Here is a 282,755-nt window from a genome sequence, read left to right on the forward strand (position 1 = left end):
AAGTGAAGTACCAGCCCTCCTCCCTTCTCTTTGAAGTGGCTGGGAAACTGTAGCTGGCCTGGCAACCTGCAGCTTGGCCCCCAGGCTGGGGCACCTATGGTAGCTCCTCCTCAAGCATTTCCAGTCTGGGCGGTCTGCTAGAATCCCGTGGCTATGGAGTGGGCTCCAGTGGGCAGGGATGGGCCGGTGAGTACAGTGTGCCGTACCAGTCACGTACCATCACACACTGCACAGCAAAGTGCTTCAGCAGTGTAAAGAACTCCGGAGCCAGGCTGTGTCTGGGTTTTTCTGATTCCAGGGGATTAAAGGCAGGTTTTGCTGTTATGAATGAACCTTTGCTTGAGCTTCATGGTAGTGAGGCTTGTATCCTCATCTGGTGTGTCTCTCATACCAGTGCAAGATGTTTGCTGCTTTTAGAGCTAAGTGACTTATATGTCCCATGTTTCCAATACTTTATTGGGAAAAACAGAGAATGGGGCTGTCAGGGAACGTTGCAATAGTGATCCTCTCCTGGGTGCTTGTAGGATGGGAAGGGACTGGGGGGTCTTATCCGCTGAGTTTTTAATCTGTCTCTGTCCCTTCATACCAATAGTTTTAGAGCTGACACTGCAGTGCCTGCATGCTGGGGGCCAGTGGCTCCAGCAGGGGAGAGGATTTCTGCATTCAGGCTCCCTCAGCACCTCTGTGGAATGTTTGCCTTGATGTTAGAGCCTTGAGAGGTACAGTGGGTATGTTTAACCAGGAGCTGGGAGCACGTCTGGGTATTTATAGGTTGGGACCATGAAAGTTGCACCATATTATCTTAAAAAGATAGAGTGGCACGAGCCTGGGCTTAGGGGTTTTTACACTTTTTTCCTTGTTTGGGGAGCAAACAGGGAGTGCCATGGCTGAGGCATCTAGAGAACGTGTGGAGGGGAGGGATCTATCTCTTCTCACTCCTATTTCTGTCACCGTTGGATGAACCCCTTTCCTTGCTGCTCTGTGTCCCTAGCCCCCTGCATCCCCTGTGGCTCCAAGGGGTGAACCAGCGCATTGTCCCCTGCAGCCACAGCTGTGGGTGTGGGGTGACACGCCCCTGGGGCCTGCTTTCGCAACCTTAGGGCCTGCTTGAGAGGATTCCCAAGGTGGGGTCAAATGACTCAGCTCCAAAAGCTCCAGTTGGGAAGAGCACCCCAGCTCTGGGAGATTGGGGTCTCCTCTGCAAGTGACACCTGGCTGTCCCATCTGCCCTTTGCCACACAGGTAGAGACATGATGCAGCTTATTTTATAAATAAAGAATCCTTTAGGTTGGAAAAGACCTGCAAGATCATCAACCATTAACCCAGCACTGCCAAGTCCACCACTAAACCATGTCACTAAGTGCCAAATCTGCATGGCTTTTAAATGCCTTCAGCAATGGTGATTCCACCATTTTCCTGGACGGTCTGTTCCAATGCCTGATCACCTTTTCAGGGAATAAATTTTTCCAATATCCAGTCTAAAGCTCCCCTGGCACAACTTGAGGCCATTTTCTCTCATCCTGTCATCTGTTACCTGGGAAAACAAGTCCCCACCTCACTGCAGTCCCCTTTCAGGCAGTTGTAGAGAGCAATGAGGTCTCTCCTCAGCCGCCTTTTCTCCAGGCTAAACACCCCCAGCTCCCTCAGCCTCTCCTCTTAGGACTTGTGCTCCAGACCCTTCCCCAGCTCCGTTGCCCTTCTCTGGACATGCTCCCACACCTCAATGACTTTCTTGCAGTGAGGGGCCCAGAGGTGGACACAGGACTCGAGGTGCAGCCTCACCAACACCCAGTACAGAGGGACAATCACTGCCCTAGTGGTTGTGGTCACATTATTTTTGCTGCTGCTGGTCACATTATTTTTGATACAGGCCAGGATGCCCCTGATTTCCTTGGCCACCTGGGGCACACTGGCCCATGTTCAGTTTCAAATGCCTTATTTTTGGGGGGGCTGTAGCAGGTCTCCCATTTGGCAGACCTCTGCCAGGGTTGCTACAGTGGCGTCTTTGTCCGTACACATGGCTGTGTGTTTGCCTTCACCCTTTCCTCAGTGTTTTTTTCCTAAATTTATTTATCATAGTGGTACTAATGTTGTGAACTGCAATGACCTACAGGGCAAGGAAAGCTTCAACTCAGAGATGCAGATTTTTTTTTGCTCACCTGTGGGTGGGATTTTTAGAGGGCATCTTCAAATTCAAGCAAATGCACTTCTGATTCTGAAGCTCATTGCTAAAAGAGAAAACTATTCTCCCATCTGAACTGAGCAGAGCCTAAGGGTGCACAAGCCTGGGCAAGTCTGGTTTCAAACCAGCCTCCACTAGTGCTGGTGCTGGTGTGAAGGTGCTGGATGCAGCTCATTAGTGGAGCCTGATTCACCATCCCTGAGATCCCGAGTGAAGCAGTGGTAACTTTTTCCCGGCACGGAGCCAGGACTTCGCCCACTCCCTACACCGTTTCCTAAATTGATGTACAATTCACAAGGTGAGGGTGCGTTTTGCAGTGGCACCGGCACATCCCGAACTACACCCTTTTTCAGGGTAACACCCACAAAACCAAGACTAAAAGGTGGTTTAGTAGCAGCTCCGGGTGGTGGGAAACCTGGGAACAGAGGAGGGATTGCACTAAGCACAACAAAGTGACTCATGCAGGCCCTGGTCACTGTGTCCCAGTGCTATGGGCGCTGGGGAAGATGTCCTTGGCATCACAGGTGGTGGCAATCCCCAGTCCATTCATGCCGGCTGGCTGGCGCTGGTTTGAAGGCACAGCTGGCCAGCAGCCTGCTTAAACATGTTCTGGCTGTCATCATGGGCTGCAGTGACCTTGGGGAAATGCTAAGTGGAGCTGCAAAAGGCCAAGGCTGGGTGGTATTTTTTCCCTTGGTGTCCCTCACGCTGCAAACCGTGATCCTGCCGGCAGGTGAGGGTTGCTCAGTGGTGGCCGTGTGACACAACTGGATGTCATAACAGGCAGGAGTCCTGAGCATGGCTCCATCCTCATCATTTGCAGCAGCCTTCAAACATGGAGTTTTTTCATCACATCTTCCTCTTCCATCTTTTACCTAGCTATTTAAAAACAAACCCAGAAAGGATTTAATGAGTGAAATATAATTATGGTCTTTAAGATTCTGAGCTGCTCTGGTGCCTTCACTAGGGTTTACTTATGCACTGCCTCGCCTCGGTGGGCTGCTGCCAAGCTTGACGTCGCCTGTCCCTGTGTCCCACACACTTCATGGCCCTGCCCAAATCCTTGCCACCCCCACACCACCTGCCCGTTCCTGACCCTGCTTGGCGTTGGATGTTCTTCGTCATCCCCTGGCCCATCCTTCCCCATAGCTAGTGACACACCTGGCACCCGCCTTGAGGAGGAGGGACCTGTCTCTCCCCGACTGCTGGCCCTGTCTGCTCCTCAGGGCAGGGATCTCATGTTGTTTGTCTCACCCGAGTTATTTTGCAGCGGGCTGAAATTGCCAGGGATGGACAACAACAATCCTGGCAGACGCTGGCAGTAAGACAGCGTGACCCGTGGCTGACGGGATGGGGTGGTAAGTGACAATGATGGTATTGATTCATCCCCACCCACGCCAGGATGTGATGGGGAACACGGGGACCCAACTCACCTTGTCATCACCTTGAGCAATTCCTGCTTCTGTCCCCCATGTAAGCCTGGCTTGGGATAGGGGTATTGGCATGCTGGTGGGGTTTTCATCATGATGCAGAGAAGTGCCTCCAGCCACATCCAAGCACACATTTAATTTCCTTTGCCAGCACTAGATGTCATTTAATTATTTCCTTTATTTTCCAGCAGATGCTGCCCTAAGACGGCCATCATTTGTACAATCATGTCTCTTGCATGTAACAAAACACTGAAGCATTTGACACTTCTGATCCTGAAACGAGCGTGGGCTCAGAAAGATGAGGGTCAACACCCCGTTGCAACCCATGGATCAGCTTAAAAGTTGCAATGTGTTTTCTTGGAGTGGGAGGAACCAGCTCTCACTGGTGATTTGGTGAGTTAGTCTGAATCTCCTGGGGCAGTTTCTGCTGTGTCAATATTTCCACAAAGGCTCTGAATTCTAATTTATTGTCACCTTTCTGCTAAGCTCCATCTTTACTTGCTACCACAACCACAATTTTCAGTGCAACTGCCTGGGGTTAAGATCTTGAAACCAGTTTTAAGCACATCGGCAAACACAGTCTTTGGCTTTGCACACCCTCTGTCTGTCCTTATACATGCAGTACAGCCTGTTAATAATTTTTTTGCAGCGTGGGATGGGGCATCTCAGCCTCTCTGGCGGAGAACTCCTGAGTGTTTCTCAAGGTACATTGCCACCAGGGTGACTTAGGGTTAGGGTTATGGTCAACAAGGTAAAGAGGCTTTGCTCAGTGCTCATGACCAAAGGTGCTTGTAGGTTAGGGAGGTGTGGGAGCATCCTTGGCAGACACTGCGGCTGCACCCAGGTCCTGCAGCCTCCAGCATCCTCTCCCTCTGCAGCCGGGAGTCAATGAAGCTGAACAGCTCAAACACTGCCACTGCAGATCTCTATTAGCTGGTAAATACCCACCAATCTTCTCTCCCTGCAGTACCACCATTTCATAAAACCTTTTCTCTTGCTTAGCACTGAGTTGTTTTGTTTTTAGCATTGCAACCCTAAATTGACTGATACAGTGAGTGAGGGATTAAGGGCATGGTCCTGGACAAAGGTCTCTCCCACAGCTCCTCGGGGCCAACCAGCTGCAGCCTCTGATCTCTGGGGTCACGCGCCCCACCCTGAAACAATGGCCACTTGTTTGGCATTGCTGGCAGAACTCGGCCCTGCAGAGGAGGCAGCTGGCCTGCCTGTGGCTGAGAAGAGTAGGGGCCCACTTCCTTTTCTGGGCCAGGAGGTGTGTCAGAGGGGAACTCAGACACCAGGCAGCTTTGGCTGGAGTTGTGGGGGGTGTTGTTGGAAAGCAATGGTCAGAATCAAGTGCAGGTTCTCAGAGCCTCCTTTGCACTTCTTTTCCCGGAATGGAAAGGTATGAAACCCAGCAGAGTTCAAAGGGAGCCTATCTGTGGTGGTGACACGGCAGTGTGGTCTGCTCCTGCCTTGCCCTGGCCAGCAAAACCTGAACTGGGTATCAGAGAAGCATGCCATGATCGGCCCCAGCAGCTAAACCCTCTTCAGGCTGCAGCAGCTGCACGAGACCCTGGGGCATCAGCAATCCCTTGAAGGAGGGAGATTAAGATGCCTCAGAAAGCCAAAACCTGAGGAGCATCCCAAGCATAAATGAACTTATTACAGATGCCTCTAAGACAGAAACATCAAGTTTGTCCTTGCAGCAGGACATGAAGCTGCAGCAGTCCTTGAAAGAGGGTGTTTTTGATGGCGTATCTTTGGAGCAGGGCAATAAGGAAAGCTTTGATGCTACAAGATTGAACTATGGCCTGAAGCAGCTGTACTTGGCCCTATATGATGCAACCCCACAAGCCTGGAGCTTCCTTCCTTTTTTTCCTATTTTGGGCACGTTTTGCCCTGTCATCCCCCCACTGTGCTGACAGTGCTGGAGTGCATGTGGCACTTTCCCCCTGCCTCAGCATCCCACGCGCTGCAGCGGCTCACGTGGGCCTGTCCCCACCAACCTTGACTCAGGTAATTTCCTCTCGCCCAAAGCGGTGACCAAGCTCCTCTTGGCCCCATCCAGGCATTGGCAAATGCCATGGGTCAGGGTGGTGGAAGATGCCCAGGACCACCATCATCTCCAGCACCGAGTCCGTGTTCCCAACACCAGTTGCCATGGAAGCAGCCGTCTGTGTGTGGCGGGCAGGGCTGGAGGTGGGGGCTTGGCTCACTCTACTGAGCCTGGTGGTATCTGACCTGCACAAAAGTGGGATGAATATCTGCACCTGCTTACTGAGCATGTTTGGAGCATCCCGTAATTAATGTTTGCTCAGCTGACGGCTGCTTAGCATTATTAGCAAATGATGAGTGGCTGATGTTGTTGATGTTGCTACCTCGAAACATCTAATTTCAGCATCTGCACTGAGCAAAAGGGCCAGGGGCCAGACAGCTGGTGCCAAGACCCTGCCAGGCTTTGCTTCTTTGGAAGTGGCTTCCAATCAAATCTGTGCACATGGGCATCCCTGTCCTGCCCTAGCAGCCCCAAGTTTGGACCAACATGGTGGCCCCGATGATGGGAAAGGGACCTCTGCCAGTGGCATGTCAGGGCCAGCAGCTGCCCTTGCTAAGACAAGAAGTGCTGAGTCCCCATGCTCAAGGCAGTGGGAGTGAGCTTGGAGACAGATACAAGGTGACATTCAGGGGCCTAATCCAAAGCCCAAAGAAGGTTTCTTGTGTATTTAAGCCATTTTGATGAATATGCCAGACACCTGATAAATAAATGAATGTGTGTAAAGGAGGACTGAGTTATCCCACCCTTCCTCCCACACTGCTAGACACAGGCATGAGGAACAAGCACTCACACTGGGATGCTTGTTTGTATATTTATTTACTGGGGGGAAAAAGGCTTTGGTCAGAGCAACACTTGTGAAGCCTTTAAAAATAATTATAACAACCCAAAAACTAAGACAGCATCATCTTTATTTCCTCATCCATAATCCTGCTGCCACCTGAGCAGCCAGTTTGTGTTCTTACGAGGCGTTTCTGGACAGCTGGCAGGGATTTGAGGTGCCATGTCCCCAGGCAGCACAGTGGCCTCTAGTGGCAACTCACATCCAGCCCTGGGGAAAGAAACCTGCAGGTGAACCTTGCAGGTTCCTTGTTCCCCAGCAAAATTAAGAACTGAGTCCAAACTGCCAGAGGAGAGGCATCCCTGTTCGGGCTGTGGCACGATGTCAGGCAGTGAACCGAGCACACCCACGTACCCCATAAGCAAAGAGCAGTTGCTCCTGAGACCCCCACCCAGGGCCCTCGAGATCCATTTCAGGTTGGCTGCAGTAGCCAGTCCTGCCCCAGCCCCCGCAGGGCTGGTCCGCAGCCCTGGCCCCGCCACGGCTTGCGCTGCAGGCAGCCCATCTCCAGTGCCCTCTCCTGGTGGGACGCTGGAGCTGTTCCGTCTTCTGCATGGACCTCAGTGCTGGGCTGTAGCCTTGCCCCTGTCTTGCAGCTCCAGGAGCTGTGTGTCCTACAGGTCTGTCTCCTAAAAGCCCTCTGTGAGCAGCGTGCATGCCTAAGGAAAGCTGTCTTGTGCTATAATGTCTTTTATGAGGAGGAATGGCTTGGGCTTTCTTTGTTCAACCCATTCACCCATTTCTAAAATATTTGTAGGTTTTTCACAGATTTGAAGTCTTTCTCACTCTTCTGAGTTCAGCTGGAGCTGCCTGAAGCACTCAATAGCACAACAGTCTCCTTGGGAAACCAAGATGAGTGTGTCTGGTGAGCCAGGGTCTTGAGGGCTCCCTCCCAGGCAAAGATCCTGGGAATAAATAGTAGAATCATAGAATTGTTTGGGTTGGAAGAGAACCTCAAGATCAACCAGTTCCAGCCACCCTGGTGTGAGCAGGGATACCTTCCACTAGACCAGGTTACTCAGAGCTCCATCCAACCTGACCTTTAACACTCCCAGGGATGAGGCATTAACAACTTCCCTGGGCAACCTATTCCAGTGCCTCATCACCCTCATAGTAAAGAATTTCTTTCTAATATCTAATCTAAACCTACCTTTGTTCAGTTTCAAGCCATTCCTCTTTGTCCTGTCACTACATGCTCTTGTAAACAGTCCCTCTCCATCTTTCCTGTAGGCTTCATTTAGATCCTGGAAGGCTGCAGTTAGGTCACCCTGAAGCCTTCTCTTTTCCAGGCTGAACTATCCCATTTCTCTCAGCCCTTCCTCACAGGAGAGGTGCTCTATCCCTTTAATCATCTTGTTTGGCCTCCTCTGGACTCGGCTCAGCAGGCTGATGTCCTTGCTGTGTTGCTCCATCTTGGAGACTGCCTGAGCACAGTCAAAACTAGCATTTTTTTCTTGCTTCCTTCACCTTGTGTGTGTGTGGCATTAGCTTTGCTTATTTCTTTGAGAAAAGTCCCCCGGTCCTACATGGCAAGTATGTGTAGTTCTCAGTGTCACAGCAAGTGTCCTGTCGTCCTGGAGCAGTTTTGTCTTTTGGCTTTATCCAAAGACGTAGAGGACCTCTTATCAGGAGCAGATATACGCATCAAGCTTTGCATGGGAGTCCACGCTCTCGTCCCCCTTGCTGTGCGCTACGAGATCTTTCCTTCTTCACCAGAAGTTTTGCCTCCAGCTGACCCAGTCCCCTGTGTTGCTGGGAGGGAGGACTGCTGGCCTGCAGCCCGTCAGCAGCAGGAGGGGACCCAGGCAGAGGGCACCCCCACATTTTGAGCCCCTTGGATGTTATGAAGCCCATCATCAAAGAAAATGTGAGGCTGGATCTGGGCGAGGATGGGGCCCTTGGGAGCCCCATCCATGAAGAAAGCCTCGTCAATGGGCAGACCCCATTCCCGAAGCGTCTTGATGGCTCGGATGCCCATGTCCCGGCCGCTGCGGGCTGTCACCAGATAGGTGCGGATGGGGGAGTTTTCCTGGCCGAACTTCTTACGCATCTTCCCAAGGTGCATGGCAAAAGCCTTCAGGGGACCCTGGAAGCACAGCAAGACAGTTTGGAGTGTGTGGGAAATAAGGAAACCCCTACTCTGCCAGTAGAAGCCTCTTGTTCCTCTTCCAGGCTTTCTCAGGGCTCTGCAGAGCACACAATATGGGCAATGCTGGGACTTGGGGCTGTGCACTGTGGTCCCTGAGAGGAAGGTGAGCCTTATAGTGCTCATCCTAATCCCAAAGTGCCCAGCAAGGTACATCCCAGCAAGCAGTGCCTCTGGGTCTGAGTCCGGCAGGAATTTGGACAGCAAGAGGTCACAGCCTACAAAAGGTGGTGTTGGGATTAGCCACAATCCTAGATATTTAGGGCTTACTTATAGGAGGTAACAGATCCATTTCCAGTGAGGCTCCAGATCAGGCCCACACCAAGGACTGAGTAGTGGATGCACAGGGAATATGTAAGTATTTCTGCTTTTCTGACTGCTCATGGCAAAGTCCTAGCAGGAGAGATGTCAGAGCCTGTGGGTGCCCATGGAAGTGAGGTGGCATGCTCACCTCTCCTATGGGGATGGCCTCCATTGCCCGCTCATACTGCACTGCCCCTTCCAGGCCCTGCTCCTGGAAGATCTGGTCTGTCTCATCAGAGAAGAGCACGGCATCCCCATCAAACACCACACGGAGTGGAGTGCTGGGGGCCTGCACCTCTTGCTGGAAGACAAGCGCTGCTGAGACCCCTGTGAGACAGAGCAAGGTGAAGTCAGGAGGGACACCCCTCCCTAGGGCAGCTCATGCATAGCCAGTTGCTCCTCAGGCATCTGCTGCAGCCCTGTCCCACATCACCATGCCAGGGCCTCCAAGTCAGGGAGCTTTCTCGGGGAGTCAGCCCAGCCTTTCCATGGCTGTGTTATCCCCTGAGAAAGTACTGCTGATCAGAAACCAAGGTCTGGGGAGATACTGAAGTGTGGTAAGAGATGGTGGGCGGTTGTCAAGGCATGAGCAGCCCTCCTCCTGGTGCTTGCTCACCCTGCCAAGCCTCAATCTTTAATACCCAGATTTAGCACTCTGTGGTGTGAATAATATGGGCTGACATCTCCATTGATTGCGGTAATTGGCTTAATTACAGTCACTTCCTACAAGCTGCTCCCTGCCCACCCTCGTACGTGGACCCAGGCTCCCTTATGGGAGACACTTGTCAGGGCAATGATTCTCTCCAGGAGGTTCCAGGAATGTGCTGTGTAGTGAAGGAAAGTCCAGGCTGCAGATGGCTTGCTCCTGACCTTGAAGGACAGTGGCCAGCTGATGTGCTCATACCCAAGTGAATTAATTAAGAAGATGATTAACCCCATTAGAGAAGTTGGGGAGACTGCTCTCCCTCTGATTGAGGTCAGGCACGTGCTTACGTCTATCAATAAGTGCACACAGAAACTCTGCATGTACCAAGACAGCAAATTTCTGTGGTATTCTCACAAAGTCCTGGGAATCACTGATAAACTCTCCTAGATGAATGGAATTGCATCTTTCTTTAGAAAGGATTAAATGTCAGGCAGGGAATGACCAGCCCATGGCAGAACTGTGTCCAGAATGATGCATAATGCACATAATGTGATTTGTGAGGGCATCTGAGCAAGCCTGGTGTATTTGCAGGCTACTGGTAAGGACAGAAGAGGAGCTTGAACTGTTCAGAACTGTACTGGTAATCAATGTGGCATCCACTCCTTGTCCCTGTGAAAGCAAAGGCTCTGGTGTTGTCTGTTGGTACTGAGCTGCTTGTAAAGAGTGTGGTGGGTTTGGGGATGTGGGATGGAGGGGAGAACACACCTCTCCGGAGGGCATTGCAGACATCTGTCCTGTCAGCTGAGAGAAACAGCTTGACACCGTGGGACTTCAGGTACTGTGTGGAGTCCTCGTCACTGACGAAGCAGAACTTGGAGATCTCCAGGCCTTGAGGACAAGGTAGTTGAGTGAAATCTTACAGAGCAACATCCTCCTCACTGCCCCTCACTCCCTCCCTGGTTCTTGGTGTGCTTTGCTGCAAGAGCTCAGGGCAATGAATTTCCCACTGGTGTGTGGATAACCTGCCTGTGTTCTTTCTGCATCTTCTTGACCTGTTGTTGCTCCTATAGAACTGCAGAGTGCAGTTAAATATTGCCTCCATCCCTCCCTTAAATGAGCATTTTTCCTGACACCACTCTGGGATTTAGGGTGGGTTTTTTAAACAACTTTTTTTTTTTTTTTTTTCAGTACCTGCCTGGACATGCCTGGGCCGTGCAAAATGCTGCCAGACTTCCTAGTGTGAAAGATATGGCTGAAGGGAGCTGGGCTCCAGGAGAACCCCCTCCCCTTTTCCTCTCATATCCCCTGTCTCTCTGTTTGTCCCTGATGATCCATTGTGGAGCCTGATTTGCTCTGCAGCCTCCCAGGGGAATCAGGCATCGCCAGGGATGGGTCCCCCTTACCGTAGTGCTTGGCGCTGTTGATGATGCGCACGCCGCTCTCTGGGCTGTTGTTGGAGAGCACCAGGATGTCAAAGAGGTCCCTCTCATCTGGGTTGCTCTCCAGGATCTTCTTGTTAACATACTGCGCTGCCTGTGAGGAGATGGGACTCTCTTAAAGAGGCATGACTGCAGTACCTTTGCAGGGGCTCTTTTGCAGATAAGGTTAGTGGTCTGTGCTGCATCTGTCAGCTGTGGCAAGGCTGGCATGTTATGGAGAGCCAGACAGAGCAACCACCCTGGAAAAGCTGCAGGGGAGATGGACTGGACAGGAGCATAGGTCTCAATGTCCTGCAATGAGGCCAAGAGATCAGGACAGGCATAACTACACCCTGTGATGGGAGTTGAGACTTAAAGCTGGGAAAGCTGAGCATTCACCCCATCCTGTGAGTGTCTGCACATGCCCCTAGCCAGGTGTGGGGCTCACCTGGATGAAGGCAAAGGCTGTGCCTGGTGGCAGGGGCTTGTCTTGGTTGGCCTGCTGGTGCCTTGTGTACTCCTCCTTGCCCTTCTCCAGGTAGAGATTGTGCTCCTCCTCCAGGCTGAAGATGGCTCTGGTGGTCACAGCAATGACCAGTGCCGTGCTGGGGTCTTTCTGCAGGACAGGGAGGAAAGAGGAGTCAGGGAACAGCAGAGAAGGAGCTTGTGGAGGTGGGGTGAGCAGGGGGCACCAACCAGAGTGGTAGGGTTGGGCGCTACAGGTGTCACCCCTGTGTCACAGTTCCTCATGCCAGAGGTACCACACCCAGTCTTCATTTTCAGGCCACCAAGAATGGGGCTGGCAGTTGTGAAACCCTAACCTATCTGATAAGTGTCACATGCTCCACGGACAGCTCACACAGAGGGGATTGCTTCATAATTTTATTGTTTGTGGGCACAGGATAGCCACAGTTATGTTTCTGCTGTGTTTCTCTGCACATACTGGTGGTATTACCCTTCATTTGTGTCTGTTATGGGTAGTCGAATAAAGTCTCTGTGTATGTAGAGAAACTGCTGCTTTTTCCCTGCCTGCTCCAAAATTTAAGTGTGAGCAAATGTACCTGTCCAGTCCATGCAACTGGAAATCACATGGATTTCACTGGGACCAGGTGTCCAGCAGCCCTGGGACAGCCACTTCTGCTGAAACCTGGGCATGAGCAATTCAGGCCACCACAGTTCTGGGTTGTGGTGTGTTCTCTTTTGTAGTGGCATTTCAAAACTTGGTTTGGAAATACAGGATGTGTGTTTTGTAATGAACAGCCTTTTACCTGTTTTACATTGGTGTTTATGACTGTGCTTTTTGGCTCTGCCATCTTCAGCTCTCAGCCTTTAAGAGAAAATATAATATTAAACTGACAGATTATAACACAGTCAATCTATAGTCAATCTAGAGAGAGGAAAGAGTGGAAAGAAGACAGGAAACGTCATACACACCAACTACAGCAGCCCAAATGAACCCGTTTCTGCTGACAGCATCTTTGCTCCAAGAAAAACTGTTCTAATAGTCCCATTAAATGTGCCGGAAAAGTGGCTTTTCAAACAGAGATCACTACTTTATTTCTACTTTCGTTTTTCTCAAAGAGAATTATTCTCTGTGTGGAACTGCTGAAAGCAGTTGTGGAGCTCATTACCAAGAAAAATAAGGCTGTCTTTAAAAGCCAAAATAGGTTAGATCTTATAGGTAGGTTTCTAGTTCACATCCTTGTTGCCCTTTTTGCCACTTTTGCTTGAATGGTGAATTTGTATCTACAAATGAAAGAGTTCACTGCATCAGCAGCTCATTTGCTGATGTAAAAGGCCAGAGTAAGTAGAGGTGTGCGGTGAGGGTTTGGATAAAGGCTGAGACCCCTGCCCCTCCACAGCCCTGTGAGCCAGTCAGGCCCTACCTGATTACTGTACTGGGGGGCTGTGCAAACAGGGAGCAAAGCCAACATGCAGTGTAAAGGACAAGTCAGGGTCTCCACAGAGATCTGTCTTTTGCCCCAGTTTTATTTAATTAATGTTTATTGTTCAGGGACTGCAAAATGTTGCCTGGGCCAGTAGGCAACATGCTTGGCTGATGCCAGCCGTGAGAGCTACAGCCTTGCCATGGGGGGCTCAGTGCTTGCTGTCCACTCCCCGACTGCCCGAGGAATACAAAGTCCTGCAGCAGGGCTACTCCCCCAGCCAGGGCTGCCTGGAAAGCCAGGAGATGCTGAGCACACCTCTGCTTCCTCCACCCCATGCTGGGAAGGGGTCTCCTCCCAGGGAGGGTGGCAAACACCAGCCCAGCTGCGCAGGCAGAAGCTTTCCTCTGACATAATCTCAGCCAAGTATTCTCTGAAAGTCAAAATTAGATGCAAGGAGGCAACGGAGCTGAGCAGCCCTTCCTGGTGGGAGAATCCACCTCTAATTTCTGCTTCGTTTTTCCAAGCACTGCAAGCCAAGCCCTACTTCTCCTTTCCATCTCCCTGCCCCAATAACCCGCAGCGCCGTTCGCATACGGACACACGGATCTGCACCGGCACACGTCTCGCCGCGGGAGCCCGGGAAAACATTCCAGGCGGGTGCTGCTGGTCCCCGCAGCTCTTCCCAGGGCTGCCTGGCAGGGAGCAGATGTTATTCCCGGCACACGGACGGGGCTCTGCTAGAGAGAAAAGCCCGAACTCACCCCGAGCGCTGCCTCTGCTCCCCGGCACAGCCTGTCCAGCGGCAGCATCCCAACCCTGCCCTAGGCGCCGGTGTTTATATTTCCCCCTGCCCGCGCTGCAGGAAGCCGGCAGCAGCCGGGATGGGGCGCAGCTCCGCTCCCCGGCGTGCTGGGATTTGTAGGCAGCCAGCCGGCTGGCGTCGTGCCCGGGCCAGACTGCATTTCCCAGCTGGCATTGCACAGGACCACGGTCACCTGGGCCTGGCTTCGGACGCACCGCGGTCACCCTGGGGAGGGGACTCGGCGCTTGTGCTAGCGGCTGATCGCTGTCCACAGGCCGTGAGGTCTTATTTCTGCAGCTGGCGTATTTATAGCAGGACTAGCGCGCCTCTAGTCCTCTCATTTCGCAGCCCCTGAATGGTATTTTTGACCGAAAAAAGTAGTGGTACCTGGTCCGGAGTGACGCACAGCATATGCAGGGATGCAGGGAGCAGAGGCAGGTGCAGAGCGTGTCAGGGTGCAGCGCGTTTGCAGTTCTGCTGTAATGGTTTTTGATCTCTTTTCCCTTCATTCCTGAAAGCCATGTCTCACATGCTGTCCTGAGCAGGGTTGATTTTGGGGCTATGATTTTACTTTTCTGGGTAGGCTGTGTGGCACCAGCCCTGTGGGGGCTCATGGTGCCAGGATAGTTCAACACTCCTTTTCTGTCCAAGAGTGTGACTGTCAAGGATTGGGGGGTGGGGGAGAGGATAAGGGGAGGGGGGCTGACACAGGACCATACTGCAGCTTTTCCCTTGCCCTGCTGCTGGAACAAGGACCACTGCTGCTGCCTGCCCAACCTGGCTCCTGCCAATGGAGACCAAACTCACCTGCACTAAGGCCCAGCAGTTGTCCCCCTGCATGACACCAGGCTATCACCAGGATCACCAAATCTCTTCCCAAAATGTGGGAACCCACCAGGGTCCCATGCAGCTTGGTCTCATTGAGGTCACAATGATTTTGGTTGGAAGAGTCCTAAAGATCATCTAGTTCCAACCCCTTCCACCATGGCCAGGAATGCCACTCATCAGATCAGCTTGTTCAGGGCCCCATCCCACTTGGCCTTCAACTCCTCCAGGGATGAGGCCACAACTTCTCTGGGCAATGTGTTCCAGTGCCTCATTACCATCTGAGTAAAGAATTTCTTCCTAAGATCTGAATCTCTTCTCTTTTAGCTGTCTCTAGCAAACAACCTGTTGAAAAGGCTATTTATATGCTCAGCTTTTAGTGTGCATATGCAGACCCCCTTTCCCTGAAGTATTTTAATATTCCCCATTCCTCCATCCCCATAATGCAATTCTCTTGCGCATCCCTTGGGACTTCCAGTTTAGAGCAAAAAGTTCCCCCAGATGTTTGCTGCAGCGTCATTCCTGCAGCATCATTCCTGCATCTCCTGCTCCAGGAGATGGTGCTTCTCTGAGCAGCAGGAGTGCAAGGCCCTTTTGAGTGTGCCTGTTTTTTGGGTGGCTGAGGGGCAGCCCTAGTCCCTTCTCCTGTGGCTAGGCACCCACTATGTCAATGCCTAGGTGGCCACATGAAAATCTGGAAGGAATGTGAGTCGGGGTGGTGGGGCAGAGCTGGGACAGGTCTGGTTTCTGGGGCATCTCCTCCCATCACTACATCAGCCATTAGACACTGTCAGTTTTGCAGTATTGCTCCCTGCTTCTGACACCCCCCCAAATTTACATGGCGATAAGGCAGGCTTTGGGCAGACTGCTGAACTGGCAGCAAAGGAAAATGTTTACAAGCATAAATTTAATGCAATAGAAGCCTATGAAATTGCTCCTGGCTGTGTGCCTGGTGCTTCTCTTGGTGGTGGATGATGAAACCACCCAAGCAGTATCCCCTTGTCCTGTCTGTCCTCCCTGTCGTGTTGCAGCAGAGCATTCCTGTTCATCCATACACACATTTTGCTGGCCCTCACACAGTGCATGCCCTGTGGGCCAAGGAGCTGGGCTTCCCAAATGCGGAGCTCACCAGGGATGGATGCACTCATGCACCCGTTCCCTTGAAAATGTCCATTCCCTTGTGCTAAGTGCCTGCAGCCACACGGTCTAGCCCAGCATTGCTGCAGGGATAACTTGCAGAAGCAAATTTCCCAGTGCATGGAGCTGGGCAGCAATGTCCTCCAGCTTCTTGCAGACAGGAGGGCAGGTTTTGCTTCCTGGTCCAGCAGGGAGTTCCCTGCTGGCTTTTCACCTGCATGAACGCTGCTTGGGTCAGCAGTGAGGTGGGGCTGGCGGAGCTGCTGGGGCCACCCGGTTCCTGAGCTGGCAAAGCAGACTTTCCTGTTTTGGCTGTGCAGCGCAGCCACTATCCCTTCTGCACCCTCTGCTTCATGTCCGGTGGGGTCCCATCTCAGCCCACAGCATGTCCCTGCCACACGTGGTGGCTTGACGGGAGCCTGCACAGCAGGGAGAGCAGACTGACGCTGGGAAGGATACCTCGGTAAGTCTGGATTTGGGAACCCGGTCGGCACAGGGTGGGAGCGAGAGTCAGGGTTCCCCCAGCCCCTTTTCCAGGAACATGGATGCTCGATGCTCCTAGCAAACTGCCCCCTGAGACTATGCCTCCTGTGCCAGACCGCAGCAGGGCTGTCCCCATTGTTCCCAAAGTGGTGGCTCAGTTCATGCTCAGTTCATTCTTGAGGGTTGGGATAAAGGTGTGGGATTTTTTTGTTTGTTTGTTTATTTTTAAAAATTGTTTGTTTGTTTTTTGTTTTATTTTGTTTTATATTAGGGTCAATGTTAGACTAATGTGACAGAGCCTGTGGCTAGCAAAAAGTACTGAAAGTACTGACACTCATAATTCTGTGCTGGATGGGTGTCTGCTCGCCTGTGCTGTCCTGTCCACCCTTCACTCCAGAGCTGCAGCCTGGCACCTCTAAAACACATGAGCGATGTTTTGGGTGTCCAATGACACAGAAGTCCCAGGTGGCCCTGGACAAGTAATTTAACCTGCACCTCATTGTCCCAGCAATGATGTGGCAGGGATGACAGCAATTCCCACCTCTCTCCAGCCCTATGCCCACATGCAGCAGAGCACACTACTGGAAAAAAGAAAGGGTTCTTGCTGGCTTCGCCAGCTCAGAGAAGGGAAGTACAGACGTGGTTTCCTCCTCCCCGGGAAGATTCCCATGCAGGGAGTACCTTGGGATGGGCAGGGCGTGGGCAGAGTGTAGGCAGAGCGAGCTGGGGTTGGCTGCTTGAGCAGGGACCCACTGGCACGCAGGGCAGGAGGCTGGGGCAGCAGCAGGCACACACCTGCCAGCCCGGGCACCGGGGCTGGGTGCCACCCGTGCCGTGGTGGCTGCAGACCTGCTCACGGCGCAGCACGGCTGCGGGCACACCTGGCCTGGTGACGCGAAAAGAATTTGGCCGTGAGGAAGCGTTCATGCTAGAATAAGAGTTTGTCACGGGGAAAGCAGTGCTGTAAACCATACTGCTTTAAATTTGAAGCCTTCCCTCAGGCTGTGTCGGCGTTGCCATGTGCACAGGCTGAGCTCACGGAAAGTTTCCGAGCCGGTGTGGTCCCAGCACTGTCACCAGCAACGAGGGCACCAGCCCTGTGGCAAGTCCAGGAGCCAACCTTCCGGCTCCTCAGCCCTGTGACAAGAGGGAAAATAGACAAAAAGGGGTGTTAGTTGATGATGGAGCTTTCCTGGAGCCGAGCAAACCCTTCAGCTCACCCTGCCTGGACAGGGAGGAGCCAGCAGAAAACAGTTCTTGGTTTTTGCCCCCTACAGCCAAGAGATTCCTCTTCTCAAAACGCCCCGGACCCCCCAGTCTCTCTCCTTCCGGCAGGCAGACTTGCAAGGAAGTGAAGGAGAAGGCTGTATGGGAGGGGCCGGCTGGCACAGAGCCCTCCCTGCCAGCGGCTCCCTCCCGCTCCATTTCACATCTCACCGTCAATGTGGGCAAGCTCCAATCGCTTACCCTGGGCTCTATATATTAATTGTGTTTGCTCTCATTAGGGCGCTGGGCTATGGGCAGCACACGTGCTACCAGAGAGGAAATCCCCACCCTGTTATTTTTGCCTGTGTTCCCAGGTCACTCCAGATTAGCCATGGCAGTGGCAGCCAGGAAAGGCAGAACTACAACCTCCCCACACATCAGCATCACCACCACACCTTGGCCAGGCTCCCTGGACAGCTGGTTTAGTTGGATCCCGTGTGAGTACAGCGTCTCTTGGCCACCTCTCCCAGGCAGCATTACCTGGTGGGGCTGCTGGACTCTGAGGCTGTGTATTCACTTCACCCTCCCTTCAAATTACATTTTCTAATGGGCTCCATCAGGGTGGGATTACTGTAGAGTGGTGATACCACGCTGCTTCAGGAGCAGAGAATATCTTTGCTACCCATTTGGGGATTGGTCTTCAGCCACAGTCTCCCTGCATGGGGCCTATCCAGGATTCTAGGGGCACTTTTGAAAGTACAACTGCTTAATGCTGAAGCACCAGGAAGGTATTTGAATGTACTCTGTATGTTTTGCTCGGTTTAAACTCTTCTATCCAACATCTGCTCCCTGAACATCGCACCAGTACCCAAATGGGCGCTCATCACTGTGGCTGTGGCAGGGGCCATTCTCCTCCTTCTCTTCCTCATCTGCATCGTCAAGTGCTGCTGTAGCAAGAAGAAGCCCAAGAAGAAGGAGAGGATCGGCTTGTGTGCCGTCAGCAACTCCACCATGACCAACCTTGTGCGTCCTGCCTTCCCCTCAATCCCTCCTCCCTCATCCCTGAGGGGTTTGCTGCTGCACTGCCCAGCCCCAGGGATGGTGGGAGCACAGCATGGCAGGGACATGGCTGAGTGCACCCTGAGGGTAATGTTGCTCTCTGCCACAGGTCCAGCCTGAGATGGAGGACCTGGAGCAGGAAGTAGAGCAGAAGAGGCGAGGAAAGCTGCAGTACTCCCTGGAGTACAACTTCCGCATGCAGGAGGTGAGGATGCTCATGGCCATGGCACAGCAGGGAAAAAAGCACGCTCTTGCATGGTCACTCTTTGCTTCCCACTGAGGTGGATGTAACCTCTCCCACCTGCCTGCAGTCTGCCAGCTCTCATGCCTGCACGGTGTGAAGGCATTCCTTACTGTTGCACTCACTTCCCACTGAGCCCCCAGCTGCCTGACCCCATCCTCCTCCAGCCAGTGACCTTGTGCCTCACTCCTCTCCAGCTGAAAGTTGGCGTGAAGCGGGCAGTTGAGCTGAAGGCCATGGACAGCGGAGGCACGTCTGATCCATATGTGATTGTCTACCTAACGTCTGATGTGAAGAGGAGATATGAGACCAAGGTTTACCGCAAGACCCTGAACCCCATTTTCAACGAGAGCTTTGCTTTCCAGGTACAAACTAAAGCCAATGATGTTTTTTTGGTTGTATCAAGAGTGTTGCATAGACACTGCTCCTTGGGCAAAAACCTCTTCAGACCAGGAAATGCTTGTGCAGTCAGGACTGGGAAATGTGAGAGAGGAATACCCTCATGGGGCAGGGCTGCCACTGAGGAGTGAGTCCAGGCTTTTGGGTCCTCCCCTGCAGGTACCCCAGGCTGAGGTGTCTGAATCCACACTGGTGATGCAGATCTATGACTTCAACCGCTTTGCCAAGCATGACATCATTGGTGAGGTTCGGCTGCCCCTGGCCAGTGTCAACCTGCAGCATGTCATCGAGCAGTGGAGTGACCTGGTGGTGGCCAGTAAAGTGGAGGTTGGTCCTGGGGGTGGGAAACTCTGCTGGGAGGAATGTGCTCTTGCTTGGCTTGCCACTGCCCCAAGAAGCAAGCCCTTAGGGGCAAGCATGAGAGTTTGTGTTTCCCTCTCAGGAAACCTGGGGCCAGCCTGGTGCTCCAGCCTCAGGTGAGCTGGCTCCTCTGCCTGGCACTAATTACTGGCATCTCTCCATTAGGAAGAGCATCTGGGTGAGATCTGCTTCTCACTGCGCTACGTCCCCAGCACTGGCAAGCTGACAGTGCTCATCTTGGAAGCCAAGCAGCTGAAGCGGATGGACTCTAATGGACTCTCAGGTCAGTGGGGGCTGCCTGTGCTCAGACCTTCCTACTCCTGCCAAGAGCTGCAAAGCTTTGAAAACTCTTGGTGTTAGGACCTGCTTCCTGCTGCCACCACCTTATTCAGCCCTTGGCTGACTCCCAGCCTCCCCTAGCACAAAGACTCCATCTTTGGGCAGTACTGGAGGTGTCTCCCATGAGGAGATGTCATGGCTGGATTGTACAGGGAGCTTGGCAGGAGGAAGTGAGCTCTGGGGTGGCTGTCTCACCATGAGGAGTGACAAGTGGGATGCCATGGTCTCCTTGGGAAAGGCTCAGGAAAACTGTTTTGCGGCTGAGTTCTTCAGTCAAAAACTATCCCTTATGCCAGGTGTGCCCTCTCTCTCTTCAGATCCTTTTGTTAAGGTGCATCTCATACTGAACAGGAAGAAATGGAAGAAAAAAAGGACAAGTGTGAAGAAAAACACCTTAAACCCTTACTTCAATGAGGTGTTTGTTTTTGAGGTGCCTTTCAGTCAGATCCAGGTGGGTTTCCCTGAAGTGCTCGGGGCTGAGCAGGTCCCCACTGCAGCAACCCCCTTCCCACTGACTCTCTTTCTTGTGTCCTCCCCAGAATGTGGATGTGGTCATCTCCGTCTGGGATCATGACAAAGTGACCAAGAATGAACTCATTGGCAAACTCTTCCTGGGCTGCCGAGCCACAGGCAACCAGCTGCGGCACTGGTCCGACATGCTGTCTAACCCGCGCCGGCCCCTCGCCCAGTGGCACATCCTACAGCCCCCAGAGGTGGTAGACAAAGCCCTGGGACTAAAGTCCCACCTCAAGCTGCCCCTGCACTCCAGATAGTGGGGGTCTCCTTCTCTGCCCAGGGAGCAGGATGGTGAGCTTGTGGAGGAGTGAGGGGCTTCTGCTCAGCAAGCTGTAGATGTGCTGGTCTCGGCTCATTGTCAGCAAAGAGAGGACTGGGACTCCTTCTGGCCAAGAGATGATCTGGCTGCTGGTGCAGCTCGTGCTCTGTGTAAAGCCTGGGACAGAGCAGCTCAGCATCCCAGGGCCAGGCTGGATGTGGAGCAGAGGGTGTTAGAGGGGATGGCATGGGTGCAGGAACCAGCTCATCCCAACTGCTCATGGGCTGCGGGGGTGGGGGGGAAATACACAGAGCTTCGGGCTCATGCAAAACAGAGTCCATTGATATTTATAAAGCAGAGGGTTAACATGCCAGAGGCATGGGTGGGAAGTTCCTTTAGTTGTGAATAACTTGTCAAGAAGCGTGTTCTTGGAAAGGCTTCATGTGTCCTGTGAAGGCTTTTAAACAAGAACAAGGTATTGAAGAATGTAAGAGGCTTGAGAGAGGGGAAACAGGTGGGTGAGGAAGGTGTTGGAAATATCAGACTTGCTCTTTAGTGCCTCTGCAATGTGTACTCTGTGTCCTGGCTAGAGACTAAATGAGAAGCAATGTGGCTTCACGCTTAGCCCATTCTCAGCCCATGATGATTTGTGCACACTAAGATGTGACTCAGGCTCTGGGACTCACCAGCGACCATCCCCATGGACCACATGGATGAAGATGCATAGTGTCAGCTCCATTCACCTCACATGGTGAATGTGAGTGCCACAGGAGTGGCACAGCAAGGTTTGCACCTCGGTCCTGCCAGGGTGGAGGGGCTGAGGCTCTTGCTTTCACACTGTGATCACACCACCCTGGTAAAGGCTGGATTGCATCCCTCACGTCACTTCTGGGCAGGTTTCACATTTAATCTGGGAGGTTTTTTGTGGCCACATGTCCTGCCCCACCCTGCTTTGTGAGGCCTTGGTGTGGGGACTATGTAAGTAAAGATCTCTCCTAGAAGGATGAGGGCATAGGAGTGGTGCCCCTACGTGCCCCTGAGTTTGCTGCAGTTTGGAGTGACTCCAGAGGAGCTTCTCTGAGCCATCTGCAGGAGGAAGCTCCCTCGACTGGGCTAGAGGAGGGGGGAATTACTGCTGTTCTAAAATTCTTCTGCTACAAAGTGGCCACAGGACACAAGACCTAGGCTCATGCTGTGGAATTTTGGCCCCAAAGACAGAAGTCTTTTTCACCACAGGGAGCTGCAGGCACAGTGCTAATAGCTATTGCCTGAGCTCTGGAGGGGAGAGAGCCTGGCACGTTAATGAAAAGCTATTAATATTAAAAAGCAGTTAATCTGTGATTACCCAGAGCTCCACAGAGTGACTATCCAAGAGTTAAACAAACATGAAGCTGTGGAAGATTATGAAAAGTCTCGATAGAGATTAATGACCTGAGCTTAACCATAAAAAGCTGCTGCTGTGTTTGCCTCTTGATGAATATTCTCCAGGCTTCACTGTGGCTGTGAGGAAGGGAGAAATGACAGGGTGGTTTTGAGATGACTGTAACAAGTGAAGTGTGGTTTCTGCTGGGGAAACAGCATCTGCTGGCAGCCACTAATGAGATGGAGGAGGAAATCAGTCACCTGAGAAAGACTTGTAAAGGGATGTTTTAAAGCCTCAGCCTTCAGTCACAACCTTAGAATCAGCCCAGAACAGGCTGTGCAGAAGGGAACATCTCTAAATTTGGTTTGAGGTTCCAAATGTATTGCCAGGCTGGTTTTTGGTGATGCTGTTGTGGTGATTTAGGGCTGTTCAATATCCAGAAAGGACTTTTGGAGGTGTTTGGAACAGGCAGGTCTTACTTTTGTGTGTATGTGTATGTGTGCTTTTCCCAGTCCTCCTATTCTATAGTCATAGCCTTGAGGTTCACTGCATAATTTATGGGGCTGGGCATAAAAGTATGTGCATATTAGTCCCAAAAGAGGTGCAGTTGAAGGAGGTACAGAGACAGCCCCTCCTTGAGAAATGTTACTTCCCATACCAGTGCCTGCCCTTTTTCTCTCCAGCTTTGGCCTTGCTCAGTGCGTGGATCACCAGCACAGTGCTGGGTGAGCAGAGCTGCAGAGGGAAGCCCACGGTGCATTTAGGGGAAAGGCTGGGGAGCGTGGGAGTGAGCACCCAGCTGTGCTGGCTCTGGACAACCTGGAGTGAGCCTCTGTGCAGCAAAACTCAGCAAACTGAGCTATTTGTTTAGGAGGGAGAGGCAAGCAGGTGGGGATGTTCTCCACCCAGCTCCAGTTTTTAATGCACCGCCAAGGCTGCATTTTCTCTCCGTCATCATTTCTCCTTCTCAGTAAGCCTTGTGTACTTACAGCACGGCTTTAAGCACCCTCCTCCTCTGGCAGGATCCTCTTAGTATCTTGCTGGCAGCTCTTTGAAGCGGGGCTGGTGGATCTGGGCTTCATTTCATGCCTTATTTCACCCCAAATGAACACAGCCTGCTTGGGAGCCTGTTTGCAGGAAGGCAGACAGCCCTGTCTCGTGTGCAAGCCATCTCCTTTTCACCTCCCTGCGGCCTTGGTGGGGGTGGTTGTCCCTCATCGATGAAAGCCAGATACCTGAGCATCTTCTGCCTCACCAATGCTCCTCCTGCACTTGAAGGGTGGAAGATGCCACAAGAAGAGAAGTAAAAGAGGGGGAAAACCAACTCCTCCTCTGCTTGTGTCTGTGCTGGATTCCCATGTCTGCATCTAGAGGGCAGGGCAGTACGTGCTCTGTGCTGGTCTCTTTGCCATCTGGTGCTCTGTGTCATCTGGTGTGTGGCCCCCGTTAGAGTCTCACCAGCCAAGATTTCTTCTTCTGGAGATGGAGCCCGTGTTCAGGAGGGAGAGAAAGCAGTGATGCTGTGCAAGCCCATTCCCGTGGCTGCATAGCCCGTTGGTGGCCGTGTGACGATGCTGGAGGTGTCTGAGTAGCTTTTTCCGGGAGGCAGGAGCCAGCTCTGGCCTGATCCCGCACCACAGGGGCAAAGAGCGTTTTGCTGATGGTTAAGGTGGGCAAAAGCAGGTATCCGAGCCATCCAAGGTGCCCAGGTGGTGGATGGGGAGTTTGTCTCTCTGCATTTAATTAGCAGCTTTGCAGGTCAGTGGCAAGGCAAAAAGTAGGACTTGGCCCAAGCAGAGGTCTGTTAAAAGAGACAAGAAGCACTGAAAACTGAGGTTTTTGTTTGTTATTAAGATTTATAATCTTGATTATTTACATCTAGATCCAAGACTCCTGACCTCAGAAGTCCCTCCCAAAGTGAATTTTTCCTCATTCAGTGATTTTTGTTGTTGTTGTTGTTGTTATTTGTCCCTGCACTCAAGGAAATCAAATGGGAGAGCTGTACAAGGGGAAGGCTGAGCCTCATATGTGCTTGTCACCAGTTGTCTGCAGTGAGACAAAAATGATTACGGGCTGTCATCATTCAGCCTGGGTATGGGCTGGCTGTCCTCCAGCCACAGATTTTTTGGCTAGTCTTAGAGTTTTTGAGAGCTGGAGAGCATCTAAGCTCTTCTCACTAGGAGCAAGCATGACTGCTTTATAAATATTCCTTAGCTAGCATCTTTATGCCTTGCAATTTTCTGGGCAAAATATGTACTTTTGTCATGCATGGGCTTATTTTTTAAAAGCTCCAGCTCCTGGATCCCTATCCCTAGTTCCCTTTCGCTATCCTCTTTCTCCTATCCTTTTATCCCCATTTTTTCTCCTCCCTTTTCCCAGCCCCTTTCCCCTCCTCTGACTGCTGCTGGGGCTCTTGTATCTGGAACTGTTCCTGCCCCAGGTTGGGCTTTTTTTGCTTCTGGATACAGAAATATTATTTGGACCACTTTACATCCCGATTCACCTTGCTCTGCCATGGGCAGGAAGGGTGGGGTAGAAGCCCCAAACAATCCAGTTTGAGAAACAGAAACAATAATGAGTGGACAGAGGTACTTCCCAAAGTTCCAATTTGAACTTTGTGGGCAGACCTGGAAAAAACAGACTTCTCATTTCTCCATATTTCAGGTCTAAGTAGCATGGAACCAAAGGAGAAGCAGCATGAGGATTTCATAGTTTTCATGCTGCTGGGCAAAATGTGCTCCCTAAAGAAGTTTGACATTCCAAGTGAATGACTTTTTGCATGTCAACAAGATAGGAATTTCTCAGCCAGCTTTGCTGACTTCACAGAGAGGTGATGAAACTCCTGCAGGGACTTATTGCCACTCAATTTGAGCAGAAACAAGCAGAGAGTCAGTTAGGAAGAGGAGTTTAACTGAGCTGAAAAAAGGCCTTGACCTGCAAACAACCCAACCCATATCGTATTTTATGTTCTGTGAGCAGCATCTGGGAAGATGGTGGGTTTGCAAAGAAGTGTTTGATCACCCTGCTCATGAACATGGGCATTGCAGATGTCCTTGTCTGAGTGTGGAAAGCTCTCTGTGGGAAATGGGCACTTTGAGTTGTGAATCAGTCATTGCTGACTTAGTAAAGCAAACATTGCCTCCTTGGAGGAGCCAGTGAGGAGCGCAGTGCCCATGAGAGAGATGGCTGTCTCATGTGGAAACCAGCCCAGTTGGCATCTGGTTTTGGAATGGATAGAGGATATTTTCCTCCTAACTTTTACATACAAGTCAGAGCAGTTTAGACATAGAAGCCTGAATCTTAGCGTGAAGGTTTTCTCCTAAGACAGTCCAGTTAAAACACTTGGCTTTGGTGTTCACTCTGGATGTGACAAAGGATGTGTTCATACCTACAAAGGCCTCTGCTGAAGGTTTCTCTGCTTCGGATGCACTCATCCCACACCAACTTTTGCACATGTGCCAAACTCAGGTCTGCCTTCAAAAAAGAAATTTCATGTATCAGCTACTCTGTGAATTAATTGGCTTTGGGGATGTTCTTAAGAGATGCTCAGTGGGGTTGGGTGTTGAGTTTTCCTGGTGCAGCCCTCTGCTGAGCTCATCCCCTCTGTTGCCAAACCTGAATGAGAAGCACCTCCAGAAGAGCTTCCAGAGGCCCATCTTCTGGAAGCTGTCTTCTCCCAAGGCTTTCTCAACGTGTGCAGGTAGGTGAGGTTGCCAAGGGTCTTTACAGCTGACAGCTTTTTTTTTTTTTTTTTTTTCTCCTTTTTCTTTTTTTTTTTTTTTCTTTTTTTTTTTTTTTCTTTTTCTAAATTAGGTGTCTGAAGTCACACAGCATTTACAAAAAGCCAGTGTGCTTGGAATGGATAAATTCTGGAGAATCATTTCTTTCATGGCTGCTGGTTTGTAGAGCAATTGCTGATCTTGGGGAGAGAAGAGCTTTGTGATTTATCAGTTTTTCTTGAGCTCTATGGCCTTTTTTTTTTAAATTAACACCATGTTCTTGCTGCTTTTTCTTGGCAAAGAGAAGCTGAAAGACCTTTTGAGAGCAAAGACATGTTTCCGCCACACTCATCTGAGCACACAGAGGTCTCAGCTTGTTCCTCAGAGTCATACCCTGGTCTTAACAAGGCTTTGAGGAGGTGCATATACATGAAGGATTGTGATCAGGTGTTGGGTCACTTCGGTAATACTATCCAGGGGCAAGCTGGGTGGAAATTCCAGAGGGATCACCTCCTGTACATATTAAATGCTGAAGGCCTGGGCACAGACCAGCACTGGTCAGAGGTGTTCATTTTCCAGGGGGCTGCCAACTCAGCCTGGGGTCATGGAGGAAGGGCCACACTGTGGAACAGTCCAAGGCTTCTGGTCCTGGGCAGAAGTTGGAAAAGCTCCTGAGAGGAGTGAGGTTTCTGCCCAGTGCTGTGCTGGGAACCCAGTGGTCCTAACCCTGGTATGAGCACAGACTCTTCGTCACTGGAAACTGAAGCCCTCATGTGCTTCCATGGTCAGAAGGGACTTCATCCAGAGGAGTTTCCTGTTTTTTGCCCTCTCCCTAAAGCCCCTCTTCACCCCTTTTTGTGTTTTCATTTTGAGATGCCACCCTTCCTCCAGGCTGTAGCTTGTAGCGAGCTGCAAACTCTTCAAGAAGTGCACAGCAAAGAGTGTTCTTTTGGAGTGGAAGGGATCATTAAAATGCCTCGTTTCTCTTCAAGGCCAGTGTTCATATGGAAGGCAGCCATGTGTGAGTACTTACATGTGTCCATAGGGAGTTGTTCTGTTCCTACAGGCACTTGTCCAAAGTTGGTGAGTATAAAAGTGAAGTGCATGAAGAAAAGGGTGGGGATGTGGTGTCCATAGTCCTGCAAAGTGGCAAGATACCCTGGTCACTCTTATTAGCACCATCAGCAGGAGGCAATGACTGCTTCAGCAAGATTGGTCTGCAGGCCTCCTTGCTTGTGCAACTGGAGAGATGAGTTTTTGTGGTCTCACCAGTCCTTTACTTTATATGTTTGGCAGATGGAGGAGGCTGAGAGCAGAAGGGCATTCCACAACATGGGGTCCCTGATGCAGGCCCACACATCCAGTCCCACTCCTGCTCCTCCTCTGCCTTCTCCAGCAGGCTCCCCTTCAAGGCCAAGCTCTCCTGTCACTTGTCCCTCTTTTTGCCACTGTTTTAGGGCTTTGAGCCCAATTTCAGCCCCCTGCACCACATGCCACCTCCAAGAAATCCCTCAGGAGGAACAAGAAAAAGCCACATCCCAAGGAACCCACTGGTCAGAAACCTTTGTGTTGCCCCTTCACAGGACCTGCCATCACTTGGATAATTGACTGCCTCCACCTGGGGAACATGGACAGTGGGCAGGAGCTGTACGTGAACAGCACTGACAGCTTCATCACTGTCAGATTCATCAGTGACATCTTCACTGACACGAGCTGCCTGCCCAGCGATGGCAGCCCGAGTGTCATCCCCTACCTTTGCTATGGAGAGGGCTCAGCTCACACCTCAAGGCTGACATCTGGGCTCTGCTCCATGGGGACTGTCATAGAGTGGGGCAGCCCTGTTTCTGGGACACTGATAAGTGCATCAAAATCTTGCTGGAAAAAGGGAATTGTGTCCTCATCCACTGCAGGGATGGCTTCTCCCAGGGTTCTGCGTGCATCATTGTGATGGTCAAACACAGCATCAAGCAGCTGTCAGTTTATGAGTTTGTGACATATCTGCTGAATATGAGGAGTGTCATTAGGACCTGCTGGTGGGTTTGGAGCCTGAGGGCATCAACTTCACGTGCCTGAAGCACTCCCTGTCAAGGAAAATAGCATGGAGCTAAACTGTGCTTTGCTTTGGTGCAATGTGATTTTGGGAAAGCAAAGGGCAGTCAAATACAGGTTCCCCCTGTGGTCTTGCCTGAACTTTTACCGTAATCACAACTGCTGCTGAGTAGCATGCTTGTGTTTTGCTAACAATGTCACCCTTGGAAATAAGGCATAGTATGTCATGTCACTCCATAGTGCCTGCCCACTTGATGCTTCTGGGTTGTTGAAGAGGAGGCAAGGTGTAAAGGTGGAAGGGAGTGTCATGAGGGACAGCTTTCATGGATTCATCAGCCTCATCCTTCCAACACGTGGTGATTCCATGGAGGAGCCTGGCCCAAAAGAGCCACACCTGAGTGTTGCCATTTAATGTGAGCTTTGTGAGATGTTTACAGCTCTGTAGCTGAATTCTCACAGTCTGTACTGTAAATAATCGGTGTTTTTCAAATTCTTTTCTGATGAGAGTCAACTGATGGACTTCTAGCCTGACCAGTGGGATGGAGAGGTAGTAACCTTGTTCTTTAATCCTTAGTCATTGTTCAGAACCTATAAAAGCGAGGTCTTTGTAAACAATAAAGTTCTTTTTTTTCTTCAGCCTTCATCTCGTGGAGTCATATCTGTGAGTATTTATTTGTGTCCTCTAGCAACACCTCAGTCTCTAAAACATTGTGCAGAACCTCCTGCGTGTGGCAGGTCTTCCCTCTGTCTGACCTCACAAGATGGTGGAAATGCTCTGGGAATGGTGGCCCACACCCTTGGTGCATTCCTCTAGCTCAGGTGGGGGAAATGAGGGAAATGAACAAGATGCCTTACAGGAAAGTACCCAAATATAAACAGTGCATCCATTCCAGGCCCCTGCCTAATTACCTCACTAATACCTAATATTCAGAGCCAAACACCGCTTTGAAGGATGTGTCTCGAGCTTCCTTATGCCTTCCTTGAGCTTTTCTTCAAGAAGTTTGTTCTTTCATCACTCAAACACTTACATAATTCCTTTGGAAACTTCTGTCTTTCCTAGTGTTAACCATGGCTTCTAACTTTGACATGGATTTGTTTTTCTATCCTTCCTTCTCTCACTGGCTTTCTTCCCCATGCCATTTAAGTCTGGTGCTTCTTTCTTTTTCTGGGAGAGCTGCCCTACAGCTTAATCCCTGTGCAAGGCAGCTCCATGGAAAACCTTCTGCAGACTTGGAGGCTCGACCTTCTGCTCATGCTATTACCACACCTCACCACCCACTCCTCCCATATTCTACAAACACTTCTGTTGTAGGATATTTTGTTCATGGGACTTCTTTCTTTGAACTTCATTCTTCTACTATATCAGGCCAAAACTTTTCTGTCACAGGGTGATTAACCACACCCTTGAAATTTGGAGCAGGTCTCTTGCTGTGCTGCATGCCTGGACTTCAGGAGGTCCAGCATGCCTTCATCTCACAAAGCTGAAGGAAACTCCCTGGCTGTGGGGAATTTTGAATGGAGAACTCCCGCAGTTTTGATTCCTCCACCAAAGCTGAGTGGCTCTCTGGAGGACCGATGGGCCAGCAGAGGCCAGAATGTGCATCTGCAGCATTTCAAAGGGACATATCCCAAGTGGACCCAACCTTGCCCATGCTAGGGGTTTCTCCCTCCTCCACCTGCTGCCATGGCAAACCCCTGCAAGATACCAGCCCCATACTGAGGATTTGCTCGTCCTTCAGCAGCATCTCCAGCACTGCTTGTGTGTCACCGAGACACACAAAGAAATCACATGCAGACAAGAGATTTTCGCACAGGTTCTTCTGATCCAGCTCCCAGCTGAAAGAGCGGAGAGAAGAGGCCCCTTTGTTTCTTTATTTACTTTTTATACATTTGTGGGTCTAGCAGAAGATTGGCTTTTTGGGGTTTCCACCCCTCAGCCTCAGTGGCCAGACAAATTGTCAGTTACAATTGTTTTCAGGTTAGAAATATGCAAAGGACAGAGAATGAAAAACAAAGGATTTGTTTATATTACTTCTGTGGGAAAGGTAGAAAACTGCTCTAATATTCTACAGTAACTAAAAGATCTGACTCCATTTATGAAAATCAAAAGGCTAATAAAGAAACTCAGAAAAACCAGGGTAACACTTGTGTGGTGCTGAGGGTGGTGAAACAGGAAGCCTGCAGCAAGGGATTTGCCACTGTCTATACAATGTCTGGGAGGCGCCTGGAAATATTGTCAGAGCCATGTCTGAATCTGCCTAAAAAACCCTGGCTGGAAGAGGAGGGAGCGCCTGGCCTGGGGGAGGAGAGCAGGAGCTGTTTGGGTCCCTGTCTCCATGGGATCCCCTACACACACACACACACACACACACACACACACACACTACATGTGCTGTGACCAGGGCTGGGGAATATTTTCAGCCACGTTTCCACCTGCTTCTCCTTCAGATCCATGGAGATATGGGTCTGGGTCATCCCAGAGGGGATTACCCTTCTTGCTGTCAGCATGGCGCAGCTCCCCCATGCTCCGCTGCCTCTGCCCAGCCCCTGACTGGATTTGAGGCTTGAGACTGCCTGCAGCTGATCCACAACTTGTTTTTCAAAAAAATCCTGAATTGTGTTGAAATATTTCACACAGGGAAGAGCTGCAAGTACTTCCTTTGTGAGGGAAATAATTGAAGTTAAAAAAGCTTGCTAGTGCTGGATGGCTTGTTGAGGGATTGCTCTTGCATATGCTGTCGGCAGTGGATATTTGGGGTGCAAGCTCTTTCCTCCCTTCCTGAAGGGCAGAGTTGCTCCCAAGGCCTTGAGGGCAAATTGAGTCATGCCCTTGTCCATGGATAAGCCAGTCTGTGTATCCAAGGGGAAATTTTAATTAGAGGCCTAGCAGATGGATGGCTGTGTGCAGGGAGCCCACATATTTGAAGCCACATCTATTGTGAGTGGTTGGTCGCAGGAGAAGGGAGAGGAGGGCTCCCTCCTTGACACTTCCGAGCAAAAACACCTCCCCAGCTCCTCCAGATCCCACGGGCAGAAGATGTTCTCCTCCTCCCCACCCCTCCTTCCCTGGGGGCTGCCCTCTCCTGTTCTCCCGCCGGCCTGGCCTGCCCCAGCCAAGGGAGGTGCACAGGGGACTCTTGCACATCATTGGTCTGAGAAGGTCTCCATGCCCTTAAAGAGAAGGTGGATTTTCTGCTGAGCCACCCGAGAAGCCCTTTTATACCTCCTTACTCAGCCAGCTGCCTGCGGCTCGTCTGTCCATCCTGTCCAGCCAGCACAACTCTGATTTTCTCCAGACTTGGGTGAGCCTTTTTGTGTATCTCCTGATGATCCAGCTTGCTCTTAGGGAGAGAAGGGGGAGTGGATTTACTTACCTGAGTATTAAGGGGAAAAATACCAGGTGGGGGTGGCCGGCTGGGAGAAACAGGAGCGCTAATAACGCTTTCTCCATCCCTTGCTTCTTGGAGCGGGTCTGTGTTCCCTCTCTCTCGTCCAGTGAGCTTTTTTTCTTTTTGATTTCATGGTTTCCCTTGCTTTAGCTGGTTTTGCTCTCAGCTTGAGTGGCGAGGGCAAGTGCCTAACGTTGACCTCCCCAGGGCCATAGGATTCAGGATCCTTGCCTGCCATGACTGGGGTACGCTCCCTACTTACACCCCTTCTTCCACCTCCCTGCCCGGCCCTTGCAGCGCCTTCCTCCCCAAAACCACCCTCGGACAGGCACCGACATCCAGATTTATGGCGTCCTCCCCGCAGAACAGGTGATTCAAAGCCCACGTCGTGGCAGCGAGCTGCAGCCTGGCCTTGTCCCCTCGGCTCCCTGGCGTGGCTGCGGCCGAAGCGGCAGCGTGTGTGCGGGGCAGGGCGGTCGGTGCAAATGGCCAGGGCTGTCGGTGCAAATGGCCAGGGCTGTCGGTGCGAATAGCCAGCGCTGTCCGTGCGAATAGCCGGCGTTCCTGGGCCGCCCCGGCCCCAGCTGCGGCTCCGCCACCTGCGGCGGCTTGTGCTCCGCATCGCTCCGGCCGCCCTGAGTCACGGGGCTGGCACCGGGGAAAGGCTGCCGTCCCAGGAGACAGCTGCAGCTCCTTCTGCAGCTCCCTGGCCATTTTTAGAAGCACTTTCCCCCCCCCTCCTCTCCGAAGTAATGTGATGGGCCTGCACATTTTCCAGGATAAAGTTTCCTTGGCCCCGCAAGCTGTGCCTCCTGCCTCGGGCATGAGCCCCCGTTAACACTTCCCCTCCTGACAGAGCCTCCCAGGTCCGCAGACGGCTGCGTTTTTGGGCCTTGTCCACTCTGCAAAGGACAGCCTTAGGAGATGCAAGCAGCAGATACTGCTCTGATGGAAAAGTAAAATTCTATTTGTGTGGAAGTCATTTACAGCAAAGCAAACTTCCTTAATACGCTGCATTGTACGTGTAAAATTTCCACTGAAAGCAAATTCAAGGAATTGTCCGGGGAATTTTTTTGTGCCTTTATCAACTCGACCACAACTTCCAATCCTTCTCTACATCATCTCTGCTGAGGTTGGTGCAACAGGCTCCTCTGTCCCACAGAACATTGGCATACATTGGCAGCAGCATTGTCTGAAATACTTCCTTGTCACCTGGGGTCATTGCCAGCCCTTAGCAGGCTTTGGGATATTTCTGTTTATTATATGAAGTAATGCTGAATGGCAAAGTGAAGCGGTAAACTGAAAATAATTTTTTTGCCTTTTCTTCCTTCATTGAATAAAATGGTTTCCTGGGGGTCAGACAAAAAACATACTTGCAGGAATCACTGTCACAAATTTCTCTTTTTCTGGCTCAACCCCATTTGGTCGTTTCCAGAAGTCCCTTGATGCTGGGGTTTCTGTTGCTATGAGGAGATGTTTGCCTCTTGTCTACAAGCTGCAGCCTAGTTCCCTGTATGATGAAAAATTGGTGAAGTTGGGAAATAAGAACAGACCTGTTCCTCTTTTTATTCTCTAGAGGAGTCTTTCTTTGTTTTTAAACCCAAGAAAGTGACCACCAGCATGAATAGTTGTAAACTTTTTTCCTTGGTTTTCATTTCAGGCTCACAACCATCTAAACCAAGATGTCTGAGTAAGTTCCCATTTTTCTGTCTCTAATGTATTGTTGGCATTTAAAAACTTTTGTTCAACTGCCAGCTTTTAGGCTTGTAAAGATTCTTCAGCTTATTTCCAGTTAGGGTGCTAACTAACTTCCTTTTTTTTTCTCTTTCCCCTTTCACTTCCTTCCTTTCCTTGTCCATCTGCTTCTCCTGAACAGTGAAGAGGTAAGTGTGTTTTCCTGTGTTTTTCTTCTAACAATACTTATGGCAGTAGTCCTGGTTTCACTGTTCCTGCCTAGGAAAATCAGCTGCTGGGTGTGTGTGTTTGAAGAATGGCTTATGGTTATTTCTTGCTGACTCCTCCTGGTAAACGTGAAGGAGAAGAAAAATCACTTCTGAAAGACTTTTTTTTTTTGTCCCCTGTCTTGGAGTTAGATGTTTTTTTCCTTCCATTCCTGCTTCCCCAGCCAGCCACGAGATGGTGCTGGGAAGGCAGTGGTCCAGAGCTGCCTCTCCTCCACCATCCATCCACCATCCCGCCCTTGGCCTAGCATCCTCTCCTCCTTCCCCACATATAGCCCTTCATTTTCTACCCACTGAGCACTGACAAATCCCTTCTCAAAGGCGATCCAAGGAGACATGGATCCAGGGGAGTGTGAGCAGGGTGGAGGTTGCATTCTTAGCAAGTTTTCCCTGGCTTCTGGCAGAGCTGGGTGGGGCTGGGGGCGTCTGGAGAAATGCAGGGGAAGGTGCGGGAGCATTGTTCGTGGTTTTGTCACTCCACATTTCCTCTTAGAAAATTGCTCCATCCTTCATTTCTGCTTGGCATCTCCCCATATGTCTGAAACACCACAAGCTCCAGCTTGTTCTCACTGAGAGAAAAGAGGATGTCAGTGACACATAGAAATGCCACAAAATGGTGCCGATATCCAACATGTTCTTTTACTCCCCATCAAACCAAGGCCTCCCAGAACAGGCTGGCAGGACACTCTTTGCTAAGATACCAGTTTTCAGATGGAGAGTTAAGTCCTGGGCTAACAGCTCCCAAGGATCTGATTATCTGACAGTTAATAGTGTGCTGCATCTCTGAGCTGGGTGCCTTTTTTCCTGCAGAGCCCTCCAACCCTGTCAGGAAGGACTTGGCACCATTTGCATAAGTGAGACATATCATATTTTGTTACCTTTCACTCTGCACATCCTTATCACCTTCCTCCTCTACACAGCACAGACCTACACCCAAGTGCTGCTGTCTACTCCCCGCCCCTCAGCATATCAGATGTGTTTCCCCTGGGCCAGCCCAACTTAGCTGAGCCCAGTCTTCTGGGTGAAATGCTCAGGAAACTGAAAAGCTGAAATGCAGAAGTTGTGGGTTTTTTATAAATAGGAGTCCTGTTTCTGCTGGTCCAGCATGACAAGGACAGAAGGGCAGCCTGTGGTCATGTCTGTCCTTCAGCTGTGATGAACCCCTGCTTCAGCATCACTTGTCCTGGGTCCAAGAAATTACACAGTCTTTGTGTTTTCACCTGCCTGCCTGTCCTTGTCACTATGTGCCCTGGGCTGCTCAGAAAGACATTCCATAGCTCCTGAGTGCCCAGGGACATGGGGGTCATTAGCTTGAGCACAAAGTAAAACACATCTGAGTGAAGAGGAAATCAGAGCAAAGGCTAAAAGTCCCAGGAAGCCAAGCCTGAAACCATATTTTATACATGTATTTTCAAGTTCATCACCCTTGTTATCTTTTCCTGATGGACTTTGTAGGTTTTAGCTACCTGAGGTTGGCAAAGCTGGGTTCAGCAGGGAGCCTCTTGATTGAGCGCTGCTGGTTTGGGGACCAACTGTGTGTCAAGATGGAGCCATCTCGCTGGCAGGGCTGCAGGGCTGCAGGTCCTTGGTGGACTGTGGCATTGCATGGCAAAGGACAATGGAAAGGGGAATGCACACCTGGTAACCTTCTTTTCTCGTTTCTTCCACTTGCAGAAAAAGAGGAGGGCGGCCACTGCCCGTCGGCAGCACCTGAAGGTACGTGGCACTGCTGTGGCTGTGCGATGTATGTCCCGACATTCCCATCGCCCATCCCAAGCCAGCCAGCTCTCAGCACTCTCCCTACTGGAAGAGGCCATGATGCACAATGTAGGGGCATCCCATCCCACTCGTGACTGGGTCTCCATCATATCCCTTGCTTGGAAATAGTGGTATTTATAGGAACTCCCCAGGATGTCTCTCTATCAGGACTCCAATTCCCCTGATGACTCCCCTACCCTCCTTCCTTGCTTCCACCCTGCACTGACCCTTCTCCTGCTGCCTTCCAGAGTGCTATGCTCCAGCTTGCTGTCACTGAAATAGAAAAAGAAGCAGCTGCTAAAGAAGTGGAAAAGCAAAACTACCTGGCAGAACATTGCCCTCCTCTGTCGCTCCCAGGATCCATGCAGGAGCTTCAGGTACAGGCTTCTTTAACCCATTCAGTGTTGGAGCAGAATATATTTGATGCCATCAGTCAGCCTGGTGGATCTAGTCCGGCGTTCCCATCCTGACCCTCTCCTCATCTGAATTGCCCTGGATCCAGATGGACATGCAGCTGGGTTGAGAGGCAGGTGCAGTCTCTCTGCAAAAACAGGGGTCTGGCTGGCAGGAAAGATGTGTTTTAAATGATGTGTTAAGGCAGCATTTGCATGCAGCCAGTAGCATGGAGATTAGGAGCTGGCTGACAAGCCCCTCTTCACTTCAGTCCCATCTAGTCTTCAGGACTAAGGGCTTTCAGAGCCAGAGCAGTCAGGTGAGAAGAATCGTGTGTGGGTCCTAGCAGTCAACATCTCTCTTTTCTTTCCTCCCAGGAGCTGTGCAAAAAGCTTCATGCCAAGATAGAGTCAGTGGATGAGGAGAGGTATGACACAGAGGTGAAGCTACAGAAGACTAACAAGGAGGTGAGTTTCCCCGGGAGCTATCCTTCAGGAGAGTTTCCAGCCCATTCCTCATGCCCCCCCTGCACTGCTTGGGTCCATCTCATTAAACCCATGCCCCGCTCTCCCTCCACCCCCCCTCATTTCATCCCCCCCAGCTGGAAGACTTGAGCCAGAAGCTCTTTGACCTACGTGGCAAGTTCAAGCGGCCGCCGCTGCGCAGGGTGCGCATGTCCGCTGACGCCATGCTGCGGGCCCTGCTGGGCTCCAAGCACAAGGTCTGCATGGACCTCCGGGCCAACCTGAAGCAAGTGAAGAAGGAGGACACTGAGAAGGTATCCTTCCCTCTTCCTTTTTTCCCTAGGAGGAGTTGCCCCCACCCTTCAGGACTTACACCTCCTTGTATGATAGACAGGGTTGAGAATGACTATTTCTCCATAATGTTCTTCTCCCTGCTGAGAATTTCCCTCTTTGGCACCCATGATGTTGAAACAGGGGGGTGCAGTTCAAAAAGATGTATAGCATGGGTGGAATTGGGTTATTCTAGCTGATATGGGGGTTTCCATGGGTGGACTGGTGTGGGGCCTGGGCCAGGTGGATCCTTACCCCGGCACCATTCCCACCAATGCAACCATCCCTCCCCCAGGAGAAGGATCTCCGTGATGTCGGTGACTGGAGGAAGAACATCGAGGAGAAGTCCGGCATGGAGGGCAGAAAGAAGATGTTTGAGGCTGGCGAGTCCTAAGCAGCCGTGTCTCCAGACCCGTCCTCCTCTCCCCACTGTCCCTGCTGCCCTGCCGGGCTCAGGGGCGCTGGCTGGGTGCCATTTCGCTCTAGTTTTGCCAAGAGCTGCATCATGGCAGCAGTGATGTAAATAAAGCTTTGGTGGGAGATGTGGGTGTTGCCTGCCTGGGTGGCCAGACCCTGTCTCATGCCATGGTGCCGGCAGGGACTGCCTCGCTGTGGCAGTCCTGGTGGGGATGGGGAGGCCTTGGCAGGCACAGTGCTGGGGAGATGGGGGACCTCTCTGCTCTTGGTCCCTGTCCAAAGCTGCAGATGCTCATGCCCTTCCCCAGTGGTGAAGAGACAAAGAGATAACAATCCAAGCTCCAGGAGGGGTTGCAGAACCTCAACCCATGATGGCATCAGCAGGAAGCTGCGGGGAAGAGCTGCGAAGGGGGGAGAGGGGAGGCATCTGCAGGGCAAAAGCAGACCCTTTGTCTGCAGTGGGATTTGAGAGGTGCAAAGCCAGGACAACCTTGGCAGCACCTGTAGCAGCACCCTGGAACTAGTACAGTGTAGGGTGCTGTGGTTTAGAGATGATGGCTGTCACCAGAGTGGCATGGGGAGCTGGGGGGGCAGTGGGTCAGTCCTCTCCCTGCCGTGGTGGGGATGTCCGTGTTGCTCACTTTTCTTTTGGGTTAACCCAGGAATTCCAAATTTCTAGCTGCCAACAAGCAAAACCTTAAATCAGTCTTACTGGTTTTTAAAACAAAACAAACCCCCAAATTCACCTTCCTTCTGCCCTCTCCCATCCCCCCAAACCCTCAGCCCATGAAGTTTCCGGCACAGCTCACTTCTGCTGAGCACAGGAAAAGCGAAACAGTGGCAGCACCCTGGTGCTGGAGCTGTCTGTGGGGCTGCCGTGCCAACCCGGAGAGAAGATGTCAGACTCGGAGGGGTGCCAGGAGGGTGCAGAAGGAGTGAGCCAAGTGGGAGATGAATCCCCTGGGGAGAACGAGAGGTGAGGCTTGGAGACACCACAGCTGCCTTCCAGTCCCAGGATACTGGGAAGATGGGAAGCAGGGAAGCTGGGAGGGCCTGGTGGGAAAGGAGGATGTGCAGCCAGAACAATGATGACCCATGAGTCTGGAATAGGTCAGATGTTCCATCAGGCTTTTGACAAGCTTCTCCAGCTAGGAGGAGACTTGAATTTCCTAAAGGTCTTATCCCCTTTGAACTTCAAAGCCCTTGGGAAGGGGTTGATCGAGTGGGGACCCCAGCTCCAGAAGCAGGCAAGCTCAAGTGAGAGGTCTGGTGACCTGGAGCTGCTCTGCAGCTGAAGTCAGCCCATCTCTAAGACCTCTCTAATGTGGAGATCAGCTGCCTCCTCTCCTTCCTTGCTGGGCACATCTGATTTCTTGCTGCATCCCCTCCATCTCCAGCCAAATTAACCTGGCAATGTTTCTGGCTGGCTGCTGTAAGGTTATACATCTCCCCGTGCCTCTGCTCTGCTTTATCGCTTTATCAGCAGAGACTGTAAAATTTGGGGTCTCTTCACTTGAATACAGACAGGACTAAAAGAAGACAGATCAGTAGCAGAGACCACATCTGTCTGTGGTGGAGGCAGACAGATAAGCTCGGCCAAAGTGCATCACCCAGAAGTACTCAGATTTGGACTGGATTCAGGCTGAGCATCCAGGGAGCTTAGGAGGTTGCCAGATTTTTCACCTCCATCTTCAAAGCTTGCATTAGCATTTCTCCCCAAGGCTTCTGAGAGCTGGCACAGCTAATGTTGACACGAAAAAGACCCCCCTTGAGTGACAATGAGAGGCGAAAGGTGTGTCATCTCCTGTCATCAGTGGTTGCAGTAAGTGCTTCGGCTGACACCTGACAGCAATTAGCCTTGGCTGAAGATTTGACTGGGAGCTTCAAAAGGTGCTGGAAGGCTCTGTACATGATTCGCTGCTGAAACAAAGGGGAAGCCTTGGCTGCTGGGGGAGCACAGGGGTTTCCTCTGCACCGGGATCCATGCGATTCCCAGTATTGTTCCTGCCTGGCTGTGCCTCTGCTGCAGGCTCAGCTCACCTTGCAGGAGCAAGGAGCAGGTGCTGTACATGGCCCAAAGCAAGCAAACCTCCCTGGTCCCCTCTTGCCGGTACTTTGGTGCATGCAGGGCCACCGGTGGGGTCTGCTGGTAGGGCTGGCTCAGCTTGTTCCCTTTTCTGTTTCCTGCTGGAGTTTCAGCTAAATAAAAGGCTGTCTGGAGGAGTCTGCTCTGTAGCATGCAGACCCTTACAGTCTTGTTTAAAAAGAGTGTGAACACTGACAGCAGGATGGCACATCCTTTCCGCTCTAGCTGTGTTTTAGAATCTTAATGAAATACGAAAATTGACGGCAAAATTAGCGAGCAGAAGTGAGTTCCTCTTTGTTATAAAAATATGGAGAACTACTTTCCCTTAAAATTTGTATAATAGTTTCATGTGCAGCTCTAAACTTCTGTTGCTTTTCCTTCTGCTGTTTAAACGCTTGCTAGACTCTGGTGATTTCCACTCCCAAAATGGAGGAAGTGTTTACGTGCTGTTTGGGTCCACCTTTTCTCACCCTGTGGCTAGCTTGTCTCCCTGATCTCCTCTCCTTGATGGAAAAGCTCTTTTCAAGCTGACCCGTGCATGGATGGAGGCAGGACAAGGCTCTAAGGACAGCCTAAAGCATGATGGATGTCAGGGCTAAAATCTTGTGATGGAGGACCAATCTTGTGATGGAGCTGCCAGGAAAGTAAATCCCAAGGCTCCTGGGTGTAATGCACAGTGGGAGTTGTCAGGAGGAAAAATATCGGTGCTGTGTTTCTACAGACAATGAACCTTGTCTATTTAACTGTGCCCAGTGTATATAGGAGCGTGTGTTGAAAAAGCCCTAGAGATATTAATTTGAACATAGCCTGCTCTGTTTCCTCATACAAATTGGGGCATACTGGCAAAGTCCTGCTGATGCTGGTGTAACACTGCTTAAACCAGACTGGTGTTATGCTCTCTTCCATGGACTGGAATTGCTGTATGGGAAACCACTGTGGTGTGAGCCTTCCCAAACTAGTGAGAAGCTGGGGGGAGCTCTGGAGATGTGGCTGCTTGGGCTGTCCTGCCTTGATGGGGAGAGGCTGGGAGCCCAATGTGTACAGGGTCTGTTACTCAGAGCTCTCTCTGGAAAGCTCTGGAGGCTTCGGGTAACTCTTGCCCTTAGCTCCTACACCCATGGCCGTGCACATCCCTTGGGCTGTGCCCTGCAGGATATCTGCACCTGGGAGGCAGACTGGCTTTTCCCAGATTCCCCTGTCTCTGTCCTCCTGGGGCTTCTCTCCCCAGGAGCTGCAGGGTAGACAGCCCATGTATGGTCACTGCCTGGGGAGAGGCTCTGCTGTGCCAGCAAGCCCCAGGCTTTTCCTCGCCACGTCCATCCCCAGCTGTCTTGAATTCTCCAGATCCTTAGAGGAGTCTCAGGGGTCTTTGCTGAAATGACTGTTGTTGCTAAGTATATCCATGGTTTGGAAGGAGGTTGTTTGGGAAAACTGATACTTGGAGAGTTTTTGGACCCCTCAGTACACAAGATTCCTTGGGGGTAGAATGGAGGGATAGCTGATCACTGCTCAGGAGTAACTGGTCACAGTTTGACCCAGCTGGGCTCATTAAAGTGGAAAAATAGTAGGGAAATTAACAGGGGAGGACCAGATGGATTATTTAATGAAGCTGGGTTATACTTCTGGTTTCCAAATTGGATATAGGTGCTCTGGCAGTGGCATTAGGGAAAATGAACTGTCTCTAATTATAGGAGGTATCAGGTGCCTTCACTGTCCTTTTCTCCTTGGGGGAAAAAAAAAATAAATTAAGCCTGGCTTGCCTTGCCTTGTCTCCAAGTTTATTTTGCTATGTAAAGCTATGGGTTTGGAGGACTGTGCGTTAAAGCAGGGGATTGCCCAGCAGCCTTCATTTGAATTGCACTTTTCTTTTTAAAACACAGAAGACTCTCTGCTGGCTGGGAGGCTGGCTTTCTTCAAACTTTTGGTGTGAAGTCTGGCCCCGAAGCTTGTGGGAATCCCTTGCCCCTGGATTTTGTAAGGTGAACTTACTTCAGAGGGTTTAGGGCTTTTCCCCAAATCTGAAAACCATGTGATAACTGGAAGGGCTGTCTGTGCAGCGGGGAAGTGCTTAATCTTGGCATGCCCTGGGGATCCTGGGCCTCTCAACTCTGACCTTCGCTGACCTTGCTAATCCAGCCCTGACTGATGCTCTGCCTGCATCCCCCTTTGCATCCGTCACCCCTGTGACCCACGTGCCCAACTGTGGGGTCTGCCCGGGGGCTGAGCTGACTCCTTGCTGCCCTGGTGCTCTCTTCAGAGCTGGGCTTGCTCCCAGCCAGGCACTCATCCAGCCTGGCTGCTGCCTCTGTCAGGACACTGACTCACATCTGGACAGACCACCGGGCCAGGAGGCGCTCCGAGACCTCACCAGTGCCATGTTTTTGTTTGGAACAGCTTTTTCTTTGAGGGGGGTGGGAATCCTGGCCCAAATAAAGTTGTTGCTCAGGCTCCAAGAGGCACTGGTATGAGCACCAGGCTCCTGAGAGTGTAATCTGGCTCTGACTGACTGCAAACCTGCAGTGGCGCTCAGGGGCTCAGAGAGAACATCACAAGCGTTTGGTGCTCTCACTTCATCCTCCCCATGCTGCCCTCCTGGCACAGTCCAGCTTTGCAAACCTGCCTGGGAGGGATGGTGCCTGCTCACCTGGAACAGCTGAGGGAGGGCTGTGCTCCCCCACCTTACACAGCAGCTTGGCCCTCCTGTAGCTGCAGTTCCTGTTCACTTCATGAGTCCAATAGGCTCCTCATCAGTCTGAGTCTTTGGGATCACTGAGGGGGTGCTTTGGCATCCTTTGAAGCCAAATGCAGGGGGAATGGATCTTCACGATGTGGCTCTGTTCTGAAGCCTTTCATGAGGAGAAGCCTGGGGGATGTACATCAATGAAAGGAAGACAGGGATGTATGACAGGGGCTCAGGCCTCTTTACCCAGGTCGTGTTCTGGATCATGGCCCTCTGGTATGGGTCAAACAATATGTCCTAGGAGGTGCTGCATGTTCTGGGAAAGCAGCAGCTGTCCTGCATGACATGAATTTGGTACGATCAGTACTAGAGGAGCAGGCTCGGTGCCTAGCCAAGGTCAGGGTGTCACCATGGTGGGTGTTCCGTGGCTATGCCCATGGCAATTGCCTCAGGTTATCTCTACTGCAAGGCCAGACAGCCTGAGATGTTTAGGAAGGTGAAGGGATGCCCCGACTGTAGAACTTGCCCACTGTGGGTTTGGTACCCGGAAGAGGTGGTTTCCTACTGGACCTGTGTGACATCTGCCAGGCTTTGGCAGCTGTCTTAGGTAACCCAAGGCATCCCGAACTTGACACCTATGTTTAGGCACCTGAATTGCTCCCTGATTTCCCAGTATCAGCTAGGAAGCACAAGCCACTGGTGAGATCGGAGCCCAGCTCTCCTGAGGCTTGGATAAGTGTTTCACAGTCCTCAGCCTGCGAGATTCCACGTGTTCCCCAGAGGCTCAGTCACGAGTGGGTTAACCAGCCCCACTTGGAGCCCATGTATGTTTTCCTTGCCAGTGCATCCATCCTAACACACACCAGATGTGTGAGGGAGCCTTTGAAGTGTCTTTATCCCAGGTTTCAGCACTCAGAGTTGTCTTTCTCACGGGCAAGTCTCCAGTGGCTTTCTAGGGGCTCCGCTCCTGCAGCTCCCATCCCCTGCAGGAGAACTTGCAGCAGGGCGGGACAAAATATCTTCTATTATTTGCTGCTTTAAACAAGCCCCTCCTGGGATGGGCTGCTGGGGCTGGCAGGAGAGCTCCACCTTCAGTCATACATGGGAGTGTCAAAGCCAGGAACTGCTTGGGCTCAGCCTGTCTCACAGGAGCAGCGGTGGTTCCCAGCAGCCTGCTGGTAACTGTCCGAGAAATACATGGATAAAGAGGAAGATACACGAGCAAACCCAGCTGGGTTTATTAATGAATGGAAGTGGCAGTCAGTGGGCTTCTCTTGGCTTAATTGGTGACTTCTGTCCAGTGGTCTGAAAACTTGGGGTAATCTGCAAGAAGCCATCGATCTGAGAAGTGCCAGAGTCACGTTAGCTGGAGCTCGGTTTATTTGGATTTCTCTTGCTATTGCGCAGACGTGTAGGCCCAAATGCTTTTGCCAGTGTATGTCAGCACCATCCCTCTGCCTGCCATACAGAAAGCTCTGCCAGTTTCCATCAGCTGGAGACCTTTGATTCTTTTGCTTATGCGCTCATTTTAAAAACAGGTGTTTTTTTGTTTGTTTGTTTGCTTTTTTTTTTTTTTTTGTTAGGGATTCATTCTGCATTACCAAGGAAGCCTCTCTCCCAGCTCTAGGTATCTGTTGCTTGCTGCAGCTGACTAGACAGTTTGTGCAGTGCCTTTTATCAAGTCCTTGCCAGATAGCTTGGAAAATATGATCTCTTCTTCTGTGCTTGTGCATGCTTGTGCTTTTCTGCTGCAGAAGCAGTTTCCTTTCCAGTGCAAACTTGCTTTGGAGCCATTAGCATTGACAAACTCTGAACTATTGACAGGGCCCAAACAATCACGGCTGCCAGCTATTTAGGAGAGGCAGAGTTCTCTCCCAATAAAATTGATGACAATAATAATTTCCTCTGGAAATAAGCGCCTCATTGCAGTTGTCACGTAGCTTCCCATAACAGGAGCTGACAGCATTGTGCCCAAGCTGAGCTGTCTTGAAGGGCAGACTACTCTGCAGCCCTGCTCTGGTGGGACCTCTTCCTGGGGGTGGCATTTCTTCTGGCATCTCTTCTGCTGCTTCTCCATTCCAGTTGCCATCTTCCTGCATACAGCATTAGCTGCCCTTGGTGCAGAAAAGCTCCTCTTAGCTTTTTTTGGGCCTCGCTTTGGTGCATTAATGACTATCTTCTCCCTTGATGGAGCCATGTGTCTTCAAGCTTTTTGAATACACGATGATGCTTTTGTGAGCCTTCTCAAAACAGCTCCTGTCTTTTGCCCAGCTTTGCGAGGGAAGCACGCATGGATGTGGGCAAGCTGACATTAGATGCCTTTCCTTGGGACAAGGAGCAACTTGAAGTGAGGGATGCAGGAACTGTCAGGGGGTGCTTGGGAGTTCCTTCTTGTCCATTTAGTCTCCCCTGACCCCAGCTGGAGTGACAGCCTGTCAGCATAAAGTGGAGATTAATGGTTGCTAAAACTGCTTACGTTGCACAACACTGCAGCCAGCTGCAGATGAGCTAATAAGTTTACATTGGGGAGGAGCTGTATTTTACTCCTTGAAAGCTGTGTGGTCAGCTGAGCAGCATGGCTTGACACAGGGCTGTACTGGTGCAGTGAAACTCGCTGACAGGGCCATCCACAGAATGTGGATTTGGGTGGCTTAAACACGTCACAGAGATGCCACCTGGTGAAGGAAGGTGGTGCCTCTGTTACTGGTTGTGCACCTCTTATACCCAGCATGGGAGATATCTGAAGGTGACTCAGCTGCCCAGTGTCCATCTAATCCACCTAGTCAAACCAAAGACCTCTCAATTTATTTTAAATAGACATTCAACCTTCAAACTCATTCAAGAGCTTTCCAAACCTTGGTGAGCAGAGGCTGTGACAAAGCAATGTGATGCTATAAAAAGGCCCTTTTCAGATTTTTCCTACAGTGTCTGCTGGGGGAAGACAACCTCTTGGCAGCAGCTGCCTGTATCTTATCTATCCTGGCTGGAGTCCTTTGTCCTGCTCATTTGCCTTGTGGTAGACAAGCATCCCTAAGAGATGGAGCCTGCCTCCTCGGGGACAATAGTTCTCCTCTTGTCCTGTAATGACCCTCCTGTGTGGGATGGGAGTGCCTTATCTGCAGCCACTGTTTTGTCTTCCTGTCTCCTTCCCAATGGCTTTGTTGATTTAACATAATACACAGATAGCAGTGCACAGTATCAGTAATGATGCTGGCTCAACATGCTGGACCAGCTGCACTCCTCCAGGGCTTGGCTGAATCACTTGGGCTTGGCCTGGTCTGGGAACTCTGGATGGTGGCTCACTGCAGTGGCTCAAGTGATCTCTTGCTGTTTGCCCAGCCCTTGGTGCAACAGGGGCCCTGATCTCCTTTAACAATGCTGGGCTGCCCCATTAATGCTGCTCTCCTTCCCCTGTTTTTTAAATCCATCCTTTGTCCTTGTGTGTACCACCCCTGGAGCAAAAGCCTCTTCTCTTACAAGGCTTCTAAGCTTGCATCTTCCCCTCTCACTGATAAATGAAGCAAACTTCATGATGAAACCTAATGATTTTAGGTTTATGGATGTACCCCTTAAGTTGCCCGGGGAGTGTCTGTTTTCCATCCTGTGTGAGGGTGAGAGGTGGTGATGGGGTAGAGGAAGAAGGATGCTCCATCTAGATCCAGCTTCTCATTCCCTCTCATTTCTGCCTCTTTGGATATCAGAGGAAGAAAGTCATCACTGATCCCATGCCAAATATTTCAGACTTTGTATGACACAGTGTTTGTTGGCCGTTTAGACTGACTGTTATACATGTTTTTCATGGTGCTCCTCTGAGCACGTCGGCCTGGCAACAGCTCTGAGCCAAGACGGCTCCTGCCTACAGCAGCCCCTCCCTGAACACCCATGGGGTAGTGCATCGGCTTGGGAATATCCTCTCCTGACTCATGCCAGAACAGAGGAGGGCTTGCTGGGCAACATCACTCGGGCTGGACTCCTTGCCCTGCACCCTGAGCTAATGGCAGAAGTGGGGCGCCTTGCCCTTCTGGCAGCACACTCTGCTGCTTGTAAAGAGCTCTTCTGGTGGGATCAAGACAATGTGCTGCTTTTGGCTGCTAGTCCTGCTGTTTCCTCAGGATTATCTCTTGTTTGCCTGTCTTGGTCTCTGTATCTGGCCACCCGAAAGCGAGTGCTGGCAGAGCAAGCTGGACTGAGTTAAGTGGGAATTCAGGGTGAAGGTGAGGTGGGCAAACCCTCCCACATGTAAAGCACACCATCTATGCAGCTGATGTACCAGTGGTGTGCTCTTTTCCCCGAACTGGGGCTCCTGGGGAGCTGGGCAGAAGCTGATGCCTGCCAGGCTGGTTTCAAAGTGGTGGATGCATGTGCCTGGTGAGGACAGACTGGTGGGATGTCAGGTTAGGGGGAGAGGTTTGGGATGGCAGAGGGAAAGATGCATCATTTAAATGGAAAACCAGAGACTATCTTTTCCATTGTCCTAGGGGCTGCTGGTGGAGGCACAGGGTCTCCACCTGAGACAGGGCTCTTAGTCCTCGCTGAAGACGTGAGGCTGCCGCTGCGAGAACATCTTCCCGGGGTGGGATCCCACCACTGACATGCAGGCATGGACATCTAAAAACCATGCTGGCAGATGGTGGCACCGGTAAAAAACTGGCCCTTGCAGTGACTGTGCTTTGGGGCTTATGCTGACAGTGGTTGACATCCCAGTAGTATTGGAGAGAAATGCTTAAGCTGTATTTCCTTGCTAGCAGGACTAGGGTATTTTTTTTTATTTTTTTTTTTTTTCCCTTGGCCATGTGTGAGCCTTCAACTGATTTTGCAAGTAGTGCTACATAGCAGAATGATTGTGTAATTAATGGGAACTGGTGCAGCCCTATCTCTCTGGGACTCCAGCCCTCCTTCCCACAGCGATGGAGGCAGACCCGCTCTGTCTCACAGCATCTCACCTTCTCTGCCCTCCCTGCTGCTGGGTAGAGCTTTGGGAAGCTCCAGTGCCACACAGTGTGCTCCTGGGTGCTCCAGTTCCTGTAGTGGGGTGATGTTTTGCTGCAGAGATTTATGGTGTTTCTCCTAGCTTAAACTCTGCCAAAAACTAACAGATGAAAAAATTCTTTGTTTTTCTTCCTGTGTCCACTGTACTCCTACCCACTTCCTGGTGGGACCAGGGAGTTTGTTTCTGTGAAAGATCCAAGCAGCTGTGGGACTGATGCTGACCTTACTGTTCCTGGATACATGGTGTGACTCACACTGATGCATGTGGCAGTGAGGGGCAGGAGGGGAGAGGGGACCCAAGGTGCCTCTGCACTCTAAGGCAGTGGTGTGGGGTTTCTCCTGCACTGCTCTTTCTCTGTGGGCATGTCCTTTGTGCTTTTGGATATTGGGTTTAAATGCTCCCTGCCCCACAGAGATGGGGATAGTGACTCTGTCCATTCCCATTCTTGCAAGCTGTGGGTCCTGCCCTGCTCTCCTCTCCCTGTGGTCCTGCAAGATCCTGCTGATGCTGGAGGAAGGATGAGTTTTCTTGTCATATTTAATACCTTTCTCAAAGATGAAAGCCAGGGAGAAGGGCAGGAAGCCTTCCTCAGAGGTCAAGTGGCCCAGCCACCCTGAAAGATTTTTCCAGGCAGAGTTCAGTACCAGGAATTTCTCTCCCTGGAACCAACAGAGAGCTCAGCCTGCTGCCTGTTGCACTTAAGGGACCCCCTTCCTCACTGCCTCACTTCGGGTGTTTCCAAATTATCTTAGCACTTTAGACCAGTAAGAGCTAATGTCACGACCTCTCTCCAGTCCTGCATTTCATCATCCAAGCATGATTTCTGTCTGCCCTGTTCATTGAAAGCCCCATCTCTGAGAGGCAGTCAGTCCTGGAACTGGGGTGGAAGTCTGCCAAGTGCTTTCAAGACAAGGAGCTCATGCTGGCATCCTCCAGGAGTCAAACCCGGTGTGGAGCCAAGGCTCTCTTGCTGGGGTAATTAACAACTTTTCCTCTGCCCATTTACACAGAGACTCTCACCTCCCATAGGTAGCAGCGTCCTGTTCACCTCCAGTAGGCTCCTGCCTTCTCCTGGTGACAGTGGCTGCATTCCTCCTCAACTCCCTGAGGATGGTCTGGTATCCCTGCCTGAATGAAGAGTGCTTGCAGTGATTTCATTCAACCCTGAGTTGCTGCTGGCCCATGCCTACAAGCCACATCTCTGCCTGCCAGGGCTCCTTCAAGTTGCATCCTTGCCTGGCTCGGTCCATGGGAGTCAGTGGCAGGTTTGAGCCAATTCTCTCCAAAAAGAAAACGCTGTAGGTGCACACTTCATTTCAACTCTGGCCAGTTGTGGTGAAGTCAATAGGAATGACTTCAACTTAATTCACATGCTTAAACCTAATTACTCCTGCAAGCACTTGCAGGGCTGGGACAAGCTCTTTTTTTTAGCAACAGAAATCTTTTGTGGTGGATCTCTTGCATCTTCTCACTGAATTTAGAAAGAAAAATATGCAGTGTGATATCATCTGAGCAGCCCACAGAATGAGGCCAGCATCAATGTCTGCACTTTGTGGATTTTATTCATAATCACTTAGGCGATGCTTAGTAAATGCCTGCAGGGAAAAAAAACCTCAAGCTTTTTTGAAATGAAGAGACAGTGGAAAGGAGGCTGGGTACTTCCTTTCTTTTATTGAGATTTCTTGGTGTTTTTCGTGGGCAACTTCCCCATTTCAGCTTACCAGGCATCAAGAAACGTTTCTGTAGAAGTGATTGAAAGGAAACGTGTAAATGAGATGAGAGGGACTGAAAGCAGAAGAAAGGTGAGGATCTCAGCAGGGTGGTTCCATCATAACTGCTCCCATTTTTCAGAGAGCCAGAGGAATATTCCCACTTCCCTTGGGGAACACAGGCAGGCCATGCCGTGAGCCCCATAATGTGCAAGTATAAAGCAGGGCTGGAACTTGCCAGGTACAAGTCCAGGCACCTGTTGGTTTGGCATAGTAGAGGATCTCTTTTCACCCAAAAAGCACACGTGGACCAGGAGATGCAGTTCAGGGGAAAATACTCTTGTTTTTTCCTCCCAAAACTACTCCCATGAGGAGGTAGCATGAAGAACAACTATCTGAATGCATGGCAGATTGGCGTTTTGTTTTAGCAGGTGGCAATCTTAGTCCTTCATCAAACATTCATGCACTTCTTTTATCTCCTGAAATATCAGTGTTTCATGGAGGCAAGCCAGATTTAGCCAGATTTTTTGCCTCTTGGCCAACGCGATGGCTGGGAAAACTGAGGCACAGGAGACTTGGTGACTCGGGCAGGTGAGGGGCAATGCTTGAGTCCAGAAGAAGCAGGGTGTAGGCTGCCTGCCTGCCTGAGGCTGCAGCTGTGCGGCTTCCCCCCGAAGTCCAGATGCTATCTCCATCCCAGGAGAACGTTTTTCTCTGTTGTGGCATTTCCCAGCACAAAGCCCCTTTGGTATTAATCTGACTCTTGGCTCACCTTGGCATGTGTGGGGACTGTTTGGAGGTGAGACCTTCATGCAAGGCTTCTGCTGTGAATGGAGCGGGAGTGATTTACAGCCCGCAGAGTGCAAGTTGCCAACCTGTATTTCTGCTCCCTAGTTGCTTTGTGTAATCAGAAAAACAGTGGTAAAGGTGGGACAAAACAGAAGGGGGGAAAAAAAAAAAAAAAAAGGGCGGGGGGCTGGAGGCGGGAGAGGAGGGGGCTGGAGAAGATGAAGGAGGGAGAGAAGAGTTAAAGCCAAGAAAGAATCCCCCTGGCAGGGGAGTGGGGAGCGCCGGGCTTTGTGCTGCGGGGCCCGGCGGCGGCTGCGCCCCCAGAGATTCTCCCGTGACACTTCCACGAGGCAGAGCGGGAGGAGGAGGAGGAGGTAGAGGTGGAGGAGACAAGCCGGGGGTGTGGAGCAGGGGGGGCTAGCAGAAACAAAAGGAAACCAGCTGCAGAACTTCCTGAAGGCGGAGAGGGGGCCGCGGGAGCGCGCAGTGCCGGGCGGCTGCCTGCGGCGCTGGGGAGGGGGCGGCAGCGGGACCCTGCCCGCCGCGCCTTGGCCACCATGACCAGCGCGATCCTGAGGAGGAACTCCAGCAAGCAGGGCCTGCAGAACCTCATCAGGTGAGCGCCCACCTGCCCGCCGGGATCCGCTCCCGGCTCCGGCGGGATGTGCCCGCGCCGAGGGGCGCGGTGGGGGACGCCGCGGGGGAAAGGGAGCGTGTTGCAGACCGACCGTCTTCGTGTCCCCTTTAAATCGGCCGAATTTCGTCCTCACCCTGCTCTTCCAGCAGACCCGATGCATTGGAAGGAGGGATAATAGATAACCCTCCCTCTCCTCTTCTAAAGCGGTATGAGAAAAGCAGATTTGAACTTACTGATGGCTTTTCCAGGAGCTCCCAACTGAAATAACTGAGCACAACTGTACTGTGACACTCACCTGAGCCGCTGGTTTCCCCTCTGCCTGCAAGGGATGTCTCAGTACGTGGCTTTTTGTGTCTCCTGAGTGGTGAACGCTTCTGCCTGGAAAAAGGGTTTTTCTTTTTTTCCCCGCAGGAACTGTACGTTGTGCACGCTGTGATGCGCGTTTTTAATTCAGAGATCAGTAAAGGGCCGGATCCTCCCAGGGCTGCAAGCTGACACTGCTCTTTTTTCGATTTAATTGATCACAATAGTGCTTTGAACCTTTTCTCTCAGAGTATAATTGCCAGGGCAGGGAGGTGGATGGCTCAGTTGGGCTTATTCCCGTTTGTCAGCCGGCGCTGAGCCGGGGAGGACGGCTACATTGTCTGCTGGCTTTGGGATTCCCTGCCATGCGGTCACTGTGCTCTTCCCTGGGGGCTGGAATTGCTGCTTCCCTCCATGGGTCTCTGGGATCCATCTCTGGATGACGGTGGTGTGCCAAGCTGATGGCCCTGGCTGGGCTGAAGAGAGGCACCTCTCCCCCCTTCATATTTAACTGAGCAGCTGGGTGGGTGAGAGGTGGAATTAGGGGGTGCCGGACTCACACTGTGCATCTTGGGTGCCTCCTGGCTCCCTTGTGCTCAGCGTCACTGCTGGTCTCCAGCTGAGGGGTGGAGGATGTCACCGTGGGGTTTATTTCACCGGGCATTTTCCAGTCAATTTGGGATTTCCTTGACTGGTAATGCAGCCTCTAAACCTCATCTCTCAAATAAGTTCCTTGCCTTGGAAGGTAAATGCGTGCCTACAGCCCACCCAGTCCTTGCTGCTTTCTGCCCTTCTGGGCCCAGGGAAGTTGGCAGAAAAGCTCCCACTGGTTGCACAGGCCCCTGGGGTGGAAAGTGGGCAGGGGAAGCTGACTGCTCTGGGTTCATCTTTTGTTTGGCCTATTGGACCCGTTCCCTGGTCTCAGGCCAGGGGGACTGGGATCTGAGTTACACGTCCCTGTTTCAGAACAGGGCTTTGTCAGGGGCTCGTGCGGGGTAGGGAAACCCCTGTGGGTGTGCAGAAGGCAGGGACAAGCTCGGATTTGGGGCCAGCCGGTACCGAGGAGGGCCGGGCAGATGAACTGGGGTGGGAATCACCTGCTTACAGCTGGGTAGCAATTTATTTTGCAGGGTGACAGATAAAGGGGAGCAAGGGGAACCACATGTGCTTCATGCAGAGAAAAGGGGTGTACAAGGAACTGTTCTCAGCACAGCCTAAACCAGGGATATTTTCTTATCCTGAGTGACATCTCCACGTTCCTCCTGCTGTGGATAAGGGACTTCTGGTGTCCCAGAGACTCTCAGGGACTTTTTTACAAGGTGACATGTTTTCTGAGTGGGGTTGTTACACTTAACCTGATTGAGGTTTAGGTTTGTGGCTGTGTTTTCCAGTCCTGTTGATGAGGAGTGGAGTGGGATGTGAGGGATTTCCACGGTTTACACACAAAAAAGCCTCACTTATGCTCACAGAATTCAACAGCAGAACAGTCAGGGTCTGCTCCATATACACCACAGCCTATTCTGCAGTTGTATTTTTCTCCTGGAACACTTTCTCCTGGAGTTGCTGAGATTGGCTGTGGGGCTGGCTCTGCAAGCCCTGCCACCTTGGCTGCAGGAAGGAGCTTCTTTAATGAATGGCTTGGGGCTCTTGGCTTGAAGATATCTTGCTGTCAAGGTTGCTGTGCTCTGTTTTTTCCTGTCCCGAGGTGACTGCCACAGAGTGGTTACACTGTGTAGGACCTGGGCTCTTCTGGGGTGTCCAAGTGCTTTGGAGACCTGGAGCACACAAGTGTAAACAGCTCCTCAGAGCCATATTCACGAGCGCTGAGGATATCAGTGTGGTGTCAGGATTTACCTGGTTGTTCCTGCTGCAGGGCAACAGTGGGATAACCCGGGAATTACCTTCTCTGAGCATTGCTCAGCCACAGGAGCTGCTTGCCAGCTGCCCAACAGCTGGGTTAAGGGTTCCTGAGCTGAAACCAGTGTTAAGTCTCGTGGATTTTGGGTTGAAGAGCTGAGTCCCTACACTTTAAGCATCCTGCCTTGTGCTTGATACAAAACATTTCAGCATTTCAGACAAAGGGTGAAGCATCACCCAGACATAAGCCCCAGGAGTCAGATTTGCATGAAATGGCTTTTCCACTGACTTCTGACAGGCTTAGTACATGGAGTGCTCCAGAGTGGTTTGATGTGCTTGGAGATCACTAGGACACTGTGGAGACACGTGGAGGCTGAAGCACTGAGCCAGTACTCTAGGAAACCTCTTTTACCTCTGCCCAGCCAGGAGATGGACTAGAAAAATAAGCCCTCCTTCTCCCTTCCTGGCTTTGCAGAAGGTGTGCAGGCAGGGACATTCCATTGACTTCTGAAAAGCTGGAGGCCGAAAAGAGCCCGGGGTTCGGCCTTGCAACTGCAGAGCACGAGTGGCTGAGTAATTACCTGGGAAAGGTATGAGAAGAATGGGCAATTGCAGGGCTATCTACCTTCCCTGCTTTGGCCTGTGTGCCCAGGCACTCCCCTTGTCCAGCATAGTTTCTCTATCAGGATATCACTGGGGAAATACTTCTCCCTTTGTAGCACGCTTACAGCGATGATCCCTCACACACCTACAAGGCTTTGTATTTTTTTTAAAGTCCTCTCCAAACATGAGCTGCTTTATCTTGTCATCACTATCTCTTTTTCCTTATCCTTCTAATGAATTCCTATAAATAAGATAGGGATCCAGCACCTGTCATGTCGATTCATTCAGTTCATTATCTGCTCCTGCTGGAATTTTACTCTCCTTCTATTTATCGAGCCTGAAGTGTTTCACAAAAGAATATGGCTGTTTAATTAACGTACAAATCAGCCTCTCCTTAAAGCAGCTGTGCTGCTTCTTGGAAGTGGATTATTGGGCCTCGTGGTTGATGCTGCTCTGTCCCACTGGGTGCTGTGGTGGCTTGCTGCAGTTGTGTCCCCATCGCTGTGCTGCGGGTGCCTAGCTGGGACCTGCGGCCCTGGGGTGAAGTGTGGGCACATGGATGTGGGTTGGAAGCGCTGCTGCCCTGGTCTCTTTTGTCCAGCATGTGGGTGAATCTGGGGTGCTATTAGGAAGTGAGCTGTGGTTTGTTCTTGGGGAAGAAGGACAATGTTCTTACACGCCACAACACCCCTTTGCTTCCCAGCACAACGGGGACATGGTCCAGAGCAGGGGCTCCAGAGCATGGCTGCTGCATGAGCAACAAACAAACCAGTGTCTCTAATTGTATGTCTTTGCAATGCCACAGAGTCTGAAGTACAGACAGAGTCTGTGGGAAAAGAGGGCTGAATCTTGAGGATGAAAAAACTTGGGAAGAAAGCAAGTCAGAAAACTTGATCACAGGACAGAACTAATTATTTACTCTGTAGGATGGGATTTTTTGCTTTGTTATCTTCTGTGGATTCACTAACATGGGAAGCCAGAATGTGAGATCTGAAATGAATCTTGCAGGACTCTGTGGTTTAGCCTGCTGTACGTGATGTGATGCTTGCCACCTCCACCACACATGTCCTGGCACCCATGAGGCAGCTGCAGGGCCCCTTCTTTGTCGCCACAACACGTTACTGCATTTTCAACCAATGCTCTTGGTGATGCTTGGAGTTCCTCAGCACTAGGGCTAGCTTTAAAATTCTCTGAACTCCTTGAGTTTTATTGTGTGTTCTGAGTGCAGTATTCAGTTTGATCAGGATATGGGGCTCTGCCCAGCTCTGTGGGATGCTTTCCTTTCTGCCTGCATTCGATGTTTCCCGAAGCTTGCCAGGATGTATCTCAGCAGGGAACATGCTACTCCAGTATTTTTGTCTTGACCTCCTGAGTACTGAGCTGGGAATGAGGAGCCTGAATCACTTGGGAGGGCTGGATGATACTTTGAAGGGGAAGAAAATTTTTTGTGGGGTGGGGGAGTGTGTGGTTGATGCCAGGACATGGTCTGGGCACAGTTTGTTGCCTGGGAGATAGCTACTGCCTCCAGGGGCTATTGCAGCACCACTTTGCTTCAACTCCCAGGCTCTTAGATAGGTGCAGGGAGCGAGGAATCCTTGCTGTGAAGAAGTGGGGCAGCTCTTTAGGGGAAGATGGGGAAACTGAAACGTGGAGGAACGAGCCAGTAGCAGAGCTGTTGTGTGGGAAGAGGAGGGAGATGGGGACAGCAGGGGACACTGGGCCTTCATCAGTGTGATTCATGCTTTGCAATGCTGCCTGCATGTGTCTTGAGGAGCCTAAGGTGCTCCTCCTTCTTGAATCTTCCCTGTTTTTATGTTTTTGTTAGTGGCCTTTTTATTATTATTATTATTATTATTATTTTATTTTTTATTTTATTTTATTTTTATTTTTATTTTTATTTTTCATCCCTCAGTGCCCCATTGCCATGGCCAGGGCAGAACAGATGGGCACCTTTGTGGAACCCACAAATGGAGGGAGGATGGAAAGCGAGACATGAGCAGAGGCTGCTGGCAGGGAGGAGTGTCCAGGGAGGAGAGTCCTTTGTGCCAGACTGATAGCATGCCTGGGGGATTCCAACATGGCTTCTATGGTGCCAGCTGCTTGTAGAGTGATGCCACCATATTTTGCAAGCCAGGAGGAGCCTGGGGATTTGCAGCCCAGCTGAGCTGTGGGGCAGGGTGAGGGTAAGGGCTAAGCCAGTGCGTAGTGGGTAAGTCCCTCCCTGGGTGCCTTGTGGGGTGCCTACCCTCAGCTTCCACCCCAAGGATAACAGCTCATCCTTTCTCTCCAGTTGAAGCAGCTTATCTGTCCCCTCGGAGTACTCTGTGGATCCATTCCCAGATTTTTTCCAGCCCTGGGGTTTGTTTTGTCAGAACTCCACCTACCACTGACCTTTCCCAGAAACCAGCGCGTGGGTTTTGTTAGCCTTTAGCCTGGCTTGACTCAGATTTTTACGTGCTCTCAAGCAATTGGATGTTCAGGGCCTGGACTTTGAACCCATGGAAATTTTGGGAAGCTGTAGTGAGCCTTTGAGCCCATCAGGGTTGCACAGGTTATTGGCATCCTCTGATGGTTTTGGTTTCTCCTTCTCCCTCCATGTCTGACTCTTTTGATGGAGCATCAAATAGCATCAGCACCATCCCTCAGCTCTGTGGCGGGCACATGGCAGCTGGGGCTGCCTCTATCCTGCAGCAAGAAGCTGGGGTGCCATGCCCTCAAACAACATGATTTGGGGTCAGTGTTCTGGGGCTAGGACTCTTTCTCCTCATGGAGAGGCTCTGCCCTAGCGCAGCAGGGACTGAGGGCTTGCTGCTGACTCTGGTTCCTGCTGAGCACAGCTCGTCAGCGATGCTGTAAACGGAGAGAGCCTCAGCTCTCCCAGGGAGTGGAGCAGTGCGTTCTCACGGCCTCCCGGTGCCTCCTGCCAGTGCTCAGGCAGCAAACTCCCTCCAGCTGCTGGGGGGACCGCCTCGCCCCCCGGGCTGCAAAGCGAGGGCCAAGCCAGCTGTGCTGTAAAAACCACCGCACTGATACAAATCTTGCTCTTAATCCCGGCTTGAAGCAGGGATAAGGCAATTGCTCACCTTTCTAGGCTCAGACTTGTTTTCCGGCAGAAGTGCATCGAGAACGATGCTGGCTGACTGTAGCCAAGGCAGGGAGGCTGTGGAGTCTTGCTTCTCTATTAAGGAGGAGGAAAATAAAATACAAAAGCTGGGTAAGCCAGTCTGCATCTCTTTGACAAGTCTATTTTCTCCTCTGACATGCTTCTCCCCTGCAAAAATAGAGCCCAGACTTCCTGCCCTGTGGAAAAAAACCCTCCAATTCCTTGAACCTTAGGGCTGAGATGGAGAGACCGTGAGAAAGAGCCATGGTTCGAGGTCCTACACAGCGCTGATTTCTCACACCTACTGAATGCAGTGCAGTGCTGGGAGGGCTCAGGCTCCAGCCCATTCCTCCCCCCTGCCAAATTCCTGACCGGTGATGTTAATATGTTATTGCACCAGCCTATCTGTGTGCTAAGGACCCACGGTCCTGAGGGTGCAATTCATCATGTTGGAAGCGATTCGTTTGGATTCTGTCTGCCATGATTAAAATCAATAATAATGAAAAGAAACAGTTGTTCCCACTGGTTGCCTTGTGCCTCTGTGAGTGGTTGTGCATCACCTATCGTGTCTGGAAGCATGGAGCATTCCATGTACCTTACTGGAGCCACAGTCCTGTGACTGGCAGGAGGGGACAGATGAAGTTCATGATGAAGGACCAGCCCTGCTTTCATCCCTCCTCCAGAGTCTACTTCTGCCATTTGCTACCAGCTTTCTCAAGTGTGTCTTGCTTTGCTTGTGGAAGCACTAAATTACCATCTTGGGGGCTTTCCCTGCCTGTCATGCCACAGTGACAGGTCAATCTTTGCAGGGGATTTAATGAAGGCTAAACTAGGCAGAGTTTTACATGTGGCGCGTGTGATGCGTGGCTGCACATCTGCACACCCTTCTCAGGGCAGAAACGGGATGTGCTTGTGCGGAGGAAATCCGAGATCTGTTTAAAAAAAGAAGAGTTGCTTTTATTTTTAAAAGAGAGATAAGTCTCTGCAATGCTGAATGTGGTTTTCCTTCTATTTCTGCTTGATGAAAGTTTGGGAGGTATCATATACTGTTTAGATGCCTTGGTGTGTCCTTATCACCCTGTACGTGCTGCCTTTCCACACCCCCAGTTCTAGAAGGAGGTGGAGGTGGGCTCTGTGGCCACTCCTGGGTGTGAAGCAGCTCTATCCTGCTGTTCACATCCTGAAGGTGACCCGTGATTTATAGGAGACGTGGCTGAGACTGCACAGTTACGTGTGGGGTGGGGAGGTTTGGTATGAGAAAAAGGCTGAGGGTGAAGCACATAGATGCATTTTTTTCCTCTCCCCCTGCCCCCCTCCTTGTTCAAACTCTGTAGCCTGGACTCTGAACGGAGCAATGCAGCTGAGGAATTACATGAATGTATGGGAGGGAGAGGCTTGTGGAGTATCTCTGGCTGCCTTTGACTGACACACTGCTGTTTCAGAGCTAGACTAACTCTCCCGAGGCGAGGCTGAAATAAACTTCAGGCTGTGACATAATAATTCTTGATTTTATTTCTTTTCTCTGTCTCCCTGTATTGTACCGCTATCCACACTCCCTTCCTTCTTCGGCGGGATGATGACCCAGCTGTAATCTTTGCTATCCGGCCACGTTGCTCCTAAGGCAAGGAGCCCCATGACTTCTGTGGTGGCCAGACACCAGTGGTCCTGAATGACATGAGTGGAGGCATTAAGCTGCGTATTTCATCACCCTTGACTCAGTCACACAGAGCCATTATATGCCACTAATAAGTGATTTATTTGTTGGCAGAAGATCAAGTGGGTGAGGGAGCTGTAGCCTTCAGAGGGTGTCCTCTTCCCTTTCGTGTGACAGGGTGAGCTGCACGTCTCCTGCCAGCAGTCAGGGCTCTTTATAAATGTGTGATAAATGCAATATGGAATAAAGCCTGGCAGCTCTGCTCAGCAGCAGATGAACTCCTTGATGGTCCTAGGCCATATTCTGCACTGGTGTTGTATCTGGCACTGTGACAGGGCAGTGCAGGCTGCAGTGGATTGCATGGAAGGAGAAGGTCTCTTGCAATGGTTTCTGGCATCCCCCTTTCCTCAAACCTCAATAGAGCAGAGATGGGGTGGCTGCTGGGGGAGGCAGGGCTGCCCTTCCCAGTTCTTCTCTAATTCATGCAGCCCCATGGCCTCCAGGGGATGTTTCCAGCTGTGGTGCACGCTGGGTTTTTCACAGGTGATGGGACAGTGTATCTTCCGAGGTTGCACGTGGCTCCTCCTAAATCCTATTCCCAAAACCTCTTCCCTCTTGTACCCTGGCTTTGTGGGGGCAACCTACCCAGCAGAGGTGGCAACCAAAGCCAACACACTCCTGGCCTAATACCCTGGTGAGCTCAGGAGACAGGAATGCCCAGTGTGCTGGTAGAGGGTTCCTGGGTTTTTCTGGCACAGATGTGCAAAGCCCAAAGCCTCTGGGAGACATTTGATTTTCCTTTCTGGAATTAGCTTTAGTGCTGAAGGTTGGGTTTGGGCCAGCAAAGCTTCCTTTGAGCCATGAACCATGCAAAAGACTCCTCGAGTCTGCAGAGTTTCCCTTAAACACAGCTCATCTGGTGCCAGAAATTTCCCTGGCCTGAATATTAAAATCTCCTCAAGTGCCGGTGAGGAATTGCCCAAAGGAAACGTGACCTTCCCAGCCATGCTGACTTGTCTGGAGTGGGCATTTGTGGCCACGTGGAGCAGGGCAGCCTGAGTGTGGATGCCTGTATTGCTGTGCTGCAGGAAGAGATGTTTTGTAGCTCAAACAGAAATAAAGCCCCACCCTTGGCTGGGGGTCCAGAGGGAGGTGAGGTCAAGAGCTGGATCTGAAACAGGCAGCTGGCCCTGGTCAGAGCAGAAATCTAAGCATCCCAAGTGCTTGGCAGGCAGCGTCTCTGTGGGCACAGCTGAACCAAGGTGCTCTCAGCTCATCCTTATACCTGCAGGATGTCCTCAGGAAGAGAGAATCCCATTCCACAAAGCGTGTTTGGCTCAACCAAGACCTCCAAAAGCTGTTGGCAGAGATGTAAGGGACCGTGTAAGAGAAATGACCCAGCCCTGTGATGAGTTCTTGCTGGAGCAAGTCTTGCTACAGCTCTGGGCTGCTGGGGCCACTGAGGTCTCTCTACCTTTTTTCCTCCCTTCTCTAGTCACACTAGAGTTTGTTCAAGGGTGTGAATTTCCTTTCTCATTGCATGAAAATCCTTCTGCAGAGGGGTTTTATAAAGGCAGGTGGCTGGATGCAGGAGTGTAGCATACTGTAGCTCATCTTGCAACTCCTCAAGCTTCAAGTCTTGTTTTCCATTTCCCCATCATGTGGTGGGTGAAATGAAGTTGAGAACTCTTGGTCCCACTGGCAGCTATGAGTTTGCTCCTTCCCCAAACCTCCCCAGCCTGGGACCAACCTGGGAACAGTGCTGGCTGGGGGTGAAGATACATGGGATCAGCCTGATCCTGAAGCACTGGGTAATTATTTGTAGAATTGGGAAAGACGGTTGTGAAATACCTCTGTGGGCTGAGCATGTTGAGTTACTGAATGCGGTTGTGAACAATTAGAGAAACGGGAGACCATGGCCCCGTTTTAGTAAATGGAACCATTTGGAAATTAAATCTTTCCACCTTTTTGCTTCGAAAGGCAATTTAACAGCTGACCCCCTGCTCACACTTGCGCTTGTCCAAATTGAAATGGCACATTTTGTCTGGGGTCCAACAAACCCCCGCAGCCGACCCAAACACAAGGACTTTGGCAAGGCTTCGTTTCTCATTTGCTTGTGTTTTGTGCTTCATTTTGTTTTGTTTGTTTTTTACTAAAGACAAATATTTGTGCTGCTAGGTCAGTCCAAAAGTAATCGTCCTCCTTCCTCTGCTTGTCAGTGTGATTACTGAACCCCAACGCGTCACTTATTAAACCTCACTCCCCTACCAGCCTATTTGAGCATGACAGAGCTCAGAATCTGAAAATAACCTTGGTTTAGGTGTTTGCTGGCGGGTGCTGGTATTTTTGAATCTGTGGGGGCTTTATCTGCAGCCCCTACTGCTGAGCAGAGGCATACTGTTCCCAGCATTGCAGCCCCGCCCAAGATGCTCAGAGCATCTGGGACACATCCCAGCACATCAGCGGGCAACCTGGAAGCTGTAGTTGCTCTGTGACAAACCTGTGTTGCTCTGTGGCAAAGGGAGCTGGGAAAGTTATTTCTCTGCTTTTGCAGAAAAATCCTTCTCCCCAGAACAGTCGCCCCTGGCTCTGTCCTCAGCCTGTTCGAAGGATGCAGGGACAGAATAGCGAGCCGGTGAGGTCATGGGGAGAGAGTTAGTCACATCCAACTGGGAAGGGAGAGGGCTGCCAACCAATGTTGCTCTCACAGTGTGGAAAGCTCATGTGGTTCAGAAGGGACCCCCCTCCCCCCACCCCGACCCCGGCTCCCTAGAGCACCCTGGCCAAGCTGGGGGTGTTGGTGGAGCACCGCCTCTGCAGCAGCTTCCCAAGGAACTGGAGGAGGGAGCGAAAGATTTTAATCGAAGTATAACTTGTTCTGGCATAAACATGGACTTTGCTTCTCATAACTGGGGCAATACGGGTGAGAGGGGGTTAAGAGCCTTTCCGAATTGGAGACTCTCTGGAGCTGTTGCACAAGGGAGGGAGATCATGGCAGAGTTTAATGAATGACTTCATTTATATATTAAAAAAAAAAAAAAAAAAACAAAAAACAACAACAGCAGAAAAACCCAACATGGTGGCTTCCTGCCAGGTCCACAGACAAGGGTTTCTATGGGAACCTGAGGAAAAATAATAAATAGGAGTGTGGGATGAGTTGAGAAGGGAGGAGGGGAGCCCAGGCTCTGGTCTTGGTCTGCTTTGTTCCTCATGGAGACCAAGGTGGCAAGGGGTGATGAGGGGGTAAAAAGGGAAAGAGCTGAATTTAGTGCTTGCAGAAAGACCCCACCCAAAAGAAGACAGGCAGTAACGACACAGCAATGGAGCATTCTCTTGGACTAGTCCTTGGGCTAGTCCTGCTTTGTTCCGTGCTCCTCCCAGGGCACACAGCAGGATGGACAACCCTTCTTCATTGGGCTCACAACCTGGCTTTGCTGCCTCGGGGCAGGTGGGAGTTTGGGAGGGCAGTGATTTGGAGTCATCCCCAGCTTCCTGACAGGGCAGTGGTGGGACCACTGTGCAAAGGGATGCTGCTGGGGCTAAGCTCAACAGTCCTGCTTGCACTGCAGAGTAAAATAGGCTCTGAGTGAGTCTTCCCTGGAAAGGCTACCAAGGTTCACAGTGTAATTAGAAAGGCTACATTTTTCACCAGTTAATCCCCATGGGCTTTTTTTTTCCCCCCCATTGCTGGGATATGGACATATCTGTCCTGAACTTCAAAATAAAATAGCTTTTTGGTGAGACTCATGGTGAACTGAGTCTCTCACATGCTTCATAGCCCAGACTGAGGGCAAAGCCAGGCAGGCTGGCAGAGTGGCACTCCTGCGGCCAGCTGAAACTGCCCCTCATTAACTCAAACTGGGCTGAAACAAGTCCCAACTAAGGCAATTCTGTTTGAGCTTTTCCCCGTTTTCCTTTCCACAACTCTTTGTTCCAAACTGAATAATGTTGCACTGTATCTCCCATTGAGCAGGTTCATCCTAAGAGGACTGCGGTCCTCAGGGTGTGCCTGAGCTGGGGAAGTGCAGGTTGGGCTGGGTCCTGCTGCTGATGGGAGATTGACTTCCCAGCCCCCGTGTGTGTGTCTTGTGTGTGTTTCTGTAAACAGGCTTAAAAATGCCAGGGGAAACAGCCTTTGTGTCTGCTTTGGACCTGGCTGAGCCAGGGGTGAGTGGGGTGAGGATGCATCAGCCCCAGCATGAGCCCTGCGTACCCCAAATCAGACCTGCCCAGCTCCAGCTGCCATCACAACCCTTTTGGTGGGTGGTGGCCACCCCTTGGCATGTCCCTTTCTGCCTGAATCTCAGCCGGTGCTGCCAGAGGAGCAGGCGCCAATCCTACATGGGGAGCGACTGGATTGGCATTATCACCAGAGAAGGAATGTGGCATCCACCTTATCACTTCCTTGGGGATGCAAGAGACTGTTCTGCTGACAGAGGCATTATTATCAGCAGTTGAGATGTATGGGAGAAGCCAGAGCAGGTTTTTCTTCTCTGCAGGGGTGGCAAGAAGCCAGGCAGGGCAGAGCAGGACATAGGTGCTGCCTTCCACCGCTGTTTCCTTGGCTCCTAATCAGGCAAGAGCAGCTCAACTCCTGAGGAAGCTCATCTCTAGGGTACAGATCTTGCCTTCCGTGGGCCAAAGCTTGAGATGGAGGTGTTGGACATCTTACAGCACTGCAAGACCCTTTACAAGCCCTTCAGACATCTTGCAGCCTTGCAGGACCATTTATAAGCCCTTCTGGGGGTGCAAAGCTGTTTTTGCAGGGAATGGTGCTTTCCAGTGGGCTTCAGCCCACAGGCAGGTGGCTGGTCTGGTAGGAAGAGACTATGTACCACATCTTCCTTCTAGAGACTTGCAGGGTGTCCTGCACCTCTCCCCCAGTCCCTGTGTCCCACCTTACCCTTGCCCATCAGTCAGTCCCACTGCGGAGCTGTGCTGATGGAGGTGAGGATGCCACTTTGACGATCACCGCTTGTGGTGGGTGCGGTACTCCTCTGCAGAAGGCTCCTGCTTGCTGGGGGGAGCCCAGACACCTCAGAGGATTGTCACCAGGTTTCACAGAACTGCCTGATGGCGTTAAAGATGGGTTTTCCCTCTGGCTTGGCAGGCTGACAGCACAGTGGAGCGTGGAAGATGAGGAGGAGGCGGCGAGAGAGCGGCGGCGGCGTGAGCGGGAGAAGCAGCTGCGGTCCCAGGCAGAAGAGGGCTTGAATGGCACCGTCTCCTGCTCGGAGAGCGCGGCTCTGGCACAGGAAAACCAGTAAGAAATAGCCGTGGATCAATCCTTCAGCAACACACTTTTTCCTTGCAGCAAACCCCTCCTGCAGCCACTGAGTGTGTGTCCCTGTTGTTCGGGGTGGTTTGGGGAAGATGGGGAAATTCTCTAATAGGTGTGGACTGGGGGATTTGGTGCACACTAGCAAATAGTGCGTGCTCTTCTTTGGGCAGAAAACCCCAGAAGTCCTGTTTGGATCGTTTTGGCTGGAGGCTGGGGGTTTTACTGCCCTGAGAGTTTACACTGGGACAGCTTGGGGCAGGCTGGGCTCTGGCAGGGAGTCCCCACTGCAAGTGATTTCAGTGCTTGGTTGTCATCCTACACCGAAAGTAATGAAGTTTCCTGATATGTGCAAAGACAGACGTGACTGAGGATGTGATGCACAACCCCAGGAAGATGACAGTGCAAGCAATCACCTCTCCTGGCTGGGCTTCCCATTCCTCCCTTGGAGGATGCTGCTGTGGCACTGGGAAGCATAAGCAGCACCTGAGCTGGTGCAGTTCACAGCTCAGAGGGTTAAAATTAACTTTGTGCTTTAATGTGGCAAGTCCTAAATGGAAATAGCACAGGAGGCATTAATGGAGATGCTGAGCTATCTGCTGTCCAAGAGGAAACACCTGCAGAGGGGATAGGGTGACATCCCCAGCATCCCACACCACATCCTACTGCAGCCTCCCCACATCCATGGTTCAGCAGCCCAGATGCACAAAAACTAGTCTGCACTCTGAATTGCTAAATTCTCGTCTCAAAGTCTTCAGTCTTACCACTATTTATGTGTTCAACTTATTTCTAAATCTATTGAACACAATGGAAAAGTGGTGGCAGGTTTTGGAGTTATAGTCACAGAGAAGCAACGTCTTAATTTTACTGGAAAAGTAGGAAAAGTTTACGAGAACCTATTATTTTTCCATTCTTTTTCCAAGATACTTCAAAAATTACTCAGGATTTTTTTTTTTTATTTTTCATATATAAAAGCATTTCAAAACACCTTCACAATCTTTTGTGGAAATACACACGGTGATATTCTGCAGACAAAACCGCTGCTGTCTGCTCTAAAAGCAAACGGAAGGTCTGGAAAGTAATAATAGCGATTAGCTTTTCCAAAACTCCCTTCACATGAGGGCTAGGAAATAATTTGAAAAGGTCTTTAAAACAGCAGATGCGATCTCTGGTGTCTGCTTTGCTGGTTGGTGCTGTGAGCAGCCTCAGGCCCAGAGCAGTGTGCAGCAGCCCCAGTCACCCAGCCTGCAGGCTCCAGTCCTGCTGGTGTGGGCACAGCCGTGCTGCTGGCCCCACAGGACTGTTGGTATTGACCAAATTTAATTGAGTGCTTAAGAGGGCAATGACAAGAACAGCTCTTAAAATGAAGGGGTTTGGTCCCTGCTCCACAATGCCAAAGCTTGCTGGGCCAGGCTCAACCACAAGGAGGTTTCTTCTTCTCTGGCCATTCCCTGGTTTTGTTTACAGCTGCTGACAGCCACCTGGGCTTGCTCATGCGGCCAGGGTCAGCCCTGGCTATTAATCCTCTGAAAAGCTTCGTTCTCTCTTGTGTAAATGCTTCCCCCTCCTTCCTGTGCCTCTTCCCACACTGGGGCTTATCCTATCCATGTCACTCCCCTTAGTTTAAACCCACCCCTGCATATCCTTGCTCCAAAGGGACAGAGTGAACCTCCTGTTCTCCCTTACCCTCGCTGAAGAAAACCAGAAATAGGAGAAGAGAGGGTTTGCAGGAAGGACAGGAGTGTCCTTGGAAGCCAGAGGGATGGGCATCAGCTGAAGCGGTGATAATGGCTTTGTGCTTCTGGAGTTGTGTTTGCAGAGGGACACAGGGAAGGAGCCAGTTTTCTCACAGCATTCAGCCAGTCTCCCTTGCTCCCTGGGAGCTTTTCTGTTAGCCTGAGCACACGTTTGTGGTCAGGGCCACAAATACTGGAATGATTTTGCCGTGGCCGTCTTCAACAGTGCAGCTCACCTGAAGAAGAACAAATGGAATAACTGGAAGGAGAGAAGGACTGAATCAGGCTGTGGCTGTTTCAGGCCAGGTTTAGGCCTTTTTGTATGCCTCTCAATGCTGATTTCCTTCTTGCTGTGTTTCAGCTATGACTTCAAGCCATCTGGGACTTCGGAGCTGGAGGAAGATGAGGGGTTCGGTGACTGGTCCCAGAAGCTCGAGCAGCGCAAGCAGAGGTGGGTAGGACACCAAGGGGAGGAGTACCCGTGCCTCCAGCTAAAGGACTGTCCCTGAGGAGTGGTGACCAAACCCAGGTCAAGTCTAGCATGTGTAAGAATGAGGCCAGAGTCTGGAGCATCAGCAGGACAGAACAGGCCCCACACCACTGGGCCAGATGCTCTCTGCCTGCCGTTTGGGCCAGCAGGGAGGAATGGCCCAGGGACGGCCCCAGGCTTTGGGCATGTTTGGATTGAGCTTTGTGCTCCAAGCACTGGCAGCCTGCCAGGACGCCTGGGTTTGGAGAAGTGACAACAGCAGATTTAAGCCACCTGAGCTGCTGCAGGGGCTGAAACACTCTCTAACATAATCCAGGCCAGCCTAAAAAGCTGTTCTAAGTTATTGCTGCTTCCTGGCTCATGTCAGCATAGCGGGTGTTATGGCCCCAGCCCACCTTGTGCCTGACTTCTCTTCTAGCAGGAAAAACAGGCAGCAAAGAGCCCTGAGAGGTGTTTGTGTGCCAGCTGTTTAGTCCCCATCTCCCATCACTCCTCCCTTACAGAACTAAACCAAACTACTGCCTTAACCATTTCCCTTGGATACCGTCTACCTGCACATGAACTCTGTGACTCAGCTCTCTTGGCAGCTCGATTTTGTAGGCGATTTTTGGCATAGCCTCTTCTTTACCCCAAAGAATTCTTTGCACAGAGAGGTGGTGGATGCCCCTTCCTTGGAAACATTCGAGGTCAGGTTGGACAGGGCTGGATCAGAAACCTGATCTGATTTAAAAGGTGTCTGCTTATTTCAGAGGGATTGGACTGGATGACCTTTAAAGGTCCTTTCCAACCCAAACTATTCTGTGACTGCAAAAATGCTTAAGATTAATATTTACTGCTGAATAAATAGAAAGAGCTCAAAGTTTTTTCTCCAAATGTTGTGGCTAAACCATGCTGCAAGCTGTACCTTTGCAGCCCTGACCCCACAAGCACTTCTCAAGCACCTCCAAGGCCCAGCACAATGTGATTATAACATCTGTGGGAGCAATTAGAAATCATCTGCTTTTTGGTTTGCTGCCTTTTTTTCTAGCCCCCCCCTTTGCAAAGAGCTTTTCTGGAAAGAAAGGCTGCTGCTATTCCTTCCTCGGCTTTCAAAAGAGAATTATTTGGAATTAACATTATGCTCCCCAGGTAGTTCTTGTTGGCTTTTTATGTGGTGCTTGTGTTCATCCTGCAGCGGGAGGGGAGGGTGCTGAGCAGGGGAGGTGGTGATCATGGCAGGTGAAGCCCATCACTGAGCGGTGGTACTTTAAAAGCAGGAGTGTAGCTAAAGGCTGCTTGGCTGAGGGCTGGCTGGGAGAGGCAGCTCAGGGAGTTCAGACTCGGTGGGCTTGCTGGGAGCAGGCTTTCTGCAGAGGCTGGGCTTGATTCATAGCAGGGGCTGTGCCCTGTAAAGTCCTTTCAGCAGCTTTGTCCTTGAGGACCTGCTTCATCCCAAGGACAAGTTTGGAGTGTGGTGTGAGCACAGGTAGGTTGTGTGTCTGCCTGTGATGCCCTGTGCTGGGACAAGTGGTGCTGTTGTCAGGATTTCCCAACTTCCCTGCTCCTGTTTAACTGAAGATAAAGCTCCATGTAAAATCCTGGGGTTTAAGCTGTGGCTGTGAAAGAGTAGATGGAGACAGCTGCTCTCTGTTGGATGGAACTAAATCAGGTCCTGCATCCCCTGAGGGCCTTGGTGGTAAGGCACATTTTGTTTTTGGTCCTGGCTCTCCTCTTTGAGGTAGGAGGGCTGTGCTGTCAGCTATGTGTGAGGCGGTGAAGCTGTGCTAGCCCAGCTGCCTCCTGTACAACATTGCTGTGGTGTGAAAGGCATCCTATAGGCTGCACTGTGTTCGCTGGCCTTAATTTTTAATATGAGCTTGCACTTGAGCTGGAGATGTTGCTGGCATCCTGGTGGAGAGCTGATAGCTTCCTGATCCTTCAGAGCCTGTTTGCTCTTGGTGAGAGGATGATGAGAAACAAGTCAAGGTGGCCAGCATATCATCTTTTTCCCTGTGTAGTCAATGTGCAGGGCTGGAGGGTGGGTGACCTGTGAGCAGCAGAGCAGTGGGTGGAAAGATCTTGTTAGAACTTGTTTTTGTGTTTTGGTGCTGCCTGTTGAGGGAGGAGCAGTGAGTCAGCCTTGCCCTTTGGCAGCTCCTGCTAGCCAGCTCTCTAGCCCTGCTCTCTCAAGCCAGGCGATTTTCTAAGAACTGGGTGGGAGGAGAAAGCTCTTTTGGCTGAGGGGAAGTAAGATGGCAGTAACAGCTTGGTTGTGAGCCAGTGAGTGTTCCAGGGTTCTGTAGTCCCAGTGTCCCTGCTCCCAAAGGTATGGGCTGCTCTGCTTTTGCAAAGCTGATGGCATAAACAATACCCCTGGGTCTCCTCTTGCAGCCTTGGAAACCTGGGGCAATTCTCTTGTCCCAAACCCATTGTGATTTTTTTTTTTTTTTTAAATAACCCCTAAGCCAATGGGTGACCCCACCTGCTTTGGAATTACCTTTGTTTTGCTGGGATATGAAATGTGTGATGTGAATAGAGGTGTGATTTTTCCCAGTGGGCAAAACTGAGGCTTGGGAGCAGGTGTCGTTGCAGCATTGCTTGTGGAGCACTGTGCCTTGCCCATGAAATGATTCCAGTGGAGTGGCTCTGCAGCCTTGCCCTAGAGTTTAACTTCAGCTTGAGAAGCATGGTCATATGTTGGGTTGGTTGGGCTCTTCTTCAGCAAGAGACTCTGTTAATATGGAAGATGAGTTTAGGCAGAGAAGGGCTATGTTTGGTTCACTGCATTGAATTAATGGGGTCAGCATCAGATTTATGTTTGACTGCAGGATGTGCTGGTGCACCTGGGATTTTATCTGTAGCCAGGCAGGGAATTGAGCCACCACCACATCATGGTAGCAGGGCCCTCTGTGCCAGGGGTTTGAGCAGAGGGCTCTTCTCTGCTTTCCTATGGGTTTTGCCCATGATGGTGCTGGTAATGTGCAGGTACCTTCAGCTCTGCCACAGCTCTTAGCTGATCTGAGTTTTGGCCATTTGAAGTGGCTGAGTGAAACGTGACTGCTGTTTTATCTGGGTACCTGGACCTGGCTGTGAGCCCTGGTGTGGAATAGTCAGCAAGCTGTAGGCTTGGAGAAGTGATAAAATTGGATTTCTAGAGGTCTGAGGTAACTCATGGTGTCTGTGGGCTCATAACTTTGCTTTTCTTCTTCGATCTCTCCCCACCTCTAGGTCTCCAAGGCAGTCATATGAACAAGAGGAGAGTGGTGTGAGGGAAGCTCAAGTCAAACTGGAGCAGATCCAGCTGGATCAGGAAAGCCTGGAGGAGAATATGGTTGTCAGAGAGGAAGAGAGGCTGGGCCAGGAGGAAGAAGAGGCCCGGGAGCAAGAGGTGGGTTCAGGAGGAGCTGACCTTTCCAGAGTTCTGGTGGGAGAGCTGATGCTGGGGGTTGTTCATCTGTGTTTTGGCTCCCCATTGCTGCTGGAAGTTGAGCCCATGCAGACATTAGATGTGCTTTCATGGCACAACCTGGGGCTGGTGCCACTCTTGCCTGTGTGCTGTGCCTTCTTACTGTCACTGCAGGCAGCCTCTGCCCTTTTGTGTGGGTGGTGTGTTTGCTCCCAGAGTTTGTGGTGGCTTTGCCGTGTCCCTGTCATACTGAGGAGGAAAGTGTTAATTCTCCTGTGGCCTTGTGGGCAACGAGTAGTTTTACAGGAGAACTCAAATCTAAATTAGGCTGCTTGCTTTTCTCTCCCCAGCCTTTATCACACCTTTGAAGCATTTTGTCGTGATAGATCTCTTAGCCTTGTGTTGCTCCCGGCTGAGGGGGTTTTTCTGTTGTTGTTCTGATAATCCCTGGTTAAGGCGAGGCGGGGGGAGAGAGACAAAGCTGGAAATCAAGTGGTGTGCAAGTGAGAGGGCTGAGCTACAAATATAATTTGTAAATGGATTTTGACTGTCTGGGGCTAGTAAGATTTTTGCATTTGAACTGTGTATTACCTTTCCAACCCTTTATTCTAAAGGCAGCTTTTCTCCCTCCTTTTGGCCTCTAAATGAGAAATTAATGTTTTCCTATCTCAATTGTGGTAAGAGATCTTTATAACTGATGGCAGGACCCCTTTTCGTATCATTTGGGAACCTTGAACCTGCAAAGTTTCTGATTTCTCCCCTCCCTTCCAAATGACATATGAGCTTGTTCCTGAATGTTTCCAGATTAGATAACGTTGACTCAAAGTTTCTATGCTTTTCTGTTTATTTAGTGTAAAGCAGGAAGCCTGGGAGACAGAAAAATCACTGTTGTTGCATAATAAGCAGTTTGACCAACTCACTTCCTGGCTTGTTCTTTTTCTGCACTCAGGAAAAGAAGAGAAGGAGAAATGATGGAGAGAAGGAAGAAGAAACACCAGAGAAACGCCAGAAGGCCCCAAGCCTTGCCAGCCTGGAGGAGGAGGAGCTGTGCTCTGACCACACTGCAGTGTGCTCCACAAAGGTTTGTGTTCCTGGGCCCCTCTGGATGCATGACAACTGTCACAACAGAGGCCCCGACTAATGATGAGGAAAGATTATCCAGGGCTTACAGCAACGTGGGGTGTGAATCCCGTTATCCATCCTGCTACAAGCTGAGACGAACCACTTGAGCAATTTGCCTCATCTTTCATGGCTGTCAGCCTTCTCTCCTCCTACTTTGCCTGCTTGAGCTGTTGGAGGCTGTAGCAATCACTCTAAAAGTCTAAAGCTCATTAAGGGCTTCAGGGACTATTATCATACTGAGATACCTGTGCTTTCAACTTGTGTAGTCTTTAACAAAATTCACAAGAACTTAATCTTAATGAAATTTCCCTTCCAAAAGGGAAAACCCCAATAACTGAAACAGTGGCGTTTCTCTCTTACTTAGAACAAAATGCATTACTTAAGTTGTTTAAACAAATGGGGATTTCTGATCTCTGAAGCATTGTGTCCTTCCCAATCACATCTGTCTGCACTGATGCTCTTGTGAAACTTCCATTATTAACATCATCTGAATTGCACCTTATGATGTGTGTTGCATTTACTACAAATCCTCAGTTCTGTGCGTGTGCTTTTGGATACAATAGATACAGATAAGTGATTCTGTACTGAATGGGGGGTTTTTCTCTTTGTAAGCCCTAACATTTTTGATTGTAGCAGTGAGGGAGATGGTGAGGACTCTGTGTAGCCTGTTAATCTGCTATTAGAGCTATCTTTGCTTTTACTGAATTTAGTTTTGTGCTATTTGCAGCTTACTCAATATTTCCTGACTGGGGATGATTGTGTGAGTACTTCCCTTTGCATCAGTAAACAGATGGCAAGAGGAAGGTTTCATCATCTACAGCCATCAGCAGATTCTTGTTCTTAGTGGAGAATCCATCTTATAGTCAAAAGAGGGGAGACAGAGTGGGTGTGGATGCAGGCTGGGTGCTAATGCTGGGTTTGAAAAGTGTGATGAGGGTAACCAAAGCATGTTCCTGAAGTGAGACTGCTGGGAAAACGTGGAAAGCACTTTCAGCTACTTTTTTTGCGCTGAAACTTGTCTTTACAACCCCAAAACACACAAAATAGCTTCTTGACCTCAGCTTAACTGCTGCTGATAGGATTAGGCCAAAGAAAGGTTTAGAAATAGTTTTATGTGTTTTCTTTCTGTTTTATAATGGTGATGTCAGAGCTCACCTGCACATTAAGCTGGATATAACACCGTTCATGAAAAATCTTAGCTTGGAATTTTTCCAGAGGAAGGATGATCTTTACACTCCAGCTAGCAGGGCTCTGGGAACACTGAGAACTAAACATATTTAGTATTTAGGTCACCAAGAGGGTGTTGTGGCACAGGAAGCTCAGCAGAAGCCCTGCTTGTAGTGCAAAGGCAAAAGCATCTGCAGTCGGTGGTGTGTTCCCCTGCCAGATGTGGCAGGTGGAGGCTGGGTACACATTTGGGGCAGACTGAGGTTGGGTTACTGTAGGGTGGATGGGGTGTTTGGGGTTCAGAGGGCCAGTGTGGCCTGAAGGCTGAAATGGGGATGTATGGAGGCAAGGGGGAAGTCTTGTACCAGTCCTGTTTTGTCACAGGCTGCTTGTGAGCCCTGAGCTGTGAGACTGGCTGAACGAGCAGATGTGGTTTCTTCTGACCTTCAGAAAGCACTTGAGACCAGGGACATGCACAATTCTCACTGCAAGGAAATGCCAGGGGTGAGGGGAGGTGGTCTCCAAATAGCGCAGTGGAAGTTTGTTCCTACCTAGACTGCCATACTGAGACACATTGCCACTGATGGCTTTTTTTAGACCCCTCTGTGTTTAACCTGATGCTTGTTCATGACCTTTCAGAAGTGCCCGTGTGTGGTTTGCATCTGCACACCATCTCCCTAGCAGGGTTGGCAAGGCTTTTTCCTATCGACATGTACTTGTGTTTGGGAAGCTGAGACAAGGTGTAGCAGGTTTCCCTTTCAGATTGGTGCTGTGCCCTGTCAGGTACCAGCCTGCCCATCAATGAGCAAGGAGAAATCACGGCTCAGAGGGAAGCAGCAAGCAAAGGAGTGAGCTGACAGCAGGCAGACAGAGCTGGCTGATGGGCTTCTGAAGTGCTGCTTTGGGGGAATCCTGTGGAGTGATTCCTCAGGTCCTCTCTATTAGCCAGGGTTGCACTATTTGGTTGTTCTCTAATGGGCCTTGTGCTCCTGGGCACAGCTGGTAAATGTGTCCTCTATGTGACACCATCTTGTCCTCTGTTTAGCTAAAATTTAGCACTGGCATCCTGAAAGCGTCTTAAAGGGTCATTTAGTGCTGTTTTTTATCTGCTGACTTGGTAGGTGATGTTTCCTGTGGCACGGGCAGCAGTTTTATGGGGGAGAAGGCTCCTTTTTACTTGGTTGCTGCTCCTTGTCTCTGTGGGAGCTGGTGTTAAGAAAGCCCTCCCTTTGGCTTCAAGGTGATTTTTCTCTCTGTATGCTTGTTTTCTGGGGCTTGAAAGAGTCACAAGGTTTAGCAACATTTCAGCTTTCCTTTCCTGCAGTGGTTGTGTGAAGTGTTTGCTCGTCTTCCTGTCTTGGCCAAAGAGTTATTGCACAGGAGCTTCTGGTGCAAAACACTTTCCCTGATGGCTTGACATGAAGAGCTGCCTTGCAGGTGGTTCCTTGTGCTGGTTTGCCCTGTCTGTGTGCTTCTCTGGTGTGGATAAGTTGACCTATCTCATGTCTGTGCTGCTCCCATGCTTGACTTCTCTTCTGTAGACGTGGCCTCTAGTTTTCTCCCTCATCTTTCTGCACTTGCCATTTCCCTTTTTGTGTCTGGCTAGGAAACCAAAGGTTTGAGAGAAGCCTTCTCCTTCACCAGAAAATGGTCCTGGTGTTTCAGCTGTTAGTCAATTTATACATTGTTGGTTTGCCCCTGAAATTGGTTGGGATTCTCTTCCCCTGCTTGGAAAGCCGGAAGAAAGGGAAATGCTCACTGTCTCCCTGACAGAGAGTAGGGGAACATGAGGGCTGAGTGAGGCATTTCTAACCAAAATATGGGTGAGAGATCAGGGCCAAGAAGTGGTCAGCTAAGGTGACCTGCATCCATCTGAGGTCTATGGAAAAAAGTTATATCTTTGTGTTCTTTCTCCCCTTCAGATCACGGACAGAACTGAGTCGCTGAACCGCTCTATACAGAAAAGGTATTTCTGGGGTTGGCCTCAGGGTAAAGCAGGTTCCTTGCTGCAAATGGAGATTGTCAGCAGGCCCTACTGTGGGGAAGGGCAGGAGTGACAGGCTGCCTGTAGCCCTCAAAGTCCTCCCTTCTGCCTGAGACACTGGGGGAACACCTTAATCCCCCTCTCTGTTTTGCAGTAACAGCATAAAGAAGAGTCAGCCTCCTCTCCCTGTGTCAAAGATTGATGACAGGCTGGAGCAGTACACGCAGGCTATTGAGGTGGGTTGCTGTGTTGTGTCTGTCCCCACCTTCCCAGGAGCCCTCTTTGCTGGTGTTGCTCTCCCACCATGCCTTACCATCTGTGAGATGACAACTAAACTGTCTTCCCTTGGGTGGGAGCACTCCTTGCTCCTGTCTGTGTGTCCCTCCACAGCATGAAGTAGGTTTCTTTAGCAAGCTGTCCCATGCTTGTTTTTTCATGTTCTCTGCTTAAAGAGTGGGAGTATCTGACAGGAGCTAGTAGGACTCTACTGGTCTCCTTTTACACCCCCTTATCTCCAAAGACCTTCCAGGCTTAAAAATAATCAAGGGACACACTGTGGTGGCGAACTGTCTCCATTTATTTTCCAGACCTCCACAAAGGCTCCAAAACCTGTCCGGCAGCCCTCTCTTGATCTTCCCACCACGAGTATGATGGTAGCCAGCACAAAAAGCCTCTGGGAGACTGGGGAGGTCACAGCTCAATCTGCCGTGAAGCCCTCAGCCTGTAAGGTACAGCCCTTGGAGCACTTGACTTTCTTGTGCTGGAGGCAGGGACTGGTCCCTGGGCACAATGTGCATTGTCCTTTATCCTGTTGGTATGTCTTGTTTGTGGAGCCTACAAGTTGCAAAGGCATCAGTATTAGAGGTCTTCCATCACGTTGTAAGGCTTTGCACCTTGGAGGTTCAGTTTTTCTGACAAGGTCCCCAGTTGTTCCTTGTTGGTATACCCAGGAAAACCTCTGTGTTTCTGGTGGAGGCTCTGATTTGAAATGAGAATAAAATCAGCTGGTGGGGAGAATGCATGTGTCTCGTACAGGGGCTTGGGCTGAGCTCCAGTTGTCAAGCATGAAGCTGCATCTAGTACCAAGGTGATAAATCTTGTAAACTTAGAAAATGCAGAGAGTATTATGTATTGCTCTCAGTGATTTCACTTTCTGGTAGTTGTGGGTGAGGCTGGTTCTGTAACACATTGGTTGCAAATCTGTGTTTATGAGAGCAGAATTCCTTATGATAGAGGAGCCTTGATGTTTACATGTCCTAAATATTTTCTTAACGAACTTAAGAAAATAAACATCTTGAAGCTAATTCAGACTCTTGTGGAAGAGTGATAGGAAAACATAGGGTATACTGGGAACAGGAAGATGTTTTCACAGTCATGGGTTTTAGCAGCAGCTGTTTTGGGTCAGATGATATGATATTATAAATAAAAAAAAAGGAGGTCAGATGTGTGGGTTGGAAATGGATATGAACAAAGACACGTTCAGCAGCATTAGCAGTGAAGGGTAATGGAAACATCATTTTCTCAGGATATTGTGGCTGGAGACATTGTGAGTAAAAGAAGCCTTTGGGAACAGAAGGGGAGCCCCAAACCTGAGAGCAGTGTCAAGGTGAGTTGGTGTCTGTAAGTGTGAGAGCATTTGCTCTGTTGAGAAAGAAAAGGGCTGTTGGCTTGGTTGGAAGTATTGAAATGATGATGTTCTGTAGTGATGAAGGCTGCCTGTATCTATCAATGCAACTGCATGCTTAAGAATGCTTCCTAACAGTGAATTGCAATTGGTTTAGCCCTAGTGAAAATGGGGGTAAAAATACTTTTATATCCAGTAATTCTGAAAGATCTCCTGAATAGCATGTTGTTCTCAGCCCATGAGCTGGGAGTCCCAGCCTTGTAGGCTCAAATGGAACTGCAAATTTGAGTAATTTTGCTTTTGTTATGCTTTTTGGCACTGAGAGTAAACAAAATGTGCAAAACTAAGTGGAACTGAACCTAAGACAGTATCACTTGCAGATGGATCTGGGGCTTTGTGGGAATGTTTGTGGCAGTGTTTTCTAAAATGCAGCAAGCAGCTACTGCTCAAACTGTCTAGGCTGGGAGAGGAAGATCAAATATCTTGTCAATTCCTGTGTTGAAACTGCCAGTATCTGGTAAATCCCCCGTCTCTTGCCATGGATAATAACAACTCTGGTTTGGGGGTCTGGGCTCTTTAGATGAGCCCTCCCTCACAATGCCTGCATTGCCTCTTCTTTCCTGTTGCATATCCTGTTCTTGTTGTTACCTCATGCTTATGGTGGTGATGGATCTGTGCAGAGAGTTTGTGTGAAGGAGGTAAGAAGGCAGTACAGAATAGGCTGTCTCCAAGCCCTCTGGGATTAAAGGCAACTGTGTCATGAAACTCCTCTGGCTTCAGTTATTTGATTTTTGACTGCCTGTTTAATGGAGAAAAATGCTGACTTTGGCTCTTCCTTTCTCTCCTGTTCAGTCCATTCCTTCTGGCAAAAAGTATAAATTTGTTGCAACAGGCCACGGCCAGTACAAGAAGGTGTTGATAGACGATGCTGCAGAGCAATAGTTTGTCTGGAGAACTCATTAACCAGGTAGGTGGGATGTGACTGTGCTCTGTGTAACAAGCTCCTGGGCTGTTCTGGCAGGATGCTGGGGTTATTTCTGCCAGCAGCACTTTGGGTGAGTTGGAAGGTGCTGTATGGGAACAGCTGGAGCCTTACTTCTGGGCTGGAATGGCACTGGTATGTGGCAGGGGTTTGTTTTGGTCTCTGCCTTTCTGATGCTGCTGGGAATCTGGATACTTCTGTTAGTTTAATCTGCAGGGCAAGTCCCTTAGCTGCTGCTGTTTGGGTGAAGATGTGTTTGCCTTTGCTAGTTCAAAGGAATGGTCTCTATCTGCTGTCTTTCCTTATGCTCTCTTAAGTTGCAAAGAGTAGATAGCTGGAAGTCATGCTGGCTGAGCATGGGGGCTGATGTACTTCTGAAATTCAAATGTTTCTGGGGTTTAATTCCCAGATTTACTGAATTAATCAGGGAGAAAACTTTTAATGACTTCAGTAACCTCTTGGAACCACTCTATAATGAGGTTGTAGCAGGAAGGATGTGAACATCTGCTGTACTGGGTAGACCAACGGAGCAGAAAGGACTGTTCTCTGATGTGCAGCAAGGGGAAGGCAGAGCTGGTTTGATGTCTCTGTGCTCTCTTGAAATGGTCTTTGGATCTCATGTTCCTATTGTGTTTATGCTCATAGATATCCTGGTGTTATCTTGAGTGGATGATGGTAGAGGGTTGTGGCAATAAGGAGGAATGGCATAGAGGGAGGTGATAACTGGTTGGATCCAACTGGGCAGCATCTGGTACAATGAGTGGAGAGGAAGTTGAGGGTGAAAACAAGCTCATTCTCTTTTTTTTTTTTTCCTACTATAAAAAAGAAGCTTTATTTCATTGCCAAGGTTAAAATAGCTCTGCCTGCCACAAAACACCTTTTGTTTCTAAATTCTTCTGGGGCCTGTGTTCCTTCTTTCCCCTCCCTCCCACCCTTAAGGAGCTGGCTTCTGAGTGTTGCATATTATATTTTTTTTGTTTTAGGCTTGTTTTTTTCCTTTTGTAGTGCCCATTTAGAGGAGGCGCCCTTTTGAATGCTGCTTTGAGATGGGCAGCAGTACAAGTCCAAGACTGCCTGAAGCTATGTTTTTAGTCCACAGACCTTGCATCCTTAACTTGCTTCTCTGCCTGTGACTTTGAGAAACCTGTTATAAGGTCTCCCCTTGATCAGTTTCCTTTCTCCTGAAGTCTGTTTCAGTGTACCAGGTGGGAAACTACTGAGCTTCAGTTCTTGACAGCGAACAGGTTTTGCTAGGTTGCCAGCAGGTTTTGTTTGCCCTACCTGAGTTTCTCTAAGCAGCTCAAGTGAAAGTGCCTTTGGCTCTGGTCTTTGTCCAGCATCCTCTCTTGAAAGGCAATTCACTGTCACAGGATGTCCTCTGGGATCCACCCAGCACTCCAAACATCCATGGCACAACACTGTTGCTCTCTGGGTTTGTTTGCATGGAAATACTGGATTTTTTCCTACTGTGAATAGCCAAATGGCTGTGACAGCTGAAGGAGTTTGGCTTGCTTTTGTTCTTAGCTGTCTGTTCTGTCTGCTCTGAGCTCCCTGCTCCCTAGCTCCTCTGTACCCCCTGAACTCCGTTCATCCTTTTTCCCTACTGCTGGATCACTGTCATGGCCTCCTTGCTCCCAAACCCTTCTGGCTCACTCCTGTCACTTGCTTTACACCACCTTATCAGCTTTCTAGTTGCTTAGACACAGGTGTTTTGTTTGTTTGGTTTTTGTGTGTGTTTGTGGGTTTTTTTGTCCTGCCCTCCCTGGGCTGCAGGGCCTTACTGCAGGCAATGGAGCAAGGTTTTTTCTGTGTCAGTTTGGGCTCTTAGTAACTGCCTGATGCCGTTTGGCATTGAAAAATGGGTAAATTCTGTACCCCCTCTCTTCCACAGCACAGCAGCTCAGGCTGGAACACACCACAATGGCTTCCAAGTGAACAGCCATTGACAGAAATCTGTTGCCTACAGGGATATGTCCTCCCGTCTGTGGTACTCTCCTGTCAGGGTCGGTCCCTGCAGGACTTGCTATGCTTGCTGCGTGCCTCTGCCCTTTGCCTTTGGGGTAAAAGCACTAAACCATGCAGCCAGGCCTGCCTTCCTCTGTCTCCTCCCTTCTGTTTATGCGCATTGCTCTCCCCAGTGGAACATTTCCTCATCCTTCATCCATGTGCAGTGGGGCTGGGGTGTGAACACAGCCTGATTGGAAGCCTAGCAGATGCAGAACCTAAGCCTTAGGTGAGACTTGCTGGTTTGCCCTGGGTGGTTGTCCTTGGTGCAGGACAAAAGCTGTTTTAAAGCACAAGTGCCTCTTAAACCACCTTCACTTAGTCTCCCAAATGTAAATGCCTTTGGCTGCTCTGCTTCATGCTAGTACTGTGACTCTTGTGCTAACAGACCTTTGTGCAGAGGCATCCATCTGGCTGTGCTGCAGTAAGGTGCCATTTATCACTCTCCAGTAAGGCTACCTTTATCTGCATTATGTGTTTTACACTGCACTCTTTAAATTTTTATGTTTGTGCTGCTGTGTGGATGTTTCTTTGTAGCCATCTCTTGCAGCAATGTTAAATATTCCTGCAGAGGCTTACCTAGGATTCTCTTGTGATTACTGGCACATTTCCAACCTCTTTTTACCTTTTTCTTTGAAAACGGGGGGTTTGAAGAAATCCCCACTTCAGGTAACTGGGTTATTCTTTCTACTTGGTTTTTGCCCTTTGAGTAGGTAAGGGGTTACAGAATAGAGATAAGACTGGTAAAGTGAAAAATTAAGTGAAGGTTTGCTAAATGAACTGCTCTTATAGCATCACTGCAAAATGGGAAGACTTCAAAAAAGGCAAAAGGGGCTCTTTTTTTGTTTCTCTTTGCAGTTTGGCTTGAGGAACTGTTGGTCAGTTCCATATCCCCTGCACATGAAAAAGGAAAACTCAGTAGGCAGCTCTTTATATTCTGTTTGGACTAAACATAGCAATCCTATATTAGCTGTATAGGATCACCTCAGCATATGACCAAGTCCCTTTTGAAACATAAAAAACCCATCTCCCGACTTTCATGCTCACAAGCCCCTGCTAGCAATAGAGTTGCAAAGGGTAATATTGGAAAGCCCAGTTGTCTCTGTGGGCGGGCAGAGTTGGGGATTTTCCTTTAAATGCCCTTTTTTCAGGACATCAGGGACAAGCAGGTGCGCAACTGTCATGATGCTCACCCTGAAAATGAGACTACATGTGGTTAGCAGAACCCCTCAGAAACCAGCACCTTGTTCAATACAGAATTGGATACCCACCTGCCACAGCAAGGTCTTATTGTGGAAGCATTAACCACCAGCTATTGTGGAGAAAATGTGGTAAAATACATAACAGAACTTGATAAATGAACCAAAACTGTTCTTCTGTGCATTATTATGTAGTAAACCAGCCTAGGAGGATGTCAGATGATGCCCATTTTGTTAGGCAGAGGAACTGCTTGGTGAGATCAGGATATCTTACTCTGTCTCTTGTCTGTGCCTTGGGTGAAAGGATGAGTTTCCATTTTGTTCTCAGAAAATGGGCGTGGGGTACACTTTCAATAGAGGAGATAGGGATTATATGTATCCTCTTTGAGTTTGGTTTCTAAGACTCCCTAGAGATACGGAGCAACCCAGATTCCTTCATCTCATCTGTGACTGCTGCTGTTCCTAGGATCTATCTCTGTCTTAGATAAATGCAACAAAAGCAACAACAAAAAAATCAGATTCCAGTATCCTACTGTAAACTGTTTTTTTTTTTTTTTCTATAGGCAGCTTGTCCTCTTCAGTGTGTGCCTTCACTCCCTTTACTCTGTTACTGCATCCAGTGGCTGTTGTTGACTCTTTCTAGAACAAACATGTTTGTTTTCCTGCCACCTGAGGATGTGGTAGTTATGCATTTGAGCTTTTAAATGTATGGAGGGTAACCCTTAAGCCTGCAGCACTGGGGCTGCTGGCTTGGAGGGGTTTTATTTAATTTCCTTTTTTCCTTACACTTGGCTCCACTGGGCAGTAAACTCAGCCACAGGTGCCTTCTGGGTTGGTGCACCTCCAGAGGTGTGGAGCAGCCTGGCTTCAGTTGACTGACCATCCTGATGCTGTCCTGTTGAAGCTCTTGGTGTGCTCCTCGGCCCCTCTGGGCCGAAAGCGGCTCACCTCAAACACGGTGCTGATCTTTGTCATGGGTTTGGCAGCCAGTTCCTTCAGTTTCCGGGCGTCAAAACGTGGCTTGTGTAGAAGGATGGGTAAGCGGCGGGGAAGAAAGATACTTTCTTCCTTCTGTGGCTTCTTCTCTTCTGCTTGCTGCTTCTTCTCCTTGGTGAGTGTCACCTGGTATAAAATGGCATCCCACATTTTCATGGCTTTTGATTTAACCAGCATGCAGTCTTGCTCGATGACTGCTTGAGCAACGTCCTCTTTATTCCCTTCCTCCTGTCCCAGCTTTTCTGGCTTGGACTCTGGAAAGTTGGTTGCTTCTGGCTGTACCATCAAGTGCTTCCTGAGGCGATGCCAGCCACGGGAACTGGTTCCAGGAGATCTTGGTGCTTCTGACGACGGTGCTGGCTCAGCCTTGGGGGGACAGCTGGTGTTGGGTGAGCTGGGAGTCATCTGGGGTTCAGTGATGTGTTCTGCCTTGGTGTCTGTGGAGGTAGACCCAGTACCATCAGCTTGTGCTGGAGATGCTGTCGCTGGGCGTGCTTGCCTCCAGGGAGCACTGGATGTTGATGGTTTTAGGATGTCTCTGTCTTGCTTGGGTAATTCAGGAGCTGTCTTGGGTCTGGATGTTTCTGTGCCGCTTTCAAGGGTTGTAGGCTTATTGGCGTGGGCATCAGAGGTGCTGGGCTTCTCATTAGGAACAGGCTTGGGAGCTTGATCAGGAGGCTCTGTCTCTGCAGCAGGAAGGATGGGAGGTTTTGGCAAGGGGGGAGTAGCCATGCTGTCCTTAAGTGAGGTGGGTGTCTGCTCTGGAGATGGTTCAGAGCGGCTTGTTGGAGGTGCTGGGGAAGTAGGCCTTTCGTCTTTGTGGCTGACAGCTCCTTGGGTCGGGTTTGGTGTGGGAGTCTTAGGCCTGGGTGGCTTGACACTGTGGAAATAAGTGTTCACCTTGGTGACATAGGTAACCTCTGGTGCCCTTTCTTTACTGGGAGTACTGGAAGGAGAAGGCTGGGGGCAAATAGGTACTGAAGGGTCAGATGGAGAGAGAAGGTGGGAGCCCATGCCTTCTGGCTGCAGTGGAGTCTCAGGAGCTCCTGGCTTCTGAAGCAGGGGCATGGCCGAGGAGGCTGTGAGCTTGACGTGCTCAGCGATGCGCCGCTGCTCGGTGACCTTCAGCGTGAAAGGCTTTCCCTTCCGGAAAGGGGAGGGGGGACGGTGGCTGACGGGCCTGATGGAGAGGTGGGTTGGCAGAGGGGCAGAGAGGGGAGCTGTGGCTTCAGGGGCTTCCGCTGGGGCAGCGCTCTCAGCACACTCTTGGTCGGGGCTGGCTTCGTTCACAGGCGAAAGGCTGGAGCGGAAGGACTTGCCCTGCTCTGAGGTGAGGATGGTGTTCTTCCTGGCTGCCTTCTTCAGCAGCCGCTGCAGCCGCAGGTTGTCCTTCCCAGGCTTTGGCAGGGTGGGAGGGGGAGAAAGGGGGTGGTGATTGGAAAGGATCTGGGTGGAGGATGATACTGTTATCAGCATTGTCATTTCCTGCAAGAGAAGACCAAGTTTAGAGTTGGCGTGGGCTTAGCCCTGGGCAAGATTCTGAAATATTGATATACAAGTCCTCTTCTTCCTCTCTCTAAAAGCTTATGAGTATGGAGTCAATATTGTGGGAGAAGAGCATCAGTCTTCCTTTTGTTATTCTCCTGAGGTAACCTCAGCCAGTCTGGAGGAGGGTGGGTGTGGCAGGGCAAGAGATGTCCTGGGGGAAAGCTGTATTGCCAAACCTGGAGCCCTTCTGCTCCTAGACTTAGCACAGTGAGAGCTCCTGGGGACCCCAGATGTTCGTGTCTTGGCAAGTCGTAATGGGATTTGGAAGGAAATGTCAAGGGAAACAAAGTGGGTTTGAAATTTGGAAGCTTTGAAACATCTCCAGAGGCAAAAAGCAGGAATGTTTCATGGCTTTCCAAATTTCAGTTATTAATACTGTGATACAATGTTGCATACAACAGAACAGCCATAAACTACTTGTGTCATTTGAATCAAAGTCAACCCTGGCCTTGATTCATTTCAGCTGGCATGAAGACACCCCTGTGAAATACAGGGCTTCTCAGAAGCTCTGTTTATCAGTGAGGAAGTGCTTTGTCGCAGCACTGACTCTGGCTGGTCTTTTCTTGCTGCACGAAGCACAGGGACATTTTCCTCCAAGATAAAACCAAGATTTCTCTTTCCCTTGGGAAGCTTTTCCCCTGTCTTGCCTTTATCACTCATTCTTGAGAGCAGCAGAAATGGCTCGTGCTCTGTGTCAGGTCTGATCTCCAGTGGCAATTGCAGCCCTTTGGCCACTGCTGGGCTGCTCCTGCACAGATGCATGGCTGCTTTTCCTGCTCCTACTTGTCACTGCCTCCTTCCTGAGGAGTGCAGGTCAGTGGAGCTCAGTGACCACTGGTCAGGTGAGCGCAGTGGAGCTAAGGGTCTGTGTTGGGGAAACAAAGATAAAGCTAGTTCTCTCTTTTTTTTCTTCCTGAGCAAGCTGGGGAGCACCAAACAGCCTCTGACCTGCCATGACTCTTTGGCAGCCCCAGGAAGGAAATCTGACTCTATCCTGGCTCTTGCTCAGCACAGAGTTGCTGAGCTTTGCTATGAAATGAGGCATAAATCACCGAGCCCCTTAATTCCTGGTGCTGGATGCAACTGAGCATCCTGAAACAAGGAAGAGGAGGGCAGGGTGATGTCAGGCTTGCTCTCAGGGGCTATTTATTTCATGTGCTATGTTCTGTTCCTGGTGGCTCTCCCAGTCTGCTCTGGTTAGTGTGGGTGTGTAATATGATACCTACTGTGCAGGAAAAATATCCTGACCAGAACTCTGCAAAGTTCAGAACAGCTATTTGTGCTTGAGTGCCCAGTGCTGGCTTTAGGCTTGCAGTGCTGCTGTCAGCACTAGGCTGGGAAGGTGATCCATACCCAGCAAGCAGGTGGTGTGCCTGCCAAAACTGGTTGAGGATGGGGGTAGAAGGGAGACTATTATTTTTTTTAAGGCAGCAGCAAATAAAAGCGCTGAAGAGGTGGCATATGGAGCTCAAAAGCTTCAAGGTCAAGCCCTCACAGTGGTGGATGAGCTGCCCTCCAGAGCAGAGGCTGTGGTGGGCAGGGTATAGGCAGTGCTGAGCAAGTGGTGCACTGGAAGGACATGGATATGTTGGAGCAAGTCCTGAGGAGGACCACAAAAATGATCAAAGGGATGGAACGCTTCTATGGGGTCAGGCTTGAGAGAGTTGGGATTCTTCATCCTGGAGAAGAGAAGGCTGTGGGGAGACCTTTTTGCAGCCTTTTAATATGTAAAGGTGGCTCATAAGAGAGATGGGGACAGACATTTTAGTAAGGCATGTTGCAATAGGACAAAGGGTAAAGCTTTTAAACTGGGAGGGCAGATTCAGACTAGATATATGGAAAAAGTTTTTGGTTTTTTTATGATGAGGGTGGTGAAACACTGGAACAGGTTTTCCAGAGAGGTGCTGCATGCCTTATCCCTGGAAACATTCCAGATCAGGCTGGATGGGGGTCTGGGCAGCCTGATTTAGTTGCAGATGTCCCTGTTCATTGCATGGGTGTTGGATTAGATGACCTTTGAAAGTCCCTTTCAACTAAAGGTCCCATTCAAGCTATTCTATCATTCTGTGATTTACTTTAGCTGTAGGCATGAGAGACCTGTTGTTTTCTGTGAGGAGGCTTGGAGGGGATTTGTGTCAGCTGGGGGTGACAACTGTTGGACGTTCCCAGTGTCTTATCAGCTTCATTCCTTAGGCACAAGGCTTCATTAGGATTTGCTTTGTTCCAAGAGCTGCTCTTAGAGGCAAGTCTGCCCTGTTCCAAAAAAGGCTGAGAGCCTATTTCTTTGTCATATACCTGCTTTCCTCCCCAGCCTCGTGGGTATTTTAGATTCTTCTGGGTCAGAAAGCCAAAATGTCTCAGTTGGATGGACATGTAGGTACTTTTGTGTGGCACTACTCTGGCTCTGTTTGTGTAGGAATTAGTAATTGCTTGTGGGGTTTTTTGGTGCCTTTTTTAAAATCTGCTGAAGGGTGCGCAAATACATGCACCTCATGGTAGGATTTATTGTGGAATGCCTTAGTCTGTTCCTTCTAATGTGGTCCTATGGACAGCCTGTACTACAAGATGAGCTATGGTCTGGCAGCACTGGTGAAACAGATTTATAAGGTTGACCTGCTTCAGGCTTGTGTAGGGAATACTAAAGAGTCAGGGCAGAACTTCCCAGCTACTGATCAGCTCTTGGAGTGTTTTCCTTGTCCTGTGGACTGCTGCACTCCAGAAAAATGAAGCTCCCCACATAAGGAGAAGGCTCTTGCCTGGGATTTGCTGCAAACTGCCAGATGCTACTGAGGAGGGCATAGGGGCTCTCAGAGTGAAAAGTTTAGAAGGCACACACCAGGAGAATCCCTCTGCTCCCAAAGTCAAAGGCTGTTTCATGCTGTATAACCTCAAGATTTGTTGACTCTTAAAATAGTCTGTGTTCTTAAAATCACTCTTGCTGCCATCTCAGCATCCCATCTGACTTGAAACATGTTGTGCTGTGGGTCTTGCAGTCCTTTTGGGTGGGAACTTCCATGGCCTGTGACTGTATTGGAATCTATGTGCTTGACAAATGGAGCAGCGATATGCTAAGAGACAGCAAAAGGAAATCAGCTGTTAATTTATTTGTCTTCCTTCTCATGCCTGACTTTGTTTTGAGTCTCCTTCAGAGCTTTGTGTGCTCAGGAGAAATTCTCAGCAAGGAATATTTGTCTTCCCCCTTGCCACCTAATGAAGCAAAACTAAAGGGACAGACAGACTTGCTTTATTGCCAGTGGAAAGGCTGGAGCTGAAAACCTGGGGACAACAGGGGAAGTGTTGCCTGAGAAACTTGTATGGGTTTGTGATAAGCCAGAAGGAAGTGAACCTAGAAGTCAAGCGGCTTTCAAAGGGTTAAGTTTCCCTGCTGCTGGTTGAGGTCCCATGGGGGGATGGATGCTTACCCACTCTTGGACCCCAACTGTTCTCCTGACTTGGCTCCATTTGTAATCAGCCCCGAATCAGGAATGGTGGGGAGAGTGTCAGCATGCAGGAGTAATTTGTTAAGTGATGGAAAAGTCATTTGTGTGCTGGAGTCCCTTGGCTGCACCAGCTGTCGTGCGTGGAGCAGATGGAGAGCTGCAGGAACCCAGCACTGCTGCAGATGGCCACAAACAGAGCTGGGGTTGTCAGGGGCTGTGGGGACACTCTCTGCTTTAGTGGCTTTCTTAGGCTTGGGAGGAAGCCTGCGAATCTCCTTGGGGTGGGAGACTGTGGCAGGAGTGTGGCTGTGACCTCTGCTGGGTGTGCAGCCCTCAGCATCTCCTTTGCCACGAGCATGGACATTCCCAGCACAGTTCACTTATGCTGAAGCCTTAGGGGTGGGCTGATTTACAGGGCTTTGTCAAAATGGGTGGGAGAAACCCACCTGTAATTGCTAGAGAAGATAGTGAGGGATGTGGGGTTTACAACAAGATAGTTTCTGCATAGCCCAAGGTATTGCTCATGAGAGGCCAAATGGTATCCTTAACATTGTGTTTTCTTGTCTTGCAGCTGAGCTTGGTCCTGACTCAATGCAACCCTCCATGCCGCTGTATCCTCTGCTCCACAGAAGATACTTGAAGGATGTTTCTCTTCTCCTGACTGCTCTCAGTCTGCTTTGGGTACAGCCTGACTCCTCTTGGGGTTTGAGCAATACCCCACACTGCCTCCAGATGATGAAAGGAACTAGATCAGCTGACAAAACTCATCCCTCTTTTAACTTTCTCTGTGACTCTTTGGCTTTTTTTTTCTTTTTAAACTGTCTCTACTATGGAGATGAGAGGCTCTGTTCCCCCTCCTTAAGTGTTGGAAGAGAGGCATCTGTTGCCCTGTTGAGCAGGCAAGGCTTTTGTTACGTGATTAAAAATTTTGCTTTTTGTGGCCCTCGATGGCCCTGGGTTGGTGGCAGAGAAGTGAACTCAACAGAAATCTGGTGAAGAACTGGTGTTTGGAAGGAGGGCAGTGGGCAGGTCCTGAGTGTAAAAAGACTGCAAGGAGAGTGTGATGAGAGTGCAAGGACCACTTGTCACTGTTGGTGCCAGCTGTGGGAAAGGTCTTCCCCTGTTTATGATGCAGCCTCTGTCCCTTTACATCATCTGCTCTGAGGGACTTCCACCTACTGGTCTCTGCATAGATCAAATTGCATTCAACTTAGTCCTATTTTTTTTTTTTTCTTTAGTTCCCAGATCATTCTTTAATCAGAGTTATGTACCCAAAATGTATGCCGCTTTTCTGTCTCAGCAATAGCAGCTTTGTTTCAAATAGCTGCTGCCCTCCTCTGCCTAAGGCGGATTGGAGATCTCCTTTCCCAGCTGAGGAGTGCTGACCACTGGTGTTATCTCCCTTCTCTGGGAAAGTGATTCGCTTATCCTCTAACCTGTGGGCTCCGGTGTCAGTGACTGAAACGCTTCTAGGAGTTAGATGTGGTGACACCTTGATAGCTTGTGAGCTGTGTTCCTGAAGCTGAGCAGGATATCTGGGAAATGGCTGCTGCTGGAAGCTATCATGGTGGAATGGCATCCTAGCAAATTGTGGAGACCAAGGCTTGCTGTGAACCTGAAACTGAGTCCCTCAAGAGTGGATTTCTGGCCTTGGGCCTGAGGTCTGCAAATCGCCAGAGTTGTTTCTGAACTCTCCCATGTCTTCATACTTCATGGTGTTAACAAGTTCCCCAGCCTCTCTTTAGTCTCATTTCTACCTTCTTCCCATGTCATCATAATTTTGCAACTTGTTTCTACCCTCCTAGAGGGAAGACAGCTTGTTTCTCCTCCTGCATCAGTGTGCTTTCTGCTTTTGACTGTCTGCCCCCTGGATTTTCTTTCTTTTTTTTTTTTTTTTTTTTGGTAAGCATTTAATAAAATTTGAACATGATGTTGTAATAATGGCAACTCTGAGAATTTTGTTCATGTAGGAGTCTGCAGCAAAGCTGTTTTCCAAGACCTTGAAACTCCCTTCTTGAATGTGAGGTGGAGGAAAAGCAGCATCAACCTGAGTGACAAGAAGAAAAGGAACCTGACATATGGAAAGGGGCTTTCTGTGTGCCTGCCCCATTTAGAGCCATATTACTTTGCTGCATTTTTCACTGGGAGTAATTGCCTCAAAAAGGGGGGAAGGAGTAGTGCTTGGGTGGGCAAATGAGCAGCTGGCAGAGACTTCCCGGGGGGGGGAGAGTGTGACCAGCTGGGAGAAGCACAGAGCTTAGCTCCCCAGCTAATAGACCTGAGCAATATCACAGGCTTCAATCAAAATCACTGGTGATGTCAGCTTAAAAAAAAAAAAGGAAAAATTCCTCTGTATCCTGCTAATCCAGCTTCAATAAGGTCAGTATAGCTGTCTGCACTGGAACCCAGCACACTAATGGCTCTATCTGGAACCATCTACCTTTTTATGGGGGTGACCTTCCAAGTAATAATACTTTTATGGTGTGGAGGCAATGAAGAGTTTCTGCTATTCTAACACTTCAGGAAAGTGTAGGTAAGGAAGTACATAATTCCAATATAACTTCTTGCTCTTATCTTTTTGCTGATTGGTACCCTTATTCTCTCTATCCTCTGCTTCAGTTCTGGGAGGTGGGAGTTCAAGGAGTCCTCTGTTGTTCAAAGCACTGAGCAGCATGGCCCCATTTTCTTCCCTTCAGCCTTTCCTCTGCTGTGCTGAGATTTTCAAGTGAGGCTGGAGCAGTAGCAGTGTGGTGCACAGAGGTGTTCTGGCCTGAGGTGAAAGTACCACTGCTTTGCATGTGTGCAAACTGCTTGCACCAGTTTTTCCACACGGTTCTATAGCGGGCTGGTGGAATTTGATGGCTGAAAACTTCTCCAGTTACTGTTCCTGTGCCCTGCTGGTTTGGAGAGGGCAGAGAAGGCCCTAAAGGCTGTTTGTGTGAGATTCCTTCTCTAAGGAGGGTTAATTGATAGAGTGTATTTTCTCCACTTAAAGCCCACAGGGACCTAGATGTGCTTTCAATAAACAACTGCTGTAATTCAGGTTGTGGGAGACCAGAGCTCTCTAGCGGTGGTCAGAAACCAGGGAGAGGACTGGCACAGAGCAAATGTGTGCAGCTCTTTATGAGGCACTCATCTCTGCTGGGGGAACTGTTTCCACACCTAAATTGACAATGTGTTGTTTCTCCTCCCAGAGTAACGTGGTGTGCACATGGTGGTGGGACTGGCAGAGGGCATACCAGAAAGGTGAAACCTTCTCCTACCTCCCCAGAAGGAAAGAAAGGGATACTACAGCCCAGATGTGCTGGATGTGCATTTTGGGCAATGCTAGGAGAGGATGGAGGCTCGTCTCTTCCCTCAGCAGGAACCTGTGGCTGATTTTGTGAGTGAAGGAGAGCAGGCTGGTGCCACTCTGCAGCAGTTACTGCTCTGGTGTTGGTAGCTGACTGCTTCACGTCTTTCCTCTGTTCATTTTCCACAGCTTTGTGGTTTTTGCAGCACTGACATCACAGAAGCTTTTGCTTTGAGACCTTAGCTCTGTCTTCTCCTGAGACTGCTGCATTTTGAATAAAACAAGGACAAACTGTCTCACTGAGTGAGTCTTGCAGGATTACCTCAAAGCCTGGTGGAGAAGAGAGATGCTTTCCTGGTCCCTGTATCTGCTGGCTGCCTGCATCCCCTGTGCTGCCATGCTTCCCCAAATTACCATCCCCTTGGCAGTGCCTGAAAAGAGGGACTGGGAACTTCTATGTGGGCTCTCAGTGCTCTGAACTGGGGGCATACCTTGATGTGTTGCTTCACTACAATTTCTTCTTTACCCATCTTGTCTGGATCATGTGGAAGGGGATTGTCATTTTGGCAGCATTGGCTCTGAAATAAATCTATGGGGGCTCCAGTGATGCTGAAACGTGCTGCTTGTCTTTCTGTGGCAGGCTTCAGGGCTGCTCTTTTCCCCAACAGGGTTTAACAGATGAGTTCTAAGTGAATTTATACAAGGTGGGACTGAAAAACGTGGTCCATGACTATTGCAATGCCACAAAACAGCGTTACTTAAAATTGGGGGAAACTTAAATAATGGAAAACTCAAGTGTGTTTTGAGTGTTGTGTTTTTACGTAGTACTTGTTCTGCCTTGAGACTGGGGGCTGGGCTTCTTCTGGTTCTCTTTCCAGGTATAAAATAATTACAGGCTCATGTTTACATCCATCCTAATGTATATCTGTGCATGCTAATGAACAGATCTCTGCTCAGCCCTTGCTTGCAGCTCTGCACTGGGCCTCTGGTGTGGTAATGGACACAAGAGCCTAGAGTTTCCAAATGACTTTGTTCCTTGAAATGTGTCTGCAGCTTCTGCTCTTGGAAGGAAAGGTCAGCCTTGGGGACACTTGAGCCTGACTGTCAGAGATTTGCCTCCTGCCACCATCACCTTTGGGAAGGAAAATAACCAAGCTCAAAGAGCAGAGTGGCTATAAATACTGAGGTGGCAGCTGATACGCTGCTGAACAAGGTTCTGAGGTTGGGCTGTTGGTAACGCCTTTCCCGCTCGAGACACTTTCCCTGACACTGCATTTTATATATATACATGTACACACATGTATCTATATATCTGTATATAAGCAGGTTAAGAAAAAAAAATGTATTTCACATTGACAAAAGTGCAGTTGGAGCTAGGATTTACTTTAGAAATGGAACCACTGCAATGATCCTGATGTTGAGACAGGTGATTTTCCTGAGACTGTGCGTTGAGTCCCCTGGGGGTTTTGGTTTCAGTGGAATGATTTGGTTTCGTTCACAAGTTTTCAGAAAGGTGCTTCATTTCTTCCTGATAACTCAGAAATAGTGGCTTAGCAATGCTAAAGACAGGCATTAAATAAATACAAAAAAAAAGTCACGGATTTGTGATAATGGGGAAAGGTTGAGGCAAAGTAAGAGGTAGATACCATTGGGATTTATACAAGTGAGCACTTTAAGGCATGAAAGCAGCAAATTGCAAGTGTAACTATTCAATGAGGTGCTTGGTTGGGTAGGTGGGTCTTCCCCGAGGTTGTGGAGCAGCTGTAAGTGGTTGGTGTGAGCACCTTGACTGGTCTCCTGTTTTGCTCACCTCCTCTGCGAACAGCAGCTCCAGGCATTGGTCCTGACTCCCATCCTGCTGCTCAGTCACTGTTCTCACTACCAACCTCATCTGTTCAGTGTAAGTAGTGTGAGGTTGAGACCCAGCCCAGATCTCGAATGGCCAAACCTGATCTGTTCTCTTTGGAGAGATACCTAGCCTGGATCTAGGGTGTCCGAGCAGGATCTCCTGAATCCCACAGGGATTGTGCCTTAGTTGTCTAAAACTGATGCAGCAAGGACATGTCCCAGAGCAAACAAATGAGTGAGGGAGGAACAGTTTACCACAAAAATCAGAAATTAATATTAACTGAAAAAAAAAAAAAAACCCACCAAAAGAAATGCATTACTTACTGATGTGTAATTTGTTTCCATCTGAAATCATTTGTATGTTGGGAGCATCATGTTACTCAGTCCACAGAATTAAGAGGTGATTATTCCTTTGAGATCATGTCAGGTGCTGGTTGCTTGTGACTTCTAGAGCCCTGTAGGTAAGTTCAAAACATCAGATAGAAAAGTGTTCATGGCAGCCCCTAAGTACAAGAGGTTTCTCAAAAATAAATAAAAGGACTTTTAAAAAGCATGAAAATTCTACCACCTAAAATTAGCATGAAGAGGGGCTATCGAGTGACACCGCTGCATGCTCCCAACTTTGGCTCTGCAAAGTTCAGCATCTAAAGTACTGGAGAGGTGAAGGGCAGAGGATGGTGATGTTGCCAGGACAGCTATTCTAGCAGAGTAGCTCCAGGCGATGAAACCAGTTGGAGGCTTTTCAAGTTGGCTGGTAAGATTTACTGTTTTGCTAAAGTTAGGGTAGCAAAATGCAAATCTGGAGCTGTACTTTGATTGTTCTCTTCCCCAGAGAGGAAGAGAGCAAACTCTGGCTTTGTCTTTACTTGTTCTTGGTGAGGGATGTGCTATGTGCACAAGATGCAAGTGCAGAAAATGGTGCACTGGGAGCAGAGAGTGTTTTGAGTTGATTAGTTTGGTGAATTTTGGTTCAGGGGTTTATGTGCAGTTTGACTCGAAGATCTCAGGAGGTATGTGCTGGTGCTTTGTGGTGGGTGTAGAGGTGAGCTCTCCATTTGCTTTCTTCCTGTCTGCCTCCCTGATGACTGGTGAGATCCTGCCTGGTTCTCCTTATTGCAATGCAGACCTCTGGAAGGATGTGATGAAGGTGCTCAGCCCTTCATGCAAATACCCTAATGCAATTAATTCCTCTTTGACTGACAGCTTAAATGTCCTTGTCTTTTAGGAGTGCTAGTGACTTTGTGTGTCCCCAACACTGAAGGTGTCGCTGGGGGGAAAAACAAACAAACAAACAAAAACCAAAAAAACCAAAGCAATAACAACCCAAGTGGAAACTTAAGAAACACCACATTCTGAATAAGAATATTTTAACAGATTTTAGAAATGCCCAAACTTAGAAATCCCCACATTGTACCCTGCTCTGTCACCACTTAAACCACACCAGCCTAATGCATGCATTTGCAGCATGCACTGTATGAATGATGCAAAAGGCTGGCTTGTGTTTGCACACACTGACATAGGGAGTGTTCAGATCCCTTCCTATTTCTTCCCTACACTTATTTCAAAGATGTAAAGTTTATGTTCTTATGGGCTAAGAGAGGATAAGACAGGCAGATATTTCTACCAACCGAGTTTCACAAAAGACACTAGAGACCTCCATGGAAATGCTGGTTGGCTCCCTCCCATCAGATGCAAGGAGAACAGCAGTACCAGGAAGCTAAATGGAGGGGTACATAGGTGATGTGGTCATCAATAAGTGAATGCTTGTTTGTTGACTTTTATTCTCCTTTTTATCCCTCTGAACTTCTGTGATTTGATGAAGCCATAACTAGGAGAAGATGTTGGAATCTTGAGGTTCCCCAGCCACCTTCCAAGACTCAGGTAGGTGAACCCACAGCTTGGCAGCTGTTTGCTCTCCTTGTTGTCTGAGTGACTGCTGCAAGAGGTGCATCACTGTGCATGGCAAACACTGCACCAAGGCACTTCTGGGGAAAGAAGAGGCAACCGAGGACAGAGACCCTGAGCCCAAGTGCCAAGTAGATGGTAGTAGAAGAGTCAGGGAGAAAAGGTGGTCTCTGCTCAGCCCCTTTGGGCTATTTCAGATTCCCCAGGATCCCCTTATCACCACTAAAATGAAAGTGGTCTGTTGATACTCAGAGGAGCTGGTTATAAAGTTTAAGGTTATTATGATCTCTTATTGACTGACTGCATAAAACAGGTCATTGGATTTTGCCCAGGAACAGAAAATAATTATATGTATTTATATTCTGTCCTTTCTCTGAATGTACTTACTTAGCCACTATCTGATCTGCCTTTTTATTGACAGCTACTTCAATTAACTTGGAAAGAGTGTTCAATGAACATAGGGCATCTACTTTAACCTTGAACTGCTGAATAACACCCCCCCTGCAGCATCCCTTTCTCTGGGGTGGGATAAAGAGAAGAAAGGGCATAAGGGGAACTGTATAAAATTTACTTTGCCTTCTTAAATGGCTTTTGTGATTCCCATTTCCCCTCTGCCCTGAATCATGGTAAAATGTTTCTAACTGAATGTCACAAACCAGAAGAACGCATCCCCATGCTTTCCCAGACAACGTAATTAATTTCTCTGGATACCTTTAATTATTTCAAAGCTGTTATTTATAGAAGAGACAAACATGTCAAACCCAAAATATCTGTGTCATGCAAAAGAGTAAAAAACATTGTTTTGAAAGCATTCAAACATGACTTTGGAGAGGAGGGGATATAAAGAATCATTCAGACTGCGAACTCAAGTAAAACACATTTTCCTCATAACTAAATTCACTTTGGATAAATTAACCATTTTTGAATGATGGAAGGTGTCAGTGACAGTTCCTCTGTAGCTCTACCATGGAGGTGTAAGTGCAGAGTCCTGGGCAAGTCTGGGTGAGGAAGGACCTCAGGAGCTCCTCTTGCCCAACTCGAGGGCCGAAGCAAAGTCTGCTTTGGAAGTAGATCCATTTGTTCAGTGTTGGAGAGTAATGGGTAGAAGGGGATAGGTATTGCTTTATCTCAGGAATTGGATCTCTCCTGAGCTCTGAAAGTGCACCAGTTTTTTTGGACGGATGTAGCTGATTCTATTTACAAACTCTGTAGTCTTTAATGAATGTGTAGGATTTCAGACTTCCAGGGCTATAGAGGTTTTCAGATGAACTTTTCCAGTGCTATTAGAACTCATTGGCTGAATATTAAGCATCCATGGAGGCAATGATCCATGAAAATGCTGCCTGCTGACTGGTGTGCAATGAGCACAGGGAAAGGATATTAAAAAAACCCCAAACAAAATGCACATAACCAGCCTTTGACCCAGGTGCCTATCTCCATGCAGTTTGTAAAATTATCTGGGCTAATGTGTGTGCACTGTGTGTAGAAGCATCTCCCCTGAGTGCGCTGGCTGCTGCAATCGGTCAACCAAAAGCCAGAAAAGATGAGAATAGCTGATTACACCTTCTCTGCAAGTAGCCTGGTAATACAATAAATTTCTGTGGCTCATCTCAAATAGCCAGTCTGGGTGTTCCTACCTGCCAAGAAGAAATGTGACATTGGGTCAGGATACCTGTGGAAACTTGTCTAGATCTCTACCCCAAGCTCTAGTTCCTGTTCAAGGAGGGACACTGGTTTGCTGTATCCTCTCCCATCAGGTGGAGATGCTGTCACAATAAAAGCATGCCAGGCTCTGGCTTGAGGTCAGCTGGCAGAGGGACTTTTTGTGGTTTGAGACCCTGGCTCATGTTTGTACCTCACATGTGCTCTTTGGCCCTGGCAATGCTACAGAAGGGAAGCTGGTGGCAGAGAGGGTCTTCTCCCATGACAGATGCTTGCTGCACCCTCACCTAAAGAAATTGAGTATCTTTTGGTAGCTGTGCAGGGACAGCTGGGATTGTCTCTCCCTCATCTGATCTCTGTGATCAGTAGGGATCGTGAGGTACTTAGTGTTTGCTCGCTCTCTAGGCTGGTGTGGCTGTGCTGTGGCAGCTCAAAGGAGACCCTCAGTCACCCTGCTGCTGGTGCAGGGGGAGCAGATGATGTCAAGACAGCAAAAATTATATATCCTAGAGCAGGAGCATCTAAAGTAACAAGAGACAAAGCTGATGAGAAAAATGTGGCAGGTTGTGAATGAAACTGCTGCATGATGGAATCAAGAGGTGAAATAAGGACCTGACAGAGGATGCTTTAAAAGCAGGGTATGTGGCTAAGGTATAAAACAAACGCTGGAGAGGCCTGTAGTTATGTACTAGACTGGATAGAGTGATCCACAAAGGGAAGAAAGGGCAAACATAAGTTGAGCTGCGGGTAATGTGCCTTGGTTGTGAATCAGGTGACAGCAGAGCAAATGTAAGATGCGTGGATCAGAAAAGCCCTCTTTACCAAGGGATGGAGAAAGTGCCCTCAAGTCCCATGGGAGGAGGGATCCAGATCATGCTGGGACTGGAAATAAGATGCATGACATGGACATGAGTGCTCTGACAGTGGCAGTCCATAGGATGCACAGATGTCCTTTGGGACAGCACTGAGCAGAAAGGCCATGCTCCCGGGGTATGGTGATGGGGAAGACAGAGCATGGACATGACATGTGATCCAAAGATGGATGTTGTCTGGAGCAGTTGCTTGACAAGTCCCGGAACTGAGAGGATACTGCAGGCAGCAATGTTTGCTTCTCATCTATTTGAAAATGGAGCTGCAGCAGAGAAGTCTGACTACCTGTCCTTCCCATTGCTTGTACCAACCTCACGTTTGTCAAGGTGCTTGGAGTGAAATCTGAGGGATGCGAGCGTCGCCCTGCCAGTGTGCACAAGCAGCACCACTCTGGTGGAGGCTGTGCAACCCTGCAAGATGCTCCCACTGCTCCTGCCAAATGGCTGGCAGCAGATGGGCCCCTGGCAGCATCCAGGTCCACATCTGCTGGGAAGTGCCCTGCTGTAAGCCCAGGCTCCACTTGTGCACATACACACACACACACACACACACACACACACACACACACACACACAGAGATGCTTTCTTTTGAGCTGATGGATCCGGTCCTTGGCGTGGTGGGTTGGAGCTGTGGCACCCCATTAGCTGGCAGGCGGGCATGGGGGGCTGGTGAAGGCCTTTGTCAAGCTGGGCCAAGCACAGATATGAAAAGAGAAACAGCTGGGACCTCTCCTCCCGTGCATCCCCACTCTGCTGCTAGTTTGGGCAAATATGGCATTTCTTGGAGGCGTGCCCAGCTGCTGGAGAGCTTGAGGGAAACGAGCCAGTGGCAGACAGCAAAACTGCTCGGTACGTCCGAAAGCACAGCGTGAAAGGCGCTTTGCAGTGTTAGTGCTTTGGGCAGAGCTGGAGGGGGGAGTGGAGCTGATGATACCAGGTCCACCCATGCAGCTGCCGCTCTCCTCAGCAGCACAGGGTGCCCACCCATCTCCCCACCCCACAAACTCCCACATGGAGCCAGGGCGCTGAGGATGGATACACTGTCCCCCTCCCACCTGACAAACAATAAAAGCATTGGCTGGAGGTGGGTTGCAGGAGAGAGGCGAGGGGATAAGCTGCCGGACAGCTGGAAAAGGCAAGCTGGACAGGAGATTTTAGCTCGTGCATGTTACCTGGTGACTGGAAGGCTGCAGCACTGTGCTCCACAGCTTTAAAAGCTTGTCTCTACATCCTCAGATGGGGACCCTTTCGTGCAAGCAGCAGGGAAAGAGTGGGCAGGAATCAATCTGTGACCTGAGCCAAAAATATTGCCTGCCCCACAACTCCTGAACTTCTTCTCTGCTCCTACAGGCGGGGAGGGAAGGGGGTGCTGGAGCTGCCAGGCACACAGGAGGGCACACGCTGTGTTGCTGGGGAGCCCTGCCAAGTGAAGAGGGGTGGGAGGGAGGGGACGGGAAGCTGAAGCCTGGGATATTTAGTGAAATAGAAACCGTGAACCAGAGACTTGTGTGAGGCACTGCAATCCTCTACTGGAATAGTCACGCAACTGTGGAGAGTCCTCTGGCAGCAAAACCACTCTGGGCACCCAGGCTCCAGCCACCTGGGGTTGTCCTCTCGAAGAAGTCTTACTTAAATAATGCTTTCATGTCATGCTGAGAAAGGCTTACAAACTCTTTTGCTGCGCTCCTGCTCTCTTGCTTTTTGTTCCAGGTCCCCTCAAACCCTGGTGCGTGGCAGACCCCGAGCAGTCTGTGAGAGGTGGGTGTGTGCCACGTAGCACTCGTGTGCCAAGTGCCTCTGCCTTCTTACATGCCTGCTGGTTTCCAAGAGCCATGTATGTGGAAGATCCACAGGCCTTCCCAAAGCTCTCACCCTGCAGCACAGCCAGAACCTTTTGCATGTGGAGGGGCAGCTGGGAAGAGCCACTGCCCAGAGGAGAGAGTGGAGGTTGCTGCTGTATGTTGAGACTCTGAGATCCAGAGTGCCACAGCCAGGTTTTTAGCAGTGATCATGTACAATGAAGCTGTGCCCCCCCCAATTTGTTTCTGAGGTGCCTTTGCCTCAGATACCCCTCTGTGAGCCCTGCCTGCCTGACTGGTTGTAAATATAGACACATAAGCCCTGGAGGTTTTTTTTCTCCAAACATGTCCCTCCCATCTTAGCATCATCTGTGCAATTCCTCCAGCTGCTCCCATACATGGCATGACCTTTTTCCCCCCCTTCCCTTGCTTCCCCCTTCATCTCACCCCCTCCCCGCCCATCCCTGCTCCCTTCCCCTCTCTGCCCAGCACACGGAGTCTAGGGCCAATCGGCTCTTCCGGACGATCAAATGTCACTATAAGTTGAGAGCTGCATCACCTTGGGGCGCTCGCAGATCCCAGCCTGCCCGTCCCCTCCGACAGGGAGCTTGGTGCTTCTCTCCACTCCTCCCAGGTAAGTGGGATCCCTGGCAAGGGATCCTGCTGGGGGGCAACACTACAGAAGGGATGAGCCTTGGTTTGAATGGAGAAGCACCAGGGGAGGGTTGGTGTCCACAGGATCTGGCATCTGACACAGGATCCTAAGGAAAAGGCACTTCTAGTTCTGAGCTTTGGTTGGGCATCTCACGGGTCTCATGTCACTCACAGAGGTTTGGGTGCTTTGAACTCTCAAGGATCAGTAGTGGGAGAACAGATCCTTTCAAATCAAGATTTGGGGCTGGAAGTTGTGATCTCTTGGGGAACTCAGGGAAAGTTCCCTCCAGCAGCAGGAGGAAAGTGCTGACCTTCCCTCTCCTGTCACCCAGAGAAAGAGATGGCTGAGGCAGGAGGTATGAAGGGCAGACGATCAGGGACAGGGAGCTTCTGGTGGATGAAGAGGGCTGTAGGTCTAGAGGGAGATCTGGGATAAAAAGGTGTGGCCATGGAAAACTGTGAGTTTCACGTGGTCAGACTAGCAAATTGTGAGTTTTGCATGGCCAGGCTAGCAAAGTGAAGGAGTTTGAAGTCATGAATACAGGGAGCATCCCACCATCACTCTGACTTTAATCGCCTTCTCCTGACCCACCACACCCACAGGGAATTTCTCTCTCAATTTTCTCATTTTCTGTGGTAGTGGGAAGCTTTCTGTGGTAAATATATATTTATATTTCTTGGTCCAGCTCCTTGCTGTCGGGCGGTGGATATCCTGCAAAGGCAGGAGGGTCTCTGGTGCCAACAATTTGGGTGGGAGCTGTGCTGCTGATGTGGGGTAGCTCCAGTGAGGCTGTAGGTGATTGCCAGGGCAGGCAGCTGTTCCTCAGGGGGGCAAGACTCAGGGAGGTGGTGGAGTCCCCAGGAGATGTTCAAGAGGCACCTGCCTGAGTGGTTTAGGGATTACAGGGGTAGTGCTGGGTGGATGGTTGGACTGGGTCATCTTGTTGGTCTGTTCCCACCTTGATGATTTTAAGGCCAAGGAAAGGCAGGGGATGTAAACTGAGTACAGTCTTTGGCTTTTTGTTCTCTCAGCTTTGTTACCCCTAGAAAACCCCTTGCAGGGGTCAGACAGCTCATACCACCCTGCAGACAAGTATAATGGGTACATTTTGGCACAGGGAGTTGGGATTTTGCTGTGACCCTGCAGCAGTGCTGGAGTCCTGCTACTCTGTTTCAGCATTAGAGAGCAGTATATGCATATGTTTATATATTTACTAGATATATATAATACCCATCTCTTTTAATATGATATGTACATATATTAAAAAATTCATGTCGTGGGTTTACAGTGGCTCTTGCTGGGAAAGAGTGGTCTTGTGGTGCTTGGTGGATCATAGCCCCAGTCCTTGCCCAAGAGCTGTCTCTGCCAGGTCCCATTGCCCATGCATGGCCACTTTTGTGCTGCTCCCTTTCCATATGGCTCTTGCTACCTTGCCTACCTTGTATGGCCTGGCTTGGGAGGGGATGACTGATGGCTGGGTTATTTCTAGGGATGGCCTGGAGGTGCAAGGCAGCCCATTCCCCCTCCCGGGTGCATTCTCAGCTGCTAAGAGGCTTCTTGGGATGTGCTGGCTCTGCTCTTACAGCTGAGGCCAGAAGCATTTGGGGCCAAAAGGGACGTGGTATTCCTGCCCACCTGGGGCTAAGGATCAGTGTATTTGTCCTTCCAGTGACCTGCTTGGCTTGAGCAAAATGCAGAATAACCTTTGCTTTCACCTTTCAGGGGAGGGAGCAGGCAGGAAGTTTTCTGTCTGGTGGAACTTTCCCATGTGTTTTGATTTCCTTTCAAAGGGTGGGCAGTATTAACTAATTGATTTTATTACATCCTTAAACCTCAGTCAGGACCAGAATCCATTTTTCTGCCACTACACAAACAAAGCCCAATTATTGCCTGAAGGTGCTAACAGCCTTAATCCTGGGCTGCATTTGCTGTGTGTAAAGTAATTTCCACCAAAGGCTAATCCCGAGCCAGCTGGAGACTTTCCATTGCCTTCGGGCAAACTTAATCCTAACTGTAAAAACTGCCGCTCTTAACAGATTGCTTTCTTTATTGCCTTTTGGATGTAAATATAGTCCAATTTTGCTGGCTGCTTTGATGGCAGAGTTAGCTATGTGGATAGTGCTGGGCATCAAAGAGCCTTTCTTGTCCTGGGTGGCTGTAGCTATAACAGTCTGCATTTTCCCCCTGGCTTTAAGGGACCAGATGGCTTTTGAATGCCATGGAGTGGACAGACCCCTTGTTTTTGAAGCTAAACCTTTTTACCTTTCCAGCCAGGGCAATGGCAGTCAGGTACTGCATTAAATGCCAGCTTCTCCTGACAGAGGGACCAAAGCTGGTTGAATGTTTGGCACTTGCAAGGCTGAAATCTATGATCTTCCCCTGGATTTTTTTTGTCCCCCCTGCCCTCGCCTGTGGGGTTCCTGCATCTGGCTCATCTTTGTACAGAGTCTGCCAATGCACTTGTTCTTAATTCATTTTATCTGGGGCCAAGAAAACCCCTCAGGGTTGGGGTCTTATGTTGTCAGAGATGCTGGCATTCTCGCTCCACTTTTATAGCACACGGACAGATGCCATGCAAAATCCCATTCGCATTTGCAGCACTTGGATTAGCAAATATGGAAGGGGCTAGGGGAACAGCCAATGTGACAACCCTCAGCAAGATGTCCTTAGAGCTAAATTGGAGACGAGATGAGCTCATTCCAATAACTGCTAATGGAAAGCCTGATTGCAAAGGCTCCCGTTGACTTCAATTGCCTTGGAAAGAACAGCGTGCACTGTGCTACGTGCCTGCCCTGCACTGAACAGACACTCTCTGTCTGCACACAGAGGGTTCTCGAGCTGATTTCTTCACTATTTAGTGCTATTATTATTCTTCTTACTAGAATGAGAGGAGTTTAGCCCACAGCCTTTTAAAAGTCCTCTTTTTTTTTTTTTCTTTTTTTCTTTTTTTTAAATTTAATCTTCCACCTTGGGAGGAAGGAAAGCTGCATCTATAAAGACTTAATCCATGGGAGGACTGGCCATTGCCCTGAGTCTTTACAGAACACGTACTTTGGAAGAAGCCAACAGCTGAGCATTAGGCAGGTTCCCTCTGCAGGCCTTTGCCTGGAGAAGCTCTGCTGTCCTGCTGCCTAAACCAATGTGCTGTCAAGCATTATTACTAATAGCCTGAATAATTTTTGAAGGCTGAAATGAGACTGCTAACATGCCAGCCACTGAGGAGATAGCAAATGCAAGTTTTCATCCTGAAGATTTTATGAAATCTAGACTGAAAAAAGTAGGGGAGAGAGACCAGCAGCGTTGTAGCATTCAAGTAATTAACAAAACCAGTGTGAATTGGTGAGCAGAAAAGCTGTTTTAGAGCTGATATTTCTCCCAAACACAAAATTCCTCCTGCTTGGTAGGACTAGAGTCCCCTAAGTACTCCTTGGGATGGCTGCTGCAATCAAGAAATGGACAACCACAGCTATAAAGTTAAACGCAGCCTGGGACCAAGAGACCAGTGAATCCAAACCTCGTGTGTCCTGGCAGTAGATTACCCCTCCCATCCAGCACGTCAGGTCATAACACAGCCGCTGGTGGCACTACTTCCAGGGCAATGCTGAATTTGAGAAAGAGAATAAATGAGGAACTAGGAGAAAAAATGTTGGCTGTTTATCTCTCCTTGCTACACGGGGGTTTTAAATCCTGTTGACTTTAACGTATGGTGCCCAAGGTCATTGCTGAGGAATGGAGAGAATCCCTTTTAGGGCAGGGTTGGAGCCTGTGGGATTACTGCCCTCCTCTGAAATAGAAAGCTGCTGAGCTGCAGTTGTTCCTTTTGAACCTAAGTCAGCCCACCTGCTCCTTCAAGATATCTCTCATATATCAACTGAATAATGAAGTCAGGAAAGGGCTTGGGCCAACAAGGAGAAGTCTGGCTTTCTAATTTAAGATCTACTATGGATTTGGAGGAAGTTTCAGTGGCCTTTCCTCATCTTCTCCCCTGGCTTCAGGACAGCTGATGCCGTTAGAAAAGGCAGTGTTGCATGACATAGAAATGGTTATGTCAATGTGAGCTGCCTACCTAGGCATGTGGCTGGTTTTCATCTTAAACTAACCAACAAATTATTGTTCACTCAGTCATCAGTTGCAGAAACCAGACACACTTTTGGGTGCTGACAAATAAATAGTTATCTCTAGGTTTATTGGTAGTTTCAGTTATTTTTGTTACCGAGTGTAGATTTGGAGCTGGCACTTTCCCACCTGTGGTAGCGCAAAAGAAGGAAAAATTCCACTGATCTTGCTGGAGCGATAGAAATGTCAGATGGGTGTGGGAGGCCTTGCCTGTCTCTCTGAGCTCTGGGGGTTTTGTAATTTAAAGCTGGGACTAAGTAGCCCCTGGGTCTGCCTGTTGGAAGCAGCTGAGTTGATGGGATATATCTTTCCAGATGATCTTTTTCTCCTCCCCTCCCTTTGTCCTCTGACACAGGTGGCAAAGTTTGTGCTTCTCCCAAAATGTCAGTGTTGGTGGGGAATGGGTTGTTGGGTGGGAAAGCAGGTGCTAGGCTTTTTTTGTCCTCAAATGTCAATCCATCTGCTTCTGCCTCTGTTTTTTTAATGAGGTGAACTCACTAACAACACCTTTTTTTTCTTGTTGTTTGTTTTCCTTTTCTTCTCTTTCTTTTCTAGAAACTAATTGCCGACATGTCTGATACCGAGGAAGTGTAAGTAGAGGGAAAGTTGTCTGTGTGTTTATCTGCTCAGCTTGGCTCCACGGGGCAGAGCGAGGGCATCCCTGCAGGGCGCTGCTCTGTGCTCAGCCTGAAGCGCCCCGAGGCAGTGGGGAAGGGGCATCTTGGCTTTGAGTGTCCAAGACCCCTCCCTGTCCAACACAGGACATCCCCAAACACCTGCACCCAGCTCAGCCTGCCCTCTGGGGCTGTGGCACTGCACTTGGAAGAGGGGGAATAAAACCCGCAGCGCAGCGTTTGGTTTAACAAATGCCTTGGTTTAACAAATCTAGAGTAGTATGACCAAACCCAACGGGATCATTTGACATTTTTGCATCATTAGTAGAGAGGGGAGGTTTAGGGCAGTCATGGGATCAGAGGAATCATGGACAGACCTGCAGACAACAGACTTTAAACAACATTGCATTAGGTTGCTTCAGTGTGTGGTTTAAAGCTCGACATCAGTACAGAGCAGGAGAAATACTTAGTTTCAATGTCCTTTTTTCCTCTCTCACAGGGAACAAGGAGAGGGTAAGTCTTAAATCTGTCTGTAATTGCTTCTGTGCAAGCCTGCAATATTTGCTGGCTGTGTCAGCTGGTATAAGTAGACAAATCTCAAGTTTCTTTTTTGTGCTTCTGTCTGACTGTCCCCAGCTTGTGGTGTTTGTCCCCTGCCTGTAGCACCCGGGCCGTGTCCGTGCTGCGGACAGTCTGTGGGGTTTCAGCCCCAAATCAATGCCCTGGTGGGAGGGAACGCTGCTAGTTTTTGTAGGGGCACTGCCATCTGCTGGCAATTTATTTTGAAGCTTCTGTATGTGTAATATATCTGTTTTTAGAACATAAATCCCCACAATGTTCATAAGCAATACACACGGACACTTTTATTATATTCAGAGGTGCTCTCTGCTACCTTTTCCCTTCTAATGCAAGCGTAACCTCGAGTTTCCATTGCCCAAGAAAAAAAAATCAATAATTTATCGTCGTCTTCCCCTTTTTATAACTACTATTTTATTATTTTCAAAGTCATTTAATCTGTTATTTGACTTGCTGATTTGCAAGTGGCCTCTCAGAAACCATCTTGCCCGCCATCCCCGTGAGCACAGAGGGCTCTGCCATGGGTAATGTCCTACTGATGAGTCAAGGCTGATGGCTGATTTGTCTGCTTTTTCCCCACCCCCCCCTCCCATTTCAATGCAGAGGAGTACGAAGAAGAAGGTAACAAAAAAAAGTGGAACGTAATTTATCTTTCTTTGATTCTTGGTCCTGCTTTTCTCTTGTCTGCATTTCACCCTTCTCTTTGGTGCTTGCTGCTAAAGGCAATCTGAAACACTTGATCAGGAAACCAGTTGGAAAACAAAATCAACCAAGTTTTTTGGGGCTGTGATGTGCAGAGCCTTCATGTTACAGTGAAATGGAATATTTGTATAAGGGGACGGTGAAAAAGATGGGGGCGAATCTGTCCGTAAACTTGGAACTTTTTAGACCAGGGACTGGTGCAAAGCCCCATAACATATCATTGGTGAAATCCTGCCATTCTCATTTTGGCAGCGTCCACGGATTGAGTTTAAATTTTGAAATTGAAAAGAAGAGCAGGTTGTCCAGCTCCTGAGGAGGAGTCTACAGGGCACTGCTGAGGATAGAAAAGGCAAGGCAGACAACCAACTGGCAAAGATGAAGTTTCTTACCATGCCTTTAGCTGGCAAAATGTGATTTGACAAGCTGCAAGAGAGAGAGTGCTGATCTGGAAAGATGGAGCATGAAAAACCCTTCTCACCCAAGTTGTTTCACCTTTTGTAGACAGCAGGGAGAAGATCATTTTGGACATGTATTACTGTCTTTGCTGGGCATTTTTGACACACTGGCTTCAATTCAGTCAAGTGTAGCTGCCAGTTGTCACCCTTCATTTTCCCAAGGTGTCTGAAACAGAGCTAAGGGCCAAACTCTTGGAATTTCTCCCAGGATCTGCCCTTGGCATCTAAGGCATCTTCTAAGGGGTCAAAAGGAAAACCCTTTACTGGAGGTGAAATATTTGCACATGGAGGGTGTGAGACCAGCTCAGAGATGGAGAGTTGTCCCTGTGTAGAAATGTCCATTTTGGGGATTGATACACAGCAGGTTGTTGTGGTGTTGTTGTGTGGTTTTTTTTTTTGTTTTTTTTTTTTTTTTCCTGTCCCCCAATGGATTCCTCCAAGTTGCTACAACAGGCAAATTCCCATTGGTCGTGGTGGGAAGAGAGGTACAACTGTGGCCATGGTGAGAGTAGTTTCTGCTATAAGGTACATTATCCTTAAGTAACTATTTCCCCTGGCATTGCTTCTGAAGGGACCAAGGGCTCAAAAGAGGAAAAAGAAAATAGAGACTCCAAATAGGTTGTAGAGCTGCCTTCAGTCATCATCTGTCTCTCTGGTCCTGCATGGAGTGGCAGAGCCAGGAAGGCGAAGGCATTCTTCATGCTCCATCCTTCACGTCTTGTCAAATGTCAAAAGAGCAAGCAAAGGGTGTTGCTCCTTCAGACAAGCCTTCCTTAAAGGAAAAGCATTTCTTGCCTTTCTCCTTTTTTCCCCTAACTGTCTACTTTTTGTTTTCAAGTATTTAATGACCTGAAATTAATGATATGAAAGTATTAATGACGTGATATTATTAGGCAGGTGACTTTCAATTTCTTTTTAATCTGCATGACTGGCTCCTCTGAGGTGTATCTTCTCTTTGCTCCATACTTTTGCCTCACCTTTGTGTCTCTCTCTGATGTCATACATTTCTTTTCCATGTAACTTTTCTCCATCCATTTCTAACTACGTTTTTTCTCCAGGCCTTAGCTCACCCCAACACCAGTTTCTAACAGTTTTTGTTTTCATTTTCCTGCTTGCTGTTGCTTCTTGTTCCATGACACTTACCACCTGAAGCTCAGGAAGAAGGTATGTGACATGGCTTCTGCTTTCTTTCTCTCTCAGTGTGGAGGGAGAATGTGTGTAAAGAAATCTAGAGCAAATGGTTCACAGCCAGTTTCCAGGACTCTGTCTTGAACCACTGACATCAATGCAATAGTGGACGTTGATGTTACTTATTGAGCTGGTAGGAAATTTGGCCTGTTTTGTTTGTTTTAAAAAAACAAACCAAAACGTTTATATATATATGAAAGAAATAAAATGCATTGAGATATAGATATATATATATTTAAAAAAATGTATATACTATGCACACATCATTTCTCTATATACATATACATGTATGTGCATATGCATATATGTGTATAAAAACAAGAATATACCCATTTGTTTTATTCTACTTTTTTTTACTAAATGGCTTGAGTTATTTTTGGCACAGTGGTGTCAAAATGAATATTTTAAAGGGAGGGAGACACCCTGCAGAAGTTTATATTCATCTGGTAAAATTCATGAATTATTTTGTTTGAAATTTCAAAAATTGATAAATGTTGGTGAAAAATTTTAACCATATGAGAAAAAAAAAGTAAAGCAAAAGAAATGCAGAAACTTTATTTGTGGTTAAAAATTCACCAAAAGTTGGGTTTGGGGTATTTTAGCCAGCTCTAATAAAGAATAATGCATTGGATACCTTTTTATGTGGTTTTCACTTGTGGTCGTATTCCCATATTTCAGTAACATTTATAACCCTGTAATGTGCCCATAAAAATGTTATTTTTAATTCCCTCTCACCCTGTAATTCCATCATTGTGTAGTCTTACCCATAACAGCCTGTGAGCTTGGCAAACCTCCGGAATGTTCCAATAACCTATTTCCTGTTTTAATTTTCTCCTCCCATTTCTTTCGCTGTGTGACGTTTCACACCCACAGAAGAGGCTCAGGAAGAAGGTAGGTGAAGCAGCATCTCAGCCCTGCTGGTTTCTGCACTAGCAGGATGATGTGCACCTCGATTTTGCAAGGTGGTAGAAGAAAGCAAGAGACAAGAAAAGATGCTGGGACAAATTATCTGCAGGCAGAGGGCTTTCCTTGTCCCTTGCACAAATTTCACTGAGGGTACCCCACATCCCTAAGTATCTTTGCAGACACCTCTTCTCCAGTTTTGGGGAGGAAGCAGCACAGAAAATGTTGATACCATCCCTTCACCCAAGACACAACATGCTCTGAGGCTGATTTTTAGCCCTGGGTATTTGTGTACCATGGAATAACTGGGGTCCGGCTAGAAAGATTTCTCTCAAGTGTCAACTGGTTTCTCCAACATAACTTGGCAGATCGTGATCAGATGGATTTTGAAGTCAAAATCCATCTGTGGCCAAATATGTGCTTAGCCCTATGTCATATAGTACTTATGCTATAATAAGTCATATTATATATAACATATATCATATATATTATAAGTTTATAAGCTATAATATATCATATGATATATGATATACATAATACTGCAGAATTATAACCATGTAGATGCTGGTAAGTAACCCCAGCTGGCAGCTCACATTGCACACAGCACTGGCAAAGTGGGACAGACAGGGCGGAAGAGGGGCTGGAACAGAAACTCACCCTTTGCACTCGAGAGTTTGGGATGTGGTGCTCCAGGTGCAAGGAGCCAAAGGGTGTGTTGGTTCCATATTTGCAAAGCTTTGTGGTACGGGCATATTTTAAACAGGAGTAAACCTGTTTGTAGTGCCACAATAGACCCACTCTGAGAAGTCTGCAGAGTTTTTACAGCATCCAGGTCCAGATGGTTTTACATTTCTTCTACCTGCGTGTGCTCTGGTCATCTGTCTCCATTTTATCTCCTTTGTTTCCTTGTTTCATACATCCTGGGCTTTTTTTTTTTTTTTAACCCCTCTGTTGCATTCACACACTTTTTAGTCTAACTGGTTTCATTTTCCATCTCATTGCTTTTGCTTCCTGCCACATCCCACCTTGACGAAGCTCCTCCTGAAGGTATGTGCCGTCACCTTCCAAACTGCTCCCTGCTGTCTCCTTGGTGGTGGTGCTGGGGACTCAAGGGTGGTGCAAGAGGAGCAGTATCAGTTACTTTGTCTTTTTGCTCCTGCTGTCTTTGCTTTCCACGTCGCCTCTGTGACGGGCTCTGCCGTGGGCTAACGCCCAGGAATAATCTCAGTGCAAGGTCCGGCAGAGTCGGCTCAGTGGTAACCCGGCCTCTCTGCCACCCCTGCCCTGTGTAGGGCTCACCACGAAGCCCTTCTGGGCAACGGCAGGAGCTGTCCTCTAAAACTGGAACTAGAGAGAAATTCCAGCACGTGATATTTGAGCTTACTGTGAGATTTTCCCTGTCTGATATATTTTTTACTTCTTCCCTTCACACGGTGAAGTTGTTTCCCAGCCACACGTGCCTCAAATTCCTTTCCCCTCCTGGCCATTAGCATGTCCTTTTCTGGGATAAAATTTTTCCCTCTGAGCAGAATTTTCATCCTGTGAAAGGTTTTCAGCCTATTTTAGCTCATATAACAATGTATTTCTCCTAATGTTCCTTTGCATCCTGCCCCATGCTCTTCACACCTAAAGAAGCTCAGGAGGAAGGTATGTGACATGACTCCTGAATTCTTGTCTTTCAGAATAAGCTCTGGCTTAGCCAGTAAACCATAAGATGGCAAAAGGAAATGGGAGTTATAAATAAGCATATTTATATAGACTAAAACTTGCCACCATTTTGTTTCTTTGTACCGTCTGCCTTCACGTTCTGTCTTGACGTTGAATGCATTGTTGATGTACATGGTAATTGTTGCATGAAAAAAACGTTTGAAAAGTGCTGGGAAATGTAAACCTCTTAAAAGGATGAATGTTGAAAAGCCTTTACACTGAGATTGGTTGGGTTTCCTTGGCAGGCCTATTTTGGACCATTTTGGGGTGGATCTGGCCTGCAGCCTATATGCAGAAATGCTCATGATTGGCTGACATTCTTACAATAGTCTCTCTGCACATGTCTTTTCCAGCTTAAACCCTGTGGTATAGAGCAAATGGTGATAAATATGATACTTTAGCTTTGCAAATGACTGAAGATGGTATTCTTGTTCATATAATGGAATTTCTAGGCTAGTGTTTCATTGCAGTACTTGCAGCCACCCAAAACCTGCTGGCCTCAGGTTGTAAATCCACTTGGGCAAGCACTAGGGTTGTGAAACAGCATGCTGCTCCTGGCTTTGGGCAGGACTGCAGGAATGGCTGTATGAGACAAATGTCATCTGATATGGCTGCTTAAATCAGCTTTATGTTTTTAATATCTCAGACCATTTGCACCCTGATTTCCAGTACTGCTTTTGGTATCCATACTCATTTTATTTCCTTGAAACATATTCTTAGTCTTTCCCTCCCCCTCCATTCTGCCCAAGTGAAAAGTTGTTCTGATGTTTCTAATGCTCTCATCTCCCTTTGCATTTTGCTTCCCCCATGCTAAAGCTCATGAGGAAGGTACGTGCCATCACTTGTGAATTCCTCTGTTTCTGTCTGGAGCGGTAACTCGTGTAGGAATTATGGAGGTGGTTGAAGATGAGCCGATGCAAAAAATATCGTCTGCATGGTTGCTTTGCTCTTGTAGGATAAGGGGTGTGATGAGTAATGCATACTAACTGCTGTTTGAAAACAATGCCTGAGGCACAGGCTGGGCACTGCTTATGTATTCCCCAGCACCTGATGTCTCTGGCCAGGCTATTCCTATGGACACCAGTTGGTACAAGGGATAGTGTTCCTCAAACCATTTCCTCTGTGCCACGCCCCAGGCTTAGAGGTGGGACAGCCATGTCCTGAGGCAATACTGTGTCCCTCAGCTGGGTGCACCTCTTCCCCAGTTCCCCTGCCACTGCACAGAGACAGGACTCCCTTTCGCAGCAGTGTATGGAGATGTGGGGAGACTTGCACCCAAAGTCACGAGTGTTTCAACAAGTGACACAGTGTCATACCTGGACTAAGTGGCATCATTTTGATTGGAGCATATTTGAGAAAAGATGTAGTGTGTACTTTTTCTAACATAACTATTGGGGTGTTTCTGGGTTAATGTGCATTATGCAAAAACAGGGGTGGCAAGGTTACATTTTTACTTGATTTTATAACCGGAATTAAGGTCCAGACCTGGTAAGACAATCTCTGTAATTGGTAAAATAGAAGGACATGCTTCTTAAAGCATCAGCCTGGCAGCCCAAACGCATTTACTTTTCAATTACCCTTCTGCCTGCCCCTCTCTGCTTACCCAGCCAGGCTTAAATGGGATGGTTTATCCTGCAGGTTGGAGAGCAGTAACATGTTCGTACTCACTCTCCCACATCGGTGTGCAGCCCTACGCACCAGTGGTGAAATCCTGGGCACCAAGGAAATCAATGCCAGCTCCTCAGAGCCCATTGATTTCTACAGTGGCCGGGATTTCTATGCACATGAATAAGAGCAGGTTGTCTATACCCTTTTTGCACATTCAAACTTATCAGTAATGGACTTACTTTAAATACAAGTCATGTTTTCATCAGCCAGAGGCTACAAGTGGCATTTGTTTTATAACATTATGAACCTATCCATTATCCGTCTGCATTTTTATATCCAAACAACCCTTCCTCTACACAATTCTAATTGACATTCACATGTGCCCTCTATTTCTCACTTAATCTTATTAATGGTTTTTATCCCTTTAACGACCCCCCCCCCACCACCACCACCTTGGCTAAGGAAAGTGTAAGGGTTTTTAATTATCCTCTGTTTCTTGCTTTAATTCTCTTATCTTTCTTTGCATCTCTTTCCCTGCTACTTCCTTTCTAAAGAAGTCCATGAACCAGGTATGTGACTTCTGAATTCCTCTGCGTCAATCTGAAGGGTTATTGTATGCTGGAAATGCTGGAAATTCAATTCCACTTGGCAATTTCACAATTGGGTCATGTGCTGAATTGGGACAGAATGGAAACTTTTCAACCAACAAAAAAAAAAAAAAAAAAAGGAACACTTTGTAGACAGCTTTTAAAAATTATAGTTTTTATTTAGTTAAAACATTTTGTTCCAAGTTTTTTTTTCCCTCTTTCCTCTGTGGAAGCTTTCCAAATTTTGAAATGAAAATTCTATTTTAGATGTTTCTGAAGCATTGCCTTTATGGATAATGCTGGGTATATATAGTGTAATGCAAGAACAAATCTGGAATAAGAATTGCCACAAGGCAGAAATGGAAAAGCTTTGTTCCAGAGATGTTAATATCTCTGCAACCTTTATGGTTGTGAAACGTTTCTATTTTTTTTAATCAAAATCTCAGCTAAATCTATGGGAGTTCTGAAACACTGAAATTTAATTGAAACTATGATTTATGTTGAAAAATTTTAACAGTAACTCTAGTATTATACTCAGGAATTCAAAGATGGTGGAAGTAAAGATACAAATCAAATATTAATGATAAACCATAACTTGCAGCTTCCTCACACCTTTGACCAGTCATAATTTCTCATCATTCTGTGATGCATAATACTGAGGATAAAGCTAACTGCTGCATGTAAAATGTAGTAACATTTTTTATGGACAAGCATCTCAATGTCTGAGCTGTAATAACAGGCGCTTACCAGACTTGGAGCCATGGTCACAGTGCGTATGGGAATGTTATAACGTTTGTTACCTGGGAAAACAGAAATGGAACTTGCAGTGTCCTCTAAACTGTCTGTGGAAATTATTCTGTGCCATTTGGAGTAGCTTTATTAAAGTAGTCACATCTCAGCAGCCTCCCACCCCAGCTATTTCCCTCTGCTGTCCACAGAGGGAGACCAGCCTCCTAGTTCAGAGCAGATCGGTGCTTTTGCCAAGGCTGGAGTGAGGTGAAAGCTGATTGATTTTTACATGATTTAATACTTCAACATTCATCTCTTCACTGCTTCTCCTATCTCTCCTGTTCTCACTGCTTCTTGTTTCGCATCCTTCTCTTCTCTTTTTAATCATATTCATTTTTGTCTATTAATCTGCACCTAAGGTTTTTCTGACTTTGATTTGCACAAGCAAAAGGTCATTGCTTCCATCACAGCTGCTTTGCCTGCCCCTGTACCTCTTTTCCATGATATTTATTGCTACTCACTACTTGACAGCTGGTCCTCTAGCATTGGCAGATGTATGAGCTTGAAATTTGTGCAAAACGCAAGGTATTAACACAATATGATAAACAATAAAGCCATAACCACAGCCTCCCCGTGCTTTATTTTCCCTCTGTAACATAAAGCACAATAAAACCAAAAGACAATGTAAGTAAAACAAGATTAACAAAAAGCTTTTATGTAAGAAGGAGACTGTCCCAGCTTTTCGTGTAACTGCATGATTATTTAGTTTCTCTGTTACTAGTGCTGTCTTTGCCTACCACATCTTCTAAGTCACAGCTTTGGGCTGCACAAGTCACAGTTGTTGCTGTTGTGGAATTCTTGCTCTAATTATTTCATTTTTCCTTCTTGACTCTTTCCATCTAACCAAGCTCATGTTTGTGACATCTAAATTCCTATGTATTAATCTGAAACATTCCTGTATATAGGAATTTGCAGATGTTGAAGAATAACAGAATCATGAAGAATCAATCCATTCTTGAAATTCCCTAAAACTTATTTCCATGTAGGAAGGTATAAATACCATTTGTAACTGAAGGATCACCATCTAAGAAGCTTATAACTAATTTTTTAGTGTCCCTGGAAACTTTTAGGGCTGTGACTATCCCATAGCCTGACAGGTACCTGAGCTGCAGAAATTCAAGCTGCTTACACTTGCGGGGAGTGGGTTGAAGCAGGATTCTGGCACATAAGCACAAGCAGCTCTAGTCCTTTGCAGCAAAGACAAGCTCTGTGCAGACACAAATATTGCCAGTTCTGCAGAGCTAAGCCTGGAATCTGCCAGCAGATTCTTAGATGGTGGAGCTTCAGATGCAGGCATAGGGACACATCCAAAGCAGTGCCTCTGTCAGTAGCTCTCACATCCTCATGCCAGCTCTGATAGCTAAAAGGGCAGCTGAAACCCAAATGCTTGTAAAACTATCTTCTTGGGAATGTTTTCTTTCAAATTTAGGGATCACCAGTGTTACTACACTTGCCCATAGTTTATAAATTTGCATGATTTAACTGTTGCAAATCATCAACATTCAAAGTCCCTTTATTTTTGGTTTCTATGGCATCTCCTTCCTATCTACTTCATACCCCACTGTAATTACACTCCTTTTCCACTCTTATTAACAGTCCATCCCTATAACTTGGTCTGCAAATTATACTTCTTCAGCCCAGTCTTACCAAAGTTTGAGGTGATCCCTTCCTACATAACTTATTTCTAATTCTTTTATCTTCCTTTCCTGTGTTTTTCCCCTGACACATCCTACTAAATGAAGCCCCCCCTCCAGGTATGTGATTTAACTTCTAAACTCCCTGGTGTCTGTCTGCTGGGATGGTGTGTGTGAGAAGTGAATACAAGGTGACAGGGGATAACAACCAATCAGTTAAGGATGGATTATAACTTGCATGCCTTTGGGGTGCTTCTATTTTAGTTTAATTTTTTTTTTTCTCAGTAAAGTGTAATCAGCAGTAAGGAGAAGGAAACTTACTCATTGCATGAGAATTTCACTGGAAACTGGGGGAACACACATATACTATTGTGAAAGGGTAGTTCAGCAAAAAGTCTCCTTGTGGAATATGTTAAATTCTGCCCATGTGATATGAGAATGAGTGTTTCTTCCTCTAGGGGAGGGCTTATTTCAAATCTAAGGGCAGAATTTGACCCAATGACTGTACATGGAGAATATAAACACTGTGAGAGTTTGTGGGGTTTTTATGCCTGTTTTGCAAAATATTGGGTGGTGTGTGTGTATGTGGCTGAAAAGCAAAGTCTGCCCTGCAAATTCACATTGCTGATCTATTCCTGCTTTGCCAAAACCCAGAAGAATGACATGTAGACCTGCACAGACTTCTAATAAACCTTTTCTTCCTATGAAGCAATCCGTTTGTAATTTTACATTGCAAATGGATTTGAAGAGCAGCAGTACATTTATGGAGACATCAATGTTGTCTTCAAGGAAGAAAATGGCCTGAGCCATAGATCTAGAAGGGAACTGAGCTTCTTTGGAAGTTAGCTGAACGTTGATGATGAGTTATGGCAGGTATTTCAGCAGGTTTCTGAACCACACTGTTTATTTCAAATGGCTGAAATACTGCTGTAGTAAAGGATGGGTTCAATAGAGCTTTGAGAGTGCTGGCTATGTTCATGTGCATTATATCCAATCAAGGTAAACTTTTGTACACTGTGCTGTCAGGTTGTGCTTTATGCCATATGTTAATTAGAAATGTTTTTTAAGCACTGCATTATTATCATAATTCTGCCTCTTTTACCTTTCCCATTCTGTGACTTCTCTTTATGTGTTACTTCAAATGTAAATATTTTACCTGTTTACTTCTCAACTTCATCCTTGGCTCCCCTTTTCCTCTCTGCCCCTCCTCCCTGTTGGCTCAAAAGCTCTTTTGGTGGAAATAACAGGTTTCTTGTTCTCATTCTCTTGTTTTCCATCGCAACTTGTTCCATGACACTTCACACCTGAAGTTCATGAGCCAGGTATGTGACACGACTTCTGGTTTACTCCACCTAGGTGCAACACAGAAGTGTGTATGTGTGTGAGAAAGGGAGAGAACAGGAGTCCTGGGCTGGTAGAAGAGAAGGAAACAAGAGAAACAAACATTAACCACAATTATAATTTGCAGCTCTCTTCTCCTTTAACCTCCATGCTTACTGCTACTTTAACATTACAGCATTTTTAAGTCGTGGCAGTCTCTCCAGTTTTCTCCCTGCCTTAGTTCACTAATTCCTTTATTTTTTCCCCACCTGATGCATTCCCTGGTCTCTTTCTCAGGATTCCAAGAGCTTTAAATAACTGTTCTGTTGTTTTTTTGTTTTTGTTTTTTTCCTATTTCCTGTCTTTTCATCACTGCTTGCACCATGACAACAGCAGAGGAAGCTCATGAGGAAGGTATGTGATGTACCTACAGTCCCTCATCCTTTTTCTTTTTCAGTGCTGGGGAAAGTGTCAAAAACACTGACATTGTTCAAGAGAAAAGAGTATGGGAGGGAAATGATCTCTCTAGATGGATTTCAATGAACATGGAGAAAGGGCCGTTTGTTAGCTAAATCAAATCACCAAAAAGTTCTTTTTTCTTCTTGTTCCATCTCTGGAGAATCCAAGGTTCCCAGCATAAGAGGGAGGGAGTGGGGACAGGTGCTCTTAGAACAGTGCTGGTTGTGGATTCACTGTCGTGCTTCTTCTCTTTTTCTTTTGTCCTTCAACCTACAGCCAATGAAGAAGGCGAATATAATGATGGTAGCTCAGTGTTGTCTTAGGACAACAGAGTCATCTTTCTAACATCTCACTGTCTTTTATGTGTCTGTTTTTGTTCCTTGCTTTATTTTAAATTCAGGAACTGGGCCAAAACATCTCTGCTGCAAAGAATCGCTCACTGTGAATATCCAGTCACCCCTGGGGACTCATTAGTGTATTGAGAAGCCTCTGCATCCTCATTAAGATAGTAGATGATGAAAACCAAGCTCTAGAAGCTTGCTCTGAACTTGCCTTTTAGCCAGAATCTGTTATGTCTTAGCTCTCATCAGCAAAACGTCTCTATCTACCCCAAATCAGGAAAGAATCTCTTAAATCATAGTGGCATATTTGAAAATGGAGCTGAGCCTTGCATAGACATGCATTCCTCACACAGCTTTAGGTGGTCATGGGCTCCAGGCCTGAATCTACAGAAATATAAATTTCTGCTCAAGCCAAGCGCTCAGAATTGTGCTAAACATTAAACATCTCTTCAGATGGGTGGAGCTAAATATAGCCTGATTGTAATACTTGGTTGAGTGGGTGCTGGAGCACACAGGCAGGGATAAGACTCATGTGAAAGGACCAAACCTAAATGGGCACAGGGTCACTGTTGCTCTTGTGGAAGATAACTTAGCCCCTCCCTGGCCAGCTTAAACATATAGAAAGTTCTCATGGAGTTTTAGAGGCTGTTGAAGTAGCTGGGTTCTTCCTGACTGCCCCAGCCCCTAGGAACACCCAGGAAACTGCTTCAAAAGACAAAGCCCAATGTCACTTGAAAACAGCCTGCATTTTCTGTGTTTCCTTGTTTTGTTTCACTTTGCTTTTGTAGTTTTTTGTTGTTGTTGTTATTTTGTTTTAATTTTCTTGCTCACTTTCCAGGCTTCTTTTTTAATTTAGGGAAATACCCTGAGGACCTTCCTGAGCCCCTCTCGGTCTTTCTTTTTCTCATTCTTTTATTTTTAATAGCATATTGATTTCCTTTTTTTTTTTTTTTTTTTTTTTTTTTTTTTTTTTCCTAAGGACATAGTGTGAGTTAGATATGTTGCTTCTGAGAAGAGGGATTAAGGGAGGGTGTTTAGGGATTTCTGAGTGAAATAAAGGCAGTTCAGATGGATTCCTAGGGAAGGAGAGCACCGTGCGAATATCTCATAGACTGGGCAGGAGTAAGCAGGGTGGTGTTTTGGTGGTGTACCCTCTCACTGCGTGAAGCCTTTTGGAAACCAGAAACTCAATGGCTCTCCAATGACCAGGGCAGTGAACCTGGATTTGCAGCGTCTCTTGCCTTCTTTTGGCAGGGTTGTGTGTGGGGATTTTGTCTCAGCCCCACGGTTCATAGTCAGAATGACCGTAATTCCAGTCAAAATCCACCATAGGAACAGGAATTTGCCATGACAATTCCTGCTTGTCAACAAATTTTGGCCCAATTCCTTAACTCGGTGTCTTGAAAGAAGGGGCATTTCAAAATAAATCCCATCCTTGGACTGCTTTTGGTTCATACACTATGGACAAAGGCTGGGTCATGGACTGCAGAGGATAGATTTTTTTACTGTTTGGATTTTAATAAAATACCCCTTTTTCTGGTTTTCTGGAGGTACCTTTAAGAATTCTAACTACAATTTCTTATTTCAAGAACAACTAACCTTATTTTTTCATTTTTACGATTGTTTGTTGGAGTGCTGATTTGGTGGCAGCTGAAACCAAATTCACACAGCTATTGACAGACAGGTGTCGATCCTGGCAACCAAGGTCAACAAACAAAACCAGTCATTCCCTGTCTACTCTTTTTCCCCCCTCTCTTTGAAGTGTTACTAACTGGCAGCTTTAAGCCAAACAGGAATGTCTATGAAAATTATCTGGGTATGTCATGAAGGAAGGGAATCCTGTGTAAATAACATACCTGATTGACTGGTTAATTATGATTACTTTTCCTCTCTCCAGGTAAAAGGCAATTTAGCTAACATGTTAAGAAGCTCAGTGGCTATTTGAAAAGCAAAACATGAAAAAATAAGTGGAGGAATACAAAAGTACGCTGTTGGCTAATGGTGTTTTTCTTCAGGAGTGAATTGGGACTTCCTTTATAGTGAAGCAGTCTAAAACACATTTGTAATTACATGTTGTTTATTTTCTTAGCATTGCTCTGGCATCTGCAGGCCTCAACTGAGATATGTTTTGGCAGGCAGTGTTCTTGCAGTAGAGGAGAAAAGTCTACCCCCTAAACTGTCATTAATGAAAAAAAGGAAATGTTGGGTTTTGGCTTCTTTTACACATCTCTGACATCTTTTCTCTTGATTATCACAATAACCCATTTCCAACCATTCTCTCAGTTTTTTGTTAACCAAGATCTTTACATCTGACTGCCTCAGTAAATTTTTTCCAGTATAAGTTTTTTGCTATTTTCCCCTCTAATAATATTTCATGCTCTTTTTCCTATTTTTTCTATTTGCTATTCCATATTTCCACCATCAGTCCCCAAACCACTGGATGCAAATAAGCATTTGGAAAAAAAAAACCAAAACTTTCTGTAATCTGATATTGTTAACAGGGTTCATGCACCCACTACTGAAGTTGTTATTTTTACTTTTACTTTACTCTTTTTTTTTTTTTTTTTTTTTTTTTTTTTTTTTTTTTTTTACCAGATTTAGTAGGCTGTGAGCTTTTTTACCTCAGTTCCTCCCACTGGGCCAACATAGGGAGAGTCTTGTACCACGGAATCCATCAGCATCTCTGAAAGTTCAAATGTGGTGTGTGGTTATGAAAGTCAACCTGGGTCTCTGAGAGAATGAGCCAGAATAAACACATAGGTTTAATTTATTTCTGTTTGTGAGAGTAACAGCACTGAACTTGCTGGTGTTACGCTGGAGTTAATAACTGAAGTTTAAAAAGAATAGCAGGGAGGCGAGTTGACCACAAGCGCAAATGTTAAGCAATTATCTCATAAGACCAGCACATGTCTGAGGGCCAGGGAAAGGTCATTTGCAAGGGAACAATTCTCACTGCCAGAGGCTGGCAGTCTGTGATGATTTAGCCTGCCTACAAGGGCATTATGCCTCTCCTGGAGATGAAAAGATCATTCCCGTTAACGCCCATGGGAATTTTGCATGCTCCTCAGCAGGAGAGGGTGCTTGCTAAGAGAGGATGGTCTTTCCAAGCTGGGTTTGAGGAGCACCACACAATGCAGAAGAATAAACACCTTCCCCACGGCGCCGAGGTATCTCAGGGACATGTGCCCTAAGGTGTCTTGGAAGCCAATGAACCTGGAGAAAATGCATGCATAAAGATTTTCCCCTCCTGGCCTCTGTGTGAGGTGTTTGAACAAAACTGGTGAAGCCTGGTTATCACTGAGCTATGATACAGTGATTTGGAGTTAAGTTTAACAAAGTGCTGATTGAAAAAGGCATCATTTTCTTCCACCCTCCAGCCCAGCTGGCCTCCTCAGAGCTTTGGTCAGGATGGTTTGAGAAAAATAATTTTGCATTTGCACAAAACCACTGCTTTCCAGATGCTACGTTTGGGACTTTTATACAGTCTCTTGATTCTTTTCTGACAAATTCTGTTTCAAGGGTAAAAACAGATTCACTCCTCACAAAATAGGTGTGTGAGTGTGTGCATTTCTTTTGGACATGCTTGAGAGTTAACCAGTTTCTCTGTATGTTTCCCTTAAGATTAAATTTCCCTTCCCTCCTTTTACTTAGCAGCTGGTGTGATTTCTGTTGTTTTAACTTTCTTCATCTTTTTCCCTTCCTGTTTTGCTACATCCTCCAAATACAGAGGAGAAGCCCAGAATAAAGTAAGTATGATGGGCAGGGTTTCAAAACCCTGGAATCATTTTCCTAATCTAGCAGAAGCCCTTAGATTCTCTATTAGGCAAATGGCCATTAGAGGCCTTTATCCAACTCTCCCTCACGCAATATCCATCTGTTTGCTCCTGCATGCCTTTCCAGGATGCCTGCTTCCTTCAGAGGATGCCTTAGCAGCAGTTCCTGGTAGAGTCAGAGAACTCATGGACTGTCTGAGATGCAGAGGTCTCACAATACCCCAAAATACAGCCAGCTCAACACTAAATCCTCTGTGAGAGGCTGTGGCTGGGAAACTGCCCTTTCCATCCAGGACCACTGACAGTGAGAAGGGTGGCAAATGTTGGGCTGGGCTGAGTTGAGCTTGGCTAAGCTTTCTTATAGATCTGCTGTCTCTGGCCCCCAGCACCTTCCCTTCCCACTCTGCCAGCTGCCCAGGATGGAGTGTACAGCCCTGAACAGGCAGACTTTGCAGATCAACATCTTTCCTTGTGGTAGGGAATGACCATATGCATTGGGAATAAAGAGGGGGTTTAGGGGTAACTCCCTGCCCTGCATGACCTTCCAGGAAGGACGGTGGTCCTTAAGACTTTTCTGGAGCAGTTTTCCATTCATGTGCCCTTTCACCCCTTCCTATCTCCACCAACATTCATCACCAGCGTGATTCCTGAGGGCAGGGCAGAGCAGGATGGGCTATTTAAAAAGCTGCATATTCTTTACGATGAAAATCCTTTATTTTTCTTTTTGTTTTGTTGTTGACTCTTTGCAGACTAACTGCTCCTAAAATACCAGAGGGTGAGAAAGTAGATTTTGATGTAAGTAATCCTGAGTCTGGCTGTGTTTGTCCTTTGTTCCTGATAATAGGAGTTATGTGCTAACCCATATAACTCCTCCGGTATTGGATATTGCTGAGGATAAAGGCAAAGACAAAAGTATGGTTGATTTAACACTCGATTTCAGCAAAAGGCTACTTTCTGCTCCCTGAAACTGCCTGAATGCATTCACTGATAATGTGACTAAGCTAAAGTCATGTGTTTCCTTTTTTTATCTCCTTAAATCTTCAAAGCCATTATAAGGAGGAGAAGGTGTTTTAGAGCTCTCAGATCCTCTGTCCCATTGTTGCACACGGCTTGAAAGTTGCAGGCTCTCATCTGTTGCTGAGAAACACTAGCTAAAATTACAATAACAAGTAGAGGTCCAAACCCTTTCCTAGAAAGTTGCTAGAAAAATGAAGAAATTCCGGTGGTGAAAACCTCCACAGAAATATTTGCTTTGCCCAAAACGCAGGAATATTTTCTAGGCAAGATTTGTATTACAAAGTCAAGAGGAGGTGGCTGAGTATATGCAAAGATAGGTGTGTAAGCAAAGCCAGGGATAAAATATGGTGTAGGGAAATGGGAGATTTGGATTCTTTACACTTCTGAGCTCTTGAATGTTGTGTGAATAAATGATTGCACCAACAGCCATTTAAGTTAATCCATAGATTTCCATGGAAATCTACAGAGACTTTTAATTTTGTTTCTTTGTGTATGCAGGGTGCTGGGGATGTCCAGGACATAATACTAGAGCAGTACACATTTAATGTGTTTTCCTGCTTTTCTAGGACATCCAAAAGAAAAGGCAGAACAAAGACTTGATTGAACTGCAGGCCTTGATTGACAGCCACTTTGAAGCCAGAAGAAAGGAAGAGGAAGAACTGGTTGCTCTCAAGGAGAGGATTGTGAGTCCTTGTACTGCAGTTTTTCCCCTGTACTAGATTGAGAGAGCATCAGTAGATGAGAAGCTGAAACCACTGTCAGACTTTGACAGAAAGCTGTGCTGTCATGTACAGAAGTTACTGTTCAAGTCATCATCAAATGGCTTCTCCTCCTGTCTGTCCCCTCTCTTAGCCCCTCATTTTATATCTGAGAATTGTACAAGAGACCCTTCTGTATGTTATAGAAAGAGAGAAGGTGGCTCACACTCAGTGAAGCAAAGCTCTTGGTAGTGGGGTGTACCAGTGGAGGCAGGTAAAGCCACGATGATGATCCAATGTCTCTGCCACTGCTCCCTGCAGGAGAAGCGGAGAGCTGAAAGAGCAGAGCAGCAGAGAATCCGGGCTGAGAAGGAGAAGGAGCGTCAGGCAAGGCTTGCGGTAAGTGTCTTGGCTTCCCTCTCCTTGTCTCTGCATCAAACTGGAGAGATCTCTAGAGACAAAAAACTACAAGTTCTGCCTGCCTCAGTCCAGAGATGAAATGATCAGTCTCTTAAAGCAAGGGCAGAAAACAGGAGTTGCTAATGCTCATCAGTGTACTTCTCTGATCACATTCCCTGCACTGACACTGGCTGCTGGGGAACCTGAGAGTCGGTCCTAGAGTAACTTGTGTGTTACACTCCACAGGAGGAAAAGGCACGGAGAGAGGAAGAAGATGCCAAGAGAAAAGCTGAGGATGATCTGAAGAAGAAGAAGGCTCTGTCCTCCATGGGTGCAACATACAGTAGTTATCTGGCTAAGGTAAAAATTGTGGACTGATGAAAGAAATATGAAAGCATTTAGCCATTGAGTTAACTGGGAACAGTCTTCATTAGAAGTTGAGAAAACAGACCAATGTTGAAATAGTTTCATTCAGGCTTAATTTCTGCAGTCTGATATTAATTGATATTCTGAAAATAGGCTGACCAGAAGAGAGGAAAGAAGCAAACAGCTAGAGAGACGAAGAAGAAGGTCCTGGCAGAGAGGCGCAAGCCCCTCAACATTGACCACCTTAATGAAGACAAGCTGAGGTAACATGTCTGTCCTAATTCATGGAATGTAATCCACTGATACTTGGTCTTGCTGTCCTGGAGTCTTCTCTGGTGATAGAATGAGGTAGAGGAGGGGGCCTTCCTTGAAATTTAATATGGGACACACTTAAGTTGTGTGTTGTGTCGTGTGGCAACAGTGCATCGTGTCCAGGGAGGTTACAACCACCAGCAGGGAAACAGACGTGATAAGTCTTTGTTATAAGCATGAGAATCCATTTATTCTCCCCTGCCCCGGGCCGGGGAGGGGGTGAGAGCGAACAGGGGCAGGGCTGTGAGTTTCATCTGGTATTTTCAGGGAGGAGTCTCAGGTTTAGGTCAAGGGGGGAGATCAGATTTCAGCCTCCTCGAAACAGGGCTCCACAACTGTGTGCTTGCCTAACCTGGAGAATGGAGGAGAAATGGGAATGTAGGGAAGTGTTGAAATGTTTTGGTAGCCCTCTAGCTGTGCTCCTGGCATAGCTCTGTTAGCCTCTCCTGCTAATTAGGATTAGTTGCTTATGAGACTAGCTCTGGGATTAGCTGAACAAGCCTACAGACAGGTATCTGTAGCATTGCCAGGGGTGAGTTAATGCTGCTAAGGTATGAATAGGGTCTCTATGAGGGCCGGAGGTTTGGAAGCTATGTGCTCTGGTGCAGAGCAGTCATCAGATGATAGTCTGTAGTGCACGTGTTGGAGTTTTACCTGTGATTGAAAGATGAAGTTGGCTCACCTCAGCCCTGACACAGATGAGATTGCACAATGACAACTGTTCCGCTTATCTGGGTGACCTTCAGAATCCTCCTTCCTTCTTGTCTGATTCCACTGAAGTCTTATCTTTCATTAAGAGTTAGAGGGAAAATCAGAGGAATTATGTTAATGTATGACGCATGCAAGACTGCAAGTCTGAAAAATTTGAAGGTGAGAAAAATGTGACCTTGAAAATGATGAGTAGCTTTAAGAGAACAGAGGGTTTACAGGAAGAGGTGTGAATGGCATTAAATAAAATTCATTATTAGTGATGTGAAAACAGTGGAAAATATCTGACGTCATGTGTTTCTTCTGTCTTCCCATAAAACCACACAGGGACAAAGCTAAGGAGCTGTGGGACTGGTTATATCAGCTGGAGACTGAAAAGTATGACTTTACAGAGCAGATCAAGAGGAAAAAATATGAGGTGAGTTGAGAGGCCATTTTGCTAATAGCACTGGGTTCAAAATGTAAAACTTTGTGATTCCTCTGGCAAATGTCATGTTGTGACATTTGGGTGTCCAGTGACCCTTTGCAATATTTAAGGAGAAAGATGCTTGGAACTGCATTCCCTTAACATACATACTTGAACTGGATTTCACATTTTAGGTTAAAATTGAATAGGTCACTTTTAAGGCTTTCAGTGCCCCATGGAAAGGCAATCCCAATGGAAACTGGACTCTTGCCCTCTCCAGAAACATTGTTCATTCTTGTTTATCTATATAGGTAATCCTGGCCTGAAAATTCAGTATCTCTCAGTTCACACACCTCCATTGCAAAGTAATATTTTTAGATCCATCTTTGATTTCAAACTTGAACGCTGTAAGTTTATTCCATTCCAGACAGATTACCTGGGGACTGAGCTCTCTGGAGTCACTGAAAACTGTCTCCAGACAGGAGCATCTGATTGAAGTGTCATATGGTAACAGAAAGTGGACATGTTTCCTTCACACAGTTACTGGATAGGGTGGCACTCACCCACATTAGGTTTCAGTGGCTGAGAAATCCTACTGGCTCTCTCTCTGTCTCGCTCTCCTTTTAATTCCCAATCACACAGACACATGCTGACAGGCAGCAAGCAACACCAATGTAACTATCTCAATCTCTCTTAGATTTTAACAATGCGTTGCAGGCTGCAGGAGCTTTCCAAGTTGTAAGTACAATGAACTTGCCTGTGCAACAGCAGCAGCAAAGGCTACCAAATGCATGAGCCTGCCGCATGGTCAGAGCCAGGCGCCAGACGGGAGCTGGCACTTGGCTCCAAGCACAGAGAGAAAAGAGAGAAATGGATCGTGTGTCTCTCCATTCACTTCCTTTTTCTCTCCCTTTCCATTCTTTGAAAAGATAGAAAGTGGTAATTTAGGAAAAGGGTCAGGAGTCCAACAGGGATTTGGTTAAAGAACTGAGGAAGCAATCTACTGAGAGCATGTTAAAATAATTCCCTATCCAAAACTCTATCTGAAAACAGGTATTGCATGCATGGGAGCATCACCTGATGCAGCTGGAATACATGCTGAAACTTAGAGATACACCTGTAACAGCTTGGACTACAGTATACAGAGAATATTACAGGGTTTGGAAAGCTTCTCCACCTTGTGGCACATGTTTATCTAGATCCAGAATACTGCAGAGGACTAGCTTAAGGATAACAGGCCAAGTGGGTGTAGAAAACAAGACATAAAGCAGTACCAGGGGAGGGGTACACGCTATGGTAATGAGATCTCTGGATAAACAAAGAGGTGAGTGCCTGCTGATGAAGAGCAAGCAGAGGAAGTACAAAGAATGAGCAAAGTAGAAGGAAAAATGCACAGCTAAGATGGGAGAGCAAAAGTGGAAGAATAAAGAGAGGATAACAGCAGGAAAAAATGAGGAGAAAGGTAAGTGAAAATAGGAAAGAGAATGAAGGAGGAGACACAAGCAAGGATGCAAGGGAGAGACGAAGGAAGTGGGACACAGAAGTAGAGCTATTCTTTAGCTCTAGTGTCTGTTGCTCTTTGGTGCTTCATTGGAGAGTGAGTGTCATAGTCATGATCATAAGGTTATGACTGAAGGTAAGTCTTAGGTGCTTGGGTCAAACTGAAGACAACTGGTTCTCTTCATCACTTGGGGAAAATACTTAGTTGGAAAATAGCAATTTAAATTGCTGTGACAAATACTAAAACTTCCACAAGTAAGTACAAAAGCAAGTGATCTGTTGAACTTTCCTTGCTTGTGTTGTCCTGTTCTCAGTAACATGTCAGTCTCCTATACTTTTTCTGTTTGCCATGGAAAGACGTGAGCCAGGAATTACCAGTTCTTGGGACCACCAGAATGTATGATTTTTGTTTTTCCTTTTTTGCACACTGGGAATGTCAAGTGAGACTTTAAATATTCAAAATTTGGGTCGTCAGTTCTTCAACCAGCAGAGTCAGTGCAGAATTTCAAACTGCGCCCAAAGCAAAGCATACCTCTTGGAAAGGGCATTTCTTCAGTCCAGGAAAACTAAGCTGAACACCGATTCAGTTACAAATGAGATGAAGGGGCAAAGGGTGGCTCTCTATCACACCCTAGTGTTTTGTAGGCTTTCCCAGTACACGAGTCCCAGGATTTCAGTAATGAGTCCAGGCCTACAGACCAAACTGAGTTACTAAGTCAGGCTATATGGTATTTATCCCATGCAAGGTAGGTATTTGCTTTCCAATGCATCAGGTCATCTTCTCTTATTAAATGAGTGGCTGGGAATGTGGTGAGTGCTGCGAGCTCCTCACCTGTTGCTCTGCCAGCCAGCAAAAGGTTTTCCAGCAGATAGCGATACCCATCTTCCGTTCTTGAGGTCCCTAATCAAAGACCAGTGAAGATTTTTGGGTTTACACAAACACGAGTAAGGGAAGAGTGAGAAGGTGGGATTGAAACATGCAGGTGATGGAGCCATCCAAGAGCTCTGCAGTTGTCCAAGGTGATATTCATTCCAGTTCACCTGCCTGTAGTTTGACATGTGAGTTCATAGGAGATTAATTTCAATATGTGGAATCACTTCTAGTAAGAGTTAGAAAATTCTAGCTCTTCTGTCCCTTGACGTGTGAAGGTCATGTGAAGGTTTGCAGAATTACTGCCAAGAAGTAACATTTCTGTCCTTCAGCCATGGGTGAGCTTTTATTTCAAAGGAAGTATTAATTCCTACTACAGCCACCTGTTGCGAGCACTTCAGCAGGTAAAATTCTCCTCTCCTTGAGGGAACAAGGTTTCTTTGTCTCTAAAAACCCTGGTCATATATGTTGTTTGCAGATTGTCACCCTCAGAAACCGGATCGATCAGGCCCAGAAGCAGTAAGTATTTATATCCCCTTCCTAGCTCCTGGCTTGGGGATATCTTCTCAGTGTTCAAATGTGTCACTTCAGCCTCAACACTGACATTTTCTTGTTGCAATGAAATGGGGCTAGAGATGGAAGGGCCACTCCCATCCTGCCTCACATTGAGAAAATGAAGGGGAAACTGAAGTGAATGTAACACCTAACAAGAAAAAAATCACGTTTCTTCACACCATACTTTCAAAAATTTCCTCTGCTTATTGTTGGGTTTTTCAAACACCTGATTGAGGTGCTTTGAATACTTGAGGGAATATAATCCTTGTTTATGAAGGATAAACAAGTGGTCACTAAGATTATGAAGAATGGTGTGTAACAAGACTAACATAATGGGATTACTGTTGTGAGCTCATTCTTCATATCTCTCCCACTTTCCTTCACCACAAGACTGTTTCATCACTTCTGAGTCTAATATCTTTATTCTAGGTATTTTTAATGGATTTATGAGATACCAGGGTGGACACAGCTTGGGTGTTAGAACATGCAGAAAATTAACACTCACAGAGATGTAACTGCAGGGCAGAAAGGAAGGAGAGCTCTCCAGTGGTGGGTTTGCTCTTCTCTGTGCATCTGTATCTTTTTAGCAAGTCATGCCAGGAAGAAGCAGTGGTCTTTGGTGATATCTTTGGATGACAAGAGTGACCAGTTACTGCCTTCCCACTTCCCCAAGACATCCTGGCTTATCAAATGAATGTAACACCGGGGGTTTGGTTGTCTTTAATGCCAAACATAAGGCTTGACCTTCCCCTGGTATTTTCTGTACAGAGCTGTAGGCTGATAAACCTCAGCAGAATGTGCAGCTGCAGAAGGATGCCATGGTTGTTTCTGCTGGTCTGGGTGTTTCTGCTCTTGCACTACCACACCACCCACAACAGGCCACTGCCTGCTTGTTCCCCCAAAAGACATGATACTCTCTCAGGACATCATTTGAGAAGGTTGCACTGAGAAGCCCAGAGCTAATGAGTTTTCTGTAAGCTTAAATTTCTATGCATGCTAGACACTATCATTCCAAAGCAGTGCCTGCCAATGTCTTATACAGGGATCAATGAGTCTTTTGCTTCAGACTTTATTAAATCTCTTTAAGCATACTCTAAAGGTTAGGTGTAACATCAAACATCACAGGTGCTTGTGGACATAAAAGAACTCTGTCTTTGTTTGAGGAGCTATGCAGTTCCTACACTGGGTTTTGAACCTTCAGAAAGGCTGGCAAAAGGGACATAGAGCTTAATTGAGGAGAAGCAGAAAGTACATTCTCTCTTTTATGTAAACCATCCATTTTTTCAAATAGACCAAGCCTATCTAGGTCAAAGGTAAAGTATCCACTATGTGTGTGTCTCTGTCACTGTGCAACATCCTTCTGTAAATATGGCTGGTGTTCTTGAACCAATCCATGGAGCAGCACAACAAAAATCTCCCCAGATGCGTTATCACCACATTTTTCTTCTCCCTGGAGGAGCCAGTGGTTCTGAAGAAAGGCCCCACCACCTCATGCTTGGTCCCCAACCCCACCTTCTGCCATGTCAAAGAGCTGCCCCCACTTTGCATGTGCTTTTGTTCAAGAAGCAGCCTCATCATTGTGTGCATGAGATGGAAGGGTTTGGGGGTGTGCTGAGCACCACAAAGCAAGGTGCTGCTAATGGGAACTAGTACAGAGTCTAACTCAACTAACTTCCTGCCTACCCCTGTTCTGAGTTCAGTCTTCTCAGGCAGAAGGTAAGTGGCTTGCATGTAGGATTGCCCTTCTGTGTGCAAGAACTCTTGGAGAGAGTTTTCCTCAGGTGCTTTGAGTGGGGAGTGTAGCTGGACAGCTCCCACACACCATGAGCAAGACAGGGATACTGATATGAGAGCAGGCCCAAAAGGTTGTTTGGATTGTTTAGGAGGCTCTTGCTCTCATGATCTAAATAGCCACTCTGCCTTTGCTAGAGCAAAGCACTTTTTAGTTGTATTTAAATTAGCCTTCAGCTTTTTGCCTCCACTACTGAATGGAGCATCTGGGGAATTTGATCAGAGCTCTTTCATACTGAGCAAATTTCTCTCGATAGAGCTCTAAATCCTAAAATCCAGAGCATAGCAGATTTGTATTCAGAACGCATCCAGAAAATATTAAGTCCATGGCTGCATAAACCTGTCACATAGTTTGGAAACCACCTAGATTTCTATCCTGATAATCCAGGAGTTTGGAAGAGTCCATCTCTTTCAGGCATGCACATCCTGCCTTTCACACTAAGAGCCCCAGGAGGAATCTTTTTCCACAATATCAACAATATTTTTCTCAGGATGTGATCAGTGGCAGGTGTGCCCAACATGTGAGAAGTGAAAGCAGCTGAAACCTAATTTAAGAGTCAGAGTGCAGAGTGGCCACAGAGTCCCACTGCTTCCATCAAGCTGACATGTTTTTCTTTCCTTTTGCATTGTAGCAGCAAGAAGGCAGGCGCCAAGGGCAAGGTTGGTGGGCGCTGGAAGTAAAGAACCAGGCAGGATGGCCTTTAGTGGTGTGCTGAACCCCTGCTGGTCTCCTCTTTCTTCCTTCACCGATCACTTGTGTACTCATGCCTCAATGATAACAAAATTCGCGTCAGCCTGGATTGGCTATTGCTGCTGCTTTTCTTCCTGGAGGGGTCTGGTGGCTTCCTCAGGCAAGGGGAAGCAGGTTCCCTGTGGAACTGGGATGACTCCTTGCTGGCATCTTCAATTCCTGCTGAGCATGTCTCTTATCCTCCTGATACCAGCCCTATGCTGTCCTGTAGATTGCCGTGTACAAATCTCTGGATTTTGTAAATAAAGCACAACCAGTACCTACTCCAATGACAGCCCTGTGGAATGTTGTTTTGTATTTTATTTAATGCTTTCCCATTTTCCAAGGATTTGGGAGATGGTCCAAACCCTTGCTTAATACCATTTGATCTGTCTTTACAAGGGGGGAATGGGCTCAGTATCATCAGCAAAGACTCAGGATCGGGGGCCTGTTTTAAGTCATTGTACAGGCAGATATCAAGAGCCGACTCTTCTTGGGGAGCTCATAATCTGCCTGTCAAATGTAGTTGAAATTGGCTTCAAAGTTTGAGTAATTAAGTGAATCAAAGAATCAGAAATAAAGGAAGAAATATCCAGAAGGGGTAGTTTTCAGCACATAGCTTTTATTAAATGCAGACAACTGCTATAGAGAATGATTCATTCAAATAATACATTAAAATATTTGTTGAGGCTGTTAGCCTGCATACAATATTAAAGTCCAATACTAAAGTGTGAATTACTTGGTTAATTCTATGTAGGTGTCAAAACACAAGTGGCTGTTACTAAATCTGAGGTGTGAGCTGTTGTATAGGGCCTCGTGTCTTTGCCAACCCTTGAACTGCCCTGGTGGAGGGAAGTCCATTAGAGTCTCTCCCATGTTTCCAGACTTCTGTTTCTGGTGCCTATGTGTCCACTCTGGTTCTCTGTTGGCATATGCTCGGGTGTCATGGAGTCATGAGTGGTTTAGGCGTGAAGAGACCTGAAAGATCATGTAGTTCCAACTCCCCTGCCATGGGTACGAACACCTCTCATGAGACTACGTTCCTCATAACCCCATTCAGCCTGAAGTTGAACACTACCAAGGGATGGGGTATTCACAACTTCTCTGGGCAAGCTGTTATGGTGCCTCACCATCCTCCCAGTAAAGAATTTCATCCCCACGTCTAATCTAAACCTGCCCTCTCTCAGTTTAAAACAGTTGCCCCTTGTCCTGTCACAACACACCTTGATAAAAAGTCTGTCTTTCTTACAAGCCTCTTTACACACTGAAAGGTCACAATCAGGTCTCCAGGGAGCCTACCCTTTTCCTGGCTGCACGACTCCAGCTCTCTGCCTGTCCTCACAAGGGAGGGGTCACAGCCCTTCCAGCATCACTGTGGCCTTCTCTGGGCCTGATCCTACAGCCCTGTGTCTGTTGTGCTGGGGTCTCACCAGCGTGGAGGACAGGAGGAGAGTCAGGACAGGACCCCAGCAAAGGCAGACAGAACTGAAGCATCCCACAGAGGCAAGATTTCCATGTAATCACAGAATTATTAGGGTTGGAAGGGCCCTTTAGAGATTGTTCAGTCCAACCCCCAGCTAAGGCAGCGTCACCCAGAGCAGGTGACACAGGAATGCGCCCAGGTGGGTTTGTTTCAGTATCTCCAGGGAATGAGATTCTACATTCTCCCTTGGCCAGCCCGTTCCCGTGCTCTGCCACTCTCGGTGTAAAGACGTTCTTCCTCGTGTTGAGGCAGAACTTCTTGTGTTTCAGTTTACGGCCATTGTTCCTTGTCCTGTCGCCGGGCAGCACTGAAAAGAGTCCGGCACCATGCTCATGGCACCTGCCTTTGAGATATTTGTATGCAATACGAGATTCCCCCTGAGTCTTCTCCAGACTGAACAGGCCCAGCTCCCGCAGTCTCTCCTCTTAAGAGAGACGCTCCATACCCTTCCTCATCTTCGTGACCTTCCGCCGGAGCCTCTCTGGTACCTCCGTGTCTTTCTTACACTGAGGGGCCGGGCTGGGCACGGCACGGCGCGGCCGGCCGGCTCTGGGCCCCTCCCGCCGCCGAGGCCCCGCCGCTCCTCCGCGCCGGCAGGGGCCGCCGCCGCCGCCCGCCCGAGCCGCTCCGGCACCGCCGCTTCCGCGGGGCTCGGCCATGGCGGCGGGCGCCCGGAGAGCCGTGTGAGCGGAGCGGGGCGGGGCGGGCGGCGGTGGCGTGGGCTGGCTGGGATGGGGTGCGGCGTGGGGCCGGTGGGGCTGAGTCGGGGCAGCGGGGGGGGGCGATCGGTCAGTGAGCGGCGGCGTGTCCCCGCAGGTACCCGCTGTTCCAGAGGGGCGGCCCGCAGCTGCGGATCTTCCGTCCCAACTTCTTCATGCTGGCGGTGCGGCCCGGCGTGCCCCAGCCCGAGGACACCGTGCAGTTCCGCGTCTCCATGGAGTGAGTGCGGGCACGGCAGCTGGGCTTGTGGGCTGAGGGGTGGGACGCCCGAGTGCCGGGGCAGGGCCGGGGCTCCTGCATCAGGCAGACCTTGCAGAGGGCGGCGAGGGCACTGATTTAATGACGAGCTTTGCGCGGCTCCTTTCCCCGAGTGTTAGTGAGGCTCAGCCTTCCCAAGGGACGGGCTTGGGAAGAAGGAAGTGCTTATGAACATGATCCAGAGTAAGCAACGTGGTATCCAGTTATTTGTCAGGACTCTTTCAGCCTGGACAGTTTGCTGGCACGCATTAGAGCCCATAAGACTGGCAGGTGAGATCAACAGCTCCTACTCAGAATAAAAAGAGGTGTCTCAGGTTGGGCAGTGAGAAAGCCTGCTGAACAGAGAATATGCTTGGCATTTTGAATGTTGAGGCTACAGAGGATAAAGTATTTGACAATTGTTACAGTTTATGGATCATAAATTGCTGTAGCAGTGTGTGGTCTAGGTTGAGTTTACACTTTCTTGTCGTAAATCTGTCTCGGTTAAAACAAGAAGAAGACATATTTATTCCGTAGTATCAATCAGTCTCTAGTTAATTTTGTTTAAATATTTATACTTTTCTTTCTTTTGTTTGTTCGTCCATTCTTTCCCCAAAATGTCTTTTCGTTGCCTAGAATGACAAAAGTGGATATCAGGAATTACCTTGAAAGAATATACAATGTGCCGGTAGCTGCTGTGAGGACCAGGATACAGTATGGTAAGTGCAGCTGAGTAATGCAAGGGGATGAATACGGCATCCCCGCACAGCCAGAGCAGACTTCTACCTTTCAAAAGGTCTGTTAGATTTCAGCAGAATTTGGTTGCACTGGTTCCAGGTGCTTAGGTGGTGATGTCTGTTAGCAGTTACTCATTCATCCCTTCAGATGAACACGCACCACTTCATATTTGAATGCTGTGATTAAATTATAAGTTTCACTCCAAAAAGAAAAATCTCAGTCTAAAAAGCCTAATCGTCTTGACAGTTATCTACCTTGTGCTTTTGTATTTGGTACTGGTTCTCCTTGAAGACCAGTGGGTATCTCCCTTCGGAAGGAACTGCTTCATGTTTTTTAATACAAGTAGTAATTAAACTTGAATTCACTTGTAGCCTTCATTTAAAAATGAGCTGAGATTAGCTTACATGTATGCACACAGGTGTTATGGTCTAACAAAAATCAAAGTTTGTACAGCAAAGAAAAACACTCTGTTGAACCAGTAGATAATGTCAGAAAAACATCTTTACAAGCTTTCAGGTTTTTATCACCTGTTGTTACCAGATTTCTGCTACAGACTTGAATGTTTCCACTTTTGGTATTTCTCTCCTGTCCAAACCCTAGAAATGACAACAACAACAACAATAAAACACCCAAATGCCCACCAAAAATCCACCAAAAAGACAACCTAAGAGAAAAAGAAAAAACATTCCTAGTTTAACTTATGCTGAACTCTGACTTGGAGGCAGAGGGACTCATCTCTAACTGAAATAAGATAAATTTAGATAATGTCACCTTTACATATGAATGCTTCCTTCCCCAGAGCTTCTCTGACTGCAGTTTGGATGCAGTCAGGAATATTTTTCTCTTTTTTTCATGTCAGTTTACATTTTTGATTACCAGACAGTATAATTATGGAGTTGAGAGTTACTTGTTGGTTAGGACGTCTTTGATAGCTGCGTTTTTCATTTTTCATGCAGTGACTCTCTGAAAGGAATATCTGGTATATATAATGGTAAGATTAATGATGATTTAAAAAGGAATAGGAGAAAAGACCTGTAGTAGTGAAAAATGGAGGATAAAAGAAAAAGCTTCAAAATAAGGTTGTAAAACTCTTAACTTACAAAGGAAGAAAAAACCTGGAAGTATAATCTGTAATATGCTTATGTGAAAAGCAGAATTAAGTCATAAATACTGTTGGGGAGGATGATACCAAATACATGTAGTTCCAAGCATCATTGAAAAATAGTCATGCTTGTCCTTACAACATTTTGCCCCTCACTGCTAATTTGAGGTGATGGTATATAGTCAGGGTTAAAGAGGGTTGGAATGCCCAATCTGAGAGTTTTAATGTCTGCCTTACATGAAGGGGTAAGTTGTACTTCCCACTTCAGTTGTGACCAGCATGGTTGGAGAGGGTTGAGGTGCTTTAGTTTGTTTGGATGTGGAATATAATATCCTGGTGTATAAACAGTAGATCCAGTTCATCAGCTGAATAGTAAAAATTGTCAAGTTTAAGGGTATTCAGTGGTCATTTTCTCCTTGTCTTCCCGAAGCTGTGGATGTTGGGAGGGCAGTTTATCACCCCTGACCCCTACTTGGGAGACTTCTTGCTTCTTTTCAGACTTCATGTGTGAAGGCGCAATGGCAGCAGGCTGGTGAAGCCTTGGTTCCCTGCTTGTAAACAAGGAGAGCAGTGTCCACCAGTTTCGGTACTTTAATAATTGTGGTGCTGTGCTGGAAGTGAAGGAAGAGTATTCCCCTTAACAACAAATCAGAGATAGCCAAGTCCCTCCTTCAGCTTGGTCTTGCTTAGGAGAACTCAGAAGTCCTGGGAGGTAAAAGACAGGATTCTCTTCATTTCTGCAGGTGCAAACAACAAGAGGAATCACAGGAATCAGAGAGTGAAGAAGCCAGATTACAAGGTCGCCTACGTGCAGCTGGTGAGTTGACATGGATGCTTGTGAGGAAAGAGGAAGGCACTGTTAACCAGCCAAGCTGAAAATAATGGCCAGTGAGTTGTCCTGGTTGGCTGAATATTTCTGCCGATCCTCTAATAGTGACAGTTTCTTTAACACATTCCACAATGTAAAGAAACTTAAATGACTTGGTCTAAAGATCAAATTCAAACAAATGGTTGTTTTTTAAGTCCCATGTTGGTTTGAGGTCTGTCTGTAGGTTGTGGACTGATGTCATAGGGTGCTGCTTTGCCAGAGTTTCATGCTGACCCTGTAGTCTCTGCGTTGGAGGGTTCACGACTTGGGTGGTTGATTGCTGAAATGTCCAGTAAATGAAAGAATATATTGTGAGGGTAGGGAAGTTCTTATTAAAGGTCTTTGAATTTCAGAGAAGACTAAGGCTTGTTCCTTGGAGAGCCTTTAGTCATGTCTAAACAAGCATGCTTTGTGGCTGAACCGGGCTCTGAAACATACATTGGTTGCCCAGTGGAAAAGGAGCTTCATGTTCTTGTAAATTTCTTTACAAAATCGTAGTTTAAACTTGGGCTTACCTGTCTTTATGCAAAAAAGAAGTGTGACCAGTGATAGAAAACCCCTTCACATACCATTAAAGGGATGGTATTTAAGGTTGTAAAACCATAAGCTCAAAATTGCAGTTGGCAACACAACATCGCTGTTACTCTGCCTTGGGACAAGGATTCAGTGTTGGGGGCACACTCTGTGATCTTAAAGACTGGCTAAGACTTTGTATGGACTTGGGATCAAACTAAAGAGTCACAGACAATGGGAAATGTGATTTTTAATATTTCAAAGTTTAAATACCTTTAGAAGTTTTTTTCTAAAGCCCCTTCTGGGAAGAAAAGTGAGGACGGAATAGTTTTCTTGACAGCCCTTACCTAGTTTAAGAGAATAGTATAAAGTGCAATGTTACTAAATAGTAACAGAGGTGTATTTAGTTGAGGAGTAACTTTGATTTACTCTAGTGAAGTTAAAGGCAACCTGATCTCTGTGAGGATTTTACATTACAATGGCTAAAACACACATTCCTTTTTCAAGGAAGAGTCTCTGCTTTGGTGAGCAAATTCTCCTCCTGGATGGTCTGTGCTAGGTGTTTGATTGCTGGAGAGCAGGACTGTACAATTCGGAAGTGAATGCTTGGATTGATGATTTATCTCACAAGTTGCTTTCTCTGAGTGTTGTTCCTTTTAGTCGGTAGTTGCAGACACTTTCCATTGCCACAGCCTCCTGCTAGTGACTTCCTTGCTTTTAGAAACTTGTCTCCTAAGACTGAGGCAGACGTGTGTCTCTAGTGAACTGTAGTCAGTTCTCAAATTTTATTTCACTGTAATGCAGTCTTGTGTCCTATGTCTGCTGAGGTGAGAAGGAGGGAGTCTGCAACCCATAGATCCTCAGGGGGAAGGAGTGGCAAGCAGAGTGCTGCTGCTCTGATGAAGCAAGACATTTAAGGCAGTGCCTTTGTGCATTTATTTCACAGTCAGCCTCTCAACCTAGAACAGTTGACATAACCTTAGGGGTTGGTCAGCCCAGGTGTGGAGATTTACAGGAACTAGCTTGGTATTGGAGGCAGGTGCACAGGAGTAGTTTGGTTGTTGCTCCAGCCTCCTGTTTTTTCTTCTGGGCAAGGCACGGAGCCCTGTTTGCAGTGTGGCTCAGGTCTCTTAGTACATGGGACAGCGAGAGTTCCTTATTGCCTTAGACTGTAGTTGCCGTAATAAGTTCTTAAGGAATGCCATGTTTTCCATCTCTTCCATGAACAGGGTCAAGAGACCACTTTTTGGTGGTGTTTTTCATGTCAAGGGAGGGAACCCTGACTGTTGGCTAAACTCTTGCCAGTGAAGCTTGGTCTCTCATGTTTTTTCCTCACCTCATTCCTGGTCTCTTCGGTCTATTTTTTTTCCTATTGTTATTGTGGTCTGTTAATTCCATTAACATTTAAGTTTCTTTATTCCTCCCCCTTTCTCTTTTTACTTTTGTTTGTTGCTTTTCATCACTAGCTCTGATGTCTGACAATGAGCTCCCAGCTCTGTGTTCACACCAGCTTGAAACAGTGGGTGAAGCCAGAAACCCAGTGTCATTTCTGAATCTAAAGGGTTTGCCTTCATTCTCATTCATGGGGTGATCAGGCCACTACAGGCCCCATGCAGTCCATTGTTAATATCTGCCTAATTTAGGAAGGTCTTTGGTAACCACTGTAAAATCCTTATTTTCATGAGAATTAGTTTGCATCTGCCATGAGTCAGAGTAGCTGGGCTTTCCCACCATTTTTAACAGCTGTTTTTTCTCTCATTAATCCAGTTTCAAATTAAAATTGCATATGACTGGAAAAATATGGATGTGTTTTTGGAAGGTCTTGGGTTGATTTTTGTGTTGCCCACTAGGTGGAAGTATTGCTCTTTCCAATGTGACTTTGCGGCTGTGATGCAGTTTTCCTGAATGAAATTGAATTTATTCTCATAAGCAGTTATGTTTCCCTTCTTCATAAAGCATCACCTTATGTGTCCCAGTGCAACACATGCATCCATTGACTTACTGCAAGTATTTCAAAGGTGGAAGGTGTATGAAGTCATAGTCAACATGCCCTTAGGTGTCAGACTAGTGCCCCAGCTGTTCCACATGTAAGAATTGTTGTCCTTTCTTTTCCAAATACTATTTCTTGGAGATTCAGAGCTGTTTACTTTATTCTCAGGCGGTAACTGGACAAATATGTGATCTGTCCAAACATAATATTTTCACACTAAAAAAATACCTCAAATCATAGAAGGCTGTGGATCAACAATATCTTGCCGTTCCAGAGCCTGCTTGTCTTTTTTTCCCTTTTGGAATGTGGTGAGAAAGGTTTAAGTTATAGACTTATGGCCCTATGTATCAAATGCTTTTTCTACACTGTTCTATATTTTAAATTAAACCCAAGTTTTATATCTTTGCAAATTAGATAAAATAAATGTAGTGCAGCAGCCTTTCTCCTTACTCCAATACAGCTATAATTATTATAATGAAAAGAAAAAAAGAAGAAAAGAAAACCAGTGGGAAACTTTGCAGTTGCATTAACATCAAGGAAATTAAAAAAAAACAACAACATTCCCTCCTTCTCCTCCTTCAGTGTTCTCACTGGTTTAGTTTAACAGGTGTTAGTACCCGTGGGAACACAACTGTAGACAAGCCTCTGGAATCCAGACCTATTTTTAATTAAATGTGTTTTGAGAAATCTAGTGGAGATGGCTGTAAAAAGGAGTCTGACCTTGTCAGTGTTAGGACTAACACCTATTTAGCTGCTTGAATGATGGCACCGGTGGGAACATTTTTGCAAATGCTTTCTGCTCAACCCCCGTTTAGAGTGTCCTGTAAATTCACAGTAATTAACCTATTTGCACATCAGATGTGACAGCAGTTTTCTTTTGAATTCAGGGAAAACTTGGATGATCCATATGCAGTGTTGTTCCTGAGTGGATTTTTGAAGTTGCTTTCTGTGCTGTTTTGCTATATGCTTTAGCATCAGATGTTACCACTGCAGTAGTAGGAGAATTGTTCAAATGTACTGGATTATTAAATTTAGCTGCATTTGCTGCTATTGCTGGACTGAGTCCCATGCTTTTGGGAGTCCATCATTTTTGTAGTTAATAATACGATAAACATCACTTTTCTGTTAATTCTGAAGGACAGTAGTAAGTACTTCAATTATCCAGATAACCAGAGGATCTCACAGTTGTTTACATGATTGGTGTTTGCTACATCATTGCTGCACAGTAATATCTGTGTTGATCTTCCATTTCTAAACTTTTCAGGGAACTCAAAGGTCAGAGAAGTGTAAGTGAGTTTGTGCTGGATAATCCTTCCAGCAGTTTTCTGACGTGAGGCTCAGCAGTGGAAAGGCCAGCGCTTGACTTCATAGGCCTAATTAAGGTCACTTAACCTCTCATTAAAATGAATGGAGGCAATTTAGACCACTCCTGTGATAATTCCTTGGACTCCGAGAACAAGGTGTGTTTTCACCCTTTTAAGACAAAGGGAAAATAAATTTTTGATGCTTTATCATAAAGGATGTTACTAGCATTTAACAAATGAATCCTCATAAGGCCTTGTATACAATTCACTTTACTTTTGGGTAATGCTGAATTGAGGATTAGAGTTGTGCAGGAGTAGAAGTTTAATGGGTTCTGTTTCTGTTATCTGAACACTGGACCACACATCTCACTTGTGCATAACCTTAGAATTTGTAGGAAAAAGGAAGGTCTCTGGGAAGACCCCAAACTGAGAACAACAGTGTGTAAAATCATCATATTGCCTTTATTTTTCTGGGTGTTCAGTGCCACCTCTCTGACTTGCTTTGTATGGGTTTTTTTGTTCTTTTTTTTATTAGTATTGTAAGGCTTTGCTTGGGAGTGAGGTGAACACATGGTGGTCAAGCTTACCCTGACAAATTCCTGAGCATCAGGGGATCATGTCACATCGGTGGAACAGATCTTTTGCTGTCAGTGCACCACCCAGTTCCATGACAGACTGAATTATCCGAGCAAAATTACTTTTTTTCCAGTGTCTGTCTTTTTTACAAGATTTTCCTTTAGCACAGCTATGTTGAGTAGAAAGGTGGTGTTATCTTCTCCCCCTTTCCCTGTGCTTCTAACTAAGGTAATTATGCTGGAGAAGTTCTAAAGCAGAAGCAAGTTCTAGCCCTTTTAGAAGTTACTTCAGCTTATGAGAATTTCAGTAATTCAGCAATTAAAGGGATAAATAGCTTGCAGAAGGTAAAACTGTGAACAAATACAAGGCTTACTTTCAAGTAAGCCAGAATCTTCCTTTCCGGTTGACTATGCCAACACTTCATGTTCTAGCAGTTTGTAAACCAGATAAACCCTGATGAACTTGGTAAAAATTGTGTGCTTTATTCCAGTGAGGATTTCATTCTGAGCATGCATTTATCATATGGTTGTCAGATGGTTGCTGTATAGAAGGAAAAGCCTTTGCAAAGAAAAAGTTTAAGAAAAAGCAGCACTGTGCAAAGGAGTGACAATCCCTCTGTTCCTTTGGTAGGCTTTTTTTTAAGGAGGTGGCATATGAGCTTGAACCTCAGTAGCCTCTGGCACTATGTGGAAGATGCACTGTGTGTAAATATGCCTGGACAAACTCACAATCCTTTATGTAAGTTGATGCCTTTTGGTATTTTTTAAATTTTGAAATACCCAAGATACAGGCTTCTTCTGAAAACTAGCTACTGAGCATGCACAACAGCTATTTTTCATAGAGCTTTCATCACTCCAGAGCCTTACAGTGCAGTATTACTGCAGAGTATTGTTACTTAAGATTTATCAACCTTCAGTTCTCAGGGTGTAATGTCTTGGCTGTTTCAAATCGTGTTTGGCTGCCAGCCAAAATCAGAATTTCTTCACAAAACAAGAACTGGAAAGAGCCAACTTGTCTGTGCTGATTTTGATTTATTAAAAGACTCCAGATACAGATTGACATTTTCAGCTCAATATTTGACTTCCACCAGCCTTGAAATGGGAACTGTAAGCACTTTGATAAACAACTTAAAGGTTTGTCTGGTTTTGCTACAGCCTCGGTGTATCTTTTTTGTTTTCTTCCCTCTTTTTGCAATGGTAACTGTTTTGCAATGCTTAGTGAATTACTGTGGATGTTGTTAGTCTGCTTTAGGGACAGCTTTCCTTCATTCTTCAGTAAGGGAAATGCATTGGTCCTGGAAGCATACCAGAAGGACAGTGCTGCATAACAAGAGCAGTCCCTTACTACACTGTTACCAATATAAATAGTTCTCAGATTTTCAGTGGAGGTGGTGTGCCTACCATATTAGCCTGAGTTGTTTTCTGACTTGTTTAACTAAAATGGCTTCCTCTCCAGGAGAGACAGCTCTTTAGTATGGCCCTGTCTGTTCTGTAGGTACCACAGGGCTGAGTGACCTGCCCACAGTGCAGTTAAAACACAGCATTTTTTTATAATATTAGCAAATCCTTTCCAAATGCTTCAGTGTGCTAAAATCCTGGGCAGTGCTTGGCCTCAAGGGTGCTGCTTATTGATCCTGCTACAGGAAGAGGTTCAGTAGGCTGCAGCTTTGGGCTTGCTCAAGGACCCTGGTAAGGCCAGTTTCTGTGCCCTGAAATGGGACTGTGCTTTAGCTGTCAAAGGACAGCTATTATGAGGATACCTGTTGGTAATTTAAAGGTACAAAAGAGCTGAAACCCCAGAGTGTACACCAATGGAAAGGAAAACCTTGATATGTTCCAGTTGAGTTTGTCCAGGCTAGAATCAAGGAAAAGGCAATGTACACAGCAGATCCCTTGTTGTTTTTGTAGTATGGTCAGGCTCTTAGGAAACCCCCAAGAAGTATGCACTACAAAAACAACTGGAGCATTGCTGGGTAGAGTTGGTATTTTGTAGATTTCAGTCTGGATAATCTCATCTGGGATAAGTAATGCTTTTTTCTCTCCAAAGCATATGAGGTTTAGATTTTTTCACACCTGTTATTTGCTAGGTTGAGTGTATATTATTAAATAAAACAGCAGACATTCGTCTGGGTTCAGGGGTGTGGTGATGGTTCTGTTGGATTTATATATGTCATATTTCTGATCCCAAAATACAGAGTAGGTATGCTGGGGAAGGCTCCTTTCATGTCCTTTGTGGAACCATTTATAACTGAGCCTCTTGTTTGGTTATTTTTACTACATAAATTTAAAGACTGGCTGATCTGACAAAAAGCCAAACCCACCTGTCTTCATCTGAAGCAGTTAAATGCTTTTCTTGAGATTTCTGTATGCAGAATGCTGCCAAAGAAGTTAAGTATGGTAATGTTTGCAAGTGTTTTGGAGAGTATTTTTAGGGTTATGCGTGACCAGTTACAAGTTTTATTATGCAAGGTCCTATACAGAATGGAGGGGCTGATACTGTTGAGTTTAATGAAGTTGTGCTTAGAGCAAACACCACTAAAATAAGTAGGTAATGTTAATGGGATAGTACATTTCCACAGAAAAATGGTTTCCTGCTGTTAGATAAAAACCAGAGACCAAGCAAATGTTTATTTTCCAAGTGGGAGACATAGATCTGATGATGATGTTTCACTAAAATGACTTGTCTGTTAGGCAGAATGACTGATGCAGATGTAATCACTTTTAATCTCATTAGTGATATATTAGACAGATTGTTCCCACTGTAATTGTTTTACACCATAGTCTTTATGTCTGTTGATAAGAGACCTCTGATATCTGTTATTCTGTATTCCCTCATTACACCCTACAATAACAGCTGCTAAAGGCTGCTCCCTTATCCTTCTCTGAGATCTAAACAACTACAACCGCTGCTCATATCCTGAGTGTTAACATAATGAATGCCTGCTCCACTGTGTATTTCCCTGGTGGTGTTACTTTAACAAAATAACTTCTTTTGCTCTTCTTGCTTTTACTGTATGACTCACACAACATCTCTGAGCTGATTCTGTCTTTGAAGAGATGTCCATCTCCTGATCATTCATCTGTAAAGAAAAAAAAGTCAGTATCTTAAGTAGCACACAGAGGAGGAGAGGCTGAAAGTTAGCTTTTGAGGAGAAGGGATGTACATGTATCTTGGGGGACATGGGTGGAAAGGGATTTTGGGAGGTCACGAGGTACCGTTCTGCACTAGCTGAAAATTCAGCGTGATCTTTCACCCTAAGATCAAGGCTACTGCAGAAAGGCTGGAATGTCTCTCTAACCGCTTGTTTTCTCTTTAGGGCCAAGGACAAACCTTTCAGTTTCCCAACCTATTTCCAGAGAAAGAACAAGATGCAGAAACTCGCTCTTTCGATGACTTCAAGGATAAATATATGGAGAAAGAGAAGCAGAAGCAGGAAGGTGACCCCAGAAGAGGTGGAGTCCCTGATTGGTTTGGACTTTGATGCAACAAGCCAGCTGCCTTCCTTTAGGCTGAGAGGGATTTTGATTAGCACAACTAGCACTCTTCTGGTAATGACTGAATGTTTATTCTTGAGCAGCCCTTGCTAGTGTATCTTTTTTCTGGCTGTTTGTGCATGACTACAACAAAATGGCCCTGAAGAAATAAAAAGGTAAAATAAATCTGACTGCACCAGGTCTTTTCTGTGAACTTGTGGACTATTTCTAAAATGTTGAATTCCTTGTCATTTCTGACTATGAGAGTGTCATTGTGTTTACCTTTTTCGTGCTGCTGTGGGTTGTTTTGAGTAGAAATAGGGTATTTAATGTCCTAGTATGTGCAGTTTATGTTGATTAGAATGTATAAAAGTCAAGGTAGGTTAGACGGAGGGGGACATGAAAGTTTAGAAAACTGGACTATAGGCTCAGGACGTAGGGTTCCCTTATTGTCACTTAACTCTGTCCTACTGTCGTATTGCCTTCCTTGCAGTGACCCCTCCATTCCTGGAGAAATGCATGTGATCTTATTGTATTCTTGTAGCAGTTGTGTGGCATTTTGGGGACAGGATTTATAGGACGGGTTTGTGACTGGGCATGTATGTGTTTGGTCCCTTTAAGCGTCAAGAAGCAGAGGTGGTGCGTGTCTCTGTTGTGCAGTGCAGGTAGCTATCCTCTGTGACCAGCCTGCCTTAGGAATGTTTACAGGCATGGTTGTGCTGGTATTCCTTCCCCTTTCTGCAGCTACCTTGCAGCGCTGGCAAGTATCCTGTGTGGACACAGTTGTATTGGCATAGAAATGCTTCTGCCAGTGTAGCCTGTTTTGTGCAAAGGACTAATAAAAAGGCTCTTTTTACCTTTTCTGCTGTAACTCCCTCTACTTCCAAGTTACTGATGCCAGGGCAGTGGTAGAACTTTTCTATGCCTTCTGGGCTGCCGCGTTCAGTGTTTTCATTTCTTGGCTCTGTGGCTTTCTCCTCTCTCTGATGAGGATATTTCCTCTTTTCTTTTGTCAAATAATGTGCTCTGCTGTTGTGTCAGAAATAGTGAGGGAAAAGGAGGGCTAGGAAAGACTTCATGGATAGAGAAGGGCGTTTCTGCAGGCTTTTGGCGACAACACAGCATGTGCAGGGTTAAATGTACAGCTAATGTTTCCCTGGCTTTTGAATTCTGCCACTTGGAGCAATTGGCAGGGTAGTGAATGAGCCTATGCCTTCAACTTTTCTAGCCGGGTGCTCTCCTTTATTGTTCTGTGTCTAAACTTCTTGTTTGGACAGCTAGCAAGATGTTTACAAGGAAACAGCTGTTCTCCAGAGATTCAATCCAAGTAGGAATTTACTTCTGTTCATTAGTCACCTCTTTCTCCCTGCTACTTCCCTTGTGCATGACAGTCCACCTCCTTCTGTGGTTTGTTGCTTTACACTCCCCTCTTTGTCCACTTTCCAAGGGGGATCATGTATGATCTAAGTTAGCTGGTACTTAAACAGAGAGATGCTCTTAGAGAGGAGGAGATAAGGAAGGATTTGCTACTCCCAGCCTGCCAGCAGAGTTACGGTAGTAGATGTGGAAAAATACTGACTTCACTGAAAACAGTTCATATGTTTGGCATATCTGCAAAGGCAGCATTTCCAGAGTTTTGTAGTGACCTGAAACTCCAGGTTGAACCGGGAGCTAGCATGCAAATTTAAAGTAGGGTGACTGAATTTGTCAGACTGCACTGGGTGCAGTGATCTCTCTGCTGTACACAGCCTCCTCCCCCCCCTCCTTTGTTCAATACATTTTTTTAAAGGAGATGTTTCTCAAACTCACCAATCAGTATAGAGATGACCTGTATTGCAACTTGGGCTATGTTCCTTCAATATAATATGGAATTTGCTATTTTTTCTTCACTGTCCTTTGTGGTTATCTCCAGCGTGGGTAACTCGAACTTTTTCACCATGGTGAAGGTAGAAAGGGCTCATCTAGTGCTGCTATATGTCTTCCTAACTGGTGGTCAGCCTTGAGCAAGCAAACAGTCAGGTATGTTAGTTCTGGATAAATGGGACTGCATTAGGTGTAAGAGCAAAGACAGCTGTAACCGTCACTCTCTGCCTTCCCTATTAATAGTCAGGAGATGTTGGAGTTTCCAGCTTCTGTACTGGTGTTGAGGACCCAAGGTGAGTGAAATTTATTTGCCGTCCCAAATGTTCTCTAGGCTTAATGAGTATCAAAAGCCCCTATGCAGGTCTACCATGCTTTGCTACTCTGTGATTTCTCCATGGACAATTAATTTCTAGCTCATGTTCAAGGCAGGTTTCTGTCTAGAGTGGCACAAAATGGAAGAAACAGATACAAATACACCCATATCTGTATGACGTTGCTGTAACCAAATTCTGGCAGATACTCAAGCTGCATAAGAGAGCAATTGTGTAATCCTATAGGAGAGTTTGAGTTGGCAGGGACCTAAAAGATCACCTAATTCCAAGCCGCTGTTACTGCACGGAGACTCATTCCTTGATGTTACCGGCTACCTCTAAAACAGTATTCCTGTGAAGTTAAGATTAAAAAAAAAAGAAAAGAGTCCCCGACCCAGCTTTATTTTGCTTTAATGCTCATGATTTCTATGGAAGTGAGATTAAAAAGATCATGAGTCTTTCCCAGTCCCTTGTTGAACAGTGTTTCTGGGGAAGTGCTAGTGGTTAGTATGATCTGGTGCTTCAGTGCTTCACAAATCCCGTCCCCCAAGCTGTACAGGTAGATTAAAAGATAACAGAGGATACTTCAATACAAAGGCACAGATTGTATCAGATGTACCAGAGAGAAGTATAGCAGATTAGTGCTAAAACTAGGACAGGGACTCAGAGTTTTCTGTTTTGTTCAATGTACTGTGCTCCTTCCAGCACAATATGATGTTTGTTTTGGGTGATGTAAAGGCTCCTGTGAAGTCACATCTCGGCCTGCTGTCAGAGGTGTCGAGCTGTCCTTGGCTATGTCAGCAGCCGTACCTGTGGGCCAAGGATGTGGGTGTAGATGTGAACAGCTCTGAGGACCAGAGTAATGATTTGGTTGAAGAGACTGATGCTCACTGCAGTGCAGAAGCCATGTGCTTGGCGTGCACAGCTCTCCAGCTACTTTCTCTGACGTACAGGGGAGATGCTGAATGCAGTTTCTTTCCTCTCTGAACGTGTGCAACCCCCCAAAGAGAGTAAAGTGCTGGAAGAGCTGGCAGATGTGAAACTGGCTGCACTGGCTGGTCTGGTGGAGAAAGGCATCTGGCTGTGCTGAGTGCTATCCCAGCAATACCATCTGGCTATTCCATCAATAACAGGACACTCCAGAGGGAACATGCAATTGCTTCTGGTTTTTTTTTTAAACAAACCAAAATGGATTGCAGAGGTGACTATCTAAGTGACTCCCCTAACATTATACCTTAGAAATGAATTTTTTGTTGTAGGTGATGAACTGGTGGACACTAGGGACAGGTTCCTGCAGATAACAAAGTTACTGAGTCTTGTAACCATTTGTCATCACCTGAGCCTTGCTATGTGACCTCAGGGGGTTCAGTACAGCTGGTGTGTGGTGACACGTAAAACTGTGATAGCTTTATCTTCTGTATTAGCCAGACTATAGAATCATGGAATGGTTTGGATTGGAAGGGACCTTTAAAAATCATCTAGTCCATCAGTCTTGCAATGCGCAGGGGTCTAGTCTTCAACTAGATCAGGTTGTTCAGAACGCAGTCCAACCTGTCCTTGAATGTTTCTAGGAATCCACCGCCTCCCTGGGAAACCTGTTCTGGTGTTATACCATCGCCATGCAAAAAGTCTTCTTCCTTATATCTAACCTACACTGACCCTCTTTTAGTTTCAAACCATTATCCCTGGTCCTATTGCAACAATGTATCCCCATCTTTCTTATAGCCCCTCTTTCAATACTGAAAGCTGTGCGGTCTCCACAGAGTCTACTCGTGGCTGAAGAGCCCCAACTCTCAGCCTTTCTCTTCATGCCCCAATTCAGGAGCAGGACCTTGCGCCTGGTCTTGCTGAATCTCACAAGATTCCCACTTCTTGGTCTTGTCCAGATCCCTCTGAATGGCATCCTGTCCCTCAGGTGTGTCAGTGCATCACTCAGCTCCCATACTGGGACCCTGAAATTATGCATCAGGTGACAGAAAAAGGTATTCAGTGATTTGATCTACTCTTGCCCCACTGCCATTAGCAGTGCTGAATGAAAGAAGCAGTAGGAAAATGTGGCTTACTTTATCCAAGGTGGATTTGCTGTGGAAAATATCTTCATGTCTGGGGAATTCCTGCTCCTTCCAGGTTATCCCAATGACATCAAAGCTGGGGTTTTTATTTTGGGAGAACTATTTTACTTATTTGAATTTTCAGGCTGTAGGACAGACTATTGCTTCTTCAGCTCCGGCATGTTTGTGGAACAACTCGCAGAGAGTGGTGAGGGTTGGAGAGAGGACGTCTGCTCAGTGTGTGCAACAGGGCAAGGTGCACAAAGCAAGCACTATTTTTCCTGGGAGGACTGAAAGCTGTAAAACCATTATCTTGACAATGCTGCTTTCTCCTGAAGTAGAGGTCAAGGACTGTTCGGAGTCCAATTTAAAGCAGTTGTCTGAGAATGGCTTTCCAGGGTGGCTTATATGCCAAGGCTCATAGGTACCATGGCTGAAAAGGAACATTGTGATAATCCCTTTTGACCTCCTGAATGACACACACCATAAAATTTCATGCTGTACTTTCTGTGTATAGGCCAGAAACTTGTGGTTGAATGTTACCTGGAATAGATTTAAAGGTTTGTACTTGACAAGCATTGCAGGACCAAGTCATTTTCCTTGAATAAGCTGGGCCCTAACAGCATGAAAGTCACCAACATGTTGTCATTTGTCCTGTGAATTACAGAATGATTGTAATGGGGAAAACTGAGCGTTGCTTCTCAGGAATCATGTTTGTTGAAAAGGGAGGTAATTTCTGTAAATATTATTTTCTTTAAATGCAAAAGGTTTTTAGACTAGATAAGATGATGTAATGGTTGAGCCATTTCTTCTGAAGTGATTTATGACTGTTTAGACAGCATTTAGCTCTTTGTGTATAGTATGGCTTATCAAAGTGTGTGCTGCTGTTGCAGACACACCCAGCTTGCAGAATTTGGGAAATATATCACAGTCGCTTATTCTGTGGCTTGAGAACACAGTAATTAGGGCCTGGTGCAAAACTCATTGTTTTTAATTACAAAACAGGACTAGTTATCAGTCTCTTAACCTTTCCTGCCTTCTGCTGTTAGAAAATGCTGCAAATAAAAAGTGATTAAGATTTTGGAGAATTTGTGCAGTGGAGAATTAGGCAGTGCATTTTCTTCTGTGGTGACTGGGATGTTGGAGGGGTCACACACAGGTAAGTCTTGCTTGGAGTCTGGCCCTTAGTGCTATCAGTGTTTCATTTTCCAAAGTTCTTGTTTTAGGAGTCAGGCCAATGTCAGTGATTCAAGGCTTGGAAAACCCGTTCCTAAAAAAAAAGGCTTGGGAAACTCCCTGTGTTGATTTGTGATTTAAAAGTATTTTGACTCTTGTCTGTCTGTATGCCCCTGGAAAAGAAAAATTTCTCAGAGGCAGAGCATAGTTTAATGTAGCTAAAAAAGTGAAATGAGCAGACTAGAAAGGGAATGACTATGGTGTGGGCAGGTGTTATCCTCCTAGATGGAGGGAGAAGCCAGGAAGTTGTTCTGGGTCGTGTCTGTGTGGTGCATTTCTGGGAGCCTGCGCTGAAAACACAGAGCTGTTGAAGGTTTCTTAGGTCATGAAAAGCCTGCTGCAGATTGAGCCGTGCCAGTGCTTGCACACATGGTAAACCCAGTGTGTGGTGTCTCACAACAGTTGTCAAAGACTGGTCGTCATACCCAGAGTCTCTAAACATCCTGTTTATCCTTGCAAGGAGGAACACTTGATTAAAAGATAAATACAAAAAAAAAAAAAAAAAGGAAAAAAAAATAAAACAAAACCCAACCCCAAAACTGGTGCTAGGAACAACATTTGCCCTTGGGCTAACAAACCTGAAAACAAAAGAAAATAAACATTGGATGGAGGCAAACACATTTCCACACAAGCCCAAATTCTAAAAGGGATTTAGGAGGTGAGCTTGTTTTGGCATGCTTGAAAAAGAAAAAGTCGTCTGGGTGCCAGGATTCTTAGGGCTCTGTATGTGTGCATGTGCACCAGGGTAAGAGCACAGGAAGAGTTGGGGTGTCTGTGGTGATGTGAGGGGGAAATGGCAGACATTGGAGCTGCCAGAAAGTTTTATGCAGGGTCATCCCTGGGGCATAGCTTGCACATTCAATTTTTTTTTTTTTTTAATTAAACATGCCAAGAAAAAAATCTTCGAGTTGGCAGCAAGGTTTTTTTCTTCTTCTCCCTCTGTTTGTTGTTTATTTGTCGCTGCACTGGAGGTCTGTTTACTTTGCTCCAGAGAATGAGGGACCCATGAGACACTGCTCTGCATGCAAAGCTTTTATGGAAGGGGCTAGGGGAAGAGAAGGGCAGGAACTTTCAAGCCTTTTGAAACAGAGGTGGGCCGTTTCTTTTGCTTCTTTGCCCAATGTATGTTGGGCCTGAAATTGCTACTGCTTTGCTGATGTAGCTGGGCCCTGGACTTCAAAAATGGGTCCTGTTGTTAAGGGCTGATCAGGCAAATCTCTACAGGGTCAGTGTGAGGAGGCCTGAGGTGCCCTAAGACTTGATGTTGAAATTCTGAGTTGCTCTAACACTGTGGTGCTCCCCACTCTGCCCATGGGATCTCTCCTGATAGGTTGCTTTCAAACTGGAGATGGTGCTCTTCTCTCCCAGCACCTCCCTGTTGACTTTTCTGAATGAAGTTTGGGATGAATTCATGAACGTGCCATTAAAATAATCTCATGGATGAGGCAAGACAGCCCTTCATTCCAGGGATTTAGTGTTTCAAAGGGGACTTTTCCAGAGCTGTGTGGCAGCCCGTTGCTGCTGCTCTTTGTTGCTTTTGATGACTCAGTGAACTTCTGAACGCTTCAGTTTCTCCAGATGGGCTTAATAGTGATTGTGATCTGACTGGAGATCGAACAGAGGAGGGAAAGTGGAGATCTGTGTTTCTTTGGCTTGCTGGCATCTCAGTGGATGAGGCAGCTTTGTCCAGCTGGATCTTCTTCATATCTTACAGTGCTAAAACAACAAAGAAAAGAAACTAAGGGTGCTCACAAGTGGAGTGAATGTCTTTAGATTAACAGATGGGCACACCCCTGGGGATATTTTTTGCATGTGCATTCTTCCAGGTTCTGGGAAGTGAAAGCAGTGGCATGTGGCCCACAGAGTTCTGCACTGTGAGACGGCAAGGGAATGGCTAGTGAAAGCAATGGATAATTCCACTGGAGCAGACTTTAGAACTAAGTGGTGTTCTGCCATTGGGAATTTTTCTTATCCTTTTTGGCTGGTGAAAGAGGACAGGGACTGATGGGTCTGAGCATAGCCTGAGTCTTGTGTTCAAAGCAGCTGCTTTCTGACCCAAGTCAGTTCTGTATTGCCCTAATGCATCGCAGAGCAAAGATTTCAATCAACGGAAGGAGTTGACTGTTTTTATCTCCATATTCCCTGTTTTAATTGATGGGAAAACTGCTCAGCAATCCCAGGACATCTTTCTCTGTTGCAAAGGTTCCCTTAAATACTGGCACACATGGTGTTGTTTTGGCCACTTTGTCTCCAAGAGGAGGGGGAGGGAAGTAGCCATCTGTAATTGTAGAGAGAAAGACCCCTTGTGAAAAGACATTGAAAAGCTTGTAAAATACTAGTTCTAGAAGAGGGAGAAATGAGAAGCAACATAATTAGAGATGGACTATGCAGAAGCACCTCCCTTTATGATATATGGGAATGGGGACTGTCAGAGAAACAAAAAAGAAGACAAGATAGAAACTGACATAAAATGTTTTCACTCAACAGTGGGTTAGATTAGTGTTGTGCAATTCTTTGCCACAAAATATCAGGGCCAAGAACTTTGCTGGATGCAGACACACTCTGACTGTTTCTGTGGATAACCAAGATATCAGAGAGCTAATAGTAATATCAAAAGAACAAGAATTTTGGGAAGTTGTTGGTGCCATGTGCGTCAAGGCACAAGCTGACTCCAGCAGATGGAGGTGGGGATAGGACGAGACTTATTTCGGAAGTGAAATAGTCTCTTGCAGGGTTTCTTTTTCTGACCTTTGGATCAGCCTCTGTTGTGCTGCAGAATCCCAGCCGAGATGGAGCTTGGGAAAGACATCAGGTTTGGCAGCTGTCTCAGCTACAGTACATCCAGTTATGTGGTAGACACTGCGAGGAGGTAGAGCACCCTTCTGCATTCTTCAGCTGCCAGTGGTGAAGGTCTCGATTTCCCCCTGCCCCTAAAAGAAAGCTCGTTTCTGTGGCCTAGGAATCAGGAGAGTGAACTCCCAAACTGCATTCAGCTGAGCTTGGGTCAATTCCATAATATCTTTCTGCCTTAATTTTGTGTCATAGAAATAACCTAGTGGTGATCATTCTCCTCTGGACCCTGCTTGTCTTTCTGGCTAAGATCTAGGTGTCCTTAGTGAAAGTAGCCCCCTCCTTTCCCTCTTTGGTGGAGACACACTACACAAAATATTGATGTACTGAGGTTGAAAGCTGGTTTCGTAATCAGCTTTTTAAAAAAGTCACTCTTAGCTATCTGGAAAAAGTAGCACAGGAGCTTTGAATACCTTAGCTGTGGAGCTGTGCTGTTCAGTAATAATTTCTCAGTAAAAGAGCTGTTTTGTTTCTATTGTATTTTCTTTTCACTGCTTTTAATAGCTATAAAAAACCTCTGTATTGAGTGTATCTTGAAACTTGTGACCAGCTGGGTGAGGGGCCTTCGTATCAATTTCAAGCCTGCGGAGAAGAGAGCATAACAGATCCCTGACTGCTCCAGCCACTTCCTGCCTGCCAAGGAATGCTGGAAACAGAGGTCATTATTGCACAAGTAATTAAAGGTTCATCAGCCCTACCTCTCTGATTGCTTAAGGCCATTGTAGTAAGGGACAAATACTCCTGCTTGCCCACTGTTATTTGTTTTCTGCTTGCTGTTTTTCTTGGCTTGAGAACAGGAATTATGAAGACTCTTGAGTAGGATCTGGGAGTGCTGTGGTCTAATGCATTTGGCTGTGGACCTGAGTGCGTTGTGGATCTCTCTAGTACTCAGAAATGGAGTGCCTTCAGGGACCCCTCTCTTCCTGCTTTTCCCCAAAATCCAGACGCCAGAGAGATGGCTCTCAAAAAGCAGGTTCATGTTGCCCAGGCCCTGGCACGGGGTGGGCAAAGAAGCCAGTGTTGAGGAGGTCTGTAGCTGTGCCTCTGAATAGCTGAAGTGCATCCTATTCTCATATTAGCAGACACAGAGATTTACGGCTACGAATCTCAGATGGACTCCAAAAATGTGAGATTGACTTAAAGTGGGAGGGTTTCCTATGAATTTTCTTAAAGGGATTAATTTTTCTTTCTGTGGTTTGAACTCTGAAGTTCACATTTTTGTATGTTTTCTCTCTGTTACAGTATGCAAGAAATTGTCTTTTAAATAGACGCTGGGACTCACTTATGATCAGGGGCCTCAAAAAAAAAAAAAGTACCTAATATTTTGAATCTTTGACAAGAAGCACAGGAGCAGGGCAGAGTGAGTAACCTGCCTTTAACCATCTGCCCTTCAAGGTTTGGAGAATCTTTTATCTTTGAGGAGCACAGCCCACAAATGTGGGATGTCACGTTACTGTCCTCCAGTTTTCCTTCTGTGGGTGAATGGTTGTCACCACTACTTCCAAGAGAAATGAGCACCCCTTGTGCTGAATCTCCTTGTGCTTCAAAAGCAGTGGAAGAAACACCTGAGGAGAAAAAGAGAGCTGGCTTTTGGCCCCTTGCTCCAGTAATATTGTGAAATTAACTTCGCAGTATGGCTGGTACAGGGTGGGCATTTCCCTCCCTCCTGGCAGTGGAAAAGGGGATTGAGCTTGGACTGCACCCCAAAAGCCTCCTTGTCAGTAAAGATGTTTTGCCCCTGAGAGCCCGGCTTCAGGGGCTTGGCTGTAGCTCGGAAACAGCTTGCAGGGCACGTGTTGGGTAGGCAGATGGAGCAGGTGATGGAGTTGATCTGATGAAGGAGAAGTGTGGAATGAGAAGAGAAGCGACTAAAGGGTAGCTGCGTGGTTGACCCTGTGAGAGTGGAGGAGGGGAAGAACTCATCTCAAAAGGAGCAAGGAGCCAGCAGCAAAGTTGCCTGGAATATGAGGCAGAGGCAGAAAAGGGTTGGTGGAATGATTAGACCTGAGGTTACTCTTTGTGAGTGTCTGCGGGGAAGTCGACAACTCCTCGCTCAGTCTGCAAAGGTTGTCTAATCAACAGTCCTGTGCCAGTCACAGCCCAGGATGCGCCAAGGTAACACTAATCCTGTTGCAGAGCAGAGGGATGTCTCCAAGGTCCCAGGGGTACTGCATCTCCACACATGAACGCAGCCCCCAGTGTGGCAGCCTTAGGAGAGACACTGCGTAATGGCCTGTTTTGAATTTCTATTTCATTTGCCTCCCATATGGGATCAGTTTTTCCCTTTTCTTTATTTTTTTTAATAGTGTTTTTCCTAGTCATAATAATCAGCGTTTCCCTGTCTTCTCCCCTTCATTTTTCACAGCTGGCTTTGATTGCTTTCAGTCCTGCAGATGCTCCTTCAGACCCAGAAGAAGGGGCAGAGGTTCTTTTCCTTTTCAGTGCGAGGCAGACAGCCCTGCCGGAGGGCTGGGGGAGGCTGGTGCTCCCGGACTGGTCTACTCTTTGCTGTGGCCCCAGCCGGCCTCTTGTGCATCTGGTGAGGTTTGCCAAATTGCAAGATAATTTCTCTGCCAAAAGCCTGGGGAAGATCACAAGTTGTTGATGGTGTGCATGCCCCTTCTCTTGTGCCGTTCAAAAACAACTGTTTCTGCAAGCAAAAGGGGCAGGATCCCCAAATGCCTTGTGCTCACAGGCTGTGAGTACAAAGGGCCAGAGTGCATCTGCAGAGAGTGTGCCGACACTGACTCAGACTTCTGGGTCTGTGAGCCATCAGGCTTACAGCAACTGCAGCCCCACGTGTCTGATCGTGCGAGGCCCGCGCCTTGCGTACGGAGCGTGATTAACCTGCACAACCCCGTGTCGTGCTCCACCTAAAGGAGCTGGCAGGCACACCGGTGCAAAGCACCCTGAGTGCATCAACTGGTATGGGAAAAAAATAGTTGGATGGGCAGGCACACTTTCCTGATTTTTTTTTAGAGCATGATTCAAACCCAAATTGCATGGCAGAAAGGAGAAACTTCCTTTGGAGGCAACTTAATTCACAACTGCTTGATGTGGGGTCTCTAGCAACTTCCCTCAAAGCAGCTTGTGCTGGTCGCTGTCGGAGATGGACGGTTGAGTTGACAGTCATTCAGCTGATCTGTTATGGCTATTCCTGCATTCCAGGCACCATCCAAGCGAGTGAGACATAGCATTGCACAAGACCAAAAGAAAGTAAATGTTTACAGGCACAACGCACATTTCAGCTTGTTACATGTTCCTGAGCAGTGAAAGAAATGAAACAATAATTAAAGCAGGTCCCAAGTCTCAGTGTGTATCTTGGCTTGCAGTGCTGTCCTCTTGGAGTGCTGCCTCTGCCTCTCTCTTCTGATCCCCGCCTGAGCAGTACCACTGGGCTATTGCATCCAGGTCAAGGTCTTTCCAGTTACTCCAAGTACGTCCCCTTTCTGAGAACTGCAAGAGCCTTTTGGTGAGGTGATTTTATGGTTTGTGACAGAGTTGGGTGCTTGATGTTTTCCCAGCACCCGGTCATGCTGGGATGTCCCAGGAGACGTTTGCCTTGGATGTCCAAAGTATCGGGGCAGGGGAAGTTATAGAAGGATTTATTCCCATAGGAGAGGGGTGGAGAAAGCAGAAGAGCACAAGAGAGGTGGACACTTAAATTTTTTTTCCCTGAATGATCCCTTTTTAATGGTCTAACTTGTCTTTGTGTGCACTTAGGGAAGAAATTAGGGTGCAATGAAGCAGATGTAGTGAAGGGCTGTGTTGGCACATCTGACAGCTGTGCCGGAAGGGAAGCATGTGAGCAGATACCTCTGCTCTCCTGCTCTGAGCACAAGGCTGGTCACAGCACAGCTCGAAGGATAGGGTGTCTCCTGGCCGCGCGTCAGGTGGGTGCAGGAGAGAGGAGGGCCTCTGCTCTGCTGCTCTTTTCCCAAGGAGAAAAGTGGAGGGCCGGGGGGGGGGAGTTGTTTTGCATGAAATGGTGAAGCAGGGGAGTCTTTCTCTTGAGAACAAGGAAATGGGGAGAGAGTGGAGGGGTGACTCAAACACCCTCTCCCCCAGAGCTGCTCTGTGCTTGATGGTACCTCCTGCAAAGCTGTGACGCTCTTGCAGCATCATCTTGGCCTTCACACCAAGAGAACTTTTGTCTCCCCTGCAAGTCAGTCCCTGGCAAGGAGAAAGGCCTTTTTAGTAATGATCAGCCCACCATGCACATGGCACAGAGAGGCAGACCACCCTCCATGCGTGCCTTACCCTGGGCTCAGGCATAGACTTGACTTCATGTATGAGCAATAGCTGTAGCTGCTGACTCACTCACATCACTTTTCTTGGTTCTCTCATTTCAGCAGTGAGCTGGCCAGATATTATTCATTTTATTTGAGATGTCTGCTGAAGGTACAAATGTCTAGGCTTCCTGTAAAGAACAGATGGAGTCCAAAAGGCACACGGTAAATGTGCAACAGACTGTCTGAGAGCACACCTACAGCGCTGACTAGCGCCCGTACCTCAGGCAGAACAAACGTCCACAGCCATTGCTGTGTCTGCTGATAGGTTGGGTTTGTTATTTTGTTTGCCACATAAGGGGTACTTTTAAGAGGTGGCAGCTACGTGGCCTCTCGTTTTATGTGACTGAATTATTTAACCTTGGTTTTAGGGGGAAATGCTGACTTTTCTGTAAGGCAGGTTACAACCTTCTTCTATGCAATGTTCTGTTACAGCTTTTCTCTGTCCTTGGGAAAATCAGGTTTGATTTTTGACTTGCCAGACCATTCTGAAGACAAATGACAATACTTGAATGAAGTCAGAGGAGGGAAGAAAATAGCTCTTCGCTCACTAAGTTATGAAAAATTATTCTGATTTAGGAATCTGATATTTGTGTTCATTCTACTCAGAAACAATTTATCACCAGCTCTTCAAAGTTTTTGCATAGTTAAATCTCCTCATTAAGTTGGATAGTGACTACTGTTGAGGAGAATACAAAAAGCTGAGCACCATTATAAATGCTCAATCATTCTTACAGAGCTTGTAGGGAATCTAGCCTGGGAGTTAAGGTCCCAGAGCTAGTCCTGTCACCAATGATGGGAAGTTTCCGTGGATATAGTACACAGCAAAACAGATGGGAATGATGACATTTCTCTAACTGAGAACTATCCAAAATCTTCCAGTAAAGATTATCTGCTTTGGTCTTACTGGGGTAGCAGAGGCCTGTGTTTGTAAAGCGGAAGAGCCAGCTTTTCAGAAGTCTTTTTTTACAGATTGCTTGACACACAAGCCATAATTCTGGGATTCTGGTTCCCTTGTTAAGTCCTCCTGCTTTCAGATTCTTGGAGCTAATTTTCATTGACAATAGGAACATTCCTTGAAAAATGCTGATGTAATGAAGTACGTGCTACTTGAGATTAAAAGATTTATTCAGTGACTCCTTTGTGAAACTTTTGCGAAGTGTCTTAACATTTTTATGTTTCTCCAACTGCCAACAAAATCTCATTGCACCACACAGTTTGCAACATTAGTCAGATTTTGACACGGGCTCACGCAAGAGGCAGTTTTCACAGTCAGGAATCATAAGATGTTAAAGAAATTGCCATTATTTGAAAACTAGACACAGTTCAGTGAAGCAGATGGACTTGCTAACAGTGACTTAGGAGGTCTGTAGCACAGCTGTGTTGACACGGATTATAGACAATCAAAATTGTATATAAAGTGCATGCCTTAGTTTTAGTTTTAAGCATATTGCTAACATTTAATGAACTGTGTAACCTTATATGGTTTATGTATTTTTGTACTGTAGCTGCAAGTTATGCTAAGGCTTGACTAAACCTTCCCAGAAATCTGTATTGCTATTTGTAATGCAGGCACACAGACTGAGAGTGCCAATAAGCCTTTGATTGAATCTTGATTAATGTAAATACGTTAAGCCTGTAGGTGCCATTCCAGCCCAGGGAGCTTCTTACAGCTTTTAACCATGTCCACATCAGAGTTAGAGCCCCTTTTCTCCAGATAATTTCCAAAGACCATCTGAAGAATGTTTGGACTCGCTTGTGAAGGATCAGGGATAAAGACATTTTCTGAAGCCCCTGGCTGGCTTGTTTGCAACACCATCCCAATAAAAATTAAGCCCTCAGACACAAACTTAGGAAAGGAAAGAAGAAAACAAAATTCTGATATATTTCACAACCGTACTCTGATCCCAGGAGAAAGATTGAGTAAGAAACACTGATCTTTCTTACATATCTGTCTGCAAAGTTTTCAGTAGTTCTCTTTTACTAGCCATCTCTCCTGGATTAGGTGAGCAAGTTGCCTAATTGTTTCAACACATTGCTTTAACTAATTGGTTCTCATCTAAGCAACAGAGAGGGGATGTAAGAGCACAGCATTCAACTGTGAGGGAAACAGGGTGTGTGATGGGAGAAGGAAGGCACCATGTGGTAAGTTGCAGTGGGATCTAGATGGCTGAGATGGATCAAAGCACTGAGTTCTCCTTCTGGCTCTGGTGCATGATAGCATCTGGTGCCTTAGTACCTGTTTTGATGGCAAAATTTGCAGATCTTAGTTTGCCAAGGAAATGTGCTCAACACGCATACGTCTTTCTGTGTGTGGCATGGGACACGGCAGTTCCAGCACAGGGGTCAGCTTCTTCCAAGGTAAATCTTTGTGTGAATAACCTTCCTGATCTACACTGCTGTCAATACTTACTTGGTAGGGATTCTGCCACTGGGCAAACACTAACTGCAAAGGCACGTGATGAGAAAGAGCAATAACCGAAGATCCGGGTCTCTGCATTCCAAGGCGACCAAAAGAATGCCCTAAACTCCAATAAGGAAACATCCTTCCTGGTATGGCAATGCTCTTCAGTGTCTTCTCCTTGTAGATGTCTTCTTCAAAGTAAAGATAGTGGACATAAGCGTGCAGGTGTGACCTATATGCAAAATAAGTTATTTGTATCCCCTCCCACACCTTGCTTTCTAGACTCCATGGCTATGGTACTACAGCTGCTCCTAGGATCTGCACTTACCGTGCCTGGAAGGATTTTAATCTGTCATTCCCTGATTTTACCTGTGGACAATTCCACCTCTTTGTGAAGTGTCTTGTGAGGCATTAATAGCAATTAATAGCAATTAATAGCAATTAACAGTGTGGCTTTTCTCTTTTATTTTTCTCCAGTCTTCCCTTCCTTCAACCTTCGCTTTGTTTCTGTTGTCCTATTACATGTTGTCAGAGCCCAGGAGCCAGGGAGAGCCCACTTTGCTGTTTGACTTCTCAAGATTTGCAGATTAGGCCAGTGCAACATGAACCTGTCTGTTTTTAATGGGACCTGTCCAAGGTATGGTTTCTTGCCATATCTGGCCTGACTGGGTCACAGTTATACCTACTGGTTTATTTTCTGCACTATCATATTTCTGCTGTTTTCTATGGTTTACTGTGTGTTTCTCTGCTTTCTTTTTCTTCCTATGCTTCAGCTATTCTTGCAACACATGCAAAAAAGTGAACAAAAATTATCGCAGGAATTGATGTGGCTACATGGCTATTCTGCTGCAAATATTTTCAAAATAAAACTATTTAATATTTTAAGAAAAAGTAATGCTGTCTGCCTTTAAAACCCGTAGTGTCTTGATTTGTGTTTCCCATAAAATCACGTGTCTTCAGCCAGTGTTAAGAGATTAATTATTGCCTTAAGTGGCAGAAGAAAAGGAAAAATGATGGAGCCATATCTCCCTCTGACACCTGAGTTCTGGAGGTCACAAGAGATGTCATACCTGCAGCTGTGTTCCTGTGATCCCAGCTCTTTATTTTCAAACAGAAATATTACCTCCCAATCTCAGCAAACATTCCAGGTAGTGAATTGTGATAAATTTTCTACATCTTTCCCTTGACAGCAGTTGCTGGGGTTCTGACTCTGCACATTGGAGAACCATCTTGATTGGTTTTGGTTTTGCTCTGGATGTCTGTCCTTTTTATTTTGAGGAGAGGGGAAAAAAAAGGGACACATACCAACAACCTTAGACTATGGCAAAGCTGATGCTGCTGCAGCTGGAAAGGTATCTGATCATACTTGGTTAATAGCCTAGCAGAGTTTGCTTAACATGCCCTAGCACCTCCCAAAGATTTAGTCCGTGGCATGGTGTAGGCCAGGGAACAGGACTTTTGAAGCCCTAATATGTACTAGCATTACAGCCTGTACTAGGGATCCTTAAAAATAAGTCATCTCTGGATCAGGCAGATTTTAATAGTAATACACAAATAGCAGAGTGTGGGTGAGCTGAATTGTCCTGCATGTGATCTCTTCTTTGCCTTTTCTGCCCTGTTCTGAGTAACTTGAGAATTTGATCTGATCTCCTCTGTGGCCTATAAAATCATAATAAGAACTTTAGTGACGCCTCTCTAATTAAAGTTGAATTGAATTTTGTGCTTCAAGCATGACTTAAACATTTATTACTCATGAAAAATTATACCATATCCTCTCCAACTTATTCCAAGCATTCTTTGAGTACCGAATGAGAATTTTGTGAGATTTTTTTTTTTTTTTTTCCATTTCATGCTTTTTCCAGTAGGAATTAAAAAGAGATCTGATACACAATCCATGCATTCAGGGACAAATTTTAAACCCAGTTTTCCTGAAGTTATTAAGAAAATGCATCTCTAACCCTTCTCTCACTGTGCTTTCTGTCTGCTTCCTGGATTCAACTCCAGGGTTATTGGCTGTGATGGGAAGACTCCCAGTTACTTCAATAATTTTGGTTGCATTGTCCTGCTATCATTCAGCTTTCCTTTGCTGCTGTGGAAGGAACTGCTCTAATTTCCTAGTCAAAGTCCAAATTTGAGACACAAATTGCTGTGTGAGCATTAAACTCATTAAAGTATCCAAAAGGAGCCTGGAAAACCAGGCTATTTGATTCAGAGATGGACAGTGATAGGGTTATCAGCAGACACAAGTTCCAAAAATAGCAATTTCTGTTAGCTATTAGGAAAAAAATGCCTGACACTTCGAGGATTGTGGAACACAAGAGTAGGAGCCCACATGATATCCTTGGGGATATTGTGAACCTGAATGGACAAGGTCTAGCCCAAACTCTTCTTAGCTGGCCCTGCTTCAAATAGGATGTGGGTCTGGATGATTTCAAGAGGTCTTTTGTGACTGGAAATGGTCTCTGATACTAAGGTGTATGTACCACTTTTTGAGGTGTAGGGGAAGAATGTGCTGAGATCACAAATAGTCCTTAAGCAAAGTTGTACAAGGTTCAGACATGGTTGGAAAGCATGATGAATAGGACTAAATTGCCTGGCTGCTGAAGGATTTGAGGGAGAGAAACTAGATAAGCAGTTTTTCACCTGTGTTTGAAAAGCCTAGAGTTTATGGGTGAAAGGTTGGTAGGAAAAGTAAATATATTGTCTGTGAATATCCATTTGCAGAAGATGTGTCACCTGGAAGAACCTTTAGCAATCAAAAAGGGCTGAAACATAGAGTAGGACTCTTTAGGCTGAGAAACAGTGAAGGTGCAGCCCAAATGACCTTGGTGAAATGCTGTGGGGGAGACTGCTGTCCTTATGTCCTTTTTTCCCATGCACGTCTGTTCCTGATGAGTTTGTGATTTGACTATGGGGACGGAGAATAGAGATGAAAGAGTAGAATATGTGCTTTTGGCTGAAAATACAAACCCATGAAAACATGTTTCTCTCTTCAGGGAAGGTGTGGAAGGACCTTCTCTGGCAGTGCCAGCTGGACCTAGGTGCAGAAAAGGACTAGGATATTAACGTACACATGAATTAAGCATGGATGAGAAAATGCAGGATTAATCTGCAAACCTAAAGGATTAATTTATTCCCATTATTTCTGTTATTTCGCTTCGTGCTCACTGTATGCCTTTCTTGCATTTGGTCTCTCCTCTAAAAAAAATTGCAAATTTTTTCTAGTCACCTGGAAGGCTCTTGAATTTTTTTTTTTTTTTTTTAAGGAAATAGTCTGCAGAATAATCTCCACTTCTAGGCAAACAAATGTCATCCTCAGAATAAAACATGCATACCTGAGGAAATTCCATTGAGGAGAGGGGGAAAAATCTTTCTTGGCTTGGGCGCTTTTCAGCATGATCTTATATAGAGTATGATGTTATCCTTAGATGGTCTGTTTTTATCTTCCTCCTCCCGAGCCACATGTCAGCAACCATGTGTGTGAGCAACCATGTCACAACTCAGTGTGTGAGCAGCTGAAATTTTCCTTTGAACTCTGCACTGGCAGACTGACAGCATGGGCAAGTGGACAGCAGGCTGGAGTTGGGTGCAGTACCTGTGCAAGTGGCTGACCATCTCTGTAACTTCAGGTAGGTGACTCCAAATCTCTGTTCCCTTTCCTGTTAGATGCGATCCCTCAGAGTGTCTCTGCCCAGTGCAATGCGGTGCCCAAGGCGGCTCCAGGCCTTGGAGGGCGGTACTTGTGTCAGTGTGATACCATGGCTGAGCTAAGACTGGGCTCAGCTGTGGGCCATGCTGATGTGGCTCTCCTTGCTCCTCAGAATGATCTGGTCTCTCCACACAGGCCTCTGCCACTCCAGATGGATTTCCTGGCTTCTTTGGAGTCAGCTCAGGGAATCTCAGTGAGGAATTGCTGCTCCTGTGAGCTGAACATGTGAATCCCTGGTGGCCAGAAGTTTGTAGGTGATTCTCCTAGGCTGTTTAATTCTTGGCTTTGTCTTCCAGACACATATATAGGCTAGGCTTGATGCACCCAGACTCGTCTCTTCCACATCTGCATAGCGGTGAGCAACATCAGGAGTGGCAATTACCTTTATCTTTGTGATAACCATAAATCATACCTGAAAATTCTCTGCTTGCCCATTGTGTAAACTTTGTTTAAATCGAGAGCAGCTACATAAAATCATTGTCCTGTATTGATGATCTATGGGGATCAGCAGCAAAGGCAGTGTAATGACAGCAATTTGTTCTAGCCCGACATTTGTCTAGTCATCTTTTGGTAAAAAGGGTGTGTTAAGTCATGATCAGAAAAGTCATAGCTACTGTCAGCTAAAATCTACCAAAAATGAATACTAGTTAAGTGAGAGTGTTTAATGTTTTTTGTTGAGCCCACATCTATATCCCTCAGAAGCCACTGTTTTTACTGAAACCAAATTATAATAGTGGACTTTGCAATGCTGTGGGTGCATGTAAAATGCTCAGCCAGGGAATGATGCATGTCTTCTCTTTGAAGAAGGCTCTCAGCTCTGCAATGTACAGCAGTTTCCTCACCTTCCACTGGGCAATGACTTGTGTGGAATTACATTTATGAAGGCACTTATTTCTTCATGGAATTCCATCAGCTGCCGACGAGATACAGCCAAACTTCTCACGTGCATGAGGTGTTTTCTTGATGGCTGCAGGCCACGTTGGTACTTCCCAGATATTTCTGTTAGCTTCTTTCTTCAGAGCAGACCTAAGACACAGGCCCGGTAAGATCGCTGAAAATTAGTCAGCAATTAAAATGTACTGGATTTTATGCTAGTAAATTAGTTGGAAGGACAATTCAGCATTTTTAACAAGTGGCAAAAATGCCTTGGATACTGGATTACTTTTATTGGTCTGGCTTGAACACAGCATTTTCAAAAAAAAAAAAAAAAAAAAAAAAAAAAAAAAAAAAAAAAAAAAAAAAGCCAATTAAATAATTTACTGCCACTGTTGCATGGTTGTTTTGGTTCAGGAATAATTACTGTCCCCTGCTTTCAGGGAAAGATCTGATCATTTGTGCAAAAAATTTGTACTGCTCTGGGCTGCGGTCTTTAAAGCAACATAACTTCTTGTCATAATGCAGTAACACCAGTATTTCACTGGTGTTACTGCACCAGTGAATACAGGCATGGTCTATGTGTGCTTGGGATGCCATCTTTGTACTTGAAACAGATCTACAGCAGGCTGTGCAACATACAGAGACCTTTCCAGTCCAGACCAGGCACTGGTTAGAACTGACTTATATAAAAACTTTCATTTGTTAAGTGGAAGTTATTATTTAAGAACTCAGTTAGATCCCTGAGTAATACTCTGTGGATGAATCAGGAAATGGTTCAGACCAAATGTACCCTGCAGACTCTGCTTGGATCAGTCTTTGCCATGGTGTAATTGAACGTGAACTTCTGCATTAAGTGGTATTTGAATTAATGGTTAGATTGTAATACATGTGACCATGTTTGAAGCTACCTGGAAAAACAAGGGGGATAACAAACTATATGAAATTTCAAAGGTTTTTGGCCTCCGTTCAGCTTCGTACCTGTGTTATGCTTTCATTGTGCTGGGACTCCAGTGCAGTTGGCCTTGCTTTGGAGCAAGGGAAGTGGTTAAAAATTTGTCTGCAATGTGTGTGTTGGGACTCTGAGGTTTAGCATTCTCCATGGACAAGGGCTACCAGACAGAGCTGAGAGCAGAGTTGCCCAGTTCAGTGAGGACAGAGACCATCTGGGCAGGGGAGGTGACTGTTTTTGGAATGCCAGAGATGCAAGGGAAAAGCCCTCTGTGGCACAACTTCATCTGCTTTTACTTATTTCTTCCTTTCATATTCCACAGAGCTTTGGTTGCTGTTTGCTGTTCTTGTTGTCTGGACCTTCCTCTAGGCTTTTTAGGCACTGGAAAGGCCCCTCCCTTGGCGTTTGGGGATGTTCCTCTCCCTCTAGCTGGGAGCATGGCATGTTTCACCCACTGTGACTGGGGATGGGAACCTGCAGCTCCACCAGGGACTGGCATTCCATCCTTTTCCCAGGAGAGCAGTCATGCTGCCTCTGCGTTTTGGTGTGCTTGGGGAGGGGAGATCACTCCCAGAGCTGCGTGGCTTGCTCATGCTGTGCCTCCTGCATGATTCTGGTCTAGCATAATGCTTTTTCACTTGCATTTTAAGGTTTCCCCTCTCCTCTTCAGTCTCTTGGGTTACTTGTGGAAGCTGTAGGTTCCTCCCGTTTCAGTACCACTGCTTTGGGGTCCTGTACAGGTTCTGCTGAAACCTGTGGAGTGCTTTACGTTGATGGAGACGTTTTCCATTGACAGCAGTAGGGGTGAGTCAGGCATTCAAGTAGCAGAGCCAGTCAAGGGAGAGCTGGTGGGTGCTTCTGAAAAGTAAGATTGTCTGCATGCTTCGGTGAAGTGAGGAGAGACCGACAAGAGGGTTAAAGCATATTTGTAGTGAATATTAAAGGTCTTCCCTAGACACCAGCTCCCTCATCTGGGATGAGGAGACCCTCTAGGAATGAGGAAGTTCTCACAGATTGCCAGAAGCAGAGCTGAAATGTGAACAGCAGCCTGTTTTTAATCAAGGTCTCACACGCACTCTGGCCCAGCTACTCTCGCAGGATACAGAAACTGCCTTCCACTGTGATGCCTTTTGGGTGGGCTATTGGAGGCAAAGGGTATTCAGTAGCTCCTGCTCTTTGTGGGCCAAAAGTTCTACTTACACTGTGGTCTTCACTGGACCACCCTCCATCACATGCCATGTTTTCCTAAGGCGCATATTGATTACCTGCTCCGTGTTTTCTGAAGTGGAGGGTGTCCAGTGCCTGGGCTTAGAAAGGCAGGTGAGACTTTCAGGAATCTGAAAACTCTTGTTGTATTTTATCTCTTGATGGGTTTCTCTTTTGTGATGGACAACCCCACTTTGCTTAAAGCTCTCCAAGCAGATGAGGTTGTCCTAAATCTTTGACTGTGTTGCTTTCTTCCAGATTATTTCCTGTCAATGTACATCTTTTTGGAGGCCCCTGTCCTGAGACTAGGTGAAGACTCTGGCTGAGGCCTTGCCATGTGGACCAGAGAAGGGTTTCTCCACATGTTTTACAGGTTGGACTCATGTTTGTACAACACAGGACATTTATCTTTTGTCTGCAGTCATGAGACATGGCTGACTCTTATAAAGTTTGCAGTTAATCTCAAAGCTCTCCATAATTTTCTGAGGAATTGTGGACAGGTTTTCCCTATCCTTATCTGTACTGAATGGGATCCAATTTTTTTCAGACATTTTCCCCACTGTCAAGGTCAGAATTCAAGCCTGTCTTCAGGCAGCTCTTCCCAGCTACATAGCAGCTGTGTATTTTTCAAGCATGCAATCTATCTAATGGCTCAAGTTGTTAGAGAAAACTTTGAAGAAATCTGGACTCACAACAAACAGAGTACAGCTCTGCTGGGTTAATCCCTCTATTTTGACAGTGACCCATTGATAGCGTCCAAGTATCATATTTCCAGTCACTTTTGCATCTGCTCTGTGAAAGTTTACTTGAGACCATTTATTTCATCTCTTAGGAGGATGTTATGCATCTGAAGCTTTATAAGTCAAGACATGTAATGGCCTCTCTGCTATCCATGTGGCCTGTCATAGAGGGAAATTAGCTTAGCTGGATTCAAATTATTTCTGATTAAATCCACATTAGCCTAAAACTTTACTTTGTTATCTTCTGTGCTTACGAATACTTTGTGGTATTTATTCATTATTTATTTATGTTTCAGAAATTTTTCTCCTGGGAATTGTAGCTAACCTGACTTTTCTTCCTTTTGCAATCCACAGGCTTATTTAACTTTAGGCATAAAGTTTGCTTTTTTCTCCCTGTCATGCACCTCAGACATCCTTGATAAGAGATAAATAAGTAATTGCTAATTGTTTCAGCCAGTCCTATAAATCCTGAGTTAAAGTTCATCTGGTCTTACTTCTTCCCCATTTTAGGGAGAGGTACTACCTCTCTGTCATGGGTTTTAGCTGAGCTTCTTGTACCTCTCTAAAGATAACTGCTGCTAGTAGTCCACACATGTTTTAGTGGATGCAGAGTGGAGGGAAAGTTGCACGAAAAGTTGTGTGCAGGGTGGTGCAGTGCAGCTTCCAGTCACAGTGCGGAAGTCAGGCAGCTCCAAGAGACTGAAAAACCTCTCTTGGAGCAAACTGTATGTAAACAGGGAGTAGCGGCCTCTTCTTCCAGGTTGGAATGCAATAAGAAAATGGGGCAACGCAGTTGAAGGGGAAACCTGTAGCAGCCTTTTAGATGAAGGTGCTTACACATGAGGCTGTTTAGGGCTCTTGCTCCAGTCCAGAGAGGAGAGTTGAGGCCTGAGAGTCCAGATTCGGGGATGAACAGACAGAGCTGACTTCTGTATCTCTTACAGTAAAGCAGCTCTGACTTTTCTACGCGAGAGATTGTCCCTAGTTTTGGTCTGCCTTGGCACTTTTCTGATTGCTGCAGCAATCAGAGGTCCTGTCTAGCCTGGAAGTTTCAAGTGGAGCCCCTGGTCAGAAGGGGTGGGACAGCACTGGGACAGCAAAGAAGCACTTGTCTTGCTATTTGAATTGATTTGCAGTTCCCCACCTCATTTGTTATCCAAGTCATGGTGGCTGGAGCCAGATGTTTTATTCATCAGGGAATATTTGCAGGGCCAAAAACTGGACCTAAAAGGATTGAAGAGACATCTACAGAGCTCCTTCTCAAAAGGTTGTCTGCAGGTTTGCACCACACCCACTCTTTTAAGAGTTGGAATAATATATACTCTGGCAGGCTGTAAATCAAAGGCCGGCACAGAGAAAATCCTACCACACGCACTTCTTTTTGTAGATGTAACTACTTCTGGCCTCTTTCTTGCCTTCTTGTACTTCCTTGCTCTTCCATGCAGGTGGTGATTTTGGGCTTTCCTCTTTCCCTCTTCTGCCACATTCCAAAGCTGTCACTACCTTTGCTCAGAGAACAGCACAAAACGGCTCCAGGGGTAAAGTGTTGGATGGCCTCTGTGGCTGAAGGCTTACAAGTCTTTCTTGGGAGTTTGAGACCCATCCCCAGTCTCAGTTTTAGTGTTTGGCCTGTTTCCAAAGCTCATAGGGAAGGTCCAGAAATGGGGTTGTTGCAAAGCTGAGGGCCAGATAAGAAAAATAAAGAGATAACCCTTTAGGTAAAAAATAAATAAAAAACATCTCAGTTCCCTGATTAATTTTGCTCTGGGAATCCCTGTAGTCTTAGATTTCTAGGCCTGGCCTTGTTTCCACTTCATCCTCCCTCTCTGAAGAGGCTTTTTGTCTTTAATTGCAACTATAAATAAATCATCGTAGCCAGAAGTAGTATTTTTCCAAGTCTACAACTCCAGTGTCCAAACCCTTCAGTTTCCAGTAATTCGTTTCAGCTTACCCAGAACTTGCGACAAAGAAGTGAAAACCACATTCTGCCTGTACAATGTTAGCTCCAGTCTAGAAAAGTTTTCCTCTAGGTATTTCTGTCCTAGATCCAGACCTGACCTGCAAAATCAGACGAAGACCAGCTCATTAGCACCTGCCTGTCTCTCTGGGCCAGTTGCACCCAAAGCTTCCAGGCAGCCCTGTGGGTGTGTTCAAGCTTCTCTGCACCTCTTTCCTGTGGGCATATCCTCAGGAAGTTGACAAACATTGACCATAGGGGACAAACCAAACAGATCAACCGAGCCACCGAAGAACCCTGCCCTGGTGCTACATATGTGTGAGCACATGGACTTACAGGTAAATTTAGTTTCTCACCCTCTCTTAACTAAGGTGATAATGGGGGGAAGCAGTGAAAAAAAGAGATGGTGCAGTCACAACCCAGATGCAAAAATACCCAGGTAGTCTTGAACATCTTTTGGGTAGCACACACTGGTCTGTGCTGCTGTTGTTTTCTGTACTGATTGAGGCGAGTCAAAATTTGAGAATGAGCTCTTCATTTGGCAGTGCAGGGTGCTCTGTACTGCTGCAGAAGTCAGTCAGCCTCAAAGAGCTTGTCCCAGAGGGGAATATCTGTCCTTCCTCGGGACTGAAACAAGTCAAAAAAGAGCTCAAAACTGAGTTTTCAGTGCATGAAGGTCAGTTAAATGATCCAGGACCTGCCCTCGCAATGCTGCTGAAGCTCTTCTCTTAGGATGGCCTTCCCCAGCTCAGAGGAGAGTGGTGGATATTGTGGACCAGACACAACCCATAACCCATCTGGGAGTGAGAGAGGATACTGAAATCCTTTTGAGTGGTAGGTGAGTGTTTAGATGTCTTCAGGGCAAACTGGACTGATATCAGTCATGATACATTTTCTGCTGGTGGAATACTTTGTCATTGATGCACAGAGTTTGCCTGTTTGTGTAAATAAGGATTTAAGTGAAGAGGGAGCCAAACTAGAAGTGAAAACTGCCTTGTAAGGATAGCATATTAGTCTTTGTTTCAGCCTAATTCCTTCATTGTCACAGGAACATATGTGATGGTGGTAGTCATCCTTGTGGATTGTCTGCTTGTTCTTCAGAGATCATTAAACACAATTACAGGAAAAGAGATCTTTGTTTCTGAGCAACACTCAGCTTTTATATAAGTGTTCCACATTTTCTTCAAAATGCTTTACCAATTGTAACTAACTTTAACCGTTTGGTTGGCATGAATATAAGACAGCACTTTTCTGCCAACTGATTCTCATTTGTTTTCATGGGGATTGAATGTCTGGGTCCTTAAGTCACCTTTAAATATGCCAGCCTCAGGTCATGTTTGTTTCATGTAGCTTTCTTGCTGTTTAGTGTCTCAGGGTGAAAAACCTCCCCTTTTGGATAGAGATGGTAAATTCCTAGGGGCCTCTGTGAGGGCTGGATTTCTTATGTCTAAATGGAGAGAGGCTCTGTATTAATGAAACCCATCTACTTTCCCCAGCTCTGCTGATGGTCTCCTAGCTGATTGTGGACAAGTAGTTGCTCCTCCATGGACCTCAGCTGGCCCATGTGTGAGGAGGCGTGGGGCAACCTTCCCCTGCCAAGGGGGTTCCAGAGCCAACAGGAAGATGTGTTTTGGGAGGACTGGACTTGGCAGCACAATAAAAAGGAAGAAAATAGGGAGTTTCAGAGCCAGAAGCAGAGGGAGGCATGGTCTGGGCAGGGACTGGATGAGCAGAGTCAGCAGCAGCTGGGGTCTAACTCAGATTTGTCCTGTAGCTTACATATGTCCAGGCATGGACCTGTTGCCTGTATTAATTTGTAAAGTACCTTTCTGAGCCACAGGGTTTTAGTGACCGTAATGTTGTCCAACAAAGGCCTCTGTTTAGACGTGGGCTTTCTAAGCTAGTTGAGGCTATGAAAAAATAATAATAAAAAGGTATTAAAAACCTGGTAAGGCAAAGAGAGGCAGGAACTGGCTGGAAAGTGGAAAATATTTCCCATGATGAATTATAAATGAAAAGAAATATGTTCCTGTGCTTTGAAATTTCTGCAGCTTTTTTTTCACCATCAGAGATGCTAAAACCTAAAAGAAATTAAGTTAAACAGAAATAAATAAGATCTTAAGCAGCTCCTGCCTCCAGGAAATGAGCTCCTCCATCTCCCTTTTCTATGAAAATATGTATTTAGAAAATAAACTGTTTTTCTGTTTGAAATTAAACTATCAAATATAAAGGTTGACCAGCTCTAGGAAAGTCTGGTCTTGTGCTTAAGGCACTGATTTTAGACCGAGAGACCTGGGTTTAATTTCCATTTCTGCTACAAACTTTTCCTGTGTGACCTTGGGCTAATCCTTTAATCTCACTTTGCCTCTGTTCCTCATCTGTCAGATGAGGCTATGACTTCCCCACCTCACAGGGGTGTTATGAGAGTAAACACATCCTCAGTGCCCTGTGCCTCACCTTCCAGCCCGCTCCTCTCCTGGGGCAGGGGGAAGGGAGGGTATGGTCCACGCTTTGGGAGCCACTGAGATTGCTCCCTCCGTGGCCATCGGACAGTGGCAAGGCTGAGTGGGACCCCCAGCAGATCCTAAGTGTCCTCGGAGAGCGAGAGATGAGGGAAGAAAAACACTAAGCACGTGTGAACAGTGGGAAGGAGAAATTTGTTGTTTTCTGGCTTGTTTTGGTTTGTTTTTTCCTACTATTTCCCTGTGCTTTTTTCCACCCCTCAAGCCAGCGCTCACCAAGTGTCCATAGCACTCTAACAGCACAAGAACCGGTCCCGTGTAGGGCTGGCTGCTTCCTGAATTAGTCTACATTTGCAGCAATTACCTTCTTTCCTTTCTAGCCAAATGTTTCTCTGAGCCTGAGGCTCAGCTAATTTTTTTTGTCAGCTCTAGTTGCGCTGGGCGGCCCTCCCTTCCATATGGGAAATATAGAGATGCCATTCAGGCACCTCTAATCCTGCTCTCACTGCTGCACTCATTAAACCATTCCTTTATTTATTTTAATTTTATTCTCTCCTCCCCGCCACCTTTTCTAAACAACCACTTGTATTATGCTTTTAATTGCCTTTAGATTTCCCTGGTGTAACTTCTCCGGCATCCGCATAGCCGTAGGCAGGGCGCACAGTGCTGGGAGCCTTGCACATGGTCTGTGGGCTTGCTATTGACTCAGTGGTGTGCTGTAAGTGAGTCAAAGATCCATAGGGATCACTGGGGGTGGACAAAAGGGCGGGAGGATCGAAAGGGTGGAGGGAGGATGAGAGGGAAAAGCCAGCGAGACAAACATGCTCCACACTCCCTGCGTGTTGGTGGAGCATCTTCCCTCGGCGCAAGGAGAACAACTTCAGCTGTGGACTGGGAAGCTGGGCTGCCCTGCCAGGTTTGGGGGGCAGCAATGTCTGCATCATGGCTCTGCGAGCACAAGCTGCAATGTGGCCTTATACAGGCATGACTTCATCTGTTTCCATAAGATTGCTTTCTCCCTCTCTTTGGCTGGTAATTGAGAAACACATGAGCTCACCTCCTAGGAGCGGGAAATGAGAACCGCAAGAGGAAACGAGCTGGAAAGTATACATGGGCCGGAAAAAAAATATAGATTAGGTGGGGGGGAAGTCAGAGATGTTATAGAGAAGAAAAGGGATTCCTCCTGTGTGGGGTCATTGCCATACAGGGCCCACAACATCTTCCTCTGCACTGCAAGCAAGGGCAGGGCTGGGTCAGTCCTGTTGACATCTGCAACTGTGCTTGTCTTGAGAGTATCCTTTGGGCACAAGGGGCCCAGAGGCAGGGTGAAGAGATGGCCCAACATGATGGTGATACCTTGAGTGTGGCTTCTTGATACAAACACATACTCTCTCGCATTAGGGCAGCTTATGGGACCTGCTAGTGAGGAGGAGTGCAGCCCAGGTGTAAATGGGAGCAGAGGATGAACCCACACAGGTGTGGGGCTTTAAAGTGCTTGATGGAGAAGGAGGAGGAGGAAGGAATGGTGGTTTAGGTGGAGCTAATCACCTGAGTGAGGTCTTGGGCTAGCAGATCTCATCATGGGGGCTGCAGGGTGCTGGTGGTGGGACAACTGCTCTGCCATTGGATCTTGCTCACATGCGGGTGAGCAATGTCCATTGCCAGCATCCCATCTCTTTGTTTCTTTTTTCACTTAAGTCAACCTTTAGGATTGGGAGAAAATGCCTCTGGATGTAGGCTATTCTCAGTTTGGTTTCTACTTGATTCCTTGTGGGTTCTTTGCTTTTGAAATGGAGATGTGTGATAGAAGAGGTGGTTTAAAGTGGTCAGATTGGCAAAGAGCCCCACTGCCTTGTTCCTTCAGTACCTTAAATTTTTCCCTGGTGTGTAATTTTTATCATGTGTCCTCTCCTTGCTTTTACTCCCTGCACTAAGGATGTCTCACACCTTTCCCCTCTGCTGCTGTTGAGGTGAAGTTTGGGAAGAGACCAGCTGTCCTCTCAGGGTTAGTTGTTGAACTTGAAGGACTTGTTCTTTAGCGGATGGGCCCTAATATAATGTCAGCTGTCAGGGGGTCCTGTCCCCAGAGGGATGTAAAATGACCCCTGCTGATTATCTCTAGAAAGCTGGGCTTTTGGGAGTCCTACACACAGCCAGGTGCAGCTGAGGGAGGGAGAGAACTAATGAACCAACTGCAGGAGCTGTGGAGAGCTTGCAGCGTGTCCTGTTGATGCAGAAGGCTATTGTGATTCACCCATGTGGTCTGAGCAACTTGGAGCTTTGCAAATTATTTCTCTGTTCTTAGTCTACATGGTCTTGATTTTGAAGTCTAAATGAAGACAGGTCAGAGGTTAGGACCAGCTGTAGTTGACATGTATATCCATTTATTTTGACCTATTCCATCCTTTTATGGTGGTTCAGGATTTTTTGTGTGTGTGTATACCAGAGGAACTTCTAGCTGACGGGAAGCCTGTGCAATGTATTAGGGCTTAGAAGATCTCTTCTGGCACAAGTGGGGACCCCATATACGTTATACACTATTTGTGTTTCCACTGGATTTTTTCCTCTTCTCTTCACTTTTTTTTTTTTCTTCACAGTTTTTTCCTAAGTGAAACACTAATGCAGTAATGTTCAAACCCACAATGTTTGAATGGCCTCTAAATCAGGCAAAACAAGCTTGCCCAACCCTAGTTGAACAGACTGGACTCATTTTCTAATTCATACACACTCTGTTCATTTTGGCCTAATAAATACATTTCTGTCCTAGACCACGAGTGCTGGGGGACCTTGGAAAGTTTGACGTTAGCAGGAGAGGGGCAGGTGACAGGGGAGAATAGGAGAGACTGGATCAGTACCCACAATTCCTCTAGATGCCTAATAAGAAAGGCCATATATTCCAAACTGGTGTTGCGTACAAAGAAACCCATGTTGGAGATTCAGTAAGAATCAAGCTCCTTGGATGTCACTCTTGTTTTTCAAAGGCTTGTCTTTGACTGGAAAAACCCAGCAGGTACTGACACTACAGCACTTTGGGGTGTCTGAGAACTTACTGAGAATGGAGTGGGTTATGACCCAGTTTTTGGTCTTGGTGCACAGGTATCACCTGGATCTGATTGCTTTTATATTTAATGCTGAGTATCTAAACACCAGCAAAATTGTTGCCTTCAGTGCACGTCACTCTTGCTGTAACGAGTGAATGGTTTTGGTTAAGTGGAGTTTCTTGGGACTTTCAAAAGGATGAAAATATATGGAGTGCCCTTACTTACTTCTAAATACAGACACAGGTCTAATAAGGTTTGTGGCTGTGGCTTGTATCCATGGCTGATCTTAGAAGAGGTTTGTGGCCTTGAAAAGCTGTGCATCCCCGTCCTTGTGTGTGTACCTAAATTGACCCATGGATGCCACTTGTACTTCTTGTGTTTGCTGTTCTGCTTCATGCAGGTTGCTTGGAAGGTCTGTGGCCCAGACCTTGCAGTCATCTTTCCTGCTGTTAACCTGGGAGCAGACCATGAAAAAGACAAATTATTCTGGCAGTGGGAGATCCCTTCTGACTGATATCTATCCCATGGAGAGAGCAGACTGTGCATCTGGTGTGTTACAGGCGTGCTGTGAGCTCACGTTCACACCGAGTGACCTGACTGTGGAGCCTTATTAATCCCACTGCAGAGCTGTAGAGGGGTTGGGGTACACATCAGTTTTCTGTCATGGGGGGAAATGCTTCTTTGCCTGTCCTAAAGGGTTCATCTCTGATCACAGGAGTTTTCTAGGATTCAGATGCTTTAATTCTAGATATCTAGATCTCCAAGAAAGAAACTAAAGAGCTCTGTCTCCCTTGACTTGGAAGCTAGCATGGGTCACTTGTTGCTGTTCAACTCTTTATCCAGTGGTGACTTGATTGTGGGACTCCTGCTGGAGACAGTATGTTGCTGTGTCCTTAACGTCAGTCAGGAAAAATAGTTTTGCTCTGGACATGTTTTCTCCAGTGGCCTTCAGGAAGCAAATACAGATTTAAAGTAGGGTGCAGGTCTGTGGTGTAGTCACTACTTGGTGTGACCAGGTCTAGACTGATGATGAACTTATTTGGCTCTGTCTGGGCTCATCGTGAACACCCAAATTTTTCCGTGAAGTACAGCAAATGATAGCATGGCCTAAAATAAATATTTATTTCTGCCTTCCATGCCTGTTTGCCCTGCCTTTCTACCTTCGGGCTTTAGAATATGATTCAGAACCTGTTTGCCTGGCATTTTACGTTTTTGCTTTTCTAACCAATGTCTCAATGCTCTTGGCTTTACCCTGCTTTCCTCTTCTCAGCCTGGCATATCCCTTTTTTTTTTTTTTTTTTTTGTCCGGCCTTTTGACTGGAAAAAGCTGGCTGTGTCTTCTCCTTTACACGCCTGCCCTCATCTGTGTTGGCTACTCTGGTATTTTAATTTCTTTTTCATTGGCCCATTGCACACGTGTTGATTGGCTTTGCAGCTGAGGTCAAGGAATTTCCATGTCGTACTTGGAGAGAGGGTTTCCCCTTCGCAGTTGCTGCCTCAACCACGCACTGGTTCATGTAGAAATAGCTTGGCAGCTCTTGGAAACAGGTCTGTGTGAAATAATATTGTCTCTTTGAGGTCAGGAAAAAAAATGCCCTTTTTATACAGTCATGCATACACTCTTAAAAAGAATTCCACAAAACTTGGTCTGTTCCCCCCTCTCACACTCTCCTTCTGCCTTACCTTTTTCCTAAAACACTGGAGAATCCAGTCTTGGAGTCTGACGGCACTGAGCATACAGCATGTACTGTGCCTTTTGAAATGCTGGCTACACATAAAAGCCTTGCTTAACACTGGACTCTGTTGCTTTATTATGTTGTGTGCACAGTATGTTGGTGGTGAGATTCCCCACTGGGTGGGGAAGGAGGGCGGGTGGGATTAGGAGTAGGAAGTGCAGAGAAAAGCAGCTGGAGAAATGGGTGATAGGAGCTGTGGTTGCTGTGCTGGGGCTCCTGCTTCCCAGGCTGAAAATGGAAGCCCAGAGCAGGCAGCTGATGTCAAAGTTTGTGAGAGTAGTCATGGGAATATTTTTGTGTGATTGCATCATTGTTGATTTTATTTCTGGTTGTGATGCTCCATGCTTCCTGGGAGAAGGGTAGGTGGAGGGGAAAACACGAAATGGAAAGGAAGGAAAAAAAGTCCCACTGTCCCAGGACTATAGGGCAAATTCTTACCCATCTGCTTTTTCCAATGCTAAAGAGCGGCAAGAGCCATGTCTTTGGGGATGGATGATCTCATTCCAGAACTACGACTGCTGCTTGATGAGCGTGTGCAGGTACGTCCGCTACCATAAATCTGTGTGATTGCTTGCCTGGTTTCCAGTTTAGGCCCATGCCTGGTTAGGCATCCATGCTGCCAGTCATGCAAAGCGGAGCAAAAAACCCTGGTGCCAGGCCTGCATAAGCAGAGGAAAGCCCTGCAGTGGACGTCCCGTGGGCACAATGGTGGACGGAGGAGCAGGTGACCTCGTGGTCTGGATGAGCCCAAGCGCCATGCAATGTTGTGCTTTGATGCTTCCCATGTGTTCACCATACCACCCCAACTGCTCTTGCAACTGCAGCTGGGGAGAACTTGAGTGAAATCCTTGAACATGAAGGAAACATTGCTCTGTTTCAGTGGCTATAAAGGTCTGTTTCTACTGTCCTTGTCCATCTGCTCGCTCTTGAAAAAGAAATCAGAGCCATGTGCAGATCAGGATGACCCTCATAAAAAACATACTGTCTGAAGAGGTTTGTTGGCCCTTGTAGTTAAGTACCTGCTCAGATTGTGCTCAGTCATGTGCAAGCTTTGCCATTTGCTGAGCTGCAGGAACCTGATGAGGCTTTCTGCTGTCATAAGTCCCTGTGTGGTGGAGAAAACCCCAGCTCTATATCTATTAGATACACACTGATGCTCTGGGGTGGCTGAGCTGGAGGCACGGTGGATAACAGGAAAAAATATTCTTTCCTCATGTTGCTCAAAACATGCACCACTTCAGCTGGTCTCTCTGTGCCAGCCTAAATCAAACCATAGACTGAAAATACTCAATGCTGCCTGAAATTCCCCATCTGCAGGATATTCAGATGTTTATTTTGGAAGTCTGAATGGTGAACTAGGTTGCGAAGGGACTACAGTTCTTGGGGATGGACCAGAATGTTGATGTTTGGAACACAGGTGTGAATGGGGCAGCTCTTCATGGCTTGGCTGCTCTGTCTGCAGCCTAGCTGGCTGCAGCTGTAAACATTCACCTGTGTTCAGCATCTTCCCTTTTTCCTTTTGTCAGAGAACTGGAACATATGCTCTGACCCAGCCCAGCAGTACCTTAAAAAGATTTCCCCTCTATCACTTGGAGATTGAAAGATGAAATCCAAAGAAACACCTCCCTTAAATCTTTTTCCAGATTATTTCATGAAGTTTATCTCCCACTTTCTGTTTCCAGACACCTTTTTCTCCTTAACCTCTCCTTGCATTCCTGTTAGTATCAAGTTCATCCCTGGCTTTCTTCGTTGCCATTGGTTCCACTGTCTCCTCCTAGCCCAGGAGTTCAGCGCCTGCCCAGGCATGTGAGCCAGCCAGCAGGCATGTGTGTATCTTATACATTTCATTCACTGTTGTGTGATGGCAGTGTGGTGGGAGCTTAACTCTCTGGCACCTTGTGGCATCAAGCTCCACATGTTAGCTGGGCAATCTGCAAAATATTGGCGGGCTTTCTTTTTCCTGTTGCAATAATATTTTCGGAGTGTTTTTAGGTGGCCACCATTTCTTCAGCATAAGAAAGTTTTCCCATTTGCCCTGTCTCAGTCATCATTTTATACACTTCTAGTGCATGCTGTTGAGACATTTGGACCTTGATCTTTCCTCCTAACAACCTTGGAAACCCTTCTGTGTCTCTAACGATTTTTTGGCATCCTTCTCTGGCCTCAGTCCCTGTTACCCCTGCTCTGAAATGGGTGAGCAGGCTTCAGCTCATTCTCAAAGTGTGAATGTGTCATTGATTTATGTGGTGGCATTTATAATGTTTTTGGTATTGTTCTTTATCCTATTCAACCTAACATTTTTTGGTTCTTTTTTTCCCCTGATGGCCTCTGTGCACAGAGCAGATGTTTTTGTTGAGCTGTCCGCAGTGACGCCTAGATCTTTTTCCTGAGTGGTTACAGTTAATTTAAAACCCATCAGTGTATTACCTCAGCAATCCCTTGATGTCACTGGTTAGAAGATCCCAGCTGGCTGCTGCTCTTAATTCTATTGCCTGTCTGTTTCCTATTATTTTTTATTATGCTTAAGTTTACTTGCATGCTGCGCCAGCTTTTCAAGAGAGGTGGGCACACTCATTTACAAGTGGCTAACACAGGCGTTCAAATTCTTCTGTTCATGTACATAAAAGTAATGCCGGTGCTTAGCTGTTTTCACAGCATAGAAGTGCTTCCTCCATAGCAGGTACTACTGAGTAATGTCAGTACAAGAAAACAAACGTGGCATATGTTTGCACATGTCCACTTTTGAGAGCTCCCCTCACTGCTGCATGAAAGAGCAGCTTGTCTGCTGTGCCTGTCTGGTTTGTGCCAATGAGTAACCCGTGCTGGGCAGCCCCGAACATTTGGCACCATGCTCTTTCATGTAAAATTGTGTGGCTTCAATGAACTAACAGGGAAGGGGAGGAATTCTGGATACATGGCAGGTTGAAAGCTGTCAGCACAGGCTTAGGCAACATAACAGTGCCCTTTGAGATCTCTGTGTATGTGTGGTTTCATTGTTTATCTGTTGGACAGTTTTGAAGACCTGTAAAATACTGTGTGATACTTTCCAACATGTAAGATAACCTAAATAATACAATGAGTCCTATGGTGCTGAAAGTAGCACACCGAGGGGGTGCTGCAGTCTGCTGTGGCTCTGGTGAAGTCATACAGCCTAGAATAGGGCATGCAGGGACATTGCACCAGGTTTGCATTAGAAAGCTCCATCCTGGAAGCCAGGGAAATTTCACTTGGCTCTCAGAGGAGTAGTAGTAAACCGGTGTTAATGAGAGATACTGGGAGACTGCAGGAAGGAGCCAAATGCTGTAAATCTGCTCACTGATTGGAAACATTGTGAAGCCCCCTCTTGCTTTGAATGGCTTTGCAAGTGACCTTTGGCAACTGCCATCTCTTGTTTCAGGAGCCATGCAGCTCCTCTGCTGCTGAGGACAGAGTCTTAGGAAGATGGGATGGTTTAAACAGGAAAACAGAGACAGCTGCAGTATGACCAGTTTCCTACTGTGAGGAAGCTGAAACCAGTCTAATTCTGCTGAACTGTGACTTGGTTCAGCCCAAAGATTGCAATACCATGCAGTAAATGTTACAAGCTCCTTTGAGGAAGGGGAAAAGAACCCGCTGATTCGAAGGCGAGGGGAGGAAGTGCCCAGCAAGGGACAGAGATGAAATTGCCAGTAATGATGGATGGGGAAGCCCAGGAGGGTATTGCTGGGCAGGACCTGAGAGCAGAAGAGATGAATGGCCATCAGTGACCAGGCTCCAGTGAAGTCTGTGATGCGGATAAGAACAAAAGCCAGCCACACTCATCTCCATGCTGTGGGGAGGGGATGGTGGTGCACTGTTGCTTCACACCACAGAGCTCCTAAAGAGGTGATAGACTGATGTTCTTGAAGGATGAAGCTGCTGTAGATTCTTCAGCTCCTGAGACCAAAGCTCGGCTGGTCCCCTCCTGCAAAGGGCAGGTGGCTTGTCTGGCTGCATTGGTGAAGTTTGTGGCAAAAGTGATTGTGAGCAGTGTGCTACACCCATTAATTTTGGTGGAGAATTGCTCCTGTTGTTTTTCATGTCGTGCAAGAGTAACACGTGTGTTAGGCCAGAGTGTGGAAGAGATGAGCTGACCAAGGGCACATGCATAATCCTAGTGAAATGCCACAATGGAGCTGTGAGTTACAGCAAAATTTCTGAAGCAGTCCTCGAAGAGAAACAGATGCAAAAGTTTTCTGCAAGCACTTCAGTCCTTGATGCACCCCAGCACATAAATGGTGATCATGGCAAGTGTGGCAGGTTTGTAACAGCAACCCAGAAGGGTGGAGTATCCTTTCCCAATGCATTTATTTCCAGTAAACTTGACAAGTGGGTCAATGGTGAATGCAGTGAGGACATACAGAAGCTTATTGCATAAGCCAGATCTTAGGTGGCAAAAAGCTGGAAATGGAAGTGAGGGAATGCCTCCTGCTACAAAGAGTATAGTATTACAAGGAGCAGGTAAAAAAAACTCATGCAGTTTTGAAGTGCTACAGATGTGGCAAGAATGTGACTGAAAAGCCCTGTATTAGGGAGTTGAAGTACCCTGGTCTTCTGCAATGAAGGAACAAGAATGGCTGTGCCTAGCAGGTAAATGAGGAAGGAAGCCAGAATCTGGCAGCAAACAGGTGGGCCAAAGAGCACAAAAATGACCAGAAGAAATCCTCTTGCTTTACTTTACAACCACATTTCCTACTTTTTCACTGCCTGAAGAAAACTAGGTTGAGTCTGAAGTGGCCTGAGCCAACCAGGCTGTCCATCAACAGGGGCAGATATGCAGTAAGGCCAAGTGTGTATGGGAAGATAAAAGGTAGTGCAGAAACTTGGAGGCAGTGCTGGCTTGTAACTGCACTGGAAGGAATAAATTGGCTTCCTTGCTGACAAAAGGCCTCCAGCAGACCAAGCAAACCTATGCAAGAGGTATCAGACCGGCTCTGGCAATGATGAGACAGAACTATGAGGATACACAAAACAGCTGAAACTCTCATGTGAGCCTAGACTATGCAGTGGGAAGCACTCTGCTCACTTCCAGTCTGAAACTGGAATAAATCAGTGGTCCTTTATCAGCTTTCTTTTCCCACAGACATAACTGATTTTGCTGTAGCAGTTGTTTTGCAGATATTACTGTACTGCAGCACACTTTCCAGTTCCTTGTATTAGAACACGGACTCATTTCTCTGTGAATCAGCTTTGTAAACTGCAGCAGAGCAGACTATGCCTAGCACAGAGCCAGACTCCTCAAGCAGTTTTCTGGTTGATGACCAAATTCAGAGGCTATTCCTTTCTGCAGCCTGGTACCAATCTCTGCGACACCACAGTACTTATTGTCATTTTCTTGCTGGGGATCTGCTCACCAATCCATTCTGGGCTGGCAGCAGCTATTTTCAGCCTGCACTGGAAAGGTAGCGTAAAAAAGGTCTTGCTGTGCTGTTCATGGAAGCAATTTGTCGTTTTAGGATTTCTTTATGAGCCCAAATCCACAGGAACCTCTCTTCCTCCACACCTTTGTTTTTGTACTTGATAGGAGCCCTCAACTCCCAAACTGTGTGTGTGCTTAGAAAATGAGGGTTTAGAGATGCAATACCACTGGGAACAATGTGAAGCAGGAATGTACTAAAGCCAGAGGCATTGTAACCTAGAGCTGCACTGAACAATGTGGAAGAAATGCTGTCAAATCTGTGTGTGTGTGAGCTATTATATCCCCAGCTAGCCCCCCTCCAAAAGTTTGCTCAGCATGCTGACTTTCCAGGAGCTTTCTCAGTGCTTGGAACAAGTTAGCATCTCCTGCCAGAACTGAGAGAGGAACACGACTGGCTGACGAATACCATATGTTCCAAGCTGGCCAAAGGAAACCTAATTGTGTTTTGTTTAGCTTGTGTACTTAACTGGGTTTCTGTTACAGGGCTGAGTTTTTTTGGTTTGGCTTTTTTTTTTTTTTTCTTTTTTTTTTTCTTTTTTTTTTTCTTTTCTTTCCAGATAAATGGGGCTGATCCCTCCTACACTGTCCTGTGACAGTTTCGTTTTGTCCTGAAAATGTAGGGCATGGGCTTCTGCTACTTCCCCAATGGAAGGGAACAGGGGAGAGCTGAGAAAGGGAAAGGCAGTTGTCATCAGGAGTGATCAGAAATTGCATGCTTAGGCTGGCCAGAAGGCTCCCCATCCTTTTTTACTGGTTGTTAGGCCATCAGAATGGGAAAAATATGTTTGTTACCTGGGAGTGGGAGCACAGAACTGTGGATGTCTAATATCTAAATGTAGATTTGCTATGTTAAAAGTGGCTTAAAATTGGACCTGCATCAGGCTGCAGAAAGTAAAGGCTGATCTTTCTTCTGAGACCACCAGGGCAGAGTACTGCCCCTAAAAGGCACAGACTGCAGCTTGCAGAAGTTGAGGTTGGACTGATGCTGAGCAAGGTTCAGTTCCTAGAGACACCTAACGCTGGATGGAGCTAGAAGAGAACTTATTCCCACTCTCTGATGTATTTTCTCCCTCTAGCTGCCCTAAATCCTTAGGAGGAGGCCACATCTTATGTCATGTGATTGTCCAGCATCTAGCAGAACGTCTGCTGGAGGAGGTGGAGGGGAAATCACTGGGCATTGTTGTGTTACTTATCAAGCTCTGGCTCTTCTAAGACAGGAGCTAGCTGGAAACCTTGCGCCCAGTCCTCTTTTTCAAGTTGTTGGAGCATGTAGGCATGTTCTCCCCAGTTTCCTAGACAGCCTCAGCTGTGGTGCTAACAGGGGCGTGCAGCAAGCTTTGCATCAGCTAGGAAAGAGTTGTGTGTGGTAAGTGTATGCTGTTCTGACAGGCGAGCAGAAAAGGGTGGGGGCCTTGATTTCTAGCTGAGCAGAAGAGGTGACATGAAGCTAAAAAGCAGCTGCCACTTTAAATGGATGCCTTCCCTCCCCATCTCTTATTTATCTCATACCTTCCTGTTTACACCGTCATTTCCTGCAGCTCCCGTTCTGCTTGTTTAGAGTTCAGGTCAACCCAAGGTCTGCCCCATTTCTGAGCACCAAACCAGTGCAAGTATCCCCATCTGATGCCACCAACGAGATACAGGCTATTGGCTGCTTCTCCCTGTAGGCTGATGTGCCACAGCAGAGTGAGGGAATACTCCAGATTTAATGGAAGATAGAAGTTGGCACAGTTCTTGACTTCTTCCTCCAAACACGTCCCCTGCTCTGCTGTGTCCTTTCACTTCTGACACACTTGTTTATCCACAGGCTGCTTGTGTCCTGATATTCTGCCATGTGCTTTGCTGCCCACACAAGTATGCTCAGCTGCGTGCTCAGCGACCCACCTATCTAGATATTCATACATGCTGAATCACTCTTCCATGTACACTCACAGCCACGCTCCCAGATGGACTCTGATTCTTGTGAGCCAGACTGAAACTCTTCTTCAATCTGCCATCCTGGTGTCCTCCAGACAGGGCGGATGCTCTTCCCTCTTGGAGGAAACATCGATCTTTGTAGCATGCTTGTTTAGTTATCTGTTTATTCTCAGGTCCTTAGGGAAAAGGTGATCATGCCTCCAGCCATGTGGAGGGAAAGGATGAATGTTGACACCTCATTTCTCCAGCCTGCCCATGCTCTGATATCTGCTCTTGAAGGGCTGACAATATGTTTGAGTCCAGTTCCTCATTTTGTCAGGGTAAAAGACCATCTCATAACCTTTTCATGGCTGAATTTCCAATCTCCTCGTTTGACCTGCCCACCACCCCCGGCTACCATCCTGAGGTGTGTGATGACCAGCATGATAAACTTTGGGGCCAAGTGCTTGCTGGAGGCTATCTGTCCCACAAAAGCACCCAGGGCCATGCATGGTCCCGCTGACGCTGCAGCACGGGTTTGTTGGACAAGACACTCCCTGATCAGAAGCATCTTCAAAGCAGAACATCCTGTTGCCTGAATGTTCCCGGTTCAGTGCGGAGTGTGTTAGCTCCCTCCCTGCCCCCCACTCTGATTCCACGTTGGACCATTTAAGAATTAATGAAGGCCAGATGCACGTTCTGCAAATGTAGGATCTCTGCATTTTGGAGTAGAAGCTGGCTTGATGCCCCCGTGTCCTTCAAATCCTTAGTACAGCTAATAACAACCAGAGGCAGCCTCCTCAGTCTGAGGTAGATCCCACCTCAGCAGTGACGTCCCTGTGACCGCAAAGGATTTCTCAGGGACCTGGAGAGGGACCAGCTTTCGGCTGCGGAGCCCCAGGATCTGGTTTCATCTCTCAGCAGCATTGGCGGGATGCTTTTGGAGTGACTGAGCTGTCCAACAAGAAGGTGGTGAGCTAGGCCAGCACTGGATTTCTGAGAGGGAGGGAAGGAATTCAATGTATTTTGGTGGATGTAAAAGTAAGGGGTGGATCATACCAGTGGGAGCTGTCCATGTGTTGAGATAACTGCACGACTATTGCAGCCTTGTGCTACCAGGCCTCTTGTGAACTGCTAACCCTCCAGGCAGGGATGAGTCAAGATGGAATGTTGCATTCCAGACTGGAATCTGACCTGCTAAAATGCCATTGCCACAGCAGCTGTGCTTCCTTGCCTGCACAAGCAGAGCTTTCTTCTTGCAAAGTGTCTCAGCTATCTCTGCTGGCTGATGGATCCCGGAGGTTGTTGCGGAGTTGCTCTCTGGATGTCTTCATGCAAACATGTGGCTGTGCTGGGGGGTGTCTGGCTTGGTGTGGATATATCTGTGCATGTGTGGGAAGATATTAGAAAGAGGGTGACTTCTACTGGCTGCAAAACTGATTTTGTTGCTCCCTGGAGTGAGAGTGCCTCTAAACTAAGGTTTTGGCCCTAAAATTTCTTCTGATTAGTTTGTGGAACAAGTTTTTTGCACGTGACTATTTTATCCAGAGGACTGGCTGCCCCTTGGCAGGAGGCTGGGGATTGGTGGGCATAGGTAACCAGGAGTGGACTGTGACGCTGCATGATTTTAATCATCACAGCTCTGCCATAAACATTTAGTAGTGGTTGGGCCATGACCTTGTTATATATTAATGACCCTAATGTGAGCTTGCAGTGATTTATGGAAGACCCTGTGACTGCTTGTGGCAGGTCACAAAGGATATTTCCGTCTCCCATCAACCTCTGGCATTCTGGGAGTTGTGCAGCTCCCCGGTAGTGGTAGGGATTTCTGCAGGAAAAAACATCATCCCCAAACAAGCTCAAGCTTCTCAGATCTTCAGTACAGAACCTTCTCTCTTTTCCCCTTCTCTCCCCATCCCCTTCAAACATACCTGTGGGTAGAGGTGATGTTATTGGAGCAGCCTGGTTGACTGCTATAATATTTTCCACTCAGATCCATTGACTTCTATGTAATGTTTTCTTTGGATCAACACCTTTTGAGAGCAGTTGAAGCTGCTTGAATTTGAATAGTTGGCGACAGTGTGTCACACTGCTATCTTTTCTTGGTTTCACCTCTAGAAGGCAGTGATGATATGCCTACATACGGTCACCAAAGTGAAATGTATGTCTCTATGTCTCTCTCAGTGGAGGTCCTTTAGCTGTATACTGCCAAATGTGCCTCAAAGGAACACGGCATGATTTTAGAGTGTGTTTACAGCAAATGTATAAAGGAGGCAAGGATCACCATTTTTCTAAACCCTTTTCTAAGAGGGAACCGGTTACTCTGATAACAGGGAAAAAAAGGAATTTTGTTGTTCTAATTTTTTTTTTTTTCTACTTATCTATGATAGTTGGGAAAAAACCAAGAAAATATAAATTTTTTGGGCAGCACTGGGAACCCTGAAGCTTCCTGCTAAAACCATTGTCTTGTTCTGATCCCCTAAAGGTAGGGAGGCTTAGAAGAACTTGGGGATTTTCCCACTCAGGGTCTCTGTTTCCTAAGAGTTTGCCCTCCAGTCCCCTGTCCCTATATCCATCTTCTGTTGGCTCAGGAGAGAACAACCTAGGGGCACACAAGAGCTGATTGAATGGTAGTAAACTAACAGAAAGGATAAACGTGGAACTCTTGATGCAGATTTTCTCATTAAGACCATTAACTGGGTTTTTTCTTCTGTTGAATTGTTTGTTTTCATGAAGCATCAAGGACTAAAGAATTTCATAAGCAATTAGCGGTTAGATAGGATTACCCTCTGATGTATGGGAAGAAATTGATTTGTTTGTCTAGAAACGGAGTTCCTACAGGAACAGAAAAACAGTCATTGAATTTGAGGTGAGAAAAAGAAAACAGAACCAGATCCAGTGAGGTGGGAATTATCATTTCATGCTTCTAAACATTGGCATCCATTGTTGAATATCATCTTGAAGCTTATGATGTTTGTGGATTTTATTTGAGACTTGTGGTCTTTATTTGAGCTCTTGGAATCAAGAGGCTGAATGAGATTCTCAGCTTTCTATTTATTTTTATTTTTTCAGACTAGCGTTTCCAGCTCTCTTGATCCTGGAAGAAAACAACTTTATTTGAAAATATGAAGCCTCGAGGGTCCAAATAAGAAAACAGATGAAAAATACTCCAAATACTTTTGGGTTGGTTAAGTCTTATTATTTTGAAGCCTATATCATTCTGTTCTAGGGCCACACACAACATTTTTGAAGCTGAAAGCTGGCAACACTCATGCTTTTTATCCAAAGCATTTTAGAAAGTGGGTGAATGTTGGTGGCTATCGTGAATGAGAATGTGTGGGGGTGATCTTCCAGAAGGCGTCTCGCAGGCCTGTAGGCTCCTTGTGCATGGCAGTGGGAAGTCCCTGCCCTGCAGAGTTCGTGAACTGGTCATGGTAGGAAAGGGTGTCTAGAGGGGTGTCTTTTCCCCTCTTCTGTTTACAGTTATCTGTCTGTAAGGAGGCAGTAAGTGAATTGCCCGTGAAGCTGAGTAGAGAGGGAGGAATGTAAATCAAATTTGCCACGGTTAGTTACATACATGACCCAGTGACAGTGTGCTGCTGTGGCTGAGGGAAGGTGCCTCATCCTGCCCTGGGACAGGACATGTGGATGGACATTGTGGGGCAGAGCAAGGGTGAGAAGAGCTCCTGCAAAAAGAGAAAAACAGGGGTGGCTGCACAGCACCACTCGCAGACTCTCTTCCTCACCACAGTGGTTGCTGTTGTTGTTTCTGCTTTTAAAACAATATGCAAGGAACCATCCAATATCCTAGGGCATTTGTTTATCTAGATTTTTATGAGGAAAAAAAACTGAAAAGAGGAGAAAAAGAAACGAGAGGGGAAACACATGCATTCCTTCCAACCAGAAAGTCATGAGTTTTGATTCAGTCTAATTACACAAGTGATATTTTTATAACCTCTGTGAAGTCTCCTTGCTTTCTTGGTGTGTCTCCATTGTTTATGTGAGAGTGGCCAGGTAGCCAAGGCAAAGTAATGTTGTGAGAAAAATTCCCTTGGTCTTGGAATATGCTGCACTCTCTTTTTGGCTTAATAAACAAGCCTGTTTTCCTGGTTTCAGACCTCTCTTAGGTTCATTTGTTGCCTCTTCCTCTAAACTAGGGTTACTCATGTTCTGCCTAGCTGTGGGCCATGTTGGCAGCCTCACAGCATCCCTTAAATATGCACAAAGTAGTACATAATAGGGCCAGTTCTCCAGTAAATTAAATCACTCCTCTTCTCCGTGTCCCCTTCTGTTTGCAGCAGCGAAACAAAGCCCATGTGGGCCCCTCTGCAGGCTGGTAATGGTAGCCCCTGCCCAGGTGTGGCTTTCTGCACTGCAGGCACATGGGCCTGAGAGTCCTGCTGGACAACAAGGTGTCCATGACCCAGCAGCGTGCCCTTGTGTCCAAGAAGGCCAGTTGTGTCCTGGAGGCATTAGGAAGAGCATTGCCAGCAAGCAGATTAAGGGAGGTGATTCTGTCCCTCTGGTCAACCCTGGTGAAGGCTCACCTGGGGTACTGTGCTGTGCTCTGGGATCCTCAGCACAAGAGAGACATGGAGCTCCTGGAGTGGGTCCAGTGGGGGCCTATGAAGATTGTTAAGGGTCTGGAGCATCTTTCCTATGAGGAATGGGTGAGGGAGCTGGGCCAGATCAGTCTTGAGAAGAGATGACTTGAGTGGGGACTTCATCAGTGTCTGCTAGTATCTGAAGGGAGGGTGTCAAGAGGATGGAACCAGGCTCTCCTCAGTGGTGCCAAGCAATGGGCAGAAACTGATGCACTGGAAGTTCCTCCTGAATATGAGGAAGAACTTCTTTACTGTGCAGGTGACCGAGCAGTGGAACAGATTGCCCAGAGAGGGTGTGGAGCATCCCTTCCTGGAGATACTGAAGACCCATTTGGACACAATCCTGTGCCCTGTGCTCTGGGATGATCCTGCTTGAGCAGGGAGGGGTGACCAGATGACCTCCTGTGGTCCCTTCAGCTTTACTCCTTCTGTGCTTCTCTGACTCCTTGTATGTCTGGGGCCCGGCTGTTTGGGAGGCTGCAAGGCGGAGGGAAGGTGTGGGGTGGGTGAAAGTCAAATGCTGTGCTCTGCAGTGGCATGTCTTTCTGAGCAGCCAGAATGTAACCAAAAGGTAGGAGTCCAGCTGCTGCTCTATCCACCCCAAGCATGCACTTCTTGCTTGGTTGAGCAAGCCTCAGTGCTTACTCCTGTAGTGACAAACAGCCCAGGTGACATCTGCACACTGCTGTCTCCTTTGGAGATCTGCTTTGGTGTTTCTGGAGATTGAGGTTTTCTGAGACAGTTGCCCAGCAGGGGCCCAGAGAAGGCACCATGTGGAGCAAGGAATTGAAGAAGCAGCAGCTTGGGCTCGTGAATAGACCTGATGGAAAAAGGTGGATTGAGCTGTTGAGTTGCTATATATTCTGAGTGCTGGACATAAGTTTTGTTTGCTTTGACTGGTCTCATTTTTTACATCGTGTTCACCAGCACCATGAACGGTGCTGGCAATGGCTGTGACTTGGTTCTAGCTCTTTGGTCCTGTTTTTTACCTTCCTGTAGTGCCGGTGACTTTGGAATGTGGATGTTCAGGTGTCTGGAGCTGCAATTAATCACCACAGGGCAGTGTTACTCTCAGTGGATGTACTAGGGGTTTCAGAGGACCTGGTGCAGAGGGCAATAGGAGCTGGAAGGAAGATATTCATCCCTGCAGATAGCCAGCAGTTATCCCACAGGCTGGCTGCTGCTAGTATGATGGTAGAGAAGTCGCAAGGCTTTTGAGAAAGGTTGCAAAAACTAGCCTTGATTTTGATTGTTCAGTTATATATTATAAAACCAGTAATAAGCTGCATATGCTTGTTGCTCTTGAGATACTGCCTCTTGCCTTGTTAAAAAACACCTTGCAGAGACCCATCACCGAAATCCATCCCTCAGTCACAGAGCTCCATCCCTTCCTCAAGTATTTGAGCATTTAGGTGAGGTGCTTCTTGGACCACCCAGATGGTGTAACCATCGTGCTGCTGGAAGATTTGGGGAGTTCAAAAGTGGAATGTGCTGTCCCCTGTGCATTTGTCTGCATGGTTGCTTTGATAGCACTGCTGCGCACCAACACCACAGCAAGCCTCTCTGCCCCTTCCAAACTTTGTGAGAAATGAAGCTGAGGTCTCAGCTGGTGAGTGATTAGCTCTGGTCTCTCTTGCAGCGAGACTGTCAGTTCCAGTCTAGCACTCATGAACTCTTCTCACATCCATTGATGTTTTTGTGATGGGCTGTCATCCATACATTTTATGTTGGGAACATCCTCTTGGGTGGTGTTTTGAATGCCGTGGAAATAAGCACATGTTCTCCAAGTGTAATTTCATCAGTGGACTGCCTGAGGAATGACCTGAAGCTTTTAGCAGAGACACGGGGAGCTCAGGAAGGAGACTCAGTGGCTGAATAATTGAGCCTCACTCAAATGGTGGGCTCAGAAAAGAGACAAATAGGAGAGGAGAAAAGAGGCTGGCATTTTACCAAATATGACACTTGGGTTCTTGGGCTTAGATGTGAGATTGAGGGTGTGTGTGAAGGAAGGCAAAAGCTGACTGAGGAATATAACAGAAAGAGACTGCTCACCTGGCAGTGAGAGTGCTCACAGTGAGGAGTCCACAAATAGGAAGATTTGAAACAGGCCATGGTGGGAAGAAATGGAAAGATGGTATGAGTCAGAGGCAGGGACAGCCAAATTCAGCACCACTTTTAAGCAGAGGAAACTCTGCTGACATCTTATAGCTTCGGGCAAGGACCAGCATAAACATCTGGGCTGGATCCTGAGCAGTGTAAATCTGCTTGGGGCCCACTGCCCTCAGTGGTGCCACACTGATCTGTGCACATGAAAGCTTTGGGCCTCTGCTTGCCTTCCTGCCTTCAGTTCTGCCTGCTTTTTGGGTCCTGCAGAGCTCTCTCGCTGAATTTGTGGGTGTCAACACAGGGGGTTTCCTGGTAAATGAGAAAAATGCTCTCCTTCCACCCTGCTTCATCTGCCTGGGATTTCCGACAGAAAGGCACTGACTAATTCCATCTGGCAGGCTCACCATGCTTCAAAGACTGCAAATCCCAAGACTTTTAACTTACAAACAAAACCAGGCATTTAAAAAAAAAAAAAAAAAAAAAAAAAAAAGACAGCTCTCCCCAGGGATAGTCTCTGCAAAATCCAAAACAAGGTCTCAGTGCCTGTCCTGGTACTCCGGCTGACGCCAGTGTTTTTTCTGTCCCTTTTAAAACCAAGCTGGAGTGTTCCCGACTCCTCTCTTTGACACCTCCAGCTCCCTTATTCCCTTCGGTGAGTGGGGCGGGGAGGAGGAGGCTGGAAGGGAAAGGCCAGAGCAGAGGAGGAAAGAAATGCCTGGTATTGATCCACCAAGGCTGGCCAGACTGCAAGAAATTCCGGTTTGTGAAAAATGTTGTGGTTTAGAGCATTTGTTTTTGTTCCACAGTGGGATGAAACCAAGACTTTCTGGAAGGAGGGAGGAGTGGGGGGGGAAGAAAAATGACCTTTTTTTTTTTTTTTTTTTTTTTTTTTTTTTTTTTTTTTGTGGTTGTTGTTGAGGAGGAACAGCCTCCCTGTGGTACAGATGTCCACACCACGTGGCTGGGGAGTCCTCTCCTGACAGCCTCTCATTTGCAGCCCGTGCTCCTCTAGGAGGGTAGTGCAGGGATTGGAATTAAGCCTGCATGAACGGCTAGAGACCTCCTTCTGCCTCCAGCTCATTGCATGCTCTTGATAGAACAGAATCAAGGGGTGACCTTCAGGACAATGACCTCCCTGTGACAGTCATGGTGGAGTTTGGCTGCAAAACTCTGTGACCTCCCCTGCTTTGTGACAGTTCTACCCTTGCTGAGTTTTTATCTGCTCAAGTGGGCAAGTTTCCCAACTGGTGTGGGAAGCAAGCTGCACAGTTTCTGAGGGATGAAGAGGGTCCCTGACTTCATCAATGTGAAGCAGGGAGGCTCATACAAAGGGGAGTTTGGAGTGATTACCAAAAAACCCAACACATTAAAGATGTTTGTTTCTCTTGCCTTTTAAAGTGAGCGTGTTGGCTTTTCCCATAAGCCCCCTTCTCTTGCATAATGACAATTCCTTTCAGGGAAGTGTAGAAGGACATAAGAACCAGAGCAGATCTGAGAGGGGAAGGCTTGAAGGTCTCAAAAAGTAGGACACAGACATAGCACGTGGCTCTTTTGCTTCCAGAGACAGCTCTAAGAGCATGGTGAAGGGATATCTGGGCTTACCTTTAAGTGAGCGACCAGTACCTTTGAGCAAGGTAAGTGGTGATCTAGCCTTTTTTCATCTCTCCCAAAGCCAGGGAGCAAATCGGCCAGCAGAGCTGAGAAGAGGATGGACAGTGCCGCCCCTGGAAAATACCATGAAAGCTATGATCAGGAGACACCCTCTTGGTGGCCCTGTGAGGTGTTGGTCAGGTCCCAGATCCCATCATGTATACCTGCATGTGCCTCCCAGGCACAGCCTGTGAAAGCTTGCTCCACTGTCTGAAGAACAGCTGTGGCATTCCGGTGATTTCCACCCTATCCCCACGCACCCACACCTTGTCACCTCGTCAAGACAGGAATGGAAGTTATCTCGTGCTTGCAGCTGGCAATCCTTGGGAAATGCCCTGTCTGTTTTCTGGGAGGCAAAACCTCTTTTCTGAATGTTAGTCAGCAAACTATGCAGGGAAAAAAAAAAAAAAAAAGAGAGAGAAAACAAAAAGAATTGTTTGCTGTGAGTCAGAAAGAGGGTTCTTCCCAAGGCTGTGGGATTACAGGGAGGGTGGGGTGAGGCTGCAAAGCGTGGCTGCTATAAGCCGACCTAAGTTCCACCAAGCCACAGGCATGAGGTGTTGGAGCTCACAGGCCCAGGAGCACAGTGGGATCTTCATTAGCTCTTTCCAAGACAGGAGGGCTTGCAATAAAACCTGAAGTGTCTGGTAATTTGATTGTCAAAGGCCACATCTTCCAAGACAAATGCTTTGGACCAGCCACAGAGTGTAGAGCCAAGGTTGCTAGGGGAAGGCTGCTATAAGAACAGGTTTACTTCTCCAAAAAGGATTTCTCAGCAAGGGCTATATCCAAAGATTTTCCACTAGTTGCAAGATTGTCACGTTGGCCGGTGCTCCCCTCTCCCTGGCATCTACTGCTTTCACCCAACACAGCTCTCTGGACTTTTACCCACACACCTGTTGTCTTGCTCTGTGATTGTGAAGCAGAAGTGTTTCAAACCTGCCATGAACCAGCATCTAAGGATTTCCAGGGCTCTCCACCTTTCCTTGTAATGTTGTTGGGTGTCCCTTCCTATAGAGGAGGCCTTCTTACTGAAGGAGACAAATTGTGGGTCTAAGAAGAGTTATGAAGGCTGGTAGCAGAGCCTTGTCTGCCAGAGCAGCTGCTGTTGAAGGTCAGGGCTGTCCTGCCTTGGCAAGGCATGTGTAAAGCTGTCTGATATCATCTGGTTACATCCAGAATCAGCACATTGTGGGCTTTGCATTTCCTATTGGTAACAAGGCATGGATATCCAGTGAGGACATGGATAGGACTCTCCACCATGGCTGGGTGTTTTTCTGGGTTTATACCTGGTGCCATCACCATGCACAGAAAGGCAGCAAAGTGGTCTCTTTCTTGCTCTTTGTGTCCTTTGAATTGATTCTAGGCATAGGTTTCCCATAGCTTCCCCTGGCTAGTGCTCATGTTGCCAATGGGCCAAAGTGCTGCAGAGGAAGGCCAAGTATCTGGCAAATCCATTGCCAACAAAAAAGCAGAGGTTAAGGCTGGAACTCCTCTACTGGTGAAGCTGAAGGCGGGGTGGGTCTGCAGTGTTGCATTTTGTTACTTACTGTACTGACCTAGCTCAGAAGGGAGTAAGGAGGAATGTTGTTTCCTTGGTCCTATTATCCTTAAGTTTCATACAAGGAACAAAATTCATTCTTACCCCTATGCTGTAATATGCAGATGTGCTGCGCACCTCTGCAGGCTGTGTTGGAAGGAGTACTGTGGTCTGTTTTAAATATTTGACAGCCCCCTCATTAATTGTTGGAAAGATTGCCTGATAATTTGGTGGAGTCTGGAGCCTGCAGAATGTTACTGTGAGTGATATGTATCTGTATATCCTATAGCCCTGGAAGAACTGTTGAATCCTGTGAAGCTCTTGGCTTTGGAAAGTTGCTTTTCAGGCACATTTTTTCCTGTAACTGAATTCCAAGTTTTTTAGCAACTCTGCCTCCCTTTCTCTTCCCCATCTCCCTCTCAAAAGGGACATTTAAAGGAAGATACAACCATTTTCACACCACCTTCTCTCTGAAGAGAAATGGAGGTGACATTGAAGAAGAATTGCAAATCAAAGCAAGGGAGAGTTGCCTCCTTGTATCCTACCTGAGGTGTAAATGGGACTACTACCTCTTGGGAAGTTGTTCAACACTTATCATGAAACCCTCTATTGATTTGCTCACAATTTTGCCAGTCTCAAACTGTTCTCGCTGTCGTTTACGCTGTCACACATGTGACTCAGGATAGATTTTTCTTGGGATGGTGTAATCTGAAATGGTTCACTCATTTCCAGGAACAAGATGAGGAGAAAATTCCATTATTTTTCCTTCTGTGTTTGAAAAAAGACAAAATGCAAGGGGTTTTGTTGTGGTGGTGGTGGTGGTGATGTGGTTTTGTTTGTTTGTTTGTTTTTGTTTGCTTGTTTTTGTTTGTTTGTTTGTTTTTGTGGGGTTTTTTTGGTGCTAATTCACCAAGGCAGCTGATTTCTTCTTTCTGAATGAGTCTGAGATGTGTTGTTGAGGAATCACTAGGAGGTGTAGAACTCACCTCTTTTTTTAGTGCTGATTGTTTATTAGGCATTCGTTCCACATAATTTGTCTGAACTAAGCTTTCTACACCCTCTGCGGAGAAAGATGAGTGTGTTCAATCAGCCAATCTGAAAATAGGTACCTAACAGTAGTGAAATGAATTGCATCTTGGGGGTTTATGACAGAGGTAGTTTAGAAAAATTGTTTAAAACACACTCCTCATTTTTAGACAGATGAGTTCAACCCTCTGAGACTGAGGAAGAGCCTGCTGTTTTTCCTATGAGAAGCTGATTGTTTTCAGCTGTGTTATATGTTTTGGAGAAGAGAAAACCAAAAATATATCTCAGTCTGCTCATGGTGGTGAAAGTCTGGTAAATGCTTTGATGAGTCCACTTGGACAGTGCATTGCTGTGGCGCTTATCCCAAAAGCAAGTGAGTGTATTTCATCCCTGAACCTTCCTAATGACTCTCATGGCACCATGATTCTAGGGAGGTGGTGAAAAAGCTGTCTGTCTTTCCCGCAGTCTTGGTGGCTTCAGTTCTGGTGGTGCCCAGCGGGCAGGGAGGAGGTGTGCAATCAAACTACAAATGCAGAAGGACTGCTGGGAGCTGAATGTGGGAGGGAAGGCAGCAAAGGGAGCAGCTGGACGAAACAAGTGTGGCATGGAAAGACAAAGGGGGAAGTTAGGACCAGCAGGAGGCCTGGGACTTTAAATGCTACTGGAAGGCAGAAGGGGAGACAGATACCAGGAAAGGAACTGTACAGATGGAAAGTGAGATGGGAATTGCACACGTGAGAAGGGAAGGCAACTGAGGCTGTTAGTGGGGCAAGGAACTTCAGGATGGTAAGCAGAGGTTCAAAATTCAAGAAAGACTGAGTCCTAGAGGACGAGAAACTAAGTTATGGAGGCAGCTGCACAGAATGAGACAGAACAAAGGCTGTGGGAGAAAGGCAGAAAAATTTGGGCTTGGATGGGCACCAGGGAAGAATGATTGGGGATGTCCTGTAGAAAAAAACCTGGCTGTATCACAACCATATTCAGGGGAACCAGTTATGTGAATAACCTGGATTTTGGCATTTATGGGACTTTTAGCTCTTGGGGTATAACATTCTTTGTGGGTATAATACTGTATAGACTGAAGGCATCTTTTCATCTGGATTTTTCTGTCTGCCCTATTACTTGTGCTAACCTTTCCTTGTTTTTCTCTACTGCTTTTTCTAGCCTTTCATGAGCAAACTTTGGGCCCAAGAAGGTTTATGCTGAACCCTCAAACATATGCTGTTCAAATGGATTGAAATATTGAGTGAAGCATGTTAATCTTTCATTAACTGGAGTAAAGGTATGTATGAAAATGATTTCCAGAAGAAATACCTTTGAAAGTCTCAGGAAGAACCTGTCATCTCTTTACTAGGACACATTCATTCCTTCCCAGCTAATAGCCCTGTGTTGGGTGTCAGCATTGTGCCTGGATCTTCATCTGTATGATTATCAAGCAAACGGTTAAAATCAAGGGGGTTTTAAGAGCAGAGGACCTGCCCCTGATCATCCAGCTCAATGAGACCAAGGCCAGTGTGTTGCAAGGTCCAAGGTACAGCTTGATTTTAAACATCTGCTGAAGTGCTTTTGTACTTTGAGATGCTGGGAAAAAGTTACTGGTATTCCTGGGTGGCAATCTGTAACTCACACCCTTGCAAGGGGTCAGCAGAAACGGGCAACGTGCTTCTCCTGGCCTTGGAGCCTACAGCTTGATCTCGGTGTCTGGCTGGCTGCACGTTTCAAGCCCCAGCCAATACTGCGTGTGCTTCTTGGACTATCCCGCCTTTTTACGCACTTGCTGTTCCCTGACCTGCTGGCAGAGCAGCTTGCCCCCATTATTCATCCTGACATGCTTTGTAATGCACAGAGCCAGCCTGCAAGACTCCCTAAAGCTGCAGAAGGGGAAAGAAAGAATAACCTGCAAGCATAAGGATATGCACGCAAACACACTTGGCATGTGTTTTTCATGCACTGCATGTGCGTGCAGACATTTATGCGTGCTCATCTGCGCACACGTATGCATTTTTTGGATACTTGTATCTCGCTGGATGAAAACCCGAGAGTGGAAAATGTCTTGATAAACATAAGGGAGCTTTTCAGGGCCTTTGATTTGAAGCTGCATTTTGCAGCAGCTTTCCAGAGTTAGGATGGGATAGGGTGAGGTAAAAGGAAAGAGGGAAGAGAAAAATGAAAGCAAAAGGCAAAGGTAAAACAAACAGAGTGGAGGGAAAAGAGCAGGGGGGGAGAAAGAAAAAGGAGAAAAGTACAGATAACAGTGCTGCTGGAGTTCGTATACCTTACAATCTGAAAGGTCCAAAAGTTCTTGACCTATATTCCCTGTTGCAGAAGTGTAGTACAATAACACTCTGTGGTTTGTTTAAAACATGGAAACTTGACTTCATTCTTATGTTTTGGACAAGGATTTCGCAATGGTGCTGAGGAGAGAAAGCGAAAAGATTTAGCTGTTCTCTTTTACAATTTCCCTCCCTCTGCCTTTTGGCATGCTTGAAATCAAACCCATTTGCCTCTTGAAATATTGTAGTATCGCTGTTTTGATGGAGCTAGGCTTGAATTAAAACTGAAAAAAAAATAAAAATCAACCTCAAATCCACTGGGACAGGATGCTAGAATTTATAATAAAGTGGGTTTATAGACTGCATAGTTTGACATCTCATATACAGTCTGGTGGAAGCACATGCTGTGGAGTGCTGTCTGCAAGGGGACAGATATCACATGGTGTCCTGACTCATTCAGATGGATTTTGGTTTCTCTTTGCTGCCTTTTTTTTTCTTTTTCTTTTCCACACCCCCCCCCCCCCCCCCACCCCCCCCCCTTTCATTTAATTTGGAAGGGACAGAGTCAAGTGCTCCATTGCAGGGTCTAGTGCACTAATGGAGTAAACAGTATTGTGGACATGTTGGCAAACTCTCAATTTGACTTGGCTTTGCTGTTCTCCAAAGAGCTATATTATTGGTTATTTATGAGTATGTGGATGACCTTTGGGCAGTGGGGAAAATGTTTATGAATCTAAAATCTTCGCAAACTTTAGCACAAAAGCCTTTTTTATCCAAAATAATGTGAACTGTGACTTCATCATTCAACCTTGCCTGTTCTCTTATATTAAAATCTTTGCTCATCCATTTGCACTGTAGAATCAAATCATGTAGTGCAGGTGAGTAGTCACATGCCTTGAATAGTAAAAAGTAAAAATCCAAGTTAAAAAGGCATGTGAGTAGCTCCAAGAGAGCAGCTGGGTTTGTTCAATGGGCTGGTGAAGGCTGACTTATTCAAAGAAGTCAAAGAGGAGTTAGGTGATGCTGACCCATTATAGTTGTGGACTTCCTAACCTGCAGGGATGTAGTTTTGAAATTTGTAGATTTACTTGTGAAGAATTACGATCTGTTTGTGAACAATTTGTAAGTGTAAGAAAAAGCCCAGCCAGTGACTGAATTTCCAATCAGTCCTGCTGATAATGAATGACTTCTGCAGTTCTGTTCTCTGAATCAAACTTTGGGTTGCCCATTTTTTTGCATGTCATGTCAAGAAACTGAAATTAGATGGGGAACCTCCACCTCATTCTCTTCTTTAGAAAGTCATCAAGGTTATTGTTTTCTACTCTTAATTTTGTCAGTGTTTTTTACTTTTCTGTTGCTATGCCACAGCATGATTTGAGTGCTTTTTCAGGGTCAGGATTTGCAGCTAGAAAAAGGGCTCTCAAGGAGCAATTAGTGCATCCTACTTGCAAAAACTCTGATTCCTTTTTACATGCTTTCTGAATATGCTGTCTTCACCCATTGTATCAAAATATGCCACACTGGGGATTTGTAGTTTTTAGTGTTTTTCTGCCCCCAATGAAATCCAAGGAATGCTGGCTATTGAACTTCCTTGCACCTGGCTTCAGCTCTCAGAATAAATTAGAGCAGCCTAAAGCTTAATATAAATTACTCCTGGTTACTGATGACTCCTGGAGGGTCAGGCACAGACCAGAGAAATACAAAACAGTTCAGCCACAGCTTCTTTTCTTCTCTGTAGCTGATACTAAGTATAGGTATCACAGTGACTCTATGCCTTGTTGGTTTCTACGTTTTGGGAGGATCCTCAATCTATGGAGTAAGACAGCATTATGTGTCTGCTTTGTGCTGTCCAGGTCTTGTTACAACACTTGTCTCTAAATTTCTGAAAATGGACTGCAAAGTTTAGGCAACACCTAATCCTGTTTAAGGCACATGGGTGTCCTGTTTGTGGCCAAGTTTAGCAGTGTTATCCAGGACAGAGCATATTTTATGCTCATTGTACCAGCGTAAGGCTGGGCAATTTGCGCAGCTCTCTGGTAGGACAGTACTAGAAGGGAGAGCAGAGTCCATCTTGATTTCTCCTGTTATCTGTTGTGCCATTGCAATGTTGAGAGGAAATTAGGCACACCCAAATTCTAAGAGGATGTATGCAGATAATATTATCATGCATGATGTGTCTTGAAATAACGGAAGGAGAGATACCCTTTGGGTCAACATGTCAACTTAGTTATTCTGATGTATGTCCATGAGTGTTCCTCTTCAAAACCTTGTCCCAAATGCCTTCCCCTCCTAGATAGCTGTGGCCGTATGATTAGGGCAACCTGTGACCTGCTGTCAGAAAGATGCAAAAAAATTTCTTGGGAAGGAAACTAGCATCAAGGGCTGTCAATTCTGGGGCAGTCTTTCTGTATTTGATGTTTTTTCTTCTCCAAAGACTAAGGTCCTGGGGTCAAAGGATTTATATGAGATCTGTACGTTTGAGTTCAGAAAAAAAGCAACCAAACCGCGCCTTTATACGCACAGAGTTTGGTGGCATAAATCTTAAAACCTCAGAAAAACAGATGGCAAAGAAAGGAAGGTCTGTCTTTTGGGGTTTTAAATAATAAAGGGCTTGTGATTATTTAAAGCTGGTCTCTCAATGTTTTGAATGTGTCTTGTGACATTCGGATGGGTGGAACTGGCAGCGCTGACCAGGCACCTATAAAGCACCTAGATTGCTCCCTAGAACGTGTCTTGCTATAGGCAGTATAATAAAACCCAGGGTATGACCCTTGCTTATGTTTCAAAGCTAGATTAAAAACCGTCTCGTATGTTCAGTCATGCTTTCCACAAGGGAGTCTGGCTGTAAAGCTGTTCAAGCATTGGGATGGCTTGTTTTCCCTCTCTTTTAACTAACTGTCCACCGACTTCTTGCTCTGAGATATAGAGCAAGGAAAATCAAGCTTGAGATGAAAGAGCAGGAAGAGCCCGTGTTTCTGCCTGCTTGCTGCAGAATGTGGCTGGAGGGGGACAGTGCCCTTTGCAGCATGCCTTGGGGCTTGTGCCTTGGGGCTTGTCCCATGGGAGGAGAGCCAGCTTGCCAGATGGAGGGCTTTGATTTGTTCCTGGCCACTGAGATATGCTTCCTGATAAGGAGGGGGAGAGAATCCAGAAAGGATTGGAGAGAAAGGAAAGATGTGACAATTTCTCAGGGTTGCTCTGGCTCCCCATAGCTTCTGCAGTTGGGCTGCCCAAACCTTCCTCCCTTAGCTTTCAGCTGGCCATGGCTGAGGTCCAGGACAGGAGAGTAGATCAGAGCAAATTGTCTGATTCTTTATTTTATGCTGGTTTTGGTGGTCCTAGAACTGCCATTACGTTGCACACAAGCCTCTGCCCCTCCTAGCTACTGTCCCCACCTCCAGGTGATGGGCAGCTACTTCTCTGCTGGTGGCCCTTGAGCGACAATGAGCTGCTGGCTGCCCTGAGTGAGAGGATGCGGTTTCTGTGATTGTGTGCTGTGCAGCTGGCATGCACTCCTAGAGTATCTTTCCTGCATTGCTGAAGTGGTTCTAGCCCCACTGGTGACTGCAGAGAGCAGACTGCTCTGGGCTGGGAGCAGTGCTTGGGAGTGTGCACGGCTCACACTCCTTTCCTGTTCTCTCCTTCTACCCACCTGGAGTGGGGAGCACTCATTGTCCTGCCAAGTTTTCCTGCTGCTTGCCACTGTCTGTGCAGGTGTTTCTTGCCAGGGAGGTCTCATGCTGCTTGGTTGTCCTGCTTCATGTTTGTGTCCCCTATCACTACAAATAATTTAGAGGCTGTTCTCTGCCTCATTGATTTGCTGTCATGCATTACAGTGGCATCGGGTCTGGGTTCAGCAGAATTCATTCCTGGCAAATGCTGCTGAATGGTTTTCAAATGTTACACCCTGGGCTGTAAACTTGTAGCATGGTGGAAATTGCTGTTGTCAAGGCTTCTACTCTATTTGACTCTGTCAAAGATTTTTCTGCTGGTAGTTACTCAGGATAGCCCTGGAGGAAACCATCCCTCACTTTCCTTTCAGCCCCTTTGTAATTCTTGATATAATAAATGTATTAAACAGCTGGTGTCTGAGAAGCATGACATTTTAAGTGCTTAACTTAACTAAGCCTGTTTCACATGATGGCAAGGTCTTGCTGCATCATTGGAGGTGTTGTTCTAATACTGAGGTGACTGTGCCAGGTGTCACATAAATGCCACTGAGATGACCTCTGCTTGATGCTGACCTGCATGGTCATTCAGGGGAAGATGATTCTCATATGCTAGAGTCTGAAATTAAAACACTGGCATTCACAGAAAGCTTTCACAGACCAGGGGGTGTCAGGACCTCAGATTTGCAAAGACAGGTATGCCTGCTCTTCCTGATCACCCTTCACACAGCACTAAAACCCAGGAGGAGAGAGATTTCTCCTACAGCAGCTTGAAAGTCCTATACAGCATCTGAGAAAGCAATCTGTCTTGTTTACAGGCAAGCAAGGGATTTGGGTATACGTGTGTCTGACTGGCTGCTGGCAAGTGCATCTCCTGGACTGCTTGGCAGGGCCATCTTTGTGCAACAAGCTTTTCAGGCACAATTCTGCTTTTTATAAGAGCAAACTGGCAGGGAAGGAGAAGAGAGGGATGGCGTGTTAAGTGTTAGTGGGATAAGGCAAGGGGACTGGTGGCGATTCTTTCTTTAATCAAAACCAGCTTCTGAGCAGACAGAAAAGACCTTGATAAAACTTCCTCTCCTGCAGAGGACTCCGTACAGCTCTCCTCTTGGATCCAGCCCCAGGTTTTGTTGCAGTTGAGTTCTGGAGGCTGTTTTCTCCTCCATCCACCAGGATTCATTCTTCACCACAGGGAGTAACACCAAGGAAAATTCTATCTACCCCACCTTTGCTATTTAAATTTCAGAGCTCAGGGTTTGTTGTTTTAGTATTTCTCAAGGCAATTTTCTGCTTATGAAGTTTTGGAGAATTGCAAGTCAGGTATCTTCAGGCAAAGCTTCCTGCATTGATCCCAACAACTTCCTCAGTGCTTGGATCCAGAAGTGATCACAAAGTCTGATCATTTAGTCTGACACACTGCAGCACTGATCACAGAGGTTTGTGTTGGGATCAGGTAGTCTCCCCTCTGTTTCTGCATTTGTCCTGGTCATTTGACAGCTGGGCCTGACAGAAGGCTTTTTAAACCTCACTGTTTGGGATTCTGAGGAAAGGATGCTATGCTGTTGTAAGCTAAAATGGAGAAAGAGGCATGTCTGGATAGGTTACTGCTGCAGAGATGTTGAGATAAATCTGGGGATGGCAGGCACTCCTCTGCTAAGAGCCAGCATGGTTGAGGTCTTTTTATAAGGCCCTGTTCTCTAAGGGCTGCCTGCCCCTGCACCTGCATGTCCAATTCTTAACCTGCTACCAAATCCTTTCGCTTTTCCTTTCTTTTCACTTCCCAGGATTCTTTTTCCCCCCACTCCCTTCTGGGAGCTGTGTGCAGCTTAGCAACTGGTGTCTCTTCCCTGAGCTGAGGCAGGTGAGCCACTGAAAGATGTATGGAGTTGTTTAGTCTGCGATGTTATAAGTGGAGGCAAGCAGAGAGGGTGCTCAGGGGCTGAGGAAGGGGAAACGTCTGTGTTAAGACGGAATAGCTTAAAGGAATGTGTAGAGCTGATTTTTAAAGGTTGTTTTTTTGTTTTTGGTTTTTTTTTTTAATCTCTAAGGAGGAAAGTAGAAACAAGGGCTGGCCTGTTTGTCACCTGTCCACCACTCTCTAAGGTTAACACTGTGTCTGAATCTTGTTGGAGGGATTAGGACCTGGAAGTCTGACCTCCTTTTTTAGAGGGATAGAGAGAAAACAAGGATTTTTTTTTTTTTTTTTTTTTTTTTTTTTTTTTTTTTTTTTTTTTTTTTTTTTTTCCTGGATGGAGCTAAAGACAAAAGGGTCTCTAGGAAAGCTGTTAGTGGAGAGGGGAAAAGGAGGAGAAAACTGCCTCCAGTAGGGACAGGGAGAAGTGAACTCCTACCCAGCTGCCACAGAGCTATCTGTCTTGTTTTTCCTTGTTCATTACAGTGGGAAATTGGGGTTGACAGTACAAAGGGGGGATAGCCCATTCGATGGAGTGGAGACACTCATCCAAACCTGATGGCTGCCTAAAAGGCACTGTTCAGTAAAGACTGAACTGGGTGGAGAATGCAAAATCAAGCAGGAAAGGGCTGGAGCTTGGGCGGGGAGAAGTGGAAAATGCTTGAGCTAATCCCAGCTTCACCACTGGCTGCCTGTGGGATATTGGGTAAGTCACCTGTGTGCCTTTCTAGTCTGTTCTCCCTGACCTGTCCAGAGAATGAATCGGTCTCTCAGTTTTTTTGGGCGACTGAGTAAGTATGAATGTAAGCTTTTAGAGATCCTTGACCAGAAGTCTGAGAGAGAGAGAGGGGACAGAGTTAGGATTTCAAAGCAAAGTTGGTGCCCTGAGATTCAGGGTCACTAAAGGGCTAATTAGTTATAATTGACAAGGGATTTGTGTTTATTGGGGTATAATTTCACCTACTTCTGCATCTGAGCTCTGCCTACCCAAACAGACTAAATGTAAGTTCTGGCCCCTTTCTTAAACTTGGGTTTGCTTTGTGCTAAGGATGCAGCTACGAGAGTGGAGCTTGAGGACGTGGGATACCATAAAATTGACTGAAGTTGTGTACCTCTGGAGGCAGGGGAGCACCCTGGGGGTGGAGTGAGTCCATGTGTGCTTTTTTTTTTTTAAGGTCTTTCCTCCGTTCCTGTTGTTGACCACCATGGAAGCTGGATATGTAGCTAGTGTGCAGCCCCGTGCTGAGCCAGTGTGGCTGTCCCTGTGCTGTTAGATACCAATTGCAATCATACGTACCAAGTGCAATTGTAGAAGCCTCAAGCACCTTGGACCCTGCATGGCCTGAATATCTAAAGTGAGTCTGCATCCATCGACCCACAAAAGAGTTCTGGCAGTCTTAGATGGAAGTGTAGGTTTTCATATCAAAACCTGAAATCTGCTGTGTGTTGTCTGCTTTCCAGAGCCCTGCCAGCCCTACCGATGGGCGCAGGCACGTGTCGTGCTCCCCTAGCTGGGTTGTGGAGCTGAACTGGCGCCCCCGTGTCCAGCTCAAAGAGACTTTGGAGGCCCACCTCCCTTCCCCTGAGCTTGCAGAGCCCATGCTGACCTTCCAAAGGGTGCTGTGCGTGGGGCTCTCCAGCTGCACAGGCACCGAGCGTGGAAGAGGATCATTTTGGGAGTGTAGTCCCATGACTGCAAAGGGTTTGCTGCCCCCCTATGGATTTGATTGGCGCGGCCTGGGCCAGGGCACCAGGGTGGAGGAGGTGGCGGTGGGGCCAACTGCTCCGTCCTGCCGTGTCCTTCCCCTTCAGCCTCTCCCTGTGCTCTGGTGCCGCTGACAGGCTGGCGCCTGGGCTCCCATTCAATTGATTGCATAAATGCAGCGGAACAACAAGGTTTCCCCAAAGCAGCTCCATCTGTGCAGGGCACTTGTTCCTCAGGGCTCCCTTGGTCATGCTGTGCTTTTGCTGGAGTTTGTGCCAAACCCAATACCTGCAGTTTTAAAAATAACGTTTGGGTGTGACAGCTCCATTATTTACCCAGGATCCAACATTGTCTGGTAGGCAAAGCCAAACGGCTGGAAGTCTGGGGCAAGACATTCTCTTCCCATCTACCACTGAGTTGTATAGTACCTCCTGCTGCCTCAGTTTCCTTGCTGATGAATCAGGGATAATGAAAAACAGCCTGTGATAACTTCTGCAAGGCTTAGGTACTTTAAAGATCTCAGTTAGGACTCTCCTCCAGAACCCATGCGCAATACAATGCCAAGGCAGACCAAACAGTTGCACTGCTTTGTTGGTGACCAAACTTTGAAAGAAGCTATTGACACCGAAGTGTGTAGTAAAGGACATCCTGGAAGGCCTATGAAAGTGGCATTGATATGTTGCTGGCTTGCCCTTCACCCCTGGAAAAAAATCATTGCACTCTATTCCCATTAATTTTCAACACTGCTTCTTCTGTCTGTGCTTTCATTTCAATGACAGCTCAATGACAGGCGCCTTTCTTCCTGACTCTGTACGTTAATTATGTCTTAACTGTGCAAGCAACTATAACATTAATGGAGAGTCACCTTGTATAGTTAGTTGCTTTATTGTTTGTTATTTATTTATTTTAAGGAAATCAGACCTTAAAGATTTTCTTCAGTGTCAGAGAATCCTAATTCGAATAATCCTTCCCATCATGGAAAAATGCGGATTAAGACACATGAAGATTGTGATGGCTTCACCTGGGACAGTAAAATGTTTAGGAGATATGAAAAAGGTGACACCGAAATGCTTTGACCTTTGACTGAAACTGGAAGTAACACAATGTGACTGGCACTGTCCTGGCTTAAAAATAGCTGCCTCAAAATCTTGCTTTCTCCTTTACAATACCTTTAAGGAAAGGGTTCAATATCATGGGCATGGACTATTTAACAGATCCTCAAGACATGCCGCTGATACAGGAGGAAGGTTCTGTATTTCTTTGCTGCTTTATGATGTACAAAGGAATGTCCTGTAAAATTGGATTTTTCAGTTTCTGGGGAAGACAATCTATTTTCTATCTGCTGGAGACACAGTGAACACAACAGGGGTTGAGTGCTCAGATGATGTGCCTAGTTACAAGTGTCAGGAAGCTGAGCTTGTTGGAGGTCTTCTTGGAGCTCTCTCATGGGTACCAGGAATATCTGCACGCTCTAACCTGAAAGCATAAAAACCTGCTGAATTTTAATAAATGGCAAGTTTCCTCTCAGTTGTCCATTAGACCGTGGAATGCCATGAATTTTTCTGAAGAAGGCTAGACTCTTTGGTGATGTGAACCCAACATGGTTTTACTGATTCTTGCAGCTAAGCTAGTTTTCTGCCAGTTGGGAAGCATCCTGAAAAGCTTAAAGCAGCCTGCCTACAATTCACTCCAATTCCCCCCATCTTGTGATGACAGGTTTCCATTCATTTCCATTCTGGAGATGGCCAATAACTTCTGGGCCAGACAAAACTGGAGTTTCTAGGATAACTCAGATCAGACCTTGACTTACAGCCAAGTCCTACAGGTGTTTGGGGCTTAGGCTTGGACCATCCATAAACAGATCTACCTACTCAATCTGGAAGAAGCAGCAATGTTTGAAGGAGTTTGCCACCTGATGGATAAGCAGGAGGAGAAAATACTACCCTGACGTGTCCATTAACTCTACAGTTACAGAGCCGGGCAGGTCCCTGACATAGGACAAGAGATTCTTGAGGGAGTATATATAGATCTAATTTTTTTTTTTCTTTTAATGTTTTTCTGGGTTCCTCCACTCCCCTTTGTTTTTCTTGTAACCAAGTCAGGGAGAGGGGGGGAAAAAAAGAAGGAAAAAGAAATTCCAGAGTGAGCAGGAAACAGTGAATAAAATTAGCCAAGAATCTTCCAAACAAATGTGTGGCTTACACTTAGGAGAGCTTGGTTTTGTTTACTGTTTGTTTTGAATTTCCAGTTTTTGCCCTAAGATCAAGCCCCGGGAGAAGGGGGAGCCTGGAAGGAGGCCTCAGATGTCTGCACAACTCTTATATGCTGTGAAAGGAACCCTGATGAAAGGTTAAGGCAGTGGGATGGATGATACCCAATAAAAGGCATGTGCAGCACTTTTGATTGCTTTTGCTGTGGAATCCCTGTTTCCAGAGAATCTAATCTTCCTTGTGATGGCTAGGAAGGGTGGCTATGAGGGAAAGCCTAATGCCTGTTAACCTCTTCAGTGCTGTGTTCCCCAGTGTTGTCACCTGCACTGTGGGGGAACATAAAGGCTGAGACCAGGCAATGTGTATCCGTCTGTACTTTGTATGAGAGGATTCCTTCTCATCTTCAGGCGTGATAGAAACACAGAAACACAGAGGAAAGTGCAGGATCTCTCACTTGTTAAGCAGAATCCAGACTGGGTGATTTCTTAGCAATGAACTGATAAACTTTTAACACAACAATTTTCCCACTGGAGTTGGCTGCTTATGTAAAAATAAGCATAAGCTAAGTAAATATTTAAGTGCTTTGCAAGGCTCAGCAAGAAATTCGGATGTCTTAAGGCATAAGTCAACTCTGAGAAGACTTAGAAATAAGCACCCTGAGAGGGTAAAATTTCTTATTGACTCCCACAGCAGAGGGGTTTACATCCCTTTTTGTTTACAGACTGCTTAGTTTCTGGTCTTGATGACTGCTGAAACCAGGTTCCTCCTGTTGATCACTCCCTGGTTTGAAGCCAGGTGGTTGTTCCAGTATTCTCTGTCCTGTAAACATCTCCAAGAACATGGCACAACACTTTATCTGTCTCTCATTAAGTAGAGAATGTGGTTGCTATTATGCATAAAATTGTCAAACCAATCTAGGGTCTCCAGATTTCACCAAGGATCAGGCAGTTTCACAGAGATGCCATCTTCTTCTTGACAGCTGACACAGAGAATGCTAAATTAAAAAAACAAAACAAAACAACAACAACAACAACAACAACAACAACAAAAAAAAAAAAACACAAAAAAAAAAACCAACAACACAACTGTACACAAGCCGAAGTGCCAAAATGCAGGCAGAGTGCATGTCAAGGAATTATTTACAGTGGCTGAAGTTTGAAATCTATTGAGGCTGAAGTTAAAATATCAGCTGGGATTGCAGCCCAAGCTTAGTCACAAATGGAACGCGTCAAAAAGTGCTCAGGAAATGAGCAGAGGCCCTGCTGAGCAGAGCCAGCTCTTCTGTGGCTGTTCCTTCCCTCTTGGAGATCCAGCAGAGAAAGAAAAGCCCTGGGAAGAGAATGAGAGCAGTTGAAGGCAACAAGTGTCTTTGCAGTTCACTGCTCAGCAAGTGCCCTTCAGACAGTGATGTCCTGGGGAGCTGAGGGCCCTCACAGCAGGGGCAGAGAGGAAATTTGTGGCAGACTTCATGTCTACCTCACAGTTATTGTGGTAGCAAGACAGTCAGCGTGCATTAGAAGATCAGGTGAATATTGCAGCAGGTGCTTCTCCGCTGGTTGTGACAGTTCCATGGTGGGACAGACTGGATGATGACCTAGTTTGCTGGCAGTGCCCTGCAGAACAGCTTAGACCAGGTGGGACCACCTGAGTACAGGCAGTGCAGGAACAGAACTGAGAAGGGTGTGCCTTTGGCACAGTGGATGGTGCATGTAGAAGCAGCTTGACAAAGGCACTGCATAGGTACACACAGTGATGTAGCTCACCAAACCCAAGCAGGAGATTCTGTAACTATTTCTTGTGTGAGAGTATGAAGAGAGAGTGTGACTGTATGGGGGGGAAAAAAAGGGTTCACCTTGTAGGATGCCTGCCTGTTGTTAAATTGCCAGAGAAACAGACACTGACTTGTTGGTCTTCTTGGGCTTCCCTTTTCTCAGCTCTTCTTCTCCTCAGCTCTTTTGTGTGTGTCCTAAGACAGGCAACAGCAACACTGTGTTTGTCTGCTGCTGCTGTTGCCTGAGCTTCTGGTGTTATCCTCCCCAGAGATATATCCCCCTTTCCTTGAGAGAAAGGTAGAGATTGACACTGACCATGGACTGACATGTGTTCCTCGTGGTGGAAAGAAGAGTGGGACCTCTTTTGTGACCACAGCACATCTGTGATTAGACCCTTCCCTCTCCAGAGCTAGGCAGGACTTGTGCAAAGTGCCCTTCATGCACAGCTGCTTGATCAGGAGGTAGTTGATTCATCCCATGGACTCAATGGTGACTGCTGATATCTTTCAACCTACTCCTGTCCTGCAATACAGCTAACAGAGATTCCAAAGTCTCTGAACTTTACCATAGTGCCTCTGATCCATCCAGGGGCTTTTGTTCTGTTATCTTCACCTGGAGTTGGAGAATACTGTGTATGTAGAAGGAGTCAGAGATGCCTCACCATCCACATGCCTTCCCAGGAATGCTAGCGGGAAGGACGTGGAGTGCAGTGCTGTTGTGATCTGGTGTGGAGCCCTACAAGCTAAATGAAGCATTTCTTCTCCCCAGGGAACACTCTCATGCTCTGAACAGCAGCAGCACTGTGAGGGTGGGCAGGGGGATGACTTATCTCTCCAGAAGATTTACACTGTTTATTAATCACTGTGCCTTCAAAATGAAAAAATAGAGAAAACCTCTTGTGGCCAATGTTGTGATTAACCATCTAATTGTTCTGCTGGTATGTTTGCTTAAGGGGCTTTCTTTGCTCTGTGTACACTAAGAAATAGTTTCTCATCCTACCGTTGTTTCACCCAGATGATAATCATTAGCAGTGTACCAGACATACCCATTGTATAGGCCTTGTCCTGACCTTTCTTCCCCGCTAAGTCCCTGGGTCCATCTTCAATGTTGGCAGAAGAACGGCAGCTCTTCCAAGTAAAGTTCTCTGTTTGTTCCCAAAACATGCAGGGAGTCAATTCATGGAACAACCCTTGTCCCTTCCAACTGACCCTCCAGTCATCTTTTTCATCATGGGAGATGGTGCCACAAGTGATAGAGAATGTCTCAACATCCTTTTCTGGGAGAAGACCCATCAGGCTGAGCTGCAAGCGCTTGCTGAGTTGCAGAATCATAGCCTCTCCCACCAGCTCTGAGCATGCACGTTCCAGCTGGGGCTGGTGTTAGAGCACAGGATTTTGGCGCGGGCTGGCACACCTAGCCCTAGCTGTGGGGATGTCTTCTCTTCAGTGCGTGTGGGTTTGCAAAAGGGCTTAAACCTTGTTGATGCTCTGTGTCTCCTAGACTCTGTTTGTCTTTGCTTGAAATATGAGGCCAAGCTTAAGTCCTGGGACCCGGCAGAGGACATGTGGGTGAGCTTTGCTTTGATCTGCAGCACAAATAAGGAAAAAGATCACTGTTTCTTTGTCTGCTTTGATATTTATGTGTCAGCAGATATGGAAAATCAGGAGCAGTGCATCTCGGCTAGCAAAATGTAAAAGGAAGTGGGATCAGTGGAGGACAACTAGTTCTGGAAATTTTTGTCTAATACATTTCAGACCAGGTTCAGCTAAATGTTTCATTCCAGGTACAGATTCCATGAAAATACATTTCAGTAACATTTTAAGCCATTTCTTACTATATCCAACCAACCAACAACAACAACAAAACAAACAAACAAACAAAAAGGCACCAAACAAAACAAAACAAAACAAAAAAAAAAAAGGGGGAAGCAATGAGCTGAGAAGTAGCTTAAAGCCAGAGAAGACTTATTCAGTCTCACTGACATTGCTGTTTTCTTCCATGGACCAGTGCATGTGGTGAGCTTTGCAAAAGCACACATTCCCTTATTCTGCTCCTGTGGAAGTCTATGTAAGTGTCGGTGTGTTTGGCACCAGACCCCAGAGCACCTCAGATGTTCCTCTACGTTGTGCACAAAGCAGTGGTTGATTTCAAGAAAGGTGCTCTCAGGCCTTGGGCACCTGTGTTGCAGCTCAAGTGTGACGAGAGACTCCTGTGCTGTGTGGTGCTGCGAGGCTGTGGGCTGCAGCTAGAGGGGGTGAGCAAGCAGGAGATAGTTCCAGCTAAAATTTCACACTCGAAAGCTTTTCATCTTGCCCCTCTCTTTCCCCCTTCCCCTGATGTCGGGTGGCACCCGTGTACCTGCCTCCAGTGGACTTGTACACATGCAGGTTTATGTCTGTGTGCGTGTCTGGGCATGTGTGATGTGTATCAAAGTTATCATGACTTAGTCTGGTTTGTGGCCAGGCATGTGAGGTCTCAGCTGGTGGCTGAGGATAAAGTGCAGGAGGTGTTGTGCTCACGTCGTGAGTCAATGGCCCTTTCCTCAGAGCTCCTGCAGTCCAAGTGTATGGTTAGGAGCAACAGATGGATACCACAAACACACAGGCACTGTGGGTGAGGGAGGAACACAAAGTAACACTGAGATAATGAAGATGAATGATTAATGACTCGAGTGGATAAGAAGAGGCCAAAACACAGTCACTGAGCGCTTGCCGGTCATGCTTCACAGGAGCCTTGGCGGAGGTGGACAGAAGATACACTGTAGTTTGGACTTGCTCATCATTCACACTGCTAAATTTCTCAGTCCATGCTTGTGACAGTTCAGCTATAATATTATATTGTAGCTAGGCTATAAGGAAGGTGTAAGTCTGTTGCATTCTGTGCAGAATGCAAACCCAGCACACTGAAACACTGGTCCTTAAAGGAATTTTGATCTCGTAAGGTTTGGCCCAACACCCACTGAAGTCAGTCAGCTCTTGACCCTTACGGGATTTTGGAAAATCCTAGAATATTCAAGTGGGCTCCAAACTGAGCAAAACAACTGAGATATGTATTTAAAATAATAAGAACAAATGCTTTGTATGAAATGCATTTAATACATTTCTGTTTGCATGTATGCATTTTGACTGTATGAAATCAGATTGGGTTTATATCTGCTGCATCTATCTTAACATATGGTGTATGTTACATTGGACTGATCAGTTACATGATTAAAATACACTTTAAATACACAGCATGCTTAGCACTGGCATGGTTTTGAAGTGATTTTTAGCCCCAGTCTTTTTGCTTTTATTGATATTTGTTTCCTGAGTTGGCTCGGTTTGCCTCAGGAGGTTCCTAAGACAATAATGGTATTTTTGTGGCCAGCTTGTCCTAGAGAGCACCCAGCTTCATCCCCACTTGGACAGGTTGGATGTTGGTAGAAGAGGATCATGTGTGCCAGCTCCCCTTGGTGTGGAAGAACACAAAACCTCGATGCTGCTGGGCTGGCAGATTCTACAACCACGGCTTTCCCTCAGAAGAAAAGATGCAGAAGGTGCCAAGGAAAGATTTCCTGCTTCATCACACACAATTTGGTTATGTGTCTGCTCTGTGTAAAAGACTTGTGCAGATAGGTGGCCAGGTGGGATTTTTGATCGTTTGACTCTGCTCTGGAGAGGGTTGTGTATGCACAATTTTGCACTTCTCTCCTGAGTGAGCTCAAACTATTACAAAGTAATTTCCAGTAAGTCTCTGCCTCTAAGGCTGGGGTTGCTCTGACAACCACTCTGGGTGGATCATCTGTGGCAATTGAACCTGGAGCCTATGGCTCTGAAAGGACAAGAGTCTATTGTCAGAGCTGGAAGCTGAAGTCCTTTCCTCTGGCAGTAGCAGCTTTCTCATTTATGAAGCCCTCTGAAATTCAGAAGGATGAGATCTCCACCAGGGCGGCATGAGTTACGCTGCAAAAGAGTTCACAGAAGCTGGATCCAGCCTGATGCCCACAGCTGCTGCATCTGTGCTCACTGTTTGGATGGCCAGTTGTGTCTGAGGTGAAAGCTTGGCATGTAAAACGGGTGCATGTCTTCACAAGGAGCTACTCTGACTTGCACACTTTCTTCAGTGCCTAGGTTTTTGTTGAATCTATTTTCATGGCTTATATTTTCACATGTTTGGAGGTCGGTGGAGATGGATTTGTGTGCACGTGATATACAGAAGGGAAATATTTACAGCTGCTGTCACACACATGCAAAAAAATCTTGTGCTCCTTTTCAAGCAGAGTTTTTCAGACAGCCAGACTCGGCATGAGGATTCAGAGAAAGATGCTGGCTCTGATGCCAAACTTGTGGTTTCCTTTAACTCATTTTGCAGGGCCTCTTTTTGCTGGCTAGAAAGCCTTCACTTGAAATACAATTACCCAGATGTAGAGAAGAGTCAAAGCCCAGCCATACCAGAAAAGGGGAAACTTCCTCACATTACCCCTTCACCATCAACAGTGGCACATTTTTGAAGCTTTCCAGATACAGGGGAAAGCCTTGGGCTGGACACCTGTGTATGTGTATAGCTGCAGATATCTACTGACTTCAACAGAGCTTTGCTCTGAGTCCCCTGCCATAAGGAAGAGTAGGTAGATGTCGGGTCAGGTGTAATCTCAGTGTAGTGCAACTTAGTACTTTCATTAGAGCCAACTGAGAAAAATCAGTGGAGAATATGACTTTTTGTGTGCACCTAATTGATGGTAAGAGTGTAGTGAACTTCCCCCTAGAACCTGCTTGTTTTTGTTAGCTCTTACATTCATTCTGATCTGCTATCCTTTAAAAAACATACTAAAAAAAATATCTATTTTTTGTGATGCATCGAGAGGCTGGTCTCTTTTGAGATGTTTTCAGCATTTCTGGTTCTTTTTTTCACTTGTTCCATTCATTCAATACTTCACCTGTGTTGCCTCTTCTTAATTTCTTTCCCCTGCTTCTCATGTACCTCTTCAGTCTTTTTACAGCATTTGGAAATGCAAGATTCTGGAAATAATTGAAGTGAAATATTTCTATAGAATGGACCAACACATGAATTTTTGTACTGCAGAGTTTTTCTTAATCACATCATTTTTCCCCTCTGGTTCCCTCCTGGGTCTTCACTCAGCAATAAACACAGTGGTTACTTCTTCACTGGGGCTAAGTGCCCATCCACTCTCAACCAAATCTTTAGAAGAGGCTGTTAACAGTGGAGAGTCATGCCAGGAATCTGGAGTCAGGGTGTCACTTTCTCCTTTTCTGTCTGGAGATGTTAGAAAATAAGTACTTACTGTGACAATAGTATTGAATTCAGAATACAAGTCGAGAACACCATGGAGCTGGAAACAGTTATTTTCCTTAATCTCTGTAAACAAGAAAATCAATCTAACTCTGAACTACAGGATGATGGATTGGGTCTGAGCTGGTGATCACGGTGGATGATGGTGTCCTTTGGTCTGCAAACAGCAGCTATTAGTGGAAGTAGAGCTGGTGTCATTTGTCCTCATTTATTCACAGGGGCAGCTCTGAAGCCCATGAAGAGATATGGTGTGCACAAACTCATGCTCAGGGAAGAGATGTCCCTATCACAGAGGGTACTGCCACCTCTCTGAACCCTTCACTCTCTGCCCCCAGCCCAAAGGGCCTGTGGAGCGCTTCATGAAACAGCGATACTTCCTTGTGAGAAAGGACCGAAAGTTCACATATATCACCCCAGCAGACTTCAGCTTTGCTTGCCTTTTCTGTGGCAGTAGGAGATAGAAAGGTCTTTAGCCCATGGGAGCCAATGAGCGGGTTAGGAAGCAGTGCAAGGTTTGGGAAGGGGGCTGTGTGGTGCTTGCTCTTTGGAACAAGGAGCCCATCCTAGTTTACAGGGTTAGACAAGATTGTCACAGGTCTGTCTGCCAAGTCTGTGGAGAGGAACAGTGGTCTTACTGGTGAGGGGCTACTTTTGCTCCTGAGATGAGCTTATTTAAGTTGTGGAGCTGACCCACACTAACGTCTTTCATCACTGACTAGCCAGGGATCATTGAAGGTTTCTGGCTATGGGAGCAGTAGTTGAGAAAGAAGATGATGTGGCTGTACCTTTGTTCTCAAGAGAGGAAGGTAACTATTGGGTAATTATTGGGGCAATTGAAAGACTGGTGGAGCACAGGGGTGTAACTGGAGGAAGGTACTGTAGACGGATATTATCCTACTGAGGGTCTCTGGTAGAGGCCATGTAGACCTGGAACATGCTGGTGTGCACGGGAGAGATGATTTGTAGGCTGGAGCTACAGCTGAGACAATTGTCTTCAGCTGATGTGTTAGACAGGCAATGAGGCCGCCAGTGTGATGGAGTTCTCCAAACAAGTAGGAAACTACAAAGAAGAGGTGTGCACCTTGGGTGAAGGACCTGTAGTCGTGGATTATGGGGGAAAGGGACGGCTAGTGGAGGAGGCCTAAAAATAAAAGTTGTTTTTGCTGAAGAAGTGAAAGAAATGGAAACAAAAGAGATGCCAGTAGAGAGAAGCACCTAGCCCCTACTAGAAGAGAGATCTAACACACAATGAGAGCTGAAGAATGGTATTAAAGAAGGAACACGAATGCAGAGAAACTGGGGTGCTGGAGAAAGAGCAGAATCTCTATAGTTTCAGGAAAGAAAATCAGGTAAATAAGCATGTGGTAATGGATATGTGTCAGTAGATAGAGGAATGAAAGAAAGGACAGATGCTTATTTGCATGGGTGATATGTAGTAAAATAATGCCTGGTCTGCTTTCGATATGGAGTTGGATCAGCTTAGAGACAGCTGAAATTTACCTATGTGAAATGTTGGGTGTCTGTAAAAAAATGTAGGGGCTTGAATTAATCATACCAGTTTCAAAAGTGAGTATCTTGGGGTAAAAGAAAGGAAGGTGAAACCTAAATACTGTCGAATGTGATTAGTTACTCAGGAAAGTCAGAGATGGAATATAGTCATGTCTGTGTATGCAGAAATATTGCTATATTTTGGTAAAGAATCTGGTAAGGATTAGCATAGATGAAAACAGGATGTGTTGGTCAAAACAGTTTTGGCTATCAGTTTCTAGCACTGAGGTTGTGGTGGCTTTAATTTCTCAGGTAGAGATTGAAAAATTACAATAAACTGTTTACCAGTAATGCCTGATGATTTATTTCTTCAGATTGTTCTTCCTCCTTCAGTCAGCTTTGGTACTGTTCCTTTTTGGTGCAGAAACTAGAAAGTTATAGAATGGACCATGAGTTGTTTAATTTTTAAATTAAATGGAAGATCAAATAAAACTATCCTTGTAGCTCAGTTTATTGATTTCAAAAGGATGAACTTCTCGGAGAGGTTAATGTGTTCAGCTGGGTTAAGGGGATCAGCCACTCAGAGGTGGAGGAGTTCTCTAAGTACAGGGTGTTGCAGCTATTGGGAATCACTGCATCAGGAAATGGCAGGGGGCCATCCAAGCAAGGGTTTCTGTGCTTAAATTAACAGAAAAGGAAAAAGCGTGTGCTGGTTAGCTATGAAGAATATTTGCATAAGATAAAAGGATATGCATGAGTTTCCTCAACAGTCAAGAAATTAGATTCTGGGATTGTTTGTTGACACCAAAACTAGTTTTTCATTTGTTCTTTGAAGAAAATAAAAATCAGGGAGAATTATATGGTAGTTCATACAATAGACTTCATACAAAAGACAGAATTTAATGACCCAAGACCAATCTGTCTGTCTGTGGTCTTAAGATGAAGAGATGTTTGCAAATATGCAAGTTGTATGGTTCAGGATGGAGACAATGTTTAAGCTATTGTGTACAAGGGGGGATGAAAACAGACATGCATAAATAAAATCTGTTGGGGGGGTCCTGGCTGAGCATTGCCTGCTGCAGTCATTCCCCAGCTGCAGGCAGCGAGGCAATGCTCAAGACTCAGAATTCTCCCTGGCTAGCAGCCATTTTATTACTAGATGGGGCCCTCAGCTCTACTCTATCTGCACAGGCATTTTTTCTTGATGCCCTTTTCATCTGTGTTTCCTGTGTGACTCAGTACCCCACATCTGAAATGGCTGCAGGTGCCCCAGACATGCTGTGGCTGTTTGAAGTCAGGCAGTCTCTGAACAGATTACACAAAGATGAAGGACCTTCTTTTACAGAGAGCAGTTTGTTCCTACTCTTCTCACCACCGCAGGGCTTTCCCTCTCCCTTAGGAGAGTAGTCCATGCGGGCCTCCTGTGAGGAACAGGTGATGAGCTGTCTCCCACGAATGTCTGCAAAGTGGCATCTTCTAAATTTTTTTTTAAGGGAAGCCTTTAATGTGGCAATGATGCACAATGTGAGATGGCAGAATACTAGAGGACTAGTGACTGTTAGCCAGTCACTGTTTGGTCTTGTGGTCCCTGTTGTCATTGTTTATTCACATATCAACTTATTTTGGGTGAAGAAAGATCTAACTCATGTGAGTGCAACATGTGCCAACAGAGGAGCAGAAGTTTGCAGTGTATTTGTGCTGTGTTTGCATTTTAACTTCTTGCACTAATCTTTCTTAAGAAGTTTCTATTCTTCTCTGCTCCATTTTCTGGTTCCTCAAGGAACTGCTTTAATAAAATTCATGACCCAGAGTCAGTCCTACATAGAGTGACTTTGGCTGCTCTCCATGAAAATCTTCATTTCTCATGAACTGTCAGCAGGGGAGTGTGACAGACACATCTGTCACAGGGAACTGGTCTCCTTTTGGCAGCTGTGGCTGGTGGCTGCCATGGCTTGGGTCAAGTGCTTGTTCCTCTGACTTGTGCACCTGCATCTATTGTGTAGCTGTTTTCTGCATATCTAAGGCAGAGTCAAACTGCTCATTGACATCTGGTAAAGAATTACGAGAGTGGGAAGTAATTTCTTGGGAGAACCCATCTCTGTGGAGTTTTCCTGGGCTCAGCTCATAGTATTGCGGCTCTTGCAATTGTCTTGTAGCACTGCTACACAGATACAATGACTCATCAGGGGAGATCTTGCTGCCAGTGCTTGGTGTTTCCTGGTCCAGCTTCTTTTCTACTAGAAACCATATAGAAGGTGAATAGGGAACATGTGCCAAGTATCCAACTGCATCCAAGTCAATCGCTGATGGGGAGAATGGCTGGTGTGAAACTTGCCTGCTATACCTAAAGCTCTTGTGGATTTCTGGTTTAACTTGGAGTGAGGAGGCTGTTTAGGCATGTGCTTTGGGCTCCAAATTGGTAGGAACTGGCTTTAAGTACCTACGAAGTTTCCCAGTACCAAACAGTGGAATAGGTGCAGCGGAGAACTTGCCACTCTACAATCATGTTCAGCTAACAGCTGTGACTGTGTGTGCCCCAGGAGTAGGTCATGAATATGCCTGCTGACTTGAAGTCTCCCAGTAGATGTTTGTGCTGCTCACCTTGGAAGAGGTGAGGTAATGTATCCTATTTGTGTCAGCCAGTCTAGTTTGCAACATGTGCCGTAGTGCTGGGGTCCAGGTGTCCTGACTGGAATTCAAAGGCTGTTGTTCCCCAACAGGTCAGCAGCACAGAAGCACAGTTTTGATCCCTGTCTTGTGCAGAGAGAAGGCTGTTGCCAGAAGTCAATTATTTAAAGCATTCTCCTGGGTCACTACAGGCTGCTTTTGCTGCAGCTTTCTTCTGTGCTCTTCTCCTTTGGCTTTGAATAACATTGCTTGCAATTTTGCTGGCCTTCACCTTAGTGCTTCACAGACTGTCACATTAATTCTTGGCCTTTTAAGAAGAAGAAGAAAAAAATAAAGTCCCTCAGTGTTTCTTTTTCCCTTTGATTGAGTTCTAACTAAAAGTTACACTGAAAGTTTAACTGGAAGGAAACATGGGTGTATGTGCTTATACAAAAAGATGGCAAAAATATAGCATTATTGATAGATTGACTAACTGTCCTCCTCATGTTAAAGCTGCATTAGCAATACTATGTATCTTTAAATCAATGAGGAGTTTGAATGCGTAGTCCCAGAACAAACCTGTATTCTTCTGCCAAAACGCAAAGATGTAGAATGTGTTCCTGCCAGTTACATGATATTTCTTTCTGTATCTTTGAGCTTTATACTATCACTCATTGTCACGACATGGTATCCTTTTCAATTCCAAATAATTTGGCAGGCCTGTAATCACTGGCTTTTCCTCATTCTTGGATTATGGTGATGTTACTTGAAGAATATGCTATGTCTAGTAAAAGTCAAGTACTCCCTCCTTTTAGTTTTTCTCCAGATGTGATAAGAGATTTTTTTTGTGTTTTTGTTTTGTTTTGTTTTGTTTTGTTTTTTGGTTTTTTTTATGTTCCTGCTTGAAAAAGTCATTCTGTGGTGATGGTGTGGGAGACATCACTGAAAGGGTTAAGTGGCTTTGAGTGCATGCTGGAATCCCAATTCTAGGCTGTTCTAAGTGATGAATTCTGGGTCACTAACAATGGGAATTGTTCTGAATAATCTGATAATGTTCTCCTCGGTTGTGTTGCTTTGTTTCAGGGTGTTGTCACTTCATATCTGTCTGGAAGTGAGGTAGTGGAAGGAGTTCTGGAATGATTCAAAACTTTTCCTTTGCTCTTTATCCGAAATCTCTGGCCTGTGCTGTGGTGTGCAGGGATGCCCAACCCTCCTGAAATGTAACGGGAATTCATTCTCCTCTCTCCCCTCAAAGAACTCAGGCATCTAATTCTGAGAGGTAGATTTTTATTCAACTTTATTTTCATTTGCATGCATCTGGCCTGTCAGAGTAGTCTGTGAATGACAATGTTCTCAGTGTCACAGAAACATCATCTCTGGGAAGGAACATAAAATATGTGGTGAGTGCCACAAACATCTACTAGATCAGATAATACTTGTGGCATTCCTTTAGGGAATACTTATCCTAATTTGACTCAAAAGAATATGTCTTTGTTGCTTGGAGCCATCTGATATCTCCTCTGATCCAATTATTGTTTTAAACTTCAAAAGCCCTTGTATTCCACCTGTATGGGAAGGGTGGGAGTTTAACTCTTTTGTCTTTGTGCAGCACTTAAGGACAGTCAAACTGTTTCCCCTGCAACCTCCCTCTGAAACCACTGGCTTAACCAGATGCACCTTGAGTCATTTATTTATTTTTAGTTCATGTGACCCTGAGGCCCGGTGGCTTCACAATGGGCAAAGTTTTGGAGTTCAAAAGGCAGACTTGTGTCTAGGAAAAAGTCTGTCAGCTGGAGGCCAGATTTTTCCCCTGCCTTGAATGAGTTTTGCACAGTAGTCACTGTCAATTTACACAGTAGGGTTGGATCTGGGACAAGTTATTAGCCATTGCACTCAAATTGCTGAGAGCTTTTGCAGCCCTTCATGGAGTATTTTCAGGATATGTAACTGTTTTCTGATGTTCTTATCTGGGTGTGTGACTAAGAGAGTTACAGTTTTGCTAGGGAGGGGGAAATACAAGAGAAACAACCTGATTTACAGGTGGTTTTGGCTCTTCTAGGCATGCATTTTCAGTGCATGGGAGTTATTGCATCTGAATGCTTTATTGCTTGTCAGTTGAGCAAAGGTAACTGAGTCCCAGGGGTGAGGCTATATGCACTAGCTCAGCTCTCACCAAAGCCCCTTTCCTCAGAGTTCCCTTTAGGTTTGTGTTAGAAGCTCTAAATCTTTACTGGTCTATCTGCCCTCCCCCATGCTGCTTTGTGGCATTTAGAACCAAATTCTGCACTTGATGCTACATGTGAGCTTACTGCAACCCTAAGTTTCTCTTAGCTTTGCTCGCTGGAAGCTTGGGAGATTACAACTTGCCAAGAGACAATATGCACAGTCCTCAAAGCTTGGACTGTGCCTTTTTCTTTTCTCAAGAAAGCATAGAATATGGAAAGACAAGGGGGAGTCATGGATCTCATAAAATATATTTCCCCTTTGGCTTGGATTATAATAACAACATGTCTGAGTCACCACATGGTACACTGATATGAAGCAACTGCCTGCAGAAAAACCAAAGCCATGCATTTTTTCTGAAAAATGAGGGGGAAAGAAGAAGAAAAAAAACATTTATTTTCATTCTTTTGGCTAGCCTAATTTTCTTCTATTTCTCATTAACCTTTAGAAAATAAAGCTAGCTTTCCTGAGGGAAAATAGCACTTCTTCGCCTCACCCCACTAGAGCTACCCTGCAGCAGCCAAATTTAGCTAAAGGCATGCAGTGGTTTCTAGGCCCACTGTGTTGAATCTTACTTTTGGTCTGCAGGGGTCCTGCCTGTGTGCCCCACAAAAGCTATTGCTGAGACTATGGAAAAATTGTCCATCTCTTGAGCCGGATGCAAAGTCTCCTGGAGGACAATGTAACCGCTACGAGTGCTGAACGGATTTCTTTTTCATGATTGCTGTTCATGTCCCAAGACCAAAAAGAGATACCATAGCCCTTCCGAGTTCCAAGTATGGAGTTCCGTTCTAGCCCGTCAACATTTGAAGTTGCTTATCTGGGCTCTCTGCCCTCTGAGGCGAAGGTGATGAGTACCCCCAGAGGTTGGTTTGTCCCAATTTACATTGGCTTGTAGCATCCAAGCCAATTTCCTTCTGTTTTTGACTTCATTTTTCCAGAGCCTGTAACAGGAGACTATCATAAATACATATTTTTGTCACCTAGAGATAGATGTGATGAATGCCATACAAATTTGGCGACTTCTGTAAGTGGCCTCTCTTGTGGTTTAGCAATCACAGGTCTTTTTATCTTGTATCTTCACAGAGGAAGATGGATTTTTAAACTCCAATTTCTTTATCTCCAGATAACCACAGATGTGTAACAGATGGCTGGATTTTCATCTTGGGTGATGCAAAGAAATCAAAGAGTAGAATCACTTGAGTTAGAAAAGCTCCATAAGGTCATTGAGTCCAACCATCAACCTAATACTGCCAAGTCCACGACTAAACGTAAGTGCCACAACTGCATGGCTTTTAAATACCTCTAGAGATGGTGACTCCACCCCTTCCCTGGGCAGCCTGTGCTTGATGACCCTTTTGATGAAGAATTTTTTTCCCCACAATTCAATTTAAACCCCTCCTGGTGCAACCCAAGGATGTTTCCTCTCATCCCACCATGTGTTACATGGGGGAAGAGATTGATATCGATGTATAAGCTTTAAAGGAGGCCATTAGAAATATGCAGTGTAACAGAGTTTGTGTAAAGAGGTGTGGATGAGTGCATTTTGTGCTTGAGGTTGTGTACAGAATTTCTCTTCTCCCCAGAACAAAGCAGCGTGTGTTTTGACAGCCTGGAATATTGGCATGAAGATGTGCCAAAATGACACTGTAGATATAAGATTTGGTTCTGATACTAAGCCAATTTGATGGCTTGGTTAAAATGTGGAGGGCTGCTTCTGTGAAGTACCTGGAGAATGCCGTCTAGAGTTAAACAATGTCCTCTGCTTGCTTCAAATCTGGCCTTGCCTGGAGGCATTCAGTGCCATGCGCCGGTAGTACTTCATCTATTTATGTGTCTCTGAAGTGTGTGGTGGCATGTGATATTTTAGGAATGGCCTATGTGGCCCAGTATGAAGATTTGAAGAAGTGCTTGGGCTTGATTGTGGTCTAGGACTACCGCAGCCATGTTAGTGGAAGACCTTCCCTGGGATGAGTAGAACTTTCCAGAGGTACCCATGTTGATGTCTCTCCCCATCTTTTCTTGAAGAACTAGATGTAGAGCTCATCAGAAGGATTTCAGCAAACAGAGGTTTTGTCAGAAATTGCAGACCTGTCTTTCCACTGAGGACTATTTCAGGAATATTTCAACATGGATGATTTCCAGTGAGGCAAATGGAAAAGGGTTGACATAGGCTATCCCAAGGGGTGTTCACTGGCCAAGCTTTCCAGAGACTTTCATGCCTGCTGGGTAATTGGTTTTCCAGGCTCTGGGACCTCATAAATAGGATTCATCCTACCTGTCTTCCTCCTCTATGCAAAATGATGGGATGCATTAACCACTGGTTGTATCTGTCTCCTTTTATTAACTACAGTAGGAATTTGCCTGGTTTACAATAGGCACCTAATTTCTGGGCCTTAAAGTAAATCACAGATCCCTCACCATGTGCCCAAATACTGCATAGGCAAGATGGAGAAAAGGGGGATCAGGAAGAGGTTAATGTTTGTTTGCAGGGAGGGATGAACCTTAGTTTTCTGTGAGTCAGAAACTTGTCCATCACTGTGTTTGCGTAGGTGCCTAACTTGCTTAAAAGCTGAATGCAAGAATAATTTTTAGTATGTTGTGACAACAACCTTATTGGTCATCAGGCTTGCAGATATATGACAGATGGTATCTTCCCTGTAAGCCACTAGATGGTGATCTTTATATTTGTTAGCCACGTGCCTAGGTAGGCGAAGACATTACTTATTATAGAAAACCTTTTTTTTAAACTTTTTTTTTTTCACCACAAAGACACTTCAGTGCACTTCCTATAAGGAAAGGGAACATGGACCCATTTGGCTGAAACCAAAACAATTTGCTCTTACTGCAAGAAAGTGAAATTGCTTTTGGTCAGTGTTTGAATGGAGAGGAGACTGGTGATCTTCCATCCTTCATCTGCAAATCAGGCTGTGCTCATTTGGAATGTCAGAGTCATCTGAGGTGTTCTGGTGCTGGTCTGCTGGATTTAGCTATCTGGCCTGCCCCTTTGCAGGGTCTGGTTGCAGTTGGGTGCATACAGTGGCTGTAGGTTCACAGACAACACCTGGAGATTTAGTGCATTCAGAACCTCTTATTTTGGCTTGCCTGTCTGGTAGTTACCCTTGGGAAGCAGACAAGTAGAACTGAGTTTGTTTTAATCAAAAGGTATCCATGGCAATGTTTGTATTGGAAACACCTCAACAGGGGTGCCTCCGTGCTGATGTTTGTACTCAGTCCTGAGGTGCTGTAGGTATCTTGGGCAGGTTCTGACGTGGTCACAGACTAATAAAGGTTGGAAAAGACCTCCAGAGGTCATCAGTTCAAGCCCTTGCAGAACAGAGCAAAATTAGTTTAGGTTGCTCAGGGCCTTCTTGTCCAGTTCAACTTTGAGCTTCTCTTGAGGGTGGAGATCCCACAATATCTCTGAACAGCCTGTCCCAGTGCTTGACTGCTTTACTGGCCTTAAGTGTGAATCTTTTTTCCTAAAATCTAGCTAGATTTTTTCCCATTGCAACTTGCATTGTTCAAGCAGAAAACTACCTTTGAGTAACGAGTGCATAAATTTTAGAGAGTCTGATGTAAATGAAATGACATCTCATTTCAGTACTGTAGTCACTTAAGTTTAAAAGTAATGTTGAATTATTGGCTCTTCTTAATGGGGTGCTAAGGATCTGATTTATCATCACCCTGTACCTTGAGGCATCATTTGTAGCAGTTGAAAATATTTGTGGTGGCAGATTTTAAATGCACCATGTGTCAAGGAGACAGGGCAAGAAGCCCTGGGAGAAGTTGCTGCATCAGTTGAATCCATACCAAATTTCACAAAGACTTGGGGTGGGGGAACTGAGGGATCCGTTGCAGAGTGCAGTGCTGTTTGCTGTATTTTTCCATGATGTCTGCTTTTTCTGGTTCTAGTCCAGGCCGTATGTAGAAGCTGCAAAGTGCAGCACAAATGGGCCCCTGTTATGGTGCATCTTCTTTCCCCAAACTGGTGGCAAACAGTAAAGGGTCCGAGAAGGATGGTGCCAACTAGTCTTGTAGCACAAGGGGGCACTGAGGTTAGCAGGAATGCTTGTCTCTCCCTTTTTTTCAAGGGAGTAACACACTAGTAAGCACTTCGAGTTACTGTCTCTTGACCAACCTGTCCTGTCAAGCACTGCCAAGGGTACTGAAGCTCAGCCAGAAGTGTGGCTGCATCACTGCACTCCCATATGAGGAGAGAGCTGTGGTTTGCCAGGGCTTGTGGCAGTGGACTCAAGATTTGTGTTGTCTCTTGGAGGAGAGGGCAATTGCTGGAACACTTTAGAGAACACATCAACCTGCAGGATGCCTGACTTCTCCGGGTGTGAAAGGTAGTGGAAAACTTGATGGGCAGCCCAAAGAACAGGCTGGCCTGACCCTTTTAAGGTACATTGTCTCTCCAGAAGCTTTCCAACTGCATTTCTGCTGAGGTACATGTGTAGGCATCTATAAAGGAGAGCTTGTTCGCTTTTCTCAGGCAGATGGATGTTCCAAAAAGCTTGCCTCTCCCTTCCCCCACACTAAGACGACTAACCTTATTCCAGTGAAATCACGGTCAGTGTGACCAGAGAAAAAACAACACAGACATAACTATTCTGGTATAGGTAAGCCTCAGCCAGCACCCAGAACCAGTCTGTGTGAGAAGGGCTTGTATGTGCCTGGACAAAACTGCATCCAGTTTGTGCCTTGAGCTGTGACATGCAAAACATTTGGCCCTCCAAAGCACTGGCCAGTCATGACTATGTTTTCTCCCATACTGGCAAACCAAAATGCTGGAGAAAGGCACTAGCTTAACATTAAATTGCCTCGAGCCAAATAGGAGCATGTTTCCTAAAGCCAGCTGACAGATAAGTCTAGCCCAAGTCTCTTGTGCCAGCTGGAAGAGCATCAGTCACTAGATGTTAGTCAGGGCCTGCCTGCCACTTTCTTGTCCCTTTTGGTTTTGAGGATGCAGGACATGACAAGGCTAGAAGTGCTGTTTCTAGACCCTGTGGTTTTACTTCCCTCAGTCTTGAGAGAGGTGAACAGCTACCCTTCACCAGCTGATTAGGAATGCGCATAGATGCATTTACACTGGGATGATGAATTTGCCTTCAAACCCTCCCCTTTTAAGCTGTTCTGGTCTGTGATGGAGCCCAAGGGATTGCTGCAGGTTTGCTCTGCGCACTTTCACATACGCGTGCGTACACACTCTGTGTCTCTATACACACCCCTCTGGGGTGGTGTTTTTTTTTTTTTTTTTTTTTTTTTTTTTCTTTCTTCTCTTTTGGCTTCCTCTCACTGTATTGTTTTAAGCTGGTGCCTGGGCTGACCTCCAGTTTAAATTTCATCTGCCTCTCTCCTCCTCCTCCTCCTCCTCCTCTCCATCCCCAGAAGTGATACTGTTTACTTTCTCTGCTGCTTTCTCAATGTCTTTGTAGGCACTGCAAGGGATATAATCACCAGCTGTGGAGAGCTTTCTGAAACTCGAAGTTACTCCTCAGTGCCCTGGGCGAGCAACCTCGCCATTAAAAATAAATAAATAAATAAAACAATGCTGTATTTATAGACAAGAAAATGCATGTTTTACATCTCGAGCTGGATCTTGAACAATCATGCCTGTTTTTTTCCTCCCTCATGTAGAATCGATGGGCTTATATATAGATGGACAGCTATTTAGACAGGGGAAAAAAAGGCAACCAAAAAAAAAACCCCCAAAAAACTTCCCCTCCCCCCCACATAAAAAATGAGAAAACCCAGCCCCTAAGAGCAGCATTTTCCTTCTTTAAATATTTTTCTCTCCCATTTTGTTGTGCTGCTGTTTCACTTTAATTTCCTCCTTGGCCAAGAGAAGGAAGAGTCCAGCATGGAAGTGTCAGACTTCGAAGGGCACTTTGTCTGCCAGATAAAGCCTCTACAGCACGAAGGCGAAGAAAGATCAGAGGATAAAAGTGTTTGCCAGGATCCCCTCTTCCTTTTCTTCCTCCTCTGTGTGTGTGCGTCTCTCTCTTTCGGGGAGGAGGTGAAAGGGAGGTCAAACCGTGCCCACTGACCTCTGCCCCTTGCCCCCTGTGAACCAGAGGGAAGCCTTTGAAGTCGTAAAGTGCCCACAAAAACAGCAAACCAGACATGCCGCTGGCTTTTCCCTCCCCTTCTCCCGGCCGCCAGCTGCTTAATGGAAGGTGACAGTGCGGAGGCAGCAGGACGGGGGTTTGGCGCGCTGCGCCTCCACCCCGGCCCCGCCAAGCACTTAATTGGCACCGTAAAAAGCCCACACACCCGGCACAAGGGAGAGGAGGCACCACCAAAAGGTGAAAACAAGCCCCTGCTATCTCTACTGCCGGCACTCTCTGCAGCTGCGATGTGGCTGAGGGAGAACTCATGCCTGGGAAGTGTTAGGTGGAGGTGGCTGGGGTGTGGTGTCAGGTCTCTGGTGGCTGGAAAGAGGTGGGAGAAGTTCCCTATGTGCCTGCTGGCCCTGTTGTGGCTTCTGCTGGCACAGGTCATGGTCAGCACACACATCAACACCCTTGTGGGGGCTTGTGCTGCTCCTTCTGCTGTTACAGCCATAATAGGAGAAGGAAGGTTCCATGAGAAACAGGCAGAAGAAACGGAAAAAGTACTTGCTTCTCTTTTCTTTGAAATTCGGGCGATTTCTGGAAGCAGTCCCAGTGCCAACAGCAAATCAAAGTTTGTTGTATGTTGTCTCATGTGGCAATAAGTAGGGCCCCCAAGCACCGAGCATATTAGCTTTGAATGAGAGGTGGGGTTTTTACTCTAATACTTGGAGCATGGTACCTGTGTTGTTTCTGTTGTTTTCTTTGAGGTCTTCGCCTTTACTCTGGGAGTAGTAGCCTGAAACATTTTGGATGCTTTGAAAGGATAAGGGAGTTTGTCCTCCTTTGTGTATGAACACCTTCTCTTTTTCCTCCTGGACAGAGGCTGTCCCTGTTGGGAGCCAGGTGGCCAAGCCCCAGCCTGTGAGCCTCCACCTGAAGCAGACTGACTCTGGCAGAGTTTTGCTGTGAGCCCTGGTCTTCCTTCCAGCAAGCCGATGCCTTGTGTGAGATGCCAAGCTATTGCTTTGGCAGATTGCTGCATGCTTTTAAAGTTCTCTGATTTGTTCACTGACCAACAGCTCTTTCCTCTCAGTGTATTGCTGGGGTTTGCTGTTGCCTCCATTCACATGATGTGGGGGTCCTGCCCCAGGACCTCAAGAGCCTCCTCCAACATTAGGCAAGCTGTTCAACTCTGTTGCTTTGTGCCTAGGGTAACATTCTCATATACCAAAAAATGATCCCTAAACCCCCAAAAGTCTGGCCCTAAACCTCAGGGAAAGAAAAAGAAAAGCAAACAAACAAACAAAAAAAACCCCCAAAAACCCCACAAAACAAAACAAAAATAAAACCCACACAGAAAACCAAAAAGGAAAAAACCCCAGCCACTTTTCCCATCTACTGCAGGTATGCTTATGCTGGCTGCAAAACAATTGCAATCATGAGCCATGCACAAGTTCAGTAGTTTCAGCTGCCTTTTTCCTGTGCTTAGTGTAGTTTTTACCCTTGGATGCTGGGCAGGAAATCCCAGCCCAAATGAAGTCAAACTGAGATTTGTCATTGACTTTGTGGAACCTGGGACTTTGCTCCTTATCTACAGCAGCAGCATTCAGGGATTCATATAGAATAAAACTCTTCTGGCTCTCATTCTTCCTATGCTTGAGTGCCCAGATAAGCCCTGTGAGTTCCAGCTGGCATTTCTGATCTCATTCGTCTGGAGCCTGATAAGGTGTTACAATGTCCAATGTACAAAATCCAGTTCTGCAGTTTTACCTCTTCTTTTTCTAAATAAATAAATAAATAAATAAATAAATAAATAAATAAATTCATACTAGAAGAGAATATGGCATTCCTGGCTGATAACCTGTAAAGAATGCAATAGTTAACTATAGCAAAATAATTAATGTGCTGTGTGATACTAGTGACTGATGCTCAATGCATCCAGAACTGAAACTGCTCTTTTTTAAAATTTACATTCAGCCATGTCTGCCACAACTGTTTGTATGGGTTTAGTCAACACCTTTTAGTCCTTCTGAGCTCAGTAAAATCTTCAGTTTCTTGTGTGCAGTTATTGTATGATCTCTCTACAGCACCTCTACAGGGGATCTGATTTTATCATCTGGAGTAGCTGAGCTTTTATTCCCTTTCCTTTTGTAAACTGGACTCTGTTTTAGGTGCATGTCTAGTGACATAGAATCTGGAAGTGGATTCTCCATCTTCCATCTTTAACGTGTGCTAGACTTCATCCAAGTTCTAAAATAAATTTTTAAAAACTAAAGAAAAGTAGAGTTTGTTAGAGCTTTGCCATTCCAGTCTATGAGGCAGCATCAGGTTCCCCATCTCAGATTCTGTTATTTCCCTCTGGGCTCATACCATGCTTACCACATAGAGAAGATTTCAGGAATTTGCTGTCATTGTGTAATAGTCACCATTTAGTGTAGGGAACCTATGTCCAGCTGCCTAAACATTGAGTGTGGACTAAGAAGAGGAGAAGGGCACCTCTGGGGGTGGTTTGGACCACATAAGTAGAACAGGAGCTAGGTTCCAACCCTCTGGGCTCTGAATCATGTTCAAAAAATGACTGCCCCCTCTCTCTGGAGTTTGCAGGGAGTCTCAGTTTCTAATTTGGATATCTCAGTGTGGTCCACATGGTGAAATAGTGTGAGGACTCCCCTGTGTGTTTACTTGAACATCCATTGGAATAAGGCTGTGCTCCCAGTGTCCTCAGTCTCCTCTTTGAGGGGAGCTTCTCTAGGAATGACTGCTTGTTAATGTATTTTTCACCTCAAGGTCCAACTTTGAAGTAGGACCTGTTTTCACAGATCTGTTTATTTGTATTTCTGTATTTGTATATTTGTGTATTTGTTTATTTAAGCGGTAGCTCTTTTCTGTCTCTTCAGACTTGGTTCTCCTTGCATATGATGAAGAACATTTTTTGCTTGAGTGAGTCACTGCTTTAATTTCTGTAACTGCATGCTCACTGCAGCATTGTCAGGAGCAAGTGTCTCCATGGGTCTCTGCTCCGTGTTTACCCTTGTGCAGAGTTTGACTTTGCATCTTGAAGAAATATCTCATGCTTTAGTGCCAGGTGTGCTTGGGTTCCTTCCCTGCTTGCTAATACCTTTGTTTAAGGAGGGCAGACGGTGCTGGCTCTTGGAAGGTTCTGCCCATGGGGAAGCCAAGTCCATTTTCTGCAATAACTTGGTTTGAGCCTTGCTCTGTGTTACAGCACAAGCTCACATTCCTAAAGAGTCTGAGTATTCCCACTTTTACGACCCCAGATTTCTGGCCTAGGATGCCAGGAGACTAAAGGGCCACATTTTGTTCTGTCGTCAGAATATCAGAGCTCCTCCATACTTGTCTCTGTCACTGGTTTTGCTGGGTGCTCTTAGGTCAGATAAATTCACCCCTGCCTGTCTTTGCGTGGCTGGCTGCAGTGCAAAACAATGACATTTCCTTTGCAAAATCCTCTATGGATTACAGCAATGCAAGGATTTCCCCTTTAAAGAGTTTTCCTAATATTATTGCATAGTTTTGCCTGCTATGTCCATATTAGATGGTGAACATTCCTGTGAGTAAGCTAGCTCCCCATCAAGAGAATGGACCTTCTTGTTTTCCAAATGTCTTTGTTTGGCAGCCTGTGATCCCCTCAATTGTCCCACAGTATGGGCACCCCTGCACCCAAGGTCTCAAGGCTTAACTCCTATGTCAGTTTTAGTTTGTGTGGTTTCATGTAGCACTTCCTTCCATTTGCTGCCCTTTTCCCACCCAGGCATTTAGGCAGCTTCTCTTGTTCTCTTTTCATTAAACACTGATTTCATCTTGGTAGCCTGCAAAATAAATAGAAGTGCTGCAAATAACTTGCCTTTGGGGGTTTTTTTTTTTTTTTTTTTTTTTTTTTTTCTGGAAGGGGGCGCTGATTGACCAACCACTGAGCTAAGGACATTAATCTCTGATAAAATCTTTAAACCATCCTGCTGATGATCACATCAGCATCTCCTGATTCCAAAAGGCTTTGTATAGTCTTTGTCTTTTCTACTTTTGAAGAGTTTGAGAGATGAAAAGACAAGCACCAAAACCTTCTCTTTTGATCTTAGTTCCTTCAGATACCTCTTCTAGTATCCTAGAGACAGTGAGATGCCACAAAATTTTCAAAGATTATCCAAAAACATGACGGTCACATGGCTGGGGAGATTGGATGCTGATCTATGGTGCAAAGGCATTTTGTGAAGGTATTATTTTAGCAGGTGTTTCTCAGCTGCCTCTCACTTACCATTTTGGTACCTGTGGTGTCATGAGAACATAGTGGGTGGGATAATGTTGTCAGTGCACAGTATGACATAGTATGCAAAATCTCCAAACACCAGAAGTTTTATCTCAGTGGACCAAGTGACCCTTGCTAAACAAAGGTCTGGCAATCTGTTTGCCCGGCCTGATACACATTGCAGTCTACATGGCACGAGTCTTGGTGTTGTCATGCTACTACGTGATTTGTTTTTCTTCAGGTTTGCAGCTGGAAGCCAACCCAGAAAAGCACATTTATCTCTGCTTTGTATTTTCTGCTGCAGATGATGTTGAATTCACAATTCACAGCCTTTGAAAACCAGATTTATTAAGCACCAGATTTCTCTTTTTCTCAACTTATATCACCATCATGAGGCAGACAACAGGGGCTGTAACCCCAGCAGAGAGCTTATATTTCAGTATCTGATGCTGGAATTCTTGTGCACCAGACAAACAGTGCAAGTTCTGGGACCAGCTGTAATGAGAACAATTCTGGGAAGCATTGACTGCGCCATTTTTAGTGTCCCTGCATTTAAAGGGTGGGTTGATTTCTGCTGCTTGACATCTATCAACACATTATCTGGTCATCCTGTTCTTTGCTGAAATGTACATTTTTATTTCCTATCTTCTCTAAGAACTTCAGAGTATGCAGACATACTTCAGACACAACCATGGGTTCACTGCAACACCGGGTTCTACTATGTGCCACTCCTGTACTGAACATAAAGCTTAAATTCCCCCTCTAAGGAGGGGCCTAAGCAAGCCAGAGCCTCGTGGTTGTACAAACATTCACACACACAGTCTGAAACAAGCCATCAAGGATTATTCCTGGAGTGATTAGGGACAAGTCCTAACAAGCCTTCGTAATAATGCAGACTATTTAAAGCTTCTGAGGGCTAGGATCATGTGGCAAAGGGCAGGGTAAAGGAAAACAGGGTAATTTTTGATGCCATGAACGTGCTAAAATGGGAGGTGGGGAATGTTTCTGTGAGTCTTTGGGGGGAGTTGACTGGAAGGGGGTGAACATTATAATAATAGTTAGCATTTATGTAACTCTTCACATATTTAAACCACTGCACATAGGCTGACTAGGGAGGAACTGGAATGCACTGCATGAGACCCAAGGTAGAGCTATTTTATTTTTTTTCTTTTTTAGTGTTGTTCTAGGGTAACAAGTAGCTCTAGTGAGGGGAGGAGCGGCATGACTTGCCTGGCATGTGAATGGGTGTCACTTATTGCAGCAGGGCAAGAGGGATGCAGAAAGAAATGGGTATGGCTGTGGTGAGTAGAGTATTTCCTGGGGAGCAGTGGGGAGATCTGGCTCTGTCATGTCCTCTTGTGTGCCCTTACAAAGGTGTGAAAGCCTTAAAGTGCCATGTCATTCTCCTTGAAGTGACCACATTTTACTCTTGGCTCGCTATTTGCTTGGCGAAACATGAACAAATAGATGCAGCGATCAACAGCTGTGATTTCTCTCCCCATGGGGTCAAGGCCAGGTTGGGGGATTTGAAGTCAGATGAAAAAAGGCATTTCCCCATGGATATGATGGTGCAGTGAGGTGAGAACAACTGCAAGATGCAGCCGCTACCAACAGCAGGCCTGTGTAGGAGCAGCAGGGCGCTTGGCCACCCTCTTAGGATATCCATCAGGTTGTCGTCCATCAGATTGTCTGCCCTGCATTGCTGGGGGAGAATCTGTGATGACAACCAGGACAGCAGCAGCAGATCCACAGAAGGCCTTGCTTGTGCCTCATTTCCCTCATTTCTCTTTTTGCTATGTGCAGCGTCTTTCACATTTCCCAGAAGGTTTCTTTTGTCTAGTGGTTGAAAGGTTCTTGTGGGGGCCTCAGTTCCAGGATGCCTGGATGCAGGTGCATCTGCTTTCGAAATGATTGGGAGCTTGGTGGATGACTGAAATGGCAGGGAAGATGGGAGGAATCAAACAACTTTTTTCTGGCTTCCTTGCTGAACTGGAAACTTTGGGGACTTTTTTTTTTTTTTTTTTTCCTCATGCAGAATGAAATATTCAGGGCTCTTGACTTAAGACAAACAAAAAGAAAAGTGTATAGCAAGATAAAATCTCATTTCAAATGGAAAGTTCAGCTTTTCTCAAACAAAACAAAACTGCTTGATTTTTACTCACTTATGTTTATTTTATTCCAGAAAGAACCAAGTCACCAGAACCACTAGGGTGATTGTTTTCACCCACTGCTTAAAACCTTTGGTAAGTGAAAACATTTCCCTGAAATATTTCTCTTAGTGCTCCCTCTGAGCATCTCTATGTTCATCATGCTTTCTTCATGCAGGATGCAATACTGGGCTCATGCTACCCACTCTTTCCAAGATCCTTCTTTTGATTTTGATTTTTCTGAAAGACTTTACAAAGGACTGCCAGAGGAGTTGGGAGAAATCTCAGCTCCAGTTTCTCCAGTGGAGAGGAGAAACCATCTATTTTATTTTCTGTTTACAGCTCCCATTTCTTGTGTTGTCTCCAGGGTGGAGATGGATTGAGAGGGCTGCTCTGATGTCCAGTCTTGGGTGGAAGTTCCTGGATCTCATGTGCCTGGGATTTATGGTAGATCTTGCTTATTCTTCCTAAGTGACATCTGAGTGCTATTTTACATAATGTTTCCTCTTCTCATTCAGGCTGTTGTGCAGCAGTTAGCTGTTTCTGCTGACTCTCAGTTATGAAATTTCTTCTCTCTAAATAGAAAGGCCTGTCTTAGTTCTTGAGAGCTTTCCGGGATGTTCCTACTTGTAGACTTTAAATGCTGTGCAGAGGCCTTGCTCTCTGTAACTCTGTTTTTGGCTGCTGCCAGAGAAGAGCTGTCGCCTCGATTATCTTTTTTTGTGCCAGTGCCCTCAGCTGTTGCACAAATGAACTGAGCATCTGAGGGCCACCTTTTCTTGCCTTCTCCTGTGTGCTCCACTGTTTGATACCCAACCTAATGGCTTACAGTCCTCACAAGAAGTGCCTTTGTCTTACGGACAGACTTGGCCCAGGTTGCAAATGTCAACCCAAGGTGTCAAAGTGAGTCACTGCACACATATGCATCTTGAGAGGATTTTCCATGCAACATGATGAAGTCATTGACAGCCGTGTTGTGCAACGGTCCATCATGAGTCACGGGGATCAGTGACTGAGGAAGGCTCAGGCTGTGGGACCAACTTGTGTAATTACCCCTAATAACATGAATATAGAACAAATTAACTAATAACTGACATGTCCTTTCCACTCACTTGGTCCCAGCTGTCCCATTGGGCAGCCTAATGTTTTGTGTGTGTTGCAGGTAGGCTCCATTAGTATTCCACTTCTTCTGTGGGGGAGGTAAATGAGTCTTGCCTAAGGGAGATGTCAAGGAATCTGGCTTCTGGCAGATAACTGTAGAGCAGCAAGTCTTCCTAGTGTGAACTCTGCTCTCTGTTGCCCTCTCTTCCCCCTCACTTCTTTTTTTTTGTTGTTGTTTTCTTTATGCATCAGTTTCCTAATCCATATTCCTCACCCGCTTTTTGTCCTCTTTCTTTCACCCTGCCCTCACTCTCCCACTTTCTCTGCTCTGTTTCCTTTCCCCTTTGTTCTGCACAGAAAAAAAGTCATGTTAGAAGATAGTTTTTGTGTTTGTCAGCCAAAATTCTGTGCTCTCTTCCTGTAAATATTTCAATTTCATCATGAGACAGCATTAGTTTGTTAGCATTTTTTTGACTGAATGGGCAACATATTCTTCTAATGTTTGTTTCTTCTTGGAAGTTTTTCTTGGTGTTTTTTAATATCTTAGTGTTTTATTAGCATTTCCTCTTGCCAATGTTTTGCTGTGGAGTGCCGCTTGGGCTTACTATGATTGTTTTGGTATGAGGCAAAGAGAATTCATATTTCTGGAGGATTTATTCCTTTGGTATGTGTTTTGGGCAAGACCCTGTCTCCATGAATATGCCAAAGGCAAAAATTCTCATGGATTCCTTTGAGGAGCAGGACTGAGGCTTGCTTTTGCACCCGTGGAGGATTGCTGTGCCCCACACGAGTCCTTGAGGGAGAGGGCTGGCTTGGACAAGAACGGGTTGGACAGGGCTTGTGCATGCCATGTCCGTGGGACAGGGCTCTGCTGAGGCACACAACAGACCTGACCTGCTCACAGCACGGAAAGACTCAGCATCACAACCTTAAGTTGCCACTTTTGTGTAGTAAATCATCAAAACTTCTCAGAGCTCATGGTCAGTAATACCAGCCTTGGCAGCATTAAAAATATCATGAGTCAAGTCTTGAGAAACAGTGGTACTGAATGAAAACAATCACGAGACTGAAGTATGTACCTGCTTCTCTACAGCTGCTGCCTGGTTTGGGAGCCTATAACTGCATTCACATGTTATCTCCAAGTTTTCCTTAGCACACATGAAGGCTAGAAATAAAAATTGCATATTTCCCCTGATTTCAAGACCTGGAATGTGAGAAATGGATTGGCTCTTGAAATAGTTGGGGTAAAGCAGGGAGGGCTGCCCTATTCTGAGGTGAGCTGGCATTCTGGGTGGAACACCAGTAGTGCAGGGAAGTGATGGGGAGATGCAAGACCTTGTCTTTACCTGGTTAACTTGGGTTTTTGGGATGGAAACCAGAGGGCTGAGTATGTGTTTCAGCTGCTGATAAATGGGAGAAATCATGACTTAGAGAGGAGATTGAAGACTGTAGAGACCTGAGGCTGAGCATAACCTCTGAAGTTGCATTGCTCTGAGCAGGGTGACTATGACAGATATAAGGCTGGTAACAGGAGGTTGTGGCTATGTGTTACAGAGACTAATGGCTCCTCTGAGATTCAGCATTAAAGTCTTTCACAGAAAAACAGATAGCATGTGATATTCACTGAGCTGAGCGCTTGGACCATGCCTGGGCTGGATTAGAGAGCTGACCATATCTGCAGGTAGCAAGAATTTCTTGCATGGACTGTGTGTGTGTGTATGTGTTTGTGTTAAGCTCATCTAATAGGGTTTCCTGCTTTTGAGCACAGCTCAAAAAGAAAAGAAAAAAAAAAAAGTTCAGTTTTCTCATTTGACAGTAAAATGCAAGCAAGGCAAAAATTGAAAACCATCTCAGAAAAGCAGTAGAAAACAGCTCTGGTAACTTCCAGTTTTAAAATATACAAATGGAAGTATTTGGTTGAAGTATTCTTTATTTTTCTCCCACACCTTCTCATCAATCAGCTTTTATTCTGTTCTGCCATGGAAAGGACAAGAATGAAGAAAAATAAAGCTGAAAATGTTTCTTGGGTTTGTGGTGTTTTTTAACTTAAAAATTAGAAAAATTTGAGGAAAAGTAGGAGAAAATGCTCATAAATTTATTTTATTTTGAAGAAAAACCACTGTTCATTTTTTTTTTTTTTTTTTTTTTTTAACAACTGAGTTGTTATTTGAGGAATTCCATGCATTGAGACAGAAAATGGGTTTCAGAATTCAAATTCTGCAATTCAGAATTCAAGTTTAGGATCCTTGGTACTTTTGAAATACAAATGTAGGTAAACATATGTGAGCTAGAGCAGTTCCTGCCGAATAATGAGGCTATTTGCTTGGAATAGCCCTTATTCCCCAGCTAGTTATGATGTGTTTAGTTTTCAGTGCCTAACTGGAATGATGATTAAAACCTCTGTCTGGACAGCCGCCGCTTGCCTTTAAGGGTAGTCTAACTTCCACCCCCACCATAAATAGCTATATACAGTTTGCCATGTTTCTTCGAAGAAGTTTTTTGGACAGTCTTAACCTGATTTTCCAGGAATTTCCTCTCCCTTGTACTTGGAAAGTGTTATTAAGTGGTGCCTTTCTCTTTCCATGCCTATAACGAATCCCAAGGGTCCAGATGAAAGGCAGAGTCCAATGATTCAACACCGAACATAAGCACAGTAACATCAAAGACAAGAGAGGAGTGAGGAAAGAGTTTATGACCAGGAGGCTGCTGAACAATGTAGACTCCTTCATGTGCATCCAGTTGTAGTGCCTCTTCCTAGGTCACTTTGCCTTGGAGCTAAAGGACAAATCCATGGTGTACATGAACCCTGGCTTTCGATGTGGTGCCAGTGTGTTGGGTTGCCCTTCGGGAGAACCAAGGTGGAAATGGAAGCCAAACTACACGTGGCTCTCGGGTGTCTCGCTATAAGATAAACCAGGCTGGAGAAACATCTTCTTTTGAAGCCCACAAATAATCATCCTCTCCTCAACAATTCTCAATTAATAATCCTTTTCTTTCTGTCCCAGTGGGGTGCACTGTGGCATTTCTCAACAATGCATGCATTTTCTTTCCATTGAAATGCTATGGTTGGTGTTACAGTTTTCAAATTAAAAACTGAATGTGTTTGAATATCTTTTCCCACACAAACATTTCTTTGACTTGCAAAATTCTTTTCTGTTAAAAGTGTCAGAGTGGATTTTTAACCCATTCTAAGAAACTTTCTGCTGTCAAAAATGACTAATATGCTAAACTCTCTTAAGAATTGTTTGTCCCCATTTTCCTTGCTGAAAAATGATGATTTCTGGATTTTTTTTCTTTTTTTCTCCCTTTAGTATTCTGTTTGTGTCTCCATAGTTTTTTGTCATCCCTGTATAGCACTAAACATTGGAAAGAGCGATTTTTCTGAACATGGAGAGTAAACAAAACGGCACAGTAGTTCAGCTGTGATTAAAGAAGTGATTTAAGCCAAGCCTGATCTATATGGAGAACTTTTCTGGAAACCAAAATGCTCCTACATTGGTGGTTTTTTTGGTTTCTTTTTATTTGTTTGGTTTAGTTTTGTTTGTTTGTTTGGGTTGTTTGTTTTTTGGGGTTTGGGTTTTTTTGAGCTTAATAACTTTGAAAGTTCAATGTACACTTCTGCAAGGACTTCCAAATGGATCTTACTTGCTTATAAATTCCAAATAATTCTTGCTTGCTTTTGGTTTTTTTATCCATTAGATTTTATTATAGGACTTTTTACATAATGGGAGAACACAAACAGGAGATTTGGAGCCACAATTTCAGAGCTTTTTGTTCTGAGGTTGGGAAATCAGTTTCCAGATGTGGACCATGTTGGCGTATTTTTCCTTTCCTTTTTTTTTTTTTTTTTTTTTTTTTCCTTTTCTTTTGTGTGTGTATGTCTTTCTTCCTCTTTTGGCCAGGAGTGAGAGAAGGAAATTAAGATGATGAATGAAATAATGAAAATAATAAAATAACAATGGTCAAAATCCCCTTTGTTCATGAGTTGTGACTCAGCTGAGGGCAGCAGCAGGAGTGCTGCTCTGAGCCTTCTCTGATGTCAACAGCAGACATCACTATAGGACACATTTAGGTACTTTGAGTGGAAGAGGTGGAGTCTGAGGGATGCATGGAGAAATATGCTAAGGACTTAGAAGGATTCTTAGGTTCCTGTTCTCTCCCACGCTCTAGTTTCTTTGTGCCACTCTGCAAAGACAACAGATCTCCCCAGCTGGGGGTTTTCCCAGCATGGGGTAGTCCACAGATGGCAAAGTTGGCTTCTAAATTTACTTCCCACAGCACAGGGTGTGGAGGGGGTGGGCTGTCGCCAGCTGATGGGGAAGAGAGCCACTCTGAAAAGGACTCCCAAAAGTCAGGATAAATCCTTCTCCTGTCAGCAGCACTCTGGTATTGGCTATGGAGTCAATGCTCCAGGTGTTGGTGTGAGTCAGGCTGTCTCCTTTCTCCCTCCTCCTTCTGTTCTCTCCACGGGAAAATGAAACACCACACAGAAGTGATTTTGTGTGCTTACCCACCACAGTCTCCATGACTGGACACCAAAAAGGCACCCCTAGTCTGGCTACTGAAGAAGAAGCCAGGGCAGGAGAAGTCTGCAGGACAAAGCCCTTTGCCAGGGTTGCCTGGGTGAGGACACTGCAGTAAGATATGAGTGCTGTACGTGCTACTGCATCTCTCGAGGCAATCAAGTCCTTGTCGGTGCCATCGCTTCTATTGTTCTGCAGGCATCTGTTTCATTCCAGCAGGGGAAAGGACACCAAAATGACTTCTTGTTAGATATCCATTAGCAGGGCTTTAGCCAAGGATCTCTAGGAGTAAATTCTGAGACAGCAAGCTGAGACTGAGGCTTTAAGTATAATGGGGAGAAGAGAAGCTGAATTGTGTATCTAATCCATCCACATGCAGATGCTTCCGTGGGGAGCTGTTGAGTCCCCTGGAACTCTTTGGTGTTGCCTGAGTTGATGACCTGGACCGATGCTGAAGGAAAGGGAAGAGAAGGGGAACTTAGCTCTGCTAGCTTTAAAGGTTTTTTTCCCTTCTGGAATTACTGCTTTCAAGTTGTGGACACATCTGGAAGTAACAACAAACATGTGTAGCCTGTGGTTTTTGAGGATAGGAGATGATATTCATATGCAAGTGTGGGAGGGGTTTTCTGTCCCTGTCCTGACAGTGTGACCTTGGAGGCAATTGGAGACAAACTGGAGGTAGAGGAAGAACTCCCCAGATCAAAGAGAGGTGTCCATCCATCTCTGGCATTCTCTGGGGAGGAGCTGGGAGGTTATTCTTGAATGTAATGAACATACACAAAAGTTACAACACATGACTCACTCTGGTGGTTTTGATGAGATTTGCACCCCTTACTTAGGTGATGAGACACAAGGTTCAAGTCAGGTGGGTGATGGATGCCCAAAATAATTCTGACTGTATCTTTACAGCTGTGGTTGCAGCTAGGATATTTATCATAGCCTAGAAATAATAAGCTCTTTTACCCAAAATGGCCATTTAAGGATATGGCTACAAAGAAAGTACAGCTCTGAGCCCCTTCACTGGCTGTAAAGATTGTCAAGCTAGAGACATTGGGAGATATCAGGTAGCTTTGATTTATCATTAGATTTTTTGCTTTACTCCTTTGTGGGTTTGGGTTTCCAGGGTTTGAACCAGATTTTGGCTGTGACCAGACTGCTGATCTTTATGCCTTTACATCAGTTTGACTCGACTATCCATCGTTATGTTGTGTGAAAATATTTCAGCCTTAACAGTGGGATGAACTCTGCAATGGAGCCCCTAGTCTGGTCCTGCTTTGGGGGGATTTTACACTCTGTTTTGGAGAAAATTTTATTAGTATGCTGGCCCTTTTTTTTTTTTTTTTTTTTTTTTGGTACTTATATTCTGTTTAGATAGTATTCTTTCAGGAGGTGTCTTCAGGATTGTAATTTTTGTTATAGAGGAGGGAGTGTGAGCAAGACATCCCTGTTCTTGCAACAAAATATTCATTCAATAACAAAGTTTTTCTGGTGTTTCCTTCTGATGATTGAATTAAAGGGGCCGCCAGGATGGGGTAACAAGTGAAAGGGAAGATAGTGTTTGACCTTTCTGTCCCAGTCTTTCCTCTGATAGTGGTACATGCTGTCTCATGATAAGATGGACAAGTATCATGAAACGGAGAAAAATTTCCCTTTAAATATTTGTCAGAATTGCAAGAGTACGCCTCTGGGTTTGGTATCTCAGTGTCTTGGGAACAAAGAGGAACCTGATATTTGCTGTGTCAACGTCTGTCTTTATTTGAGTGTTCTTTCCTTGACGTTGTTTCCTTTTGATTTTCCAATGCTATGAGAGAAGTCAAAATAGCAAGGGAAGCAGAAGTGACAATTCACGAGATTGCCACTGGTTTCCAGCTGAATCTCTGTGCCTGGTATTTCTTACTTCACAGGCACTTCCGAAGAGCTGTTGCCAGCAAATGGGAAACTCTGCTTACTTGGAGTTTGGTAATATTTAGGCAGGCTGAATCTGCATTTTCATTTGTGAGCATGAGCTGACTCCTAGAACTGGACTACTGTGACTTTCAAAGGTTTTTGAAAATTAGATCTTAAAACCCAGGAGGAGATGCCAGGTTTCCCTTGCTGTCTGTCTCGGTAGTGCAGCAGTCAGAGGAAGCACAGGTGATGCTTCCAAACCTTGGCAGGTAGGAGTAACTCTTGAGCTGGAAGAAACCAGAAGGTATCTGTCCAAATGTCCATGTGGCATGGACCTCCTTGAATCATTACCCAAAAAGGAGTCATCTGCATTTCATTTGTCTCATTTGTATCCCATCAGGACACAATTCCTGAGGATCTGAATGGAGAATAATTTCTCAGAGGAACTACTGTTCTCTGAGTTGCATAAAACAAGACACAGTCTGTGTCGATGAGCAACCCAGCTTGCCCTTTAAGCATTTTCATGAATCCTTTGTATCTTTGAGTCAAATAGCTCCTATTGCATGGTAGGACAGAATGCCAGAATGAATGAAGAGGAAAAAGGAGGAACAATAACCTAAACCAAGCACTTATATTGAAAACAGGACCCAGGGAAGAGCAAGTAACTGCTGGCTTCATAGGCCAGCTCTCTCCCTCCTGCAAATCTGTTTCATTGATGAGACAATGTCGGAATAGAACAGAAGCATCTTTCGGATTGCAGGCAGCATGTTGGCAGAGGAATGGACATAACTATCAGAGATGATATGACTGGTCTTAGCCTACAAATGTTACCTGCAGGCTTGTATTTATAAACAGACCTCTGGTAGTTTGTTCAAGTGAGGAAAGTGAGTACATTTGTCACTCCACCAGCAGTGCAGCTGTGCAGGGCCTGCACAGGGTAATTGTCCTAGCACACAAATCCCAGATGCTATCAAAGCCCTGTGTTAACTGACTGAAAAACCATGGTAGCACTGCTTAAGACAACAGAAAGGGAAGAAGGAAAAAAAAAAGAAAAAAAAAGCCAAGAAAAACGAACTAATTGTCTTTAAAAATATAATTACTTTTGATGTCTGCATGGCCAGCTGTGACATCCGTCTGCTTTTCTCCTTCACAGCATGCTAGATGCTGCTGAAGGTATGGGTGAGAAATCCATGTGGTGGTTTCAAATTCAGCATGTGCCTTGAAATGAGAACCCAGATGGGCAATATCAATGTGGCTGTAGAAGCATCATTTCTTTAGCCTCAGTAATGGGAAGACAAAAACATCATGTGTTTCAGTAACCAATTGCTAGTTAACAACTACTTGCAGTCTTATTTAATCCTCGAATGCTACTAGAGGAGTAGCAACATGATTGTTAAAAAACCACAGTCTTTCATTAAAAATATTTTCTGAGGTTTATTAATTGAGAAACAAATGTATCTAATGGGACATAAATAATGAATCTGGGCAGACAACATACAAAATAAAATGTATAGGCCAAATACCACCTCTGGTTATATTGTGTAACTCAATGGAGAAGATACGTGTAAATGAGAACAAGACGCAGCCCTGTAATTGTAATTATATAGAATCATAGAGAGCTCTGACCACAAAAAAGTCACTGAAATTGTCAAAATCCTGACTTCATGCCAGAAACCTTGGGGCTGAATTTGACAACCTCTGTGATGTGTTGTTTAGGGAGAGGACTCAAAGGAAGAAATGTACCTCTGTCCTGAAAACCCCTGCCTTGAACTGGGCCAGCTGCCCACAAGTGATGTGCCGTATCACAGCATCTCAGTCTATCCCACCGCATTTGTGGTCCCATGGTTTTTATTGATGCTTCACCCTTTTTCTTTCTCCCTTCAATGACTCAGCCTTGAATCTACTAAAATGGTGGTGTTACCACCTTTGAAGTTGAAGCAACTCCTCCTTTCTGTCAGTGGGTTTCAAGCCACTCCGGTGCTTCCTCTGCCTGTTAGGACACTTGAAGTTTGGATCACTGAAACCACAACCTTTGCTCATTTGGCTCAGTACAATGGTAGGAAAAAAAAATTGTGGTGCTACTCCCTTGAAGCCTGATGCTGGCAATGAAACGAAATTCCTGGATTTGAATGCTTGTCTGTTTACTTATTTATTTACTTTTGTGTTCAGCAGTGGGAAAATATTTTCGTCTTTCTCCTTGTCTTGTCAAAAACACTTTATTCATCACAGCGGGTACCCGAGTACAAAACTGGACTGCAATAATTTCTCCTCATCCTGGATTACTCTCGGTCTTCAGTGAAACGCTGCAAGGCTGACAGAAGACCTGCGAGAGATTTTTGAGGAAGAAATGGCCACCCTCATTCTGCAAGCCCGCCCCAACCAGTTCTTTCCTCCCGTTGACTTGGGATGTTGGCTCCTTGCCGCGGGATGCTGGTGTGCCGCACATGGTGGATGGAGCTGCCAGCGCTTGCCTTGCCTCTCTGAATGGAGAGGGCATGCCCTGCCTCTTCTCCTGCTCATCCTGCCTTCTGCTTTATCCTGTCTGTGAACTCCTGACCTTGATTGCTCCCTCTCCTGCCTGTTCTCCCCTCACTCTTCCAAGCTCCAAGACGGTTTAGTGTTTCTTGGAATTTGGCAGCATGAGAGCTTCTTGTTGATTGGTATAAACAATCTTAAAGATCACATTTCCCGCCCCCCCTCCCCCCTAAAGAGGGAGTTGGGGTGTGTGTGTGTGTCTAAAATAAAAGGCTTCTCTCAAATTAACAACCACAAGGATGTAAACATGGAAGCCAAAGGGAGCTGTTCACTACCAGTGTGAGCTGTGCCAAAGAAGCCCCTGAGGGCTTCCTTGGGAAAGAAAATGTGGGCACAAGATGTGGCATGCTCTTGCGGCTGGCTGGGAGGGAGAGGTCGGGGTGCCAGGGGATGGTGGCAATCATGCCCTGCGTGAATGGTGACATTGGATTTGAGAAGCTTTGTTTGTGCCAGGGTTGGCGCTGGTCATCCCACTAAGCTGGGGGGGAATGCAAAAGTCAGGGTGGCTTTGAGCTGCAGGGGCAGGAGGCCTGGAGCTGTGAGACAGTGGATAGCATTTCACTCAGGCAGGCGCTGGGTGCCGTCCAGCTCCTAGAGCCGGTCGGCTGCCTTTGTGGGCTTCAGTGAGAATTGGGTCTGAGCCCTGTCTGGGGAAAAGCTTGTGGAAAACAAGCAGAAAAACAAATGTAGGTGCTCAGAGCTCATGTCTGCTTTGTGGCTGAATCACAGCCAGGTCTCCACTCCAGAGGTTTACATCTTGGTTACGTGAGTTGAGGTACAGCAGGGAGTCACAGTTTCAACTGGCTTGGTTGTGCCAGGAAAACACTTTGTAGGTGCAGGCTACACTGGGATGAGAATCCTTTAGCTGCTTTAGTTTGTCTAATCCAGGGAGAGAATTTAAATGCAAAAGGACAGCACCTATTCACATCTTCATAAATTGTCAAGTGTCTGAAAGACTGTGTAGGTTTAATGCTTTCTAGCCCAGTCCAGCTTGAGGGTTGTTAAAGCTGCTCTGCTCTGTGCTGCCTCTGAGATTTTTCTTTTGTGGTATATTGCAGGAGAGGGGGAATATTTTGGGGTGTTGCATGGTAGCTGCTGCTTCTCTGCCAAGGCTTCAGAAGTGAAAAGCTATGTTTCAAACTGGCCCATGTCTTCAGGGAGCACAGCAAAACTTCGTAGCACAGCAAACTTCTCTGAATTACAAATTAACAAAAGCTCATTGAGGAGAAACCTGTAGAGATTGCTATATGTGTAGTGATGTCATTCTTAAGAAGTTTCTGAGCATAAATTGTTGGAAGTGAATACTGGAGAAAAGTACAAAATATGTCTGCTGAACTTCATTCCTCCTTTTGTGGCCACAAGATACCCAGTTAGATGAACTTTCAGTCTGTCTCAGTAAGGCCACTCTTTATTTTCTATACCTACCTCAGCTTTTTGATCAAGGGTCTGATTAATCAGGCACAACTCACTGCAGGGTGCATTAGCGAACATGTTCCTAACTTTGGGTCACTTTGGATGGTGGATTTAGGCAAGCAGGGCAGATGTAATTCCATCATCCAAGACCTGAGAAGGTATTTTGCATGTTTTTGTCAACCAATTTTCTAAGGAAATAAGTTTAATGCGAATGTGTATTGTGTACTGTGTATGACCTCATGATCCTGCTTGCTCCTCTATCTCCTTCGTAAAGACTCTTTAGCTGGCTCTATCCTAACTTGTGAAGGGAGTAGAGATTTCAAAGATAATTGAATTTCTAGAGATAATGAAATTTAGAGCTGGTGAGGAGAGATTTCCCACTAATCGGCATTAATCTCAGAATTTACTCAGACACGAAAAATCATAGAGAGAAGATGTTAGGAAAAAACTCATAGGAAAAACTTCCTGGGCTTAGCAAGCATACCAAGGATACCACATTTCATTAGATCTTCTGCTTTTTTTTCTTATTTGTGTTATTTCCCTGAACCTCTATTAATCCCAGATCAAGTCTCAAATGGAAGCAGAGTCTCAGAAAAAGCAGGAAAACCTTTTTTATTTTTTGCCTGGCATTACGATAGATCTTAGATGCCCAAAGATCAGGATCCCATTGTTCTTGGGTGCTTTGCATCTCATATGCAGTAAGAGATGATCCCTGGTCTGAAAGCTTTAAAACATTGAATGCAGGCTGATGTGTGAAACTGCATCACCAGCTCACGCCCCTGGTGTGCATCCAGGCTTGAGGGCTTTGAACTTGCTTTCTCTTCCTGATTAAGAGTCCTTGGGGCCACGTGGTTCAAGCTGCCCTTCTAAGAACTCCTCAAAATCTTGTCCTGATTATAACTGAGCTTATGATGGTTGTGGTGATACTCTCATCAAGTTAATATTTGAAAAATCACATGCTGAGTATTTGCCTCCATATCTAAATCAAAAATGATTGCCCAAATACCTCCTTCTGCTTCACATAACTTTTATTAGATGACAAATAGTCCACTTTTATCTTCTGTGGGGTGGGAAAAGAAGAGAGGTGTTAGGTTTGAGAAGATACATTTGTGTTTTAAATGGTATGGGTATTTTAACTATTGTCTACTTTGTTGGTCTGTTGCTGAAGGGCAACAAACTTCACTCCCATACCCAAATGTTGCATGGCTGGGAGATGAGATCACGCTGTGTGAGAGTCATTTGCTGATACATCACCTTTGTTTAAATTCCTAGCATGTTATATTTCCTAACAAAAAAAAAAAAAAAGTGCCTGAAAGAGCTGCTGGTGGTCCAGAGTGATTGTAAATGTTGAGTTTGTCTCAATGTAGGTTTGAAAACTGGGCCAAAATTCCTTGAATTTGATGTTTTGCCACAATTTCAGGCCTCACAAGGGCTTTGTGGGTTCCTAAATGATAAACTTTTCTAGTACCTGAAGTACTAACCCCAATCGCATAAGCACATGTCAAAATTTGAATTAGTTTTAGCCAAGACTGCTGAAGGGCTTTTTATGCTTTCTGAGTCAAGCCCTTGTAAGATGCTCCAAAATGAGATCCATAAAACGGCAATTTTCCGTTTGAAGGGGAAAAAGAGAGGAAAAAGACTAAAAAGAGCTTTTATGAAGCACCAATATATTTTAAGAGATATACAGTGAGGAAGGCAAGTCTGAGTTCCTTCTCCTAAAGGATATGCTGGCTCTGTAGAGGAAAGAAGGAAAAACTTCATGTCCAGATGATATGAACCATTGTGGGGGTTTTGCCATTATTTGAATCTTCAGTTTCAAGCAATCAGGATAGCTGATACTTTCTGTGACACATCTCATCTCATCAAACACTTTATTTTCTTTGTGTCAAAGATTTCCACAGGAAATCTTCAGCCAAAATGTAATATTAGGAATGATTCTTCCCTGGTTTTCACTGCACCAATATGATCTGAGTGGCAGGGCTAAACCTATTTTTTGTTAAAATCTCAGACTGTCAAGAACTGGCCCTTCTGCCAGAGTGAAGCGGGAAGCAGTTTGGAGAAGTCTGCATGCATATTTTCATAAAAGATGTCACGCTCAGGGGGAAGTTTGGATCCACAGGATATGGAGGCAAGGCAGTCCACTTCCCCCATGGCAAAGCTTCTCTTTTTTTCGGAAAGCGTCCCTCCCCTGTGTCCTGGCAGGACTTGGGTCATGCTCAAAATTCCATCCTGTCCCTCTGCTTCCTGCCCTTTCACCCATCACCAGAGTGATAAAACACCCGTCCGAAGACACTGTGCAACTGATTGCTCTGTTATATTTTCAGAAATTAAAAGTAACATTGCAAAAGCTGGTTTTGTGGGAAGTTCAAAGGGACTGTACTGATGTGAGCTGCCCAGGGTGTCAGGACTTTTGGTTTCTGAAACCTTTTATGATTTGATGAAAATTCCAGCCTCAAGTGCTTAGATTTTGATTTTGCATACACTGCTGTTTAGCAACATGAGAAATGGTCAGAACTGTCATGTTTGCACTGATAAAAATGTCCCTCAAGGAACGGATCCTTCAGATTTGAGGTTTTGGATTGATAGGCTCAAGCTGAGGAGTTGGACTGCTGCCGTCGGCTTCACGGGAGCAGAAGACTGTCCCTAGGAGCAGATCACCACTCATACAAAAGAAGCTGCTCACTCTGAACAGCTGTCTCTTGGAGTTGACTCTGCTGTTCTGGGCAACTTTCTCTAGGTGACTCTGCTTGAGTAGGGCAGGTTGATGCCCTCAGAACGTCCCTTTCTGCCTCAATCATGCTGTGATTTAGCTTCTTAACTTGGAGTGTATTTCTAAATCTGCAATGAGTTAATCCGGCTAATGGAAGTCGTGTAGCTCCAGGAGTACCACAGAACTACCTTTTAGTAACCTATGTTCTACCTACCTAATTTGTATGTAATTTCCATGTTTTCTCGTGCTACACTTCAGTTCTAGACCAGGTAGCTAAGCAGAGTTTGGACGTGATGTCCTGCAAACTTATCCACAGCCACCCCTTCCAGGTCATCCCTTTGGAGCAGCTCCTGCCTGTTTCTCAGTGCCATCCTGTCTGTGGCCCTGGTCGAGCTCAGCATGCCAAAGGAGACAAAGCCTCCTTCTGCATAGCTAGGGCATAGCTCAGCCACATTCTTCAGTGGCTGTTTTTCCCCAGTGACCTTACTCTACAGCTCTGGTGGTCAGTTGACTATTATGCTGCGAGCTTGCCCGCATTCCTCCACCCACTCAGCCAGGCTCTGCTCACTGGAAAGGGGCAGTGAGGCAGGGAGGAATCCGACCATCTGGAGACTTATTCAAGGGAATCAGAAATTTCAGGCCTCTGGGGCTGTTTTGCCCATCGCTTCTCCAGCAGCCGGGAGGTTGGAGTAGCTGTGTGAAGAGGGTCTGACCACTGTGGTTGCCACACACCCTGCAGTGACCGGCATTCCCGCGGCAAGCCAGCAGGCTCCGCTTGTTGCCACACTACTTGGCCCTTTCCTCACGCTGAGAGGAAACACCAAGGAAAACAGCCTGGAGAAACCTTCTCAGAGCAGTTGCCACTTGTCATGTTTGTGGGAGCCGTGCAGTAACAGGTTTGGGTCCTCAGCTCCTGTGCTTTGAATGCTGTGAAGATTGCTGAGCTGAGGATCTTGAAACACAGTAAATCATGCAGCTTGTCAGTTTTGAGAACTTTTTAATTTTGACCATTTAATGTGCAACTTCTAAAATAACAGTTTAGATTTCTTATATGTGTATGTTAGAGAGAAAGGAAGACAAGACATGAGCTAGATAGGGAGTTGCTGCGCAGATGATTTTTCAACTCTGGAGCCAACTCAGACAGATTACAGTGAGAGAAAGGTTTGTACAGTAAGAGGAGAAGGTTAGAATCCTGCTAGTTTATTACTGCCATGGTTAAATTAGAAATGTTAAGGATTTGTGAAGGAGTGACTGTCAGGAAAATTTATGATTCTCATCGTTCACTCAGCCACTCTGCACATCCTGTATATTTTCTGACATACTTCCAACAGCATAAATATTAATAGAGTAATACTGACATTTAGGCCTGATCCAAATCTCATTAAATTCAGTGGAAATGCTCCCATTGTCTTCAGTGGAAGATGGATCATAGTCTTGAAAAGGAACAAAGGAGGTGAAAATACCAAATGGGGCTTCGTGGGGCTAAATAATGTTGTTATTAAATCAGAACTCCTCAGCTTCCTGACTGAGCATTTCACTCTGTGACCTTTAACGTTAAATTATTGCCAAAACAGGAAGAAGAAATTAAGGCTTGATAAGGGTTGAGATGGTCACAGATTTTACCAGCCTCACTGATGGAATGTGACAATTTCTTCAATGGGAATGAGTTGGGCGTGAATTGTTCATCAGTCGTTTTGATTTATTCAACCTTTCAGCCCCTGAGTTTGCAGCAGCAGGGATTACTAGAAACTCAGCAAAAGAAATTCTTTCTCCCATTTAGTTTATAACCTCTGCAGGTGCATGAAGAGTTACAGAGAGAGGATTAGGTATTGCAAAATGGCTCCATTTGCTTCATTGACGAGATAGCCCAGAACTGGCTGTGTGGATTCCATGTGAGAATCTATTGCAAAAGCTTTTTTGGCATTGAAATCTTTCTCTCCTTTTCTAGATCAAAATCTTCCCCCCAAACCTTTCTGCACAGCAATTAGTTACAGCTGTGTTTTGCAAAGTCACCTAGGGAATTTGCATGTCCAGTTCCCATAAAGTTTAATGTGAATTAGGTTTCCAAGCAGCTTTGAAAGTTCAGCTAAGTTAGGACTGGAACCTCTTGGTTTTGATACAGTTCTGTACGTGGAACACCTACATCTATGGATGCCAAAAAAAAAAGAAGGATATTTTGAGTTTTTGTCATCACCTTGCAGAGCACAGGCCTCAGTGAAAAAGCTGCACTGAAGCTCGCAGGACCTGCAAAATCTACACATTGTGTCAAAAGAAGCAGCAGTAATTTTTACAGAGTTTTTCATAATTGTTAAGACCAGGTTTCCAAGAGAGTCCATCTTTGCAACAAAATACATGCCAGGTTTCCAAAGGATCCTTTTTTGAAACCACAAATGTTGCATCTCAGTGCACTGAGTTCCCCTGAAAATCTGGTCAAGGATGAAGGGATGCAGAAGACTCTGTACTCAGGAGTACCTGGCAAGTTTTCGGCCAGAACAAGCTGTAGGGTACATTTTCCTGGAGAGCTTATCAGTGAATGTGTGAACTCTGCCAACTGTGGCCACCCCCAGAATCTCCAGTTCTTCCTCTTGTCAGTTAGGAGGTTCCTGTCTGATCTGTGAAGTACAAGCACAGGCAGACAGCCTGTCACATCTACTGCTTGAAGAAAAAAAAAATATACAGGAAGTAACAAATAGAAGATCCAAGTGAAACAGCTCAAGAACTGCAAGGGTGAAAGTTTGACTTGCACTGTGCACCACATGACATTCTGCTTCCTACCAACAACTACAGAGGTGACACCTTCTCTATCACCAAATTATGGCTTAAGAGAACAGAGAGGTGGGGAGGAGGGAAATGAGAGAATCCACTTTAGTGCAACTAGCTGGTGCAGAATCCTCATGGAAAGAGATTGGTTACTTAAGCTGCAGACTTCTCAGAAAAGGAACATTTTAGAAATATTTCCTGTAGCTACACCAGGGGTCTACAGATCTTAGCCAACAATCTGGAGCCACAGTGGTAAACAAACATGGACAAAAAAAAAAACCAAAAAAAAAAAAAACCACCAAACCCAACATATTTTGAGAAATAGGTCCAAGGCAACTTGGATGACTAGCTTTCCAGTGCTAGTACTCAGTGGCCACAAGAGCAATAAACCAAAAAGATTCCCCTCTTAGTTAAAAACAGAAGCAGCTGTTTATGATCAGTCCTCTTTGGAGCCTCCAACACTGTAAAACTAAACCTGCAGTGACCTGAGTGAATGTAAAGATTTTATGGGGCCACAAAGTATATGCATGTTTGCAGTGGTGTAATAGAGAGGAGAAGCCAAACTGGAGGATTTGAGCCAGTCTCCCTACATCTTCTGTTTAAAAAGTTAAACTGCACGTTAGCCCTTAAAGAACAGGAACAGAATGCTGCATTTTTTGAACTCTTGTCCTACTGTTTGCAATATTTCTCTTCCACACTTTTTACTTTGCTGTATGTCTACCCCCTGAGCTGGAGAGTTCATGGAGTTCCTTGGCTGCCGTGAAATCAGCAGGTACAGGGGGAAATGGTGTTGGGTACTCAGGGGTGGCTTACTGTTGAGGCATGACCTGAGTAAAAGTGTTTTATGGTGCTGGTCGGTCAGATGGAGTACACCAGAAAAAGACTTGGACTCCCATTCTTGTCATTCTTGATGACACCAAGCTATCATCTGCTGATACTTTAGAGGGAAGGGATGTCCTCCAGAGACACCGTGAGGGATTAGAGACGTGGGCTTATGTGAACCTCATGAAGTTCAGCAAGGCCAAAGATAAGATTCTGCATCTACACCAGGGCAATCCCAGACGTGCAGGGCAGGCAGTGAGTGGGTTGTGAGCAGTCGTGCAGAGAAGGACTTGGGGGTGCTGGTTGATGAAAAACTGGCCATGAGCTGGCCATGTGTGCTTCCAGACAAGAAATCAAGCAGCATCCTGGGCTACATTAAAAGAATTGCAGACAGCAGGTCGGGAGAGGTTATTCCCCTCTCTGCTCCCCTCTCATGAGTCACCACCCAAAGTATTGTGTTCAGCTCTTGGGTTCCCAGTGTAAGAAAGACATGGACCTGTTGGAGTGAGTCCAGAAGAGACAATGATAATGACCAGAGTGCTGTAGCCTCTCTCCTCTGATGGCAGGTCGTGAGAGTTGGGGTTATTTAGCCTGGAGAAGGAAAGACAGGCCTCTAGGGAAACTTCATAGCAACCTTCCAATACCAAAAACAGACCTATAGGAAAGATGGGGAAGAACTCTTTATCAGGGAGCATTACGAGGGGTAAAGGTTTCAAACTGAAAGAGGGTAGGATTAAATCAGATATTAGGAAGAAAGTCTTTGCAATGAGGGTGGTGAGGCATGGGAACATGTTGCCCAGAGAAGCTGTGGATGCCTCACCCCAGAAGTGTTGAAGGCCAGGCTAGATGGGACTTAAAGCAACATGGTTTAGTGGAAGGTGTCCTTGTTTGTGGCAGAGGATTTGGAACTAGGTAATCTTTAAGCTCCCTAATCCAAACAGTTCCATGATTTTGATGGCCTTCACATAACTAATGACAGTCGGATGCTGTTGGCCAAATCCTAGTTTGATCACTTGTGTTATAAAACATTGTCTTACCCTTTAGCTCTGAAGAATGTCTTTGTTCTTCCCTGCAATTTTTTTTATTTTTAATTAAAATTCTTTTCCAAAACTTTTTCAGAAACTTTTTTTGTTTGTTTGTTTGTTTTATTTTTTTCTCTGGAGTGCTGCCTAATGTGATCTGGATGTTGTCAGGTGGGTTCAAGTGCTTGTAAGCCTTGACCTACCACAGAAAAAAAGATAAGTGTGCCTTAGGTAAACACACGTCTAGCTGAGGAACGTGGTACTCAGAGGCTTTTTGTTCAGTTTTCCTCAACTAGGAAATGAGCTTTAGTCCTTAGAAAGCTAGGATGGAGAAAAATAAGTGGAATGGTGTAAGGAAAACATGCTCACTTCATGAAGCTGAAGCTTAGTACAGCTCAGCAGAGATGAGCTGTGGCTTCGTTTGCCATGCAGCCCTTTTCCTCTGCATGAAATAAAAAAATCGCTCTCCCCATCCCCCTCTGCATTGTTTCCTCTCTTCTCTTTTTTTCTCTTCCCGTCAAATGTTTAAGCAGATATTTCCTTTTTGGTGGTGTGCCAGGGAGCATTCCAGCTCTGCCCCCTTTGAAAATAAAAAGGCTGACCCCCATTTCCATAACCAAGGAAGGGACAGGTAGCCTTTGTTTGTGTTCCAGAGCATGACTGTTTTTCTTAGATTTGCACCAAAAGAAGAGAAATGATGATGTTATTCAGGGAAGGAATTGGTCAGTGACCCTAGCAAACGCAGCAGCAACGGCAGCAAAATGGGTGGTATGAGCTGAATGCCTTTTGGTGATAAACCTTTGGCTTTGGCCAATTCCTTCTCTTGCCCTTTTCCTCTCTTCTCCTCTCTCTCTCTCTCCAAGATTTCCCTATTTTCTTGTGTTTAAGGCACGTCAAACCCTGGAATAGCCCTCACAGGCATTAGTCACCAGTGATTAAAATAGCCACTAAGCAGGCAAGAGCCTGCAATGATTTGTGCTAAATTGGGTGTATCACTGTTTGTAGCAAGGGTTGCTAATTTGCAAACCTCCCTTGTTATTATCATTTTTTTTATTAATAGCACCAAGGGGCTCCAGCTGACATTAAAATTCCATTTCATCCTCTGCTGTACAAAAGTAGGGAATAGAAGATTTTGTCACCTTGATGGGCACTGTGAAAATCAGGAGAAATGGAGGCCTATCTGGTCCCTACATTCAAAGAACAGACGTCCAGCTGGAAGAGGGAGAGAGGGAAATGGATGACCTGGGAAATGGGCTTAGATCCCCCTGACTCTGAACAGGTTCTCAGCTGGGTGACTGCTCACTACCTCTCTGCTGGCAGCAGGGGACTTGGTGGCCTGGTGGTACAGACAGAGCAGCTGCCAGAAATGAGTGCTGTGCTGAGAGTGAGAGAGGCACTTCTGGGAAGCCACAGAGTATGAAAAGATGGAAAGAACTCAAAGACACCAAGCAAAAAGGCCACTTTGTTGGGGATATGTGACAATAAACCCAATTGAAAGGCTGGAATTTTCACCTTGGTCCAGAGAAATATATCCAAAACTGCAACTGCAAGTTGTGTACTTGCCTTTTCTTACTTACAGAATGACAACATTAGTGCAACCTCACAGGGACTGTGTGTGATTTAAGGGTCCAATTTGTTCCCTGTACATGACCTTGGACTGGTCCCAGTGACCTGAGTGCAAAGTCCATTTGCTACTAAGGATGACTGCTGTAATACAGTGACTGAACCTTTTCATTAAGCACATCAGGCTCCCCTCTAATCAAAAGAATCATTAGTGGTTAAGGTTTTCACTTCTAACACCTAGAGGAAGCTGTAACGATTTACCCCAGTTTGGAGCCCTTTAATTCCAATAGCAAAAAAACTCCAGCCCTGTGGTTTTTATTGCTTGAAGTCTTGGGTTCTCTCTCAATAGCTCGTGGATAATACATGTCTTTGACGCAGAACAGAAATTGGAAATCTTGTAAGAACAACTTGGGTCAGGCTGCGAGTATATCAGAAGAGTTTTTCCCTTCTGCTCCCAGCTGAGAGGAAGTAACAAAGAATGTGTTTAAAATCAATGGAATTAGACAAACTTCTTTGACGCATAATAAAGATTTGGATTTCTGGAGATTTTATGTGAAGTTTTGGCTATGATTTTGTTTTGTCTGCAGTAGTCACATATCTCTGACTGTATAATAAACTACAATATCCAAGCAGGATTGCTAGAGTTCTGTGTTGCTCTGCAGCAAGAACCACTCCAGCTGCCCACACTGGCAGTAACAGTGGTGGCTTTACAGACAGGGCACATTTTAAGTATTGGTTGTCAACTTGTGTGTTAATGTGTGGTGAGTTGAGTTAAGCAGAGAAATCAACCTGCAGTCAATTTTAATTCAGCAGTACATAATTTGAGGCAGCCGTCACCGGGTTAAAACCATGAGCATTTTGCTCCCAGTGAAGGGGATCCCTCGTTTGCGAAGCCTGCTAATGAAGCATTTGAATGCTGTGATGTGATTAGTCTCCTTGCCATTGACAAGGCTCGAGCACTAAACTTCAAGTAAAGTGTGTTTTTGGAGCGAGGGGAGAGTGTGTGGGAAATGTTGTACCAAGCCATGAGTGTGGAAAGCCAAGGAAGTTGAGTGATGAGGTTTAGGAAGGCTTCAAAGTGGCTGTGGATGGATGTGCAGCGGAAGGATGAAGTGAGGGTGAGCTGTGAAAATTACTCTCAACCCTCTCTTGTCTGCAGGCAATTTATTTTGGTTTTCCTGAGAAAATGTTGTGAAGCTAGAGAAAGGACATTTGGCTGCTGGATTCTCCATCAGGGAGTTGTGGCAGTTTGGGTTTGGTAACTCCAGGGAGGTGGAGGTGAAAGTGGAACTAGTGGGGCCGGCCCATCCCAGCTGCAGGATCTGGGGGGACAGTGCTTTCCAAGGCACTACACTGATGTGCTGACACTCTTGCCAGTCCATGCTACTGTATCTTGGGCTGTTCCTCTGGGGTTTTATCCTGCTTGGTGGTTTTACCTCTCACTTAATTACTGAGAGGAAAGGATGCAAAGAATCTGTGAAGCAGCAAAGCTACCTTTCATTTTCAGTTCCAAAGAGACAACCTCAAAATATTATGAGAATCTGCCCTGGGGGAAGGAAATCTCCAAACCTCCCATTAAGATACCACCACAGCACCTCTTTTTAGTGAGGTAAGAACTCTCATCAGATCCTTCCCAAACTAAGTCTGAGCTACAGGCTGCTCCCTTCCTTGGGTACCCTAGATGGAGGGGTGAGGGGAAAAAAACCAAAACCAAACACAACCAACCAACCAACAACAACAACAACAACAACAACAACAACAACAACAACAACAACAAAAAAAAAAAAAAAAAAAAAAAAAAAAAAAAAAAGAGAGAGAGAGAGAGAAAAAGAAAGAAAACCCCAGCCCACCTAATCTTCCAAATGCTGTTCAGTCTGCACTGATTATATAACATGATTGATAAAGTTGAGGAGTGAGCTGAGGTCAGAGCCCCAGGATGCCAGCTCCTTATTCCATGAAGGAGCTTTTTGTGTGTACCTATATGTGCGTGGAGGACGAAGGTTGTGTTTGTTTCTTGAAAAACCCTCAGACACTCTCCAAAGAATTCCAAATTTAAAGCAGTGTAAAATGCTCCATCAAACATGTTTTACAGTCTTGACATTGCTGCCTGTGAAATCTACTCCAGTGACTGTTTCTGAGACTTTTTGAATAATCTCCTGATTGTGCTTTACTTGCTGTTGGGCAGAGTCACCATGGAAAATGGGGCAGTTGTTTTATAGCCCTGTCTGGATGGGGAAACCTTGAAGGAAGCCTGTTTCACCAAAGGTCACTCAAGACACGTAAAATTTATTCTGCCTCCAAAAATAAACAAGATAGATACATATGGCTGGGCTACAGGGATGAAGCAGGAGTAAATGAGGCCTCTGGGGCTGAGGACTTGCTTTCAAATTGTACAGAGATCACAGCGTAGTGGTCACATAGAGATGTTTTTCTGAAGCTTTTCTTGTTTCTCCATAGTGCCCAGGAGTGGGATCAGTCACAATGGAAGCCACAAGGGAGATGTCTATAGATCAGATGGGAAATCACTGGATGCCCTCAGGACTGATGAGTTCCTAGAGTCAGTAACAATGCTGTTAACTTGCACAGAGCTACTCCATCCTGGCCCCTTGCCAATCGTCTGCTGTTCGTGCAGTAAAGGGACTCTCTCGTGGCCCATTAAGGGCAGCTCCATTGTATTTCAAACCTTTTTTTTTTTACCTGCTTTGGATCTTGAATGAAATATCCAAGATTAGGAATTTCAAATCTGCCCAAAAGACTAGGGAGCAGAACTGCCACTGGTTGATTTGGTCTAGGTGTGGTACTGGTGTAGCACAGTTGAAATGTGCTGTGATAGGACATGATCTCATCATCACTATGCCCAACAGGAAAATAAACATTTTGTCTCTGTCTCACTACTTGTTCCAGTAATATCTTGTCTCTGGCTTAGCCCTTTATGTAGCAGCACAAACCCATTATTCTGTGGCATTTCTTCCTTTCTACAAATAAACAGAAGGGAAGAGAGAGAGGAAGTATGGCCAAGCACTGTAATGTGAGGAGCAATAAGACAAAATTAGACATGGCAAAATTGCAGTTCACTCTAAAGGAAGAAGCGTTGTGATGTGTAACACTTCACCTGTGGCTAGGACTTGACAGTACTGTGCTCATACAGAGACAATTCCTGCCTTGAATCATTTACAGTCCAGAGAGATGACAAGTGAGATATAACAAGCAATCCTTCCTTTTCAGAGGAAAAATTTGGGCACACAGGGTTAATTGTTTTCCTTTGTAAGTCAGTAGGATCTTTGCTGCAGCCAAGAGTAGAATTTCACTGTAAGTTGTTTGTCCAAAGTGTGTGTGGCAGGTTTGTCTCTGTGCCTTACTTCTTCTGCAGTCTGGTCTTCACCTCTAAAATGTGAGTGATCATTGTAAAGTTACCTAAAGTTATGTAAAACAAGGCTTGAGCCTTGTGCCTGATTTTGTGTGTTTATTTGAGTTGTTTCTCTTCCCTTTGTGTGCTCAGGCACTATGGCACTGCAGGCAAAACTGGTGGCTGTGCTACAGTTGGCAGCAGATTGTCACTCCAGGGCAGAGACACCCTAAGCCACCCTCAGCTCTGATGAACAGGACGTGCTCTGGGAAAGCCTGTGAAGTATGGGTGCAGAAGGGCAGGATGGCTCTTGTGCTTGGGGCCAATTTGACCCTCATGTGGAGTGATTGTGGTCAAGCCCTTATGTCAGGGAGCAGGCTCTGAGCAGCACAGCAGCTGTTATCCGAATAGTCTGGGACATTTTCATGGAGAAGTGTCTAGTGGGAATATGGAACTCGGATCTTGTCTTTCAGCACTAATGCTTGCTCTTGGGTTGGCTGGCTTGAGCCTGGAGCCAGACTGCCATTGCCCAAGTTATTTCTGCAATGAGGAATATATGCAGAGTCAAGCAGAAAGCATCTAGGAAGAACTGAATTAACAGCCAAATATAGATTATTTCATTTTGAGGGACATCATCCAATCTACTCAGCTTCTCAGTCATTCAGCACCTTTTAATGTCTACTAATGCCTATATTTATTATAATCATGGATACTAAAAGCTCAGCCTGTATTACATCTTTATTGCTTGTTCCTGGTATATAACGTTTGACAGGGCAATGCCTTTTCTTTTTTCTCTGAGGCACTGAGTGCACAAACTCCTTGTGTATCAGTACTTCACAAAGAATGTTAGCTCCTTTTTGTGTAGAAATAGGCTAGGAGAGGGTAGAGACAAAAGGGCAATATTCAAAGGGGGCTAGTTTCTTTTAAATGCATTTTCTGGCACTGATTCATTGAACTGTACATGTATTTATTTATGATAGCTTTGATGGGATTTAAGCATGTGCTTGAACTTAAAGGTAAGATTTGTATTTTGCTGAATAGTTGTCCCAATGCCCCATTTGATGGTGCAACGGTCAAATAGCACAATTGTCCATGCTGCTTGGGCCAAAGTGGTGTGGAAGAAAAAGACAGATAAACTCAACTAATTACAAGGCCTGCATAAGTACAGCAAAATTCAAGGGCTCCATAATAAACTTCTTAGAAACCTCGTTGAAAATTGGTAGTCACCAAGTGATAAAATATGGGAACTTTTTCTCTGATAAAGTTAAAATGTGGTGATTTTTCTTCTGAAATACTCTTGCAGAAGCCCTGATGAGATAAATGTATTTATGTCGTGAATAAAACATCTGATGAAAACTAATCCGAGAGACAGAGTAAGTGATTGAAGAGGGCCAGGATTGTCAGTGCTTCCCATCTGCTTTGCATCACTGAGCTGGGCAAAACATCAGAGCATATTGGTGAATCTGGCAGACGTCATGTTATTTTTATGTCATCCTTATTCTTCCAGGGCCTGATCCAAGCCTCACCGAAATCCATAGAAATGAGTGGACTTTCCTTTACATCAGCAAGCTTTGAATTTGTTCCTTCCTCGCTCTTTCGCTGGTAATGTCAGGAGCCTGTGAAGGGTCTTGGAGGCATTTTGACAGAGCAGTTGGGCACAACCATACTTTCCTTTTTAATCCTGCCCTCTGACGATCTTGTTATTGAGGTATGGTGATGGCTGGAGTCCTGAGATAAAGTGAAATGGGGAGCATAACAAACTGGAAAATGCATAGGGATTTAGAAGTGAATGAGGCCATTCCCAGAAGTGCTGAAATTCAATGGGATTTAGAATCCCAAGGACCCTATTATTTTGGGACATGGACCACATGCTTTCAAGACATTTGGGCAGCTCTGAAAACTTCATCCATCACTTCTATGGAGAGCAGTGTAGACCTTATGTAATATCACAGGCAACACCCAGAACTGTTGAGAGTAAAACCCACAAAATGGCCCGATCTTCTATTGTTTCTGAAGGTGTGAATTCCTCTTTTCCTGATATTAAGTAACTTTTGGGTGTTGTCCTTTTCTGTTAAAAGAGGAGTCTGCTGTATATTGCAAAAAGATGTTTATAAGTTCCCTCACATGCCTGTCAATCCAGGCATCCTTCCTTATTCCTCTCATGTTTATTTATATAGACACATAAAAAACTAACAATCTTAAAATTATTAATCAAGGTGATTCAGCCATGCCTCCCACTGTCTTTCTCTGATCCCAATCTTATTCCAAAATACAGCCCTAAATGTCACTGGGGTTACTCATAAAACATGGTGCTGCTCTGCATGAGTAAGACTATTTGAATCTGGCCTGGAGTAAAGTTACTAATTCTCAGTGAGAAGCAGAGCTAGACAAAGATTGCAAAATATTGTCCACTAATCTGTTCTTGAATTTTTAAACATATTTTTTGGTCTCTGTTCACTCGTGGATCTCTGAGTTAATGAACTTGCTGACAGGAATGTTCACCATAACAACCCATTTACAGCAAATATTGCAAGATCTTTGCACTCTTCCCTTCATTCAAAATAATACCAGTCTCCCTCCCCAAGAAATGACCTTCCTGTTTCAGAGTTTTGTCATTAATTGTGAATATTCACATTGGTAAGATGTTTTGTTTGTTTTACTAAATCCTCTTCCAGCAAGAAAACAAGAATTAAACCAATTGAAGTAGAATTTAACAAAGAAAGACCTCGGAGCTCCAATGCCGAGAGAAAGGTTGGTCCCGAAGCTGGAGCTACAGGGAGATGTGGAGGTCAGTCCTCAGTCCACCAAGGGCTTTGCTGCTCTCTGCCTTGCAGCACACTGAAATGTGAACAGCTTCCAGGACCTCAGATACATGGGGGTGTGCACGAGGGATGCATAATACTGACAGATCATCCGCTTGTGACCCATCTATAAAAAAAAAAAAAAAGTGTAGAAATGGTTTAGTTACAAGTTCTTTACCTAAAGATGTCCTTTCATCTGCTGGTGGATATTTTCTTTGAGGAGATTATTCATGGAGCAAGGTTCTAAAATAAAAATTGAGGAGGATGGAGCAAAGCTAGGCTTTGGTGAATACATCTAAACCCTAGACACATTGCAAATAAACGGAGCTTGTTCCCAGGCAACTCCTAAGTAGAAAATAGGCACAACTGCTCTGAATGATTTTCTCTACGATTTGTTTACCTAGCTGTAGGGTCTTCTTCAGAGTCAGGCAAAATCAAAGGAGAGACAATTATTGACCTCAGCTTGCTTTGAATCTGGCTTGTAATGAGAGCTATACCCACACCAAGTTTCAAATTCCAAGCAGCTTGATGTTGCCTTTTACAGAGAAAAAAATTGTTAGAATTTTTATTACAGTAAGAAAATGCAATTTTTCATTCTCTCCTCATTTCAGAAGGTCTGAAGGGATTTTACTCAAATTCCTCTTCTACCTTCAGGCAGAGACCAAATCTGAGAAATTGCAGCCCAATTTTGGAAAGTTCTCAGGATGTGAAAGTCAGGGGCTCATGATGGGAAGCTGCTGTTCAATACACTTTGTTGTCATGAGTGCTTCTGGGAATCCATGGAGGTGTCCCCTTCACCCTCACTTAGTCTTGTTTTATATCCTTCCACCATTTGATCAGAATGATTTAAAAACAAAAAAGGGTCTGATGAGAACAGTGGGAGGTTTTGCCCTGTTGGGATCACGATGTCTAGAAGGTAGTCAAGATCTGGCCTTGCAGAGGCTGGGAATTATCTAGCATCTTCTAGACTGTGACATCCATCAGAAAAATATAAATCTTTTCACTGCTTGAAATATGGCAAGGTCAAAGGCAGGCTATGCTGTTACTCTGGCACTGAATTTAGCAGCCCCAGACAAAACTACAGGGGCAGCTCAGGGAGGAGGAGAGAAATGGCAGCTGAATACAGGGGTTCTTCCTTTAAGCAAAATCCTGAAACTATTGTCCAGGCTTTTGATGATGCAAGGTGTAATAGAGTTAGTATTGATCTGCTTTTGCAATGTTCAGTGTTTAGAAGAGGGTGGTGTGCCCTTATCAAGAACAAATGTGAGCCTTATAAATATCTGAATGCAGCTGGTATTATTTTCAAGCCCAATTTAGATACCCTTGTTAGGCATTGTGGCAAAATTCATCAGCAGTATGGAAAAGAGTCCATAGAGCTGGAAAATTTTACTGTGAATTCACTGTTGTTACATCCACCAATTTGGAAAAAGTCAGCGCAAAGGCACAATCCTTAAAATAAATAAAAGAAAATGTCTCATAGCTGCCAGCAGGCACTGGAGCTCCCCAGCAGAGGCTGCCTGGGAGCAGTACAAGCTGTGCACATCTCCTCAGCCCCAGTAAACAGCAGCTTGGTGTTCTCCCTCCCTGGGAGAGATGTGCTCTCTGCCATTGGTGTAGGTTGCTGATGCTTCGATCCCTTTCTCTGGCTGTAGACACCTACTCCTAATTCGCGATCTCGCGCTACTCCAGGAAGAGCTGGAGGAGACAGAAGGTGTGAATGGACAGCCAAGACTGAGCAGAGCCAAGGGACTGGCTTGGCTCTGGAAGGCAAAATGCAAGCTGAGCCATTGGAGCCGGCTGTACACAGATGAGAAGGAAAATGCACAAAGTGATAAATAACTTTGCTTAGGCTGCCAGGAAGGGCTGCCAGAACATTCTCGCTTGGCTTTGCTTTGACTTGGCTCGCCTGCTGCCGCCAGGCCCCCTCCTGCACAGACGAAATGCCGGGCCAGAGCCACGCATGCATCTCAGGGCCGGCTCACCCTGTTCACCCACTGGCCAGCCAGCCCCTTGGGCAGCTGCCTCTGCCCCTGCCTCTCCCGTTTGGGACCCACCCTCCACCTGTGTGGGCACCCCAGGGGTGCACCTGGCAGGAAGGCATGCAGAGAGAAAATCATGAAGTGTGTCACTAGCCTGGGTTGTTTTTGGAGGAGCCACCTCTCCCAATGCTTCCCTGACAATCTGGATGGCATCTGCCTCTGGCGTCATCCTACAGCGGTGCCTCCACAGGCAGCAAAATCCCTCCCTCTCCAAGGGTCAGCTCGGCACCCTTTCCTTCCAAACACAAGTAGCACCCGCAGGTGATACAGATGGTTTCATCAGAGGTCACCAGACAGCTGCATTCTCACCCGTGAGTGCCTGGCAGTTTGCAGAGCAGCCTCAGAGGAAGGGCTGGAGTCACAGCAGGGGATGTGCAGAACAGGGATGAACTGCCAGTGCCACGCACGGTGGAACGCAAATCAAAGCAACATTTTCTTTGGTGCTGTGTGGTGCTACCAACTTCATACCTCATCGGAGTGGAAGGGGAGATGGATATTTTAGAGGACTTATCAGGCAAAAAGAAGTGTTGGCATTTCTCAATTTTAACTGGCAGCTCCAGCTTGAGGAAAGCTATTGTTGCAGGATTTCCAACGTCTCGTTGCCTTTCTGATCTGTGGTGCACATTGAACATATGTCTCTGTTTAGTTGCCCATTATTTAACCTAGATTTTTTTCCCCCTTGAGAGATTACAGTGAATTCAGGGCACATGAATGGTGTAATTTATCATTTTCCAATAGAGACTGTCATGCACTTGTATATAGTGAAAATAATTTGTTGTCAAGTTATCCAGTTACCACCTCATTTTATATGCTTCATAATGAGATATTTGTAATGATCCATGCTTGTCAGAAGTCTAAATAACCAAAATATTGCCATCTCTCTACAGATAACTACTAAATATTTCCAGCAGCACTGAATCATCCTGATCCCTGGGAGAGCTATGTCCACATTATTACAGAAACAGTTTGCTACCAGAAAATCCCTTTTCAAGAGTGCCCAGTTTTCCTTTGAAACACTATAGACTTTGGAAAAATTCATTTTGAGGGGAAAATGCTATTTTATTGGAATTTTTTTTTTACGCTTGTTCCAAGTTACATTTATTTTCCTGTTTTCCTCTCACTGTCATGTATTCTCTTCACAAAGGGTATGTCTTTCTGTGTGACCCTGCTCATAGCACTAACACTTTGGAGGTTATGGGCATGCCCTTGCGGTACCTGCAAGCTATTTTTCTAAAATATTAGAATGCCTAGAGTGGTCTGATTAGCACCCGTTCACCTTGCATGCTGCAAAATGCCCACAGATTCTTACAGTCACTGAAAAGAGAGAGTTGCTGTTAGAAAGTGGTTCATCCCACTCCGGGATCCAGATGACCCTTGGCTGAACATTGCCCACCTCCTGACAGCTAAGGTATGCTAACCTCCTATTTAGAAGAGGCTTTCAATTAGGTAGATCAGTTAGGTGTATAAAAATGGCTTAGGCTGAACCTGGCTTAAGCACTTCTTTTGTTGCCCTGTGGTTCGGTGTTAAACCATTTCCCTCCTGTGCAAGCCAGAGACCCCAGCACCATTTGTTGTGCTTCAGCGTCTGTGCTCTAATCCGCCAGCCTGATGGGGTAGCTGCCCTCAGGGATTTAAAATGTAAGTTATTTCCACTGTTATTTTATGGCATGACTTTGCACGGTGTGACATCCCTGTTTGGCTTGAACGGGGACCAGTGGCTTGGACTGCCTGACAGACGATAGTCAGAGACTAATGACTGCCTGCATACTGCTAGGAGGAACCCCCTGGGGCAGCAGGGGGACCGCTGCCAGCTCTGCTCTGAATTAACATCTTCACTAAGGAACAGGCAGGGAGATTAGGCGGCCGAGGAAAGAAGGACAAGTAACACCAACCCCCCTGGTGTTCCAGCTGCCGAGAAGTTGGCCTTTCGAAAATATTGCGAGTAGGTTGTTCAGGTCGATCAAACAGATAAATAATCAAGGACCCATACTGGTCCCCAGGGGATTTTAATGTTTCAGATGGATGTAAACATGGCCAGTTGTTATCAGAGAAATTGCAGTAGCTGAAACTGGACTGAAACTGTTTGTACACAGAAATGATCTCTAGAGCATACGGTTAGGATGTTTATAAAGTGATGAACTGCTAGCTGCAGTTTCTGTGGCTTCCTAAACAAAATGATGGGCTTAGGTAGAAAAATCACTGCCTTGCATATTCCCAAGCTGCTAAAACAAGGCTGCAGAATAAAACAGTAGTGGAGAAAAAAACGGGGGAGGGGTGGGGGGGGTGGGGAGAGGGGGCCGTGTTTAAGAGCTTCTTTGAAGCAGCTCTCTGGAGGAGGAACACCTCAGAAAAACCCCAGGTGACAAAAGAGCAAAAAAGTAACACAAGATAAACTCTAAACTTGAATCTTTCTGGTTTTCTAGCTCTTCTTTTGCAACTGTATTTCAAATCTTTTAATAAAAAGAAAATGCTTTGTTCCATTAGAATAACATTGTTTTTCTTCTTTAACCTTGAGTGGGCTTTTGAAGGAATTCAGATAACTCTGGAAAGCAACAGGAACACTGGGTTTTTACAAATATTTCTCAAATCAGAAACCCTTTAAAGGGTTTGTCTTGCAGAATACATCATTATTCAATTTTCTGAAAAATAGGACTTCTGAACTCTTTTGAACTTGCCGTTGTTTTGTATTGTTTTTTTTGGTTGGTGGCTGGGTTTTTTAGCTTTCTTGGTCAGTGAAGGCCCAGATATTACAGTTAAATTACATAACTTGACACTGGAGGGGGACACACAGCCTTCCAAAGGTTTGCTTTGGGGAACCTGGTGTACATATTTGAAGAGCAACGAATGGCAATACAAATGAATATAGGAGATAAACCAGGAGTCTCCTGTTGTTTGATCAGCTGTGCAGCACTGGCACAGAACACCAGCTCAGGAGTGTTGTGGCTTTCTTGGGCATCAATGCCATTGGACAGGAAAACAAACTTTGATTTGAAACATCTTCAAGAAGTGTCGTGGATTTGCTGGTTTGCTGATGCTACAAAGGAGATCATGCTCTAGCAAATCTGCTGAGGCTTTGTAATATAATGTCCGGGAAACTTGGGCTCTTTTTGTCATTTTACTTCTGGTTTTTTGTCTGTCCATGGTCCAGTTATTTTATCAGCCATGGGTGTGGTTACCTCTGTCCTTTCTTTGGATTGTCTGACCAGGAAGTGTTCCTAAACTGTTTGTTATGGGCTGGCAATATTTTGTAACTTCCTCAAGTTTTGCATGTCAAATTATGATACTTACGAAGCTGGTTTCTTTTTTTTTTTTTTTTTTTTTTTTACAGGTGGTAGTTGGGCTGTTGCTCCTAATTTTGTCAGGTGTTATTCTGACTGACTGCTCACATATCATGCCTTCTCCTAGTCCAGCCCTCCTTGCAGGGTTCATGAGAGGTGTCGGGTTAGGGATGCTGTAGCTTCCATCTTTTCCCCAAAACCTTTCTCACTGTAGGTGAGGTAAAGGAGAGATGTCACACAGCTGCTCTGCATCTATGAACCCTAGTCAGCCTCTGTGTATTTTAAAACCACAGCATTGTTTTAGCTTGACTTGTCTTCATTTTCAGTGCAGTTTCTGGTAAACTGAATGTAGGTGTTATTTATATATCAAATTGCACTCAATTAATGAAATCACTATGAAATAATGTCTTGAGTGATAACAGTATGAACTAGGGTAGCCCCAAAGTGATGCGAAATAATCATAGTGATAGTTAAGAATTCTGTGCTGTTGCTGTGGCTACTAGCCTATTTGACTTACTATTGCAGTGAAAGAATATTAGCCAGGAGACAACTCATTTCTGAGACTCCCACATGACAATAATACTTTCTGCCAAACCTCCCTCCCCTCCACACCACTGGATTGAAACAAGACAGACATCAAACTGTTACTATTGTTGATTCTTGCAATGTGTCCCAAAGGGGAAACTAGATTTTCAAATGTCATTAGAAGGGATATTTGAAGAGATATTTGAAAATTTTCACATAGGTTGCTCTTTTCTTGGGGGGGAAAAAAAAAAAAAAAAGTTTTTAAAATAAATTGTTTAGTTCTATATCAGAGAGAAATTATTAACTTTCTACAGAAATTATTTATAGTTTCAAAAATTTAAACTATCCCCAACTGAACTATTTTAACCAAAAACCTTAGCGTATGTTCTACAAAACAGCACTATGGTGCCCTTTTGAAATCCAGTCTGAACATTCCCCTTATCTCTCATGCATCTGAGCAGGTGGTCCAAAGATCTCTCCCAAAGTCTACCGAGATCTGGTGGTTCTTTATTCACACTGTTAAATGATTCCTGTTAAATTTCAGCCTAGAAAAAAATGTCCAGTCTGCTCCAGCAGTTCAGAAATCCTTGTGGTTCTGGTGGCTTTTTCCATTCTTGGTTCAAGATGCCTAGGACAAAAGCTGTTAGCAGAAAGGTACCCAGGACAATCTGAAAACAATGTTCTCTGGATAAGTAATAGGGAACCCACTCAAACCAGTGATATTTGTAGAGATGACGTTGAATATACATAGTTGAATATATGTAGTTAATTTTTTTTGGCATAAGATCATGTGCATCACTATAGCTATAAAGCATCACAGAACTGCAGGGCTGAAGTTCCAACAGCAGCATTTTAGGGATTTGAAAGGAAGGGTAAGAATGTTGTAGCAACCTACTATCCCAATTTTTTTACCACAGATAACTGTTGTGCTTTAGATGTTTTGCTTGGCCCAGCTTGTGAGATACAGGTACAACCATGGAGTCCTGCAACCCAGCAGTCAGAGGGCTGAAGTTAGTACAGAAATGCCTCTAGTTCATGGGCATCTGCAAGGCGGCTGTTGGAAAAGACAGCAGCCTTCAGCTCTCCCCTTTCTGATTGTTCCTGCTATGGAGACCTGTAGCTGAGGTGTTCTTTGGTCTGAGTGAGGCTGAAGCAGGTGTCGTGTGGAGGCAGCAGCAGAAGAGCTGCAGAAAACGTCCTCAATTTGCCACTCAACATATCTAGTGCAACTCAGGATGCCCAGATCGAGAGCCTAAGGACAGTGAGTACATTTGGATGACTCACTGAGGTGGGACAGGGTGGAGAGGCTAATCCCTGTCTGCTCCTAAACAGTACAAAAAGGAAGATCCAAAACAAGCAAATCATCACCAGCATCCAAGGAGTCAAGGAGACGTGCTGGTGGATAGCTGGTGTCTCTCCTTCGTGTCCTCGCAAGGGATCCTGGACTGGGCAATTGGAACACACATCTTGCTGCCTGCTGGTGGCCTGGCTGCTGGGACACGGTGAGTATACAAGTGTGGGGAAATCATTTTTATTTTAAAATGTAATCATTTCTCCCTCCTTCATGATACTTCAGTGAACTTTGCTGCACTGTTGCAACACTATTTCCTACATTTGTTCATAGGGGAAAAGATAGTTCGGGACCCTGCTTTAACCCTAACATGAGTCAGTCCAGTGTGCAACCTCGGTCACATCCAGTGGTGAATCCAGACCAGCACTCAGGGAGCTTAAAAGAAGGGAGTAATTAAGGAGGGAGCTGAGAAGAGAGGATCTGATAGGAGGAGGGTAAAGCTGCTCCCAGCCCTTGAAGTGCCTGCAAGGAGGTGCACAGGTGAGAGATGCTTAAAATCCAGTGGTCAGCTCTCTGTCCCAGTGATTGCTTGAGAAAACTGGGATGCTAGGGGTGGTTCTCTGCTACAGCAAAGAGCATGTCTGGAGCCTGCTGAGGAGGGAAGGCAGCTTGCATGTAGATTTGTGTTGTTGTTGTATAGCTGAATGAAAGCATATATCAGTTCTCCCCTCACCCTGCCTCCCCTCCTCTTTCTGCATCCTTTAATACATAAAAATAAGGATCCTTTATGTGAATAAAAGTAGAAGGCACCTCCCCTATGCATGTTTTAAAAAAGCCAAAAATAGTCCCGAAGTCTCAACCAAAAGCGAGCATAGCCAGAATTTCTCTGGAAAATGTCTGTAGCTGAAGTGGAGTGTGGAGGGAAGAGCTCACATTCAAACAGGGGCTGCCTGTGCAGCTGGGCATTTCTTCTTGCCCCCAGCCCGGCTGCCTGCCCTACCCTGCACCCTGCCGCGGCGGGGGCTGATCCAGCGCGGAGCCGGGACCGGGCTCTGGCCGGGCGGGCAGACCCTGGGAGGCAGCGGAGCCTCCGCTTTGGGCTTCCCTGTCCTTCATCTGACAGTTCTTGGCAGCGCTGGCGCAACGTGTTGTTAACAGCAGTCCTAATTAATGGGGAACATGTGTGTGTTGCAGATTTTTTTTTTTTTTTTTTTTTTTTTCCCTCCCTGTTTGGTGGAAATACCGTAAAACTGTTTATATCCACTATAAAAGGGGCGGGGGAGGGGTTAACTATCTTCCTATCCCAGAGGTTTCCTTTACCTCAGATCAACCCATTTTGTGAACAGGCACTTCTCTAATCCCTGGGTGCCTTTTCCTAAATGCTTTCACACATCTGCACCGCTCTGTCCTGCATTCCTGCCATACCATCATCTTGTCCTAATGAAAAATAGCAGAGTTCAACCCTGCCAAGTCCCTCTCTCTCTCTCTCTTTTTTTCTTTTTTTTTTTTTCTTTTTTCTTTTTTTTTTTTTTTTAAGACAAAATCCTGTTTATCAAAAAGAATTTCAGAAGTTTGTTGATTTTTTTCCATTCATTAACTTAAATTTTTGGAAAAAAAATTAAGAAGCTTTTGCTTTCCCAACTGTTTCCCTTTCTTGAGTAATAAGAAAACAAATGTTTATATACCATCTGCCACCAGCATGTTCCACAGATGATCTGGCAGACTCATGTTTTCGGTTCACATCAGCTCAAAAATAAGGGTCCCATGTCATAGGTGACTTGCTCTGCAGCACAAAGAGTGTTTTGGTTGGCTGAGGAATAAACACAGGAAGAGTAAAGCAAAGCATAGATCTGTCCTCAGCTGGTGCTGAACACTGAGAGGATAAGTGAGCCCAGTGCAATGCAGAATTTCTCTAATGCCCTGCGAGTGTTGTAGGGCTCAGGGGACAAGAGGTGCATTGTGGCAGGGCTGTCTGAGATAGTGTGCTCTGGGTAAGTTGGACCTCGGCAGCTCTCTGAGGTGCCCTGTTATGCAGAGCACACAGACTGACACAGTTTATTGCAGCCAGGCCCGGGGCAAGGACCACTCCCAGAGCTCCCCAGGGTACACAGCCATGCTACAGAACACCCCTGTAAAGCTCTGCATGGCCTTTCCTTGATGCTCAATGTATAGTGACACCTGTAGGAATCCTTTCACAGGGGGGGTGAGTGAAATCTAAGACACGGAAAGAGAGCCCTAATGAATCTGATCTTCTTAAGGGAGGCAGATATTCCTGCTCCCATTTTATAAATGTTAAAGAAGAAAGAGAGACGGACAAAAAAAAGCCCAGCTGGTGGAAGTTGGTGGAGAAATCCAAAGTGCACAGCTTTTGAAGTTTCCTACCATCAGGATGAGGAGAAGCAGCTGATAACCTTCTGGATTTCCCCAAGATCTGGACAGGCTTTCAAATCTCCAGTACTGGAGCATCATCTGTGGGTGGGTTCCCTGCAGCTGGATAGATGAGGTGGGCTGCAGGCTCAACAAACAGCACAAGGGCTGTGGAGCTGTCCTTTGGACTTCAGGTTGTGTGCATGCACTGGTAACTTGGAAAAATCCTGTCATATCCTGACGAGTCTGGAAGGAAATATTATCCTAGACTGTAACCGGGTTCCTGAATGTGTTTGCCGAAGGTCCTGGGAGACTGGATATCAACAAAGAACAGCTGTCCAGTCCCTTCTGGAGAAGGGCATTTCTGAACAGAGATGTGGGGAATACCTGTTTTGGAAAGAGTGGCTTCATCCAGCTACTCCTTGAACTTTGTTTGCCGTGGTAAGCTTTTGGAGGTATATAGAGTACATAGGAGGGGAGCAGAATGATGAATAGCAATCAGTATGCGATTTTGGCTTAGGGCAAAGTTAAACCTTACATTTTCCAGGAGAATGTTATTTCTGGTGGTTTTGGTGTTTTGCATTTAAGAACAAGTTTTGAAATTCCATAGATAACATTTTTCCTACATTTGCCCCGAACAGGGGGAAAAAAGAGAAGGCCATTCGTAAAACCTTGTCCTTTGTTTCTTGTGGAAGACAGCAGAAAATTTGAGACCAAAGCATCAAATGTTTCACTTCTCATCAAACTCATGGAAATGTCATTTTTTCCAGGTTTACCAGAGCCACAAATATGTCCACATAAGCTGATACTACCAGTACAGCTAATGGGCAGGTCCACAGCCAGCATTAGCTGGCACTGCCCTGGGGTATACTTGTTACCTTAGCAGCTCGCCAACCAGGGTATCATTTTCCAGATGATTTCCATGGAACTATGACAATTTGTATCCACTGAAGACCTGGCCAACTTGAGTGATACCCGCCGGGGAGGACTTGCTTTTGCAGAGCTTTACCCTTATCTTCTAAACCAACTTGCCTGAAGTGACTCACCTTTTTGTCAGGTCCTCAGCTGACCTGACATTTCCTCCATGAAATTATATATTTATGTGTGTGACATTTCAACCATGGCAATGCATTGTGTGACTTTGTGACATACCTGGCAAAGCTCCACTGGGAGGGTCCAGTTTTGGTGAAACTCCAGCGAAGGAACATGGCAGCAGTACCTTGTTTTGCAGGATGAACAGGAAAAAAAGAAAAAGGGGGGGGGGGGGGGAAGAAAAGCCAGCAAGTGGATGAAACTAGTGGAATCCTAAAATGAAAGAAGAGGTGGGGTCACTGCTGAGTGATTGTAACAGACAGACCTCAGCTGAAGTTACTGATCTGTGACAATCTTGAAATCTTATAGATACTCTGTTTTTTCCCCCACAGTCTGCCAAGACCTTGCTGACACATTCAGCATAAAAAAAGAACCAGCACATGCTGGTTTCTGGATAATCTTCCTCTAATGTCTTTGGTGCTTTAGCATACAGAAAGAGAAGGCTCCATCTTTTTGTCTTTCATGAGGGGCTGCTTAGTTCTTCTTATCCCCTTTTGGTCCACAGACTGAACCTATCCAATTCCCATCCTTAGTGCCTTCGGGCAAGGGGAACTTTTCTAACTGTGCTGTTTGTGATGCCTTCGGGGCTCATCCCAATACACATGTACGTGTAGTCTGTAAAAGTTTGCAAAGAAATACCCTTACCAGCATGTATCGTTGTTTTCTGGGCACTGGTGTCTAAGCAAATAGTGTTGCCAACTTCAGGTAGCACAAACCGCATTTCCTTTTAGAAGAGCAAGGCAGGAAAAGTTGCTGTAAAATTGGGAATGAAAAGATAAGAAGTGCCACTGGTGGGCTGAGAAATCTGCAACATGCTCGTCCCCAGAAATGTCCACAGCCAAGCCTAGGTTCAACTCAAAGAGGGTTAAAATCCGATATGATTGGATCTGGGGAGGTGTACGCAAAGAGGAGAATAAACCCACCCATTTGGGTTTTCCTACAGTTGAGAGTATCAAACCATGTGTGTGCAGAGTTGGCTTTTCATCACCATCCCGCCCATACCTGTCTGTCTCCCCTGCTGCTTCCCTCCTCTGTCAAGGTACCTCTGCGGCTGAGGAGAATCTGGGTGGGGTGAGGGAGCTGCTGTTCAGTGACCATGCACACCAGGAGTTGTGCTGTAGCATTTTCTCACCAAGGCTGGCTTGTTTCAGCTATGCTTGTAGCCATACATGCCTTTTTCTGGTTGGTTGGGGGTTTTTTGGGTTGTTTTTGTTGTTGTTGTTGTTGGGTTTTTTGTTTTGGTTTGGTTTGGTTTTTTTGTTTTGGTTTGGTTTGGTTTGGTTTTTTGTTTTGTTTTTTTTTTTTTGTAGGACACTCACTTTGAACTCCACATGGTTTTTCTACTTCAATTCTCTTGACAAATGACTGTTCAATTTAGGCCTCCCTGTATCTGCTCTCTGTTTCTCTTTCTCTTGGATCTTAGCCACTATTGGGGTTTTAACCAGGGTCTTTGACAGACATCTTCAAAGTAACCTGTTTCCATATTCACCCTGAGATCAGTTGTAAGTTATTCTGTGGCCAGCCTTTTTTTTAAAAATATAATGCTTTAGAGCATATTGCTTATATGTTTCTTCTTTGTGGGTAGAGAAAAAGGCATTCCTCTGATTTCTGGCCTGTGGTATCAGAGCTAGATTTCTCCCTGCCAAGCACCTCAGGACTAGCAGCTGTCAGACATAACTTATGTCAGACATAAGGTTGCCAATCTGACTTGTCCCACTGTGATCCTATAGCTTTCTAGGTACAGCACAGAGTACTATAAAAACTTTCCATATTTTTAGTATTTCAGCCTTGGTAAAACATCCAACTATGTTGCGCAGTCACCAGCTATAGCTGCCCTTTTTTTTTTTTTTTTTTTTTTTTTTTTTTTCTCCTTATTCTGGTGTTCAGCAACCACCTAGCACTTTCATGGTCTTTAGATAAACCTGAATCAGCTACATGTCTTTCAAAAGAAAACAACAGACCTTGCAAGGGCAGCTCCCTCTTTGAAAAGAGAGGTGCAGGGCCCCTTTGAGAACCTGGTACATCCCATCTGGACCTGTTTAGGGTGGTGAGAAGGGATGGCACTTGGCATCAATAAAAGGTGAAAGAAGCACTCAGCAGGGCTTTTGGATGCCTGTGTGATCTCCTATGAAGGAGGGTGAAATGGGGTAAAGGAAGAAAGCAAAGGAAGGTCTTTGCTGGGAAAAGGATGAAGGGTGGTGCTGTGTCAGGTGCTTCTCTGAAAGCTTCCACAAATCAGAGCTGAAGAAGACTACAGTCAGTAGAAATATTAGTATATTGTCTTCCTAAATTCACATAGGCAGGTGAGAAAAGGTAGGGGGGAGATCTCCAAAAGATGCCTATCTCTTTTCCTCTACCATGAGAGAAAATATACAGGGAGACTGGACCTTATAAAGATTTAAATATAAGGAGAGGCTCTTCCATTATGTCTTTTATGCAAGTCCACAAGGTAAAGGCCCTGCAGGCTGAGCCACTGAAGGCAATCTCTAGGCAGAGTACTTCAGGAAATTTTTGTAGGGGAGAGCTGAAGTGACTGATGGCACAAGAGATGGCAAACAAATTTGGGAAATAACAGGAGATGTGAGTAAAGTCAGATGTGTATCTTAATGCACACCAATTGGGAGTTAAGTAACACAGGATACTGAAGTACCATGCTGCTGGATAAGAGCTATCGGTGCTTCTCTGCAGCCCAGGGGAAAATCAAACTCTGATTTCCTGTGCTTTGTGGGAAACTTGGGACAGATGGGCAGGAGGGGTGAGAATTGCAGCAATTCCAGCAGTTTTGAAAACCAGGTGACCTGGGAGAATTTGAGAGAAGGCAAATTTCTGACCCTCTAAAAAAATCTATGTGATTTTGCTTCATAAGTCTGATTAAAACCTGCTCAAATTGTGTTAGTTCTTGTTATTTGTAGTCTGTAGCTTGATTTACACACACAAAAAAAAAAAAAAAAAAAAAAAAAAAAAAAAAAAAAAAAAAAAAAAAAAAAAAAAAAGGAAGAAAAACAAACCCTGAGGAGAAGAGGAGCAGTCCCAAATCCACAACACATCAAGTGGCCATGTAATACCACATTGCAAATGGGTTCACTATGGGCTTGCAGATGACTTAATAGTATATAATGGCCCACAATGCTCCAGTGACTCATTGCATTTTCTATATCTGTTCAAACTCACCATACTGAGTAAGAGAGATCTGCCTTCAAAAAAACCTCTAATAAATTCTGTTGCTTTGAAATATCCTTGGTGCTTTTGAGAGAATCATGGCATATCTCATGCTCTGAGAACACCTCAACCCACTCTGTGGAGCTCTGGTAGGACATGCAGGCAGTTCAGCCTTCTTCGAGCCAGATTGAGACACATGTTGAGTCAAAAGGGACTTGAGAGAGTTTCCCGCTATCATCCTGAGATGAGCGAAATAGATGATTGGGGATAGGAACCTTGCTGGGGCTTATTTCTCATCTCCTCCTGCTAGCCAAGGGATGGGAGATGCTCCATTTGATGATTCTGGGCACTGGGCAAGGAGCTCTAGAGCAGTCCCATGCCACAGACGTCCCCATGCCTTGCATGTGTGAACCATCACCAGCATCCAGCCTGTTCCCCTGCAGGGCTTCCCACTGCATTACTTGTGCTTGATTACCTTGGACTTTGACTTTAGTAGGGTTGTATTGGCACAGCCTAGTGCAAACTAAGGTCCTAAATTCCCTGCCTTATTCTCTGCCTCATAAATCCATTTACTTGTATTTTTTGGATGTATAGCAGCAACTTAGTGCTGTCAACAAAATAATTGCACTGGTAGCATTAGTGGAAAGAGCACAAGTCATGTGACTCCCACTGTGCGTGGTGCTACAGACACATGCACAAGAGGTAGGATGCCCTGATCTACAAGAACTTTGGTGTGGAAACAAACTTCCTAAAATGACTTTTAAATGGAATGTTTTATTTTTACAATTCAGCCCAGACTTCCTTCTGCCAGCTTGCTTTTTTTCCCAGTGAACTCTTTAGCTGCTCAGTTGAATTAATTATTACAGCTTACCACAGTTCTTAGTTTTTACTAATTTCCAAAATTGGCAATTTCCCTCTGATGTCAGTATGTGTTTTGCCTGTGGAAGGACTAAATGAAACCCTCAGGATTACAGTGCTCCATAAGTATTAGGAGAGGGGGCTTTTTATGTTGCTTCAGTGAGAGTGTGTTAGGGGGTTTGATAGAAAACTTTCTAACTCAGCTCTCTTTGGTTACTTTTTCCATGAAAGGTAACAGATGGTCATTGTGACGTGAACGTTATTCCAATATCCAAAGGGGAGGAAAAAGGACCGGCGTGATCCAAACTTACAGGTTAGTTTATTTTAAGTTATTTTTTGACGTCAATAGGCAGTGATATATATAGCAAAATATTTTTCCTCCTTACTGCAGGGCCTTTAAAAGGATATCTTTGTTGTCTTAGTTGCCATAGCAGTGACAAATGTGGATATATATCAATATGCACATGTATATGTGCGAGGAGGGATTCCCCAACCCTGGGGCTAATTTTCTGTTGGCTTCTGTGCTTGTATTTCCTCCTTCTTCTCCTGCTTGAGGTGCTTAAGGCACTGAGACAGCCTGTGAAATGTCCCCAAGTTGGAAAATGAGTATTTTCAGTCAACCATCTTGAAGCGTGGGCCTTATCATGTTTTGCTGGGCTCTGTTATTTAGCACTTATCTCTAAAAACAGGTAGCAAGGCAGGGAAGAACTTCTCTGGTGCCAGGTGATTGGTGTGTGGAAGGAGATGACAGAGATTTTCAGTGTGATGGGGCTCCATAAATAAATTAGGAGGCTATTAGTAGTAAATGCGTTGTTTACTATTTAGATGGTTCACATGTGCCCAGATTGTGCTGAAAGGCCTTTGACAAATTTAGCTCATCCTCACCTTGGAATAGATTTTTATCTCTGTGCTCATGTTTCAAAACTGTTCCTCCCTTTCAGCAACCTACTAACATAGTCCAGAGATATTCCCTCAGTGGTGTCCGTCACTGTTCTTCCCTGCCCTGAGCTCTGCATCCTGTAAACAGCAGGACTGGATCCAGACCTGGAATGGTCCCTGAGTGCAGCCCTTAGGAAGTGAAATACTTGCAGAAAGTTTCTTGGTCTCCTTCTGACCAAGTTCAGCTGCCACTTAACTTGACCCCTCCCTGTGTTGGTGAAGGGAGAGGATTAATACACAACACCATCACAGAGAACAGAAATAGGGGAATCTGAAAACCAGATTACCAGCCTACTTTATGGTTTTAAACTCTTGTTTCCTGAAGTTTCTATTTCCCCAGTGATTTTCATACTGGGCCTTTTTCACTTTACCTATGCAAACATACGCTTCTGAATACCCACAGCCTGCCAAAAATCAGGTTTTCCCTTTTTGCCTGTTTTTGTTGTTACCAACAAGTAAGATGCTGGAATGAGAACTTGGCTGGCCATTGTGTTGATGACAAATGAAAGAGAAGCAAACACAGCTTGCTTGTCTGCAGCTTCAGTGGTTCAGCAGGGCTGGCAGTAGTAAAGGCGTTCATATTTGTTCATAAAACAAACGGCACCATACTCTGAGAAGAAGCTGAGACAATATCTCAGTGCAATCATCTGTCTGTCCTGCATGCACCTTTGGAAATCCCAGCTTTTTTTGCTGTCTTAGCCTGGAGAAGTTCCTGCTGGGTCAGGTCAGGAGAGATGCTCCATGAGGGGCTGTGAGCGCCTGACAGGTAGCATAGGGCAAATCACAATGTGCCACTTGTAGCCGTGATGTGCATGTATATGCACATTTAGTCTTTGTCAATATAGCTTCACGTGTGTGTCCACATCTATCTTTACACATATATAAATGTATATGTACATGCATGGAAATGCCATGCAAGGAGTGAAGGCACCAAGTGCTCTGGTGTGCAGGGCAGCTAATTGGTGCTCTCTCAGTTTTAATCCCACTTTCACCAGTTCTCAACACGGTGATCTCACTAATACTGTTTATTCTCCTTCCCTTTGTGTCACTTCCCTGTTGAGGTTGAGAAGTCTTCATGCAGGGACCGTCCTTCCATGTGTGTACGCCCAGTGCCCAGCATGGGAAGCCTTACCCAGAGGTAATTTACCAGCTACTGAGCAAGCTGCTGTCTGAAGGCATTTGAGGATCAGCCTTCAATGACACTTCGGAGCAGGAGCGGGACCTGTGCTCTTAGTGGTGTGGTGGATCCTGGAGTTAAGGATCCTTAGAGCAAAACAGGGAAGAAAAAGGTCTCATTCTTTGTTTGTAAAAGTCCCACCTCTGGCACAGCAGAAGTTAGCCCCTGTTAAGAAAAGAGGTGCTAGTGTCACAGCCAGACATTCTCTTTGAGCTTTGGGCTATGCTGGTCATAAAGGACCCTATGACTGCATGCAGTGCAGTCATGCTTGCAAAAAGGTGCATGCATGCCAGGCTGCAAAGTCGAGGGATTGCCAAAAAGCTCAGCAGCCCTCTGAGGTCAGGGATAAACCCTCGCCTTACTCAAGCAGTCATGACAAATGCATGCCGGGGCAGAGGTGCACCTCAGGGCAAAGCCCTCATATTTCTTGTGCTTCAAGAGCATGCCTTTGCACTGTCACTGCTAAACAGTGACTCCCTGGATCGTAGTCCCTTCGGGGCTAGAGGTCGGGGTGCTTCTGGTGGGTGATGGGGGCAGATTGTCTTTCACAGTGTGTGTATGTCCCAGGAAGGGATGGTAGAAGCTAACAGAGCTCTGTGGGAAGGGGTGCTGGAATGCAGCATGTATCAAATTCTCATAATTATGGTGGCAGCTAGAACAGTAGGAGACAGACTTGGACCATGAAGGTGGCAGCCTGAATAGCCAAGAGGCACAGAATGGCAAGGAATGTGGAACCATGGAGGGGAAACATGACTTTCCAAGGTTACACGGTGGGGTGGTGGGATAGCCAAGAAGAGTGGCGTGACTCCTAGGCCACTATCTTAGCAGTGTGACCACATTCCCCTCAGTAACAGGAGCCATGCTGAACCTTTGCCAAGAACCATCTTTGCTCTGCTTGGAATGGTCACCATTTTTGAGGGTTTTTGTGGGGGAAAAGGAGTTGAATAGGTTTATTTACTGTTCTTTTCTACTTCTAGAGGTATTAAAAGCAGTAGTGTTGGAAACCAGCAGCATTATTGATTGTCTTCATTGCTCCAAACCTTCTGGGAGGCAGAAAACCTTCACCTCTGCTGGTGTTTAGTCTAAGGCTGCTTCTACAAGACATCACTTTGCTTTTTGGTTTGTTTGCTAGACTCAGTGATGGAAAACAGGACCATAACAAACCTGGCTCCTCACCAGTTTAAAAAGTTGCTTTATAAGTCAAGGCCCTCCAACATGCAGCAGTTCAGTAGTCCCTGTCTGTCTGTCTGTCCGTCCATCCATCCATCCATCCATCCATCCATCCATCCATCCATCCATCTGATTTTACTGACTTGATAATACACGGCAAGAACCTCTACCTTGAAAATAAAGCATCAGACCCTCAACTACTTTTACATGAAAATAAATAGATTGGTATGGAGTTTATGGATGTCAGGGACACTGGTCCAGGCTCTGAACAACGGAGCCCATTTAATTTCAAGAGCTGAATCTCCACAAAATGTTCACAATAAAGCCCCAAACTAGGTGCAATAAACCTAACACCAGCCAAGTTTGCAAACCCAAACTGAATTGCAGGGAAGCCCAGGGCCAGGTTTCCAGTCAGCTTTGAAGCCACAGTTTTCAAGAGGCTCCTGATCAGGATTTTGATCTTCTCACAGGCTGTGCTTCAAGTGATTTCCACCAGCCAGGATTTGAGCGCACTGCTGCCAAGTTCCAGACCTGCTTAGGATGGAGCAGTGGCAGTCCAGAGGCGAGTTTTAGCCATTCCTAGCACGCAGTTTGGTGTAGGACTGGTGCCTCAGGGAAGGTGCTCTCAGTCCAGTCAGCAGCGTGGGCAGGGCTGAGTGGCAGGCAGCTTCCCCTATAGATTGTAATGTTTTCATTTTCACTGGGTTTCAGCACTTGGCATTTTGGGCTGAATTTCATGCCAAGTTTTAAAATCCTAGAGGCCCACAGGCCTCGTGGACATGCAAAACCACCAATGTAATGAAAATTGGTTTAAAATTGATTTAGTTAAAAAGAAAAAAGAAAAAAATAATTCAAGCCACCATGTGGAAACATTTAGAAGAGTCAGTTATGAAGTTTAACCAAATGGAAGTAAATGCCTTTGAATGTGTCCATACAAAGCACTGGCACTGGAGAAAGGAAATCTATTTACCATGAATTTTAATTAAACCAGTTGAGCTCTTTTTTATTAAGCAGTATTGAGTAAAATTTAGCAAAATACCAATACCCCTTCTTAGATTTCCAGAAATGCATCAGTCTTGCAGTCACCTTTGTAAACTTTTTCAGACACTTAACATAATTTTTTAGGGGGGTGGGCATTGGTATTTCAGTACAGGTCCCTGAATATATTTACTAAAATGCCCAAGCACCACTGATTTCAAAGAGGCTCTAATGCCTTTGAGGATCTTGGCTTGCAGACCTCATGCTGGTTAATCTGAGGAGAGGTTTCTGCCCTTTTTGGTCAGCTGAAAAACTGTGACTGGACTGCAGGATCCTAAATGACTAAATTCCAGTAGCAAATTATTCTATCTTTAATGTTTTGAGGCTATGAAGGACTGTCATCAAAACACACAGAGCAGGGAGATGCAGTGTAATTCCAAGCTTTCCAGTCTTTTATGAGCTTGTGGAAATCATCTCCAGGCTTGGCACTTAGTGGTCCTTGCTTGATGTCAAACCTGTTTGTCCAAGGCAAAAGGTTGAGTGAATATCTTTATTTTGGGTTGTTTCTGTACAGAAACAGACTGGGTAATTTCCCATCGAATAAAGAGCACTGAGCAGTCCCTGTACTAGGTTTCAACATGGCAAAGAGCCAGCTTCAAATTTCCAGGTAGGTTGTCCTGACAGAGGCATGGAAGAGATTTGTGTCTGATGTTGCTGAGCTCTCACAGCAGTGCCAGTGACCTTTATCCCACAGTTGTTTTGTTCTGTGTATTGTGGTTTCTTGTTGTTTTTTTTTCCTCATTGTGGTTGTCTTGCAAACCTTACCTGCAGTGCCACAAGCGCAGGGTACTTCTGCTGCCTTTCTGTCTTTCCCTTCAGCATCTGCCCATGTGCACAGCTCTGCACATAAACACAGCAGTCTCAGAAGGGATGTGATCAAAAGGTTTTAGAAGGACTCTGCATGTTATGAAATGTTTTGAGGCTCAGAGCCCGAAGAGGGAACTCCATCATGAATTCCCCGTGTATAACTAATTTGGGAAAAGGGATAAAAATGGGACAGAGCCTCTTGCTTTTTCTCCCCCCTCCTCGATGGCCCCTTTCAGAAAATTAGGGGGCCCCTCTCCAAGGAGAAACTGTTGAAAATTGCACACTGCTTTCCCTTCCCCTTCCTCCTGAACATAGCCAGAACAGCAATATACATTTCTGAGGTTTGGCAGCAGCATCTGAAAGCATGATTTTTTGCCAGAGAGGACTGGCTGATGGGGGCCAAAGTGCATGTGAGTTGGGGGGACACTTGGGGAAGAGAAGGGTACGCACCTGTACCCTCTCTTCCTGCCACTGCTATTACAGATCTTGTTCCCACCATTTCCCAAATGGTACCTGATGATCATGTTCATTCTCTGGATTGTATCTGGATTGGCTGCTGGAATGAGACCCATCAGGCGAGAATTGTGCCTGAACTTCAATTTCATAACAAAAGCAGAGACAGTTGTTCTTGCGACAGCCCTCTCTTGGACTGAACAAAAACATGTACGACCAATGTGCAGTCCGTACAGCTAAGCTAGTCCAGAGCTAGTGATGATCCCATTTCATGTTAAGCTTTCCTCTGCTGCAACATCACTGCCTTCCTCCTCCCAACCCCACCACCATCCTGCTTGATGCGGCACCAGCCCCAGCAGCTTGCTGAGAGCCCCCCTGGTCTGCTTTGGTTCTGGTTGCTGTGATGCCTAGACTGGTATCTGGTGCTGCAGCACACACATGTTTTTAGCACCATGCTGAAGTCTAATGATGTCATCTCTTGTGGCTCAGAGGAAGAAATTTCCATTTCATTTCAGAATTTTTATGGAAAGATTTGAAAAGTTTGGAAGGGGAGCATGTGGAAATTTTGATGCCCAATGAATCTGAAACCTGAAGTGTATTCATGGCTCACAAGCTCAAAAGCCCTTCCTGCACCTCCTCCTCTGCACCTTTCTTTTCTTTAAAAGGGAAAAGAGAGAGGAAAAACTGAGAGGACAATGAAACAATTTCTCTCTCCTTCTCAAAAGTAGAAGTATCAAAAAAAAAAAAAAGTTATTTAGTTAGAAAGAAGTCTTTATTTGACAAAAAGTCTCGTCTATTTCCAAATATTAGTATTCATTTATGGGCACAAATCTGTCTTTTGTTGTGCATGTTAGATGTGGAGGTTCTAGGGCATGCCCAAAGTCCATGCAAGCAATGTGAGCTTACAAATGTTTCCTTATTGTTTGTCATCATAATTAAGAGAATTAATATGTACAATAAGCTTGCCACCTTTCTCTGCTCAGGATGGGAGGAGGCATTCATTCTCCAGTGATCTACTGTCCCATGGTTAAACTCTGCTGAACTTCTTCTGCCAGTCCACAGCAGAAGGGTAGATGGAGCTATTTCTGCTGCCCCCAATGTTCAAGTCCCCATCAGAGGAACTGCAGTCATCATCGTGGGAGAGGAGAGAGGGGCTGCTGTTATTCATGTTTTAACATGGCTGAGTTCCACTCTGGCAGACAGGGGAGACTGAAGTTTGAAAGCCGTGGGCTGATAAGTGGTTTTTGAGAGATAAGATATGAAAGACTCTGTAATTCTGGAAGAGAGTGTTGAGTAGTTTATATGTGTAAGTCCAGATGTTCAGTAGAAGGAACTGTTCCAACCCTTCAGCAGAGAATGTCTGCTTGCACGTGTATGGTCTGATGTGCTCATGGCAATGGCCAAGCAATGTTGTCCCCAGGAGCAGCAAATGGAGCACTGAGTTCCCTGTGGAACTCAGGGAAACCATGGGGTTAATGCTCAGGTAGTGTCCCGTTTCCATTTTGCCTTGACACATGCATTTCACTGAGAAGACGAGGATGCTTTCTGATCACAGGAGTCTCACACCTCTTGGTCTCAGGGGCTGCCTTGCTGGTCCCATGGGACAGTAATTTTCTACTGGCCCATTAAATTCTATCCACACATGGCTGGTGTGGATGCCTACATCTTCCAGAACACAGAGAGGCTCAGTTATAGACTCCTTGATTTCTCTCTGGAGTAATGAGCAAGGTATAAAGTAGCTCTCCACTCACATCTGATGGAGCTAAGGTGACAGTGGCTACTGCAAGGCAGGAAGAAGGTTTCTCCCTGGCTCTAGTGTCAGGCTTTGGAGCACAGTTCTGATATTTGGGTATATTCCCTGCTTACCAGCAAAGCTGTGTGAGTATACCTCTTCCAGAAAGTTCTTTCCTTGCAGAGGGAAGGCTTGTGTCCAGAGCAGCTGGACTACTTAACTGCTCTTGAATGTGAATCATAGCTGAAGGAGGGCTGCATTTAACTAGAAGCGTATCTTATCAGCAGCCCATGTCTCAAACATGCAGTCACAGGGTAAAGGCTGTTTGAGTCAGAGAAAGATTCAGGGCCAGGTTCCCAGGATCTGTCAATTGAGGATGGCTTCCCTAAAATTGATATAGCTGTATTGATTTAAATAGGGTGGGAATTTAGCCCTGAATATTCTGCAAGTACATGAACTGTCATTGGCCATGATTTTTTAAAGGAGGCACATAGTTTTTTATCGTTAACAAGATCATTGCAGGCAGGTAAACAGATAAGCAGTTGGATTTTCCTTTGGGCAGTGATTTTTGGAGTAGATGCATTGGTTCATCTAACGTGGGCTTGCTCAGTTGGTGTTTGAATAGAAACAGAAAACATCCATACTTAACAAAGCCTCTTCAGAACCAAACTCCTATAATTTATCTATTTGCCTCTAAGAGGAAATTTTATGTGGGGCTCTTGAACATTTTAACTGGTAAGTATCACCACACTTTTCATGCGTGTTCGAGGGCAGGTTATCATTTGCCTGGAAGATCTAAGTGAGGTGATGAGGATCCCTCTCTTCTCTGCAGGGTTGGATATCCCCCAAGGAGGCCTTTCCAAGTTTGTCTGCTGCCTGCATGCACAGCCTGCTGGCTCTGTTGTCCCCACTGGTGGGATGGTCACCCTGACAGAGTCCGTGGTGGGTAGTGGGGAGACATGGCCTTTTGAGCTTGCACTGTTTGTTGAACACTTACATGTCATGTAGTGGCTACTCTTTGCCTGTGGGGAAACCCCGCTGAGAGCCAAAGCAAAGCACGGTAGGCTCATGTGGGAAAGAGATCTGTCTGCAGGAGTTAAGGCAGGAATGGTTAAAATGGGGTGGGGAAAAACCCTTGGCCTGAGAGTGACCTGGTTGTTGGCAGCATGAACAGCTCGTGGTGCTGCATCATTGTGTCTCTGCACAGTGGTACTCCACCTACCTCCTAAAATCCTCCTTGCCTGCCACAGGCCTTCAGGCACCACCAGCTGCTCCTGCAAGCTTCAGCCACAGAGAAGCATGACCACAGCAGTCTTCTGTTCCACGTTACAGCCCAGGATCCACCTCTGTTGCCATTAGTGTGCATTCCTCACTCTGATTCGCAGTGGCATCTCTCTCTGCTTCTTATTCATTACCCAAACATCTTGGCGAGCAGCAGCCTGTTTTAGTGGCTTTGGTCACTTGGCACAGGCATTGGAATCTCATGGTAAACCCAGAGACACTTTATGGAGGTGTAATATCTTGGGTTTTGTTCCCATTGCATTTTTGTAGTACAGAGGCCAAAAACACATCAAAGAAGCGAGTTTGGCAGCGAGCACCAACCCTAAATTCATTACACTCCAATTAGGCTGTTAAGAAGAGATAAAAGAAGCAGCAAAACTGAATGTCCTCCTCCATTTCTGTTTGCTGAGGTTACTTCTCTCTTTTGTGGTCTGGGTCCCCGGGTATCTTAGTCCATCAGTGCCAGTGGTGGTGTGTGCTTAGGGACAGCTGAGGCATCCTTCTCATTAAAGCCATGATTGGATCAAAGTGCTTCAGACAGTCCCTGAGGAAGAGCGAAAGGTTTTTCTTTTTGTGCTTCCCTTTGGGACAAACAGTTTTTTCTCTACTTCACCTCATTGTCCTGGTCCCCTTCTTCTGTCTGCAGTTTGTGATGGATGTGGATTCTTTGCTGCAAAAGGTGAAGGCCAAGACTTTGGGCAGCTGAGGGAATGGGCAATGTCTCTTGCAGCATCCTTTGCTTGGATGGAGTGTCTACAGCTGTCCCTTGGTCAAGGTCATTCCTCTGAGGACAGGAACAAAGCAACAATTACTAAGATATGGATATCAAGAAAGAAAATCAGTAGCTTGGTTGCAGCTTGGGGATTTGGGTGATGAAATAATGCATTCCAGTATTCCCTCTCAATGGTTTATTAAATCGGCAGATTTCTTTAAATTGTGTACCATTGCTTCCCGTGCCACCGGGAAGTACAGGAACAACCAGGGCTTGAGTGGCAACAGCATCCATGGCAAAGGCTGCCCTTGCTGTTAGCTCGTGGCAGAAGTAGTTGCAAATAAAGTAACCTTTTTTATATTTACCAATATTTTTATTTATTATCTAGATACTTAAATAATGGTAAAGTCTTCTAGAGAGAATCAAAAAAGTTTTACAATCTAACAAAATAGCATCTTTTAACAAACATTGATTTTTGCTGTTGAAAGTAGTGGCAGTTTTCCCCCACATCTTGAAATGTGAAAACTCCCTTTAGTCAGACAGAAATATGAGGATTTCCAAAAACATTCAGGAGTGATTTGTTCACTTCAGGAAACTTGACAAAACCTGTGAAAATTTCTTGTCAGCTTTATGGATAACACTGACTCTATCCTCAAATGGATCTGGCTTTGAGGGATAAAAAATATTTCCATTTGTTAATGTGAGCTAAAAGTGCCTTTTCATAAAAAGTGGAAATATCACAGTAGGGCCATAGTGTCTCTCTGTGGGACCATCTGGGATGTCCAGAACTTGATTAGGACTGAGAGGTAAGGTCATCAGTGGTCCTCAAGAAACTCCAGCATGTAAATGATGCATCCAGATAAGTCTCTCCTTGACTAGAGGATATGTGACTGTGCCTCTGGTCCCTGACTATTCTTCAGGGCACAGTCTTCTTCTACACATGTCCCAGTGGTCATGGGAAGGAAACCTGTGTACTTGGGTTAGTTTTCAATCATATCCTCGCTCGTGGATGTCTCTGGTGGCAATGACCTCATGCAACAGCATGGCATGAGTCTGCCATGCAATTTAGATATGGCCTCAATACACGCATCTCTGAGTGCAGGGACAGTCTGTTCTTCCTGAATATTGTGTGACAAAAAGGTAACAGATCCTCTGCATGAAACCCATTGGCTAAAGTTTCGTTGATGGCTGGGACAACTGTCAGTTTTTCAGATCTTATTAAACAAAGAAAATGAACACTCCTTCTCTCCTTTCTTTCTCATCCCTTCCTTTACTGTAGCCTTGATGACAAAAGCTGGCTTTGTCTTCACTGGGAGAAAATGGGGTGGCACATGCTGATCTGGTGCTAAGTAACAGGTAAAACTGAACTAAAGCTGTAATTCCAGAGAAGTCACAGGAATTGTAGGTTTTGCTTTATTTTCCAGATCAAGAAAATGCTGTCTTTGTGATGGCTTGTTAGCTCGTCTGAAAATGTCAAAATCATCCTGTCTTTCCAAGGCATTTACTTGGTCTCAACCACATTATTTTGTTTTCATTAATCTTCACTGATGCTCTTTATTCCCAATAAAGATCAGTGTCTATTGTCCTTCTGGCTGGAGACCACAGACAGAGGGACTGCAGATACCAGCAGGCATGCCGATGAGCCTTCTCCCTGCAGACACAACCAGCTCTTTCCTCTGCACAACAGGAGGTTTGTAGAGAACCCTGGGTTAGGCCCTGGTCACCAAGAAGTGGGGAAACCTGTGCCCCCAAATAATGGAAGAGAGTTGATGTCTTGCAGGGAGCCAGCATCAGCAGTTTCCCCTTAGCTGTCTGACAAGGGAGGAAAAGGCTGCAGGAAGCCAAGAAGCCTCAAAGAGATCCCTCAGTACAGCTCAAAAGGGATTTCCTAAGCCCACCGCAAAGCCGCAGGGGAGTACAACTGTTCAGATGCTTTTGATTCAGCACACTGTGGTCCAGATCCCACTCCTTATATGTGCTTTTTCCAGAAGAGCACTGAGCTTCTCCACACTCTGTAGAGCCTACCCAGCCAGGGGTAGCCTCTGTGGTAGAATCAAGCCTGGAGGAAGGGGGCTTTGGGGCACCATTCTCCTCACTGAGTAGGGAGCAGGGTTCAGAAATGGGATTGAACACTCCCTTCCGTGGCTTGTGGTACAGCAAGTATCTCAGGTAGGAAAGGAGCTGCTGACTAGCTGATAAAGGGGAGATGAGGGAGAAAACTTACTTTTCCTCTTTGTGCCTAGGGCCACATGATGGGCTAATATCCAAAGGCACATTTTTCTCCCTCATGCCCTGATCTTCGCTTTGCAGGGAAAGGACTGCTGTGAACAGACACCAGAATATGTTCTGGGTGGGTAAGGGCCCTGGACCCTCATGTGTGCAGGGGCATTTCCCCATCATTCAATTTATTTCTGGCTCTCTGCAAGTCTGTAAGACAGGAAAGAACTTCTCTCTACCACCCCATGATCTTTTTGTCTTTGAAGCTTTCAGCTTTGTTGTTGTTGTTGTTGTCTGTAAAACTGGTCTCTGAAGGATCTCCCCTCCACATTCACACACATGATCAGTAAAGACTTCCAGCAGAAGTAATTTTGAGTTTGGCTGGAAATTGCATTCAAAACCTCTTCCTGTGGAGGAAGATGAAAAGATTCCTACAGAAGGTTTTCACCTCTTCTGCCAGGAACTGTAGTTCTTTGGATTCACTTGAGTGACCCACCAACTTCCCGTACTCCCTGCTCAATCTGTGTCACCGTTTTCCAGCTAACAGGCGTCCAGTGCTCCAAGAAAGAGTTGTCAGCTGGGTTACAGCAATGTCAGGAACTAAGGACAACCCTTTATTGGTAAGGCATTTCAAAATATGTGCCTCACATGTTGATAGTCAGAAGCTTCCTGATAGGCCCCTGAGGCAGCTCTTCTTCCACTGCCATGTCTTGACACAGCTATGCCCACAGCTGGGGAAAGAGGTACCTGGGCATCTCCTGCCCTGCCAGCAGGATCCAGTTTTAGCCTCAGCAGTGAAATCATTGGGCAGGTGGAAGCCTTGCTTCTTCCCATTTGTAATGTCTATGCTAGAATATTTCATTAATGAAATCACTGATGTTTATTACCTACTAAATGATCTCTCTCTCCAACAATCTCTGAGGGATATTACCACAAAGACTTGCACAACAGATGTTAAAAGCCATCACTTTAAATCAACATATACTTCTATTAAAAACAAAACTGAATGTTTTTTGTTTTTTTTTCTAATCCCTGCATTCCAGTCACTAAAGCTGAGATAATCTTCTGGAGAAGCTAATGGATATTGTTAATATCTGGATTGAATTTATAAAGAGCGAGGAGAGAACAAACAGGAGAGCAGAGACAACCTTCAGGAGCAGCAGCAATGAAGACAACTTGTTGTGCTTTGCTAGCAGAGCTTTATTTGTGCCAGCCATTTCATCCATTCAGGATGATGCACAAGATGAAGCTGGGTATTTGTAATTACCCCTTGCACTTTTTTTTCCTGACTCAGGATCCCAGATTTAAGGATTTAAGCAACTGTAATGTCAAGAGTGTGTATTTGTTGTCAGCCATTTCTCATTCCTTGTGGTTTGCTACAGAAATCTAGACAGGCCGTTTTTTGTGGTCAGTTTAATGAAATTTGAAACTTTTGTAAAGGTGACTAAGGGTCTGACATCTTCAGTCGAAGCTTATTTTTTCCCCCTGCTCATGAATGGAGCCAAGTCCAAGCAAGAACAGCCTAGGTTCAAATCTTTCTAATGTACTGGTGACTGCTGAGGATGAATTTACTTAACTGCAGGAGTGACACAAGGAGCAGATGAAAAGCTTTGGATCCTGATTGCATTGAGTAGATGTTGTCACTAGTGAGCTCTAAAAAACCAGTAATTCCTCACGAAATTGAAACAATTGCACTTTACAGTGCCAGTGGTGGTGCATAATGCATGCTAAGGTGAATGGTGATACAAGATAAGCAGGGCAACAATTATGGTCCAGGTGTGGCCTTGCTTTCCTATTTCTACAAAAAGAAGGTTTCCAGTTCAGACTTATTTATATAGGGGACTTTCCCAAAGACCTCCTGTGAATTGATATGTTTCCACTTGATCTAAACTCAGAAATCAATTCTAGCATGTAGACTTTAGTGGAAAATTTTGTAATAAAACACATCTTATGACATTTCATCAGGTACTGGAGAAGAACTTTCTCCAAGAGACTATTTCCCTGATGCTTTTTTTTCCTCACTTTGGGTAATTTTGTTTTAAGACCTGCCGTGAGTCATGTCCATCGTAGTGGATTAGGAATGGTGCCTTTTGGCATGTTTCAGAGTACTTGGTTTGGAAATAACGTTATGGTTTCTGCAAACAGTGTAAACTGAAGATGTGCAGAGCACTCATTCCTAGAGCTTCAGAGTGCCCCAAGGGATGGCAGGGCTGGCAGACATGTCTCCCTGATTTCAAAACAGAGGGGAGGCAATCTAAAGCCGGGGTGCTCTTCCCACTGCTCTATCCATCCGTAATTATCTCCCAGTCTCACTGCCCACCATTGCAATAGCCATCCATTCTGCCTCTCAAGGACCTCCTTCATTGTCTTCACCTTTCTTAGATTAAATAATAAGTGACAAACACTGTTTTTCTCTTTCTGTCTTACTTTCTTTTTTTTCGCCCCTCTCCCTTCTCCATTCCTTACGACTACAGAGCCTGATGTCACTCTCTCAACAGATATGTGGGAGGTTTGCGCTGGGATTTTCCTCCCTGGGATAACGCACAGTGTTTACTGTCTGTTGGCTTTCCGGTGGTCTCCCAGCCTCCAGCAATGGGAGTCATGAGGTCCTTTCCCCCCCGTCCCATGGTCTGTGGTATCTCTTGTTTTCCGAGCGCTGGAATCTTTGTCCCCGTTATGTAGCCCCAAACCTGACCTTGTCGGAGACCACACACGGGTGTCTCTGGATGAGAGGGGAATGTATGGAATGTTTTTCAATGAGCAGTTTATGAAATTCCTTTCCTATATGTTTCAGAAATTCTTTAAGTTAAAGAGGACAAACATTTCTCCAAGGAAACTAGAATTCGCAGGAGCTCAAATGCAGGCACTTGTTTTTAAAAACATTCTTTATTAAGAAGGGGAGAAAAAAGGAGGGGGTGAAAGAGAAAAGAGAAAATGTAAACAAAAAGCCTAATTCCCCGCTCTGTAATGCACAGGCAGGAATAACAGCACAGTGGGGCTGCACTCCTCTGAGGCATGAGAGCAGGCTGTGTCCTCCTGCCAAGTGATAGAGCTGAACTGACCCTCTGTGTGCCATAGAGTGAGAGGGGAGAGAACCACAGAGCCTCAACCTGACCCACAAAATGTGGGGAAAGAGGAAACAAGCCGATGCTGATTGTGGAAATGCCCGAGATAGGAAAAGGCAATGCTGAGGACAAGGGGATGCCTTAAAGCCAAAAGACTCTCTTGAAGAGAAAGCATATGGCTTTTAGGCACGTTTTCCTCAGAGTGTTTTATACATTCACACATTGAAAATAGCAAAATCAGGTTTTTATACAAAACTTGACAGAGGAAACCAGGGCCAAGATCATTTTTCTTTTGAATGCAACTGAAGTGCAGGGGGAAGAAGAGGGAGGGCTCTGGCCAGGGCACCCTCTACAGTGCAGGGTTGAGTCCTCACGAGCTGGGGGAAACCAGCCCTGCCCTGGGTGTGTGCTCCAAGCGCTGAGCTATTGTATGATAAGGTCGTACCACCTCTTCCTCCGTTTGTGTTTTGGAAGAAAGTGGAGTTGTGGTTGCATGTTTGAAGGGCCCTGGCTTTGGTAGCTATGCTCCAGGAGACCCTGGGGAGGTATGGATGAAGGTGAAGAGGGAAGGTGGACTTGGAACTGCATGTCAAAGCTAAGGTGCTTTCAAGCATTC

At 46.0% G+C, this 282,755-nt stretch overlaps 7 protein-coding genes across 13 annotated transcripts; 5 read left to right on the forward strand and 2 right to left on the reverse strand.

Annotated features, from left to right (window-relative positions):
• Nucleotides 1-6,501: 6,501 nt before the first annotated feature.
• Nucleotides 6,502-13,819, reverse strand: LOC120754769 (cytosolic 5'-nucleotidase 1A-like). The gene is made up of 7 exons (XM_040068744.2): nucleotides 13,670-13,819; nucleotides 12,288-12,346; nucleotides 11,468-11,635; nucleotides 11,005-11,134; nucleotides 10,367-10,489; nucleotides 9,104-9,282; nucleotides 6,502-8,592 (listed from the first exon to the last, which is right to left on the reverse strand). Exons 2-7 carry the CDS (start codon nucleotides 12,330-12,332, stop codon nucleotides 8,290-8,292), a joined length of 948 nt encoding a protein of 315 aa, XP_039924678.1. The 5' UTR covers nucleotides 12,333-12,346; nucleotides 13,670-13,819; the 3' UTR covers nucleotides 6,502-8,289.
• A 3,924-nt stretch (nucleotides 13,820-17,743) lies between these two features.
• Nucleotides 17,744-20,532, forward strand: SYT8 (synaptotagmin 8). Its single transcript, XM_040067771.1, has 8 exons — nucleotides 17,744-17,858; nucleotides 18,227-18,384; nucleotides 18,530-18,625; nucleotides 18,859-19,026; nucleotides 19,220-19,387; nucleotides 19,586-19,703; nucleotides 20,077-20,210; nucleotides 20,299-20,532. Exons 1-8 carry the CDS (start codon nucleotides 17,753-17,755, stop codon nucleotides 20,530-20,532), a joined length of 1,182 nt encoding a protein of 393 aa, XP_039923705.1. The 5' UTR covers nucleotides 17,744-17,752.
• Nucleotides 20,533-34,594: 14,062 nt separating this feature from the next.
• TNNI2 (troponin I2, fast skeletal type) lies at nucleotides 34,595-36,502 on the forward strand. The gene is made up of 5 exons (XM_040067253.2): nucleotides 34,595-34,731; nucleotides 35,022-35,150; nucleotides 35,544-35,633; nucleotides 35,768-35,944; nucleotides 36,256-36,502. Exons 1-5 carry the CDS (start codon nucleotides 34,621-34,623, stop codon nucleotides 36,352-36,354), a joined length of 606 nt encoding a protein of 201 aa, XP_039923187.2. The 5' UTR covers nucleotides 34,595-34,620; the 3' UTR covers nucleotides 36,355-36,502.
• A 716-nt stretch (nucleotides 36,503-37,218) lies between these two features.
• On the forward strand, nucleotides 37,219-85,684 carry LSP1 (lymphocyte specific protein 1). 2 transcript variants are annotated; one of them, XM_040066188.2, is made up of 11 exons: nucleotides 37,219-37,353; nucleotides 61,899-62,051; nucleotides 64,164-64,253; nucleotides 67,500-67,659; nucleotides 68,627-68,758; nucleotides 71,889-71,932; nucleotides 72,105-72,186; nucleotides 72,538-72,678; nucleotides 73,476-73,556; nucleotides 74,427-74,541; nucleotides 84,315-85,684. In XM_040066188.2, exons 1-10 carry the CDS (start codon nucleotides 37,274-37,276, stop codon nucleotides 74,514-74,516), a joined length of 1,053 nt encoding a protein of 350 aa, XP_039922122.1. In that variant the 5' UTR covers nucleotides 37,219-37,273; the 3' UTR covers nucleotides 74,517-74,541; nucleotides 84,315-85,684. The 2 variants fall into 2 exon arrangements, with proteins under 2 accessions (XP_039922122.1, XP_058277082.1); XM_058421099.1 differs by lacking the exon at nucleotides 37,219-37,353 and adding an exon at nucleotides 49,126-49,247.
• Nucleotides 75,504-94,659, reverse strand: PRR33 (proline rich 33). Its single transcript, XM_040066187.2, has 3 exons — nucleotides 94,493-94,659; nucleotides 89,208-89,338; nucleotides 75,504-80,240 (listed from the first exon to the last, which is right to left on the reverse strand). Exons 2-3 carry the CDS (start codon nucleotides 89,226-89,228, stop codon nucleotides 78,627-78,629), a joined length of 1,635 nt encoding a protein of 544 aa, XP_039922121.1. The 5' UTR covers nucleotides 89,229-89,338; nucleotides 94,493-94,659; the 3' UTR covers nucleotides 75,504-78,626.
• Nucleotides 94,660-95,631: 972 nt separating this feature from the next.
• TNNT3 (troponin T3, fast skeletal type) lies at nucleotides 95,632-126,189 on the forward strand. 6 transcript variants are annotated; one of them, XM_040066242.2, is made up of 13 exons: nucleotides 95,632-95,753; nucleotides 100,446-100,480; nucleotides 101,004-101,017; nucleotides 112,367-112,387; nucleotides 116,501-116,519; nucleotides 117,296-117,341; nucleotides 118,130-118,246; nucleotides 118,583-118,660; nucleotides 118,907-119,020; nucleotides 119,180-119,289; nucleotides 120,374-120,464; nucleotides 121,150-121,190; nucleotides 125,802-126,189. In XM_040066242.2, the coding sequence occupies exons 2-13, from the start codon at nucleotides 100,461-100,463 to the stop codon at nucleotides 125,848-125,850; spliced, it is 720 nt and encodes a 239-aa protein (XP_039922176.1). In that variant the 5' UTR covers nucleotides 95,632-95,753; nucleotides 100,446-100,460; the 3' UTR covers nucleotides 125,851-126,189. The 6 variants fall into 6 exon arrangements, with proteins under 6 accessions (XP_039922176.1, XP_058277084.1, XP_058277085.1 ...); XM_058421101.1 differs by lacking the exons at nucleotides 95,632-95,753; nucleotides 100,446-100,480; nucleotides 101,004-101,017 and adding exons at nucleotides 105,927-105,975; nucleotides 106,852-106,863; nucleotides 108,198-108,212; XM_058421102.1 differs by lacking the exons at nucleotides 95,632-95,753; nucleotides 100,446-100,480; nucleotides 101,004-101,017 and adding exons at nucleotides 105,927-105,975; nucleotides 110,762-110,773.
• A 1,806-nt stretch (nucleotides 126,190-127,995) lies between these two features.
• Nucleotides 127,996-139,089, forward strand: MRPL23 (mitochondrial ribosomal protein L23). Its single transcript, XM_040068695.2, has 5 exons — nucleotides 127,996-128,065; nucleotides 128,199-128,321; nucleotides 128,976-129,058; nucleotides 130,923-130,996; nucleotides 138,747-139,089. The coding sequence occupies exons 1-5, from the start codon at nucleotides 128,040-128,042 to the stop codon at nucleotides 138,909-138,911; spliced, it is 471 nt and encodes a 156-aa protein (XP_039924629.1). The 5' UTR covers nucleotides 127,996-128,039; the 3' UTR covers nucleotides 138,912-139,089.
• The last annotated feature ends 143,666 nt before the right edge of the window (nucleotides 139,090-282,755 follow it).

Source organism: Hirundo rustica, chromosome 6, assembly GCF_015227805.2.
Source record: "Hirundo rustica isolate bHirRus1 chromosome 6, bHirRus1.pri.v3, whole genome shotgun sequence".
Taxonomy (NCBI): domain Eukaryota; kingdom Metazoa; phylum Chordata; class Aves; order Passeriformes; family Hirundinidae; genus Hirundo; species Hirundo rustica.

What these genes read in the sequence shown, in the direction of transcription:
- TNNI2 (XM_040067253.2), top strand. Translation starts at nt 34,621, where the DNA reads ATGGCAAAGGACAATGGAAAGGGGAATGCACACCTGGTAACCTTCTTT. An exon ending in GATCCATGCAGGAGCTTCAG is followed by an intron (nt 35,151 to 35,543) that starts GTACAGGCTTCT and finishes CTTTCCTCCCAG; the next exon opens with GAGCTGTGCAAAAAGCTTCA. An exon ending in TACAGAAGACTAACAAGGAG is followed by an intron (nt 35,634 to 35,767) that starts GTGAGTTTCCCC and finishes CATCCCCCCCAG; the next exon opens with CTGGAAGACTTGAGCCAGAA.
- PRR33 (XM_040066187.2), bottom strand. Translation starts at nt 89,228, where the DNA reads ATGGAAACAAATTACACATCA. An exon ending in TGGAAACAAATTACACATCA is followed by an intron (nt 80,241 to 89,207) that starts GTAAGTAATGCA and finishes CTTCTCTTGCAG; the next exon opens with GAAATGACAATGCTGATAAC.
- LOC120754769 (XM_040068744.2), bottom strand. Translation starts at nt 12,332, where the DNA reads ATGGCAGAGCCAAAAAGCACAGTCATAAACACCAATGTAAAACAG. An exon ending in CAACAGCGCCAAGCACTACG is followed by an intron (nt 10,490 to 11,004) that starts GTAAGGGGGACC and finishes CTTGTCCTCAAG; the next exon opens with GCCTGGAGATCTCCAAGTTC. An exon ending in AGGCCATCCCCATAGGAGAG is followed by an intron (nt 8,593 to 9,103) that starts GTGAGCATGCCA and finishes CTGTGCTTCCAG; the next exon opens with GGTCCCCTGAAGGCTTTTGC.
- SYT8 (XM_040067771.1), top strand. Translation starts at nt 17,753, where the DNA reads ATGGCAGTGGCAGCCAGGAAAGGCAGAACTACAACCTCCCCACACATC. An exon ending in ACTCCACCATGACCAACCTT is followed by an intron (nt 18,385 to 18,529) that starts GTGCGTCCTGCC and finishes TCTCTGCCACAG; the next exon opens with GTCCAGCCTGAGATGGAGGA. An exon ending in ACAACTTCCGCATGCAGGAG is followed by an intron (nt 18,626 to 18,858) that starts GTGAGGATGCTC and finishes ACTCCTCTCCAG; the next exon opens with CTGAAAGTTGGCGTGAAGCG.
- LSP1 (XM_040066188.2), top strand. Translation starts at nt 37,274, where the DNA reads ATGTCAGACTCGGAGGGGTGCCAGGAGGGTGCAGAAGGAGTGAGCCAA. An exon ending in GCTCTGGCACAGGAAAACCA is followed by an intron (nt 62,052 to 64,163) that starts GTAAGAAATAGC and finishes GCTGTGTTTCAG; the next exon opens with CTATGACTTCAAGCCATCTG. An exon ending in CTGCAGTGTGCTCCACAAAG is followed by an intron (nt 68,759 to 71,888) that starts GTTTGTGTTCCT and finishes TCTCCCCTTCAG; the next exon opens with ATCACGGACAGAACTGAGTC.
- TNNT3 (XM_058421100.1), top strand. Translation starts at nt 106,800, where the DNA reads ATGTTTCTAATGCTCTCATCTCCCTTTGCATTTTGCTTCCCCCATGCT. An exon ending in TTGCTCTCAAGGAGAGGATT is followed by an intron (nt 118,247 to 118,582) that starts GTGAGTCCTTGT and finishes TGCTCCCTGCAG; the next exon opens with GAGAAGCGGAGAGCTGAAAG. An exon ending in ATCGATCAGGCCCAGAAGCA is followed by an intron (nt 123,343 to 125,801) that starts GTAAGTATTTAT and finishes TTTGCATTGTAG; the next exon opens with CAGCAAGAAGGCAGGCGCCA.
- MRPL23 (XM_040068695.2), top strand. Translation starts at nt 128,040, where the DNA reads ATGGCGGCGGGCGCCCGGAGAGCCGT. An exon ending in GCGGGCGCCCGGAGAGCCGT is followed by an intron (nt 128,066 to 128,198) that starts GTGAGCGGAGCG and finishes GTGTCCCCGCAG; the next exon opens with GTACCCGCTGTTCCAGAGGG. An exon ending in CAGTTCCGCGTCTCCATGGA is followed by an intron (nt 128,322 to 128,975) that starts GTGAGTGCGGGC and finishes TTCGTTGCCTAG; the next exon opens with AATGACAAAAGTGGATATCA.